The sequence below is a fragment of the Macaca nemestrina genome, chromosome 1 (assembly GCF_043159975.1).
Source record: "Macaca nemestrina isolate mMacNem1 chromosome 1, mMacNem.hap1, whole genome shotgun sequence".
NCBI lineage: Eukaryota > Metazoa > Chordata > Mammalia > Primates > Cercopithecidae > Macaca > Macaca nemestrina.
The window spans coordinates 134,110,978-134,380,197 of NC_092125.1; the positions used below are offsets into that span (position 1 = coordinate 134,110,978).

The 269,220-nt window shown below is 37.9% G+C and overlaps 1 protein-coding gene across 8 annotated transcripts; it reads left to right on the plus strand.

Moving 5' to 3' along the window:
- The first annotated feature begins 123,356 nt into the window (after nucleotides 1-123,356).
- Nucleotides 123,357-241,701, plus strand: LOC105485451 (phospholipid phosphatase related 5). 8 transcript variants are annotated; one of them, XM_011747808.3, is made up of 7 exons: nucleotides 123,357-123,445; nucleotides 123,926-124,114; nucleotides 172,092-172,224; nucleotides 175,499-175,749; nucleotides 208,836-209,012; nucleotides 216,518-216,652; nucleotides 234,585-238,837. In XM_011747808.3, exons 2-7 carry the CDS (start codon nucleotides 123,926-123,928, stop codon nucleotides 234,717-234,719), a joined length of 1,020 nt encoding a protein of 339 aa, XP_011746110.1. In that variant the 5' UTR covers nucleotides 123,357-123,445; the 3' UTR covers nucleotides 234,720-238,837. The 8 variants fall into 8 exon arrangements, with proteins under 8 accessions (XP_011746110.1, XP_011746111.1, XP_011746113.1 ...); XM_011747812.3 differs by lacking the exons at nucleotides 123,357-123,445; nucleotides 234,585-238,837 and adding exons at nucleotides 218,464-218,526; nucleotides 238,844-241,701 and having other exon boundaries at nucleotides 123,801-124,114; XM_071074245.1 differs by lacking the exons at nucleotides 123,357-123,445; nucleotides 234,585-238,837 and adding exons at nucleotides 231,033-231,067; nucleotides 238,844-241,701 and having other exon boundaries at nucleotides 123,801-124,114.
- Nucleotides 241,702-269,220: the final 27,519 nt, after the last annotated feature.

Genomic DNA, 269,220 nt, shown 5'->3' on the forward strand with positions numbered 1-269,220 from the left:
ATTTTGTTTGTTTTTCATCATCGTCAGTTAGGATTAATCTTTTAATGTAGAAGTACTTCACAGTCAGCTCTACGTTTCTTCCAAGGCTTATATGAAAGTGATTTGCAAGGAAGTTCAGAAACACCTCCATCTCTTCCAATCCCTTCAGTCCTCACTGAAGTCTCCCTCCCTGCATTCTCTTGCTTCTTGGATGTCGTAGCCTGGAAAAGTGGCTGTCTCAAGTATAGTGCTGGCAATAAAGCCCAAAGTCCAGCTACTTTCTCTTGTGTCAGCTCCATTCACCCTCTGTTCAATTGCCCCTGGGAATACAGGTCACTTTTCCATGAGCCCATTTCTTCAGCCTTACCATTTCTTTCCAAGACTGTAGTGAAAGTGTCAGAGTAAAACTGAAAAATAGGTGCATTCCCAAAATAAATGGATAATTTGGATATCTAATTGTCATTGCACAGATTTAACATTATGCTCAAAAATTAAAGCATACATATAAAGAAGTAAAACAAAATGTTTTAAAATGAATCTATTAATAAAATCCAAATGTCACGCTCAACCATGGCATAAACTTCACTAGCTAGATAACATTGTATTAGATATGAATCTTTTAAAAGTCTTATATCTTGAAAACCTTACATCTTTAAATATTACATATCTGTGATCACTTCTTTGCTTTTGCCGTAACTGCATTACTGCACCATGCAATGAAAACCTCTTAAATTAAGTATGTAGTGGGGAATAATTTTTGGTGACAATATGTTCCATGTAAGTATAATTTTTATAATTGCAAAACCATTGCTCTTTTTCATTTAAGCTTCCCTATTAATTACAGCCTTCTTTTAAATTACCGGGATTTTCATATATGTTTTTATACTTTTATTATTATAATAACTGAACATATTTTCATAATAGGGCATTAGAATGTAGGGCAGGATATAGGAACAATTCTTTACTACACGTTGAACTGTCCTGTACACTGTAGAGCATGTAACACCCTTGGTCATTGTGCCTACCTATCAATAAAGGGTCTAACTCATTATGAAAACCCACTTTCCATATACCATTTCCAAATATCCTCTGAAGTGAAACATTCTATTGAAAACTACTGAACTATGAGGAGAGAGCAGTGCTTTGGCTCCTCGCAGTAAGGAGGCTGATTTCAAATGTTCATAGCAAATTGAACTTAGAATACGGGATACATCAGCATCCTGATCATGATATTGCAATACAGGAAAAAAAAAAAAATTACACTTCCTCACTGATATGGTTTGGCTGTGTCCCCACCCAAATCTCGAATTGTAGCTCCCACAATTCCCCCATGTTGTGGGAGGGATACAGTGAGAGGTAAATGAATCATGGGAGCGGGACTTTCCTGTGGTGTTCTCATGATAGTGAATAAATCTCATGGGATCTGATGGCTTTATTAAGAGCAGTTCCCCTGCACATGCACTTCTTCTTGCCTGCTGCCATGTAAGAAATGCCTTTGCTTCTCCTCTGCCTTCCAACATGATTGTGAGGCCTTCCCAGCCATGTGGAACCCTTTCCTTTATTAATTACCCAGTCTTAGGTTTGTCTTTATTAGCAGTGCAAAAGCAGACTAATACACTGACCACTTCAGTTTCATCTACAGAAGAATTTATATATGTTTTCTGTTTTGATGGGTTATAGAATCATATTCATTTTTGCACATCATTCTCTGCTACTGATTCCATATAAACATCTAATTTTAACTCTGTAAGGTCTTCTGGTGTTGCCTACTTGGCTATTTGGAAGGAGGTCAAACTATTTACTTGCGTATTTTTTTCTTAAGGATCATAATCAAAGTATTAAGTGATAATTCTGTGTAGATGATTCTACTGTTTGGACCCATGTATACCTAAATCAGGTATTTCATATTAAGAACATTTTATTTTGAAAATTTTAAACTATATAGCAGGGATAGTATGGAAACTCCTTAGATTTTGAGTTCCTGCTGCAGCTTAGGTTTCAGAACCTCTTTCTCCTTCCCATAATCTTGGGGGCAGGAATACCTTTGGAGGGGTTATTGACAAGTTTATTAATAAAAGTCCATCTAAGAAAATGCTTAAAATTGTGATGGAGCTAGGGGAAGGACAGGTGCAGAGCTGTAGGGGATGATGTTGCCATGGTACCCAGTGAACTCCAACATACTGTTTCTAGTCAAATGTGTCTCTGTCCAACAGATACAGTCAAATGTTTGTTATCTGATTATGTGTAAACTATGGTAGTAGTGAAAATGTTTGATGATCTCTCAAGTCAGAGGGAACATTTAAAAAGGAAGGATCCTTGTAGATGCTAGATGTAGCGTAAGTGGAAGATATTGATATTTTCAAACAATTACTCAGGATGCCAGATGTCAGTTCCTGGTAAAGACAAAGTTAGCTTTGTAATTAGAATTTATTCAGCTTTCACAGAGCGTGTAGCCATGTACAAACTGGATTTCAAAATCACTGTATTCTTTCCTCCTATCCCAACAGGAAAATATGTTTCCAAATCATCAAAGCCAAGAGTTTAGTAGAAGTGACACAATTTTCCCCTGCTTCATCTTTGTAGAGGTAAGAAAGCTCTGGACATTTACCATTAGAATATGTATTATTCAAAAGAAATAGACTGTTCCTTTAATACTTACTTCATGTATCCTTTTTGATGTACATTGATAATTTAACTATAGAAACATGTAAGGTCATGGGCTTGTTTCCATCTGAAGTGTTTTATGGCCATTATAGTTAGGAACACAGGTGCAGTACTTGCATCATGCGTGAATGCCTTTTTAGATCCAGAGTTACTCTTTTATTACCTCACTGATGCATCTCTTTCTATCAGTCCCCATTTTCTAGGGTCTACCCCTCTTCTCACAAGCTCTTCCTTATCCCAGGACTTCTCAGCGTTGTTTGAGAACCCCATAACGCTACCTTTACTTGATTGGATGATACAGCTACAACTGACCCCTATTTAACCAGCAAACCCTGAGGTTAATGTCAAGCACTTTGGGATCTTTCTCCTCTCTTCTGGATCAGCACTACTCACCTGTTTCAGTTGCCTCCATTTAACTTTGCTTCTCTCACCTTCGTTGCTCGTACACATGACAAGATCTGAGTTCTAGTGTTCTCTTCTTTCAGTCTCATTATGTCCATGAAGGATTGAAAGAAATACAAACTACCGTTAGAGAATACTATTTACACCTCTATGCAAATAAACTAGAAAATCTAGAAGAAATAGATAAATTCCAGGACACATGCACCCTCCCAAGACTAAACCAGGAAGAAGTTGAATCTTTGAATAGACCAATAACAAGTTCTGAAATTGAGGCACTAATTAACAGCCTACCAAGCAAGAAGAAAAAAAAAAAAAAAAAGCCCAGGACCAGATGGATTCACAGCTGAATTCTACCAGAGGTACAAAGAGGAGCTGGTACCATTCCTTCTGAAACTATTCCAAACAATAGAAAAGGAGGGCCTCTTTCCTAACTCATTTTATGAGGCCAACATCATCCTGATACCAAAACCTGTCAGAGACACAAGAAAAACAGAAAATTTCAGGCCAGTATCCCTGATGAACATCGATGCCAAAATCCTCAATAAAATACTCGCAAACGAATCCAGCAGCACATCAAAAAACTTATCCACCATGATTAAGTCAGCTTCATCCCTGGGATGCAAGGGTGGTTCAACATACACAAATCAGTAAACGTAATCCATCACATACACAGAACCAATGACAAAAATCACATGATTATCTCAATAGATGCAGAAAAGGCCTTCAATAAAATTCAACACTGCTTTATGCTAAAAACTCTCAATAAACTAGGTATTGATAGAAAGTATCGCAAAATAATAAGAACTATTAATGACAAACCCACAGCCAATATCTCACTGAATGGACAAAAGCTGGCAGCATTCCTTTTGAAAACTAGCACAATACAAGGATGCCCTCTCTCACCACTCCTATTCAACATAGTATTGGAAGTTCTGGCTAGGGCATTCAGGCAAGAGAAAGAAATAAAGTATTCAAATAGGAAGAGAGGAAGTCAAATTGTCTCTGTTTGCAGATGACATGATTGTATATTTCGAAAACCTCATCGTCTCAGCCCCAAATCTCTTTAAGGTGATAAGCAACTTCAGCAAAGTCTCAGGATACAAAAATCAATGTGCAAAAATCACAAGCCTTCCTATACACCAATAATAGACAAACAGAGAGCCAAATCATGAGTTTACTCCCATTCACAACTGCTACAAAGAAAATAAAATACCTAGGAATAAAACTTACAAGGGATGTGAAGGATCTTTTCAAGGAGAACTACAAACCACTGCTCAAGGAAATAAGAGAGGACACAAACAAATGGAAAACCATTCCATGCTCATGGATAGGAAGAATCAATATCGTGAAAATGGCCACACTGCACAAAGTAATTTATAGATTCAATGCTATCCCCGTCAAGCTACCATTAACTTTCTTCACAGAATTAGAAAAAGAAACTAATTTAAACTTCATATGGAACCAAAAAAGAGCTCGTATAGCTCGTATAGACAATTAAGCAAAACAACAAATGTGAAGGCATCGTGCTACCTAACTTCAAACTATACAAGGCTACAGTAACCAAAACCACATGGTACTGGTACCAAAACAGATATATAGACCAATGGAACAGAACAGAGACCTCAGAAATAACATCACACATCTACAACCATGTGATCTTTGACAAATCTGACAAAAATAAGCGATGGGGAAAGGATTCATTATTTAATAAATGGTGTTGAGAAAGCTGGCTAGCCATATGCAGAAAACTGAAACGGTACTCCTTCCTTACACCTTATACAAAAAATAACTCAAGTGGATTAAAGACTTTTAAATTTAAGACCTAAAACTGTAAAAACCCTAGAAGAAAACATAGGCAATATCATTCAGGACATAGGCATGGGCAAAGACTTCACAACTAAAACACCAAAAGCAATGGCAACAAAAGCCAAAACTGACAAATGGGATCTAATTAAACTAAAGAGCTTCTGCACAGCAAAAGAAACTATCATCAGAGTGAACAGGTAACTTACAGAATGGGAGAAAAATTTTGCAATCTGTCAATCTGACAAAGGGCTAATATCCAGAATCTACAAGGAACTTAAATGAATTTACAAGAAAAAAACCAAACAACCCCATCAAAAAGTGGGTGAAAGATATGAATAGACAATTCTCAAAAGAAGACATTTATGCGGCCAACAAAAACAAATTTTAAAAAAGCTCATCATCGCTGGTCATTAGAGAAATGCAAATGAAAACCACAATGAGATATCATCTCACGCCAGTTAGAATGGTGATCATTAAAACGTCAGGAAACAGTAGATGCTGGAGAGGATGTGAAGAAATAGGAATGCTTTTACACCATCGATGGGAGTATAAATTGGTTCAACCATTGTGGAAGACAGTGTAGCGATTCCTCAAGGATCTGGAACCAGAAATACCATTTGACCCAGCAATCACATTATTGGGTATATACCCAAAGGATTATAAATCATTCTACTATAAAGACACATGCACACATAGGTTTATTGCAGCACTATTCACAATAGCAAAGATTTGGAACCAACCCAAATGCCCATGAATGATAGACTGGATAAAGAAAATGTGGCACATATACACCATGGAATACTATGCAACCATGAAAAAAGGATGAGTTCATGTCCTTTGTAGGGACATGGATGAAGCTGGAAACCATCATTCTCAGCAAACTAACACAGGAACAGTAAACCAAACACTGCATGTTCTCACTATAAGTGGGAGTTGAACAATGAGAACACATGGACATAGGGAGGGGAACATCACACACTCGGGCCTGTCGGGGGGTGGAGGGCTGGGGGAGGGATAACATTAGTAGAAATACCTAATGTAAATGACCGGTTGATGGGTGCAGCAAACCACCATGGCACGTGTATACCATGTAACAAATCTGCACATTTTGCACATGTATCCCAGAACTTAAAGTATAATATACATATAATATTTATAATATATGGTATATAATTATATTACATATAATTTTATATGTAATATTATATAATATATAATGTTTATAATATATATTATATACAATATGTATGTATGTATTATATATTTTTTATATATATAAAGAAAGAAAGTTGGTTTAATGGGAAGTTAGGGTACATCTCCAAGATTTTCATATACGTACAGTCCAATCATTTGCTGCCATGAAGAACCTCATGGAAGATTTGCTGTACATCTGAAAGAACCATTACTTACATTGGCTTTTTTAGACTGTGTGTGCATAAGCAACATATCTATAGTAGTGCATCAACAATAATCAAGGGACACCCAGTTGGAACCTGTTTGGCCAGCCCAAACTACTGCTGTATATTTTCTTTTTTTAAAAGTGTATATAAAACATTAGAAACATCACAAATACATTTTTACAATGATGTCACCTTTATGATATGTATGTAATTCCCCTGTTACAGTGAGTAAAATTAATAATTTAATTAAGCCATAAATGCTAAATTGGTAATAGCGTCTTTCAACAATGACTTTAACAAGATTATACCTTAAGGCTCCGCCATTACAATTACTTTCTTGGAGTCTGCCTCCTTTTTTATGATTGCAATACTTTTCTAGCATCCTTCTATAAAATGATCTAAGGTGCTCTTTATGTATGGGGGAGGCAACGATATCAGTATAGTAAGGGAGGGTGGGTAATGAAATCATTTTTTCTTTATGTATTGGGAGGCAACGATATCAGTATAGTAAGGGAGGGTGGGTAATGAAATCATTTTCTTTTAGTTTTCAAACTTATAGATTGTTTAAAATATTTTTTAATGAATGAGAACTACAAGAAGTACAGCTCTTTTAAGAAACTATGTTTTGAAAAAAGTTCAGTAAAAATCCAAGAGTAAGGTAAAATGAACTATTTTTAGTATTTATGGCAAAGAACTTTAGCCTTAGCATGAGCAACATTTACCTAAAGACAAACTTACAAATGATGGACTGTAGACAATGCTTTCTGTATGGTTGGGTGAAAAGACATCTAACATGCTATTTCTAGCAATCGTTTTTCTCTAATCTGGGGGAAAAAAAGATTACGGCAGTAGGAAAAATTTGAAATTTTAATTTCAGACCACAAGTAATACAGGAAGAAGCTCCTAGGTAGCTGAATAGGGCTGGCAATGGGAAGCACTGATACGAGAGTTTTTGCTACTGAAAGTTCTCGAGGTTACATAGAGCAAGAGAACTGGAGCACAGCGGGATAAATGACAACCTCTAATGCCAAATCACGTTGCTCTCTACACTGAAACAATTCTGGTGTTTGGGGAGCAATGGATGTTCTTTCGAAGGATTCTAACAACTGAAAAAAATGCTTTAGGGTAAGTTGGGGATGTTAGCTAAATTATCTGTGGAGTACATCCAGGAATCCAGACAGTTAAGCAGAGACAGAAAATAGTTGAGACTGACGTAGGGAAGGTAGAAATAGTGACTAGGTGTTTTAAATTACCTTTAAATGGTATTCTGACTGATGTTATGTAGGAACAGAGGTTGTTGGTCTATTGATTTACTTTCAGTGATGTTAACCCAGGCCCCAGTCGAGTAAACTAGCGACTGGATAAAATATATATGTATGTGTGTATACATATATATATACACACACACACACACACATATATATACACACACACGTCACATAGCATTCACTTACCTACCTAACTTTGCATAACTAATAGGGGAAATCCAGGCATGTTCCTTCTTTCCCAACTATTGCACCAACTGCATCCACTCTATACTTAATTAGATAGGTGAGAATATAAAATCCTATTCTGACCTGGTTTCCTGGACCCTCCTTTGTTAGCTCAACTTCTGGACTTTCACAGACCCATGTGCATTTTCCATGCTCCATGTCCTTAGTCTCTCAAAGCAATGAAACAAAACCCGCAAGCTCTGCTGTATCATCCACGCCACTCCCGTTTTCTTCCTAGATAGCATTTTTTCTTTTTCTTACACAAAAAATAGACTTCTTTTTCTAATTTTAAAGTAATAAATATTTGTAATGTTTAAAAAATACTATAGCAAAGTTTTTAAAATTTCATTTATTCATTTCTATTTGAATGCCTTCTATGTAGCAGACATTGTTTTAGGTTCTGGAAATACAATGGTGGTGAAATTATGTAATCTGTCTCCTCATGAATGTTACATTCCAATGATCTGAGAAAACAATTAGCAAATAAGTGAGTAGAGTATTTATGGTAGTAATTGTGGATAAATGCTATGGAGAAAAACAAATCAGGAGATGAGGGTGAGGTCTGGTGATGGCAGATGGGGCCTCATAATTTTCCTTATGATATTGCTGCTTATCTGTTAATATTTTAGCTATAAATTACCATACATTTTCTTTTTAACATTTATTTTAATTTTTTATCTATTAACACATACACATAGCTTAAAAGGTTAAAAAAGTGTTGAAGATTAAAACAAAAAATTGCAGTATACTAATTCTATGTCCCCCTACTATAAAATAATTTTACCTGTTCTATATCTCCCTATTATGAAATAACTTAATCTATTTCTCCAAATAATATGTGTAGACTGCTATGTTTTGACTTATAAATGTTAAATATTATCTATTGATTTCTTTTTAAGGGAATTAAGTCTCTAGCTTTTACCCCTACTCCTTTTCCTCCTAACCATTCTCTTATAATAGATGGATCACAATTTTTGGCAAAATATATATAATGTCTTCATTATTATTATGACTACATAGGTTCTACTCAAGTGCTGTACTGTGGGTGAGTGAATTTCCTTTTCTTGACAACTTTTTGCTTAGTTTTCTTTAAATATCTGGCTAACTTGACACACAATTTAATAACTCTGTTAAAAATATCTTGCTACAATTTTCTGCATGATCAAATATATCAAATAATCTATTAATTACTTTTTTCCTCTGAATCCTTCAAGTGCCTTTTTAAAAATTTTGTTTTAAGTTCCAGGATACATGTGCAGGACATACATGTTTGTTACATAGGTAAACATGTGCCATTGTGGTTCACTGCATGTATCAACCAATCACCTAGGAATTAATCCCAGCATCCATTAGCTATTTATCCTGATGCTCTCCCTCTCACCCCTACAGGCCCCAGTGTGTGTTGTTCCCCTCCCTGTGTCCATGTGTTCTCATTGTTCAGTTCCCACTTATAAGTGAGAACGTGCTATTTGGGTTTCTGTTCCTGTGTTTGCTGAGGATAATGGCTTCCAGCTCCATCCAAGTGCCTTTTTATCCCCTTGTTTCAGATTGGTCTATTCAGTCTCTAGGTTTGGTCCACAAATGTTGTCTTGAAATTTTCTTCTGCAGCCATCTTGGGAATTACCTTTTCTTTCCCTTTCTCCTGTGTTATAGTGCCCGTATTGACCTGTATCCTAGGTCTCCTGTTCTTGATTTATTCTCCCATTTTAGTGGAGACAATCTTACCGCAGGTTCTCACAGAAGTATATGTATTCATTTTCTATTTTTTTCTGTAACAAACTACTGCAAATTTAGTGGCTTAAACAACAAAGATGTGTTACCAGGTGGTCCTATAGTTTAGAAGTCTGACTTAGATCTCATTGGGCTAAAATCAAGGGGAATATCACTTTTTTCTGTCTGTTCTAGTGTCTGGAGGCTCCCCACATTCCTTGACTGGTGACCTTCTCCTCCATCTTCGGAGCCAGCAATGGTGGACTGGATTCTTCTCACATTACCTCTGACCTCCTCTTCTGCACCCTACTTCTACTTTTAAGGACCCTTGTGATTACACTGAGTCTATCTGGATAATCTAGGATACTCTCCATATTTTAAGGACAGCTTGTTAGTAAACTTTATTCCATCTGCAACTAATTTTCCTTTGCTATTTAAAGTAACATATTCACAGATTCCAGGGATGAGAACATGGACATGTTTTGGAAGTCCGTTATTCTGAATACCACAAGGTGTTTGGAAAATGTGTCCTAAAGTTTCCATTGTACATGCACATCTAGTTAATGGATTGGCTGGGTGTACAATTCTAGGTTGAAAATAATTCCAATAAAAATTTATAAAGCATTACTTCATCTCTTGCATCTTGCAAATTGCTCTTCAACTAAGATGATGTTCTGAGTCTCAATGAGTTTTAAATCTCAAGGCCTTCTTATTATCGGTATTACAAAATTTCACAAACTTTAGTTGTTGTTTTTTTTATTTATTTATTGTTTTGGGCACTTAGGTGGGGTTCTTCCACATTTTTCCGTTCCGAATTTTTTCTAATTATTTGCAATTAGTGATGACTTCATCATCATTTTTCTATTTTCTCCATCTAGAGCTCTAACGGTTTGGACTTTCTGAACATCACACATTGTGTTAGTCCATTCTCACACTTCCATAAATAACTATGTGAGACTGGGTAATTTATGAAGAAAAGAGGTTTAATTGACTCACAGTTCCTCATGGCTGAGGAGGTCTCAGGAAAGTTACAATCCTGGTGGAAGGCGAAGGGGAAGCAAGGCATGTCTTCCCACTGTGGAGCAGGAGAGAGAGAGAGAGTGAAGGGGGAAGTGCCACACACTTATCAAACAACCAGATCTCCTGAGAACTCTATCATGAGAAAAGCAAAAGGGAAGTCCACCCCCGTGACTCAATCACCTCCCAGTCAGCACCTCCTTCAACACATGAGGATTACAACTCAACACGAGATTTGGGTGGGACCCAGAGCCAAACTGTATCACACATATATGAGATAGAAGAGATACTACACAGACATATGCATACACACAGGGTATAAATATATAAAAAGGGAAAATTATATATACACACACACACATTCAACATTCTCTGTTGTTTTATTGTTAACTCCTTGCTTTCTGAAAGATTTCCAAAATTTTCCTAAATTTTATCTTCCTACATTCTCACTGAATTTTAAATAATAAATTAATTACAAAATTTGTGATTTACAAGAATTGTACTTGGCCCCTGATCTGCCCTTTTTCATCTCATTCTTTTTCTTGATTTAGAGATGCAATGTGATGCAATGTTGTCTCTTAAATTTTTTTTTTTTTTTTTAATTTTCTTCTGTGTCCTGCACTGTCTCCACTTGCTCTTAATTTCATTTATTTCTGGATTTTTTTTTTTTTTTTTTTTTTTTTTGAGACAGAGTCTCACTCTTTTCCCAGGCTGGAGTGCAGTGGCACGATCTCAGCTCACTGAAAGGTCACATATCTCTGTTTCTGCAGAATTGGTCCTTGCTAACTTGTTCAGTTCATTTAGTGAGATCATGTTTTCCTGGATGTTTTTGATACTGGTAGATGTTTGTGTCTGGGCATTGAAGAGTTAGGTACTTATTGTAGTCTTCTCAGTCTGGACTTGTTTGTGCCCGTCCTTCTTGGGAGGGCTTTTGAGATATACAAAAGGATGTGGTGTTGTGATCTAAGCTGTATCTGCTTTAGGGGGCTCCCCAAGCCTAGTAACACTGCGGTTCTTGCAGACTCTTAGAGGTACCACTTTGATGGCTTGGACAAGATCCAGAGAAATTCTCTGACTTACCAGGTAGAGACTCTTGTTCTCTTTTCTTACTTTTATTTCAAACAAATGAAGTCTCTCTGTTCTGAGTCACCTGAAGCTGGTGGTGGAGTGTCACAAGCAGCCCTATTGCCTCCACCACTAGGACTTTTCACTGGATCCATTCTGAACCCAGCACAGCTTTGGTCTCATCCAAGGCCTGCTGTAACCACTCCCTGGCTATGTCCTATGTTCTCTCAAGGCCCTGGGGGTCTATAAGCAGAAGGTGGCAAATCCATTCAGGCCTTGTCCCTCCTTTCAGGGGGGCGAGTTCTTCCAGGCTCCAGGTGGGTTCGGTGGTATCATCCAGGAGCCAGGGACTAGAGTCATAAACCTTAGAAGTCCTCTTGGTGTGCTATTATACCACAGCTCAGCTGGCACTCAAACCCAAGATGCAGTCCTTCTCACTTCTCCCTCCCCTTTCCAAAGGCAAGGAAGCCTCATCCCATGGCCACTGCCACAACAGACCCATGGGGAATATATATTGTCAGACTACCACCAAGGTTCCTTTAAGGTTCAAGGGCTCTTCAGTCAGCTTGTGGTATGGCCTGGGGCCCACTCTTCAGCGTAGTGGACTTCTCTCTGGCCCAGAGGAAGTCCAGGAATGCTGTCCAAGAGCCAAGTCCTGGAGTCAGGGACCCAAGAGCCCAGTTGGCGGTCTACCCGCACTGTGGCCAAGCTGGTTCTTAAGGTGCAAGGCAAAGTCCTCTTTATTTTTTCCTCTGCTTTTCTCAAGCAAGAGTCTCACCCATTAGCCACCACAGTTGGAAATGTGCTGAGTCTCACCTGAAGCTAGCAAGTCTCAGAGTCTCTCCCAAGGCCCTCGATGTAGTATCTGCATATCACTGCTGGTATTCAGGACCCAGGGGCTCTTCAGTTAGCAGGCGATGAATCTTGCTCAGACTGGGTCTTTCCCTTTAAAGCACTGGGTTCACTTTCAGCCCAGAGTGTGTCTAGAAATGTCTTCTAGGCTCTATGGCCTGGAAAGGGGGTCTCACGACTCTGGCTGTTATGCCCAGACCGTTTATTCCCCGAAGAAGACCACCAGAGTCCAGAGTCAAAGCTAAGCAGCAAGGATCTTTATTACAGGTTCGAACCTGGAACTCTCCCTCGCTCGTGAAACGAGACGGGCAGGAGAGCTCCCCCACTCAGCTCCAAACAATGTTATATAGTCTAAGAAAAGTGGGCATAGAGTTATTATACAAATCAGATATATGATTGGCTAGTGTTTGAACAAGGCGATTTGGCTAACTATGATTGGTTCCTGCCATTTCTGATATTTTGGTTCAAACTTTGAGGCGGGAGAGCAGGTTTATGGCAGCAAGAGTTTATCTTACTTAAACACGTCTTGTGACCTTGCCTCAGAACTTACAAAATCTCTGGTATGTGCAAAACAAAATCTCTGGTACGTGCAGAAAACCAGGTACTCACAGAACTTACGAAATCTCTGGTATGTGCAAAGATTAGAGAGCAGAACAAGGGTGTAGCGGGTGGGGGGCGGGTACACATCTATCTTTGTGTCCTTTCATTCCCCCTTCTCATAAGTAACTGGATGTCCAATCTTGGATTTCCAGAGTCTTATAATATAGCCTCACTTTCTGGGTGCAGGAGAGGCTGGTGATGGCCACGGAGGACCATTAGTTGGATGGTATCAAACCTTTCTCTGACAAATTGTAAAATTTTATTTACCACACAGGGGCCTATAGTGAATAGAAGTAGTAAAGACATTAGGGGGCCTAAAAGGGGTGCCAGAAGGGAAAACATTGAAGAGCTCCACCAATTGTTAGGGGCTGTAGTGAATTGTTGCTTTTTCATTTCTAAGCTTAGTTCGTGTAGGCGTTGGACTTTTTCCTCAACTAACCCTGACTCATTTATATAGAAACAGCATTCTTCTTTGAGGAACATAAAGGTACCTCCTTTCTCAGCCATGAGTAAGTCTAAGGCTCTGCGGTTTTGAAGGGTGACCTGTGCTAGGGAGGTGAGCTGCCGCTGAAGGGAGGCTAGGGAATAGGCGGAGTCTTCCATAGCAACAGAGAATTGTTGTAACAGCTTGTCGTTTTCTATCATGGAGTGTTGTAGGGCCCTTCCTGCTAACCCCGCTGTGATGACAGAGGTGGTTAAGGATATTCCGGCAATTAGTGGTAGAAAAACTGCTCGTCTATGTCGCGCAGTTTTAGTTGGGGCGGTCCCTGCCCGGCCTATGAACTCTGCCGGGGTTAGCAGTGTCAGTCGGGGAACTAGGGTAACAGGGATACACAACTGTCCGTCAGAGATGCTTTTGGACAGAGTTTTTAACAGAGTCATATTACACCAGAAGAACACACCAGGGGGAACATATATGGGACTATTAGGGTATGTAGCCGATTGGTTACAGAGGCTGTTGCTAAATGCCGAATAACAATAGGGGTATTTCTCTTGGTATGGGTCACGGTACAGGGCCACATCGGGTATCGTGACTATCAATGAGTTAAAACCTGTATAGTTTGTGGGAGGGGAGGATAGAGGAACAGCTGTTAATGGTGGTCTTCCTAGGGTTGTACACATAAAGCAAGAGGACAGGTCGCCTAAACCAGTGAGGTTGGCGAATGCTAGCCCTTCCCGTAATAGAGTTAGCCAGGAGAAGGGCTGCAAGTCTTGTGATAGCTTGGTTTCTTGCCTGTGGATTTGTGTGTGGATTAAAGGTTGAATCTGGACTAGACTTCTCCACAGATATAAATGGCTACTGGGCCAGGTACTAGTTGATGAGTAATATACTCCCCTATGTTGTGGGGTTGTCCACCGAGAGTCCCATGGGTCTCTAATTATCCAAGTGTAAGTGACGGGAGACTCAGTTTTGTAAAAATACCACTCTTGTTGTTCTCTCCAGTATCGGACAGAGTGCGTCTTACAGTAGCTATATGGGCAACCTGCACTCTGGTGCCACCAATAATTTTTACAATTATATTCAGTTTGATCATATTCAAAACAGATCATGGGTATTGCTGGTTGGGCAATCTGGAACCTAGTGAAATTGAGGTAAACTATAGTATTACACCCTGAGGGGGGGCAGTCTGCGCTAGCTAGCAGTTTACCCACTTGGGGGGTTTCCCCGGGGTGAGTTTTGTTCTCATAGAGCCAGAACCTCCAGACATAGGGATTAGACGGCGCAGCAGTGAGGAGAGTCAGATGCATAAGGCATAAAAGCATAGGTAAGCTAGACATGGTTACGGCTATGGGGATGACGGCGCAGGGTTAGCTTTAAGGGATTGTTCTTAGCTTTGTCTATAGTCCATGTAACCGGTGCTCCAGACGGCTCGAGAAGGTCGGATGTTGGGTCCACTGGTTTGACGTGTGTGTAGTGGATCCACGAAGCGATGCCTTCTACTTTGAGAGCGGTGGGAGTAGTCAGGAGTACTTGCAGTGGTCCTTTCCACCTGGGTTGAAGAGTTTCTTGCCGGTGGCGCTTGACTAGGACCCAGTCTCCCGGCTGGAATGGATGAGGTGTCGGTGGAGGTCCTGCCTCGTACAGTTCTCGTAGTCTGGGCCAAATTTCCTGGTGAATTTTCTGTAAGGCTTGTAAGGAGAACAGGAGCTCAGAGACATTTTCAGTTTCAGGTTTGAGTAAGTCATCTTTTAGACTGGGGACCAGGGGTGGGGGTCTGCCATACATGATTTCATATGGTGTGAGGCCTAGTCTGTAAGGGGTATTTCGGGCCCGGAACAGAGCGTAGGGGAGAAGTACTACCCAATTAGCGCCAGTCTCCATGGTCAATTTAGTTAAGGTCTCCTTCAGAGTCCGATTCATCCTTTCTACCTGTCCTGAACTTTGGGGCCTGTAAGCACAATGTAATTTCCAATTTGCCCCCAGAATGGAAGCCAAATCCTGACTTACCTTAGCAACGAAGGCTGGTCCATTGTCTGACCCTATTTGGACGGGAAAGCCATACCTGGGGAGGATTTCTTCCAAAATTTTCTTTGCTACAACCTGAGCAGTTTCTCTCTTATTTGGGAACGCTTCTGTCCATCCTGAAAAAGTATCTACAAAGACAAGTAAGTACTGATACCCATATTTTCCAGGCTTTATCTCAGTAAAGTCTATTTCCCAATAGATACCAGGCCTAGTTCCTCTACACCTAATTCCTGCGGTGGTCTGGGTTTGGGGGCAAGCGTTGTTTAGTTGGCAGGCTTTGCAATTTGTTGTGACATCGCTGGCCAGTTCAGCTATGCGCCTGATTCTAAACTTGGCGTGCCTGATTAAGTCCATCATTCGCCGGGCACCTAGGTGGGTTGCCGGTGGATGTGTTCCAACACCTGCCGTCCTAATTTTTCTGGTAGGATGGTTTGGTCATTTATATCAGTCCACCACCCATTTTTAACCTGTTTTAGGGGAAGCGTGTTCATCCATTCGCGATCCTGTTCGGTATAGTCGGGAAAACATGGCAAATTTCGCGGGCCAGGATCGGGGAGCTGGAGCGCGAGGAGCTGACTGGGAGCTTTTGCTATGCTCCTTGCGGTTTGGTCGGCTAAGAAGTTGCCTCAAGCAATTGGCGTAGTTGGTTTCTGATGCCCAGGGCAATGTACGATAGCCAATTTCTTTGGTTTCCACAAAGCAGTTAATAGAGCTAGGATCTCTTGCTTGTTTTTTATTTCTTTGCCTTCGGCTGTTAATAGTCCCCTTTCTCTGTAGATGGCCCCATGTATGTGCGCAGTAGCGAAAGCATAGCGGCTATCTGTGTATACTGTTAGTTTTTTCTCTGCCCCTAGGGTGAGGGCCTGTGTAAGGGCTATCAGTTCGGCTCCTTGGGCCGATGTCCCTGGAGGCAAGGGTTCCGCCCAGATTACCTCAGTCTCTGACGTTACAGCCGCTCCTGCATACCGCTGGCCTTGGTGGATGTAGCTGCTGCCATCAGTGAACCAGGTGAGTTCTGTGTCGGGGAGTGGACGATCTTGCAGGTCCTCCCGCACCCCATGCACCTGAGCCAGTATCTCAGTGCACTCATGGGACGGGGCTTCCAAGTCTGGATTTGGCAGCAGTGAAGCAGGGTTTAAAGAGGTTGGGGGCAGAAAAGTTATTCTGAGGGGGTTTAACAGCAGTCCTTGATAGTGGGTGAGCCGGGCGTTACTCATCCATCGGTCCGGCGGCTGCCGGAGGACGCCTTCAATGGCATGCGGGGTTATAACGCGCAACTCTTGCCCCATGATAAGTTTATCAGCGTCTCGGACCATTAGGGCGGTCGCCGCGATTATCCGGAGGCAGGGTGGCCAGCCAGCAGCCACTGAATCTAATTTTTTTGACAAATAGGCAACTGGCCTCTGCCAGGGGCCTAGGTACTGTGTTAACACGGCTTTTGCAACACCCTTACTTTCATCCACGTATAAGTGGAAGGGCTTGGAGACATCAGGGAGCCCCAGCGCGGGGGCTGATAACAAGGCAGTTTTGATTTGCTGAAAGGCCAGCTCAGCCTCTTCCGTCCAATTGAAGGGCTGCCGTTCCTTTGTTGCCTGGTATAGGGGCTTGGCTAACTCAGCAAATCCGGGTATCCATAACCTACAGAACCCTGCCGACCCCAGGAATTCTCTCACTTGCCGTGTTGACTGGGGTCTAGGGATGCATAGGACTGTTTCCTTTCGGGCTTTGGTTAGCCAGCGTTGCCCCCCTTTTAATAGGTACCCCAGATAAGTTACCTCCGACTTGCAGATCTGAGCCTTTGTTGCTGAGGCTCGGTAGCCTAGCTCCCCCAGAGTCTTCAGGAGGTCCTCAGTCCCTTGAACACAAGTTTCCGGGGACCTGGCCGCTATTAAGAGATCATCAACATATTGCAAAAGAGTTATTTCAGGGTGTTGCCGCCGGTACTCACCCAGATCTTCATGAAGGGCTTCATCGAACAGGGTTGGCGAGTTCTTGAACCCTTGTGGCAGTCTGGTCCATGTTAGCTGACCGTTGATGCCCCTCTCAGGATCCGTCCATTGAAATGCAAAGAGTTCTTGACTTTTGGGAGCCAGAGGAAGGCTGAAGAAAGCGTCTTTTAGATCAAGAATGGTATACCACTGTTTTTTGGGATGTAAGGCACTCAGAAGGTTGTATGGATTGGGCACAGTGGGATGTATGTCCATGACCCTTTTATTAACTTCTCTTAAATCCTGTACTGGCCTGTAGTGCGTACTGTTGGGTTTACGAACAGGTAACAGTGGAGTATTCCAGGATGAGTGGCAAGCCCGTAGGACTCCCTGGTCTAGGAGTCGGCAGATATGGGGCGTAATTCCTTCTCTTGCCTCCAGGGGCATAGGATATTGCCGAACCCGAACCGGGTCCGTCCCTGGCTTAACTTCCACAAATATGGCAGGTCGATGTTTAGCTAGCCCCAAGCCCCCAGTTTCTGCCCACGCTTCAGGGAAACGCTGGAGCCAAGAGTCAATTCCCTGATCGGGGGGCTTTTGCTCTTGATGGAGTCGGTACTCATCTTCTAAGGTGACAGTCAGGATAGATATTGGCCTGTTTTGGGAATCAGTTATCTTGGGCCCTTCTGGCTCAAAGTGGATTTGGGCCCCCATCTTTGTCAGCAAGTCCCTCCCTAGTAGAGGGCAGGGGCTCTCTGGGATGACTAGGAAGGAATGGGAGACTTTTCCCGTTCCTAAGTCTACAGTCCTCTGGGTTGTCCAGGGGTATTTTTTTGATGCCTGTGGCCCCCTGCACCCAGGATGTTTTCTTAGATATTTTTCCAATTGGTTTGGTTAGGACTGAGCGTTCCGCCCCAGTATCGACCAAGAAGCGAACTGGGGACCCCTCCACTTGCAAAGTTACCCTGGGTTCGGGGAGGGGGTCCGAACCCCGTCCTCCCTAGTCAGAGTCCTGGGTAACGAGTACGGAGGTAGGGTTAGCTGGTCTCCGTTTCTTTGGGCAGTCTTTAATCCAGTGGCCACGTTCCTTGCAATAAGCACACTGATCTTTTTCTAATCCTTGCCTAGGGCCTTGCTTTTTCTGCTTTCTGTTTTGGCCATTTCCTGCCTGGGGGAAAGCTGCTACTAAGACTTTGGTCATTTCTTTGGTTGCCTTGAACTGTTTTTCTTCTGGAGTATCCCTATTATAAACTTGCTGGGCCATCTGAAGGAGGTCCTGAATCTGCTTTCCCTCTAAACCTTCTAATTTCTGGAGTTTTCTTTTAATATCTGGTGTTGCCTGGTTTACAAAGGACATTACTACCGCTGCCTGATTTTCCGGTGCTTCCGGGTCCATAGGGGTAAACTGTCTGAAGGCTTCCATTAATCTCTCTAAATACACAGCGGGGCTTTCTGTCTTACCTTGTAACACAGAATATACTTTAGCCAAATTGGTGGGCTTGCGAGCTGCAGCCCGGAGACCCGCCATTAGAGTCTGGCGATAAATGAGCAGTCGTCCCCTACCTTTTGCCGTGTTGTAGTCCCATCTGGGCCGGGTCAAAGGGAAAGCCGCATTAATGAGGTCAGGATTTGCAGTTGGCTGGCCATCATCTCCTGGAACCAGTTTTCTGGCCTCAACTTGGATTCTTTCCCGCTCCTCCGTTGTGAACAGGATTCGGAGGAGCTGTTGACAGTCATCCCAGGTTGGCTGGTGAGTAAACATGACACTGTCTAACAACGAGGTTAGATCTTTGGGATTATCTGAGAACCGAGCATTTTGGGACTTCCAATTGTATAAATCACTGGTGGAAAAAGGCCAATACCTGAGATGGGAGAGCCCGGTATCATCGAGCGATCCTATTTCTCTGAGAGGCAGGGCTACAGTGGAGTCAGGGAGTCGGGAAGCTTGGTCCCGCTGTACGCGGCCTCGTGTTCGGCCGGCCGGCCCCCCAGGTTACTTTCGCTCTCCGCTGCTTCCACTTCTCGGTTTCCCTCTACGGAAGCACCACCCTGGGGGACTGGGTCCTGCGGGATAAGGTGCGGATATGGTGGGGGAAATGTGGGTTCTAACGTTAGGGGGTCCTGGCTGTCCGGCAGCACAGGGGCCGAGGGAGCAGAGGGAGTCTTTTGTCTTGTAGGTCGCGTTACTAGGACTTTGCAGGGCTCAGGGATGAATGGAGTTATCCAGGGTGGTGGGTTTTCCACAAGATCCTGCCACACTAGAATATAAGGAATTTGATCAGGATGTCCTGACTGCCCTGGCAGGAAAATCTTAGTTTTTACCTTAGTAATAATAGAGAGACAGAAAGTTCCTTCGGAGGGCCACCCTATGCCGAAAGAGGGCCACTCCAAACGGCAGAAAGTAACTAGCTTTCCCTTCTTTAGTTCTACGCTTAAGTTACGCCCCCGAGCCTTCACATCCTTAAAATTGGTAACAAGGAGTGAGAGCGGCGTGCTCTGGTTGTTGCCCATCTTTGGACTGCTCCTACAAAGAGAAGGGGGGACGAAAATGAGTGTGAAGCAGAGGGGAGTATCCGACAGGTCCGGTCCTGGAAGGGGAAGAAAAGGTTTTATGTTTCGTTTTGGGCTTACACTTAACACTTAACAATAACGGACAGACAGTAATAACGATGAGCATTCGCGAGCACGTGTCGGACTTCCGACCTGAGTCAGACGGGGCAACCAAGGATAGAGGCCCCCAGATGGGCACTGGGGAACGTCTCCCACCAGTCCCGAGTGGCTGTCTTCTAGCACGTCCGCCAAGACCGTGCCACTTACAGAACAGACCAATACAGATTACAGATTACAGATTTCGCGAAATTTCAGGGAGACAGACAGAGACAAAGACAGAGACAGTGACAAAGCCGGCTTACCTACAGATTAAGATCCGTTGACTTGGGGGTCTGGTGGGCTTGGGGGAAATCCCGGACGAGCCCCCATTTGTTATGCCCAGACCGTTTATTCCCCGAAGAAGACCACCAGAGTCCAGAGTCAAAGCTAAGCAGCAAGGATCTTTATTACAGGTTCGAACCTGGAACTCTCCCTCGCTCGTGAAACGAGACGGGCAGGAGAGCTCCCCCACTCAGCTCCAAACAATGTTATATAGTCTAAGAAAAGTGGGCATAGAGTTATTATACAAATCAGATATATGATTGGCTAGTGTTTGAACAAGGTGATTTGGCTAACTATGATTGGTTCCTGCCATTTCTGATATTTTGGTTCAAACTTTGAGGCGGGAGAGCAGGTTTATGGCAGCAAGAGTTTATCTTACTTAAACACGTCTTGTGACCTTGCCTCAGAACTTACAAAATCTCTGGTATGTGCAAAACAAAATCTCTGGTACGTGCAGAAAACCAGGTACTCACAGAACTTACGAAATCTCTGGTATGTGCAAAGATTAGAGAGCAGAACAAGGGTGTAGTGGGTGGGGGGTGGGTACACATCTATCTTTGTGTCCTTTCATGGCCAGTGCCCTATCCTTCTGTGGCTGACCTGTTATCCAAGACGTATGACTAAGTCCTCCCTATTCTTCCCTCTCCTCTCCTCAAGTAGAAGGAAATCTCTTTTGGAGCCGTGAGCTATGCAGCCTGAGGTTAGGGGAGGGGTGATTCCAGCACTCCATTAGCTGCCCTGGCTAGTGTCTCAGTAGGTCTTTTGCCCCCAGAATCCACTGTCTCTGAGTCTAGTTCAGCACTAGGACTCACCTAGTAGTTGCAGTCCTTGTGGTCTGGACTGTTTTTCAAGTTTATTTAGAGCCCCAGAGCAATTTAGCCTATGGTGGTGAGGCTTTTGGGAACTCAAGTTCAGGAACTCAAGTTTGGACTACTGGGATTGGTGATTCCCCTCTGGCTAGGGCCGGTTTAAATACTCTCTCTGTGGCTGGGCAGCAGCTGAGTGTGGTCCAGTTTGTTTTCTGTTATAATAGGGGAGCAGTGAGCTTAATGCTTCAAAATTGCCATGCTCTCCCTCTCCCCAGAACACAGAAACGTTCTCCACACCACTCTGTCACTGCCAAGAGAGGGGGGAGGGGTGGCATTTGCAATTCAAGACTGTTTTTTCTATCTCTTCGGTGTCTTTTTCAATTATATCAAGTTAAAACCAGGTACTGTGAGTGCTCACTAAGATTTTTTGGTTCTTACTAAGAACAAAAAATGTTTTTTTGGTTGCTGTTTTTTTCTTTTCTTTTTTTTTTTTTTTTTTTTTTGAGATAGTGTCTCCCTCTGTTGGCCAGGCTGGGGTGCAGTGGCGTGATCTCGGCTCACTGCAACCTCTGTCTTCCAGGCTCAAGCAATTCTCCTGCCTCAGCCTCCTGAGTAGCTGGGATTATAGGCATATGTCACCATACTTGGCTAATTTTTGCATTTTTTTAGTAGAACCGGGGTTTCACCATGTTGGCCAGGCTGGTCTCGAACTCCTGACCTCAGGTAATCCATTGGCCTAGGCCTCCCAAAGTGCTGGGATTACAGGCATAAGTCACCACCCCTGGCTGCTGCTGCTTTTTTTTTTTTTTTTTTTTTTCTTTCTCTTTTTTTTTTTTTTTTTGTGTAGATGGTTGTTAAATCTGTGTCCTTGAGGTGGGAGGACAATCAGTGGAGATTTCTATTCCACCACCTTGCTCCACTTCAGGTCCCTGAAAGTAATTTTATTAGTGGATATTTTTCATAAAAATTAAAGTGGTGGTGGTATTCCAGATGAATCTTTTCTGTGAAGTGAAGTCTGGTAGCAGGGAGATCACACAGAGCAATATTTTATTAATTAACTTTTGTAGTGATAAAATCCTAAACTATTAAGTGGCATAGTACATAAAGAGGAAATGATGCATCTAAGGTGTTGTTTCTAAGGCAAATATCAATAGTCACTCAATGAATAAGTACCTAGAAAAGAGAATAGAGAAGTTAAAGATAACAAATACTTCAAGCTTAGAACTAACTTTAAGAAATTTGTATGCTAAGAAATAGTTTCAGTATTAGGTAGCATTCTAATACTGAAACCATTAATATTGCTATTATATAGCATATAAGTGATCTAGACCCTCAGCATTTCCTGTTTACATTTTAAAAATTTTATTCATTCTCCATTTAGTCTTATCTCTTTCTTGTCTCCATTTTTATGACCAAATTTCTGGCTTCTTCCTGAAAAGTATTATATCTTAAAAGCAACAACTCTTTAATTACTTAACACTCTGTATGTCTGTATGAATGAAATGCCCATATCATTTCTTTTCACTTCTGGATTTTTAAAAATTATTATTCAGATCATGTAGTGATTTGAATATTATAACACAGTTTCTTCATATGGGATAATTCCTAAACTAAGAAGTGTATACTTTTTATGCAAGCTTTTATAATTTGATAATATTTTTAAAATCCATCTTTTTCCCTCCTATTTTTAACATGGCTTAAATTGTTAAATAGTATTAATTGTTTTAGTCCTATGCCCAAGTTTCATTAGCATTGCATAATAAATATTTGTGGGATGAGCAAATGACTATACCTAAATGTCATGAATACTATAGATTAGTGGGTACCATCATTCCCTAAAATAAACACAACCAGGTATCTACTAATGCATGGTGTAGTACCAGACACTAGGGGTACAGACCAGATAAAATATCACAGTTGATTAGGAGAAAAAATATGCACCTAAGATGGCACACAACTATTGACAGTTGCCTGAGGTCAATATATCATTTCATGGCTTATATTAAATCCCAACTTTCTCTTTAAAACTAAGTCTTGTGCCAGTTTTCAAAGGGAATGCTTCCAGTTTTTGCCCATTCAGTATGATATTGGCTGTGGGTTTGTCATAAATAGCTCTTATTATTTTGAGATACATTCCATCAATACCGAATTTGTTGAGAGTTTTTAGTATGAAGGGCTGTTGAATTTTGTCAAAGGCCTTTTCTGCATCTTTTGAGATAATCATGTGGTTTTTTTGTCTTTGGTTCTGTTTATATGCTGGATTACGTTTATTGATTTGTGTATGTTGAACCAGCCTTGCATCCCAGGGATGAAGCCCAGTTGATCATGGTGGATAAGCTTTTTGATGTGCTGCTGGATTCAGTTTGCCAGTATTTTATTGAGGATTTTTGCATCAATGTTCATCAGGGATATTGGTCTAAAATTCTCTTTTTTTTGTTGTGTCTCTGCCAGGCTTTGGTATCAGGATAATGTTGGCCTCATAAAATGAGTTAGGGAGGATTCCCTCTTTTTCTAACTGGCAAAAGACAGGGATGCCCTCTCTCACCACTCCTATTCAACATAGTGTTGGAAGTTCTGGCTAGGGCAATCAGGCAAGAGAAAGAAATCAAGGGTATTCAGTTAGGAAAAGAAGAAGTCAAATTGTCCCTGTTTGCAGATGACATGATTGTATATTTAGAAAACCCCATCATCTCAGCCCAAAATCTCCTTAAGCTGATAAACAACTTCAGCAAGTCTCAGGATACAAAATTAATGTGCAAAAATCACAAGCATTCTTATATACCAGTAACAGACAAACAGAGAGCCAAATCATGAATAAACTTCCATTCACAATTGCTTCAGAGAGAATAAAATACCTAGGAATCCAACTTATAGAGGATGTAAAGGACTTCTTCAAGGAGAACTACAAACCACTGCTCAGTGAAATAAAAGAGGACACAAACAAATGGAAGAACATACCATGCTCATGGATAGGAAGAATCAATATCATGAAAATGGCCATACTGCCCAAGGTTATTTATAGATTCAATGCCATCCCCATCAAGCTACCAATGAGTTTCTTCACAGAATTGGAAAAAACTGCTTTAAAGTTCATATGAAACCAAAAAAGAGCCTGCATTGCCAAGACAATCCTAAGTCAAAAGAACAAAGCTGGAGGCATCACGCTACCTGACTTCAAACTATACTACAAGGCTACAGTACCCAAAACAGCATGGTATTGGTACCAAAACAGAGATATAGACCCATGGAACAGAACAGAGCCCTCAGAGATAATACCACACATCTACAGCCATCTGATCTTTGACAAACCTGAGAAAAACAAGAAATGGGGAAAAGATTCCCTATTTAATAAATGGTGCTGGGAAAATTGGCTAGCCATAAGTAGAAAACTGAAACTGGATCCTTTCCTTACTCCTTATACGAAAATTAATTCAAGATGGATTAGAGACTTAAATGTTAGACCTAATACCATAAAAACCCTAGAAGAAAACCTAGGTAATATCATTCAGGACATAGGCATGGGCAAGGACCTCATGTCTAAAACACCAAAAGCAACGGCAACAAAAGCCAAAATTGACAAATGGGATCTCATTAAACTAAAGAGCTTCTGCACAGCAAAAGAAACTACCATCAGAGTGAACAGGCAACCTACAGAATGGGAGAAAATTTTTGCAATCTACTCATCAGACAAAGGGCTAATATCCAGAACCTACAAAGAATTCAAAGACATTTACAAGAAAAAAACAAACAACCCCATCAAAAAGTGGGCAAGGGATATGAACAGATATTTCTCAAAAGAAGACATACATACAGCCAAAAGACACATGAAAAAATGCTCATCATCACTGGTCATCAGAGATATGCAAATCAAAACCACAATGAGATACCATCTCATACCAGTTAGAATGGCAATCATTAAAAAGTCAGGAAACAACAGGTGCTGGAGAGGATGTGGAGAAATAGGAACACTTTTACACTGTTGGTGGGATTGTAAACTAGTTCAACCATTATGGAAGATAGTATGGCAATTCCTCAAGGATCTAGAACTAGAAGTACCATATGACCCAGCCATCCCACTACTGGGTATATTCCCAAAGGATGATAAATCATGCTGCTATAAAGACACATGCACACGTATGTTCATTGCAGCACTATTCACAATAGCAAAGACTTGGAATCAACCCAGATGTCCATCAGTGACAGACTGGATTAAGAAAATGTGGCACATATATACCATGGAATACTATGCAGCCATAAAAAAGGATGAGCTCGTGTCCTTTGTAGGGACATGGATGCAGCTGGAAACCATCATTCTCAGCAAACTATCGCAAGGACAGAAAACCAAACACTGCTTGTTCTCACTCATAGGTGGGAACTGAACAATGAGATCACTTGGACTCAGGAAGGGAAACATCACAAACCGGGGCCTATTATGGGGAGTGGGTAGGGGGGAGGGATGGCATTGGGAGTTATACCTGATGTAAATGACGAGTTGATGGGTGCTGACGAGTTGATGGGTGCAGCACAACAACATGGCACAAGTATACATATGTAACAAACCTGCATGTTGTGCACATGTACCCTAGAACTTAAAGTATAATAATAAAAATAAATAAATAAAAAATAAATAAAAAATTAAATTAAAAAAAAAAAAAACTAAGTCTCTTTTTTTTGAGACGGAGTCTCGCTCTGTCGCCCAGGCTGGAGTGCTGTGGCCGGATCTCAGCTCACTGCAAGCTCCGCCTCCCGGGTTCCCGCCATTCTCCTGCCTCAGCCTCCCGAGTAGCTGGGACTACAGGCGCCCGCCGCCTCGCCCGGCTAGTTTTTTGTATTTTTTAGTAGAGACGGGGTTTCACCGTGTTAGCCAGGATGGTCTCGATCTCCTGACCTCGTGATCCACCCGTCTCGGCCTCCCAAAGTGCTGGGATTACAGGCTTGAGCCACCGTGCCCGGCCTGCAAAAAACTAAGTCTTAAGTGAAATTGTCTCTGTATTCTCTGCCAGAAAAAAATCTTACATATCTTAATTCCTCAAAACTGTCAGAATAGAGAATGTGTAAGCAAACAAAATAAATGAGGAAATGGAGCAACATTTCCAACAGACTACTTCTATGTGTTTGAATTTGTCTTAGATTTTTTTTGACTTAGTAGATAACTAGAACACATACTGTCTCAAAAATTCGCCATGAATACGTATAGTGTTTTCTATTCTATTTTACTATAAGACAATAGGATATTTATCTTATTTATATTCCATCTGACACATTTTAAACTCAGTTGGCTCTTAAAAATTATTTGTGACTCCTGCTGATCCTTCACCCCTCTCTCTCATGTTTCTTTTTATCTTTAGAGAAAAGACATTTTTCAAAAGTTACTTCTAAAGCATCAAAGAGCAGGGTTGTTGCCATATACAATACTCTTCCCATCAGACAATTTGAATTGCTTTGGTAACCTAGCAATTTACATTCACTCCCTTCGGGTAGCATTCAGACTCCACTAAGGCATGTTCCACAGCAGGCTTATTGCTTTTTCAAACCTATGGAGTCTTGTATGAAGACAACTTCTGACAACAGGCCTTCCACCCAACCACAACTTCTGGTCCCAGTAACACCCTGCTGTGATTCTTACATTCATCACAAGATGGCTTGATGGTTATCATTGCTAACTTTCTGGAGAAATGGTAAGAGCAGAAATGTTTAGATTTGGCATTTAAATCTCTATAAAAATTGGCCAGTTAAAAACAATTATTAAAAAAACAACCTCCAAAAAAAAAAAGTTTTTCTTCATTCTGATGAAAGATATAATGGAACACCTTGTAAAATCTACTTCCCTAAAGACAGGTAATCTGTCAAGTTCTGTATAAGTAGCTGGATGTATGTATAGTGACGAATAATTGCTTTTACTCAGTTCATTTTTTAGAGAAGAAAAATAGCTGTAAATTTAACTGAGGCTACTAAATACTAATACAAATGATGAAAGGGCAGTGCATTAGAGAGGAAGTCCTGTAAGTTGAGATGCTGAGGATCCCTGGGAAACCTGGGATCACTTTTACAGAATAAGTTTTGATTTGTTGATAATTTGGGAATTAGAGTCTTAGATTTAAATTCGTCTCAATCGAAGTGAAAGCTTAGGAAGTTACTGCAATCTCTCTTTGAGACTCAACTTTTCACACCTGTAAATGAAAATAATTATAGTGGCTACCACAGAGGATTGTTGTAAGGAATAAATAAATTATTTTATGTAATGTATTTATCAACATGCCTGATACATATTTGGTTCTCCTTAGTGTTAATTAATTCTTTTTATTTATTCAAAAAATGTCTACTGTTCTACTTTCATGTTGTAATCCTTTCTAGATATTACAAATTGAACAGTTTTGCACTCAAGGAGTCTCCAATCTAATATAAAAGATAACTTCACAGACAAGTCATTTAAATGAGCAGGACCTATAGCGGCAAGCCCTGGAGGCTGTATTTGTTTTCTGTGGTCTTGCTCTTTTGATTGCGTGATTGTACCAGGTGTTGATATTCGATTCAGTGAACCAGTCAGTTTATGGCTTTAGGGAATCTTGAATTGACATTCAAAAATGAAAACTGGCCTCTGATTATTACCTGAATTGAGGACAAGCATAGTTAGAAATTATGGGATTCATGATCAGCTAATTCCAAAATGAATCAGAGAAATTTGATAAGGTAGGAGTGAAAAAGACTGAGAGCACAGTTGCTTTGCTTTCTGTAAGTTTTCCAATTTCTGGTTCCATTTCTTTGTAAAAGCAAACTGTAATTGTTGTTTGTGGGTTAAATTTAAAAATCTGTATCTTAATCATTTTTTTTCAGTTTGTATGATTTAATTTCTATTACTTAAAACCAAAGTGGTTTAACTAAGACACATGATTTGATGTGAGGGAGTGAACTAATATTTAAAGATCTGGAAATCAAGTCCAATCTCATGTAAGATTTGTTGTTAATCATAAAAAGAGAAGCTGTAGAAAGAGAAGACTGAAAACTGAATCAAAACTGAGTAGCAAAGTTAGTGCATGCCCGGGACCCAAACCAAACTGTGTTGAATGTATTATTGCTTCCTCAGCAGACTTTTATTCTCAACCATTTATGAAATCTAAGCTATGAAACTATGGAACTTCTAATAATAACAGTGGTCAAAGTTCATTGATACTATAACTTGCAAATAATATTTGTTAGTAAAATGGTAAAAATCCCTGCCTCAAAATTGTGTGCCCCAGTAATGCCCTGACTCATGTTCTAATGTATTTTCTACATGGAATACAGTAGTGAATATATAGTAATTGCTTATTAAAATTTATATTTTGCATAACTAATATATACTGGGTTCCTGGAAAATGTTTTTGAAAACATAAGGTAATATTTTATACTAATGATATATATTAATGAACCCACATAAAATATGTAAATTACCTTCTGCTAATTCTACAGTGATTAGTTAAAGTCACTTGTTTGGGATTCTAATTTTACTTAATTAAAAAATTATAAACATGAAAAATATGTAGATTATTTTGAGACTTAAAGAGGAGCTTTCCTCAGTAGTAAAACCAATTTTATGCAAATGCATCCTTAATTCTAATTTTTATGTGTTGCTGGATATCAGAAATATTTACTTCTCATATTGGGGCTTAATTTCTGAAAAATTTAAGAAACCATTCCAAAGGAAGAGAGGTCCAAATTTAGTCCTCTAGGTGTAAGTTGAATGAGACAACAAAAATTTTCGCCTAAAATCTTACAAATTTGGAAAAGATGTCAAATGCTTTACCGTCTAAGAATTCCTTTTTCAGGAAAAGGTTTTCTGCTTTTAGAAATTATATATATATATATATAAAATATATATTATATTTATATATATCACATTTACTTTATCCAGTCTATCATTGATGGGCGTTTGGGTTGGTTCCAAGTCTTTGCTATTGTGAACAGTGCTGCAATAAACATACGAATGCTTGTGTCTTTATAGTAGAATGAGTTATAATTCTTTGGGTATATTCCCAGTAATGGATTGCTGGGTCAAATGATATTTCTGGTTCTAGATCCTTGAGGAATCACCACACTGTCTTCCACAATGGTTGAACTAACTTAAACTCCCACCAACAGTGTAAAAGCGTTCCTATTTCCAGCACATATACACCATGGAATACTATGCAGTCATGAAAAAGGATGAGTTCATGTCCTTTACCCTTGTAAAGGATGAAGCTGGAAACCATCATTCTCAGCAAACTAACACAGGAATAGAAAACCAAATACCACATGTTCTCACTCATAAGTGGGAGTTGAACAATGAGAGCACATGGACACAGGGAGGGGAACATCACACACCGGGGCCTGTTGGGGAATGAGGGGCTAGGGGAGGGATAGCATTAGGAGAAATACCTAACATAGATAACAGGTTGATGGGTACAGCAAACCACCATGGCATGTGTATACCTATGTATCAAATCTGCATGTTCTGCACATGTATCCCAGAACTTAAATTATATATATATGAAATATATTATAATATATTTACTTACAAATATACCACATTTTATTTAAAATCCTTACATGGAATTTTGCATCAGACCAAATGGAGAAACAAAAATTGTATTTGCAGTCCCATATGAAACAACTTAAGAAGCAGACGTAGTATGTAAAACAACAGTTTTCAGATGTTAGAAATCAGACAATGCCAGAAAATTATACATGAGAGAGATGAAATGATAAGGTAAGTCAAATGACTGTCTCAGCAGTTTCACAGGGGCCACAGAACAGAGGGGGAACCTAAGTACAGCCCAATGTTCTTTCTGAGTTGAAGCATTGAAGTTGAGAGTCCAGGAGCAGGGTATTAGTAAAGAGAGAGAGAGAGATAGAGAGAGAGAGATAGAGAAATACAGAGGATCCTCTTTGAATATCTAGCTGAGTATGGGTCAGTACATGCATTTGAGAAAAGTACTCAAAGCTAGAAAAAGGATTATTTAAAAGAAGTAGGGGAAACAATTGATAGTTATTACATAAGGCCAAGAATAGTTTGTGTTTGTTTTTTTGTTTTTGTTTTTGTTTTCTCTTTTACTTTAGGTTCTGGGATACATGTGCTGAATGCGCAGGTTTGTTACATAGGTATACATGTGCCATGGTGATTGGCTGTACCTATCAACCCATCATCTAAGTTTTAAGCCACACATGCATTAGGTATTTGTCCTAATGCTCTCCCTCCGCCTTTCCCCAATCCCCAGGCAGGACCCAGTGTGTGGTGTTCCCCTCCCTGTGTCCATGTGTTCTCATTGTTCAACTCTCACTTGTGAGTGAGAACATGCAGTGTTTGGTTTTCTGTTCCTGTGTTAGTTTGCTGAGGATGATGGTTTCAAGCTTCATCCATGTCCCTGCAAAGGACATGAACTGATTTTTTTAATGGCTGCATAGTATTCCATAGTGTATATGTGCCACATTTTCTTTATGCAGTCTATCATTGATGGGTATTTGGGTTGGTTCCAAGTCCTTGCTATTGTAAATAGTGCTGTAATATACATACGAGTGCATGTGTTTTTACAGTAGAATGATATATAATCTTTCTACTGAAGGATATCAGATATTGAAGATCAACTTACTAAAATAAGGTGCAAAGGTAAGATTAGAGAAAACAGTATAAAAAGGAATGAACAAAGCCTCCATGAAATATGGTACTGTGTGAAAAGACCAAACCTACTATTGTTTGGGGTTCCTGAAAGTGACAGGGAGAATGGAACCAAATTGGAAAACACACTTCAGTATATTACCGAGGAGAACTTCCCCAATCTAGCAAGATGGGCCAACATTCAAATTCAGGAAATACAGAGAACACCACTAAGATACTCCTTGAGAAGAGCAACTCCAAGACACATTATCACCAAATTCTCCAAGGTTGAAATGAAGGAAAAAACGTTAAAGACAGCCGGAGAGAAAGGTCAGGTTACCTGCAAAGTGAAGCTCATTAGACTAACAGCAGATGTCTCTTCAGAAACCCTACAAGCCAGAAGAGAGTGGGGGCCAATATTCAACATTCTTAAAGAAAAGAATTTTCAACCCAGAGTTTCATATCCAGTCAAACTAAGTTTCATAAGTAAAGGAGAAATAAAATTCTTTGTAGACAAGCAAATGCTGAGGGATTTGTCACCACCAGGCCTGCCTTACAAGGGCTCCTAAAGGAATCACTAAATATGGAAAGGAAAAACCAGTACCAACCACTGCAAAAACACACCAAAATATAAAGACCAACATCACTATGAAGAAACTATATCAATTATTGTGCAAAATAACCAGCTAGCATCATGATGACAGGATCAATTTCACACATAACAATATTAACCTTCAATGTAAATAGGCTAAATGCCCCAATTAAAAGACACAGACTGCCATATTGGATAAAGAGTCAAGATCCATTGGTGTCCTGTATTCAAGAGACACATCTCATGTGCAAAGACACATAGGCTCAAAATAAAGGGATGGAGGACTATTTACCAAGCAAATGGAAAAAAAAAGCAGGGGGTTGTAATCCTAGTCTCTGATAGGACAGGCTTTAAACCAACAAAGTTAAAACAAAACAAAACAAAAAACAAAACAGAACAAAACCAAAGAAAGCATTTCATAATGGTAAAGGGAGCAATGCAACAAGAAGAGCTAACTATCCTAAATATATATGCACCGAATACAGGATCACCCAGATTCATAAAGCAAGTTCTTAGAGACCTACAAAGAGACTTAGACTCCCACACAATATTAATGGGGGACTTTAACACCCCACTGTAAATATTAGACAGATCAATGAGATAGAAAATTAACAAGGATATTCAGGACTTGAACTCAGTTCTGGATGAAACTGACCTAATAGACATCTACAGGACTCTCTATCCCAAATCAATAGAATATACATTCTTCTCAGTACCACATAGCACTTATTCTAAAATTGATCAGATAATTGGAAATAAAACACTCCTCAGCAAATGCAAAATAACTGAAATCACAACAAACAGTCTCTCAGACCACAGTGCAATCAAATTAGAACTTGCAAAGAAATTCACTCAAAACCACACAACTACATGGAAATTGAACAACCTGCTCCTGAATGTCCATTAGGTAAATAGCGAAATTAAGGCAGAAATAATGAAGTTCTTTGAAACCAATGGGAACAAAGAGACAATGTACCAGAATCTCTGGGATACATCTAAAGCAGTGTTGAGAGGGAAATTTATAGCACTAAATGCCCACATCAGAAAGTAGTTTTCATTTCCACCAGTCAGAATTTGCAAAAAAACCCCTCACATTTCAAGAGATTTTGTTCAAAGTATTCAGAAGTGTATTGTCTTAGTAACTGGGAAAAAAAGCCATCAACTGAATGCTGCTTTGATCCAGAATAACAAGCTTAAAGCAATCATCAAAAATATCAAGCAGTTACCAATTAACAGATTCTTCACATCACATCACATCACGTTCATTCACTCATGTATTTCTATACATGAAATCCAAAGATATCCAGCACCCAAAAGAGAAATATTTACAATGTCTAGCACACAGTCAAAAACTACAAGGCATTCAAGAAAGCAGAAAATATGACTCATAATGAAAATAAAAGTTAGTCAAAGCTAACAATAGAAATTACAAAGATGACTGAATTAGTGGACAAAGACAATAATACAATCATTTAGCTATGTTTCATAGGTTCAAAAAGATAAACAAAAGATTAAACATATTAAGTAGGAATAATATATTTTAAAATACCCAAATAAAAACCTAGATATAGAAACTATAATGTTTCTATATTGCTGAAAAATATGTGTATACTGAATGGGATTAATAGCACATTAGAACCTGAAGAAGAAAAATTAGTGAACTTGAAAACATAGCAATAGATACTATGAAGAGGAAAGTACAGAGCAACATAATAATACACAAGGAACATGGTACACTTGCAGATGGAGTGCCCAAAGGTGGAGGGGGGAAGTCAGAAAAATATATAAATAAAAGACTGGGTAAAATAATTCCAATTTTCACATAAACTAGAAGTCTGCACATCCAAGAAGTTTAATAAGAGCAAAACATGAAGAAAAATTCATCCAGATATATTGTAATCAAATTTCTGAAAAGGAGACATAAAAGGAAATTTTTTTTGTCCAAGGAAGAAAAACATGACAACAGTCTTTTGGTGGAAAGTCATGCAAGGAGGCTACCATGGAGCAACATCTTCAAAGAACTGAAAAACAAATTACCAACCTAGAATTCCACACCCATAAAAATATATTTCAAGAATGAGGGTGAAATGAGGACAAGATAGTATGGTATTTTTACTAGACAAATAAACCAATAAAATAGAATGGAGAGTACAGAAATAAATACATACATCTACAACTGACTATTAAAAAATGTCAGAGTCTTACGCAGTTGCCTAGGCTGGAGTGTAGTGGTGGGATCTCAGCTCACTGAAACCTCTGCCTCCAGGGTTCAGGTAATTCTTCTACTCAGCCTCCCAATTAGCAGGGATTACAGGCATGTGCCACCACACCCAGCTAATTTTTGTATTTTCAGTAGAGATAGGGTTTCACCATGTTGGCCAGGTTGGTCTTGAACTCCTGTCCTCAAGTGATCTGCCTACTTTGGCCTCCCAAAGTTCTGGGATTTGTAAGGCCACTGCACCCAGCCTTATTTCAGATCCTTGACTGAGAAACTTGTGTATCCATACAATGGAATACTGCTCAGCAATCAAAACTACTGATATATACAACAACATAGATAACACTCTAGTGTATATCTATGACATCAAGAAGTTACTTAACTCAAGATTTCATGAATCTAATAGAGATTACTTAGAAATTATTGAGCCTACTTTTTGTGGGGGAAGTAGGCATTTTACCAAACAGGTTCACTAACAGAGAGGAAAATGGATTTCCACCGACTCACCAACACTAGTCTATTAGCAGTGGCTGCCTGAACATTGTATGGAGAAGAAATCTGAAATTAAGATTGGGTTCAACGTGAAAGAATATGATTTTTTATTATCAATATCTAAACTAGCTCAGCACATGGAGTGAAGGTTCATATGGTGTACATTTGCCATTTTTGGACTAGATTGTAAAAGATGAAGGGATTTGGATAAGAATTATTGATTCATTATTTTATTAGTTTGTTATGGCTGCCATAATAAAACACCACAGACTAGGGGGCTTAAACAACAGAAATTTGTTTCTTCCCAGTTCTGGAGGCTAGAAGTCCAAGATCAAGGTGTCAGCAGGTTTGGTTTCTCCTGAGAGCACTTTCCTTGGTTTGTAGGTGTTCATCTTCTCCCTGTGTCTGTGTCTGTACTGCCTGCATTAGTCCTCTTTTTTTATAAGGGTACCCATCATATTGAATTAGGGACCACCTATATGTCCTCATTTTACCTTAATTGCCTCTTTAAAGACCGTGCCTCCAAACATAGTCACATTCTGAGCTTCTAGAAGTTTGGACTTCAACATATAAAATTTGATGAGCTATAATTCAGTTCTTACCAGAGATTCAGATACAAATTTTTGATTCCTCCTTGACGAACTGATAGAAATTCTCAATTCAGGGAATTATCTTCAGTCTGAATTGTTTTTCTTCCAGGTTCTCTTTATTATTTTTTTAATGTAATGACTGTCACCATTTTCCTGTCGAGGTTTGTACTAGAACAAAATGTTCTTTCATAAGATACCTTACTAGTTCTTGAAGAAAATTATTAATCTTAGCTTATATATTTGCCATTTTCTACAATACATTTTTTTTTCTATATTTTTATCTTGCTGGCATTTGATCTCTCCTCCTGTGCTGTGTGAATTCACCACTGTATAAGTCTTGGCCTTGGTGAGAGGTGAGCCATTTTAATTGCCTAAATGGTTACATAATCTTCATTCCAAACTGTCTTATAGCACAGGAACATGCAATTGATCTAGGTTAAACCAACCAAATGCTATAGGTATTCAGACAGAAGCCAGTGACAGAGAGAAGCAGATATGGACATTGTGATGGTGGTTGCAGTAGACGTAGCAGTATCCTTTCAAAAGCAGTTATTACCGTGGCTCCAGTGGAAATGTCCAGTATCTAGCACTGGCCTTTGTGAAAGTGGCAGTTATAATACATACTGTGGCTCTCAGTGGCCAAAGGCAGCAATAGCAGCAATAGCTCTACCAGACTTGTCTGTGCTGTGATTCTGGCTGAGGTTCTTATTGCTGCTATCTTCCTTTGCTTCTGCACAATATTAAAAGCCTATTTCTCCAGCTTTGTCAGAAATACTGTGAAAAATCTAATACATTTTAAATAAATACTTTTTCTGCTTAAAAAAGTCAGAATCATTTCCTCTTCTTTGTAGTCAAGATCATTGACTAACAAATTTATGAAAAGCCTTCATTATTAATGAAACTAGGTAAGTTTTTGACCAAGGCAATCAGGCAAGACAAAGAAATAAAGGGTATCCAAATAAGAAGAAAGGAATTCAGGTTATCCCTGTTTGTAGATGATATGATTCTAGAAAACCCCATAGTCTCAGCCCAAAAGCTCCTTCAGATGATAAAAAACTTCAGTAAAGTTTCAGGATACAAAATCAACGTACAAAAATCATGAGCATTCCTTTACACCAACCTCAGCCAAGCCGAGAGCCAAATCAGGAACACAATTTCATTCACAATTGCCACAAAAGGACTAAAATAACAGGAACACAGATAACCAGGGAGGTGAAAGATGTCTACTATAAGAATTACAAAACACTGCTCAAAGAAATTAGAGAGGAGAAAAACAAATGGAAAAACATTTCCTGTTCATGGATAGGAAGAATCAATATCAGCAAAAGGGCCATACTGTCAAAAGCAACTTATAGATTCAATGCTATTCATATCAAACTATCAATAATATTCTTCATAGAACTAGAAAAAACTATTTTAAAACTCATATGGAATAAAGAAAGAGCCCAAATAGCCAAGGTAATTCTCAGCAAAAAGAACAAAACTAGAGACATTATGTTACCCAGCTTTAAATTATACTACAGGGCAATAGTAACCAAAACAGCATAGTGCTGGTACAAAAACAGACACATAGACCAATGAAACAGAATAAAGAGCTCAGAAATAAGGCCACACACCTATGACCATGTGATCTTCAACAAAGCTGAAAAAACAAGCAATGGGGAAAGGACTGCCTATACAATATATGGTGCTGGGAGGACTGGCTAGTCATATGCAGAAAATTGAAACTGGACCCCTTCCTTACACTTTATACAAAAATAAATTCAAGATGGATTAAAGACTTAACTGTAAAACCCAAAACTATTAAAAACGTTGGAAGACAACCTAGGCAATACCTTTCTTGACATTGAAACTGGTGAAGATTTCATAATAAAGATGACAAAAGCAATCACAACAAAAGCAAAAATTGACAATTTAATCAGTTGATTAGTTGATCTAACTAAAGAGCTTCTGCACAGCAAAATAAATGATCAACAATGCAAATAGGTAATTTATGGAATTGGAAAAATATTTGCAAACTATGCATCTGACAAAGGTCTAGTATCCAGTACCTATAAGGAACTTAAACAAATGTACAAGAGAAAAACCAAACAACTCCCTTAAAAAGTGAGCAAAGGACATGAACAGACACTTTGCAAAAGAAGACGTACATGCAGCCAACGAGCATATGAAAAAAATGTTCAATATCACTGATCATTAGAGAAATGCAAATCAAAACCACAATGAGATGCCATCTCACACCAGTCAGTATAGCTGTAATTAAAAAGTCAAAAATTACAGATGCTGGCAAGGTTGTGGACAACAGGAAACCCTTATACACAGTTGGTGGGAGTATAAATTAGTTAAACCATTGTGGAAAACAGTGTGACGATTCCTCAAAGAGCTAAAAACAAAACTACTATTCGACCCAGCAATCTCATTACTGGATGTATACTCAAAGGTGTATAAATTGTTCTGTCATAAAGACACATGTACGTGTATGTTCACTGCACCACTATTCACAGTAGCAAAGACATGGAATCAACCTAAATGACCATCAATGGTAGACTGTATAAAAAAATGTGGTACATATACACCCTGGAATGCAATACAGCCATTAAAAAAAGAATGAAATCATGTTCTTTACAGGAACATGGATAGAACTGGAGGCCATGATTCTTAGCAAACTAACGCAGAAATAGAAAACCAAATACAGCATGTTCTCACAAATGGAAGCTAAATGATGAGAACACATGGACAGAAAGAGAACAACACACACTGTGCTCTACTGGAGGGTAGAGGATGGGAGGAGGGAGAGGATTGGGAAAAATAACTATTGGATCCTAGGCTTAGTGCCTGAGTGATGAAATAATCTGTACAACAAGCCCCTGTTACAGGAGTTTCCCTGTATAACAAACCTGCACATGTACCCCTAAACCTAAAATAAAAGCTTTAGAAAAACCAGAAACTAGGTAAGTTTTGCTTCCCTCTACTTTGCTCTGTAGATGGGAGCTAGCTTTGTTACTTGGTAAACTAGAAAGGATTTTCTATCTCCTTGTTAAGATTTGCTCCTCTATATAAATTCTCTATATATTATACACCATGGTTTCTGCTACAGTACAGCAATGGGACTGACCAATTTCGTGCCTTTTGACTCTAAAAGTCTGAGATAATAATAGAAAAGTCATCTTGAGAAACATAGATATCATAAACCTTTCTTGTTACTGCTTCTAATGATGACAAATATATTCCAAATCCAACCACTTATTACATCTCCATTCCAACATCATCTCCATCATTTCCCCAAAGATCACAGAATAGCCAAATAATTTTCTGGTTCCTATACTAGTCCATTTTCATGCTTCTGATAAAGACATACCCAAGACTGGGCAATTTATAAAATAAAATTTAATGAACTTACAGTTCTACATGGCTAGGGAGGCCTCAAAATTATGGTGGATGGCAAAGAGAAGCAAGTCATGTTTTATGGATGGCAACAGGCAAAGAGAAAGTTTGTTCAGGGACACTCCCATTTTTTAAACCATCAGATCTCATGAGGCTCATTTACTATCATGAGAAGAGCACGGGAAAGACCTGCCCCCATGATTCAATTACCTCCCACCAGGTCCCTCTCACAACACATGGGAATTCAAGATTAGATTTGAGTGGGGACACAGCCAAACCATATCATTCTGCCCCTGGCCCCTCCCAAATATCATGTCCTCACATTTTAAGACCAACCATGCTTTCCCAACATTCCCCCAAAGTCTTAACTCATTTCAGCATTAATTCAAACATCCACGGTCCAAAGTCTCATCTGAGACAAGGCAAGTGCCTTCCACCTATGAGCCTGTAAAATCAAAAGCAAGTTATTTTCTTCCTAGATACAAGGGGGTACAGGCATTGGCTAAATACAGCCATTCAAAATGGGAGAAATTGGCTAAAATTAAGAGGCTACAGGTCCCATGAAAGTTTCAAATTCAATGGGGCAGTCAAATCTTAAAGCTCTAAAATTATCTCCTTTGACTCCATGTCTCACATCTGGGTCACACTGATACAAAAGGTAGGTTCCCATGGTCTTGGGCAGTTCCACCTCTGTGACTTTGCAGGGTACAGCCTCCCTCCCATCTGCTTTCATAGGCTAGTGTTGAGTGTCTGCAGCTTTCCAGGTACACAATGCACGCTGTTGGTGGATCTACTATTCTGGGGTCTGGAGGATGATGGCTCTCTTCTCACAGCTTTACTAGGTCATTCCCCAGTAGAGACTCTGTGTGTGAGCTCCAGTCCCACATATTCCTTTCACACTGCCCTAGCAGAGGTTGTCCATGAGAGCCTGCTCCAGAAGCAAACTCCTTCCTGGACATCCAGGCATTTCCATACATCCTCTGAAGTGTAAGTGGAGGTTCTCAAACCCCAATTCTTGACTTCTGTGTTCTTACAGGCTCAACAGCACATGGAAGCTGCCAAGGCTTGGTGTTTGCACCCCCTGAATCCATGGTGTGAGCTGTACTTTGGTCCCTTTTAGTTATAGTTGGAGTAGCTGGGATGCAGAACACCAAGTCCCTAGACTACACACAGCACAGGGACCCTGGGCCTGGTCCACCAAACCACTTTTCCCTCCTAGGGCTCCAGGCCTATGATGGGAGGGGCTGCTGTGAAGACCTCTGGCATGACCTGGAGACATTTTCCCCATTGTCTTGGGGATTAACATCTGGCTCCTGTTTACTTATGCAAATTTCTGCAGCCGGCTTGAATTTCTTCTCAGAAAATGGGATTTTCTTTTATATCACATTGTCAGGCTACAAATTTTCTGAACTTTTATGCTCCACTTCCCTTATAAAACTAAATGCCATCAACAACACCCAAGTTACCTCTTGAATGCTTTGCTGCATAGCAATTTCTTCCACCAGATACCCTAAATCATCTCTCTCAAGTTCAAGATTTCACAAATCTCTTGGCAGGGACAAAATGCTGACAGTATTTTTGCTAAAACATAACTAGATCCACCTTTTCTCCAGTTCCCAACAAGTTCCTCATCTCCATCTGAGACCACCTCAGCCTGGACCTTATTGTTCATATCACTATCAGCATTTTTGTCAAAGCCATTCAACAAGTCTCTAGGAAGTTCCAGACTTTCCCACATTTTCCTGTGTTCTTCTAAGCCCTCCAAACTGTTACAACCTCTCTGCATATTACCGAGTTCCAAAGTCACTTCCACATTTTCTGATATCTTTTCAGCAATGCTGGTAACAACTTATTAGCCTATTTTCATGCTGCTGATAAAGACATACCCAAGACTGGGCAATTTACAAAAGAAAGAGGCTTAATGGATTTACAGTTCCACATGACTGGGGAGGATTCACAATCATAGCAGAAGATGAAAGGCATGTCTTACATGGTGGCAGATAAGAGAAGGGAGCTTGTGCAGGGAAGCACCCTTTTGTAAAACCGTCAGATCTCATAAGACTTATTCACTATCACGAGAACAACAAGGAAAAGACCTGCTCCCATGATTCAGTTACCTCCCACCAGGTCCCTCCCACAACACATGGGAATTCAAGATGAGATCTGGGTGCGGACACAGTCACACCATATCAGTTCCTCTCTTGCCTATCACATGTACAGTTTGTCTGGCAAATAATAAACTTTAATAGTATTTCCAGGTAACTTAGAAAAAATTAAATCTAGAATCTTTACTATGGTTTATAAGACTCCATTATTTTGCTCTTGCTTACCTTTCTGATTTATTTTTTTTCTTTTTACTTTTCCTTTTCTCTTCTTTTCTTCTCTTTTCCCTTCTCCTCTCCTCTCCTCTTCTCTCTCTCTCTTCCTTCCTTCCTTCCTCCCTCCCTCCCTCCTCCTCCTCCTTCCTTCCTTCCTTCCTTCCTTCCTTCCTTCCTTCCTTCCTTCCTTCCTTCCTTCCTTCCTTCCTTCCTTCCTTCCTTCCTTCCTTTTTCAAGTCTCATTATGTTGCCCAGGCTGGTCTTGATCTCCTGGGCTCAAGGAATTCTCCTATCTTGGCCTCTCAAAGTGCCAGGATTATAGGTATGAGCCACCATGCCTGGTATACTAGTCTGTTCTTGCACTGCTATAAAGAAATACCTGAGACTGGGTAATTTATAAAAAGGTTTAATTGGCTCAGGGTTTAGCAGGCTGAACAAGAAGCATGATGGCTTCTGGGGAGGCCTTAGGAAACTTTCAATCAGGGTGGAAGGCAAAGTGGAAGAGGTACATCTTACATGGCTGGAACAGGAGGAATAGAGAGAAGGGAAACATGCTACACACTTTTAAACAACCAGATCTCATGAGAACTTAGCACCAAGGGGACAGTGCTAAACCATTCATGAGGTACTGCCCACTGATCCAATAGCCTCCCACTAGGCCCCACTTCCAACACTGGGGATTACAATTCAACATGAAATCTGGGTATGGGCACAAATCCAAACCATATCACCTGGCCTCTCTCTGATTTCATTTTCTACAACTTCCTCTCTTGCCAAACTGGGCCTTTTTGCAATTCCTTTACCATGCCAAGAAAGCTCTCATCTCAGGGCCTTTGATTTGCCATTCTCTAACTTGAGAATTCTTTTCCCAGATATTCACATAACTCATTTACTCACTTAATCCGGATGCCTGTTCCAATACCGTCCCCAAAATAGCACGTTCTTCATTGTCCTTTCTAAACGATCGTATTTGTCATTTGATCCCCATCCTACTTTATTATTTCCTTGTAATGCTTATTATTATCTGACATCATATAGATATTTATTCTTATTTATTTATTTATTTATTTATTTATTTATTTATTTATATCCCCCCATGTAAATGTGAGCTTCATGGAAAGGCAGAGACTCTTTCTTTTTTTTTTTCATGGCTATATGTCCAGTGCCTGGAAGAGTGCCTAGGACAGAGTATTAAGTGAAGGAATGAGCCACAGTGGTTCAGAATTGGGTGTTGGATAAGTGAAGAAAAGTTTTGTATAGAAACTTAGACTTTCTTTCCTACTGCTAACAAGCTGTTTTATTTAAGCTGGACTCAAGCACATCATCTTTGATATAAGCACTAACAAACTAGCCTGCCAGTTTGTCAGCTTATCACCTGACAAACTGAAGCATGCGTTAGCGGCTCACTACATACAATTAATTGGTGACCAAAATACTCAATAAACATAATTTATTTAAATAATGATGAAATGATTAAATAACAGATAAAATATTAATTAGACATGAACTTGGAAGCCTCACAAGCATTAGGAAATGTTTTTGGTGGCATCGTTTTTAAATTCTCTAATTTTTCCAGGTTTCTATATTTTGTATTCATATCACTGGTTTGATAAATTTTCTTGGATCTTTATGTTAAGTCAAAACCACATTAAAAGTGTAAATTATTTTTTAAAGTCGTAGTTGTTGTTTGGTTGGTATTTATGGCTTTTACAGCTAAGCAATTCATTTATCATCATTTATCATGAGTATCCAGGTCAATATTGTTTACTTCATTCTGAGAATACGGTGTTATCTGGTGCTTGGTTCAAGTCAATTAAATTCAGAGCATGCTGCTAGGGAATGAAGGGATTCTCTGGAGAAAATGACATATTTCCTGCCTTCAAAGAGACTGTCAGTTCTAACATTAATACAAATTGGGTCTCTTTCTGGATATGACACTTGGTTTGTCTCTAGCTGAGACAATCTTTGCCTTAGATTCCTCAGCTGAAAAATAAAGCTAATAATATCACTGTTAAGAAAAAATAGTACAGAATAGTAAGGTAATGTTTACAGTTGGAACTTCATAAGGTATAAATTAATACATTCTAGAATGTTTCCTTGTGTGAATCAATAAAGAAACTAGAGTCTGTTCTAATTTCAATTAGAGCTAGAATATCTATTAGAACTGGAATATTTAACAGCCCAGTAGTTTTAAAGTTTTTTATGAATTACATTAAATGAAATTTTAAGCTGAAGCATAAGCAAATAAGCTTGTTAAAACTGGAACTGTGCACCTGGGATTGCTTAAATAGAGTTCAGCAGCACTAAGACCTACCTCCTGGAAATTTGTCACACAGATACAAATGATTTCGAGCAGAGTCTGACAGTTTTATGGCCTCTTGCACTAATTTGGATACAGTTTTCCCATTTGGCACCATTAGACAGATATTACTCATTTCCAGGGCAGCAATATAAGTTATCCCAACACATAGAGATAAGGGAAAGAAATTTAGTTGCCTTGGTTATAAGAATAACTCTAGTCTTCATCTCAATAATATCCATTTGATATTTTTAAACTGTAGAGAGGCTTCCTTAATTCATGGCATCCAATCCTTGTATCTGTGATGTCATCTGAAAAATTAGAAACCCATCTGTGATACACTCTTGCCCTAAATATGATTATCTGTCACTCAAATGTACTCACATGCGCGCACACGCACACACACACACACACACAACCTGATTCCATTCAAGTTGTTGGTCACAACTGAAAATGAACTTGCCTCTATCTGTTCTGCCAAGACAATGTGGACAGTAGATCTCATATTCACCATTGTATCTGAAACACTTATCACAGTTCCTTTGTATTCATACATGTATGTAGGCAAGCATTTATTTACTCACCGTTCAGTTGAATACATGCATGCTTTCTCTGTATCTGACACTGTTCTAATGACAGGGAAATAGCATTGAGGAAATTGGTTCCTGCTCCATGGAGCTTACAGACCTATGCATGGTTGGTGCTTTATAAGTATTTGTTCAGTTAATGAAAACATTTTATTTGCTGATAAATAAAGAAGCAGCCATGGTAGAGTTTTTAAAAAACTAAACTTTATTTTTTCAAGCAGGTTTAGGTTCACAGCAAAATTGAGCAGAAAGTAGAATTCCCCTATAACCCCTTGCCCCAACACACAGCTTCCCTACCATTAACATCTTGCACCAGAGTGGAACTTTGGTACAATGAATAAACCTATATTGACACATATTTTACCCAAAGTCCATAGTTAACTTTGTGGTACACTTTTGGTGTCATACATTCTGTGGGTTTTGACAAATATTTGATGATTATGTATCTGCCATTAAAGTATCACACAGAATAGTTTCACTGCCGTAAAAATCTAACTAGACTTTTGAAATTCTATTTTGGGATTTATAGAAACTAAATTGATTGGCAACTTCTTTCAGATTTTCTTAACAAAAAATGTTCTGGTCTGCACAATATTTCAATTTCTGAGGTAGCAGCCACCCTGGCTGAAACATGCTTTCAGATCAGGTGATCTCACAAATGCATAAGGGATCTGGTTTCTCAATCTCTTATAGCAAAGTAGTTTCTAAAGACTTCCCCAAAATGAGACATTTCACGGAATGAAAAAAAAATCTCTGCCTTTATGATCACTATACATGAGCATAACTTTGACAGTCCTTTGTTTAGTCCTCTCCTCTCCTCCTCCTCCTCCTCCTCCTACTCCTCCCCGTTCTTCTGCTTCTGCTTCTGCAAAAGGGTGGATGATTTGATTTTCAGAAACGTGTGGTCTAGAGGTGCATCTTTATAAATTAGAAATTATGTCTGGTATGAACCTCTCATCAATCATGACACAATCATAAGGCTGAAAAGGATTACTATTCAGACTTTTCTTTTGCATTTGACCACCCAGTGGGCTCCGGTCTTTAGAGCCTAGAGAGTCTCTGACCTCAGAAAGTGGGATCCATTGAACACAGTACCCTCTTCCTGACCCAGTGATTCTTGGGACATGAAACACAATTTCAAAGTCACTGTTTCCAACTTCCTCATTTTCTAGAGAAGAAAACAGAGACCCACAGACATAAAGCTACTTGCTTCAGGGCAATAGTTCAGTGGAGACAAAAGTTATACTAGAATATCAAGATTTACAACATTAATTTTTACTGCTCTATATTAATGATATATTCTATGATGTATTGACTTTCATCAAAGTCAATTAATCATAAAACAAAATTTAATAGAATTTTACTTAGAGATAATATCTCTGATTTAGTAAAGCATCTTGTATCAAAATCAATCAAAATTTTCCCATGGAGGATACAGTTTTCAGGAAACAGAAACATGACATTTCACACCTAGGAACATTTCTTGGTCATAGAAATGTTCAAGAATCCTTTAATAACATTGCCCTTTTATTTTTGAATTCCGTGTACCAGAGCACCAGCAGTCATTTACAGGACTCTTGGTTTTCTTCAAATTATATCATTTTGTTAGATATGACTGCTTTGGACATAGGATGATTCAATTTTATATACATATATGTAAATATATACACATATGTGTATTTAACCCCATTTAAACTTCAGTGTAATTATGACCAATACAACTATGCAACTACTGAAACCAGAACAAAACAATGTCTTAAGCCTCTGAAATTCCTAGGGAACTTAGGCAAGCCATGTAAAATGATTCTCTTGGAATTTGGTCGTGGCATGAGCATAGCCACCACCACACCAGAGAGAATGGCATGGCATTTTTAATAAGAAGATACGGTAAAATACTGGTTTCTGTCTTCAAAAAAATATATCATATTTAAATCATCTAAGAATAGTGAAAGAGTTCACTACCACATCCATCTGGTAATAGAATTTTTGAAATAGATGGAAACTGAGAATTTCATTGAGTCAAAGACTACAGCATCTCTCAAGGTTTCACTGGAGTACTCACAACAGAAGGATGTCTAGACTGTTTTGAACACCTCATGTACAAAATTCCACAGAGTTTTAAAATTCCACAGAGTTTTAATTATAAAAAGTATTTATATAATATGTTAATATGCTTACACATAATTTTTCCTACTATGAGGATAAAATGAGATACCACAAGCAAAATGTTGAGCACAGAGTCTGAAACATTATAGGGTTTAATATATTTCATTTCTATGTCACCAAAAGTAAACAAAACTAAATTCCGAAGATAATAAGCTAATTGCATGTGTACTTTTTTCTACTAGACTATAAGCACTTAGAGCAGCCATTTTTGTCTGCACTTTTGGTGCCTAGCTTAGTGTATTACTGCAGAGTAGAAAATAATATGAGAAAAATGCAGAAGAATAGAGGAGGGGAGGAGGGGAGAGGGCAGGGAAATGGAAGGAAGGAAGGAAAGGGAGAGAGAGAAAGAAAGAGAGAAAGGCAGGCAGAAAGAAAGAAAGACAGACAGACAGACAGACAGACAGACAGAAAGAAAGAAAGAAAGAAAGAAAGAAAGAAAGAAAGAAAGAAAGAAAGAAAGAAAGAAAGAAAGAAAAGAAAGGAAGGAAGGAAGGGAGGAAGAAAAAAGAAAAAGAAAGAAGAAAGAGAAAGAATGAAAGAAAGAGAAAAGAAAGAGAAAGAAAAAGAAAGAAGCAGGAAGGGTGAGAATAAGGGATAGCAAGCAGGCAAAGAGATATATTTCTCCAATAATTTCCTACCACTTTCAGTATAGATAGACTTCTAACTATCTGTCATGGTTTACAAGACATTTCTTTGCTCTGGGAACCTCTGTAACCTCTATAAATACACCTCATGTTCATCTTCAGTTACACCCGATTAATGGCATTTCCTAAAATATTCAATCACAGTCCTGGGCTTTGCATTTGTTATTCCTCTAACTAGAACATATCCCCTCTTCATTTCTGTCCCTTTGTCAATCTAGCTAACTTCTTTTTTTTTTTTTTTTTTTGAGAGGGAGTCTCGCGCTGTCGCCCGGGCTGGAGTGCAGTGGCCGGATCTCAGCTCACTGCAAGCTCCGCCTCCCGGGTTTACGCCATTCTCCTGCCTCAGCCTCCCGAGTAGCTGGGACTACAGGCGCCCGCCACCTCGCCCTGCTATTTTTTGTATTTTTTAGTAGAGACGGGGTTTCACTGCGTTAGCCAGGATGGTCTCGATCTCCTGACCTCGTGATCCGCCCGTCTCGGCCTCCCAAGTGCTGGGATTACAGGCTTGAGCCACCGCGCCCGGCCAATCTAGCTAACTTCTTATCCTTTAAGCTTCAGCTAATGCATTTCATATAATTACAGTAAGTAATTTTTTATTCTTTCCTCTTACAGTTCCTTCTCTTTCTGTTTCAATAAGATGTCTTGTCATTTTTTTTCTTTTTTTATGTATTTATACATGATAGCATATTTGTTTTCTTAGAATGTACACCAAATATTTTTATTTACCATCTTATTTTGTTCATACCAAATTCACATATAATTCTTAAAACCATATGTTCACAATTTTCTCCCCAAACGATGCCAATTGTCATCTAGTTTTTTTCTACTGTGTGCTCAGCAACCAGTGTTGAACCCTTCTCCCTTAAGCAGCTGCACTCTCTTGAACTCTGGAATTCTGGAATATTCTTTAGGAGACCTTTTTTCCCCCCAATGCTACCTTTTTAAAATTAAGTTTTTTATTTTGTATAAGTATAGATCCACATCCAGTTGTAAGAAATAGTACAGAGAGATGCCAAATACCCTTTACCTAGTTTTCCCCAAAGATAACATCTTTCACAACTCTACTATGATATCACAACCAGGATTTTGATATCAGTATAGTAAAGATACAGACAAATACAGAACAATACAGAACAGTGCCATCATTGCAACAATTCCCTTGCCTTTTAGACCACAACCACTTCCATCTCCCCAATGCTGTCGTCAACAGGTGGCAACAACTAATCTTTTCTTCATTTCTATAATTTTGACATTTCAAGTATGTCATAGAAGTGGGATCACATAGTATATGACCTACTAGAATTAGCTTTTTACACTCAGCATAATTCCTGGAGATCCATCGAAGTTGTTGCAAGTATCAATACAGTAGTTCATTCTTTTCTATTGCTGAATAGTATTTCATGGTTTAGATGTACCATAGTTTATTTAAACATTTACCCATTGAAAGACAAACGGGTTGTTTCCAGTTTCTTTCTATTTCAAATAAATCTGCTATAAACATCTATCTACAGGCTTTTTGTGAACATAAGGGTACATTTCTCTGAAATAAATGCTTAGCAGTACAATGATTGAGCCACATTGTAGTTGAATGTTTAGTTTTAAAAGAAACTATCAGCTTTCCAAAACAGCTCAACATTTACGTTCCCTCCAGCAATTCTTGAGAAATCCAATTTTTCCATACCTCATCAGCATTTGGTGTTGTCACTATTTCTTATTCTCACACTTTTAATAGATGTATGATTATACCTCTTTGTGGTTTAAATTTGCATTTTCTTTTTTTTTTTATTATTATACTTTGAGTTCTAGGGTACATGTGCATAATGTGCAGGTTTGTTACATATGTATACTTGTGCCATGTTGGTGTGCTGCAACCATCAACTCGTCAGCACCCATCAACTCGTCATTTACATCAGGTATAACTCCCAATGCAATCCCTCCCCCCTCCCCCCTCTCCATGATAGGCCCCTGTGTGATGTTCCCCTTCCCGAGTCCAAGTGATCTCATTGTTCAGTTCCCACCTATGAGTGAGAACATGTGGTGTTTGGTTTTCTGGTCTTGTGATAGTTTGCTAAGAATGATGGTTTCCAGCTGCATCCATGTCCCTACAAAGGACACAAACTCATCCTTTTTTATGGCTGCATAGTATTCCATGGTGTATATGTGCCACATTTTCTTAATCCAGTCTGTCACTGATGGACATTTGGGTTGATTCCAAGTCTTTGCTATTGTCAATAGTGCCGCAATAAACATACGTGTGCATGTGTCTTTATAGCAGCATGATTTATAATCCTTTGGGTATACACCCAGTAATGGGATGGCTGGGTCATATGGTACATCTAGTTCTAGATCCTTGAGGAATCGCCATACTGTTTTCCATAATGGTTGAACTAGTTTACAATCCCACCAACAGTGTAAAAGTGTTCCTATTTCTCCACATCCTCTCCAGCACTTGTTGTTTCCTAACTTTTTAATGATCGCCATTCTGACTGGTGTGAGATGGTATCTCATTGTGGTTTTGATTTGCATTTCTCTGATGGCCAGTGATGCATTTTCTTAATGGTTATGATGTTAAACATTTTATCATATGCTTATTTGCCACTTGTATATCCTCTTTAGTGAAATATCTCTTCATACCTTTGTCCATTTTTCTAATTGGGTTTCTTATTACTGTTGAGTTTTGAGAGTTCTCTATATTAATATTCATTAACATATTAATGAACATCTATGTGTTACTATCCTTAATATATGTACCCTGATGATAATTAATTTGTAATGAATATTAGTCTTTTGTTGGTAATATGGTTTGAACAATTTTCTTTCAGTTTGTAGTAATATTTTCAACATGTTGACAGTGTCTTTGCAGGATCAAAGTTGTTAATTTTGATGAGGTTTATTTGGTCAGGTTTTTCTTTTATCAGCCATACTCTTGCTGTAAATGATAATAAGTTTATGTCTAGTCCTAGATCCAAATATTTTCTCCTATTTTTTTCAAACAGCCTTATAGCTTTATGTTTTAGATATAAGTTCACAATCCAATTGGAGTTAATTTTTGTGAAAGGTGTGAAGTTCAGCCCAAGGTTTAAATTTTCTGTCTATGGATGTCCATTGGCTCCAGCATGATTTGTGCAAGAGGTTACTTTTCTTTTATCGAATTGTGTTTGCACCCTTCTCAAAAGTAAGTTTGGTATTGCTATGGATTGAATGTGTCCCCCAAAGTCCAAATGTTGGAAACGGAATCCTCCATGAAACAGTATTTGGAGGTGGGGCCCAATAAGAGTTGATTGGATCATAAGGGCTCTACCTTCATGAATAGATTAATATTAGTATCACAAAACTGGGTTAGTTATCACAGAGTGAGTTTGTTTTAAGTGAGTTTGGCCCCCTTGCAGTCTTGTGCCCACTTGTTCTTCCACTTCTAGCATGAAATGACATAGCAAGAACACCCTCAGCAGATGTGATCTCCTCCACCTTAGACTTCCAGACTCTACAACTGTAAGAAACATACTTATTTTCTTTATAAATTACCCAGTTTGTGATATTCTGTTATAGCAACACAAAACAGATGAACGCAGGCATATTTTTGTCAGTCTATTTCTGAATTCTCTATTTTGTTTAATTGATCAATGTATCTATCCCTCCACTGACACCACACACTGTCGTGATTGCTATAGCTACATAGTAGAACTTAATATCAAGTGGTGTGGTTCTTTCTACTGGATTCCTCCTTTTCAAGATTGTTTTAGCTATTCTAGAGTGCTTTTCCTTATACATTTTAGAATATGTTTGTTTGTATCTATAAAAACCTTGCTGGGATTTTGCTAGGAATGGCATAAACCTATAGATCAGTTTGGAGATAATTGATCTTTTCATGATGCTAAGTCTCCCAACCCATAAATATGGTATGCCTCTCCATCTAGTGAAGTCTTCTTTGATTTCTCTCATCAGCATTTTGGAATTTTTAGCATACAGTTCCTGTACATGTTTTGTTAAATTTATACCTAAGTATCTCATTTTCTTTGGAGAGATTATACATGGTATTGATCCTTTAATTTCAGTTTCCACATATTCATTTTTAGTATGTATAGGAAAGAAATTGTCCAAATCAGAAAAGAAGAAGTAAAATTATGTCTCTCTTTACATGATATAATCCTATACATTAAAAAACTGTAAAAATTCCACACTGTTTGAACTAATAATTAAATTCAATAAAATTACAGGTTACAAAATTAACGTACAAAAATTGGGAGCATTTTTATCCAGAAATCACAACCCACTTAAAAAAGAAAACAATCCCATTATATTTCCTGATAAAAGTATCAAGAAATATAAAATACTGAGGAGTAAATTTGACCAGACTTATAGACTGAAAACTTTAAAACGTTGATGGAAGGAATTGAAGAAGACACAAATAAATATAAGAATATTCTGTACTCATGGTCAGGAAGAATTAATATTATTAAAATGTCCATACTATGCAAAGCAATATACAGGTTCATGCAATCCCTATCAAAATCTCAATGGCATTCTTTATGGAAGTAACAAAATCCATCAATATGAAGCCAAAAATACCCCCAAATAACCAAAACAATTCATAAAATAAAAAACAAAGTTGGAAGCATCACACTTCCTGATTTAAGACTTTATTGCAAAGCTATATTAATGAAAACAGCATGGTACTAGCATGAAAAAGAGACACATAGCCCTGCTCAATGCTGACACTACCGCAGCAGGGAGTCAGGGCACCATCTGGTTCTATTAAACTGTGTTTTACACTCCAACACCACCTTGTTGGGGAGTGGAAATTTGCTCCCTACTTCCTTGGGATGAATGAGGTTTTTTATTGGTGTTTAGCTGGAGTAGGGAGGATATTGCAAAAAAAAAAAAAAAGGAGCATTTCTGCTGTCAGGCAATCTTTTGTCATGTCTCTTGGCTAAAGGGACAGGTTTTCTTTGGAGCTTTGTGTCCATGTCTATTGGAGGTTTGGGGTTGCAGGCTTCTGGATCTCCCTGTCCAGGATATATGGAAGGCACTAAGACATCCAGTGGACCCACTGCTATGTCTTTCCTCAAGTTCTGAGATCCCTAGGCAGAACATCTTCCTTCTATATTTTGGAGGCTTCCTATGTTTGTTTACTACATATACCCTAAGTTCTTCTGTTGTAAGAAGGGTCTGGAAGGAATAGTACTACTAATCTTCATGGAATCTGGAGACCTTCAAGGCTAAATTTTCACATATTAAAAGTATTTAAGTTCATAAGTATTACATTACATAGGTGTGAATGTGTTAGCTATGTGAAAATGTAATAAAATACAATACCTGCCATAGGACCCTGTATAGTGATATGCTTCCCTTAAACAGTGTAAGATAGCGATTACATCTTACTCTCTCTTCTCTGCATTGCACTTTTCATTCATTCATTTATTTATTCACTTACTCCTTTTACCTATGTTTGTTAATTGCTTTATACAACCCACAAAACTCCAGGGATATAAAGATTAAGATATATTTTTTCTCCAGTTTTGCTGCATTTACCCAATAGCCCAAATGAGAAATTTACAAATAATTGACTTCTTCCTCTCCATTAACCATACATGCCACATACATACAATTTATCAGCAAATTTAAATATTTTCCCTCCAGTACAGGTCATAAATCCATCCAGGTCTCTCCATATTTCTTATGAGCCTCTAATTCAAGCTGCCATCATCTTTCATTAAGGCCCACCTTTCAAGTTGATCTTCCTCTTTCAACCAGCAACCAAGTAATCTGTTAAAAGTATCAATAGGAATGCGTTAGGGCTCGCCTTAAAAGCCCTCTAGTAGCTTTCCTGATGAAAGATAAAATCCAGATTCTTCATAATAGACCTTAATAATTTGCCTATACTTCTGAGCTACCTTGGACCGCTCTACTATCTCTTTTTTTTTTTTTTTTTTTTTTTTTTGAGACGGAGTCTCGCTCTGTTGCCCAGGCTGGAGTGCGGTGGTGCGATCTCGGCTCACTGCAAGCTCCGCCTCCCGGGTTCACGCCATTCTCCTGCCTCAGCCTCCGGAGTAGCTGGGACTATGGGACTACAGACGCCTGCCACCACGCCCGGCTAATTTTTTTTTTTTTTTTTTTGGATTTTTTAGTAGAGATGGGGTTTCACCGTGTTAGCCAGGATGGTCTCCATCTCCTGACCTCGTGATCCGCCCGCCTCAGCCTCCCAAACTGCCGAGATTACAGGCGTGAGCCACAGCGCCCGGCCTCTACTATCTCTCTTAAAGCTTTATACTTCTCCAAGTTGCTCAAACCCCAACCTTTTTTCTACCCTAAGTTCCCTGCCTGTTCAGTTTTCTCAGACTTAACATTCATTCCATCACCTCTTTCCCAGAAAATTTCTGTTCAACATTTTGAGCTCTTAAACCCTTGAAGTTTCTTAAGGCTTTTCATTTATTCTATAATTACTGAACATCTTCTCTGTGCCTGCCACTGTATTTGGAGCTGGAGATAAAGCAGTAGACGAGACAAAAAGAGAGTCTTAGCTTTTGCGGACCTCATATTATAGCAATGAAGACAGACAATGTATATGAAAACACAGAAATTAACAAAATTTCAGATAATGGTAAGTGCTCTGAAAAAGACAACACGATATAATATGGTGGAAATAAATATACATATACATATACATACACATATACATAACATGGTGGAAATACATATGCATATACATACACATACACATATACATAATATGGTGGAAATACATATACATGTACATATACATACACATATACATATACATACACATATACATAATATGGTGGAAATACATATACATGTACATATACATACACATATACATACACATATACATAATATGGTGGAAATGCATATACATATAATTATACATATACATACACATATACATAATATGGTGGAAATGCATATACATATAATTATACATATACATACACATATACATAATATGGTGGAAATACACTGGTGGTATGGGTATGATGGGACTGCTTTTGAAACAATGGATTAGAGAGAGTCTCTTTGAGGAGGTAATATTTGAGTTGAGAGGTAAATAGTATGGAGGAGTCAGTCATATAAAGATCTAGGGAGGAAGAGGATTTTAGGCAGGGAAAATAACTAGTGCAAAGACAGAAGAACAACAGGCATGCTTGGGAAGCAAATGAAAGGCCAGTATGGGGGAGCTTTGATGGTAGGCAGTGATCTTGAAGAGGTGGGCAGAGAGCAGACCATGCAGGACCATTCAGTTTGTGATGAGCTTTGGGAAATACCTGGAGTGTAAAGAGAAGCCACAGAAGGGGTTTAAAACAAGATACTGACCCAATTTTATTTATATGCAAAAAGGTCACCCTGGTCATGAAGTGGAAAATAGTTTGTGAGTAGGCAAAGAACAGAAGAAAACTGGTTAAGATGCTGTCTTCATGGTCTAGGTAAAAGGTAATGGCAGCTTGAAGGAGAGGAGTGAAGCGGAGAGCGTCATTACTGTTTGAAAGTCTTGCCAGTACTCTTGAAACCCCCTCACTTCTCCTCCAGGCATGATTACCCTCTCTCTCTCTCTCTCTTTTTTTTCCTGAATTTAAAACTCTTAATTTAGAAGTAAATTTTAATGTCAAAAATGCTAACTTGGGGAGGGCAGAAAGATCACACACAAGACTGCCACTTCACACTTGGAGGGCTGCACAGCTGCCAGGCAGAGGGGCTCCTCTCTTCCCAGACTGTAGGGCGGCCAGACAGAGGAGCTCCTCTCTTCCCAGACGGTCTGGGGGCTGGGAGGAGGCGCTCCTCTCTTCTTATAAGGACCACCACTACACTCACTTTTAACAGCATAGGTAAATACATTTTGTTGGGATATTTTGCATTGTCTTGTTTGGTAATTTGTGTAACTGGAATCATAATTGTTCGTGTCTTTCACTCCCATCTTTCCATATTTTAACATTTTTCCATCTTTCTGCATGCAATTATAATTTGTTAATTCTCATTGCTGTTATACCATTCAATCAGTGATTCTATCAAAATTAATTTACTCATTTGAAGGATAGCAAAATATGTCACCCCAAAATATGCCACTTTGGCAAAAGGGCTATTTTGAATTGAAGGCAGTTGAGAAGCAGATAAAAGAAAAGCTTTCTGTCCTCCCACATTTGCCTAAAAGCAGGGCATACATTTATAAAGATGTCTTACCTTCCTTCTTTACCAGGAAAAACAAAGATTGATTACCAGAGATAAATTTAGAATTTTATAAGCCAGGAGACAGAACCAGAGGAATCAACAAAGCAAACTTTATTAACTAGACTTTACCTACCATTAGTTTCCCATAACTTGACTCCTTCTTTCTTTGAGATAAAGATGTTATATAAACTAAAATTCTAGTTCATCTCTTTGAGAATTACTCATTTCTTGGGTATGTCACATGTATATATGAAATACACGTTAATAACTTCCGTTTGCTTTTTCTTTGTTAATCTGTCCTTTATTGCAGATATCCTAGCCAAGAACTCAGAAGGGTAGAGGAAAAATTACTCTTTCTTCCTATATATTTTACTGTTGATGGACGTGTGAGTAATTTCCAGTTTGGAACTATTACTGCTAGTGCTGCTATGAACATTCTAGTGCATGCTATTTGGAGATATGAAGTAGAATTGCTAGGCCATAAGACACGCGTATGTTCAACTTTAGAAGATACTGCCAAACCATTTTCCAAAGTAATTGCACAGATTTTCATTCCCACCAGCAATTAATGACAATTCCAGTTACTTGTCATTTTTCTGTATTTTTATCATAGTCATTCTGTAGATGTAAGAGGTATCAAGTTCTATTTTTGGGATATATTTATTTCTTATATTTACTCTCTAAATTTTTTTTAAGCCTTTGACCTATACTCTCTTTTTGTTTCCTTTACTTTTAGACAAAAACTTCCAAATTCGAAATCTTTTCCTTTCATCAATACGCTCACAATCCTCTGTTAGTCTATGCTGCCAAATAAAAGAAGAGCACTTGCTTTCAGTTATTGCTTTCATAAGCCTTCTTATCATTGAAATACAGAAACATTAAACTTTCAACAATCCTACATTGTCTTACATTCACCATAGGCTCTAAGCATTATTCTGTGGATTCATGGGAGTTTTATCAGCAGCTGATTTCAAAGTCCCTTACGTCTTCAATTTTTATTTGAATAATTTTCATCTTTCTTTCTTTTTGTGAATCCTCTTTCCTTTGAACCAGGCTCTACTTGTTTCTGCATCAATGGTATTTCCCCTCTTACCACCCATTTTCACCCAGTCTAGGATCCCAAAGCAACTCTTAGGTATAATTATTCCAGTGTGATAGAAAGTCATATTTTATACATGAGTTTAATTTTCCAGAAATTTAAAAGTTATTTTCTCTAGAGAAAAGGGTCATAGAGCAACACTATTTTTAAATGCTTTAAAATAGAAGGTCTTTAATAATCAAAGTAATTCAAGATCATTTTCACAAATATAGAATTATCCAACCTGTTCCTAAATCAACTTAAGAGTTGACAGTCCTTATACACTTTGGACAATCAAAGTGATTAATACTTGTGGGATTTTGCCTATCATAGCACCACATCAAAATGGTAATTACTTCAACTGAAGGTTATGGGTACTACAGTTTAGGACTGTACCTGCAGCTGTGCTTGTGGGAATACCACTGGTTCAGAAAATAAAGAGCAATAAAGGTCTACAAGCAGGCAATTGAATTCCCTGGTACATGTATTTATAAAAACATGTTGTGCCCGGCGAGGTGGCTCATACCTGTAATCCCAGCACTTTGGAAGGCCGAGGCGGGAGGATTACAAAGTCAGGAGATCGAGACCATCCTGGCTAACATGGTGAAACCTTGTCTCTACTAAAAATACAAAAAAATTAGCCAGGCGTGGTGGCAGGCGCCTGTAGTCCCAGCTACTTGGGAGGCTGAGGCAGGAGAATGGCGTGGACCCGGTTGGCAGAGCTTGCAGCGAGCCAAGATCGTGCCACTGCACTCCAGCCTGGGCAACAGAGCAAGACTCCGTCTCAAAACAAAAACAAAAACAAAAGCAACAACAACAAAAAACATGTCTTGGTGACACTGCTAGCAGTTAATGAGGTATTGAAGTGCTGCTACCTGAGTCCCGTTAGCCACATGATTCCATATTCTGCTTTTAAATAATTATAAATAGTGTTGGAGGAATCTCAGAATAAACTATTGTCTTCTCATTGTCCACTGCTAGGGCTGAGTTGAGGTTACATAAGTTACAGAACAGATTTATTAGAAATTTTTTTCATGACTAAGAAGCTTTCTACGAAAGAACATAAGCTGTGTTCTCTGCTGAGTTTCAAACATATCTGATCCTATCTGATGAATTGGTGAGCTGTCCCCAAAGAAGTCTGATTGTGAGCAGGAGATTAAGAGCTCTAGGGAACTCATTCCAAGGAACCAGGCAAATGGCTCTGAGCCAACAACAAAGCCATCAGAGGAGAAAGAACTCTGGGTACAATGTCTTGGCTGTCGCATGATTTCTTTCTAGGCTCAGCTTCACGGATCTAAAAGTTAAAACAGGAAGATTTTTGTATTTTTTTTTTTTACTAAAGACTGTAAAGCACTATATGATGCTTCCTTGATGCAGCAGCTTCTCTACTAGTGGTCTTTGCAATTCCAGGGTGTATCAGAGGCTGCTTCCTATAAAGTATATAAACACTTTGTGGCACAGGTGACACTAATTTTCACCACTGTAACAAAAATCTGTTAAAAAAATATGAGAAGGGAAACAGGACAACTCTCAAATCCTTTCACAGACCACATCCAGCTTTGTTGTAACTAAGGCCTTAGTGTGGGCATTCAGAGACCTTGGGTGCCCAGACAAGCAAGAGGCGAGTGTCTCATAACCAACAAGCTGTGTGGTGATCAGCAAGCAGCCTCTGACACACTCTGGAACTGCAAAGACCACTAGTAGAGAAACTGCTGCATCAAAGAAGCACCATATAGAGCATACAGTCAGGGGAGCAGCATCGATGCTGAATTAGGTCTTGTTGTATGAGACATTTCTTGGGTACTCTCAGAATCATTCATGGCCAGGTATGTGGAGTTAGGGTAGTGGTGCTGTGGTAGGAAATAAGATTTTTTTCAAAGGTTGGATTTTTTCTGTGTAGCCAGGGTAATTTGACTTATAATAGGTTAAAAAGTTTAAATTCTCCTTAAAATTAAGTCTTCTCTGCATATGTCCAGTCATCCAGCTATATAAACATACATGTATATGTTTTATACATATTCAGAGACTGCCTTTATTTCTTCCCTCTGAAGACAGAAACAGAATTATTTGCCCATGTGGTTATGCTTGTTATATAATTTCCTACATTTTAAAGTTCTTTGTCTTGTTTTAATAATCTTAATTTAAAAATTCTTTCTTAAATCCCTTTCTCTTTTTGCTTTAATTTTGAAAATGGTTCTTTGAGAACTAAAATAGCAATATTTCAATTAAAATGGGCATATGTGTTGTATAACTCCTGGTGCTAGCTAATTGAGAAATAGAATCAAGAGATTAAATAAGGAACAAATTTCAGTGCCAACTTTATTATTGGTAAAGCTAGATAGAGAGCCCTGCGTAGATTTGAGGCCAGATTGGCACTTCCTATGCCCTCTTCTGAACTAAGGCTACCTGGCTTTTAGGGATGATTCATCCACTCACAGGTAGAGACATTGGATCAGAGAGCAGATGACAAGCTGGGCTTGCCAGGGGTCTTGTTTGGTTTGGTTACAGAAGGATGATGGAAGTGCAAGTCAGGCCCTTAGCACTTGAGAGTAAATGGATTTTTGGAATGGGGGAGGGAAAAGGGACACCCTTAGCAATGCAGCAGTTCAACTAGTGACCCTCTGCCTCCCAGTGTGGCTCACAGATATTAAGCTCTTCAAGAACTCACCAATTAGATATTTTACCTCTGCTCCTATGTGACTATGTTCAAACTCCCCTCTCTACAAGGAATAATAGAAAAAGAAGTCAGGAAATGAGCTTTCTTCTTGAACATTCTCAAACTTTTTGTTCCCTTAACCTTTGACCACAACCAAGCATATGGTCAACCAAGGTTGTGGCTGTATCTTTTCAGAGGAGTGACTAGCAGAGTATCAGAGGAGCACCACTTCCTATTTGGGAAGACTCTTTTCACTCCCTACCACTGCCCCTCTGGACCTCCTTCTGGGACATTAGTGAATAGTTTCATTTTTGTTCCCAAAAATTTCCAGCGTAGCTCAGAACAAACCATTAACTGATGTAACTCGCAGGGTACAATGCACTTTAGCCAACAGCTCATTCTCTGTTCAATTTCCAACTTTAAATTATGCCCAGCCATATTGTCACATAGTTCTTACTAGAGAATATGCCAAAAAATTCAAACAAAAATACCTCCAATAATACAATATAACTTTATCGTTGATCCAAACTTAAATCACTTAGGATTCCCTGGATTATTATATTCTCAGAGAGAAATTAGGGACCCAAAACAAAATCAGATTAAAGTTCATTAGATTTTAAAGAAATTAAAATCTAAAATCTTTTCTATCCAATGGTTTTCTGTTTTCAGCCAGAACAATTTCACTCATGTGGAATCTGGGCTCTTTCAGAAGCAGATTGGCCCTTTTCCATGAGAATAAGTATAGCAACTTCAAAATTTAATTACTCCAATTTCAAGTCACTGAATTTCAAGGCACATCATGTGTGACATGCCATCAGACAAAGAATCCAAAAAGTCAATAGGATACATATGATGATCTCAGCTGCGGCCCTTACCCATGCAATTCAGAATAGACAAAATAATTTCAATTCCCCCAAAGCTGTTATTCCTGTTCATAATATAATGCAATATTGCAATTGCCAGCATTGAACCATAGAAAAGCAGAAGAGAGTAGATTTGAACTCAGCTTTATCAGAATGCCCAATAATCTAGGTTAGTTTATTGAATATTTAACCTATGAACTTAAATGTAAGTATGATAATATTTTAATTAAGAAGTTAATTACAGCATTGCTTCTACATTTAATACACTCTTTCATGTTGCAAAAATATATACATATAAATTTGCTGTGATGGCCTCACCAACCTTCAGGCCTTATTTGAAACTCTTTTCTTTCATTTTATATTCATTTCACATTTTTTCATTTCTGTATCTCCTCGGAGCCTTATGATGCTGGCGTGTGGATGCTGAAGGGTGAACATACTGCCTAGGGATACAACCTCTTCTTCCTCTGGAGAGCTGAGTGTCCCATATTTAAAGAGTCCATCCTCCAGAATTCATTGCATTGCATTCTCTACAATGTCAATCTTCCGCTTTTTTGTTTCTGGATTTCTCCGACCACAAAAATATCTAAAGGCATTTTTAGCAGTGTGCCATTTGTCTGCTGCTACTGCCTCCGCCTCTAGAATTCCTTGGGCTTATGAATCCTGTGCCTTAGAGGGCTCTTTCCCTTGTCTCTGCATCACAATTGCCTTGGCTGGAGATTTTCCTTCAGGAGATTCTTGAACTGAAGCAGCTGCTGCTTTTTACAAAGCTTGTACCTTAGTGGGTTAAGAGAGGACAAATGCTTCCTTTCTTTGTGCACTTCACCCAATACTGCCTTTCCGGAATTTTGGAGTTGGTAGAGCTTCAATTCCTAGATTCCTTCCATGTCATGCCAAATTCTGCTCTTTGCCATCTTTTCGGCACTTCCCCAGAGTATTCTATTTCTCTCTGTTCCCTACTTCTGTCAGTCACGCCCAGCTGAGCTTTTAAAATTTTACTAATTTCTCAAAGTTTTCTCTTCTTCTCCTCTCTTACCTAAAGCAATAATAATATTAATTGTAACAACGGACATTTATTGAGCATTTACAAGGTGCCAGATCTTATGCCTAGAGATTTAAAGGTAGGCATGCTTACTTCCAAGTTACACAGATGAGGGTATTGATGAATAATTAGGTTAAAGTATTTTTTGAACTTTACAAAATTTAGATGAAACTAAAAGATAAAGTTAGAGGAAAGAGATGAATTACCCATTGTCCACACTTTAATAGAACATCTATATCCCTAATAAAGATACACAAAATTCCTCATTTTATCAGTCACTCCTGCAATAGAGATGAGTAAACAAAGACGTGGAGATATCAGAAAATATTTGTTTTACTGGAAAAAGGCAGTGTTTCCTTGTGGTTAGTGGCCCAAACTCTCTAACTGAATTGTCACGGAGACTAAATGATTTCACATAAATTAACTCTCATTACTGAAATACTTGCTGCTCTTTCCTCAAGCATATTGCAAAAGTCTCTAACCCTCTATAGCCATGTGAGGAGAGAGGGAATAACTGTGCTCTTCAACAACAGCTAAATTCAACACACTCAGCCAAGGATGTGACTACTCACCATTATAATGGAAGGACAGCCTGGTGATGAATTCACATCACATTTCTGTCTTTCCTACAGTGTGGAGGAAGAGCTCTGTGTGTTGATTACTATTTAACTTGTGACTCTGTGACTACTTCCCTTTTATATTTTATAATAGTGCTTGGTCAGTTATTCACAGTTATATACAAACATTAATGTTTTTTCCCTAAAAAATTGCCTTGATTTTAAAATAATATAAGGCAAGTTGTTGCAAAAAATGATAAAATACTTAAGGAAGAGAAAATGAAAATCTTTGGTGATTCTACTTCCAAGAGGCAATTCCTTTAATATTTTGGTGATAATCTCTTTGGGCTTTTTCTGTTATAATCACACATACCTTAGAAAAGGTAAAGTGTTACATCCACTTTTAAAGCACTTACTAATGTTTAAGAATGTGGTTTTTTTTTCTTAATAATATATCATTGGAAAAAAACTAGGCAGGGCGTAATGGCTCATACCTGTAATCCCAGCATTCTGGGAGGCCAAGGAGGGTAGATCACCTGAGGTTAGGAGTTCGAGACCAGCCTGCCCAATGTGGTGAAATCCTGTCTCTGCTAAAAATACAAAATTAGCGGGGCACGATGGCGGGCGCCTGTAATCCCAGCTACTCAGGAGGCTGAGGCAGGAGAATCGCCTGAACCCAGGAGGCGGAAATTGCAGTGAGCTGAGATTGCACCACTGAACTCCAGACTGGGTGACAAGAGTGGGACTCTGTCTCAAAAACAAACAAACAAACAAACAAAAACAAAAACAAAATAATTATGTTAACACATATAGACATCAACATTTTTAATACTTTGAGGTAGTCCATTGTATGGATATATCTTCATTTATATATCCATTCCCAATAATCAGCATTTAAATTAGTTCTAGGATTAAAATGTGTGCTAAAATGAATATTCTTTTACATATATATTTGTGCATTTGTCCCATTATAATCCAAAGGATGAACAAATGGATCATTTTTTAGTCTTTTGCAGAAGATGTATTAAAAATCAGAGACATTTGCTGGTACATACAAATCAGAATGTGTCTGACGGGGGAGCATATACTGAGAAATCTATTTTGTTTCTGAAGGCAAAGCAAGTCTAAGTCATGATCTACTCCTCAATTCACTTTCATTGATCTTGCAATTAAAAATTCTTGCAAGAGTTTGAAACTAGCTTGACTACAAATGTAATTTCCATTGTTGTTATAAACTTTTCCATTATTCTGTGCTTTTGTAACTATTTTGTTAATATTTTTCATTAAACTCTATGTTTTTAAATATAGAGAATTGCAAATAAGATAACATGTACAACACTTTTTGAGACACAGTCTTTAATTTTGCAAGAACATTCTGTTATTTTCAACAATCCTTTCCTGTTTCGTGGGAAATTTTGTTTTATCTCTAGGTTATTCAACCATTAGTTAAAACAACTAGGTCAAAAATAAATTATCTGCTGGATTATGTCACAGTGAAGAAGAACTCTACACTTTTTTAAAGGGTAGTAATATCTGGCCTAGATATGTAGAGAAGTATCTTATGCCCATGGGAAAACAGAGGTGGATCCTTGCAGCCCTGAGTCAACTCACCACCACAGCTTTACCCATATTTTGCTATGAAATCTTTTTAGACCACCAATTAGGACCAGAAAAACTGTCAGTAAACCAAACTCAGGGACTGACCTCACAGTAAAAACAAGTAGAAGAAAAGCAGCTATGAGTAGCCAGACATTTAATCTTTCATAACTTTACTTCCAGTTGATGATTGGTCTACTACTATGTATCATGGCTAACATATGAGCCTGAACTCTGTATTTATAATTTCAACATCCATATTTCATTCTTCAGTCATTTACTCAATAGTTATTTATTGAGCATTTATTATATTCCAGGTTATACTGTAGGTTCTGGAAATATAGTAGTAGACAAAACAGAAATTGCTGCTCTCATAATTAATGAATGACTATTTTGTGATTCAGCAACCTGCCTCAGATATGCCTAGATATTTAATATCTAATTCAGATCTTTGGAATTTTTGAACATAGTGAGTTTTCTGATAGCTTTTCAGACTTGATAGTTTGAATTTTATATTTGACTCTTGACTGTCCTAACATCAATAAACTCCACATGGCAATTAGTAACAAAGACATAGCAACTTGATTTTGCACTAAATCAGTGTTTATGTTTGTAAAAGGGTCACAAATTTACACAGAAAATATGGCTTACTTGCAACCCTAACTAAAACCTAACTTAGTGATGTAATCCTTCTTTAAGACCATCTCCATGCCACCCTCACCAACAATGCTGGAGAGCAGAGAAAATATAATTTAGTTTAATTCAGTAACTTATATTGATCCAACAATTTAAACTTTGTTTTACAGATGACCATCTTTGTTGAGTAAATTCTGCATCTTTCAGGGTTCCCACCTGTCCCTCTGGTATGTCCAAGAGGGTCTCAAATTGCAAAATGGGGAGGGTTACATAACCCATAGTGGTTGAGAAAAGGTCTGCTGCACTCACAGGTCTCGCTCTCCGCTGGTGTACCATACTAACGTTTGTGCCTGGGGAATGCACTGCATCCTCCTGGATCTGATCAAGGCCCAGAGATCCTCCCCTCCGGACTCAAGCTTACCTTTACTTACTGGTGCTAAGAGGGCTTGGGTGTGACTGCAGGGTACTGTACTTGATTCCTAGATCACTCGATGCCTGCCAGACCACTGTGGAACTCCAGCAGTTACCATAGCTGGACTCCCAACTATCTCTACATCCCCACATTCACCTGGCTTTGTGGGCATGTGGTATTTTCCAAGACTTTTCCATGGCATGTGGGAGTTAAGAGTGACTTGGAAGTTTTATCTAAGGCTCTTATTCTGCCTAAGATTCCAAGAGGAGGTCAGAAGGAACATATCTGAGGCTATGTCCTCTTTGAGGTAGAGTTGTTTAGACAGCACTTAACCTAGGCCTCAGTGCAGCTGATTTATGTCTCCATGTCACAATTGGTGTTTGGTGTGATAGCCACGTGTACATGTCAGGTATGATACAAATCCTATATTCCCAGCTTGTGCTATAAAAGGTCTTTAATCTCCCGTGAAATTTTCCATTTAAGAATTGACCTAACTTAGTGATGTACATAGGATTATATGAGCTTAAGTCACAGCCCATAAAGCAGAACCACCACCACCAAGTGGCTGCAAAAGCTTTTGATTGAGGCTGACTGAGCAATTGATGCAAACAAACATAATAGAGATATATCCTTTGGCAGGTGAAAAGGTGTCTGGATCCCGCTTTGTAGTATACACATTGTTGTCAGTAGTCTTTATTTTCTCAAATTATTTACAATTTTAAAGATGCCCAGTTTGCATTAAGGCATAATGAACCTCATGTGATTTTAACATTGTCGGCCCAGTTTTAAAATGTAATTAACTGACTTGTTAATGTAGTGTGAGTTCCTAGGATTACATTAGGTCTATCAGTCTAATTAGGTTGCATGCCCACTGGGCATGGACTGTGAGTACTTTACTAAGTTTTTCTTTAACACGTAGGGCATTTTTATGTCTCAATAAATGTATTTTGTGCTAAATCTCACAAAGCGGTACTCAACCACTTATATATTACAGAAATAAAATCACATGATTTATGGAACTAATGCTTTCACTCAATTTGAAAATTGGCCTCTGATTGTTTTCATAAGAAAGAGCATTGGAACTGTTATGTAATTTCTTTCCAAAACAGTAAAGGGAAAAATTTAGTGATCTGTATATGTTAGATAGATGTTAAACTATTGTACCCCTATAATTCCATATCTACATAAAGACCATTTTAAAAAATTATACTGTATTATTTTCTTCCAAAATTCTGTAGACTGATTTGTTGGTGATTCATCTATTTAATCAGTAATTCAAGATGACCTTAGGTTACTTTACTTCCTCAGTAAGCTGAACTAACATTAACACTGGTCTATGTAAACATTACTTTTGTGCTTCACCAATAGCTGACTTTTTTTCTTTTCTTTTCTTTTCTTTTTTTTTTTTTTTTTTTTTTTTGAGACAGGGTCTCTCTCTGTCACCCAGGCTGGGTTGCAGTTGCATGATCAAGGCTCACTGCAGCCTCAACCTCCCCTGGTCAACCGATCTGACAGTCTCAATCTGCTGAGTAGCTGGGACTACAGGTACACGCCTGGCTAACTTTTTTTTTTTTCTTCCTTTTCTCTCTCTCTCTCTCTCTCTCTTTTTTTTTTTTTTTTTTGGTAGAGATGGGATTTTGCCATATTGCTCAGGCTGGTCTAGAACTCCTGGGCTCAAATAATCCACTTGTCTCAGCCTCCCAAAGTGCTGGGATTATGGGCATGAGCCACCACATCTGGTGATAGCTAACTTTTAACACTTTATTGGAACTAATCCTTTTCTACTGTTCACAGCTATTTGTAGTACATATGCAATCAGAGGTAAAACACTTCTCAAGATGCATTTTCTAATCAGATGCCTCATCATGTATCTAGGCCATAAGATCCACAAGGACACAGGCAAGTCTTTTAGAGCTTTGTTTTACAACACAGAGTCTGGATGAGGTAAGGACACAACCAAATAGGAATCAGTATATACCTGGTTCAAATCTCTCTGCACTAAGGGACACCCAAACATGTGTTCATGAGACACCATCTTGGAAAAGAAAAGGGATAGGAGCCAAGAGACTTTGTCCTATGATGCTCCAGAGGACTCGTGAGTACTTCAGTCAAGATCAAATGCTCTGTGTAGGCAAATATTTCCCCGCAAATCATACAACTGCACCTTGATTTGGTCATTGCAGCTTTGACTTCTTTTAGAACACCTTGTAGGTTTCACGGGTCTATAAGCTCCATATGAAGCACACAAAAGAGAAAATAAGCTCAACATTGTATGAACATTTTATAGTATCAGATACAATCCTAAAGTTGAGAAGATTCTCAGAAGTCATCAGTCAAAGCTTCTACCAAGACTTAGAGATTCCTCTTCACCCATAAAAATCATCCAGCCAGAATCCCTCCACTGAGCAAAATGATGTTCTTCGTAACTGTGCACTTAGGTGCTTGTCATCTGAACTTAAGAGGTGCAGACCTTAGAGAAATAAATGAGCCTGAAGAAAAGAACTGTACATGTGAGACTGAAGAAAATTTACCTGATTCAGAATAAAACCTATATTTATATCAAAGCAAATTAGTATGTTTCAAAGGCCAAAATTAATGAAAGAGACCGAATCCTTTCTACAAATGTTAGAAAAATTTTAATTTCAAGGACAAAACATCTTTTCGGTCATTAGAGGCTGCTAATTGACACCTCCCCCTTTTCCTCACCCCCCTGCTCCAAATATCACCTCTCATCTTCTTTTGTGGTAAGAATATTTTAACAGAGCTCCTTAAGTAAGGATTCTCTTTCACTGCCTCCCTTGTGTCTCAATGTGGCCATGTAATCAAGTTCTGGTCCAATGATATAAGCAGAATTTGTACATGGCTTCTAGTTCATGCCCATTCCCTGAATAGGAAGAAGTGTATCTACCACTTTGCTCCCTTTCCCCCTCCAGCTGGCTGAGATGTGAGCATGGTGGGGAGCCCTCCTCAATGTGGATAAGGCAACATTCTGGAAATGTCAGAGCAATAAGATGAAAGGACCTCCATATTAACCCTGAATTGCTTATTCTGCGGTTATTACAGAGAGAAAGACAGAGAGAAAGAAATGTTGGACTTCTTTAAGCTACTTTTACTTTAGGGTCTTACTATCACATAGTGTCCATATAGATAAACTGCAAAGAATCAGCCTTTCAATAATACAGGTGTAAATTTGTTTAACTGATATAAAACAACTTAAGGATCCTACAACAGATACAATACATTCTCTTCAACAGCTGATAAAATATTTTAAAATATGTTAGGCCATAAGAAATTCATTAAACCACAAAAGCAAAAATGTGTAAAAATGGTTTTCTTTGATCAAGAAAACAATAACAAAAATGAAAATAGATAATTGAAGAAAACTGAAAAATTTTTAAATATACTTTTTGGGTCAAAGAAGAAATTAAAGTTGTAATTGCAGATTATTTAGAAAACAGTGATAAGGAGTTTCCATTAAAACTTATGAGATACGACGTCAGTACTGTGATTATGGCATCTCAATGTCTTTTTCCAGTTTTAGGACCAGGACTCACTGAAGAAAACTAATTTCAGGTCTGGGTAAGGAAATTCACAAGATAAGTCTGGAACATTTGTCATAACAGAAAGTAAGGAAGATCTCATAGCATGCAAATTTCATATCAGAATGACTCAGCAGTAAACATGAAGACAAAGATGAGCATTTTGAGCAATAATAATAATATCTGCTCTGGATGGAAACAAATCATATATAATTAAATCCCTGAATCTATAAGGTTAAGTACTTCTCCAACTCCCCAAAATATTCCTTGAATACCTATGAAAACACTAAGGAACCAACTCAATAGTTTGAAAAAAAAAATAAGCAAAAGGAGTAATTCAACCTGCTTTTCCCATAGGAACTATATCTCAGAATAATCAAATAACTGATCAGTGAAAGTTTCTCTTTTGTGGAAATTTTGCAGCTAATAAATAAAGAATGATAAAATTGCAAATGGCCATTCTGCAACTTCTAATGTAAATCTAATGTAAACAATCTAGGCAGTAATCAGTAATGGCTGCTAATATGATAAAAACATAATCAACATATTACGTATCTCTTGATGAAAGCATAGTACTCCACCCATGAAATGAATATGCTTAAGCTTCTCAACATACAAAATAATTTATAGTGAAATAAGAGACAGAGAAAACCTAGCAAATGATGACAAAAAAAAATCATCATCATCAGAATCTATACTGTGGTAAATGCTATTGAATAATACAATAAGTTGACACCAAAAGGAAATAATCATCGGAATCTGTACTGAGGGAAATGCTACTGAATAATAGAATAAGTTTTTCTTCAATAAAAAAGGGGAGCAGGGAGGGAAAGAGACACAGAGAGGAAAGGCGGGCGGGGGGAGAGAGAGAGAGAGAGAGAGAGAAAGCTGTAGAGTATATTTGAAAGACATACCAACTTACATAAGAAGATAAGAATCGTTACATAAAACGATACAATGTCTCACTTCAAAATGATCCAATGGTGTGAGATCTATCTGGACACCTATACATGAAAGAAAATTGGCTATCAATTGATATATCTCCAATTGGGTAATCGATGCACACTGGGGGGTCATGACACTGTTTTACTTCTGTGTAGGTTCAAACTTTTCTAAAATTCAAGAGTTAAAGTTATGGGATAGGGAAAAAAAGCATTTCTCAGAGAAAATATTTTAATCATGGACGTCCTCATTATTATACAAGGTAGAAACAAGTCAATTAGCTCAAGAATTTAAAAATGAATAACAACAAAAAAACTTCAAAGAATATAAAGTAAATTTAAAAATTAAAGCAGATAGTAAGGATTTCAAAGTATGATGACATCTATGTCACAAATAGTCTTTAGTCAAGTAATTAATTCATAATTGCCTTTGTAACCTCTGTGAAGGTTATTAAGTCCAACAGTCTTAAAATCTGGTTCAATAACAAAAAAAAAATCCTTCTATTGGAATTCAGTCGAAATAAGCACCTCTCTTCATCTGCACTCCTTGTTTCTAAGAATATGTAGAACTTCTTATGGATCTTGATGTCACAGGATCAGTGGAGGTGTTGGAAATGACTTTTTTCAATCCAGTCAGAATCCTGGCTTGTTTCTGGGACCTCACAGCTATCCTCTTGGGACTGTTGACTCTCCTCTGACTTGAAATCTTGCCAATGAGCCAAGCAATAACTCACTACAGGCCTGCAAATCACTATCAACACCACAAATTCCTCAAGAAAGAGTTTCCCAGTATTCCATATATGGTTCATCTACAGTTGACTGCTGCCTTCACTGGTGTAGACTGCTGTCTCCTCTTCCCCTACTCCCACCTGGCCTCAGGCTCCTTTCCTGGTGCTTCACTTTACAACCTCCATATCGTGCACAAACATCTGGCAGGCAAGCTTTTTATATGATAAATTTCTTTTACTCAATCAAGGTAAGATTTCAAAATCAAAATTATTATACAAACAACAGAGATAATAGCCTCTTCCATACAAGGAACCCTAACATCCAGGTACTTAAATCTCTGATGCAGAAAGTCACTTTATAATATACTCCATAAATAAGTGGTAAATATCTAGTTGCAGTTTATGATATATACTTTTAAGATGTAGAATCACTTATTTAAAAATATTTCCACAAATTTTGAATTGTCAATAGTTTATGTAGGCATTATTTTATGTATCTATGTATCTAATTATTTGCTCAAGGATTTACATTCTATGTAATATTGTGAAAATATTTTGTGTTTCTGAGGGAAATCTTCATAAATAATGTTGAGATAATAACACTTATCTCATATTGATGTTACAAGGATTAAGTAAGATAACAACATGAATTTTCAACAGAACTAATTTATGATACATACCCTATATGTCTTACATTTCTCTTAAAAAATAAAAGAACAAACATTTAAACACTAAACACACATTCCTTCTAAATTGTATATTACTATGCTATTACACTAACAATGCAGAGATATTTTTTACAATAATGCTTGTGTACATTGGCCAGGACATTCTTTCCATCATTTAGGAGAATTATTTAGAGAAAATCATTTATACATAAATACAATTTAAATTATATTTCAATTTAATGACAAAGAAATTATGCATTATGCATCTAATAGAAAAAATACCATGCCAAGAAAATAAAAATGAAGCTATTAATGGTAACTTATTCATGGGTTATTGATTATACTGATTTAATTACAAAGAGTTATACAATTTTAGAATTAAAAAAATTAGAGAGCATCAAGTGAAGTCCTGATCATTTAATCTTCTGTACTTGAGAGCATTATTAATCTCCTTAAAGGGGTTATAGATCCCAATAAATAAAAAAATAAATGTTTTTTTCTCTGTTGAGTCATTTAGGGATATGAACATTATAGGAGTTTCAAAAATTTAAGGGTAAAACCTTTTGTTTTCTATATTCATTTGATTCCACTGGTGGAATGGGGTGAGTGTGGTGGGTGGGGCACAAAGAGATGAATCCCTAGCAGGGCATGGTGGTGTACCTGCAGTGCCAGCTACTCTCGAGGCTGAGGTGGGAGAATCACTTTAGCCCAGGAGTTCAAGTCTATTCTGAGCAACATAGCAAGATCTTGTCTTTAAAATACATTTAAAATGTAATAAAATTTTAAAAAGAAGAGATGAACAGGGAAATAACATTTGGTTTATTACAAGGCATAAGCTGGTATTTTTTGTTCACCAAAATATGAAATAGAGAAGACATAAAAATGACTTACTTTCAAAAATGAAATAGAAAAAAAGTAAACATACTAAAATGCATATTTAATCACATGGTTGCCTGATCAATCTCATTTTTTACTGATTTGTGTTATTATCTTCAGGGAATTTTAAAAGTTAAAATCTTGTCCAAACGACAAAGTTTTTTTGTTTGTTTCTTTTAAAAAAACATTTCACTTTAGTTCTTAAATTTGGTGCAGGTTTTCAAACCCAGAAAAATGTCTTAGTTGTGTGGGTAAAAAGGATGCATCCAATAGGGTATTTTGTCAAATTCAAAGTTCATAATTTTTGTGTGTGTGTGTCTTAACAAAAGACATCAGTCAAAAGTCACCAACCTTTGGTCCCTTCCAACAGGTAGAGCTTTCCCTCCTCCTTCTTTTTCATCACCTCCCACACATGCTCACTCCATTAAAAGATTTAGGATATTTATAATGTAGAGGCTAATTAGACCCATCTATGTGATGATCTCCATGATTCCTTGACTCACTTAGACTTTTAGTTTTCCAAAACTGTCCTTCTATTTGGAAAGACCATCCAAATATTCTGGCCATTCAAGTTCTATACAAATCTTTGATTTCTCCATTTAGAATTAGTATCTCTGCATTGTAATACCTTATCAAAACATCAACCCTGGTTAAATTCATTTTTTTCCTTTTCCTCTCCTGCCCCAAGTAGCAAAACATGGCTAGAGGAAAAAAGTCACAATGATCATTGTAATTTTAAATTAATCAACACAGACCTTAAGTTGCAAGTCATTCTACCACATCTCTTCAGCTAATTCACTTTCTCAATATCCTAGGTAAATATTTCACATTTTCTCCTCACTCATAAAACTCCAATACCCTCATCCATATGGGATGTCCTTGATTCTTATGTCATTGAGAAAATATAAGCAACAACAATACAATTTTCCCATGCTCTTATTACCAAATTTACCAAATGATGTACATCTATATTCATATAACTCATCTTCTTTCCTAGGACAATGACAAATTGATTGTGCTTCTATCTAAGAACAAATCATACCTTTGTGCACAGGGATATATTTTTCTCACTTATTCTAAGGTATTTTCCTGTAATTGGTCCTTTCTCTCCTCTATCATTAATTTTCCCCTCTTCGTAGATAATTTTTTACAGCATAAAGACATGCCACAATATCTCCCATCTTAAGAAAAAGCCTTTCTTTACCCCACATGTTTTTCCAGCTACTATTTTCTTCTTCTGCCCCTCTTTACAGCAAAATCTCTCAATAAGTTATCAATAATCACACTTTCCACTTGTTCTTTCACTCTCTGGAATCCAAAAGATATTTACTGGCTGAATAACATGTTTGATCTTCCATTATATAATGTATTATAACTTGTTTTCACTATGTATGTAGTTCCACATACATATACTTTATTTTCTTTAGAGCAACCAATGATGTCAAACACTAGACCTGCATTTTAAACACATCATCTGTTTTATATCTTACAACTCTGAGATAAGAATATTATTAATATTTTATAGATGCAGAAACACATTCAGAGAGATTAAATCTGCAACATGATTACTATTCAATAACCTCATTCGTAACCATCAAACAAAAGGCTTTTACTATTACTTTACATTTTAGTTGAATTTTCTAACATTTAATTTAACCTGTTGTTATTTTAGGAAAATTTCATTAAGTTAAGCATCAAGTTAACTCTATGTATCACATATACACTTTTGAAACTTTGATCTATAGAAATTGCAGTTGAATTAACTACTTGAACTATTTTCTCATTTGCCTTTATTTACTTCTATAATCATTAATGAAAACACATATTCATTAATGAAAACACACTTAGAGTTCTACAAAATAATGGAGTTGCCTAAACTATTGAGCATGAAAGTCTGGAAAAACACCATTTCAGCTCAGTGAGACATGGAAGTTTTTATTTTTAGAAATATTTTTGGAAACAGTAAGCTTTAATGAAGTACTATGAAACTTGAATTTAAATGTTTTATTCATCAATTTAAATTTTTCAATAACCCAACCTTTAATATTTTTGCAGGCTTTATTTTTATGCCACCAATTTTCTATTACTTTCTACCCACACTCCCACATCCCATCTCCCAGGACTTAATAGTTCTAATTCCTACAGATGCAATATAGGCTAGAGCAAATTAATGAAAAAAGTAGAAATTTGCCCTCCCAAATTCTCTCTGTAATTTTCTAGATGTGCCTCCCTCACTCCCATATAATCCCCTGTTAAGGAAGCAATGATATTAAAGTTCTAGAGTGAATCTATAAATATCTAGAAACTTGAAAGAAGCTGGAATTGACAGAGAGAACCTTTCCTTCACTGCTGACCCCCTTGGTCTTGTTCGTCTCCGTGCATGTTTATGTCATTTGTCCAGGGGCACCGTATCTATTTCCACTATCCCTGGAAATCATCCTAGGCATTTCTTTTCTCTCACCATGCTTTCTGTCCCCTAAATCAAATCAATCACTGAATCCTGTTGACTTTACCTTCTAAATAATTCTCCAGTGTATGAACATCTCTGTCTGTCTGTTGCTGCAACCCTGGCCCAAGCTCCTGCATTATAGCAACAACTTTCACATGTCTTCCAGCTGTCAAATCTTTTAAATACACAGCCATTGTGATTTATTTTAAAGACAAATCAATTCATGTTTATGCAAAACACTTCAATGTCTTCCCAATGTGTTAAAGAAAAAAGTTCAACTCCTTACCATAAACTATAGGATTCTGTGTTTAGCCTGGCTAATACCACTTTCTCTCACTGCCTACCATTCTGTGCATGCAACATTGCTGAAAGGTTTGTGGGTGAACATCCCTGTGCCTAGGATGCTCTTTCCCAAACTCTGCAGGGTTGGCTTCTTTTCACTTTCAGGTCTCAGTTTAAATGACTTTTCCTTAGAGAGGCTTCCTCTGACTACCCAAAGTAATTACTCTCATTGTATTCTTTGTCAGAGTTTTATTCATAATATTTTTGAATTTTCTTCATAATACCTTTTGCCTCACAATTACTTATTGACTTGCTTATTCTATGTGTCTTTCATTAGACTAAGCTTCATGGGACAGAGACAATGTCTATGTTGCTCGCCAGTGGAGACCCAGGGTCTAGTGCAATGCCTGGCATATGGTAGTTTCTCAATAAATAATTGTTGAATGGATGAATGAACAAACAACTGAATGAATTGCTTGATGAATTTAGTAAAGATTGACTATTCCATTTTGTTGAAATATTGTACTTTCATTTTCAAAATTCTTTGGTTTAGGTCATTTTACAAGATATTTAAGCCAATTTAAGCTTAAGTAAGCTTAAAATTATCGACAAAACAAAAATATGTACAGTCATATGGTAGGGTTTTACTTTTTTATATTAAATGAGGAAAATTTTCATTCTGGAATATCAACTTTATCAACAAAGCATTAATTATGAGACCGTATATGCTGAGGTTCCCTAATTAAAAGTGAAGGCACATCTGACTCAGGATATGGATACTCTTCTTACAATGTCCCTCATAAAAGCATCTCCTTCAGTTTATGCCTCTTGTCCTTTCCTCTACAAGGCTGAGATTTACTTAGGTTAAAGTGTTGGTCTGGGAAAGGAAGTCACGTTGTCTGCCTTCATCGCCTTCATACTCTGCCATATTCAAAGAAACTTGTGCAAATAGATGTCTGACAGCAACTGCCTCTGGAGATTCAGCAGATGTATGAGTATCTTTATTTGGGATCAACTAGGTCCCACATCATCTATACAACTACATGACACAAAAATAAAAGTTGCTTCCTTATTTTTCAAGGGAAATTCTTAATTTAAAAAGTTAAGCTAAAAGGAAAGGGAAAAATAAATATGGAAAATAAATTATAGGACATTTGACTATAGACATAATAAGTAGTCACATTATAATCTAGGAAAATTCTTTACAACGGAGACAAGAAAACATTTAGCTTTACCACCTATTCATTTTCTAAAAGACTACTAAATTTTGGGAAGAACTTGTAAAACAATAAGAACAGTTAAACTCTTTTGAACCATTGGTTTATGAGAGGTATTTTTCTAAGCACTTCATGTGAGTTAAATAATTTATGCTCTGCAAAATTTCTATGAGGTAGGTGCATTTATCCACCCTGTTTTACAGATGAGTAACTATGATATAGAGATATTAAGCAACTTTTACAAAGTCACAGAGCTAGTATATGGCAAGGATGAGATTCAGATTTAAAACCCATATCTTAAACATCATGCTACACTGCCCTCAATGTATGAATTGTATTCCAATCCATTTTTAAAGAACCTGTAGATCAGGAAAATGTGAAAATATGTACAGGCACAAGGTATTAATCTTTTCATATAATTAATAGTTATAGCTTCCAAAATACTTTCACTATACTATTACATTAGTTTACACGTGTAAATATTTAACATAATATTTGGTGTATACTACATGCTCAAAAAGTGGTACTCCTCACTAGATTCTCACCTTGGCTCTATGAAATATGAGAGTATAGGTGTCAGGTAAGAGAAGCTGTCTGTGATAATAAATTAACCTGACATAATTCAACATAAATTTATTTCTCACTCAAGCCAAGTGCCATGTGGGTCAGCATGCATCCACCTTCAGGCATAGATCAGAGAGACTAAAATCCTTGACAATGGTTACCATTTACAAGTCTTAGTGCTAGCCCATCCATCTCAACACAAGGCTACTGGATAAGGGATAGGGTGCAGTGAAAGAGGCAGACCACATGATGACTCCCTCAATCTGGTCATTTCTACTCTCATTTTCTCGATCAGAATCAGTCAAATGATCTGAAGGTAAATCCAAAAGAAGTTAGAAAATCCTGTTTTCCAATGGGCCTATAAAAAAGAAATCGTATAACAAAGAAAAAGCATTGTCTCTGCCACAAGAACTAGTATTCCTCTCTGTCAGGTTAGCATAATGAGATACGTAAAGGTTGATAGACAGGCTTTTGACCATTCAGTTAGTAAATGCAGAGCTGGAACTTTAAACAGGCTTTCAGTATTTGAAATTAATTAATGGTCTTTATGGCAAGTTTCATAACCAAATAGCTACAATTTTATAAAGAAAATAATATTTTAAGTTTGAAATTATGAGTACTTATGGAAGCGGTGCCGTTTAAACTGTTATTGAAGGATAGACGGAATTTGTGTATGGAGAGATGGGGAAGGGAAACCTAGGCAAAGTGAGAGAGTATAAACAGGAACTAGGGAATAGCTCAGTCTGACCAAATAAGGAAGATTATCCTGCCTAAGTAAAAGAATTCACCTCGATTTGATGGATATAAAAAATAGAATTGCTAAATTGATGTGGACATTAAGACAACTTATTTTTTCATAATTCGTTCAATTTGTTTTCTTTCATTTTTATACTAGTCACAACCTTGGGTTCTGAATGATGCCTGAAAACTCACATGATTTATTTAAAGTTTGCTATGGTTGAAATACTTCAAAATGTTCTTCCAATTCCCAATATGATAATTTTTGTTTAAATATTGATATGTACTTAAAATTATCAGAAGAGCCCTCATTGTAGAAATATTAAATTTAAAAAATGAACTTGCATTTATTTATTTATTTATTTATGCATCTGAAATTTCCCTTTCAAGGATTTGTTACGTTCCAGTTAAGGTGCTAGATGCAGATTAGACATGATTGGGATGGATCACTCTCATTCTCTTTACAAGCATAGGCTAATCCTTTCAGCATAGAGCTAGAATGAACAGAGTTAGCAATAATAAAAATATGCATTATATGTACTTGTATTTTTTCCCTTTAAAAATAACTCAAATTTTAAACTAGCAATAGAAGGTAAAGCTGGGTGAAATTATACTGATAGACAAAGGAACAGAATGTTATTTTATCATACCCAGAAGCATTTAAGTAAAGCAGAGAATCAGCTTTTTCTCTCTTTGTGTGTATATTATCCTAAGGAGACTCTGAAGTTATGGCAATGGAGTTGAAAAAAGAAACAAAATCTCCCTAGGCAAAGTTCTAACAAGATGTAAACTTTTTGTTTCTATGAGGCATGCTATATGTGATATTACTGGGATGAAGCAGCCAAGAGCACAGAAAACAATATAAATAATTCAGATTTCTATCTGTACCTCTTTCAAATTAGGCAACGAGGATGCACCCAAGGACAGTTTAGCTACATAAAACATGACACGTGTACTCTGTTAGAGGGCCCTTTCATGCTTACATTCTTTGGTCTCCTGGGTTATAGAAAACTGGACCAGACTAAGATTGCCTTGCCTTCATCTGTCTTGTAAATTGGAGAGTGATAAGCAAATTTTTGGCCACAATTTTACCATGCCCAGAGGTGTCTGAAACAGATAGACTATCAAGGGATGACAAAATATAATCACAATTTTTCATACAAGGTTGAAAAGACAAATTTATTTTTGGATTTTTGGCACACAAAGATGATGAATTTTGGTATGAATTACAAAGTGTTATAATTTAAAACCAACTATAGATTCTAGACTGCAGTCTAGGATTAAAGGAAGTTTTGACAGTGAATAAAAGTAAATATTGAGGAGAGATAAGATGTGCCATTTGAGGCACCCAGAAGTGCTACTCCCATGGAGAGAGACCAGATTATCAAGTAAACCAACAAACTTTGAAAAGATCTTTAGAGAGAAAACACTGAGTCAATGGAGCCATGGCTCAGACACCAAGGTTGAAGAGAGGGAAAGCTAGGAGTCCTGTGTGGGGTTGCTGAATGCCAGGGCTAGTGCCTGCCCCTCAGTAGCTACTAAGGAAGGGGTGAATGAAGGGACAGAGGGACAGCCAACACTTGCTGCACACCCCTGGGATCCTAACTACAAGAGAGCCCACGACCTCCATAGACATTTGAACTGGCAGGGGGATCTGCACCACAAGTAGGCAGGGTCAGAGCTCTTGCTTGCCCAGAGCCCAGGGAGTTTGAGCGCACAGGGCAGCTGCAGTGGAATGTGGACATACTAATAGGTGTTCAACTCCCAAGGCTCCCCATCTCCCTTTGAATAGCTCTAGTCCAAGCTGACCACAGGGCCAAGAGAGAGCACAGCAGATTTTCCACTGGGACTGGAGCACATCTGTTCTTCAGGTCTATCGGCGTGCCAGTCCCTACCAAAGCCCATACCTGGCCGCTCCTGCAGTGTTGTGTACACAGTGCAGCCTCTGCTGCCCAACTTGGGTGTTTTGCAGGGGGCCCATCTGAGTACTTTCCTGGAAGCTTCGGTGTACTTTGGATCCTCCAGTGCCACTGGTGCCCAACCTCAAGGGAACTGGAGATGGAGCCACGGGCTGGTCTCAATGCCACAGGGCTGCAGTGCAGCTCAGAAGTGCTGAACCAAGATTCAAAGCTGGTTCTCATGTTGGGAAGGAGCCCCCACTCTGAGAACACTGAGAGAGGGGAGATGCGTGGGCTAGTGGGCCAGTGCCAGAGCAGGATGTGCCTTCCTTTACAGGGCTGGTCCTAGAAGGTTGTGACCTGTCTGCCAGCTGTGGCCTCTGCCTGATGGAGCCCTATGGCTCAGAATACCTAGCAAAGGAAATGCGGGCCTTCTGCCAGAGCTTGGAGAGAGCTCCTCCAAGGCCCAGGAGGAGACAAGGTGAGGGGATCATCTTTCTCCCCCTCCCATACCACAAAGAACTGCTGCAAATGTGCTGAAATACAAAGGAGATGCATGGTTGAGTAAGAACCTATCTGCCAGTCATTACTCTTAACCATCATCTACTGGTTCACATCACAAATTATAACACCAATATACAATAAACATGGCCTGTGAAACCCAGGGCAAAAATCCATCAATAAATAAAGGTTCCACTTCCAGCATTGGGAATTACACTTCAACATGAGATTTGGATGGGGACACAGATGCAAACCGTATCAATACCCAAAGGAAAATAGATCATCCTACAGAAAGACACATGCTCTCATATGTTCATTACAGTGCTAATCATAAGAGCAAAGACATGGAATCAACCTAGGTACCCATTAATGGTGGAGTAGATAGAGAAAATGTGGTATGCATATACTATGGAATACTATGCAGCCATAAAAACAAACAAAATTATGTTCTCTTTATGTTTTGCTGCAACATGGATGCAGCAGGAGGCCATTATTCTAAGCAAATTAACACAGAAACAGGCAACTAAATACCACATGTTCTCACTTATAAGTGGGAGTGAAACATTGAGTGAATACACATGGACATAAAGATGGGAACAATAGACCCTGGCCTTTACAAGAGGGAGGAGGAAGATGGGGTGTGGTCAGAGCAACTACCTATGAGGTACTATGCTCACTACCTGCATGACAGATCATACATACCCTAAACCTCAGCATCATGCAATATACCCAGGTAACAAACCTGCACATGCACCTGCTGAATCTAATATAAACATTGAAATTATTTTTTAAAAATAGTTTTCTCTAGAAGAAGTAATCTAAATAATGTCCTCTGGAGTTACAGTTTTGTAACTTTATTATTTATTGAAAACTTTTGATGTAGGGGATGAAATTATTTACTGGAGATAGGTAGTGACAAAATGAATCTACAAGAGATTGAATATTTCAAGTAGGGCTTCAAGGTTTTGTTGGAACGGGGAGGTTAGCCACCTAAAACCTAAGAAAGACAGTGTTTCCAGGTTGTCTGTCTTAAGAAACAAAAACAAACAAAAATATTCACAATCAATAAACTTGTTATTGAAGAAGAACAGAATTCTGTCCTTTGCAGCAACATGGATGCAGCTGGAGATCATTATCCTAACTGAATTAACACAGAAACAGAAAACAAAATACCACATGTTCTTACTTATAAATGGGAGCTAAACATTGAGTACACGTGGACATAAAGCACACATGGAGCCATTGCTATAGAAAATGGGGTCTATTTAAAGGAACATTCAAAAACTTTGTGCCTGCTCCCAGAAGACAACGATACTACGTGATGAGTAGCACTGATGTCAGTACTGAGGGCTGAAGAGGATGGAGCCTAACACGCAGTAATCAGAGTAATGTAAGCTGGGACAGAATAAAGAACTAAGTTGTTGATTTTCAATCTTCATGCGGAAGTTTGGGGAGAGAGACTGTGTATAAATACTAGATTAGACAGAATAATTTCAAAAGAAAAGTGAGGCTTGAGGTGAAGCTCAAGGGTAGAAAGAATACTGAAAAGAAGGAGTTAGAGAATTCCAAGACAGGGGTATGGCATGAACAGAGATATGGAAGGAAGATCACGAAGCTTGGGAGTCAGCATCAGGGAGGAGTGGGAAATCATTTTAAGGTGACGTCAGGAGGTTCAGAGCAAACGGATGATTTTAGAATTGAATCTATGTTTAGATCAGAGTTAGTTAGAATAGAGTCAATGTTTAATATAAACTCCATTGGAAGTCATTATAAAATGTGTGATATGATCAACTTCATCCCCTCTGAAGAGTAGTCTGGAATGACTGAAAAAAAAGATGAATGGGAGGGTGAGATGTGGAACCAGGGAGATTGCAGATTGCAAGTAAGAGATAATAAGAGGCCAGGGATACTCTATGTCATATACAGAGCAAAAGATAGTCATTCTTTGACTACTAAAATTAATCTGCTCACAAGGACACTTTCTAATCCTTTCCAGGAACTGCTTTTTCATAGCTTTCCTTACCACTTTACTTTTATTTATTATCTATACCTCCCCTGTAATATGTAACATGTTTTGTCTGTTTTTCATTGCTATATATTTCCACAATCTAGAATAGTGACTGACATGTGGTAGTTGTTCAATGAATTTTTTACAAATTAATAAATAAATATTACCAAAATTTTGTAGAAGGTAGTACTATGTAGCAAACTGAATATAAAGAATGAGGAGAAAGAAAGAAAAACTAAAATAATGATTTCAGAGAATACAGCCTAAAGTGTGATTTTAAATGGGAGGAACAATTGGAAGCTTGTATGTAATGGAGGGAGTTTGGAGATGGTTTTAGATTGGAGCCTAAATAATACTGGGAAAGTATTATTTGGTTAGCACTGCTTTACCAGCACTTAGCTTGGTACCTAGCACAAGGTGTTCCCTAAAGAGATTTTTAAAGAAAACATGCTCTACTGGGTTTGAGGATTTAGTAAACATGTTTTTTGTTTGGAGTTTGAAAAATAGGACTGAAGGGCAGGAAAAAAATCCTGACAAAAAAAGCAGATTTGAACGTTGCATAAAAGCTGGACAATCTGGTGTGGCAGAGGAGTTTTTAGAGCTTGGAAATGTATAAAGAGTTTACTATATACATGTAATTAATTTTGTGTAAGAAAGGCTAGTCTCTTCGGGCCAAAATCATGTTTTAAAAAATTTAGAGATTAATTTGAGAAATTTGCAACCTGGAGGCAAGAGCATAGAAATGTTAACACTTTGAATTAACATTATGAAAATGTGTCTTTTATTAATTAGGTAAATTTCTAAAAAGCTATATGCAAATTAAATAAGGGCAAATCTAATTACATTGACTTGCATTAGAACAGTTTATTTTCTCTGCATTCCTGATTGATTTGCAATTGACAATCCTTCATAACACCTTTGCCATTTCTCTGCCCTTCAGGATATTCTGTCAATTAATTGATGAACTGTCAGCATTTAAATTCATCAAGAGCTTCCTATTTAAAGGCTGTCTGTAATGAATGCTTCAGTTATATGAAAAAATCATATTTATATATATATTTAGTTTTCTAAAGAGCAAGGATCGTGTATCATTAAATCTCAGAAGACTTTTTGTATCATCAGTTTATAAATAAAGCATAGATGGCCAGGCGTGGTGGCTTAGACCTGTAATGCCAGTACTTTGGCAGGCCAAGGTGGGCAGATCACTTGAGGTCAGCAGTTCTTCAAGACCGACCAGCCTGGCCAACATGGTGGAATCCTGACTCTACTAAATGTACAAAAATTAGCTGGGTGTGGTGTTGCACGCCTTTAATCCCAGCTACTCAGGAGGCTGAGGCAGGAGAATTGCTTGAACCCAAGGTGGTAGAGGCTGCAGTGAGCCAAGAGTGCACCACTGCACTCCAACCTGGGTGACAGAGCAAGACACTGTCTGAAAAAAATAAAATAAAATATGAGAAAATCATTATTTAGAACAGGAAATGTTGATACAAATTAGTTCATTAAAGTGTAAAAATAAGATATATGGTGTTTTTAACCAATGTGAAAATTTAGCCAGCTATTAAGATCTCTGAATTTGAATTTTCCAAGAATAGGGACTTGATATGAAAACTTGGAAATGTTACCAACTTTCTTCTATGTCACTCTCTCTGGTCTTAAGTCAGGCTTAATATTTGTACTATAAGGATATGTTAATTCCGTGGGGAGGAGGGGGTTAGTGTGTCTTCTGTATATCGTGTGTACATACACATAAATGATTAATCTTTTTTTTTTCTCTTTAGGAAACATACAGTGCACAGTTTAAATCCACTTGAGCTTTTGAAAATTTTGAAAATCCACTTTTGAAAATTAACATTTTCAAAAAATATTTTATACCATTTACGTTAAAACGTTAAGAAAACAAACTTTGAATAGGGTTTGAATCTTAGTCAGGAAGTTCTGAAATCAGGGACCAAAGTTCAAACTGAGAAGGAGGAACCTGGAGAGCAGAATGCCCATCAAATCCTCCCTTTTAGATTCCCAGAGCACTCATTGAAGCTACTCAATTAGTACTTAATAAATAATGCACCCCTTGCTCTGAAAATAATCAGATTTATTGGATTACATAGTGATATACTTATTTTCTTTTTTCTGTCTTCTGAAAAAGTAGACAAAACTATTAGCAACATGAATGAGATGAAGGCAGATACATATGTACCATGCTAAAAAATTTCAACTTTGTCTGGAAGATAATAGTGAAACACAGGAGATTTTCTGCTTTCAAAAGAACACTCAGTTGGCAAGTAAAGAATGATGTTCATTGCTTTGTGCAGTACCTGATACAGTTGGCCCATTGTATCTGTCTGTTCCACATTCATGGATTCAATCAACCACAGAAAGAAAATATATGGAAAAATTATTGTGTCTGCATTGAACATGTACAGACTTTTTTCTTGCCACTATTCCATAAAGGATACAATATAACAACAATTTATATAGCATTTACATTGTATAGGTATTAATCAAGAGATGACAAAGTATACAGGTGAATGTGCACAGGTTTTATGCAAGTATTATGCCATTTTATATCAGAAGCTTGAGCATCCACAGACTTTGGTCTCTCAGAGAGGTCCTGGAACCAATCCACTGCAGTTACTGAGGGAGAACTATATATAACAGGCACTCAAAAAACAATGTTGAGGCCAGGTGCGGTGGCTCATGCCAGCACTTTGGGAGGCTGAGGCAGATGGGTCACAAGGTCAGGAGTTCAAGACCAGTCTGACCAATATGGTGAAACCTCATCTCTACTAAAAATACAAAAATTAGCCAGGTGTGGTGGCACACACCTGTAGTCCAAGCTACTCAGGAGGCTGAGGCAGGAGAATTGCTTGAATCCAGGAGGCGGAGGTTGCAGTAAGCCGAGATCCAGCCTGGGCAACAGAGAGAGACTCTATCTCAAAAAAAAAAAAAAAAAAAAAATGTTGAATGAATGAGTGAGTGAATGGTGGCATGTAGGACTCAGGGGAGATTGCCTGAGTATAATACATTAACCATTTTCGTCTAAATTTAGAAATAGCATACATGTAAGATCTTGGTAATGCTTATAGTGAACGTTTCTAAATAACGTAATGATTCATAAATGCAACCATTCATTTATTCATGCACTGACTTTTTCTTTAGTTTGTTCATGTGACAGATATTCTATGCAAAGTACTATATAAAGTGTCATGGGAAGCAATGATAATATATTTCGTTCTTGCAAGAAATCTAGATCCCAACAGAAGAAATAAGACCAATATTCAAATATTAATACCACATGGTCTGTGGTGAGAAGAGTAAGGAGAAACAGAAACTGAAGTTTACTTTATGCTAGCAGTTACAAATGGCTTCTGGAATAGGTGTTATTTGGGCCCAACTTTAGATAAGTAGATTTAATTTAGACTTTAGAGATAGTCAAGATAGAAGCAAATAAAGTAGGCAGCAATACCTACTTCTAATAATTTGTTCAAGTATTTTATGGTCATTGCTTAATTTACTCTGTCAATATTATGCCAGACTAGTTTCTGACACTATTTTATTAATTAATTAATTTATTTATTTATTTTTAATTTTACTTTAAGTTCTGAGATACATGTGCTGAACGTGCAGTTTGTTACATAGGTATACATGTGCCATGGCGGTTTGCTGCACCTATCAACCCGTTCATCTAGGTTTTAAGCTCCGTGTGCATTAGGTATTTGTCCTAATGCTCTCCCTCCACTAGCCCCTTAACACTTGACAGGCCCTAGTGTGTGATGTTCCCCTCCCTCTGTCCATGTATTCTTACTGTTCAACTCCCACTTATAAATGAGAACTTGTGCTGTTTGGTTTTCTATTCTTATGTTAGTTTGCTGAGGATGATGGTTTCCAGCTTCATCCTTGTCGCTGAAATGATATGAACTCATTCTTTTTTATGGTTGCATAGTATTCCATGGTGTATATGCGCCACATTTTCTTTATTCAGTCTGTCATTGAGGGGAATTTGGGTTGGTTCCAAGACTTTGCTATTGTAAATAGAGCTACAATAGACATACATGTGCATGTGTCTTTATAGTAGAATGATTTATAATGCTTTTGGTATATACTCAGTAATGGGAAAGCTAGGCCAAATGCTATTTCTGGTTCTAGATTCTTGAGGAATTGCCACACTGTCTTCCACAATGGTTGAACTAATTTACACTCCCACCAACAGTGTAAAAGCATTCCTACTTCTCCGCATCCTCGCCAGCATCTGTTATTTCCAGACATTTTAATGATTACCATTCTAATTGATGTGATATGGTATCTCATTGTGGTTTTGATTTGCATTTCTCTAATGACCAGTGATGATGAGCTCTTTTACATGTTTGTTGGCTGCATAAATGTCTTCTTTTGAGAAGTGTCTGTTTATATCCTTCACTCACTTTTTGATGGGGTTGTTTTTTCCTTGTAAATTTAATTTCCTTGTAGATTCTGGATATTAGACCTTTGTCAGATGGATAGATTGCAAAAATTTTCTCCCATTCTGTAGGTTGCCTTTTCACTCTGGCACTTGTTTCTTTTGCTGAGCAGAAGCTCTTTAGTTTAATTAGATCCTATTTATCAATTTTGGCTTTTGTTGCCATTGCTTTTGGTATTTTAGTCATGCAGTCTTTGCCCATGCCTATGTCCTGAATGGTATTGCCTAGGTTTTCCTTCTTTTTTTCTTCTTTTTTGAGATGGAGTATTGCTCTGTCACCCAGGCTAGAGTGCAGTGGCACAATCTCAGCTCACTGCAACCTCCACCTCATGGATTCAAGCTGTTCTCCACCTCAGCCTCCCAAGTAGCTGGGATTACAGATGCTCGCCACCACGCCCAGCTAATTTTTGTATTTTTAGTAGAGATGGGATTTCACCATCTTGGCCAGACTGGTCTTGAACTCCTGACCTCGTGATCCACCCACCTTGGCCTCCCAAAGTGCTGGGATTACATGCATGAGCCACTGCACCCAGTTGCCTAGGTTTTCTTCTAGGGTTTTTATAGTTTTAGGTTTTATGTTAAGTCTTTAATCCATCTTGAGTTAATTTTTGTATGATGTGTAAGGGAGGGATCCAGTTTCTGTTTTCTGCATATGGCTAGCCTGTTTTTCCATCACCATTTATTAAATAGGGAATCCTTACCCCATCGCTTGTTTTTGTCAGGTTTGTCGAAGATCATGTGTGGTGTTATTTCTGAGGCCTTTGTTCTGTTCCATTGGTCTATATATCTGTTTGGGTTACTGTGGCCTTGTAGTATGGTTTAAAGTCAGGTAGCATGATGCCTTCAGCTTTGTTCTTTTTGCTTAGGATTGTCTTGGCTGTACAGGGTCTTTTTTTGGATCCATATGAAAATTAAAGTAGCTTTTTCTAGTTCTGTGAAGAAAGTCAATGGTAACTTGATGGGAATAGCATTGAATATATAAATTACTTGGGGCAATATGGCCATTTTCACAATATTGGTTCTTCCTATCCATGAGCGTGGAATGTTTTTCTATTTGTTTGTGTCCTCTCTTATTTCCTTGAGCAGTGGTTTGTAGTTCTCCATGAAGAGGTCTTTCATGTCCCTTGTAAGTTGTATTCCTAGGTATTTTATTCTCTCTGTAGCAATTGTGAATGGGAGTTCACTTATGATTTGGCTCTCTGCTTATCTATTAATGGTATATAGGAATGCCTGTGATTTTCACATATTGATTTTGTATCCTGAGAATTTGCTGAGGTTGTTTATCAGCTTAAGGAGTTTTGGGTCTGAGACAATGGGGTTTTCTAAACATACAATCGTGTCATCTGCAAACAGAGACAATTTATTTCCTCTCTTCCTATTTGAATACCCCTTATTTCTTTCCCTTGCCTGATTACTCTAGCCAGAACTTTTTTTTTAATTATATTTTAAATTCTAGGGTACATGTGCACAAAGTGCAGATTTGTTACATATGTAAACTTGTGCCATGTTGGTGTGCTGCCCCCATCAACTCGTCAGCACCCATCAACTCGTCATTTACATCAGGTATAACTCCCAATGCCATCCCTCCCCATTCCCCCCTCCCCATAATAGGCCCTGGCCAGAACTTCTAATACTATGTTGAATAGGGGTGGTAGAGGGTATCCTTGTATTGTGCTGGTTTGCAAAGGGAATGCTTCCAGCTTTTGCCCATTCAGTATGGGTTTGTCATAAATAGATCTTATTATTTTGAGATACGTTCCATAAATACCTAGTTTATTGAGAGTTTTTATCAGAAATTGGTGTTGAATTTTGTCAAAGCCCTTTTCTGTATCTATTGAGATAATCATGTGATTTTTGTCATCGGTTCTGTTAATGTGATGGATTATGTTTATTGATTTGTGTATGTTGAACCAGCCTTGCATCCCAGGGATGAAGCCGACTTGATCGTGGTGGATAAACTTTTTTGATGTGCTGCTGGATTCAGTTTGCCAGTATTTCAGTGAGGATTTTTGCATCAATGTTCATCAGGGATATTGGCCTGAAATTTTCTTTTTTTGTTGTGTCTCTGCCATGTTTTGGATTCAGGATGATGCTGACCTCATAAAATGAGTTAGGGAGGAGTCCCTCTTTTTCTATTGTTCGTAATAGTTTCAGAAGGAGTGGTACCAGCTCTATCTTTATACCTCTGGTAGAAATTGGCTGTGAATCTGTCTGGTCCCGGGTTTTTTTGGTTGGTAGGCTATTAATTACTGCCTCGATTTCAGAACTTCAGATGAAGGGGTGGCTGCCTCTCCACACCTGTAGGTATTTCTCATCAGGTGGGATGAAAGACTGAGAAAAGAAATAACACACAGAGACAAAGTATAGAGAAAGAACAGTGGGCCCAGGAGACTGGCACTCAGCATACGGAGGATTCAACTTCTTCCTGGTTTAGTCTTGGGAGGGTGTATGTGTTCAGGAATTTATCCATTTCTTCTAGGTTTTTCTAGTTTATTTGCATAGAGATGTTTGTAGTATTATCTAATGGTAGTTTGCATTTCTGTAAGATCAGTGGTGATATCCCCTTTTATCTGTTTTATTCTTCTCTCTTTTCTTCTTCATTAGTCTTGATAGCAATCTATCTATTTTGTTAATCTTGACAAAAAACCAGCTCCTGGATTCATTGATTTTTTTCAAGGGTTTTTCATGTCTCTATCTCTTTCAGTTCTGCTCTGATCTTAGTTATTTCTTGTCTTCTGCTAGCTTTTGAATTTGTTTGCTCTTGCTTCTCTAGTTCTTTTAACTGTGATTTTATAAGGTCGATTTTAGATCTTACCCGCTTTCTGATGTGGGCATTTAGTGCTATAAATTTCCCTCTAAACACTGCTTTTCCTGTGTCCCAGGGATTCTGGTAGAGTGTTTGTTCCCACTGGTTTCAAATAACTTCGTTATTTCTGTCTTAATTTCATTATTTACCCAGTAGTCATCCAGGAGCAGGTTGCTCAGTTTACATGTAGTTGTGTGGTTTTGAGTGAGTTTCTTAATCCTGAGTTCTAATTTGATTGCACTGTGGTCTGAGTGACTGTTATTATGATTTCCATTCTTTTGCATTTGCTGAGAAGTTTTACTTCCAATTATGTGGTCAATTTTTGAATAAGTGCTATGTGGTGCTGAGAAGAATGTATATTCTGTTGATTTGGGGTGGAGAGTCCTCTAAGTATCTGTTAGGTCTGCTTGATCCAGAGCTAAGTTCAAGTCCTGAATATCCTTGTTAATTTTCTGTCTCACTGATCTGTCTAATATTGACAGTGGGGTGTTAAAGTCCCCCATTAATATTGTGTGGCAGTCTAAGTCTCTTTGTAGGTCTCTAAGAACTTGCTTTATGAATCTAGATATTCCTGTATTGGGTGCATATATATTTAGGTTAGTTAGCTCTTCTTGTTGCATTGATCCCTTTACCATTATATAATGCCCTTCTTTGTTTTTGATCTTTGTTGGTTTAAAGTCTGTTTTATCAGAGACTAGGATTGTAACCCTTGTTTTTTTGTTTTTTGGGTTTTTTTTGCTTTCCATTTGCTTGGTAAATAGTCCTCCATCCCTTTATTTTGAGCCTATGTGTGTCTTTGCACATGAGATGGCTCTCCTGAATACAGCACACTGATGGGTCTTGAGTCTGTATCCAGTTTGCCAGTCTGTGTCTTTTAATTGGGAAATTTAGCCCATTTACATTTAAGGTTAATATTGTTATGTGTGAATTTGATCCAGTCATCATTATGCTAGCTGGTTATTTTGCACATTAGTTGATGCACTTTCTTCATCATGTCATTGATTTTATATTTTGGTGTGTTTTGCAGTGGCTGGTACCAGTTTTTCCTTTCCATATTTAGTGCTTCCTTCAGGAGCTCTTGTAAGGCAGGCACGGTGGTGAGAAAAGTCCTCAGTGTTTGCTTGCATATAAAGCATTTTATTTCTCCTTCACTTATGAAACTTAGTTTGGCTGGATATGAAATTCTCGGTTGAAAATTATTTTCTTTAAGAATGTTGAATATTGGCCCCCACCCTGTTCTGGCTTGTAGGGTTTCTGCAGAGAGATTCACTGTTAGTCTGATGGGCTTCACTTTGTAGGTAGCCTCACCTTTCTCTCTGGCTGCCCTTAACATTTTTTCCTTCATTTCAACCTTGGAGAATCTGACGATTATGTGTCTTGGGGTTGCTCTTCTTGAGGAGTATCTTAGTGGTATTCTTTGTATTTTCTGAATTTGAATGTTGGCCTGTCTTGCTAGGTTGAGAAAGTTCTCCTGGTTAATATCCTCAAGTGTGTTTCCAACCTGGTTCCATTCTCCCTATCACTTTCAGGGACCCCAATCAATCGTAGGTTTGATGTTTTAACATAGTACCATATTTCTTGAGGCTTTGTTCATTCCTTTTCTATCTTTTTTCTCTAATCTTGTCTCATGCCTCATTTCAGTTAGTTGAACTTTAATCTCTGATATCCTTTATTTGGCTTAATTGATTCAGCTGTTGATACTTGTGTATGCTTCATGAAGTTCTCGTGCTGTGTTTTTCAGATCCATCGGGTCATTTATGTTCTTCTCTAAACTGATCATTGTAGTTAGCAGTTCCTATAACCTTTTGTCAAGGTTCTTAGCTTTGTTGCATTGGGTTAGAACATGCTCCCTTAGCTCAAAGGAGTTTGTTATTACCCACCTTCTGAAGCCTACTTCTGTCAATTCATCAAACTCATTCTCTGTCCAGTTTTGTGCCCTTGCTGGAGAGGAGCTCCAACCATTTGAAGGAGAAGCGGCATTCTGATTTTTGGAATTTTCAGTCTTTTTACGCTGGTTTTTCCTCATCTTTGTGGATTTATCTACCTTTGATCTTTGAGGTTGATGACCTTTTGATGAGGTCTTTTTGTTGATGTTGATGTTATTGCTTTCTGTTAGTTTTTTCTTCTAAGTCAGGCCTCTCTTCTGCAGGTCTGCTGCAGTTTGCTGGAGGTCCACTCCAGACCCTATTTGCCTGAGTATTACCAGGGAAGGCTGCAGAATAGCAAAGATTGCTGCTTGCTCCCTCCTTTGGAAACTTCATCCCAGAGGGGCACCAGTTTGATGCCAGCCTGAGCTCTCCTGTATGAGGTGTCTGTCAACCCTTGTTGAGAGTTCTCTCCCAGTCAGGAGGCACAGGGTTCAGGGATCCACTTGAGGAGGGAGTCTGTCCCTTAGCAGAGCTTGAGCGCTGTGCTGCTAGAACCCTCCTTGTCAGGGTCCACTGCTTTCTTCAGAGCTGGCAGGCAGGAACATTTAAGTCCACTGAAGCTATGCCCACATCTGCCCATTCCCTCAGGTGCCCTGTCCCAGTGAGATGGGAGTTTTATCTATAATCCCCTGACGGAGGCTGTTGACTTTCTTTCAGAGATGCCCTGCCCAGTGAAGAGGAATCTAGAGAGGCAGACTGGCCACAGGCACTTTGCCACACTGTGTTTAGTTTTGCCCAGTCTGAACTTCCAGGACTTTTTAGTGCAGTCAGGGGAGAACCACCTACTCAAGCCTCAGTAATGGCAGACGTCTCTCCCCATCAAGCTTGATCATCCCAGGTCAACTTCAAACTGCTGTGCTGACAGTGATAATTTCAAGCCAGTGGTTCTTAGCTTGCTGGACTCCATAGGGGTGGGAGCTACTGAGAAAGACAACTTGGTTGTCTGGCTTCTGCCCCCTTTCCAGGAGAGTGAACAGTTCTCTCTCCCTGGAGTTCCAGGTGCCACTGGGGTATGAAAAAATAAAAATAAACTCCTGCAGCTAGCTCAGTGTCTGCCTGAACAGCTGCCTAGTTTTGTGCTTGAAACCCAGGGCTCTGGTGGTGTAGGCACACGAGGGAGTCTCCTGGTCTGCACATTGCAAAAACCTTGGGAAAAGTGTAGTATCTGTGCCAGTTAGCACAGTCTCTCACAGCTTCCCTTGGCTGGGAAAGGGAGGCTCCCATTCTCCTTGCACTTCCCAAGTGGGGCGATACCCCACCCTGCTTCTGCTCGCCCTCCATGGGCAGCACCCACTGTCTAACCAGTCCCAGTGAGATGAATAGGGTACCTCAGTTGGAAATGCAGAAATCACCTGTCTTCTGCATTGGTCTTGCTGGGAGCTGCAGACTGGAGCTCTTCCTATTCTGCCATCTTACCAGCTAAATACAGACTACTTTTCAACTAAGTAACTAATTCAAGTAAAATAGCCAATCAAAGGTTTGCATATAAGTGAGCTCTCAAAGCACCAGCTTTTTCACACTGAGTTATCTTTTCTAACTTGTGGAACAAATATTAATAATCTCTTTTATCACCAATATTTTCAAAAAATTAAAATTTAGCAGCATTCTAAATGATTAACAAACATTATCCTTTAGAAAACAAGTGGTAACAGAGAATGATTTATTGGATATGCAGATATTGCAGACAATATGTTACATTTTATAACCCAGTGGTTTATATAATCCCTTCATTTATGTTATCTTATTTCAATAATTTATTAACAATTTGGGTAATTATGTTGCAGAAAATGTGCCAAATGATTAATAATCATGTCAGATTAAGATTTTCCATTTGACAGTAACTGAACTGTTTGTTTTGTATATCTTACCTCATTTAACCCTCAAAATGACAATATGCAGTAAACATTAACATTCCTATTTTACAAATGAGAAAGCTTAAGTGTAGAGAGCTTAGATAACCTGTCCATAGTCACGTAAATAGTATATGATGATCCAAGATTCGAATCCAGATCTGTCTTTTCCAAAATCAGTGCTCTTAATTGCTGTATATACTAATAAAGAAATAGTAAAAAATCTGACTCATCCCTAATGTTGACCAAGATAATCACCTAAAATAATGTAATACAAGTGACAAATTGGGACTGAAAGTTCTGAGAAGGCACTATCTTTTCCCTTTTGAAATGCCAATGCCACATCTTGTTCTTCAGTGTGTAGTAATCGCTTAAGATACATTTGTTGAATGAATAAATGAATGAATGAATGAATGAATGAATATAAAGAAATACAGAGGGATTGAAGCATCAGGAGTCACTTTTGCAGAAGAATAAATAAAAAAGTTAAATGTCTGCCCCAATGCCATATAGTTAACTAATCAAAATGTAGAGGCTTGAACCCAGATCATCTAATTCTAACTTTATTCTTTTTCAAGGTTACTACAACAGCCTACCTTTGGCATTATCCAGGAATATGGCACATAACAGAGATGGTGCATGTCATTTACTAAGATGACAATATCACTTTTTTGTTTTTTGGCTCTTTAAATTGTTTCAGCTTTATTGGTGTATAATTGACAAAAATTGTATAGTTTAAGGTGTACAACATGTTAAATTAGTTAACATAACCATCATTTCACATAGTTAACATTTGTGCATCTGTGTGTATGTGTGTGGTGAGAACACTTAAGGTCTACCTTTGATATGGTTTGGCTGGGTCCCCACCCAAATCTCACCTTGAATTGTAACTCCCACAATTCCCTCATGTTGAGATTATCTCGCTCATGGGAGATAATTGAATCATGGAGGTGGGCCATTCCTGTGTTGTTCTCATGATAGTAAATAGGTCTCATGAGATCTGATGGTTTTGAAAACAGGAAGTTCCCTGCTCAAGCTCTCTCTCTTTGTCTGCTGCCATCCACGTAAGATGTGACTTGCTCCTTCTTGCCTTCCACCATTATTGTGAGGCTTCCCCAGCCACGTGGAACTGTAAGTCCATCAAAACTAATTTTCTTCCCAGTCTCAGGTATGTCTTTATCAGCAGCAGGTAAATGGACTAATACAGTAAACTGATATTGAGAGTGTGGTGCTGCTGAAAAGATACTCGAAAGCATGGAAGCAACTTTGGAACTGAGTAGCTGCAGAGGTTGGAAAAGTTTGGAGGGCTCAGAAGAAGACAGAAAAATGTGGGAAAGTTTGGAACTTCCTAGAGATTTGTTCAATGGCTTTGACCAAAATGCTGATAATGATATGGACAATGAAATTCAGGCTGAGGTGGTCTCAGATGGAGATGAGAAATTTGTTGGGAACTGGAGCAAAGGTGATGCTTGTTATGTTTTAGCTAAGAGACTGGCGGCATTTGTCCCTGCCCTAGAGACTTGTGGAACTTTGGACTTGAGAGAGATGATTTAGGTATCTGGCAGAAGACATTTCTAAGCAGCAAAGTATTCAAAAGGTGGCTTGGATACTGTTAAAAGGATTCAGTTTTAAAAGGAAAACAGCATAAAATTTGGAAAATTGCAGCTTGTCTATGCAATAGGAAAGAAAATCCCATTTTCTGTAGAGAAATTCAAGCTGGCTGCAAAAATTTGCATAAGGAGGAGCCAAATATTAATCCCCAAAACAATGGGGAAAATGTCTCCAGGGCATGTTAGAGGTCTTCACGGCAGCCCCTCCCATCACAAGTCTGGAAGCCTAGGAGGAAAAAATGGTTTTGTGGGCTGGGTCCAGGGTGCCTATGCAGTGTGTAGCCTAGGGAGTTGGTGCCCTGCATCCCAACTGCTCTGCTCCAGCCGTGGCTGAAAGGGGCCAATGTAGAGCTCGGGCTGTAGCTTCAGAGGGTGAAAGCCCCAAGTCTTGGCAGCTTCCATGTGATGTTCAGCCTACAAGTGCACAGAAGTCTAGAACTGGAGTTTGGAAACCTCCACCTAGATTTTAGAAGATGTATGGAAACTGGATGCCCAGGCAGAAGTTTGCTGCAGAATCAGGGATTTCATGGAGAACCTCTACTAGGGCAGTGAAGAAGGAAAATGTGGGGTTGGAGCCCTTACATAGTGTTGCCACTGCGGCACAACCTGGTGGAGCTGTGAGAAGATGGTCACCATCCTTGAGACACCAGAATGGTAGATCCACTGACAGTTTTCACTGTGCACCTGGACAAGCCACAGACACTCAATGCCAGCCTGTGAAAGCAGCCAGGAGGGAGGCTGTACCCTGCAAAGCCACAGGGGCAGGGCTTCCCAAGACCATGGGAACCTACTCTTGCATCAGAGTGACCTGGATGTGAGACATGGAGTCAAAGGAGACCATTTTGGAGCTTTAAGATGTGACTGCCCCACTGGATTTTGGACATAAATGGGGCCTGTAGTCCCTTCATTTTGACCAATTTCTCCCATTTTGAATGGCTGTATTTAACCAATACTTGTATCTAGGAAGTAACTAACTTGCTTTTGATTTTACAGGCTCATAGGTGGAAGGGACTTGCCTTGTCTTAGATGAGACTTTGGACGGTGGACTTTTGAGTTAATGCTGAAATGAGCTAAGACTTTGCGGGACTGTTGGGAAGACATGGTTGGTTTTGAAATGTGAAGGCATGACACTTGGGAGGGGCCAGGGGCAGAATGATATGGTTTGGCTGTGTCCCCACCTAAATCTCATCTTGAACTGTAACTCCCACAATTCCCACAAGTCGTGGTAGGGACCTGGTGGGAAGTAATTAAATCACATGGATGGGTCTTTCCTGTGCTGTTCTTGTAATAGTGAATAAGTCTCATGAGATCTGATGGCTTTGAAAATAGGAGTTTCCCCATTCAAGCTCTCTCTCTTTGCCTTCTGCCATCCATGTAAGATGTGATTTGCTCCTCCTTGCCTTTCAACGTATTTGTGGCTTCTCCAGCCATGTGGAACTGTAAGTCCATTAAGCCTATTTTTCTTCCCAGTCTTGGTTATGTCTTGATCATCAGCATGAAAATGGACTAATACAAACCTCTTAGTAAATTTCAAGTCTAAAATTCAGCATTTCTAACTATAGTCAACATGCTGTACATTAGCTCTCCAGGACTTATTCATCCTCCATAACTGAATCATTTTATCTTTGACCATCTTCTCATTTCCTGCACCCCCCTGGCAACCATCACTCTACTCTGTGTTTCTATAAGTTTAACTATTTTAGATCCCAAATATTAACAAAATAAGGCAGTATTTGTCTTTCTGTGTCTGGCCAATTCACTTAGCATAATGTCTTCTGGGCTCATCTATGCTGTTGCAAATGGTAGGATTTTATTATTTCTAAAGGCTGAATAATATTCTATTATATAAATATATACCTAATTTTCTTTATCTGTTCCCTGTCCACAGACTTTTAAATTATAACCACATTTTAGCAATCACAAATATTACTGCAATGAACATGGGAATGCAGATATCTCTTTAAGATAATAATTTAATTTCCTTTGAACATTTAACCAGAATTGAGATTTGCTGAATCATACGGTAGATTTATTTTTAATTTTTGGAGGAATATCCGAACTGCTTCCATGATGGCTTTGATAATTCCACTAACAGTGTACAAGGGTTCTCTTCTCTCCCCATCCTTACCAGCACTTGTTATCTTTTGTCATTTTGATAACAGACATTCCAACAGGTGTGACGTGATATATCCTTGGGGTTTTGATTTGCATTTCCCTGACAATTAGTGATGTTTAGCACTTTTCATGTACCTGTTGGCTATTTCTGTGTCTTTTCTTTAGAAATGTCTGTTCAGTTCTTAGCCCATTTAAAATCAGATTATTTGTTTTCTTGCTATTGAGTTGAATTTCTTATATATTTTGGATACTAGCTACTTATCATATACATGGTTTGCAAATATTTTATCCCATTCTGTAGATTGCCTTTTCACTCAGATGATTGTTTCCTTTGCTGTACAGGTGTTTTACTTTGCTACAATCTCACTTGTCTAATTTTGTTTTCGTTGCCTGTCCTTTTGGGGTCATATCCACAAAATCAATGCCCAGACCAATGTCATGGAGTTTTTCCCTATATTTTTTTTCTATAAGATTTACATTTCAGGTCTTGCATTTATAACTTTAGTTGATTTGGAGTTCATTTTTATATATGGTGTGAGTTAAAGTTCTAGTTTCATTTTTCTGCATGTGGATATATGGTTTCTCCAATACTATTTATTGAGGAGACCATCTTTTCCGCATTGTGTGTTCTTGGAAACTTTGCTGTAGACCAATGGATTGTAAATGCTTGGATTTTATTTCTGAGATCTCTCTTTTGCTCTGTTAGCCTGTATGTCTATTTTTATGCCAGCGTCATACAATTTTGATCATGTAGCTTTGTAATACATTTTGAAACCAGGAAGTGTGCTGCTTCCAGCTTTGGTAAATGAAATTCTTTTCAGATAGTTCATTGTATGTGTATAGAAATGCAACCAGTTTTTGTATGTTAATTTGTATACTGAAACTTTACTGAACTTGTTTATTATAGTACTGTTTTGGTTGAATATTTAGAAGTTTCTACATATATGACTGTGTCATCTGCAAAAAAAAAAAAAAAAAAAAAAGATAATTTTACTTCTCCCTTTTCGATTTGGTTACCTTTTATTTATTTTTCTTATCTAATTGTTCTGGCTAGGATTTCCAGTACTGTGTTGAATAGAAGTGGTGAGAGTGGGCATCTGTGACTTTTACTGGATCTTAGAGGAAAAGATCTGAGTTTTCCTCCATCAATTATGATGTTAGCTGTGTGCTTTTTACGTATGATGTCTATTGTGTTAAATTCCTTTGATGCCTTGTGTGTTGAGAGTTGTTACTAAGAATGGATGTTAAATGTTGTCAAATGCTTTTTCTACATCTATTAAGATGATCATATAGGCTGGGCGCGGCGGCTCAAGCCTGTAATCCCAGCACTTTGGGAGGCCGAGACGGGTGGATCACGAGGTCAGGAGATCGAGACCATCCTGGCTAACATGGTGAAACCCCGTCTCTACTAAAAAATACAAAAAACTAGCCAGGTGAGGTGGCGGGTGCCTGTAGTCCCAGTTACTCAGGAGGCTGAGGCGGGAGAATAGCGTGAACCCGGGAGGCGGAGCTTGCAGTGAGCTGAGATCCGGCCACTGCACTCCAGCCTGGGCGACAGAGCGAGACTCCATCTCAAAAAAAAAAAAAAAAAGATGATCATGTAGTATAAATTTTCATTCTGTTAATGTGGTGTATCATATTGATTGATTTGCATATGTGGAATCATTCTTACATAACAGAGATAAATTCCACTTGGTCATGACATATGACCCTTTTAATATGCTTTGAATTCAGTTTGCTCTCTTCTCCTTCCAATATCCCCACAATACATATGTTGGTTAATTTGATGGTGTACCATATTGTATGCTTTCTTCAATCTTCTTCATTCTTTTTTGTTTATATTCCACTAACTGCCTAATTTCAAATGATCTGTCTTCAGGTTTATTGATTCTTTCTTTTGCATAATTGAGTCTGCTGGTGAAGCTCTCTATTGAATTTTGCTGTTCAGTCACTGTATTCTTCACCTCCAGGATTCCTTTTGGGTTCTTTTTAATGGTTTCTATTTTTAAAATAAAATTTCTCATTTTGTTTACATTTGTTTACTTAATTTCATTTGATTGTCTATTAAATTGTAGTTGATTGATATTCTTTAAGATTATCAAGTTCTTTGTCAAGCTGTTCATAGAACTTCATTTTAAGGATTGGTTACTGGTGCTTAATTTTCTTTGGTGGTGTCATATTTTCGTAATTCTTCATAATCTATGCAGCCTTGCCTTGGTGTCTGTATATTTGAAGGAGCAAACAGCTCTTTCATTCTTTACAGGCTGATTTTGGTAGGTAAATACCTTCTCCTGTTGAGATGATAGGTTGATGGGACTGCCTCTGAGAGCATAGTCAAGCAGGGCTGGAGCCAGGTCAAAGTATGGGATACCTTTATTCCAGTGGTATGGATGAGTGTGATTCCATCTAGGTCCTTGGGGGATGAAGTTAAGGCACAAGCCCTCTGGGCATGCTATCCAGCTACTTGAAGTAGAGGGAGGCTGGAGCTGGGTCACAGGACTGCTTCATGGTACACAGTCAGGTCTGAGGCGAATGGGCCTGCTACTGTGGGTGCTGACGAATATGACTACCTGCAAGTCCCTGGGTGGGCAGAACTGCCCCACAGACTGCAGCAGAGCAGGATTACAACCAAATCATAGGGCTGCTCAGGGTCTACATCCAGGTCCAAGGTCGGCAGGCCTGTTAGGGAGGTTATTGATGGACATGGCTCTCACCAGATCCCTGAGTGAGCAAGATTGCCCCCAGCCCATGGTAGGGTGAAGCCAGAGCTGAGTTAGAGGGCAGCTTCAGGGTTCACAGCCAGGACAGAAGTTGTCAGACCCATCTTGCTGACATCACTTTCAAGATAACAACATTCTTGAACTGGGGTTTTGCTCCACATTTACTCTAAAGCTCCTGTGTCCTATTGTATGCACCAGGAAAACAGTAGGTAGTGATTAAAAGCATGAACTCTCAGTCAGATAGACTGGGTTCAAATTTAGGCTCTCTCCTTTACTAGCTGTGTGGTCCCAGGCAAGTTACTTTAATTTCACTAAACCTTGGTTTTATCATTTATAAAATGGACATAATAGTACACAACCCATAAAACTATGAGGAATGAATATTAAAATCCATGAAAAGTGCTTAGCCAGAAAGTAGAATGGTGATTACCAGGGGCTAGGGTATGGGGTGGCATATTAGTCCATTCTCACATTGCTATAAAGAACAACCTGAGACTGGGTAATGTATAAAGAAAAGAGGTTTAATTGACTCACATTCTGCAGGTTGAACAGGAAGCATCTCTGGAGAGACCTCACAAAACTTACGATCACGGCAGAAGGTGAAGGGGAAGCAGGCACATCTCACATGACCAGAGGAGGAGTAAGAGAGAGCAGGGTGAAGGTGCCACACACTTTTAAACAACCAGATCGTGTGAGGACTCACTCACCATCACAAGAACAGCAAGGGGGAAATCCACCCCCATGATCCAATCACCTCTCACCAGGCCCCTTCTTCAAAGTTGGAGATTACACTTGAGCAGGGGACACAAATCCAAACCATATCAACTGGGGATTTGGGAAATATTGGTCAAAGGATACAAAATTTTTGTTGGAAGGAAGAAATAAATTCAGAAAATATATTTAATAGCAATACAGTATATATATAAAAATTGCTAAGAGAGACTTTACATGACTTCACCACAAAATGGTAAGAATGTGAAGTAATGGATATGCTAATTGGCTTGATTTAATGATTACACAATGTACGCATATATCAAAACCTCATGTTGTATGACATGAATATATAACATTTTAAATTTTTATTTTATTTTATTTTATTTTAGAGATGGAGTCTCACTCTGTCGCCCAGGCTGGAGTGCAATGGCGTGATCTGGGCTCACTGCAAGCTCTGCCTCCCGGGTTCATGCCATTCTTCTGTCTCAGTCTCCCGAGTAGCTGGGACTACAGGTGCATGCCATCATGCCTGGCTAATTTTTGTATTTTTAGTGGAGACAGGGTTTCATCGTGTTAACCAGGATGGTCATAACATTTTTATTTGTCAGTTAAAAAATTAAAATTAAAAAACGTGCTTAGCACATTGCCTAATGAATATTAGTCTTAAAGAACTGGCTGTTATTTTGTATCATCAGGTTTGTTAGTTTCTCAGGGCTGCCATAGCAAAGTACCAAACAATGGATGGCTTAAAACAATAGAAGTCTATCGTCTCACAGTTCTGGGAATTACAAGTCTGAAATAAAGGGGTTGGCAAAGCCATGTTCTCTCTGACAGTTCTAGGAGGGAGAATCTTTTTTTGCCTCATCTAGCTTCTAATGTTTTATAGTAACCTTGGCTTTCCATGTCTATCTTCTCCTTGTTCATCTTCACATCATCTTCCTTCTATCCAGGTCTGTTTCTGTATCCAAATTTCCCTTTTTTTATAATGACACTAGTCATACAAATTAGAGCCCGTTCTAAACTGTTACCTCTTTAAAGACCCTATTTCCAAATAAGGTCACATTCAGAGGTAATTGGAGTTAGGATTTCAAAATATATATTTGGGAAGACACAATTTAACTTGCAACACCAAGCATCGACTTTTAATACTGCTGCTCAGAAGAGCCATGTAACTTCAAATCACCCACCCCAAAAAAAGCGAGGTGAAAAGAACTCAAACTGATTATTTCTTTAAAGACCCCATTTCCAAATTAAGGTTACATTCAGAGGTACCAGGAGTTAGGATTTTTCTATATATATTTGGGAGGACACAATTCAACCTGTAACACCAAACATCCACTAAAAGTACTGCTGCTTAGGAGAGCCATGTAACTTCAAATCACCCAACCCAAAAAAGCTATTTGAAAAGCACTTTTCTGAGAACTGTCCCTTGTGCGTCCTACTTTTCTTCTCAGCCAGCTCCTGACAGCCTCAATTGAGAGTTGCCTCTTGGGTCTGATTTAGCTGTCACTCCTGGTCTAATTAGGGGAGCCACTGACTGACCTACAGCCTCTGTCCCCAGTAGGGCCCCAGTTCTGCTTTTCTTGTTTTAGTACCTGCCTCTCTAGTGATATGACTGCCTCCCTTGGAGGCTGACCTTGTCCTCATTTTACCTTCACTAATTCTCTATTGCATAAATGATAGTAGTAAGAGCTCATATTTATGGAAAGTTCTTATGAGTTATACCAAATGCTAACACTCTATAGGCATTGCCTTATTTAACTCTTACAAGTGTCCTATATGGTAAATTGACCATTTCACAGATGAGAAAACTGAGGCTCAAAGAGCTTAATTTGTCCCAAATTGCACAGCTAGGAACAGACAATACCAGAATGTAAACCTAAGTATATTTAATATCAAAGTTTGCTTCTTAATTATATAGTAAAATGCAAAGATGTATGTGATCTGAGGAGAAACCAGAGTATAAAGATTGATTCTTAACTATACAGTGCATCACTTATGGGGAAATAAGTCTATAAACACAACAACGAAGTAAAATGATTCCAATAAGAGGAAAACATAGAAAAATATGTGAACACCCCAAAAAAGGGTTCTAATCCTAATGGGAAGTATCAGGAAAGGCTTTCAAAAGATTTTGATTTATCATGTATATGTGAAAGTGTGTGTCATGGGCAGAGACAGATGAAGGGAGGGATAAGGAAGAGCCGTACAGTACACAAGAGTTTGAAATCTTAAAGCCAATAGAGGAATGGAAATTATACAAAGAGAAGATCATATTAATAATTATTATTTAAGCAAGGAAAATGACATAATCTGTTCATGTGTTGGGAAGTTCACTCTGAAAGCAATATGGAGAGGAGATTAGCGGGATACAAATTCAGAGATAGGGCATTTATCAGAGGCTATTGCCTGAAATAGGCAAGAAATGATGAGGCTTGAGTTAAGATGGTGACAGAGAGAATGAAGAGGAGGGAGAAGATTTCTAAGAGAAAGAAGTTATAATTATTGCACTTGGAATGGATTTAATGTTAGGATAAAAAAGAGGGAAAACAATGAAATAATGTCCAAGATTCCAGCATGATTTCTGGATACACAGTGATGCTACTTACTTCAACAGGGAACAAGGAGAAAAACCAGGTGTAGAGAAGGTGGGAGGCAACTATGGATTTAACTCTGAATATGTTAAGGTTGAGGTACTGTAAGTCATGAAAGTGGAGACATCTATTAGGCAGGCAGGTGTATGGACCCAGAGGGCAGGGAATCATTATAATTGCCTCCTATATGATCTTGTTTCTGTCTCTGCTCTTCGCATCCCTCTGCAACCTGTTCCCCCTACACAGTAAGTTAGATTTTGTCCCTTCCCTATTTCCTAACAATAGCTTCGCATCTCATTCAAAGTGAAAAGCTAAGTCTTGACTATGACCCACAAGGCCAGATATAATCTGCTGCTTTCTGGCCATTTCTGATCTTACCTCTTAGTACTTTCCCTCTCACATACTCCTCTCTAGGCACACAGGTGCCTTTGTTCTTTTTCAAGCCAAGCAAATTCCTACTTCAGCCAGGCAAGTTCTTTGTTATTTTTCAAGCGAGGAGCTTGAAAACTGCTACACCTGACATTCCTTCTTCCTGGAACATTCTTCCTTACAGGTAAACCTGTGATGGGTTCTTTCACTTCCCATAGATCTTTACTCAAAAGCCATCTTCTTTCTCACTGGGACCATTGTATCTAAAATTGTGTGATTGTATCTAAAATTTCAACTCTCATTTGTCATTTCATCACTTCATTCTCAGCTTTATTTTTCTCTCCTTTGTACTCATCACTATTTAACCTACACTACATTGTACTTACATGTCTTGTTTTTGTGCTCAAATGCAAGCTCCCTGGGGCACAAAGATTTTGTCTGCTTTGCTTGCTGCTCTATCCACAGTGTCTAGATGAGTGCCTGGCACAAAGTAGGCATGCAATAAACACTTGTATATAAATGAATGAATGGGAAAATCTGCTCATTCAGTAATTATTTCTTGAATATTGTTCCAAGCATTGTTCTAGATCCTGAGAAATAACAAAGCAGATCACTTATCTGCCATCATAGAGTTTACCTCCTAGTTGAGGAGGGCAAAAATGCCAGATGGTGACAAGCACTATGGAGACAAACAAAGGAAGCTAAGGAAGATGGATTTCAGAAATCATGAACATAAGATGCTAGAGTCCCACGTGAAAATGAGGGACAATGTATAATTTCTGATGTAAGGAAATACCAACATTTAAGGGATTAATGGAGGAAGGGAAATGCATGAAGAAATCTGAGAAATGGAAGAAAAGCCAGGACAGGGCAGCCTCATGGAAGTCAAGGAAGTGAAGAATCTTGAGAAGGAAGGAATAATTCATAATATTAAATTCTAACTCATAGAGGTCAAGTACTATAAAGACAATAATATGTTTTAAAAAATTGGGCATTTAGTTGAACTTACAAAGAACAGTTTCAATGGAGCAGTGAGAGCAGAAGCCATATTACCATGAAATAAAATGAGAACGAGATACAAGGAATTCAATTCGGTAGATATGATCCATTCTTCTCAAAAAGCGCTGCTTAAAAAAAAGAAAGAAAAAAACAACAAAGGAAAAACCTAGATATTAAAGGAATAAATGAATTAAGAAGACAGCTAGGGGAACACTTGAAAACTTCATTAGAACTATTTTGAATACAGTGATGAAATTGAAGGCAGCTCTCTCATTCTCTCTCTCTCTCTCTCTCTCTCGCTCTCTGTCACACACACACACACACACACACACACACACACACACACACACACTTTGCCCTCAGGGAGCTTGCATTTGAGTATAAAAGACCCATTATAATCTTAATTTTCAAAGGATGGCATTATCATAAGCTTACATGAAGTTCTCAGAGGCAGACAAACTTTGTGAAAGCTGGGGCTTGGTTAGTGGCCAGCAAACTGCAGTTTAGCTTTACTCATAGGTTTAATGCAAACATAGGTGAGTCACAAAATGTATATTAACAATAAGAGCAATATTATCAGCAACTGAAATAGAATGAGAGCAATAATTTTAGCACCAACTAAAATAGAATGACTATCTAAACACTATGCCCCACACTGTAAATTTATTTTACTTCATTTTTGAGATGTGGAAACTGAAGCTCACAGATATTAAATAACTTGCCCAGGGTTACAGGGCTTATAAAAGCAGAGCTGGGAATCAAACCCAGATCTTTTTAATTTTCATTATGATTCCACTGTACCAGGCTGCCTAAGCTATATAATGTTTTACTGTCTTATGCTATTGCAACTTGTGGATAAATTCCAAATGGGTGAAAGGCCAGAATGTAATGAATAAAGACATACAAAAACTAGAATGGATACATTAGTACTGGGAAAACTTTATTGTTTTCAAGATTGAGAAAAAGTAGAGAAAAGATTTAAAAACGTGAGTACATAAAAATGAAATAATTTCAAACTGGGAATATACTTATATTACATGTAGTAACATAATAGCCCTAACATATAAAGAGCCTTGAAAAATAGAAAAGTACCAGCAACTTTATAAAAAACTGGGCTAAACATATGAGCAAGAAAATAAATGCAGTATATTAGTAATCTATTGGCCAGTAGCAAACTATCCCCAAATTTGGCAGCTAAAAACAATACATATTTATTATTTTACAATTTCCATAGGTCACTGATTCAGGCACAGCTTAACTGTGGCTCAGGGTCTCTCACAAGGTTACCATCAAAATGTCAGCTAGGGTTGCTGTCATCTCAAGGTCAGACCAAAGAAGAATTTGCTTCCAAATTATATTGTCAATAGTTTATGTAGCTATAATGTATTTTGAAGAAAAAATATAATCACTAAAACTTAAAAGCAAAATGAAACAAATGAACTTTACTATTTTTTCAAGTTGGTGACGTAACTACATAGGGAGGAACTATTTAAAATAACTTTAAAACACAGGAATTTATTTGTCTCTATATTTCTAGTGGCAAATAGCTTAAAACCAACCAAGCAGACAGAACTGCCCCACTGTTGTGGGAAAAAGCACAACAACAAAAACACTTAACTCTTTTCAATGATTATATTATTTGTGGTAATGTCGATGTTGTTGGTCTGTTATTTGTGTGATGTGTGATAAACAGATGCATAATTAGGTTGATAACCTTGTGAAGCAGGATTTTCAGCATGAGAGAAAGTACAGATGTAAGATTAAAGAGATTAAGCACAAATCCTATATTCTTGACTGTGAATTGGAACGTCAGTATAAACTAGTGGCATATTTTCTCTGAAAGAAAAAAAAATCTAGTTCTTTCTACTGAAAAGAACTGGAAACAATGGCCAGCCAATAGGTAACAATTGGCAACCCTATTGACCAGATTTTCGTCTCTAAATAAATACCATTTCCCCCTAAAAGGAACCAAAGCACCTTGGAAAAATAGCTAGTTCTAGCTCTGAGACAAAATATATATAAGATAACTGCTACATCTTATACCAGAAGGAAGCTAATGGTGATACTGTAATTACAGTTCTGTGAAAAGGATACAGGAAATCAATTGAAGAGGCTTCTACTGGCCAAAAAGTGAATAACCAGAGTGTCAAGAATAACAACATAATGAATTGAAATATATTAAATGTCTTTAAATTAATAGATTTATGACTATAAAACATATTATATATTAATAATATATAATTATATAATTGATGTATAAGTAATATAAAATACATTAAATACTAATAACATAATCAGTTATATTAATATATACAATGTATGCAAGATATTAAAATTTATATATCATGAAATATATATACAAATAATATATAAAATATATTAATATCTAGATTGTTCACCTTTGCAGGATGCTAGGAAACCAACTCACTTTTTATACTAAAAGGGGGCTAAAGAAAAATTTATCCTGTTTTACTACATAAACTGTACTACTGAATAAATCATTGATTAGGTAAAGTTTCTCTTTATATATGTACTACAGTTAATAAATGAGGAATGAATGATAAAAATAAAATTTCAACATTTTTCAACCCCTAAAAGAATAAACAGATCTAGGAGATAATCATCGATGGTGGATAATATCAGTAATAGAGAAAAACAAAACAAAACATGTTATGTATTTCCTAATGAAAGTACATGCCAATGCCTATGAGGTATTTTTGAAAAAAAAAAAAAACAAAACACTAGATTAATCTTTTAATACATAGAAATGCAGGGGACAAAGGAACATGTCAATCAACCCTATCAGGTTGCAATTATCAAAATCTAGCCTGTGGGGACTCTATCGCTTATTTTCAATTTTTTAAAATTCTTATTTCTTTCTGTGACAAGGTCTTTCTCTGTTGCTTAGGCTGGAATGTAAATGGATGATCACAGCTCACTGCAGCCTTGACCTCCCAGACTCAATCAATCCTCCCACCTCAACCTCCCAAGTAGCTGGGACTACAGGCACACACCACCACACCTGGCCAATTTCTGTTTTTTTTTTAGAGATGGGGTTATACCATGTTGCCCTGGCTGGTCTTAAAGCCCCTGGGCTCAAGTCATCCACCTGCCTTGGCCTCGCACAGTGCTGAGATTACAGGCAACTCTATGGCTTAAATGATTAATGTTTAAAATAAATTGCAAGGGAAAAACATGTGGAAGAGGAACCTATAAATTAATATCGAAATTGCAAAATCTGAACCTTATTTGGTTCTTTATTTGAAGAACCTATTTAGAAAAGAGACAATGGGGAAATGTGAATACTGACTGGATATTGAATATTTAATAGTCATTATTTTATTTTTATTTTTTAAAAGCATATGTATACATATATGCTTACATTGCATATATACTGAATTATTTGTGGATTAATTAATATATACTGAACTATTTGTGGATGACATGACAGGTTGGGGATTTGCTTCCAAATAATCTGGGGGAAATGGAGAATGAGAGTAAAGATAAAGCAAGATTGATTATAACATGATGATTATCAAAGGTGGGCAGTAAGAACACGAGAGCTTATTATACTCTTCTCTAATTATATACATTTTGGAAAGTTTCCATGACTTTTTAAGCAGAGTTGTTAAAAATACTGTATTAGTATATTTCTGAGTCGCTATAAATAAATACCTGAGTGGGGGTAATATATAAGGAAAAAAAGCATATTTTGGCTCACAGTTCTACAGGCTGTACAGGAAGCATGGTGTCAGCATCTGCTTCTGATGAGAGGCTTAGGAAGCTTATAATTATGGTGGAAGGCAAAGGGGCACCAGCATATCACATTGCAAAAGAAGGAGCAAGAATATGACAGAGGGAGGCCTTAGACTCTTTTAAACAATCAGATCTTCCATGAATTACCTGAAGGAGGACTCACTTATCACCAAGCGGATGGTGCTAAACCATTAATGAAGGAGCTGCCGCCATGATCCAATCTCCTCCCACAAGGCCCTACCTCCAATATTGGCAGTCACATTGCAATATGAGATTTGGAAGGGATAAACATCCGAACTAACATCACTTAGTTATGGGATGTCACTGGGATTCTTTTAAGACATTATTTCTGTATTTTTCTGAAGGTTTGAAATGTTTCCTAATAATAGTACAAAAAATAGGTTGATTAGTACAGTACCTCCCATGTAAGAGACATATAAGTTATAGCTCTTATTATCACGTCCTGAAAGTAATCGGCACCCCACTATGACTGTTTATTCATTATTTTATGGATTTCAATCTTTTTATGAATTTTAAGAAACTCATTTTCAATTGAGACTAACTCATTGATTACAGGGAAATTGTTGAATTATCTTACTTCTTTTATAACTCAATTTTCTTATTTTTAAAAATAAAAACAAATGAAAGTTCATTGTTAATACAGTTTATTTTTCTGTGCTTCAAATTGCTTGAAGAAAATCATTATTCAATATAAAGGTTTTATATGAAACTAATATGTAACTTACTCTATGATCTAAAAGAAAGATTTTGATAACAGAGCTAAATTAAAGAGGAAATAGTGTTTGTTTTCAGATAAAGTTACATATAACTTTATCATTAATAAATAAAATGTTTTATATGTAACCTTGTCAATGATTACATTGCTTTTGCCTTTTGTTTCCTGCATATTTGAAACATTTTAACATTTTCTCATCAAAAAAAAAGGTAGGGCGCATAACACATTCTTAATTTTCACTGACAAGTGCTAGACCACATGAAAAACTTCGTGAAATTAATTTTCTCCTTTGCCTTTTTCCCATGCTATGCTGATTTGAAGTGCCCGTGACTTATTTCAGTCTCAAAACATGGCATTGGATCAATCGGTGAGGTTGGCATAACTTTAGTTGTTCTGACATAAGATTCTTTTAAAAGGAGTCATATTCATAAGATATTTTAGCTGCTAAAAAATAAAAATAAAACTGTGTGTATTCTTGCTATTTTTTCCAAAGGAAAAGGGAATAAAAAGGGGTGGTATGGGGAGCAGACGGAGGCAAGGGAGGGCAGGACATGTGTCCTGGAGATGGTACACTTTAGGCCTGACTTTCATCTTCAGGTCAGGCATGGGTTACAGGCGTACACCACTATGCCCAATAATTTTTCAAAAATACTTTTTGTAGAGACAGGGTCTCATTATGCTACCCAGGCAGGTCTTGAATTCTTGGTCTCAAGAGACCCCCCACGAGGGCCTCCCAAAGTGCTGGGATTTTAAGCATGAGCCACTGTACCAGGCCTACCAAATAATTTTAAACTAATTACAAAATTAGACATAGCAGATCAGCAAAGTTATATTAACTATTTCTTTAGACCCGTGACTAAAAAGGAATGTTAACATCCTCTGCCTCCCCTCTTAGTCCAAGCTCCAAGATGGAAAGAAACTACTCAAGGAGACAAAATAGATCTGTGGGGCAGACATATATACTCAGAATTGGTGCCTCCCCACAAAAAGAGAGGACATATCTCTGGATCTTTCATCTTTTAAGTAAATAACATTTGTCTAGTGGAAAAATGTGAACCAATGTATGTCACTGTCACTCCCAATAAGGTAAATCACTGCTCCCACTTGGGCGGAAATGAGGAAGACACCATGAATAGGACTCTAGTACTCTCTCCACAAGGAAATATGAAGCCATGTGTACATACACAGGGTGGGATAGTCTCCATTTTTATGTTTTGATCATCATTTTATGTAAATAATTCCTAAGTCTGTATCTCCAAGTCATTATGTGTGTCTAAACTTTCCATTATTAAAACTGCCTACTCTCTCTCTCCATCCCCTACCCCATGCTCCCCTCTGTTTTGGTCAGTGGCACTATGACTCTTCAGTAATCATCATTCGCATCATCTTTTATTCATCACTCTTCTTTGTTCTATTGGTTCTTCTTTTAAAACATGTCTCGTGTTTTTCCTTTCTCTCCAATTTGTACTTCTGCCATCCTATTCCACTTTTCATTTGTCATGCATTCATTTAACAGCTATTGATTAAGGACATACCAAATGTCAGAACATTTTTTAGGCAGTGGGGATACAAAAGAAAGGTACATCAATTCATCCTTCATGGGGCTTAGAATGAAGAGGTATCAAATAGTAGCCCAAACAAATGTATAGACTCAACACAGACAACTGCAATGTCTCAAAGACACTGAGTGCTATGTGAGCCTATAATCAGAAGATTAGGGAGGTGGGAAACAACTTCTCTGGGAAGTGACACTCAAGTTGAAATGTAGAGTATGAGTAGGAGTTAATTAGACAAAGAAAGCAGAGCAGAACACTCTAGGTCACACTCCACATGTGCAGATGCCTTAGAATTGGGGGTAGCATGGTGAAGAGAGGTTGCAAGAAGCTAAGTGCTGATTTGGGAGAACACGCTACAGAGTCAGAAAACTGGAGAGGTAGGGAGAGGCTATGTAGAGCCTTGAACAACATGTTAAGAAGTATTTTCTTTATTTTGAAATAAAAGAAAGTTATCAACACGATTAAACAAAGGGGTGACCTGATCAGACTGAATTTTCAAAAGATCACTTCTGCATTTTTGGATCACTGCCTTTGCTTCCCAATTGATTGTAGGTGTGCCCCCTATCCCTTCACTTTGTGAATTATTATACATACCAATGTCCACATAATCATCACGGGGTGCTGTTTTAATCTTATCTGTTTCCTGATCAAATAGTTTAGATGGCTTCCCATTATTTTTAGGATACAGCCCAAACTATTAGATCTGTTCTGCTAAAGCTTTCTAGCAGTCTCTGGGTTCGGTCTCCTTGTCGAAAACAGTTTTCCACTTCTTCCTAACACTGATTGGTTTGGCTAAGTCAATCTTCCACTTGCCTGCAAACACATCTATCTCACTTCTGCCTTTCATTTCTTTATTCAAAGTTTTGAGGTTTTGAGACTCCTGCCAAAATCTTTCCTCTTACTAAAATTCAAACCTATTTATGATTCCACTTAAATCCTCCCTTCTCTGTGAAATGTTCCCTAACCAATCCAGATCATTGCATGAGGGCACTGCCCCTAAACCCCGATAGTACTTGTGTAATTGTGACAGAGCTAAACAAGACTGGGCCTTTCACAGGCAGAAATCCCTTGCAAAACGCAATGTATTTCCTATTTTAGGCACCATCATCTTGGCTTCAAATGTCAATTTAGACCTATATTATGATCTTCTTAGCAATATCATTTTGTTATGTTTTTCCACTATGAATGTGATTTTTTTTTCTAAAGAAAGATGTGGAAAATAGAGAAAAAGAAAAAGAGAATAAAAGTCTAATGCTAATTCTTATAAAAGATTTTCATTCAGTGTTCTTAGAAGTTTTTTTGTTCAGTTCCCACCTATGAGTGAGAACATGAGGTGTTTGGTTTTCTGTTCTTGTGATAGTTTGCTAAGAATGAGATCACTTGGACTCGGGAAGGGGAACATCACACACCGGGGCCTATCATGGGGAGCGGGGAGGGGGGAGGGATTGCATTGGGAGTTACACCTGATGTAAATGACGAGTTGATGGGTGCTGACGAGTTGATGGGTGCAGCACACCAACATGGCACAAGTATACATATGTAACAAACCTGCACGTTATGCACATGTACCCTAGAACTTAAAGTATAATAATAATAAAAATAAATTTAAAAAAAAAGAAGTTTTTTTTGGTAATATTTTTAGTTGCTTCATGATCTACTACTGAGTTGCCATTCCACAATTTATTCAACCATGCTCTGTTTCTGGACATTAAAATTTATCCATTTCATTATGATGTAAATAGTGTGGTTAAACCATAATTTAATTTCATAGGTCCCAATTATTTTCTTAGGACAGATTTAAAAATATAGACTTACTGGGTCAAGAAGCCAGTTTTTGTCACTATCACTAAATAGCTTTCCAACAAGGCTGTACTACAAATAGTGCATGAAAATATTCATCTCAGCACAATCTCACTCACATGGGTTTTTATCATTGCATATATCTTTAGTAATCCAATAATTTAAAAGTAATATAGTGTTATTATTTTCATTTGAATATCCATATTTAATGAGGTTTAACATTTGCATACAAATTGTCTGAGAGATTGAATGTTGGGGAAATTACAGCAAGAATGGGTGCAGGACTAGAAGTTTGCAACAGCTAGAAGGCTTTTTATCCTGAGGCTAGATTCTTTGATTTATTCTGCAAATACAAGTGCTGTGCTGGCTGTGTCAGGCACTATACTCCATATCAGATTGGCCATAAAGCAGTGGTTCCCAAACTTTGCTACATATTGCAATCACCTGGGGATTATTAAAAACTGTGACTACCTAGCTCCCACCCACATACATTCTGATTTCATTGGAATAGGGTGTGACCTGGGCAGCAAGAGTTTTAAATTTCCTCAGGCGATTTCAATGAGCAGCAAAGTTTGGGAGCGCTGTCAGGGTTAAAAAAAGTGAAGTCACAGAATACAACAAGACAACAACTAGTGTTTTGAGAGTCTGTCAGACTTCCTCTGCAGTGGGTTATCTCAGAGAGTGGCTTTGAACAGTCCTGCTTGGATGACTTCAAAAGGATAAGACTAAGCATTCAGCAAAACAAGACACTGATGATGACAAAATAGCTGTTTACTATCTCAGCCTAAATCGTCGTTTTCATTTGAGAAGCCTGGTAGCCACAGATACATCAAAGGTGACCTCCTCAGTGTCCCTTGTGAATCAGTTGAATGGAGCAGAGCTTCGCCTGAGAAAGTCATTGTTAAAACAGAACTCAGGCGTTTACTCAGTATGCCTCGTAAAAAATATTGGCATAATATTGTAAATATGCTTAATATTTTGATATATATGATTATGTTAGTCAAAAATAACATACACTTTTTTATTTCCCCTGTGAATTATTTATTATAGGGTATATCTCTCCTAACATATATATAAAAAGTATGTGCAAAGATTTTTTATCAATCTTCTTTTGATTTTGTTGTCAGAACATACATCTCTGAATATAACATTTGTGAGTCAGTTGGGTGGAGAGGGGCTTTGCCTGAAAAAGTCATTGTTAAAACAGAACTCAGGCCTTTACTCAGTGTGCCTCATAAAAATATTAGCATAATGCTGTAAATATACTTAATGTTTTGATATACGTGAATTGTTTTCATTAAAAATAATACACACTTATTTTATTTTCCCTGTGAATTACTTATTATAGAGTGTATCTCTCCTAGCAAATATATATAAAGTATGCGCAAAGATTTTTTTTATCCATCTCCTTTTGATTTAGTTGTCAGAACATATAACATCTGGTACAGCTAAAGCCCATAGTCTTAGACATTTTTCTTTCATTGCACTCTCAGTCTGCACATCGTTAGTACAATTCAGATGGAAATTTTGTAGAGATGCAATATTGCTAAAAGATTGTATGTCCCCAGAAAATTTGACCCCCCCCAAATTTGATTTATTTAATATATTTGCATTTTAATGGTTTTTCTGAAAGGGTAATCTTCTAATCAAGATGGGCTGCTATGGTTTTACTGAGTAAGTCACAATTTTCAACTCATTTATATGTGTTTGCTAATATGCAATATGAATATTTACACAATGTACAAGCACATATGGATTATGTTTACCTGAAATGCATGTGTAAAAACTTGAAAGACTGAGCATTTGGTATTTTGGTTACCTTACAGATGTTAATCCTTTAGTTAACTATATTCCATTGAGTCAGTCTCCCAATTTCAAGGTTAATAATGACTAACTCCTGTGTGGTACCCTAATGTTTATAGTACTCTTCACATATATGAACTCATTTAATAGCATTCCTGAACCCTTGGGAAGGTTCAATAACCCTATGAAGCTACAAGTAAACCACTTAAAGAGCCAGCTCTTTCCCCCAAGCCTCCGTCATTAACCTTTAAAGACGCAAGTTCCTAAGCTAATTCTGAATAAGCTGTTAGATTCAGGTAGTGGACGTGGTCAGTGGATGTGGTCAGAGGGTGACCTACTATCTGATATGGCCAGATTGGATTCTGGCACTCTACCCCCCCTCATCAGCCCCAGCATCCTGCCAAACTCCACTTTCTAAGTTCGATTGACACAAATGTGTTTTGTTCCCCTCCAATGCCTCTTTCCTAGTCCCCTAGTTCTCCATAGGAATCGGTACAGTCTCCCTAATCACCGAGACAGGGTGCCTATACCTGCCACCCACTGGCTATCCTGGGAAGGAACTATGGGATTTAAGGACTTATCTAAGTTCTCTCTGGCTTCTGGATGGAATCTGCTCTTAATGCATTGATTTGTTGACTGAGGTGTCCACCATACTCCTTAGGATAAACACAGTACATACCAACTTCAAAAGACTGTTACATGTCAGTCTCCATTATTCCTAAGCATCATGTTTTATCATCTTCCAAACGCAGATACCTCAGAATATGTACCTGTCCATATGGGACTAAAGACTCTCAGAAAACACGTCACCTTCTGTGTAAAAATAAAACTATAAAAATATTGGAAGCTTTAGTATACTGTCATCCTTTCTTCTTTTTTCATGTTTCAGATATTTCTTTTTCCTTGATGTTTTTGGTATACAGGTCTATGTATTATAATATACATATAGTTCAGATCATCACTATAACAATCAGGATGCAAGACAGTTCCATCAGTCCAAAGAACTTCCTCATGATATTCTTTCATAGTCACGCCAAAGCCCTGGGAACCACCGATTTGCTCTCTGTCACTACAGATGTGTCTTTTTAAGAATGATATAAAAACAGAACAGTACACTACATAACCTTTTGAGACTGGCTTCCTTCCTGAAGTATAATGTCTTTGAGATTCATCCAAATTACGGAGTTTTTTTTTCTTTTATTGTTCATTAGTATTCTGTTATATGGATCTATCACAGCTTGTTTACTCAAATATATTGTTGAATACATGTAATGGTATTTTTGGAATTGGTATAACATATTAAAAATTGTCAATATGATGCAATAGAAATACCTTGGGAACTAGCCAGATCTAGATTCAAACATCAATTCTGCTACTTATGAATTGTGGGCAAGTAGGAAAGTACTCGAACCCTCAAAATTTGCAAAGCAGAGAGTAATGATATTACTTTCATATGATTTTCAAAATAATTATATAAAATTAAAGCATGTAAAGTGTCTGGCACAGAGTAAATAGCCAAACATGTCTATCTTTCCTCCCATCTATCATAAAGTTGAGGTAGCCTGGTATATGTTTAGAAATTGTCATCATCCTGACTTATAGGTGTGGAAACTCTTAATACTGACGTTTTTATGAATGATTTTGTTAACAGACCAGAGATAATCTATAGTACTATGCATAATAGAGATCTTTGCATATCATAAATTCTTAAGTGGGTTTCTACACAAGTGCAAAACACTAGGTAGCATGACTTTCTAGTACAAGGTTATCTTACGGAGTGAGTTCCCAGAGGGTAGGAATTTGGTACATCTGTTTGAAATATAACCAGCAGAACTGGTGACACCATTTAATCTGATGCTGATAAATGATTGAGGCAAGTTTTATCTGTTCCTTTTCATGCAGTCATATCCAACGAGAAAGAAGGAAGCAAAACTTAAGTGCAAAAAAGGCTTGGGTGGTCCAGACAGCATTAGGAAAGTCTTCTGATGAAGCTGATTTCTAAGCATCCTTATCTCAGTTGATACTGGACCGCATCACTTGTCAGTAATTGACTTGTTGCAATTCCTGAAGCATAGCATATGACTTTATCAGTATAACAAGAAGATGCAATTAAATTTCTAATCCAAAGATAAAAAATATGAGTGTGCTTATTCCAAACTCCTCATATTTTGCCATTTCCTACTTCTGGCTATATGTAAGTGAGTAAGAGTGACCTTCATTATCAATATGTATAGTATGAAAATCACATTGAAAAGGGTTTTAGTGGAGTTATTTTGCCAAATAAATCATTAAAGTTATGTGCCATTAATTTGGTTTTAATTCATGCTTTTTGACTTTTATAATGAGGTAATAAAAATTAACTTTGTCTCACACTTAACTTTAAAGAGTTCAAATCTGTCAGATTGGGAGGCATGACATCATTAAAAATGAGTACATATGATTTATTTCTCAATGTTATAATTTATGAGATCACCTAGATGGTTCAGCAATAAAGCATACCTACATGACCTTGTATAGACTGATGCAATTAAAGTTGTCAGTGAGCAAGTCTTTTTCACCTAAAGAAATGGCAACTTCACATGGTTCAACCTAATAAAACATCCCAAGATGTTGACTTAGGAGAGCTGTGGGTTCTTTTAAGTAGAATTTAGTGTGTAACACCCTCCCAAGTAGAGTCTAAGCTACTCCAGAAGCTGTTATAAACTAAATTGTATCCCCCTAAATTCATGTGTTGAAGCCCTAACTTCCAACGTAATGGTATTTGGAGACAGGGTTTTTAAGGAGGTAATTTAAGGTTAAATGAGGAAATAAGGGTGGGGCCCTAATCAGGTTCAACTGGTGTCCTTATAAGCAGCAGCAACAGCAGAAATCAATGTCTCTCTGTGCACACACAGAGGGAAAGACCATGTGAGGACAGGCCAAGAAGGCAGCCATCCACAAGCCAGAAAACGAGGCCTCACCAGAAACCAATTCTGATGGGTATCTTTGTCTTGGACGCCCAGTGTTCACAAGTATGAGAGAATAAATTTATGTTGTTTACAGTCTGTTGTTATGGCAGCTTGAGGAGACTGATACACGTGTCTACACCCAATTCTCCTCTAATCTCCTGGTTAGGTAACCAAGACAGATTATCAAATATTAAAGAGATATAGGGGCACCTACTCTTCAAACCTACAGCCTCATCTGCAGGTCCACTGAACACCAAAATGAAAACTCTGTATCACTCAGGAGTAACTTCCATTTCTATTTCCAAAAGAGTAATTTTATGCTCTTGTAGAATTACAAATATGTTAGGTTTAAAAGTCTGCAGACTCAAGCTTGAAATTTCTTGAGGTCTCTGTACTGCATGCTGTAACAGCACATGAAAGTCCTGTGCTTATCATGTATTTTGTCCACTTTGCCCCAAATTCACTTTGCCACATCCCTGAAATGCCACCATTAGCGACATGTTTCCTAAAAGTTAACAGGGCTTAAAAGTGAAACTGCAAATACACCTGTGGCAGATTCCTTTGTAACACAAGTTACAAAGTATATTTGTATATGTTCTCTCATTTATTTCTCTCAACCAAAAACACACGTTGTTAGGCCCCTTATGCAAACTGAAATTTCCCACATAAACTTTTATTCCTGAACATTTATATTAATTAGGAGGTAGATACATAAAGAAGCTTTTTTTTTTTTTTTTTTTTTTGAGACAATATCTCACTCTGTCACCCAGGCTGGAATGCAGTGGCACGATCATGGCTTACTGCATTCAACCTCCTGGGACTCAAGCGATCCTCCCGCCTCAGCCTCCAGAGTATCTGAGACTATAGACACACACTTCCATGCCCAGCTAATTATTTTTATTTTTATTTTTTATAGAAATGAGGTCTTGCTATGTTGCCCAGGATGGTATCAAACTCCTGGGCTGAAGTGATCTTTCTTCCTCTGCCTCCCAAAGTGCTGGGACTTCAGGTGTGAGGCACATCACTTGGCCAAGAAGCAATATTTTACAGTAGAAGAACATCTGGACTAAGATTCAGAGAACCTAGATATAGGACATGCTTGGAATCCTTTCTCATACAAAGTCATTTAGACAGAGTTAAATATAATAGATACAGATACACTCAGTCCAAAGAACTAAGCTACTTGATTATGATAAAAACATGACTTTGTCTTGCTGAAAATAATAACAGTAATAAAGTAAACTGGAAATTAGAAAACCAAGAGGTTCTCTTCCTTGCTCTGTAGTTACCTGACCTCAGACAATTAGTTAATTCCTTGGGGACTGGTTTCTTAGTTTAAGATGAATGGGATTCAAATTGTAGCTCAATCCAAGGTTCACTTCTGGCTCTTCTTATCTTTGAGAATGATAACAGACTTAGGAAAAACAGACCTTCCTTCATGCTCTGTCTAGTTTCCTAATCATCTGCTTTGAATGAGGTATTCTGTCATGACGAATGAAAAAGTGGACGAATTGCAGCAATTGTCTCAAGGGCGTTTTTCCATAAAAATTTCAGATGATTTTCAGAATGCTATTTTGGTGATGGTGAAAACTCTGCCCTAAATTTCATCATACTTGAATGGATTACCAAATTATGGGTCTATATTCTCCACAAGAGTTTACAACTATAAGCAAGGGATGTAATTTTCATTAAGGAAAGAAAATAACATCTTAATTGTCGAATTGGAAGATACTAAGTCATGGAACATTTTAACTCTAAAAACATAATAATTATTGGCCTGGCATGGTGGCTCACACTTGTAATCCCAGCACTTAGGGAGGCTGAGGTGGGTGGATCACCTGAAATCAGGAGTTCAAGACTAACCTGACCAATCTGGTGAAACCCCATCTCTACTAAAAAATACAAAAAAAAAAAAAAAAAAGAGAAAAATCAGCCAGGTGTAGTGGTGTGCGCCTGTAATCCCAGCTACTCAGGAGGCTGAGGCAGGAGAATCACTTGAACCTGGGAAGTGGAGGTTGCAGTGAGCCAAGATCACGCCACTGCACTCCATTCTGGGCGATAAGAGCAAAACTCCACCTCAAAAAATATATATAGATACAATTATTTAGGCCAAATGCAGTGGCTCACACTTGTAATCCTAGCACTTTGAGAGGCCAAGGCAGAAGGATAGCTTGAACTCAGAACAGTTCTTGAGCTTGAGCTCAAGAATAGCCTGGGCAACAGAGTCAGACGTACTCTCTACACAAACGTCAAAAAATAAGCCAGGTGTAGGTCCTTTCTACAAAAACGTCAAAAAATAAGCCAGGTGTAGTGGTGCATATCTGCTACCAGCTACTCAGGAGACAGAGGTAGGAAGATGGCTTGGGCCCAGGAGGTCAAGGCTGCAGTGAGCCATGATCACACCACTGCACTCCAGCCTGGGTTACAGAGCAAGATTCTTTCCCAAAAATAATAATAATTAACAATAAGTATTTATATACTATACCACTGTGAAATTAAACAAAATCATTTTGAAAGAAAGTCGGGGGAAGTATTTGGAAGAGAAGCATATCACTGTGAATATTGTTTTGTTTACTTTTCTGAGTATCACTGTTATTGTATCAGTATTTCTAAAGACATTTCATTATTTTATCAATCAACCATTATAACCAATGCTTTCATGTGTAATGATGCTTTACATGTTTAATTAATGGATAAGTACAAAATATTTCCACTTTTTTTTTAGTCACTGATGACTTGCTTTAATACATCTTTAGGCTTATATAGATCTCTAGTAAAGAGAGCAGAACACAAATAGTAAAAACTCAATTAACTTCATAAAAGTCTCATAAAAGAGGGTTTCCTGGGGAACTACAGCTTTTATTAATAGAAACCCTCTTTTCTGTCAGGACTCTTAAATTAGTAATCAAAACATGCTGAATATACTGCCTTTATCTTTGATGGTCTGACATAGGGGTCATTATTCTAACGCTCAGTTCTTACTGTTCATTACTGTAGCAGAACAAGATGTAGAAGATTGATTTTTTTTAAGTGCTGATGGCAGGGTAAACTCTGGGCCTTTTGTAAAAAAGTGTCTGATATATGTTTATTTTTCTTTAAACAAGACTATTTAGTGACTACTATACATCAGAAAGGAGGGGAGTGCTATTTTACTCACAAATTTCTGATCCTCACAACTATCTCCACTTTACTGAAGAGGTATAACAGCATTAGTTTTGGTTTACTTATCTTCCAAAAAGTGGTGTGCAGAATACTATTAAATCTTCTCCATTTAATTGAGGCTTCCAGTGTGGCAGGGGATCCAGTTATGAATAAATCAGGTTTTCATTAATCAAGATTATGAACCTTGATTCGTTCATCTGCTCTTGATCCCAGTTTTTAAAGATGAAAATTAATAGTTGATTATGGTCCAAGTGTTAACATAAAGAATGATTTTGAGTGCCTAGTTTCTGCCATATTTTTATTTCAGTCATTTACCTAGTGCAGGACACTGAAGGACAACCAGGCAAATACTGATGAGCATTCACAGTCTGAAGCTTTGACAAAGAACCTGCAGCTGTCATCAGCTTAGTTGCCCCGTGTGTTCTGTATCACTGCTAAAGAACTTTTGTTTCTCAAAGTATTAACAGGACGTGTGATTTAGTTTAGAGTGGTCCTCATTTATCATAATACAAATAGTGACTTTCAAGTGTCTTCGAGAAACGTGAAGTTACAAAAACACTTCTGTAGGAATGCTGCCACAATTTCAAATAGATCAATGAAAGGTTTGCTGATCCAGCAGTGGCAGAATTATACCAGTGTGGTGATGAATAACAATTGCAGTCATGATCAGTGGCTATCAAGAATGGCCTAGGCTCTGTACAGCATTTCGGTGAAGTAGGAAACATTAGCCTCATTTTAGGACACTGTAGACACTGAGAAACTGAAATGACCTGGTCAAGTCCCACAGTCACGATTCTACACAGCAAAGATACAAACTCTGATCTGTTGAATCCCCAATCCTTGCATTTAACCACCATATTTCACTGACACACTCTTATGTACTTTTATTAGTAATTGTTTAAAGTTATTCTCAGGGAATTTGAATATGTTGAAACATCCTCTGATTTTATAGACTCATGGATTTATACTTAACAATGTGTATTTTAATGATGAAAACATATAGTAAACAATCCAGTATTCACAGATGTGGAAACAGACCAGGCAGTGATGAATCTGAGTTTTTGTGAGCTGGAACCCACTGATGGGAAGAAAACAGAGCACCTACTTAGATTAGGCATTCTCTTTTCCTGATCACATATTTTCTAATGCAGATCTTCCCAATGCTTTGCCATTTATGAAGCATTTTATAAATATAAGCCTTTCAATATCTTTGCATAGTTAAGATTCATTCACCCAATTTTAGAGATGAGCAAACTGAGACTCAGACAAAGTAATTGCCAGGTTTACACAGTAAACATTATGAGTATGTTCCAATTAACTTTTGCTAACTTAATAATTTAAAAATGTTATGTTCACATAGGAGTGTTCCCTTACATACCAGTTAAGTATTTCATTTCTTTCCCAGCCTTAATAGTTTATGTTATTTTAGCTCTTTTCACCTGGTCCATTAATTTCATATCTGTACCCTCGGTGAAATATAACTGGATTCTCTAATAAAATATACTTTTTGTTTGTGATTACTGTGTTAAAAGTGAAAACTTAAAATACTGGAAATGTAGAACAGAATAAGCTATAATACAGACACAGAGTAAGGCATTTGTGGTCCCAAGATAAGTACAACTTGTCCAGGTCAGAAGCATCTGGCCTTTGAATTAAACATCCCATAACAACTGGAAATTCAAAGACAGACACTCCAATTACTACCCTAGCTGTTTTGCTTCCTGTTTGCTTAAGAAAGCAGCTATGTCCTAAATTAAACACTGGAAATCATTTTGTGAGGATCTTGTACTGTACGGTATCAATAAGAAGAGGTCAAGGGTGTAATCCCAAATATTCCTACCTTTTCAAATTTGCCTTTCAGAATTTTGTATCTTTGAATTTATGTGAATGTCTTTAAGCACAACATTTCTTGAGTTAACCAGATTCTACATCTTATTTTTCTTATTCAAGCTTCAGGGGCATTCCTCATATCAAGTAGTCTGGGAGTTAGTAGATTAGTGTATTTGTTCATTCCCCAGATTCAGTCCAATAATAAGCTGCTAGACACTGCCTTTTGTAGGCTTTTAGATAATTTTAGAATAAAATACCAGATACTCTTACTTATTCTGGAAGCAGTTACCTGGCCTATTAAAAAAAAAATCTCTTTCCAAATTTATCCTCATGAGATCTTCCACCAACCTATATGTTAATATTTAAAGTTCTGCATTAGTTCAAACTCATCTATCTTTGTGCACCCTTGAATCTCCTTAACTAGTCTAGCTCAGGTTTGGCATTGTGAGTATAGGTTTTGTTGTTGCTGTTGTTCTTGTTGTTGTTTAAAGGAGAAATCTATTCTTTTGAAGATGCTTCCCTAGTTTGTCTTATGTAAAACTGTCTCAATCCTTCATATTCCACTATCTCAGCTATAATTTTTTTTCTCTGTTTTTGCATACGGAATGAGAACATTTCAGGAGAATGTCTGGGCTTATGCACTATTTACCTGAAACACATGGAAACCAACATTTAACATTCTGTATTTTTTTTTTTTTTGAAATGCTCAGGTATGTCTTTGCTACCAACACTATGTCTATAAATCAATGAAAGTCAAATCCTTGGCCCTTAGAGGAAAATCTCAATCTAGCTCTTTCAACAATAAAATATTTGTTGTATAGGACCCAGTTGATAATAATCTTGAGGAGCCAGGTACAGATGTTCTGTACTCTTCTAGCAGACACCTTAGGTTTTCAAAGTTAAATAGGGAGAATACATTCACTTATCTAAGCCATCAAGAAATATTCAATCCTCGCCCATCCAAGGACTATTCAGTTTGTCTTTGTACTTCCTACCAAGATAAAGGTCCCCTCCACCTTGACTTTTTGTATGTCCATCTTCTGTCTGTGGAAGAATTATAAACCATATGGACAAGGACTATATCATCCCATGCTAGTTGAGCACCTTACTAGTTCTTACTAGAGCATATAGTATTGGGGTGGAGAGAGGAGAGGTGTTGGAATTGATAAATGTTCCTCCCAAGATTTGTCTTAACGTTTACCATGTTCATGTTTTATGGTGGAGAAACAAGGTAGGAGTGAGAGTGGTTAAGTCATGCACATCTAACTATAATTTGAATGATGAGAAATTGGAAAATAAAAATTATAAATTCCACATTTTTAACCTAGATTATTCACGCTGGTAGCAGCTGAGATAGGCACAGTTTGAAGGACAAGACAGTGTTTTGCTAAGACTGACAGCTATAATACATTTGAAAGCACAGTGATGTACCTAAGAATGAAATTAAGGATTCAGGCAGGATTGTAAAGGATCAAATATCAGTAGTGCTTTTTTCATCTAGAAAGAGTCAGAAGCAAGTAAAAATTGAGGCATGATTCCAAGGGATTCTTTGCAGCTGGAAAGATATATTTTGGAAAAGAATTAGCTTAAATGACTAATAGAAAATAAAGTGAAGAAACACCTAAATAAGTGCCTACTTTGGACCAGGCAGCTCACATATTCTCATTTAATTGCCAAAATAAGCCCAAAGGTTAAAAAAAAAAATACTTCATTTTTGCCCCCAAAGAAGCTCAGGCTTAGGAAGGTAAAGGAATTAGCCCAAGGGCACATAACTCACATGCTCTTTCATCCACCCTGAACCACTTCTATGAATATCTAGTCTGCTCAAATATTCATGGAAGGTGAATTTAATACTGGTATCCTTATAACATGTGTTAAGATTCAATATTAACTTTGAATTTCAGCACTGGGTGGTTAGTCAACCATGAATCAGTCAACAACATTCTTTCACCATCTAAAACAGACAAATATTAGGGGATATTAGAATTCTGAAGGAATATAACATCTTATTCCTGAGATGGAGAGCACTTGAAGGAGAAGACAGAATGTGCACAAATCTATAAAAAAATTTGCACAGTTACAAAAATATGGGTTCAACCAGAATCATTTTGTAAGCAATAAAATGAGAAGAAAGTGACAGGTGATGGCTGTTGAAATGCCCTGAGTTACTTGAGGTAGGTTAGATACATTTATGCCTAGAAATTAAATTTTACTAAATGTGCCAGACATAATAAGCTTAGCATCATTTAATCCTTATAGCCACCTTGTAAATTAGGTACTAGTATTATCTCAATTTTCCTGGTGATGAAACTAAGGCAGAAAGAGTTGAAGCATCATGCCCAGGCTTCCAGAAGTGGTAAGTGGCAGAGCTAGCATTTGCACTGAGGCAATACCAGAGTTGCTGCTCTTATGCTGAACCTACACCTTCTACTTCAGTGTGACCATGTAAGTATGTGGGCTGTGTTTATCCAGATTCTGACTCCTTAACCCTTGACAAATTTTCTATGTGAAAACAGTTTCCCATTGTTCTTAGAGGAGCCAGTTCATCGATTTACTTGACAAATTTTTCTTAAATAACCATAATGTGCAATACACTGCAGTGCTCATGCTGGGCACACAGTAGTGAACAGGTCAGACAAGGACTCTGCTGTGTTGCATGTAATGTGCTGGGCACTGCATATGCATTAACAACACATTACAATGAGTTTTAATTGTGAAAATAATGCACACTTTCATTAGACTGAAGAAATGAGTTACCCTTAAAAATTAACATCATTCTTCCAAAAACTGGAAAATTGTCTATAAACAAGACTTCAGGGGCATTCAGGGGCATTCCTCAGTGAATGAGATAGTTTGGGGGGATTCCTATTTAGAACCAGAGTAGCAGTTTAAATACCCTTACAGTCTCAGAATGATTTTCTTAATGAAGCCTTAAAACGTGTATCTTTATAGTAGTTATATTTTCATAATATAAGCTGCTCATGTCCATTTTGGAACAGCTTACTCCCACTGCCCAAAATTGCTTGTTATACACATTGCTTAGTGTTGTCTATCCTGTAGCTCTAAGTAATTAGTTGTGGAATTATGTTTATAACAATGCGGAGGGTGAGGTATGCATAAGAAACTCACACTGCCATTACTATCCCATCCCAAAACTACCGATCATTTGCCAGATTTCAACAGATTTTTAAGCCAACAGTGTTTTGTTTTTCCTGATGATAAAGGCCCACCTCTAAAATTCATCAAGCTACAGCCTATTACAATGAACCAACATTCTAGAACCCTGCTAAGGTGATTCCAGGTTTTAATGAGCAGGGCACGGTTCTAAAAATATTTTCCTCCTCTTGCTTGTATTCATGCTTCCTCACCCGCTCACTGGAGTAGAGGGGTGTCAGCCTGAGGCTCAAAGAAAGACCCCTTGAGAGTCTGCTGACTAAGCTTGCAGCAGGGACCCACATGGCATGACGGAACGGGCTCCTTGCATATATGCAGTTCCATAGTTAGTTACATACCCACGCATAGGCGTGGACACCCATGGACGTATGAATTTTTGTATGCATGTGCTGTGAGCCAGCATTGGTCTCCCTCTCCTTTATCCTGACCCCTGAGGAATCCCTGCAGTTCCCTGGAATTCAGGGAATAAATAACGAGATGAGGCAAATAGTCCTTTTTCCTACCCTGGTGGCTGGGACCGCTCAGTGCCTGGAATCTGCAATGCCTCCTCTCACAAGCAGCTAATAAAGACAGACTGAAAAGATGAGCAAGAGAATGCATGGATCCAGGAAGGGGCTGCTGTAGAAGAGATGATGCTTCGGGAGCTACTGGGCTATGATTTCTATTATTATTTATACATATATATACACACACAAAGCCCTGGGAGGCTGCAGAGGAGGCAAAGAAACCCCGAATCTAAAATCCTGAGATTTTTCTAACAGCACCTAGAAACCACCGCCAGGCTCGGAGCCCTGGGCTGGGTCAAGGAATTCGAGGAATGAAGGCTGGACGCACCGGTTGAAACTCGAGGCGCCGCATAGGCACTTTGCGCCTTGGTGGGCTTTGCGCTCAGAAGACGCGTGCACGCACCATTTTCCCAGGCGTTGTGCGGGTTTCTTAAACCGCTCAGCTGGTGCCTCGGAAGAGTTTCTGGAAGCTCCATCTCTACTGCCTCCCCTCCCCCCTTTTTCATTTTACCCCCGCGAGGAGCTTCTCCAGCCCCACAGCGTCCGCCCTCTGAGGAGTACAGGTGCCGCTGTCCCGCCGGCTGCCGCCCGGTCCGCCCACGCCGCCTCCTCCGGGCTGGCCAGGGGGCTTGACCCAGCGCCGCCGCTTCTCGAATGGTCTCGTGCAGGGGCGCAGCGGCCGCTGCCCGTCGCCCGGGACTCCCCGCCCTCCCTCGCGACCCCGCGCCGGGGCGGGCGGCGCTTGCGGCGGGCAGGGGGCGGGCAGGGGAGAGGGGGCTCGTCCGGGGGTAGCCTCCTCCTCTGCAGCCTGCCGGCGCCTCGAAGCCCGGACCTGCCTCCGCCTCTTCCTCCAGCGGCTCCATCCCGCCTCCCGCGCCTAGTCCTCCCGCCGCCCCCGCCGCCGCGCCCCCGGTGGCTGCCTCGGCGGACCGGGGAGGGGGCCCACCGCGTCGGCCGCCCGCTCGGCTCGGCTCGGCCCGGCCCGGGAGGCGTGCATGCCCCTGCTGCCCGCGGCGCTCACCAGCAGCATGCTCTATTTCCAGATGGTGATCATGGCAGGGACGGTGATGCTGGCGTACTACTTCGAGTATACGGACACGTTCACCGTGAACGTGCAGGGCTTCTTCTGCCACGACAGCGCCTACCGCAAGCCCTACCCGGGCCCGGAGGACAGCAGCGCCGTGCCCCCCGTGCTCCTCTACTCGCTGGCCGCCGGGGTCCCCGTGCTCGTGGTAAGCCCCGGGGCGCTTGCTCTCGCCGCCGACTCCCTTCTCTCGCCCCTCGCCTTCGGGGTTGAGGCCCCGCGGAGGGTTGGGGCGCGGTAGGTTTTGCCTTCTAACTTCCTCCAAGTTATGGGCAGCCCCTTCCCCAGAGGACATTCTAGGGCGCGTGAGGGGTGGGTGCGAAGGAAGCCCCCAGCTCTTCCCACACGCCACCCCCGCACCCCCGCACCCCCCGCGGTGGCTTCAGCTTTGGGTGACTGGGCGGAGGATGGAAGGGTGGAAGGGAAGATCGGCCGTAGGTGGTGAGGGGTGGGGATCGGGGTTGCAAAGGAGGTGAGCTTTGGGGGTGAACCTTGATTCCATTCACTCTGTGGCCTTGCCTCACTCACTGCCTCCTGTCCTATTGCGCCTGGAAGAAGAGCAGCGGCTGGCGGGCCGGCGAGGAGAGAGGGGATCAGTTGCTGGGGTGTGGAAGGGATTCCCGCTTCCCGAGTCGGGGCACGTATTTCTATTTTACCACCTCCTTCCTTTTCAGATGAAGGTGCCAATGGGACTAAGCTGACCAGGGAACAAATATCTGAAAAAAGAATTTGAGAATTTCTAAATGAAGAGGCCTCAGCACCAGTGCCTTGCTGAAAAGCAGGAGCTGTGCCTCAATTACAAGAGCACTTCGGATTTATTTAAAGGCTGCTCCGCTCCCTGGGCAGTTTAAGTCCTTTTCTCTTAGAACCTCACAGAACATGCCTTTTGGATTTATTGAGTCTATGTGTGTGCGAGAGAGAAGGAATGACTATACAGATACACGCACGTATATATATATACACACACCTCACTTATATACATATGAAATTATTGGGATAAGTTACACATAATATTAATTTTATTATAATTTACATATGTGAATATGCTACATATTTATTATTAGGAGAATTGCTAGTGTTTCTTTAGAAAACCTGATATTTTATGGTTCCTTTAAAATTGACAAAGTATTGGAGGTTCCCTTCCTGTGACGCGCGCTCTCTCTCTCCCTCAGCAGATAACAACCAGGAAATAAGAAAATGAAGGAGAAAGGAAAAATGAAGTTTTATTTTCAGTAGCTAAATGTGTAAACTGAATGTTAAGAATGTCTGTTGAATCCATTAGGTTTGGATATTCATCATTTTTTTTTAATTTATTTTAGGAGCAATGACTGACTTATTTGCAAAATAATGAAAAGTTTCTATCACATAAAATAGAATTCAATGAACAAATCAAGGAATTTCTTGAGAACCTTAAAGTAACTTTATCACATGTCCTGTGATAGTTGACTTCAAATTGCTTCTAGCATAATAGTTTGAAATGTGTTAGACCTTGCCCCAGATAATGTTTTACTATATATATAATAAGTTGCTAAAATTTGTCGAAGCCCCAAGTCCAGCCTTCATGTTTGTGTTCTCTTTTCTCCATTTGACAAGCTGGCAGAGAAATTTTGGGGTCCTTTTTACTTTCTAGAGATCGGGGTTTCCCATATACATTTTCTTCCAGGAGACTAAATAGCTCAGATATTTTTCAAGGACTGTTTTAAAGAAAAAAGGAAAAGACTGTCACTTTCAGTTCATTGGTTTGGTCATAACTATAATCAATAATGTCTGTAACTCTTCCTTTAATTATCATTCCGTCTTATTTAAATAAGATAGCACTTTTCAGTCCTAACCATCCAATCATGATGGCAGGTGCTAGTTAGAGACAAGAACACACTGGCCCACAGATTTGGATGATTCTCCACTTAGGGGGAATGTAGGACGGAGAAAAGGAATGAATTAGTCACTATTTAGTGCCTACTCTATTTTGGGTACCAAATAGTCATAGTCATGTATATTTCTCAGAGCAGCTCTTTCAGGAGATATTATCTCCAATTAATATTTGAAGAAAGTGAGGTTCAGATAATAAATTAGGAATATCTGAAAACAAAAAAAAAGGTGGGTATGGCATTTGTATGCCTATAGGACTGATGCCTGAATGTCATGCGACTTCCATTGCTTCCAAAGAGCTTGTTCTCTGAAAGAAGGTGGAAGCTGGCTAGTCAGGCAGGCATTGAGAATAAAAGTGGATAGATTTTTCTGAAGTCAGAATCCAAATTGATTTCAATGTTTTGGCTTTTAGTTATTTTAGGTACAGGAGAATGGATATGGGAATCAGTTTAGAAGAGAAGGAAGTGGCGGGTTTTGGAGGATAGCTGTGCTGCTGGCGTTTGTTTTCCCTTCTGCTTCTAGGAATAGTGCACTCTGTCACCATGTGAGGATCTGGGAGCAGTAAGGGCAGCTCTGCCTCTCCACTCCTCCTAAGAACACTGGGTTAGCATGCTCACTTGGGCATCAAAATAATAATAATAAAAATATTAACAGTACCCATCATGTATTGTTACTTTCTTCTGTATACTCTAATAAACTTTCTACATACCTTATATCCTTCTGATATTTGCATTATCTGTGAAAGCAATAATTATTATTCTTACCTAATATTGGGGAACATGAAGGCTTAGAAAGATTAATTATCTTCTCCAAGGACCAAGGCTAAGAATGTTACACCCAGAATTCTCCCCTTACTCTATCATACTCTCAAGTGTGGTTTTTCTATTACAGGATGAAAATTCAATTTGCTCGTGAATCATTCTTCTAAATAAATGCCTCAAAAAGTCTCTTTTACATTTTTTGTCCTGTAGTAATAAAGGTTCATATATATATATATCTAGATATATATGAGATATATGTATATATATATCTTTCAAACTCATTTCTAGTTCTTGAGGGTAATTTTGAAAAGTCATTCTCCTCACTACCACAATCTACAGATTTGTTTCATACTTGCTAAATTCATTTATGTACAAATTAAAAACAATATATATTTTGAATTTTATCACTTTTATATAATGCTGACTTGGGGCCCAGGTTCAGAGTCCAGTAAATTTGGATTCAAATCCAAAGTACACTCTGCTGCATTGTTAAGAGTTGGGAACTCTACTTGCTGTGTAACCTTGAACAATGTATTTAAGCTCCTTAAGCTTCAATTCCCTTCGTGACAAGGTTTTGAATATCAAATTAGTTATAATATGTAAATGTCATCTTTGGCCCATAGTTGATACTCCATAGGAGTTCACTACATAATTAACATTATTATTATTAAAAAATCAGTAAAAATTTATTGAATGCCTGTGTTCCAAGCATTATATCTGGCTGAGTAGAGGTTATAAAGGCAACTTCAGAAGTTAACCATAGTAACTGATCCTAAGGCGTTTACAGCCTAATTTGTGAAATTAGATAACCATACCGCAGCTCATAATATAAATAATTATGACAGAAGTTATACATGTGTATGTGTATATGCATATACATGCATGTGCATGTACCACAAAGACCTCTAGTGGTTCAGAAGAGGATGAGATAAATCACTTTTGTTTGGAGACAAGAGGAAAGGCTTCATGGAGAAGATGGTGGCATTTAAGGTGTGTCTTGAAGGAGAGGCTGAAATAGAATTTGAGTTAGGACATCACTCCGTGAACAGCTCCGTGAACAACCCGTGGAGGCAGCAAATGGAGACTGTACTCTTGAAACAGCAGTTGGTTAGTTTGTTTCTAAGAGTGGTGTGTGGGGAAAATGGCGTATACATCTGAAGATGAAGGCTGGGGTCACATTGGTAAGGCCTGAAATGCCATGCCAGGCTGAGAGATTTTCTCGATTTGGTAGGAATTTAGCAGAGATAAAGTATGATGGGTGGTGTTTTAGGACTTTTTTTAGGTAGTAGTGTATAGGACTCTAATGTTATCAAAATACACAATTTCAAACTCTTCATCTCCAAGTTTATTTTGCATTGTCTAATGTTATGCAATTGCATTTTCAGAAAGCACCTGTAATTTGGGCTTATTTACTCAGATGATACAGTTTATAAACTCTTTGAAAAGAGGTACTGTTCAGTTGGTTCTCTATAGCATTTGCCAGAGCACTGGACACTGCTTATACAGGTACAGGTTTAGTGAGTGATCCTTGGTGTTCATTGATTAAAAGAACTGGTGATGGCAGTGGTTGCTGCTCCCCACATTTGGATACAGTGGCCACTAGCAGCTATTGTTCCTTAGATCTCCGAGCAACATAGATGATTTAAAGGAGATGAAGCTAGAGCACCATCTTCACAAAGCTAGAATAAAGATAAAGAAAACCAGCACCAGCCAAGGCAGCCCCTGACACTGAGCATGGCAGATTTGAATGTTAAGGTGCATCTCAGATTATTTATATCTGCAACCCTAGGAAGCTCCCTCTGGACCTGGAGACTCAGATTTGAGAAATGTAGCTACTGCTGCTATCCCTAGAGTGCTGGCGTCATTGTATGTGGTGAAGATAGATGATAGAAAGTCATCTCATACCCGGAGCTCCCCACTGGATCAACGTGCCTAGAGCTTTTCCATAGACCTCTTCTCCCCCAAACCCGGCCTTGGGCTCACTGCCCATCCCTATTCCTGGAACACTCTTGTGGTGTGGTGTAGGAGACAAAGCACAGACATGGGTTTCAGATGTGTCTGGATGCTTATCCTGGTTTCTCCCACTTACTAGCCATGTAACCTCAGTCAAAATGTTCTCATTCATAAACTGGACATAAAAACACCCACCTCTCGGAGACTCAGTACCTGTAGAAGTTAAGATCACAGACTCTGGAGCCTGCTTGGGTTTGAAGGCCAGATCTGCTACTTTCCAGCTGTGAGAATTTGAGCCAGTTAGCCTCTCTATGCCTCCATTTTCTCGATGGTAAAATTGAGGTAAATATGAGTAGTAGCCTCACAGGATTACTGTGTATGAAATGGGTTAACATGTGTAAGTATCAGAGCAGTGCCCAGCTGTATATGTGTTAGCTCCTATTAGGCTTTCCAAGCCTGTGTTGATTAATCAGGAAACCTCTTTAAAGCACCTAGCAAAATACTTTAGTTTGTTAGTGGATTCCAGGGCCAGTAAGAAATTAAACGTAGATAGAAACCACCTAGTTTAGTCTGCTGACCTTCACAAATTGGGAGTCTGAATAGGAAGAAAAGCAAAAATTAATCAAAATTCAGTTCTTAGAATGAAATTAATGATTCCTATCTTTGGTGACTCCTCTGTTTGTCCAAGTGGGCTAATATTAGCTAAAATTCGTCATGCATTTCTTACACACTAGCCACTGTGTTAGGTGCATTTAACATGTTGCTTCATTTAATACTCCCTAGGATAGTACTTCCCTTAAGCATATAGGGGACTAACATTAAATATATTTATTTTATAAATGAGAAATGGGAAGTTTAGTGAGATTACTGTATGTCAGACTCTAATTATTTAAATTCATTAACATAATCAATTTTCACAACAAATTTATGAAAGAGATTTGGACGTAAAGAGGTTAGATGACCAATCTGGAGTCTCCTGATGGCAATGGCATAATCACCAAAGGCTGTGCATTTCATTTTTTGTTACATACTTTTATCCTAACATGTTAATTAGTCTTTAAAGATTTTCACTCATAGTGATTCAATACCAGGAGTCAAAATTTTCTCAAACCTTTTATCCTCGATTTCAATTTTCCTGCTTTGGTGGAAAACTTCGTGTTCTATTGTAGATGATCATTTCAATGGGTAGTGTAGGACATTGTTTCCTATTAAGCTTGGAAATGTTGCAGGGGAGTAGGTGGCAGCAGAAGGGAGTGTCAGAGATATTTCTATTGTTTTGATTTGAAGGCATGCATCTCATCTCAGTAGCACACTCTACTACAGTGCTACAAGCACCACATTTATGTGGAACCCCCCTCTGGTTCTAGATCTGCAAACCATGGTATATGGAGAGGTGAAGGTACTTCTGTTGCTAAGGCATGTTTCTTAAAATGAGACCTGGCACTAGATTTGGGAGTGCAGTGAATGCAAGGAAATTATGTGTAAAATATTGCATGTATGTATATGCATATGAAGTTTCTTTAGTAAGAGCCTCTGTGCTTTTAGTAGATTGTCGGATATATCCAAAATCCCCTAAAAGTTAAGAACTACTCTTTGGGGATATGTGGGTCTGTTTAAACTTCTTCTTGTGTCTCTTAGGATTTTGCTTCACTTAGTTACTTTCACTCATACTCATTTATTTTCTCCCTTCTTTCCTGTTTCCCTCCCTTTCTTTTTCCCTTTCTCTCTTCATTCCTCTTTGTCTCTTTTTCCATTTATTTTCTCTCCTTTGCATACTGCTAAGGAGATGGTGATGCTGAGGGAAAAGCAAAGACCCGTAACACCAGTAGTGTTTTTTCTCCCTTCACCTTTCCCACCCTTCTCTCTCTTTCTTGTTCCTGTCTCTCCCTCTGTCTTCCATTGCTCATTATCTACGTGGCTTCTCTTGCCAGTTCCTTACCTGAAAAATATTGACTTATTTCTTCCTATTTTTCAGTACTGTTGTGAGAATGAAATGGTTGAGAAAACACTGTGGAGACAGTAAATCACTTCATACATATAGGGAAAATATGTATATAACGTGATCAAGTTACATGGGTTGTGTGGCTACCTGGTCATTGGAGATGGTTAGCACTGCTTGTAGCACTACTTTGCCAACCTTAGTCTGTGGTGTGGAAAAATGAGTAAGATTTTTACACTTCTTTTCTGATTTTTCTGTAGAAAGAATAGCAAAGATTAAAAAAAAATGTAAAATGGTCTCCTAATTATTAATGCAATGCTATTTTCAAAATATTTCAATAAGCTCTGAGTATTGTCAACATGATTAGAAGGAATCGTCTCGTTCATTTTGTAATTTGAAATAGATAATGTTTCTAGGGAGCATAGCTGATACCATGTATTAAGTATGTCATGTATCATATGAATTTTTAAATTGGTACTGTGCCACAAACACATTATTTGCAAAAGTTTTGAAAGAAGACAATGTATCTGCTATGTAATAGGATTTGCCTGGGCTTCTAAAGTAAGTAAGGCATATTTCTGCCCTTCGGAAGTTCAGACAAAAATACTTAAAATTACATATCCAAGTCTCAGTTTTTTCAATCTGTAAAACTGAGGTAATACTTAACCTGATAGCTGATAAGAGTTAAATATTTGCATGCGCTAAGTGCTCAATAAGTGATAGCTAGTTATTTAACATAAATGCTAATAATTTTTATTGATAATGCAGAGCAAATGACATTAAGTGTACTTAATCATTTTTGTTGAATGAATGAGGTAAACCGTTTACTCTTTAATCCTTTCAGATAACATAGGAACATATCCAGGGAGCTTTAGCAATTTGCTCCAGTTGGTGAATCACATATCTAGGATCTGAACCTATTACTTCAGGTCCGATGCTTTGTTGGCTGCAGTTGCCCACTGATTTGATTTATAGCATAAATGATGGCATTCCTAGCAGGCAAGGGAGAGTTAAAGCATATTGAGTATACATCAATATGTTCTTTACAGTATCCACATACTTGTTAATATGTAAGTTTAGTTACAACCAAACATATAAAGAAGAAAAAAAAACTGTGTTTAAAGATAAAACTTTATTGATTCCTAAGACCAGTGGAATAACCAGTAGAACTAAATTTTCCCAGCCCATCATTCCCATTTAGAAGGTAAGTTCTGAGGTCAGAGTTAGGATCTTAACCTATAGTTAGCAGCACCCTTATAACAGACTTTGGAAAATCATAAGGAGTATCATTATTATGAAAGATATTTTAACATATGTGAAGCAGAGCTCTATATTCAGTACTATTTAAACTTTTTATGAGAATGCCAGTTTTCACTCAGCAGGCTGGTTACTTTTTTAGTCTTATTATGACAGATGTCGTTTGAGAATCACTGTCAGTAAAATCACCATTTTTTTTTTTTTTTTTTTTTTGGTGGCAAAAACGGGATTCTAGAGTTTTACTCTCCAGGCCAGGTACATTTAAAACTCTATAGATAATTTATTGTGGGCTTTTCTCCCTGATACAACATGTATGAGTTAAAGCATGTGTGTGTATGTGTGGGTGGGGGTAGTATATGTGTGTGTATAATACATTTGTAATTTCTTGTATGAATTCATTTTTATGTTCCTTTCTTCTCACCTCTGTTATGCTTCCCCCACCCCCACGGAAACAAAAACAACTTCCTGGAATGTTTTGATATATTCTTCCAAGCTAGCACCAATGCCTTTATGTAGGTCTCTTGGAGTCTCTAAGTTGAGTAACTGCATTCTCTTCTATGATCCTTTCATCATTTATACAAGTTGTGAAACTCAAATAACTTCATATTATAATTTATATTGTATTTTATTTACATTTCCATAATTAGACTTGAGCATCTCAAAGTCACGTGGTGTTATCTGATTCAAACCAATTTTGTCATGCCCAGCTTTTAGGTTATTTTTACTAGATAAGGTGTCCAGGCACCAACTGAAGTTCGTGGTGATGATGTTATAATGAATTAAATTCAAGTGTCAGAACAAATTCTGCTGTGCATACAGTTATTTAATAACAATTTATTAAGCAAACAGTTTAAATATTCTGTTCTCTAAGTTCTCTAAGTTCAGTTGATTCCCAACTCTCTGTCCTTGAGAAGTTTTTAGTTCATGAAATCCTGTATGAAAGTGGGCACAGCCACAGTGGGATTCTAGGTCCCCAAGTGGACATGATCCAAGCAGAAACCCTTTTAAACCAAGGGCTAGACTCTAAATCCATTAAGAATAAGCCATTTGGGGAGAGGGTGTAGGCCTTACTAGAGTCCTACACCCTTTTCATGCAAGAGTAGGAAGTACTCCAAACTATTTTAGTGAACCCACATAGCTTGAAAGTCTCTTTTTAAGCTTTTATTCTAGGTTCAGGAGGTACATAGGCAGGTTTGTTATAAGTAAACTGCATGTCACAGTGGTTTGGTGTACAGATTATTTCATCACCCGGGTAATAAGCATAGTATCCTATAGGTAGTTTTTTGATCGTGACCCTCCTCCCACCCTCCATCTTTAAGTAGGCCCCAGTGTCTATTGTTTCCTTTTTTGTGTCCATATATACTCCATGTTGGAGTTGAGTTGATTCCATTTCTTTGCTATTGTGAATAGCGCTGCGATGAACATACATGTGCATATGTCTTTATGCTAGAGTGATTTATATTCTTTTGGGTATATATCGAACAATGGGATTGCTGGGTCAAATGACAATTTTGTTTTAAGTTCTTGGAGAAATCACCAAAATGCTTTCCACAATGGTTAAACTAATTTACATTCTAACTAGCAGAATATAAGCATTCCCTTTTTTTCTGCAACCTTGCCAGCATCTGTTATTTTTTGACTTTTTAATAATAGCCATTCTGACTGATGTGAGATGGTATCTCATTGTGATTTTCATGTGGATTTCTCTAATGATTAGTGATGTTGAGCTTTTTTTTCATATTTTTGTTGGCTGCAAGTATATCGTCTTTTGAAAATCTTTGATTTTACCAGTGAGTTCATCTTTAGCATTCATCATGTGAATTCAGTCATTACTTTCATCAATGAAAAATTCGTTTTTACATCCACAATGCTAATTAAATCAGTTGTTAATTAACATGCAGATAGCAAAAAGACTTTGGAGTGGGGCCTTTCTGGTAAAATGCTGGTGACTATGTAGGACTTGGCATTTTGATAGCATTTTAGCTGACTACTCCTTAAATCAGAATTTAAACAAACTGGTAAGTACATATCATACAGATTATGGTGAAGTGTTTTAAAGTAAATTACAAACTTCATAACTTAGGAACTAGGTCTTCTTTGTCCTCATTATTTCTAGAATAGACATACAAAATTTGTTAGCTAATGGATAACTTAATAATTGTGGAAGTGATTGAATTTTATTTGCCATATTGCCACAATTACATTTGCTAGTCTATTGAATTCTTCAAGTTTTCATTAATTTGATGACCTGTTTTGTGTTTGGCATGGTATGGAAATATCTAAAACACTTGGAATTGAAATAGTGTAGAAAGAATGAAAGTACAAAAGCAGGAGAGTAAAGGAGGGAACTTTTTCTAATTCCATTCTTTCTCCCCTACCTCCTCCCATTTTTTTTCCTTCTCTCCCTTCATTTCCCCCTTCTTTCCTTTCTCCCTCCCTCTCTCATCCTTCCTTTCTCTGGACAAATATTTGGTGAACACCTTCTATGGGCACCATACCTTGAGATTAAGGCTTAAAGAGGTTAAGTGACTTGTGCCAAATCCTAAAACTAGGATAAAGCCCAGCCCCCACCACTCCTTCTCCAAATCATTGAAAGAAATATCTGGAAATAAAATACTTCTGAAATTATAGAGCAGTTATGTACAAATGTACCCCTGACATATCTGCATAACACTAAAATAACATGTGGCATTTCTTCTCTAAGGAAAATCGAATTTGTGTTGATATCACCAGAACCTCTGTGCTGTGTAAATTGTGTTCTAGTCCAGTGATCCCTTTTTTAAAGAGTGCTTTGGATAGTACCAGCAGAAACTGTACTTTTTAATATCCATTTCATATTTAGCATTTTCTCACACTGGGGTTCATAGAAGTACCTTTTACACTCAGAAACGTCTTGTATTTCCAGAGATCTCCTCGAAGCAGTACACTATGTTCTCACACACACCAAAATTGAGCAGTCCTGGCTAGAGATAATGCACCTGGGGATTCATCTTGTAATTTAAAATGAACTCCTAAAATTTCCAATTAAAAAAATACTAGACAGTATTTTTGGGTTGGTGACAATGTCCTCTGCGTTCACATGTGTCTTCGAAGTGTTGAGTTTGCTCAGTCACTAAAATGAAGAGACTTAGTCAAAACTACGTGACAATCTTTTAGGTCTTTCACAGAGAGATCTTTATTTCCTCTTCTCTCTGGCTCCTTATCACATGATTACTTGGGGTTCCCTTTTTATTTTTCCTGGGCTAAATCTAGAATACAGATATGAGAATTCAGTAGACACTTTTTTCAAGCCACACTATCAGGCTCTTTCTGTCATCCCATTTTTGGAAAAGATTCGTGAATCCAATGTGAAAGAGAACATGCTTCTTTATAACTGGAACTTTTTAGTCATGAAGAAGGTCTTAGAGATTATATAGTTTTATCTCGTAATTTTCAGATTAATGCCTAGAGAGACTAAGTGACTTGCCCAAGGTTATGCAACTAATGAGCTAACACAAATACACAAGTAGCTAACATCTATAGAGCACTTAGTGTGTAGCAGACATTGTTTCAACTACTTTATACATACTAACTAACATAGCCCTTACATCAGCATTATGAGACCCTATTGTTATTTCAGCTTACAAATGAGGACACTGAGGCACAGAAAGATTAAGCGACTCACCTGTGACCCCACATAAAGGAAGTGACATGTCTCGACACAATGGTTCCATATGTGCTTTTAATAAAGGGAATGGCCCTTCTCACTAGTACTATGTTATTTATTTTTTGCCACTTCCTAGAGATGTTAAGGCCATCTGCAATGAATCTTTCTTTATGGCAGTATTAATTGGAAGATAGATGAAGAGTATGTGATTACTATGAGAGTTTTTTCCGAGTGACTATACTATTGTCCCAAAAGATTTTACTGAACACTGTATTTATAGTTAAATACTGTGATAGTGAAGAGGTAGCAAAAGACAGGGAAAAAGAGCGTTTAACACCCACATCATTTGGCTTGATGATGATGCTTTTTTGTTTCTAACATCAAATCTTTTCAGACAAAAAGTAACACTACATTTGAAACTTGCTACAAGTAGATATAACCAAAATCTACCCATGTTTGATGCACAGATTTTGAATTCTTACACTGTGATTTTCACACATAATATAATAGCATAAGTAACATATGGAGTATCTATTGCACCTGAGACATAGTCATTAGTTTGACAACTACTTAAAGGCAGAAGAGTTATTCAGTGGTATAAATTTAAGAGAAAAGCATACACATTTATATATTTATATTTTGAGCTCATATTTATTTCTGAGGGGACACAATCTGTTCCTAGGAGTACTTTCAAAATAATAGCAAACATAATAGCAGGACTGGTCCAGCCGGGTACCATTTCCTGGCAAGCAGCAGTGACTTGATAACGCAGTTCTATGAGCTACTGTACTTGATGTTGTTTTCTCTGTTCTTAATTTGGATTTATTTAAACACTTTCCATCATTTAATTTAGACAGCTCCAATACTATCACTTTCCTAATCTTTCCTTAATGCTTCTACTCAACAGTAATCCATCTTTTCTATAAACTCCTGTATTTTTCCCTTATCTTATATACTTTGCATAAAATAAAAGGGTACCTGTGGGTATGTGATGGATTGCTGGAGAGAAAGCAAGACAAATGAAATGAACAGTGACTCATTGGCCTGACAGGCAGGCGCGTAAGTGTTCCTCCGTGCTCTGCTGCTTACTAGCTTTAAGCCCTTGAGAAAGTCTGGTTCTTTTTTTTTCAGCCTCTGTATCATTAGCTATCTAGTTAGCAAAGGTTTGAACTCCAACTGGGACAGGATACTGACTCATTGCTTCCCCAGGCAGCTGTTTCTATGTAAAAATCAAGTCTGACTATTGGGATGCTCTACCTTCCAATGAAATAAAATCTGTCTCTCTGAATCTCCTCACTGACCTCACTCAACCTTTTGAAGTTATTTGGAACAACTTAGGTGGTCTCATAGTGTTTGAAGTTACTTTTCAGTTCTCTGACTCTTCTTTTCTTGAACTGAGAATCTTTAACTTCATCTAACATGGACCTGAGTCCCTTCTGCTATTCTGGCTGCCCATATCTGACTGTACACAAGATGTCTTCCGTTCTTAACTGTTGTCACCACTACTGAATGTTGTATTTTAAGTGTACTTTCACTCTTGCAAGTAGAACAGAAAGTGTATCTATTTTGCATGCTATTTTTTTTTCCTCCAATGCATTAGACTTGGGGTGGGTATAAAGATACTTTATGGTTAATTTTTCTCATCCTTAGAGTAGATTCGTCTTTTTTTTTTTTTTCCAAGTAGGCAAAACACGGTATTGTGACACTGTCCTGCTTCATGAAAACAATAAATGTTGCTAAGAGATCATGGCATTTTCTCTCCTGCTGAGACTAAGCTGGGCTTCTAAACCTTAAGAGAACACTCCAGGCAACCTCATCTAATTGGATTTACTGTCTTGGAATCAGATGATTATTAAAATGCTTTCAATTGTATGTAGCATATATGATGTAGTATACTACATGGTTGTGCATTATAGTTACTTACATACACACATATTTTGGCTGTCAAAAGATTATACGTTCCCATAGACTAGGATATTTGTCTTGCATATTTTTGCTTCTTGCTCACCACATCCTGACTACCACAATGACTTTAAAATTGTAGATATAAGTAACTCTAATAGTTGTGTATTTAAAAAAATAAAATTAATAGAAATTAAAATTATTTTAGATACTCTTGTTTCTTTAAGACTATTATTAATTTCCTGGGCACTTGAATAAAATATAATTTTTATGAGAAAATATATTTAGGTGCACTGCCCATCCATAGAGGCCTAGGTTATAAAGTCCAAATTATTTTTCCAAAACTCATCTTTAGTTTTACTTTATTTCCTGATCATCACTGATTTCTAATATTTTTCTCATGTATATTCATTTCATTTTTCATTTTTCATTTAATCAAAGCTGTATAAGACAGTCCAAAATAAATCTCACTTACTTCAAATGCAGAATATTTCACATACTCATCATTTTTTTTTTTTTTTTTTTTTTTTTTTTGAGACAGAGTCTCGCTCTGTCGCCCGGGCTGGAGTGCAGTGGCGCGATCTCGGCTCACTGCAAGCTCCGCCTCCCGGGTTCACACCATTCTCCTGCCTCAGCCTCCCGAGTAGCTGGGACTACAGGCGCCCACCACCGCGCCTGGCTAATTTTTTGTATTTTTTAGTAGAGACGGGGTTTCACCGTGTTAACCAGGATGGTCTCGATCTCCTGACCTCGTGATCCGCCCGTCTCGGCCTCCCAAAGTGCTGGGATTACAGGCTTGAGCCACCGTGCCCGGCCTCATCATTTTGTTTTAAAAATCTTTAACATTGTCATATTTTGCCTGTGTAATTACTATTTCACATTCCCGTATCTTTAATTGTACATAGCACATATATTCATAACTTTAAATTATCACTACTTAAGCATTTATATAGTACTGTATGTGCTTTTACTTTTTTTGTTTTTTTGTTTTGAGATGAACCTCCTCGCTCTGTCAGCCAGGGGGAAGTACAGTGGTGTGATCTCAGCTCACTGTAACCTCCGCCTCCTGGGTGCCAGCGATTCTCTTGCCTCAGCCTCCTGAGAAGCTGGGATTACAGGCATGCACCACCATGCCTGGCTAATTTTTGTATTTTTAGTAGAGATGGGGTTTCACCATATTGGCCAGGCTAGTCTCAAACTCCTGATCTCAGGTGATCCACCCACCTTGGCCTCCCAAAGTGCTGATGTGAGCTACCATACCTGGCCTGCTCTTTCTTTTTCAAGGGTGATATTTTATATACTTTGTACACTGTTTAACAATTTTTTTTTTCTGAAATGAATCAGATGACTTAAGATCATCTTCCTTTCACTTTTATAAATCAAACCACTGTCAAAAAATTACAACAATTTTAGTTTAAGTATCTTAATTGGCTTTTATTTGTGGTACTTGAATTGGGTAACACTTCATTCTATAAAACAGAGTGAGTTCCAATGAGCTGAGCAGAGGAGTCTGGTTATATAGATATAAAAGGACTGGGGCAAGAAGAAACAGAAAACAAAAAGCAGAGTGGTTATTTCACAGTCACTTCTCTTATACAGGTTAAAGCAGAGTGGACTTCCTTATCATGCCAGCCAGAACTGGCTTGTTTGGGGTTTTGGCTATTGTCTCTTATTCTCTTGATTTCTTGGAAGGTCAGATAAATAACTTAGATTGACTTGGTGACATGGAACTTTAGCATGGATGATTACATTTAGTTTGGTTCCTTAGGCCTAGTGCAGGAGCTCAGTCCAAGCCCGTGTTCTGTACATTTTATTTAACAGTTCTCCTCTTTTGATCACACTCTTTCTTTAGGTATATTGGAGCATTACCACAACTCTGTTGCTATTATTCTGGGTTTCGGGTCTTAACACACTATTTGTGGGTTACAGTGTCCTCATGATTAAGCATTTCTTTGAAGTTTTTCTATTCCAGTCAAAGAGACCATTTGACATTCCATGAATAGTTGAATGCAAACATTTAACACTTGAAAAAATACAGCATACCAAGCAGAGTACTATTATGATTATCAGGAGAATAATTCCAAGAGTTTGGAATATGTTTCTTAGCCAGGGTCTGCATAAACCAAACCAACTAAAATTGAACAAATCAAAGACTGAGCATGTGATAATCCTGCCCATTTTAACTAAATAGGCTGTTTATTAACTTTCTGCAACTGAGTTCCTACAGTGCTTCATGTGTTTATTCATGTGCAATGAGAAGTGTCAGCAACTGCACAGACTCTTCCCTGTTCAGTTAGTAGGTAATCTGACAATCCATGACTCTGTTAAATTAAAGAGAAGTGAGGACAAACAGATCTAGAAGTCTTACTCCATAAAAGGGACCGCTGGTACAACTTGAACAGCAGTTGTGTTAGGGATGTTGCTAAAGTTACGTACTGGTTGGACTAAAGGATTCCTTAGTTCATATAAGGATCTGAGTTTGGCATGTCAGATCCAATATTTCATCAAATTACCCACAGAAGGCACTGATTGTGAAATTACAACTGTAGCATGATCCTGCCAAGGAAAAAATATAGGCATAAGCAAGGAAAACTTAAGAGAAGCAAGAATCTCATTATGATATGTTCAGACATCTTGAGAAAAGTAGTACATGGTATGAAGTCATCAACTTTTTCGCCTAATTTATAGTGTCAATGTTTCTGATTATGGTATTGGGTGTTTGGTGAGCTCTCAGTATGGCCCACACATCAGGCATGAGACTTATTCCTTGAAATTTAAATTGAGTTGTCCAGTTTTAGCTTATAGGGCTTCAGGAAAAAAGCAGATCTTGTTCTTAGAGAGTTGTAGCCCGATATTGGAGGAAATTAGATAATTCAGGATATAGTCTAACCTACAAGTTGATAATAAATCTTGAAAACAATGAATAGGGCTATAACCTAATAACAGGTATAGTATAATTTTTCTTCATAAACATAAGATTTTTCTCTGCAGTTATCCCATTTATAATAAAGATAATTAGAGTAAGACCAATTTATTTGCAACGTAGGTCTAATCTCATTAAATTTGGCCTGATTACTTACATAAATGAAACAAGAATAGTAATTGACCACATAGGCTCTTTGTAAGTTTGCTTTGTTGCAACTTTTGACAAGGAATTTCAGATTTGACTTTTTAAAATCTCTCAAGGCTGGGAAGCCAAATCAAAGTGGACTTTAGACTTTACCTGCAGTACGTATAGATTCATTCTAGGTATTTTCTCAGATACTACATCCCAGTCAAAGTTTCGGTAATATAACCAATATTTCTGACTCTATACTGTTATAAGCAGAACATATTCTTACTGAACTTGTGCAAATAACTGTATTTCCATAAAAATAAGAATGCCCATAATAGTTTCCAAATTCTGAAGGGATCAGTTATGGAGAAAAAGTAAATATTTCTATTTTTTTTTTTTTTTTTTTTTTTTTTTTGAGACGGAGTCTCACGCTGTTGCCCAGGCTGGAGTGCAGTGGCGCGATCTCGGCTCACTGCAAGCTCCGCCTCCCGGGTTCCCGCCATTCTCCTGCCTCAGCCTCCTGAGTAGCTGGGACTACAGGCGCCCGCCACCGCGCCCGGCTAATTTTTTGTATTTTTAGTAGAGACGGGGTTTCACTGTGGTCTCGATCTCCTGACCTTGTGATCCGCCCGCCTCGGCCTCCCAAAGTGCTGGGATTACAGGCTTGAGCCACCGCGCCCGGCCTAATATTTCTATTTTTGTTCATGAAAGTGTACTATACCAAATTGCTATAAATTTTGGGTAGCTTAAGAGAAAAATTTCTTAAACCTAGAAAAACAAATCAAAAGAATAAGCAATGTGTAAAAAAAACTGTAAAGTGCATAATTCTTTATCAGTTTATTTCATCTTGTATAATTAATTTTTATTCTGCTTGCCTTTGGCTAACAGTTTCATGAACCCACTGGTTTCTTTATTAGGGTGATAGAAATTCTTACCCAGTCCATGGTATGTTCTAAGGTTATCAGAAAACAGTATTTGTCAGAGTCCTTTCCATGAATTTATTTGAATGCATAACACATTGGAATTACAGTTGCTTGCAAAAGGCTTTCAGAAAAGCATTAGAATAACGCAATTAACTGTGGACAGAAGCACTTAAAATGACCATAGTTAAAGATCTGTTTTGAGTTCATTATGATAATAGTACAACTCATAGGGAAATATGGTATTTCTGTTGTATACCATGTTTTAAAATAAAAACCAAAACTATGACTAATAACAGATCAGATTTTTGGTAATTTCATACAATATTTTAGGACACTCATTAGTAACATACCCATAAATATCACTTAAAGAAAAATCATTTAATATTTGAAAGTGCTTCTCATATAATTTAACATATCAACTAAGCCTAATTATTTTAATACCTCTCTTATACTACGTAAGAGACACATCCTTAGAGGTTTTTCCAGGGCTTAAGTGGAAAATCCCAAAGTTATCTTGAGATCAGGAAGACTTCATTTAGCATTTGATTTTGGGAAGTTTGTCAGTATCAAAGTACTTAAAACACTTGATCAAAACAATATTACATACCACTGTAAAGTAATAGTCATTTATTTATCCAGAGTGATAACTGAAAGACTTTAAGAGGGAAATACAGGAGGTTATATAGTTGTCAGAAAACCTTAGCTCTTTCAATATGGAGAAGACTCAATTTTCTTAAGTAATCAAACAACTAATAAAGAAAATTTGAAGCACAGGGAATCATTCTGATAACAGAGAATCCCTGTTTCCTAGGCCAAGTACCTAAAAGATTAAAAAAAAAAAATTCAGTATTTTCTATTAAGAGCAGATCAACACTCCAAGAAAACCTTGTCATTGTAACAGAGGATCAAATTTTAATTTTGCATCAGTGTACTTTTGATGCATAATGCTCCCTATTTAGAAAAACATAAAGAGTTACCTTCTAATTTTAGCCAGCTTTATCACGCATAAAATTCTTTTCACAAGATTCATCTTCCACAAATATTCTATAATTTTCTTATCCATTCAGTTTTTGTCCTATACTTTTCCTATTTTCTCATTTTGGAATAACCAGTCTACTTTGGAACAAAGATTATTCTCTTATTCCCTTAACAAAAATATATCCTCATACTTTATAACTTCTTTTATTAAAAAAAGCCTTACTTTCCTCACATCCGGAGTTGTTCCCCTTATTATTCCTACTTTTAATTACCACATGTTAATTAGAATTTTAAATTCCTAGTAACCTTATGTTTTAGTGAAAACCTAGGAATTAAGCAATTTTGAACTCCGTGTCTTATACTAACATTTTATGAATGTTAGTACATTTTATTATTTTTAAAAATATGTTTCCTCTAGAACAATTTTTTCATGTTTACTAACAGACCTAAATATATTTAGCTTCTCCATACTGTATAAAAATAAGATGCCAAAGTATATATACTTTAAACATATGTTCAGCAATTAATGTTTCAGTATTTTAGCTAACTTAGAAATGACTTGGACATTTCATAAATATCCATTACTTAATTTAATATAATGTGACTTTAAGATTTCAAGTTACTGAAAAAATATTTTTGAAACACTGACAAGTGCATTTGTAAACTTGTATCCCATTTACATTCTCCAAATTTACTCATTCTTAACAATTATACTTCAATTGTTCCTTAAACGAAACTAGCCATTGAAGGAATTGAGGAAATGCCACCTCAAAATACGTTGCGTTGTATATAGTCATATGTCTCATAACAACAGGAATACTTTCTGACAAATGTATTCTTAGGTGATTTCGTCATTGTGCAAACATCATGAAGTGTACTTACACAAACCTAAATGGCATAATGTATATACACTGAGGCTATATGGAATAATCTATTGTTCCTAGGTTATGTACAAATATGTACAGCTTGTTACTATACTCAAAACTGTGACAGTTGTAACACAGTGGTATTCGTGTATATAAACATATTTAAACAGAAAAAGTGAGGTACAAATATGGTATGATAGATTAAAAAACAGTGCACCTGTATAGGGCAATTATCATGAAAGGGGTCTGCAGGACTCGAAACTGCTCTGGTGATTCAGAGAGTGAGTGATGAGTGAATGTGAAGGCCTAGGACATTACTGTATACTACTGTAGACTTCATAAACACTGTACATTTAGCCTACACTAAATTTATTTTAAAAAATAAAGTAGTTGTGCTACAATGTTATAATGGTATAATATCACTAAGGAATTTTTCAGCTCCACTGTAAAGGTTTTGAAACCACAGTCATCTATGTAGTCAATCAATGACCAAAATGTTGTTATGCAGCCCGTAACTCTGTTGATTAGTTTGAGGGCACCTGAAAAACAGTATAAAGCAAGGAGGAGCTTTCTGAATTCCCCTTATCTGCCTAAAGACAGATCATCCCAGAGGAACTCAGTTATTGTCAATCCTCTCCCTAGGAAGTTCCAGCAATCAGGGACGATTCACTTTTATTAAAGGAGAGGAGACTTCTTCACCAAACCTAGAAAGCAGTCATCCATTGTTCTAAGAGCTCCTTCATCCCAAACAGGAAAGGTGTAGGTAGGAAGCCAGGTTAAGACAAAATAGTCAAAGGTCAGGCTTGTTGAGACCAATGAGCTCTTCTGTTGTAAGAATTTTGAGTGGCTTTTCTTGTAGATATAAATTTTTATGAAGAGTTTTTACATAGCCAACTCAGTACAAGAAAGATACCTTTTTGGAGACAAATTTAGTTAGCTAGGTAGTTTTTTCTCGACTTAGCTTGTTTCCTTACTAGATTACCAACTACAGGGTGGAACCTATTAACAAATAGAGCAGAGAAAGTATTTTCTTTGCCTGGACTCAGCATGGATACCTCTGAAAAAGAAGCAAACCTGTTCTACCTGAGGTTCTAACCTTTATAAACATCTTAGATTTATTTTCACCTTTGGGATAGGGTAGTAACTAAGGGAAAGGGTTAGTAGATTCAAATTTTCTTATCAATTAGTCACCTAAGATTTTTATTCACCTTTGCAAAAGAATAGTTTTAAAGAGTCAATAAAATGTTTTGAAATCTTTTTAGAAGCTTCTGATAGGTGTTCCTGAGTGGGCTTAATTTCAGAGCCCTCAATTTTAGATGCACTCCTTAAAGTTCAGTGTTGTTCATTGGGAACATTCTACGTAATGGCCACATTAATTCTAGATTACCTTTAATAAGATTTCACCATTTTTGTAAGCATTTGAAACTTCCAGGGACTAATACTTACACATGTAAAAGGCAGGCATGGGGTGTACTCAGTTCTTTAGAAATTAAGGATCCCATTTTTACATTGAATCTTGGTTCTCTTAGAATAAAGATAAGATCCTAGGAGGGAAAGACTACAGGGTTGGGTCATGTAATGCTTTGACAGGGTATCTTATTGCATGGACACCCTCTTGATGCTGGCAGACACTGCCCTGTTCCATGTCCAGCTTATCCTAACATAATAGTCTTATTTTCTGTTGCCACGCTGCTTTAATAGCTCTTAAGTGCCTGAACTGAGCCCACCAGTCAAGTTGTAGCTTTGGCTTTGAGATACACTTGAGCAACTTAGATAGTGATATTCCAGTTTCTGTCTGACTCATTCAGGCACCTGAGACCTCCCTTACCTAAGTGGACAAGAAAAAGAAATTAAGAGAATAGAATTCAAATTACATGTGAATTTCAAAAACTGGAGTTTATGCCCCCTGTAGTAATAAGCACTTACTGCAGTAGCTGTCAGTTAGCTTTAAAACTGCAGCTTTTACCAGTGACTCCTCAGCCACCCCAAACCCAAGGGTTATGTGCTCTCTCACAGCACAAACTAACCCTTGGTACCTACCCCAAGATCAAATGTCTTCTCACAGCGCAAATTAAGTCTGGCTTCAAAAAACCCATAAAAGCAGCGGGTTGATGCAAAAAGATCAGAGTCCTACCTAAGAGGAACTTAGAACCCTTGGAACTCCATGAGGAAGACAGGGGACCTCAAAAGGGTCAGCACTGCCTCTCCTGCTTTCCTCAAGAGATCTCTGGAGTTGTTAGCAGTGATATTCAGGTCTCTTTGGTTTCAAGAACCATCAAAAGACAAAATTACAACACATTTAATTTAAAGATCTTAATTGGCTTTTACTTGTGATTCTGGAATCTGGCAACACTTTATTCTATAAAATAGAATGAGCGTTCCAATGAGCTGGGCAGAGGAGGTTGGTTTTATGGAAAGAAAAGGGCCGAGGAAAGCAGAAATAGAAAACAAAAAGCAGATTGGTTGTTTCAAAGCTACTTTCTGTGTAAAGGTGAAAGCAGAAGGGACTTCCTTAACCTGCCTGCTAAAACTGGCTTGTTTGAGCAATTGGCTATTATCTCTCACACTTCTGATTTCTTGGAAGGTCAGATAAACAACTTAGTTTCTGTTTGATGACATGGAATGTTAGTATGAGTGACTCCATTTTGGTTTGGTTCACTGAGCCTGGTGCAGGAGGTGAGTCCAAACCATTGGCTAACAACACCAGTACAATTTACATCTTATAATGTGTATATATGATAAAATTAGAACGCTTTTTTGGATGTTGTTCTCATTGTGCATTCAGATAGCTGGCAGAGTTTCTAAATGAGATGAGTCATAATTTTATTGTCACTCAGGATCTCTGAATCATATTCTGTACGTTTTCATCAGTAATCACAGAGTAAGAGTTGAAACATTTGACTCAACACATGGAACTATTTTTGAGAAAAGTCTCTTTGTTGGGAGTGTGATAAAAATTAGTGGTACTTTAGAGAACGACATTAATGAGTAAAGGAAGATTTGGTGCTGCTTGGGCAGGCAATCACTTACAACTTCAATTAACTTCAGGCAGAACAGATAAAATAAAATTAGGATTTTATTGTTTATAGATACTGTTCATTGAAATTCAGGATTTCCCAATTTGTGAAATATCAAACAAGTGCAAATTAGCTTCTCACCTTATCATATGGGTTGAAAATGAAATGGCCTATTAGCAATCATGTTAAAGCACAATAGCTTAAGTGTGCTTAAGTCAGTATGCAGTAATTCATTCCTTCATGTAGTTATTAAAAACATTTATCAAGTCTCTCTTGGAGAAGTCTTTGTGTGTGTAATGGGTTCTAGATAGTCAGAGATAGAAGAAAGGATCCCTGTATTTGTATATTTTAACTAATCCTGATGGAGGTATGTGTAACTGGAAGTGGAATGAGGTGGAGTGGAGTGAAAAAAAATTAAAGAAGTAATCATGAAAGAGAAGGTTTCTGAGAGGAGGTGATGTTGCTAATCAGGGAAGTGAAGGACGAGTGTTCCCAGCAAACAGCATGCAAAGTTGTTTAGGCTGAAGAAAGCTTGCTAGGTTGAAGGAACTACAACAATGCCTAGACTGGGAAGGTGTATAGCGCAGAGGTAGTTAGGTTCAGAACATAAAGTTGTTTAGTCGAAAATGTGTTACAATGATATTGAGAAGTTGAAGTCAAGATTCCTTTACCAGCTTGAAGAGGTAAACCTATAATACACAATCTAACATCTTACCCTCACTTTCTTTATCTGCAAAATGGGGCTTGTAAATCTGCCTCTGTCATACAAGTAATTCTATTCCTGTGACCAATTTTAGTTTAGTAAACTAAAGAGAAAAAAATATAATATTGGTTTAGAGTTTTAAGGAATCTAGGGCAATATTTAGTGCATGGGTCTCAGCTGCTAAGTGTGTTGCAGAATTCTTAGGTTTTTCTCACTTTGAAATAAAAATTAATACTGTGAAATACATTTTTAATTAGATGGTTACTAAGAAGTTAACTTTTGCCACAAACATACTACATGACGTTAAACCATTATTTGCATCATGGACGTGCTAAAAGATAAGTATTTGTGTGATTATGAAAGTTTGTGTTGGAAATGTAGAATTAAAATTTAACTTGGTAAGTTTATTTTTATTTCTCTTGCTATGTTTTGTTTCTATAATTAACTCATCTTAACTTGCATTTTCTAAATTGCATAACAGGTGTGTTCACCTGTACAATACATGTCTTCAATCTTCTCATTATAAATTGGAAATTGAAGTGTAACACAAACACCTATATATTGCTCTATAAATTTGAGGATATGATACTGCGGTTCTTTCAGAAAAACACTGATTGTAATTAATGTGAAGTCAAACAGTACTATTCCTGGTAGGTAAAACTCAGGTTTTTCCAGTTTATACTATTAAGGATTAAATGTGTTGGGTTTCTTGCAAGATGCATTATCCTTCTAAATTTAGTCATCTAATTAAGATTTTCATTCATGGGAAATGACTTCAAAGAGCACATAAGACAGGCTTTTACACAAATAAGCTTTGATTGGATTAATTGGATTTGTGTAAGTTTTATGTGAGTATACTACAGTCTTGGCTTCTTTCACTTGTGAGAGAGATCTTGAAGGAGTTTGAAAGAGAAAACACATAAAAGTTTGCAAAGGAAGCGGGTAAAAGCAGTCGTGTTAATGGCATGGCGAGAACACACTATGAAGAACAAAAGTAGTAAAAGCTTTGGCAATATATAGGCAGGTCAAGCCAGAAAACCTGGGCATAGGAAGAAGGAAACTGAAGATTGAGACAGACCACAAGATTTTGTTGCTTCTTTCAAGAGAAAAAGGGCCTAGAGTATCCTTGATGCCTGAGGGGGCTTTGGTTATAGAGACTGCCACGGAAACCAGTAGTGCGTTTAGGACCAGGAAGACGAAGATAAGGATGGCTGCTTGGATTATGGGCAGGCAGGCAGGCATCAGGCCAATAGCTCTAATAGAGGGGTCACTTGGACATGATAGAGCAGTGCTGAGCCAGAGTTATAGAAACGAGGGCAGCCTGGGACCAGGATGCTGAGAGTTAAGGCAGATCATAGCAGTTTGGAGGAAGCAAAGGTGTGGTGAATTTGAGAAAAGGCACCTTAGTAAGATGAGGCAGGCTGATCAGCTTCAAAGTCAAGAGAGGGCAAAGTATAGAACATGGTGAGATGAGGTCCCAGGCACACGATCTGGGGTGCAGAGCGCATCAGATTACCAGCAGTCAAAGGCCAGAAATCCATTGTAGGAGGCAGAAATCTGCAACCTGGGACCAGAAATTGATTCTGAGGAGAGTCTGAGCAACAGATGTGAGGTAATATAATTATGAAAGCCTTGATATGGAACCAAACAGTCTGACCTTACATTTGCTAATACAGAAGCTACGTGCAGAACATTCATCCTAGCATTCATGTATTAAATAATAATGTGATGTCTATAATAGCAACCACATGGCCCCTTACATTTGTATAGGCTCTATCACTGAGAGAATAGCTCACAATAATCAAATGGCATGGATATTACAGTCATTTAGAGATGATAAAACTGAGGCTTAAAAATTACACTTGCTCACAGTCATGCAACCAAAACAGTAGCAAAACTTAAATTAGAACATAACCCTAGCATTTTTAAACCTTTGTTAAGTACCTTGAAGTGAGTAAAGAACAAGAAAACGGCTCTGAAGATAAATTAGAAGGGCTCTTCTGACCTCAGAAAGTTTACAGTCAACATTAAAATCATAAAGAAATAACCTAAACGAGACGCTAAACTTTCAAAAATTCATTCCAGTACCTAGAATGCCTGGGACCTGGGAGGTACTCAGTCACCGTTTCATGTATAAATGAGTATAGGTGAAACGCTGGGGTAGCCCAGTGAAGAAAATAATCGATTTGAACTCAGGATATAGAGAAGCCTTCTGTGAGAACATGCGTTTTAGCAATTCAATGACAGAATGTTTTCATGTCATCCTGTCAGGTGTATTTGGATTTGGTTGGGAAGGAAAGATAACTAATATTCATTGAGGGGAATTTAGAATCAGACATGCCTGTGTTTGAATCTTGGCTCTCCTACTAATTCTTGTAAGATGGAATGAATTATTTGACCTCATTGATTCTTAGTTTCCTTATGGTATGTGTTCATTGTATAGAAGCTAGTGCTTTTGAACATCTTAATTTTTTTTGGTAAAGAGAGCTGATTTAATCTTCACAACAGAGCTAACATTTCGTATTATCATTACCCTTTTGCAAAAGAAGAAACAGATTTAAAAACCATCATGTAATCTGCATAAAGTTAAGTAATTTGAAACCAGGTTTGCCTGGCTTCAAGATTCATTCTTTTTCCATTACTCTCCAGTAATGGCAAGAGACGTGTTACAGGGGTCCATGGGAAGTTTTGAAGACAAGGAGCTTCTACTTAGTCCATTTTATAGTATTGAGGAATTTGTAGAAAGAGAGTTATGAACAAGTGAAGAGAGCAATAATTTACATGTAGCAGAAATAAATTCCAATGCAACATCGAACCATCATTAATGGAGAAGAAGATTGAAGCTGGGATGAAAATTCTATGTGAAAATCAAAGGCTGAGCTACCAATTGAAAATGTAGCACAATTTGAACAATTGAAATATACAATTGAAAATGTAGCATCCCTCCCTCCCTTTCTTCCTTCATCCCTTCTTTAGCAATCGTTAGTTGATTTTCTTCTCTATGTAAGGAACTGGGAAGAGGTCTAGTGATACAAAGATAGAGTCAGGAATTCATTGTCGAATGTAATCAGTGTCGATGCCAGAGGAATTAAAAATCATTTCCACTTTTCTCCTCTTGCATTTGACAGACAAAATTTGGAACAAGCAAAAGATTTTACAACTTATATCTAAAGTCACATTCATGGTCTATTTCATAGCTATACCACCAGAATTAGTTTGATTTGATTATGCATGGACATTTTGAAAAAGTTAGCATTCTTGATATTCTACCATGCCATTATTATTTTTTTTCTCTGGTTACTGGTTTTTAAGACTGATTGAAAAGATACTTTTCTAAAGCCCCATTTACTATAGTATATGTATACAATATATATGATGTGAATGCTCCTTAAGAGCCTTCTCTGGGTCAGAGGCTAGGTCTCTACCAGAAGATAAACCTTTCTTCCAAGCAAATGTTAGAGATCGGTTCACCACGTATAGAGAAATTAACCTGAATAAAAACATGCCAAGAAGAAGGCATATTCAAATATCAGCATGAGGAACCAGCTAAGGGGATGTGATTCACAAAGAAGAATGTATTGAACTTGCTGCATTCAAATAACTTACGTCAATAAAGACATGATGGTCTTTTTTGCTTATTATCTAAGCATCCTAGCATCCTAGATGATAAGCAAATAGTCATAATAAGAAAAACAGGTTAGAAATTCTAGATGTATTAGCATACATTCATAGAGCCAATGAGAACATTGCTTTGGGGCAGGAAGATGGGGGAAAAAATAAGGAACAAATTTTTTGAGTTGATTCCATTGTGATCTATTTGTTTTAGTTATCATAGAATATGTGGGAATAATGGATCGTGGATTGTTACAGGTTAGACCTCAGATGTGATTGACATGTTTAAGCTGGATCTAACTCAGGAACATGAAAAATACTAGGACAATTGATTAAAATGCCCATCGAATACACTAGAGTTTCACATGTATTTATTTAATCCATCCACAAATGTATGCCCAGTTGCCTGGTGGAGTCTCCATCATAGGGCATTTTATCTTTTAAAGACCAAGTCACTGGAATAAAGAAACAAGATGAAATGTATCTAAAAGTTCTGCTCATATTTATATTTCTATTAGAAAATCAATCAGATGTGCATGCCAAAAGAGGCCTCAAAAAATCTATATCCATGATACCTATGCAGCTCTCTCCTCCACTCTGGCTCCTTTTAAACCTGGGACCTATTGAACAATTATTATTGTGGAGCAATTATCTGCTGCTGTCATAGGCCAGGGACATGAGAAGAGAATCTAGACACATGATATTCAATAGAAATATAATGTGAACCATATTTTAAATTTTCTAGTAGCCACATTTTAAAAAAGAAACAGGTGAAATTAATTTTAATAATTTATTTTACTAACTCTACATATGCAAAATATTCTAACATGTAATCAATATATACATGTATTAATACGTTATTTTTGTTGTTATTAATAAGTTATCATTTTTGTACTAAGTCTTCGAAATCCAGTCTGAATTTTTCACTTACAGCACACCTCAATCGGGACTAGCCACCTTTCTGGTGCTCAGTCGCCAAGTGTTGGCAAGGCAAGTGGTGGTTTCATCAGACAGGGCAGATCCAGATTTTTTTTTCTTGCTAATTAAAGAAACTTGGTTTCCTAGGCTACTTTTTCTGTGTGTTTAGGAAATACCATTGAATTGATATGCACTATTTTGATCTGTACTTTAGAAGATATATCTGAATAGATTTTTAAAGCCATTTTCTCAAATACTTGGTTTACTGTACCTGTTTCAAATATCTTTTTTTTTTTTTTTTTTTTTTTTTTTGAGACGGAGTCTCGCTCTGTTACCCAGGCTGCAGTGCAGTGGCCGATCTCGGCTCACTGCAAGCTCCGCCCCCCAGGTTCACGCCATTCTCCTGCCTCAGCCTCCCGAGTAGCTGGGACTACAGGCGCCCGCCACCTCGCTCGGCTAGTTTTTCGTATTTTTTAGTAGAGAAGGGGTTTCACCGTTTTAGCCAGGATGGTCTCTATCTCCTGACCTCGTGATCCGCCCGTCTCGGCCTCCCAAAGTGCTGGGTCAAATATAATTTTTACATCACCTTTTCATAAAAACACTTTTTCATCAATGTTAGGACATAGAGAAGGATGTGAAAATATTAGAACATTTTTGAAGCTTAAACTTGAATCAGGGCACTTTACAGATTTCCCTTTCATGTATCTCACCGTGGGAGGAAAAGATTCATTACTATGTGTGGATTCTCTCCCCAACCCCTCTTCCTTTTGTTAGCTCGTTTTATATGTTAAAAAAAAAAAGTTGTTTGAGAAAGGTTATTCATGGCATCATTTAGCTTTTTTTTTTTTATGTTTAGTAGGATGATCACATTTTCAGCACGTGCCTTACAGATTGCAGGGCCTGTGTATTCCGTGGAGCCACAACTGCCCTGACTCTATCACAGTCCATTTGACATATGTATTAATTAATAAACTCTTAGTGTATATATATTACATGCCAGGCAACTTGCTAGGCATGGGATCCAATAATGAAAAGGAAGTCCTCAATGATCTCACATTAGTGGGAAAATTGTATAAGAAGATTATGAATATTGACATATGTTGTTCATCACTACCCTCCACAGGACATATTATTTGTTCCTTGTTGGTTTGGTGGAGCTTGGGTGCAGATATCCTGATTTGCTGCACATCAAGAAGTGTCCCTCTCTTCCTTGACTTTTCTTAAATGTACAAATTATGTTCATGTGTATGGGTTCCAGCCGACCCTTTTTCCCGGTAAGTACTCCTATCAGGGGAAGCTTATGTCTGTTTTTATGCATAATTGTCAGAGGCATCAGATCAGGTTGGATAGATATTGAAAGAAGTCAGTGCTGTGCTATCTCCAAATAACATGTAGGCTATATTTGTACTTCTGTTGACAACTTTATTCATACTGCAAATATTGGCAACAAATATTCCACTGAAACCTTAAAAGGCTTCAGTTCATCTGTATGCATGGATCAGTGCTTCTCCCTGCTTCCTGTACGTCTCCAAGGACATGAATCACATGCCGTGATTTTTGTCGATGGAAGAGAACAATGCAAAATCTGTTTTCCTCTGGTTCCAATTTACAAGTGTTACCACTTGCCTGAATACTTTATGCAAAGATGGGATTGGACACAAAAGCCTATTATGCGTCAGGACAGGGTGAGGCAGAGTCCTACTCTATAAACCAATGAGATGAATTAAGTCAGCAAGAACTAGGGTGTGGAAATTATTTGAGACATGGATGCAGTCAAGGCATAGAAGGGTAGACTGTCCTGATGATTCTCTGGGCATCTGGTCCTGCAACAGAACATGATCTCTGAACAGAATAGTTACAAAAGAGACTGCATCAGGGAGGTCTTGTGGGGAATAGTGGCTTGTCCTAGTAGGTGGGCAGAACATAGTTCCCAGGAATCTAGGAGCAGGTGGGTGTTGAGAAAACCTGTTGCTAAGTAAGAGAACAGTGCCTTAGCCACCAAATAGGGTTTAGCAGCAAAACTCCACTGCCTGTAAGACAGACAGGAATCACAGTCCCAGACAGTCCCAGCCTTAGAGCAACTGAGGTGCGAAGTAAGTGATCAAAGCGAAAGCTCAGGAATAGGGATCTGCTAATGAAATTCAGGTACGAAGTAGAAATTGCATTTCAGGAATAATGCATACATCTTGTTACCAAATATAGGCCACAATGTACGACCTGAATTAGCAGAGGACACTTGATACTGAATCACAGCTTGGGCTGTAGCTCTGTAACTCTCTCCTGCCTCAGATTGGAGTTTTCAGAGATCAGAGACAGTTTAGAGAGCAAGGGAAAAGAAATACATTTAAGCACCTATGACTTTGTGAAGAGAGTGGGGATGGTGGGACAGACCTAAGAATGAAATAGGATGAAGCACCTGTAATCCATTTCAGAGTTTCTTCCATTCTCTACTCCTCATCTCATTGATTTCATCGTTTAAGTCAAACCCATTGCCAAGTCATCTAATGTTAGATTTGCTGTGTGTGTGGAGAATTCTTCCATTGAGTTAACTAACACATTTTTTTCTGAAAGGCAAAGGCAATGTGAAAAAGTTTTGTGCTTTCATTACTGTCAAGTTTTTTCTCAGAGGTCACCAATGACAACCTGCTTGCTTAAACATTTACTTCTTCCACTTCTTTGTGACACTGAATGTGGCTGATCGAGGACCCCCGTCTTGAAAGTCTGTTCCCTGTGGTTTCCATGGCATGATAATTTTCTTCCGACTTGGTGACGCTTCTGCCCAATGTGCTTTGTTTCCTTCTTGTTTGCTTCTCTTTATTGCCCACTCCCCAAGTGTAAGCGATCTAAAAATGGACTTTGGAGCCATCCTTTCCTTTTGCTCTTTTCTCCTCATTATTTGCATGTGCCCTTTTGCTTTCCCACTGATTTAAGCATGGTTCGCTACCCGGAAAGGATTTACTACACCAGCCACTTTCTGGGCTTTCTACCTCCTCTCTCCAGTCTCCCCTGCCTTTTTCCAGGTTGATTTTCCTGCAACACAGGTCTGACCTCACCCCTCCCCTCACCCAGAAATTGTATGGCCTCCCACTGTGAACAGAATTAAGTACCAGCACCTCACTTGGATCCCAAACCATTTACATCATGGTCCCAGGAGAATGTCCCATTAGGCCCCTGTATCTAGTCTGCATGCCAGCCATGTGGGCCCACTTACTGTTATTCAAGGATATTCTATACTTCCCCTCCTCTGAGACTTCATTTGTATTCTTCTTTGTACTATAACTATGTCAACCCTATGTCCTGGTTTGCCTGAGTCAGTCCTGGTTTATTTCTTTTGTCTTGGTATCATTATTATTAAGCCTCCCATTTCACACTCAAAAGTATAGCAGTTTGAATGATAAATTATATGATCACCCTACCTGTAAAGCTCTTCCGCTTGTTGCTTCTCTGAGTCTTATTCCCCAGTCTCCACTCTGTTTAACTTTGCTTGTGTTCAACATAACCCTGTCCTTTCAAGCCATGTGCCATATGAAAACATCAACTTTCGTAAGACTTTCTTCCTCTCTCCTTATCCTACTGTCCCTAACTTATTCTCTTCCTACTGTCAATCCCTACATTTACCAACGTGGTATTGCAGTTGTTTGTATTTATAGATAGTTATTTGTATATTTTAAATTTTATCTTCTATGGTACTTCACAGGTTCAGGGTCTTTGTAACGATTAAATTGCTTTCATCTGCACATAACAGGAAACTGTGGCTAGATATTGAAACAATTAGGAAAATTTTTTTCTTTCACGTAACAAGCAGTGTCAAATTAGGATGGCTCAGAAATGACTAATTCAATATCTGAACAACAGGTCAAAGATCCAGGTGTCTCTTCTCTGTCCACTCTGCTACAGTATGTGTCTGTTCTACTCTTGGCTGACTCCTCTCATAATTGCACAATGACCACCCTTTTCCTAAACATCACATCCAAATATGAGGATGTCTAGCATAAAAAAAAGTATTCTGTGAGCCCCTTTAAAAGAAATGAACCCCTATTTCAGAAGCATCTGTCCTACCAGAAGTCTCCTCATGCTTCATTGGGCAGAATCTCATGCCATGCCCAGGCCTACACTAGTCCCAGATCAGGGCCATCAGGACCCAACAAATCATTCATCCCTTGAGGCAAAGTATGGCCCTGACTCCCCTGAAGATCATAGCCATTCCAGCAGGTTGGTAACTGAACAAAACTAAGGATACTTGAGAAGGAAAGATAATTAACATTGATTAGGCCAACAGCATTGCTACTTATAAGTTTAAGTTCAAATAATAATTATTAAATAGGGCTTAATTTGACTTCAGAATGTACAGAATTTTGATTTACCTCAATATTCTAATGGTATCATAAATTATAAAAACTGATATTAAATATGCCTTAAACAGTATCAGTACTGCACATACCAGGTTCACTTTAATACTATTTTCCTTAAGTTCATATGGGGAGATTATAATTAAGATTTTGAAAGAAAACTTGATTGAGATTTTAATAGCCATCTAAAACTGCTGGCCGGCAAACTGTGCTCAGAATTGCTCATTAAGTAGAATTGTTTTCTGTTGCTTTTTGAGGCAATGTCTAAGTATTTGTTCATAGGATTTCAAATATATATTGCAAATTCACCTTTTGGTATTGGATTACAGAATTCTCAAATATCTGCCAGCTGTGAAATGTGACAAATAATTGGTCAAAAAATTGTGATTTTGAAATGTCTTATAGTACCAAGGGGAGCTAAGGAAGAGAGGCTGCTAAATGGGGATCCTTGTCTCTCACATCCCTTAAGAATTTTTTCTTCCCATTGAGGGTTAGTTCAGGCCCAACCCCACTCATGATCCTCCATGGTTAAGTCAGAGGTGGCAGGTGGAGAATGTAGCACAGAAGTTAGTATTGTATTCTGCAAATGGGGGCTCATTCAAGCCTCTGAAGTGTTGTCACCAGTCAGAAACACAGATGGTCCTATTGGGGAGACCGTGGGGGGGCCTTGTCTGCTCTGGGTCAACATGAGAACTCTTAACATGAAAATATTCATCAGAATGAAGGGGTCAGAAAGACTAATTCTGTTTTTGAATGAAATGGAAAGAACAGAACAGAGAGAATCTGCTTGTAAAAATTTCTCTGGGCATTGCTGCTCAGAGTTATAGACCTTGGTGCCAGGGGGCTTGCAGCTGGCATTTTATGTTCTCAGCAACACTCATGCCAACTGCTGGGATGCGATGACTCTCAATATTTTAGCAGCCCACAATAGGACTCAGTAGAAAAGCAGAATCTAAGATTGTGCATGATTTGGACATTTGGACAAATATTCTGAAGGATGAAGGGGCTAGATGAGACAGATTGCCTCACAAGTATAAAAGTCAAGGATTCCTATCTCAGAGTTTAAAAAAAAAATGGAAACGCTAATCTGAATCTTGAAGGGAGGGGAAATCGGATAAAAATTGAGTAAGTTATATGTGAAAGAGATATTGTAGTCATACTTTTTTTCCCTTAACATTTAGAATCAATAGGAAGACCTACACACCACTTCTATGGGCTTCTGCTATGCTATGCAACATCTACAAATACATACATAATCATTATTGCATTGAGAAGTGATATGAATGTGTAACTCTTCTCCAAAGTTTATTTTTCACAAATGAGCTTCCTGTTAATATTATCTGAAATCATGTTATTTTCTTCACCTCTCACCAAACTGCCCCATCACCAATATTTCAAAAGACATTTTGGAGTAGCAGGCTGCTTCTAAAAATACGATGTATTAGTCTGGGAAAACACTGCAGAAATGAACATTCCAGGCCTCATCACACTGCCCACCAATACAGACTTTGTTCTCTACTCCTCATTTGAATAAATGTCACTGTTTATTAGAGCGTCTTATTGGTTTATCAAGCATTTTTATGCCTTATGCAGAAACGCTTATTGGAAGAAATTATAAGTGCAGAAGTTCAGATAAAACGTTTTAACTTTTCTTCCTAAAATAAAACAAAATAATAAAATATTATAATGTCAAGTTTGACATTGAGTGATAAAGTAGGTTAATATGTATCTCATAAAGTGCTTTGACTCCATTCCTACAAGAATCTCTTATGGTGAATATAATATTAAAATTGAAGTCAGACTGTGAGGTCTGTCATTTAATAGCTGTGAGACCCTGGGAAAATTACTTAACCTCTTTGTGCCTCAGTTTCCTTACCTGTAAAATGAGGTGATAATATCGACCTCATAAGGTAGTTATGAGGACCCAGTCAAATTAATGTATGTAAGATGTTTATAACAGTACTTGGTCTAGGGTAAATGCTATTTGTCGCTTTTTAAAATGACAAGGAAAGGGATTATATTTATGAATTTGTATAATAAATACATTTATACTTACATATTTTAAACTGAAATTAAAGACATTTAGAATAATAATCTGTTTTCTAAATATATTTCCCATTGTGTATTGGAAACCCTTAAATTGGCTTGCATAATAAATTCAGCCCATTCCAAGCTGTTAGGGTTTCACATTTAAATTATAATCGCACCTTTTCCTGGTACACGTGAACAGTAAGCTGCAAAGCTGCATTTATCCCAAGCACAAATGAGACCAGACTGCAAAATGAGTTTATGTTCCAAGACTCATTCATTTATTTTTGGGTTTCAATCATGCTTTTCTTTGTGTATTCTCATCAAACATTTTTAATGGCTTGGTAAAATATAAGGATTTCCTATGTAATCAACATTTACTCTTCCTGTGAAAAGCGATTTAAAAATAAAGTCCTTCAAATGTCTAGTCTTTTTTTCAGCAAAAAATAAGTGGCCTTAAAAGACATTTGTTCTGGCAGTCTGTTTAAAGATGGGAGAGATGAAAGCCAAGAAAACCAGAAGAAGATGGCCTCAAGGGAATGATCTGTATGATGAATTTGAAATTGCAAGAAATACTGTTTCTGCTTTCCTAGGCAGAGCTGTCACCTCAAAAGCCTATTTTCACGAAAAGGAGAGTGTAACTCAGAGTATCACGGTTTAGTCAATTGAATATATATTCTCTGAATGCAGCAGTAGGGCACTTACAGGTGACCACTAATAATGCAGTCCCATTGTACAACAGAAACATGTATTTTGGAACTGAGGACATCTCAACCACATAGCAACATAGATTTTTCTGAACTAGCTAAAAAAGAAAAAAAGAGAAAAGAGAAGAAAGAAAGAAAGAAAGAAAGAAAGAAAGAAAGAAAGAAAAAAAGAAAGAAAGAAAGAAAGGAAGGAAGGAAGGAAGGAAGGAAGGAAGGAAGGAAGGAAGGAAGGAAGGAAGGAAGGAAGGAAGGAAGGAAGGAAGGAAGGGAAAAGAAAAGAAAAAAGAAAGAGAGGAAGAGAGAAAGAAAGAGAAAAAGAAAAAGAAAAAGAGGTAGGATTTACTGTCTGCTACCAGACATTGGCAGAGAGCTACCCCACTGATTCAGGTCCGTGATAATTCTCCCCAGATACAGTTGTCAGAGACACTCCAAGGAAATCCAGTGAGGAAAAGTATAGGTCTTCCATACTATAAGAAAAAGAATGTTATTCTTCTAAGCCATAGATCCAAAAGATCAGGTAAATCCTTATATCCTCCCCTAGCCACTTCTGCCACACATAAATCTGAACACTCTACTTAAATGTCTTTTTAGTTTCCTACCTGGGTTGACTTTTAGAATCATATTTTTTCTATCCCATGTGTGAAGTAATATTTGTTCTCGTTTGTTTTAAAGTTCCTGTTCTTCTTTTTCTAATAACCAGGGAAGTGGTGAATGAGTTTGTTACTTTCTAAAGACAGCGTTTCTCAGCCTTACTTTTGCCTTCTGAAGACCTCTAACTCTTTTCTCTATCATATCGTAGCTACACTACACTATCTTTCCTCAATCTAAGCTTCTGTCCTCTAGAAAGGAAGAAGACTTTTGCTTTTGCCTATTCCCTATAGTGTTTCTGGGCCCCGAGTTCCACCAGATATTTAAGATTGTCCCCAGAATATATATATTTCTAAGCTCAAATAAGTTTGGAAAACACTGGACAGTAAAGTTAACAATTTTCTTTAACAGATTGTCATGCTTTTGATTCATACAAGAAAAGTAGTTGGGAGGAAAGTGTACTCATAAATTCAGAGTGTCATACGAGAAAGCTTAAGCTGCTAGACTTCTCTTCCTAACATAAAGCAAAATAATAAGATATTATAATGTCAAGTTGAACTCCAAAACTAGACTGCATGGGATTGGGTCTGGCTTTGTACCTTATTAGCTGAATGACCTTACATAAGTCATATAATCTTTCTGTGCCATTGTGTCCTTTCCTATATGCTGAACACAATAAAATAATGCCATCATGCGGCTGCTGGAAATTATGAATCTTTTTACGTTATTTTTAAATTTATTTTTTTCACTTTTATGGGTACATAGTAGGTTTATATATTTATGGCGTACGTGAAATATTTTGATACAGGCATATAATGCCTAGTAATATAATTTATGAATCTTGATGAACAAGTAAGGTTTTAGCTGATGTTTTTTCACCAGAATTTTTTTTTTTTGCTAGTATCACTTAACATCCTGCTACATAAATATTATTTGAGAAACATTGACCTACGGAACAGTTAAATTTTGCTTGTGCTTCAAAGATTTATTTCTAAAATGTCCATCATCTCAAAGTCCTAGAGAGTATTTACATTTTATCATGTTGCTTTTTTATTGTTGATAAGAGGGGAAAATAATTCTAATGGGTATTTTAGAAAAACTGGAAAGCTTACTAATAACCTACATACTGATTTTTTATTAATTATAAGCTTGCTCTTTTGAGGAATGATAGGTACATTCTAACAGTACTGGCCAATGGTAGATCTGTGAACATGGAGACATCGACTTTATATATTAAAATTAAAAGCAAACTGTAAATATATAACATGAGTTTATATTACAGTACTCTTATCATTCATTTTTCTTAGAGCTTATGTTTGCTACATTTATGTGAGTGGTTGGGCAAAGCATAAACATCATGTAAAGTTTAATCAGCAGCATTTGCTTTAGCTAGGGAAGTGTTTGTTAATGGTTTCACCAGCTTCTTGTCGTTTAAAAAGGATGCTCGTAGCTTGTGAATCTTGGTGTTCTTGTTCAGCAGACTGAATCTCCTTTTTCTCTATCTTCCCACCGATCCTGCATCTACATGTGCAGTGAAAGATTAGTGTCAGGACTTTTACTTTATCCCAAATTATCAAACAACTCTATTACCCTATTCTGGGCATCCCAGACTCCTTTACTCCCTTAAAACAAACACTAATCCATCACAGATACGACTTGGAAAGAGCCCTCAGGGCTACCTAATAATGACTAAAATTTACATAGTGCTTACTCTGTGCCAGCCCCTTTACTATGAATGTTATAACAATAACCTCACAACAGCCCCGTGATGGCATTATTTCTATTGTTTCCATTTTGTATATGATAACATTGAGGTGAAGGGAAGTTATATGACTTAATTAAGGTCATTCAGTTAATTAGAGGTAAAGCCAACATTCACCCCCATGCATCACCCCCATGCATTCTGGCTCTTGAGTTCAGACTCACTGTACTGCCTTGGAGGGACAAACATTTGTCATTTTTCAGTGCTTGAGACAGAGATTCTAGGCAGTGCATTTCCATCCTATACTCTCAAGTTCTCAGGCCCTGGAGGGTTAATATTGATTACACCACTTACATGAGGCTGAGAAAGATTAGATACGTTTCTGCCAGATTGTTTCAAAAAGGAGCACTGAGTTTCTTTTTGTGCAAGTTTTGGTGAGTTGCACACTCAGTTCTCAATCATCCCTTACCCCTAATCTCATCCTTTCTTCATTTCTCTACTAGTATTTTTACACGTGTCTGCACTGGCATATGCATAAATAAGTGCAAGCGAAGTTATGAGTTTCTTTGATGTCCTCCCCGTTTTAAACATGGTGGGCCATGCAGAGCCATGCAGTAGATTCACAGACAGGATGGGAGTGGCCTTCCTGGGTGCTGAGCATTGATTGAGTGAGCCATCCTTCTCAGGATGCTTCATCTCTTCACATCTCACTTAAAATATCCAGAAAGTGAGAGTGTTGGATTTGTTTTTACTTTAGGATTTATGTAACCTCTCTTTCTATAATCCCACCCTTTTATTGCAATACCTAGAATAGCTCTTTGCACAGTGTGAGCACATAATAATTATTTGTTTGAATCAGTATCTAAAAATCCCTTTTAACATATCCTTGACAAATTCACAACGTAATATAAAGGAGTTTTAGACCCCTTGAAATATCTTACAGAGCTTAGAGGGCTTGTTGAAACACACATGGCCAGACCCCACCCCTAGAGTTCTTGAGTCAGTAGGGGTGGGGCCGGAGAATGTGCATTTCTGTCAAGCTCCCAGATTGCCCATACTGTTGCTTCAGGGACCACATTTGAGAGCTACTGTCTGTAGAGCTCTCAGAATCGACACATATACTTTCCCAATTGAAAAGTGAGTTAATAAGCTCATCCCACCCAGTGGTTGAGTTGATAGCTTCATGTTTCTTATCCTCTGGTATCTACATTTTACAGGGGTCTCCTAAAGACTGTAAATCTTAACTCAACGGATCAAATCCACAACTCAAAGGATCAAATCCAATTCTTGACCTCATATCCTTCCATCTAAGCAGCCTTTGTCCCTCCACTTCCCTTAAACTGTCCTCTTTCCAGAGTATTAGGGCTTCCTGGTTGCCACATCCCCACAATTATAACCATGGCTAGTAACATATATAGGTTACTTTATTATTTATTTTCTTCTTCTGTAATTTAGAAGGTAGGTGTAATTTAAAATCCTTCTTCTGGATTTTAATAATAGCACCTACCTCATCGGTTTGCTTTGAAGATTAAATTAGCCAATATTTGGAAAGCACTTAGAACAGTGCCTAAAACCTAGGCCCTATGTACATCAACAGTGTAAATGAGCTTTTATTATATGTTAAATGTTTCCCATATTTTCCTCTCAGGACATCACCTTCATGCCTTACATCATAGCTGCATACCAACTCAGCTAGCATTCATTTTTTCTTAAAATCAGTTCACTTTACTAACAAATTATTATAAAAGAATACATTCTATTATTACTACAAATGGAAAACCAGTATCACTTGATAAGCAGAAGGGAACCGTGAAATGAATACAAAAAGTCTACATTGTTTTAAAAATTCTAGCCAGGCATTGTTTTCTGCAAAAGACCCTGAGACTGAGACTTGCTCTGTCTCTTTTTAAAAACAGGGAAATTAGCAAGTTCCAGCTTCTGTAACAAATAAAACCCCACATTTCACTGGACTCCCACATTCAGAGTTTAAAGTTTAGGTGTGTCCCATAGCTGTACTTCTGTGGATTAATTTTGCTTTTTGGATATTATTTCACACCTCTCTGAAGGATGTGAAACGCATGCCAAATACTATCACACTGATTACATAACTTCTGTTTTGCTGCACTACATCTGAAATGGCTTTCTTGTACCAATTTCAAATCGATGCGTGAATATCTTTGAGTCACCACCAGTTAGAGGGGAGAGGAATTTCTAATTGTGTACTTACAAATGAAAACATAGAGCTATTTGGAGTTTGACATTTGATGAAAATCTACAGCGATTTTTCCCTTCCTAGTAAAACTTCAGTATTTTGTCATCAAGGACTGTAGATAACGAAGTTGGCCTATGCATAACAAAGGTTAAGGTATGAGAACAAAGTGATGTGTGCATCCTGGAGACATTTATGATTCACACCTGCATTCTTGTAGGTTGCTATTCATCAGCAGAATGGGACTTTTTACTCATTACCAAAGAAGCTAATTGATAAAAAAGAAAAAAAGGAAAAAACAAGGCTAGATACCAGACCTGTCCTCGAAGACAGGATGGAGACTTAGTTGAGAACAGACAGTGTGTAGATCCAGCTTGTTAGGCAGGGCAAGATTCCAGGAGCTTCATAATGTTCAACACTGAGATTAATAAAGCATAATGTAATGTCCAGCAAGGAGATGGAGTGTAATAAGGAATGTGATACTCAAGTTTGAGATGGTCTGTCAGTGAGGTGCAGGGCTTCTATCAGGTTGGGGTACAGGAGCAGAACTCTTCCTCCCAATCAGGTGGACTGTCAGATTACAATAAGGATGGGACTGTGACTAAGAAACACCACAGATTGCTCAGACCCAGCTCTGAATGCATAAAGTAGTGAGGCCAGGTGCGGTGGTTCATGCCTGTAATCCCAGCACTTTGGGAGGCTGAGGTGGGCGGATCGCATAAGCCCAAGAATTCAAGACCAGCCTGGGCAACGTAATGAAACCCTATCTCTACCAAATATATATATACATATAAATTGACTAAGAAACACCACAGATTGCTCAGACCCAGCTCTGAATGCATAAAGTAGTGAGGCTAGGTGCGCTGGTTCTGTAATCCCAGCACTTTGGGAGGCTGAGGTGGGCGGATCGCATAAGCCCAAGAATTCAAGACCAGCCTGGGCAACGTAATGAAATCCTATCTCTACCAAAAAAAAAAAAAAAAAATCAAAAATCAGCTGGGCGTGGTTGCACATGCCTGTAGTCTCATCTACTTGGAAGGCTGAGGTGGGAGGATTATTCGAGTCCAGGAGGTCGAGGCTGCAGTGAGGCATGATTGCACCATGGCACTCCAGCCTGGGCAACAGAACAAGAGCCTGCTTCCAAAATAAATAAATAAAGCAGTGAAAGCTCTTCAGTATTAGTTTCTGAGCCCTTGGTGGGCATCTCATCACATTCCATGTCAGATTGATAAGGACTACGAACAGTTACTCATCTTCCCTGGAAGTTGTTTGAGGGCTTCTTGTACAACTGGGAACAGGCAGGTGCTTTGCCTCTCTTGGCAGAGGAGGAGTAGGGATGGTTGAGTTTAGTGGGCCCAGATGAGGGGAGTTGGAAGTCAGATGTAAGAGAAACAGGGTGAGGGTTGACAGCTCTGCACTTACTGTGCCCGCCTGCCCTCTGTCTACCAGCAGAGTCCTTTTTCTGCTCCTTTTTCTTTCATGTCCCAGGCAATGGAGAGTTTTTGCTGAGGTGGGGGAGGATCACCTCCGAGAAAGGCTGATCCATGGGAGGCCAGTTGATCCTTCCCACCGGGACCACAGGTGTCCTTCCCAAGGTTCTGCTTCTTTCTCCTGCTCTATAGACAGTTGGTGCCTGTGGGAGGGAGGAGGGGCCATGCTGCTTCTCAGTCGATCTCAGTTAATACCGTCCATCCTCTCAACTCTGTCTAGAAACAGCTTTCATTGGTTAGTTCACAGAAGAAAGGAAGTTTTATCAAAGAAAACTATGAAGTGACAAAGCTTTTAGCATCTCTATCTCTGGCTTCTGTGATCTTGAAACCTCATATTTCCCACTCCCAGTGGGGAAAGCAAACCAGTTATGCTCTTTGCCCCAGGGCTGCTTTGGGAATCTAGTGAAAATGGTAGCCCATGATTCCAGAATTAAGAACCCCTTCTTGGCCGGGCGCGGTGGCTCAAGCCTGTAATCCCAGCACTTTGGGAGGCCGAGACGGGCGGATCACGAGGTCAGGAGATCGAGACCAGCCTGGCTAACCCGGTGAAACCCCGTCTCTACTAAAAAATACAAAAAACTAGCTGGGCGAGGTGGCGGGCGCCTGTAGTCCCAGCTACTCGGGAGGCTGAGGCAGGAGAATGGCGTAAACCTGGGAGGCGGAGCTTGCAGTGAGCTGAGATCCGGCCACTGCACTCCAGCCCGGGCGACAGAGCAAGACTCCGTCTCAAAAAAAAAAAAAAAAAAAAAAAAAAAAAAAAAAAAAAAAAAAGAACCCCTTCTTGATAAAGGTGAGAAAACTAAAACACCAGATCCTCAATGGCACTTAAGAGCCAAGGATACACAAAGAAGACATGAAGACATTTCAGTGAAAAGAGTGTCTCAAAAAATTACAACGGGGTTAGAAAGGACAATGTAAATGTTTTTGGTGTTTGTTGGAAGACTGGCTTGTACGTTAATAGGATCAGGAAAATATTTTTTTCTATACTCAACTCTCTTATACCTGGACACCAGAGGAGTCTAGAAGTCCTTTTGAGGTGCTTTATGCCCCATCTCCTACCTTTTGAAACTGTAAAGATGCTAGGAATGTGGTAGGACTCCAGTGTGTGACCTGTAAGTGGGCAGCAGAGACTGACCTATCTTAACTTGGAAAAGCTGGAGGAGAGGCTCACAAGTTCCCAGCCAGAGGCTATAGTCAAACTAAAACTCTGAACTTGGATTCAGACTCTGGCTGTGCCAGTTACCATGTGATTCAGGCATGTTCAACCTCTCTCTCTCTCTCTCTCTCTCTCTCTGTAGGTTCCCTTATCTATGAGATGGGAAGATTGAATTGCATTTTATTCATTCATACAGTATTCACATTTATTGTCAGTCACTGTGCTATAATAGTAGAAGTTTAAAGATAAATGTTATACAATCCTTACCTCAGAGAAGCTCTCAACTGAGTGGAAGACACAGATGTTACCGATACTTATAAAAGCATATGGAAATTATCATAATAAATGTACAACGTGCCATTGGAACACAGAGAAGGGAAGGATGAACTGCACCAGGAATAAAATAAAGTTGCAATAGAATAGGCAATATTTAAATCATGTCTCAAGCACAGAACCATGCACTGCCTACCAAGATATACTAAGCCATGGACCAAGCATAAAAACCTGGATGTATGGAAATACTGGATATGTTGGAGAATGAAAATGCTTAGCTGTGACTAGAGCACAGAGTGTCTGAAGACTATGTAGGAATTGCTGAAACTGTAAAAGATAGGTTTAGGCTCAGCAATAAATGATCTCTTATGAAATTTTAGTTAATCCACAAGCTATGAAGACACACTGAAAATTGTAAATAGAAAATGTGGGGCTGGGTGTGGTGGCTCATGCCTGTAATCCCAGTGCTTTGGGAGAGTCACTTCAGGCCAGGATCAAGACCAGCAACATAGCAAGACCCCATCTCTACAAAAACTAAAAATAAAAAAATCAAAGAAATAAATTGGTCGTAGTGGCACACACCTCTAGTAGTTAGTCTTAGCTACCCAGGAGGCTGAGGTGGGACGATGGCTTGAGTCCAGAAATTCAAGGTTGCAGTGAGCTGTAATTGCACCACTACACTCCAGCCTAGGTGACAGAGGGAGACCCTGTTTCCAGAAAAAGGAAGGAAAATTTGGATTATACAAAATTTGCTTTCAATAGACCAATCTGACAGTAACAGTTTGAAGAGCAGAGAAAATGGAAGCACAAATGCAAGTTCTGAGTATCCTTTAATGCAGGAAAAAAGTGAAGAGGGACTAGATTTTAAAATGGAGGTAGTGATAAAAGTGGTCTTATTTGAAATAGAGTTAAGATATATAATCAACAGGATTTAGCAATTGATGAAGATTCAGTTAGAAGGAATAAGATCTCTTGTACAACATGGTGACTGTAGTTAGTAAGAATGTGCTGTAAACTTAAAAATTGTTAACAGAGTAGATTCTAAGTGTTTTCACCACAAAAATGCTAATTATGTGAGGTAATGCATATGTTAAATAAGCTTGATTTAACCATTACATGATGTATACATATTTCACAACATTATGTTGCACACCATAAATGTATATAATTTTGTGTCAATTAAAAATAATATAAATAAAAGCAATTGATGAAAAGAGACAAATGAGGGAACTGGAGGTATCAGCATGATACGTAAATGTATGAGAGTTTTAGCTTGAGTCCAAGTAGAAATTGAATGGATTAATTGAGATGGTGACATGGACGATTAGGAGGAACACATGGATTTTATTTTGGGTGTAAAGGCTGTGTGGCCTTCCAATAGGTAGATATAAGCATGTTGAGATGTTGCTGTTTAATAGGTGGATGGAGACCTGCATCTGGGGTTTAGGGGAAATATGAAGATCTGGGATTCCTTAGTGGAGCAGAGGTTGGTGAAGTCTTAGGAGGAATGAAGTCCACTCGGGAGAGCTTCTGTCAGGAAAAGAGAGCCAAAATAAAATACCAGATAATATAGAACTTAGGTCTGTAACTCACTGACCAGAGTCTCTGATTAAATTCAAGAGGAAAAAGAGAAATGTATGCATTAGAGTCAATATGACCTGGTATTAAATTAATCATAAGGGTGGATATATAGGACAGTAGAAAATGAAAATTCCCTACTTCGTGCCTAGTAGTATGCTAAGCTTAGGAAGAAAGAATAGATATGAATATCAATTATTAATAGAAATATAAACTGCATACAACTACATATATATTAGACTGTATACTAATTAGACATTGCTATTGTTAATGATGCTCTTGTTGCCAATAATTTTTTCAACAGTTATGACAGTGGTTAACATTTACCAAATGCTACCTGCTGTGCCTCTGCCTTCAAGGCAAACTCAATCTACTTTAGCCTCTGTTGAGGTCAAGCTGAGAGCTAATAGGAGAAAGGTTACCTCCTCCTCTCCAAATACTTTCTAGTTGGAGTTGTTTTTGAATTCTCTACATTTATCTAATAACAAGCTCTAAGTGTAGTAAGGATCACACCCTGTCTATCTTTGATGCTGTGTATGTTTATATTCTCCTAGAAGCAATTATCAAGTGAGATTAGAAGTACAAGAGTTGTTAGAAAAAAAATCTGTGAAAAGCAGAAGTTGAGGGATAAGCCAGAGACAGCAAAGAGAGCCTTCAGACTGTGATGGAAGTCTGCCCCGCTCCGTGCGCGAGAGGGAGAAAGAAGGAAGACTGGGTGGGAAACACTTCAGACTAGGTTAGATAGTCTCGTTGGGGTAGTGGGATTGTATAGGAAGCATGACTCTAAGAAGGATTTGGTCAGGCTCATGGAGAATCTTTAAACCAAAATTGCCAGTTGGAGGTATCCCATGTTTCAGAAGATTAGGCTCACCTTAGTACCCCCACCATGCTTAGTCATTAGCTAGGAGGAGCCTGTAGAAGTGTGGCCTCAGCATGGATACAGTACTGGATCCAGAGGAGCAGCAGCCGGGGCCATCTGTCTGTAAACATCTCTGCAGTGGGAGATTTGAGTGACATGTGTCATTGCCACCACAGATTCCCTCAGTGACACAGTGACACTTCTTCCTAAGCATTCTCCTAGCATGTATTGTCCAAACCAGTCAAATAAAGCTCAGCCTGTGCAACTTTGTACCATTATTAATCAATTTGCTTGTGTCTACCCCATTAGATTATAAACCTTTCTTCAAACATTAGTGTCTAGCACCGCGCCCTTAACTCAGAAGGCATTTACATAAATACATTCGTCATAATTAGGATTATTTTATTTTCATTATTTGAATTTATCTGAGAGCAGGCTGGGCGCAGTGGCTCATGCCTGTAATCTCAGCACGTCGGGAGGCTGACGTGGGTGGATCACCTGAGGTCAGGAATTCGAGAGTAGCCTGGCCAACATGGTGAAACGCAATCTGTACTAAAAATACAAAAATTAACTTGGTGTGGTGGCATGTGCCTATAGTCCCACCTGAGGCTGAGACAGGAGAATTGCTTGAACCTGGAAGGAGGAGGTTGCAGTGAGCCAAGATTGCGCCACTGCATTCCAGCCTGGGTGACAGAGTGAGACTTCATCTAAAATAATAATAATAATTATTATTATTATCTGAGAACAGTAAACAATTGGAGTTTTAACTCAGGAAGTTGGATGGGGGAAGTTAAGAGAGAATATGGTTTTGATGAGGGGTTCCATGGATATCACAGTGAGCTCTGGGGGAAAGAGAACTAGGGGATGTGAATTAGACATACCCTTGGAGGAAAGCAGAAGTCCAAGTAGGTCCTTGGAGATGAAGTCCAAGTAGGTGGACAGAATGCAGTATCCAGAGAACAGGCCGGAAAGAGCTAGTCTAGACCAAGAATTGGCTGAAGGGAGTCCAGCAAGATGTGATGGATAGGCGTTTGACATCGGCATCTGAGCACAGCAACTCTGTGTTTGAGAACTGCCTTCTCTATCCACAGTGACATTTTCATGTACATGACATACCTTCTTAACCTTGGCTCATTGGACTGGGGGAGATGCCTTATCTCAACCTAAACCTCCTGGGAATTTGGAATTGAGGTTTGGAAAATCTTATCAGTTGAACTGTTTCCTTGAACTGAGCTGACAAATTCAAGATAAGCTTCTTGAAGACAATTGGGGAAATCATGTATGCTCAGAATCAGGAACACTGGCTGGCAGAAAGGCATACACAGAGAAACTGAGATGAGAGACAGTGTGACTCCAGGGAAAGAGGGAGAATGAAATGGCGTCAGTTGTTGCCTGGACTCCTGAGGACTTTCCATTCATGGGCCTAATCCCCAAGCTCCCTGCCCTTCAATTCTGAGGAAACTAACTCTAGAATAAACTTACTATTTTGGTTAACATAGTTCAAGTGTGTTTCTTATAGTAGCAGCCAACTGACAGTGACTGAGAAACTGTTCTGACAGAAATGCCCAGGACACAAATCGGAAATTCAGCAATGTGAAATGTGCTGAGACCCAGGCAAGCAAGAGGTCAGCATTAGAAAGCTACTGGGAAGAGAGCCCCAGGAAAGGTGGCCCCAACAAGGCAGTTCTTGGTCTGTTAAGACTCTGGTAACTAAAAAGAATTATCAAGTCAAGGACTTCATATACAGGCTCCGGTTTTAGGAACTAGGTACAGGATAGATCCTTCATCATAGGAACAAGCCAGAGTTGGTTATTAGAAGTCAGGCAAAAGGTTAATAGCAGACTAGGACATTCTGATCTATTGAAGCTGAGAGTTTCTTGAAAATGTGATGCCTTTATGCATTAAATAAGAATGATTGGATATCTACTACATTCTAGGGAGTTTAGCATGTTAGCCTGAGTTGGGGTTCAGTGTACCATGGAGTGGGGCCTGCCTGGGGATGGAGACCCAGTGGAAGCTGCAGTGGAGAATAGGAGGCTGAGAGGACAGCCATCATGTGCACAGCCGGTCAGCTCATGAAGTGGAATGGATGATGCATTGTTAGAGTTTGGAACATTCTGTGGTAAAACAGACCCAGAAGAAGTTGAATCTGAAAACCCAGAAAACATCATCATGGTAATTTCTTTCAAGGTGCAATGAAGAGGAGGTAGGACATGAGAAAAAAGTTATTCGGAAAGAGAGATAAAGTATCAAACACACAGTTCATCTACTTGTCAGATTCTCCAGATACTCATGAAAAACAATTCTTAAGCATCCTTTGGCTGGATGAACTGTTTCATCACACATCCGCTCTACTTCACCAATGCCAGAGTTAAAATTCAGGAGGAAGTTGGAAGTTCTTATCTCATCCAACTCTATCCAGTCTCACCAAATAGGCAAGAACTAGTCTCTTTTAATTAATTCCACTCAACGTCTTCTGATTTAACATCGAACCCTGGGCTACTGGGAAAAAGAAGTATAGTAAGAAAAGAGGAAAAGGGGGTAGAAAGAAGGATGAAAACGAAGAGATGTCTCATAATCTTCTGTTCACACTGGGGTAAAAGTAGGTCAAACACCTACTCTCCTGTAACCTCCTTCTCTACCTCACTCTTTCTATTTTGAATATCTTGTAATCATAGATATTACTTTTCATAGAGACCCCAAAAGCATTTCCCCAGGGAATGTCAGGGACTCCCTGTATGACCTGTTAATTAAGCTTGACAAGACATAATAAAAGCAAACTTCACAATGACAAATTAGTAGACACACTGTTAGCTCCAGTTTCTTTTTCTCTTAATCTTATTTCTCGTGCTGTTGTTCATAGTATTAAATAGAGTCAGAAATTTCTGCTTGGCTTCTGACTGGCCTTGAAAGGAACACATTATTTAACCTCCCTAAATCTCCATTTCCTCTTTTGTAAAATGGAATAATAATACTTGCTGTAATACCTTACTGGGTGATTTTGAGGACCATGTATAAAAATCACAACCAATGGTACAAATACCAATGTAAGATAGCCAGGTCCTTTAATTAATCAGCAGAGTAGAGCAAAGCATCTGTAACAGAACTTTGTTCCCGTTGCCAGCACTTGGGCAACTCACTTGTGTTCTAAGTCTTGGTGTTTCTTTACTTGTAAAAGGGGTAGGATGCTATTCGTAGTTTCGTATGGTTTTAATGGAGATCAAAATAACATTTATACTAAAGTATAAGTAGTATATTAATTATGACAAGTCCTAGTAATGTGTCAGAACAGGAGGCTCTCAAGGTCAATCGTGTGCAGATTTATTTTTTCTCATTTATAAAAGTATTAATATGATTTTAAATTAGTATGTGTATATCTGACGCTTTAAAAAAATATTTGCATGGAGAATCTGTTGTGAATTCTGTAGCAGAGTTAAATTTAAATAAGATAGTAATTAAAAAAAATAAAACATGGAGCTTAATTACACACCAAAAATAAATGAGTACTTCCTTACATATCTTTTGTATGTTTTATTTTTTTAATTAAAACTTTTAGAAAACAAAAAATGTCTATTTTTGTTCATAATTTTTCAATATGAGAAAAATGTGGTTTACATACATAGGGACAAGGCTGTAATCAAAGGATCTAGGAAATCGATTATGGCTCCATTTTACATTGAGATTATTACCATTCAAAAGAGTTCCATTTTACCTTTTTAAAATAAAAATATTTTACATTTATACTGGTTAAATTCTAATATTCCTTAATCTTTTATTTTCTTTCAAGATAATAGTTGGAGAAACTGCTGTCTTTTGCCTACAACTAGCCACAAGGGATTTTGAAAACCAGGAAAAAACTATTTTAACTGGAGACTGTTGCTATATAAACCCGCTGGTGCGCCGAACTGTCCGATTTCTTGGTATGTGTTCATTAAATTATTTTTAATATTTCTGAAACAGTGTCTGTGTATAAGCTAACCCTTAAAATGACTCACATTTTAACTGTTTGCAAATATTGTTTTTTTTTCTTTGAAATGTTTTAATTTGCTTTTAAAAGTAAACATTACACACTGCTTGGGTGATGGTTGTATCAAAATCCCAGACATCACCACTAAAGAACTTACTCATGTAACCAAACACCACCTGTTCCCCTAACATCTACTGAAATAAAAAATAAACGAAAAATTTTTAAAATAAACATTGCATACTACTTTCTCTGTAATATAGCAAGATCCCACTTTAGGGTGTCATTTCCACATTCCTTTAAGGCAAAAAGAACACCACCTTTGGATGTTTAATATTCTTTAAGAACCAAAAATTACATGATTACTGTGTTTATGAAAATCTTTGGACCGTACTTAGTGGGAGGGTGGTGATAATCCAGGTGGGTTGTTGAACATCACAAAGGATGGAAAAATAACTTGGCAAATAGAAGAAATGTAGCACTCCATGTGCTACTTCTAGGTTGATTTTTATATAAACAAAAACGTATTGAGGATTTTAGTAGAGGACAAGATTCACTAATAATTTAACTTTTAATCTGAAATACTAGCAATAATAAATATATACATGTATGAATTGTTGAAAATCATTTTAATTCAGTAGGAACTTAGCCTAGACACATTTTTTTTTAACTGACACAATACAATGTAATATAAATAATTGTTTCCTGGATTTGTCAGATAAAAATAAGTGTATCTGTATCTACTAAATGCCATTTAAGATAATTTTTTATTAGTATTAAGAGATGCACTGAAGGTAATGTAACTCTTTAACATAGTTCTCATACTGAAGGGAACTCTTCAACATAGTTCTCATATTGAAGGGATCAAGATGAAGACTTTGAAGATATTATGCAGAGATCACCTAATCTATCTATAAACCCATTAAAGACTAGCCAAATGTCATCAGGCTTTTGGATCTCTCTGAAGACGAAAGGCCTTCATATCCGAGACTGTTATTTTTACTGACATCAAGTTTTGTATCTCCAAAGCCCTCATTTATCCCGTTAAAGGGACAACTTTTATATGAAACCCTAAAAGTTATTTTCTTCACATGTATCAATACTATGTTCTTGACTAATTTCTTTTTGTATAAGTCATTTAATTTAAAAAAAAAGCAATATACAACAATATCTCAGAATTAAAAGTATTTAAAGAAATCGCTGCTTTCCTAAATACTGTTAAGCAAATTACATTGTGCCTATTTAAGTAAAATATTTTTCTGCATTTGCACACATATTTCTAAAGAATATTTGGCTTACAGTATGCTTTTAAGTCTCTGCATGCTTCTTATTATGTGATTTTATAAAATACGAAAGCCTTATTTGTTTCTTGTTCCCTTATGATTTGGATGTTTCTAGCTATAATAAAGTGGAAGCATGTAAGCAAAGCCTCTCTGTATAATAGTACATCATTCTGTGTAGTGACTTTATTCTTTAGGTCAGTGGAGTAGGTACACTCAAAGGATCTCACTTTAATAATTGTCTTCATAGTCAACTACAGTATTAGCCTTGGGCCTGGTGCGCTGACATTTTAATTCGAAAACATATTTGGGAACTTTAGAGTGTCAAGAGACATTTCCACATTCTTATCAAATATTTCTGTTACCAACAGGAAAACCCATTGCACCAAACAGCCTAGATTTCAAATGTGTACAAATGAAGACTTGTAATTTAGGTTCCCATGCTTGGCCATGAGATTTTGGAAGGAGAAGTTTTGTTGAGCTCGGTTCTCTTTAATTTCTCTGCCTCTCTCAAATTTCTGATTTTGATAACCTTTACTTTGTATGATTCATAGAAGGCTGGTGAGATGTTAAAAAAAGGGCTTCTTATTGTTTTCTTTTAGAATTTTTAGATGAAGAGAGAACTAATATCTTTGTTTCATTTCCATTTGTATATACATAGAGTTTTGCTCTGTGGGGGTTTTTGTATGTAAACCTTTTGTAATCTTATATAATATTTTAAAAATTTAAAAGAACAGCTATCCATCTAATACTGGAAAATTATTTGATCTAGTACAACTTTTATGGTGATATACTATACAACAGCTAATAATGATTAAAAGGCTTGGGAAACAAACAATCCAGAAATATATGACTAAAAAGAAAAACATCTAATTATTATAACATAAGTATATGACATTTTAATAAATCAATACTTTTAGAAGTATTAATTTGGGATAGTTTTAAAAGGTCCTGTTGGATTTTATTCCCAAAATTATAAAAGGATGAATTTCTTTTCATTGGTACCACATCCTTAAAGATTGTAGCTGTAAGTTTAATTTAAATTAATGCCAAAAATTGTTTTGCCTGTATAATAGAAAAATAAGTTTTAACAATAATGACCAATGACTTTGAATTTAGAAAATGTTTTTAGTATTCAAGTAAATTGGGAAGTTCCTTAGCAAAGGAGGAAAAAATATCTACACACTTAGTTCTATACCTTCAGATAACCAAAGTAAATAAATTTTAAAACTGTAAAAATAATTAATAGCCTATAATTTTGATTGCCTTATTTACTAAATAGCCCACATTGGATCAGTTGAAAGCCAATCCATAAAAGATAAGGTAGAAATAAATTACTAGCTGTTCTGTGACTTTAACAAAATGTGTTTTTGAAGGCAATGTAGAGACTGCTCTGAAAGCATTCTGCTTTACTTAAGATTTTCCATATTTAAATGAAAACCGATGGCGCTGGATTTACTGCTAATTGGCACCTCCAGCAGCGTTAACATCAGTCTCAATGGGAGTAAGAGCATAATCAAAGAGAGACAACTGCTTTGCTTTATGTTAGTGCGATTAAAAAAAAATTCAAAAATAGGGGAAAAAATAAAATTGCTGACATTAGTAGAACATGATAGACTATACCCTCTCAAGGACCACATGACTCCATGAAACAATTGCATTACCCAGAGTCTGAGAATACATGTTCTTATATTATCTTATGTCTTATAAACCTGCCATGCACAAAAACCATGTAGTAGTAGCACAATTACCACTTTCACCACTCCAGAAAGCCAAGGAAAGAACTGGAGAGGAATGAAATGAAAGGAACTATGTATACGTACGGAATATTTATAGTTTCTAAGATATTTCCATTTTGGTTTATTATAAACTGAAATTCACACACACACACACACACACACACACACACACATAAAGCAAGAAGTTAAAATTATTTGTTTTCTTCCCCAGGAATTTATACATTTGGACTGTTTGCTACAGATATCTTTGTAAATGCTGGACAAGTAGTCACAGGAAATCTGGCCCCACATTTCCTTGCCCTGTGTAAGCCCAATTATACAGCACTTGGATGTCAACAGTATACACAGTTCATCAGTGGGGAAGAGGCCTGTACTGGCAACCCAGATCTCATCATGAGAGCACGGAAAACCTTTCCATCCAAAGAAGCAGCTCTCAGTGTCTATGCAGCTATGTATCTGACCGTAAGTAAGGATTATACATTTGTTGTCTTAGTCTGTATTACTGTTAATTTTTCCAGTGTAGAAATTCTTTTTCCCTGCCATAATGAAAGTCACTTAAAGCACATTCATACATTTCTATAGGCCATTTAATCTATTTTTAATAATAGCTGTTGGTATTCTGAACAAAATTAAGACAGTTGTCTCTCATGAGATTATGTGTGGGTAGTTGGTTGTATTAAAAAATGTAGCCATTAGCATTTCTGTTTGAGAATATGTTTGTCTTTATATTAAATAGGACTTAGTGGAAACAAATTTGTTCTGTAGCATTCCCCATGAACTTGTAATAGCATGATTAAGAGAACTACCTAGGCCTCTTAGCTGCCTATCCAAGCTCTCATAGTCCCTGCTGGGGGTGAAAGGGCCCCCTTTTTTTTTTTCTAGAAAGCACTATTGTTACTGGCAACTGTATCATCATCATATCTCAATTAGCATTTAATGTTTTCTCATAGAACTAACCAAGGAATCCTTAGAAATTCTATTTTTTCCTTTAATCTTAAGTATTGGCCATCATCTTTGTGGCAGGAGCCAGGCCCCCATGCAGCTATCCTAGGACCTTTAGTTAGAAGTGAGTGAGTGCATTACCCATATACAGAAGGAGAAAGAAGGGCAGCCTTGGCAGGCAGCTCTTGTCCCCAGCAATGGTACCATCAACCTCTCCCTCCTCACAAGGATGTGCCTTGCAGCTCAGGAGGTGGACTCCAAAAGTGTTCCCTGTAGGCTTTTCCACAAACCTCTATAAGGTCAGATATTTTTTTTTTTTTTTTTGCCAGAGTCTCGCTCTGTTGCCCAAGCTGGAGTGCAGTGGTGCCATCTCAGCTCACTGCAAGCTCCACCTCCCGGGTTCACGCCATTCTCCTGCCTCAGCCTCCCGAGTAGCTGGGACTACAGGCGCCCGCCACCATGCCTGGCTAATTTTTGTATTTTTAGTAGAGACGGGGTTTCACCGTGTTATCCAGGATGGTCTCAAACTTTAGACCTCAAGTGATCTACCCACCTTGGCCTCCCAAAGTGCTGGGATTACAGGCGTTAGCTGCTGCACCCGGCCAGACCAGAGAATTTAAATGTCTTCTGGGGTTCTCCTTTCCAGTGGTGCTAAATCTACTTCCTTCCAATTTCAGCTCATTAACTAGAGATCTGTAAAGTCTCAGGACCAATTTGAAACCAAATTTGATTATTACTAATGATTTGGAAAAACTTGGAATTATTTTTCTTCGCTCAGAGAGCTATTTGATAATGGAAATGTTTTCCATACAATTTGTTATTTCTAAAGGCAGAGAGAATATATGGAATACCTTGTGACATCGCTACTTGAGATTCAAATAAAGATTACTAAATAGAAGGACAATTTAGGAAGAGAAATGTTACGTTATGCATAACATTTAGAATGACAGGATAACTTTAGAACCATAGATTATACATTTTAACATTTTTAAAGTTTTTAAGCCAAGTTAATTCTGTCCCTCACTACCTGGACATTTTAAAACTCCCATCCTGAAACTTTTTATGGAGTCAAGGATTCTTTCCTTAATCCTATCCTATTTATTTTCTCTTCTACCGCTTCCTAACTTTTCTAAAGTTTGTCCGTTACAACTCTCTCCTTGCCATCCCACTGTGCCCCCAAAGTCTGTTATTCTAATTTCCCCTGTTTCCTTTAGCCCATTAGCCTTGCTTTTTCTTGCACATTCTAAGGTACCTCTGGGCCTGATATGGAGTATGGTAACCCATGCATATTCTTTCCTATTAAAGAAATTGCTTGACCCTATGTTTCACCTCTACTAGAATATGAAGCCCTCAGCCTTAAAACAGGGATTGAAGCTTGAGTGAATCAGAAGTCACAAAATACTTTTCACTCATTGCCATCACATCTGAATTTGATGTTTATGTTTGTATCTGGGTGTGAATTGCAGATATATCTGTGATAAATACATGGCCAAGTCAATGATGGGAGACAAATTCGAGAATACTCTCTGACCCCAAATATTCTTATACAAATATTTTAATACTAATAGATATTAGATTCAGATGGGACGTGGTGGCTCATACCTGTAATACTAGCACTGTGGGAGACCACAAGGCAGAAAGATCACTTTGGAATTTGAGACCAGCCTAGGCAACCTAGGAGACCCCATCTTTACAAAAACAGAGAGAGAGGGAAAAGAAATAAAAAGCAAAACCTCAGCCAGGTGTGGTGCTGCATGCCTGTAGTCCCAGCTACATGAGAGGCCAAGACGGGAGAATCTCTTGAGTCCAGGAACTTGAGGTTACAGTGAGCTATGATCACTCAACTACATTTCAGCCTGGGTAACAAAGGAAGACTCTGTCTCTAAAAAAATAAATAAATAAAGATTTAAAACACAGTACATGTTAGATTTTGCTGTGTAACCAATGTTTGCCAGTGGTGTTGATTGTGCTGCTATAATAATATACTTGGCCTTTGTATTCTGGCAAAGTAGTGTTTCAAAGGCATTGCTACAGGAGAAAGTATTATTGTTTATGCACTAGAAAAATCTTAACATCTTGTCTTGCTACAATCTACTTGCCGCCAACATGCATTTGTTTTATAAACTTCTGAATTATAAATCATACTGTTCTGTAATAAAAATTGGAAATATTAATGATAATAATTATCATAGCAAACATTTGTTGAATATTTACCATGTGTCAGGCACCAATTGCTTCACTTTTACTAACTTAGTTAATACTTTACTAATTCCTTTGTATTTTTAAAGTTATTTATCATAATTATTATTTATTTAATAATTGATTATTTGTGATACTTTATTGAATTCTCATAACATTTTCTTAAAGTATGTGATATTATTTTACCTGTTTTGTAAATGAAGAGACTCAAAAAGTAAAGTAACTTTCTCAGACCCATAGAACCACAAATTTTTCTGGTGACGTTTCTGAATGTTCCAGAGAAGGAAACATTAGATTATTTTAGCTCTAGTGTGTGTATCTGCAGCTGAATTCTTTCCTGCATAATACCAGCGTCCAGTAAACTGTAAGGCCAAGGGTGCAGATGGTAGATTCATTTAGAGCAAAATCCCTTAATAGACACTCCAGCACTGGGAAATCTTCTACCGTTAAACACTGGTTCAGACTACAAACTAGGATTCCTGCTTGTAATTACATTGATGAGTACTTCTGTCTTTTTAACAATAGATTCTGTTCTCTGCTGTTTCTCTGTCTTACCCCACCACCCCTTTGTGTGTGTGTAAGTGTGGGTGGCTGCTATGGCAACTCTGAATATAACTCCTGCTACACATGTCAGCCTTATAGGCAGGTTTTGCTGTTGTATTTGAACTTACATACAAATATATGTTTTCCCACTTTCACTAGAGGCACCTTGGGAAAACTTGATGGTAGGAATGTTGGGGTGTTTCAAACTAATGCAGTCTCATGAAATGCTTGCCAGAATGTTGATGGGTAGTAAATAGTAGAAAACAGCCATATATTCAGTATCCTCTGTGGAAACGGCCTTATGGCTGTATTTAGTTCAAGGCATATTTATTTAATTTGATGTTGGTGTTATAAACATACATAAATGCATAAATCAAATCAATGAGCCCTGTTATGGAGTATGTAAATAATAACTGAGAAATATGTTTCTGATGCCTCTTTATGTGGATTCGGAAATTAAACTAAGGAATTTGAACTCTCCCTTAACATCTGACTTTAATTAAGGTTTTGTGGCTAAGTTGATCATGGAGGTTTATTTTGCTTTACTGAGAACTTTCAGGAATAGTGATAATAATAATAAGCTCTATTCCTATTTTTGTAAGTACTGTTGGTTCTCCAGGAAAAAAAAAAATTGTGAGAGTTATTTAACCCTCAGTCATCAAATTTACAATTCAGTGGTCAGTGACATTAGAATGTTTAAATTTACCTTTGTGGTATTTCTTTTCATATAAATGGTTACAGCTTTTTTTTTCAATTAAAAGAAAATGAACATCAAGGTTGAGAATGAAAAATTATGTTTGGTGAATTTCCAGTTAACCTCATAAATTTTTGAAATAGGCAGACATGAAATGACCTCCTTCGGTCACTTCCAATTCTGACCTTAGATTTTTGAAAATGTCAAGAAAAAAGGGTCAGTTATATGTATTGGCCTCTGTTTCTGCTATGTGTTGCTGCATTATAAACCACCCTAGACCTTAAAACAACAACAATCTGTTATTGTCAGGATATGTAGGGTTGACTTGTGGTTTTCCTGCTAGTCAATCCTGGCTTCTCTCATGGGACACATTCAGCTAATTCAGAGATCTGGGGTTTGGGCTCAGCCAAGGCAGCACAAATAGCTGGGCCTCTCTCCTTCTCAAGAGGTCTTTCTCACAAGGGTCATCTTCCCTGATGGCATCTCAGAGCTGCCTTCCAATACGGTAATGTCCCAAGCTGCAGGGTACCTTGAGACTTAGGTACTTAAGCTTGTTACACATCTCTGTCACTGTATTTTATTGTCCAAATAAATCACAGGGTCAGCCCAGATTGTTGGGAGTAGAGAAGTAGATTCCACCTAGAGATGGGAGGTGCAGCAAAGTCATATTGTAATGAGGAGGATATACTGGGATGGGAAGAATTTGTGGCATTAAACAATTTATCCCAGTCTTTTCCCAGAATACTGGTGGAAACTCTAAAATATCATTCCCTCTCTCCCCCTCCCCATTGGTGGCCAGTCGTTGGCATTATCCCACTCTCACGTCCCACACAGTCATCTTTTATAATAAGCTCACAAAGTCCCATGCACCAACAACCACTGCTCACAGGCTGCTGAGACAAGGGTTAAATAAACACAACCCACTAGTGTCTATTTGCCCCCCTCTTCTTTTGAGACTTATTACCTAATTCTGTACAAGAACATGAGCAAGCCCTCACTCGGAGGTATAAGAATTCAGGGAGTGCATGTCAGTTTACTTGTAGCAGGTGATTTCATGAGACTGGTCAGTGATTGTGTTTGGAGGAGAAACAATAGGGTGAGCCAAATGAAAAGCTCCGGGCTGCCATCATGTGCTTCTTTTCACTGGCAAAAGAGATCTGGTTGCAATCAGAAAGCCATTCCTCTAAAGCTCCCTGCTTAGGAATAATGTAATGCTGAAATGTATAAGGTCCCTATGCTCTAAATTTCAAACAAGCAAATTTGATGAAGCGTTTACTATGTAATGCATCAAAAATATTTACTGAGCATGCACTCATAATGTGACTGCTATACTATTGCTATGACTACTGGTGCCATGACCACTATTATTAGTTGATTGATGTTTCACCTATTAGCCTTCAGCTAAGTGTTATTGATGTAGTTGGGGACAGTACAAAAGACATTCATGAAGTATTCACTGGGTTCCACTATTTTCACTGCCATGGACCCCTTTCAGTATTAACCCTGTCTCCCTTTCCCCATACTCTTCCATGAACTGCATGTTTTAAAATCTTTAAAACAGTTTTTAAATCTTTAAAATACTTTCCCATTCTATCTTAGGCCCAGGTATTACATAATTGCTCATAATCATAAAATATAATAATGCTGTTTTGCAATTACACACATAAAACTATTAAAATGGCTTAGATGATGATAAACAGTTAAGTAAATGACTAAAGACCCAGGGATACTCTGCATCCTTACCTTAATTTTACTTGGCTTCCATAAAAGACACTTATATTTGGGTATTCTGTGAGTGACGTGTGGCTTTATAATGGTTTTCTGGTTCTTCAGTCACATCACAGAAATTCCCATGTCTTCAACAACCACTAACCAGCATGAGATCACCAGTGTTGCCAAATGACTTAGTGTACTCCCAGCCAAAAGCAAAGAACATTGACGTTTTCGTTAATGCATGTGGGCTTATTATGGGTAAATCTACTATTTGATTAGGCTCTTTGAAATATTGAAAAATATGCCACAGAATTATATTCATGTGTCTGGGGTTTCTTAGATGTTAGCAAACGTCAGCTTGGGTACTGCTGATAGCATCTTGAACATTCTAATTAAGAAAAGAGGGCTTTCTATTATAGGACAATATAAGATAGGGCTGTATTATGACTTCCATGGACCCTAGGTACTTTTGCCTTCATGGGCCTCTTCCACAATAAGTAAAATTAAAAATGATATTTTACAAGTGTATTTCTATAAAAATAATATATACATGCTATACAGTAAATATTTTCTTTAACCTAAAAATTCACATTTGCCTTCTGCTTCTAAAAAAAGTTATGATATTTTCACGGGTGCTTCAAAGTGTCATGAGCCCTAGGCACTGTGCTTACTGTAATGCTGGATTAGTCTGCCCTGAAGAGTGGGTATAATAAAGTTCTCTATGGAATATGATTGTTAGAGTATCTGGTAATGACGAGTCCCACCCAGTGTCCAGGAGAGATGAGGTCCTGCTGGCAAGCATCACGGGAAGTGCTTCAGAGGTGAGTGGTACTTCGGGTGAGTCTTGAAGATGGACATTATTTGGATAGAGGGAGAAGAAGTGTCCCAGGGAAAGGCAATAGCAGGAGCAAAGGCAAAAAACAAGAAACACTGAAACAATCAGAAACAGGTAAGGGGGAACATCAGCACAGGGGTGTATATTTGGAACTGCGGGATTTAAGGATTAGCAAGGGTGAATGAATCAGGAAGACTTGGTAAACCAATCTGAGGCTTTATGATTTGAATTAATAAGCAATGTGGAAGTGAGAAATGACATTACAGAAGCAGTGCTTCAGAATGGTTGTGTTTGATTCAATTCCATAAATATATATTGAATACGTAGAATGCATAAAGTCTCTACATACCGATATAAACTCCTTCAGGAGCTTAAAAATGGTCTGGTAGAGAGTAAAGAGGGAATTAAAATTGAAAGAAACTAAAGGCAAAGGAAAGCTTTTAAGAAGATCAGCACAGAATCTCGGGCGTAAAATCAAAATCCCTAGACAGAATCTCAGGATTTGGATTTGGATTTGGATTTAGCTGGTTTCCTTAAGACTGGGAGCCCTTATACTGATGCGACCAGGACCAGATAAAATGAAATGAAAGTCATAGTTTCTGAGGGATGGAGTAAGCTAGGACTCTGTGAGCTGCCAAGCCTGAGCCATGGTAGGGTGAGTACAGATTGGAGCTGCTAGGGAATCTCTAAGCACTTTCTCCTAAAGCACAGGAATAAACAAATCAGATCTAGACCTAGAACCAGTACTATAGTGTACACCTCAGAGTTTCTAAACCATCACCAGCTTACTTACACTATGGTTAAATGTGGCCAAGTTCATGGGCCAATTGTTCTGCTGTTTTACTTCAAACCCATGTCCCAGTTACCATTTATTGAAAAGTGACTATCGGCCTACTATTGTACTAGTTACTTTACCTTACCTCTTTATATGGCTAATTGTTTAGAGTGGCTGAAATGAAAGTACGACTGTCTTTATTTTACAGGTAACAAAATTGAGACTACGAGAAGCTAGTTAACTTGTCCAGGGTTATTCAGCTGGTATGTTTTACAACCAGGAATGTGACCCAGGCCACTGTGGCTCCAAAGTCGATATTTGGTCTTTTACATCATACTACCTCCTGGAATGTACCCCCATTGAAGAGAAGGCAGCCTAATTTTGAGTTGTCCTCAGAGTGCAGTGCTTCATGCACAGTAGGTGAAGGAAACTTGCTAGTTGATTTTAATTAAATGATGTATAATATGAATTAGGAAGATAGTTGAAAACGTGTGTGCTCCAGAAATTCCTGTCTCATGTCTTATTTTCCAGATGACCAGGTAGCTCAAGCACTAAAAGTCATATAAATAGTCTTGATTATTGGATTTTAGTTGTTCTTTAATTTTAAGTGAATGCATATTTTATAATTTTTATATGTTCTGCTCTGCAAATCATTTAAGGTGTTAAATAAGTTTGCTTTTTAAAGTGACAACTTCTAAGTGCTTTTAACTTCTTTTCCATTTGCAACAATTGACTGAGTAACAACAAAACCAACACTGGCAGTGTTTATAGCTGGGTAGAACTCCATGGTAGGTAATATCACTTTGACAAGGTGGAACAGAACAACAACAACAACCTATAATGAGCAACTCTGAATCCATGGTCATTTGATGTCAGGCCCAGCAACATGCTTGAGTCTGTTTTTCAAACAACACAATTATCTGTTGCAGGTGACATGGCCTTACTCCCAGACCCCTGCGGCGTACATTGCGATTCCCCCACTGGAACCTGCCATAAGCTCCAGACTATATGTTTTCCCACCGCTGACAGATCAATCCCTAAAACGTCTGCTGGATCACATGGCCCAAGTACCAGAGCTGCTTTCCCCACAGCCTGTACCTGCTGCTGCAGAGCCCTTTCTTGCTTCAAGTTCTATTCAAAGTTGGCAGCTTTTTATGCCACCCAGTATCTTAGTCCATTCAGATAGCTCTAACAAAATATCATAAACTGGATATAACATATAAACAAAAGAAATTCATTTCTCACAGCTTTGGGGACTAGACAGTAGAAGATCAAGGCTCTGGTCATTTAGTGTCTGGCAAGGGCCTGCTTTCTGGTTCATACATGGTCTCTACTCATTGTGCCCTCACATGGTGGAAAGTATGAGCTAGCTTTCTGGGCTCTGCCCTCAAAACCTAAGCACCCCACCTCTTAATACCATCAGTTTGCAAGTTAGGATCTCAACATACAAGTTTGTGAGGGGGATACATACATTCAGATAATAGCACTTAGTATATGGGGCGGAGCAATACTTATTGGTATGGGATGTGTTTTTCCCAAAACTCAAAGTGATCTACAAAGTACTGTGCTTCCTTCTTTGTGGTAGGGGTATGAGATGCAGTAATTATCAATTACTTTGGAGGGAATGTCTGGCATGCCGCTGACCACTGGATCCCTAATATCTTTACTGATGTCATTAGGCCCTGAATATTGTAGGATTTATCTCCCCAAATCTGGAATGTGTATGTCTTACCAAGGCCTACAGTGTGCTAGCCACCTCTTGTTTATCTTGTCAGCATGATGTCTTGTATATAAATGATCAATGACATCTAAACTGTGGGACATCCAAGCTGTCTCTATCTCTTTAGTCTAAGTTATGGCAGAGAGTGGGAGGGTTAATATAGCACTGACATCAACTATGATGTAAGGAATTGCCTGTACCAGGTGAATGTGAACTGTTCCTCATCCTCTTTTTTGAATGTAATTGGAAAGAACCCATTAAACAAATCAATGGCCAATATTAGTTGGTTGAAGATTCAGTGGTCTACACTTATCCTTCAGGATCTGAACAGTCTTGCGAATTACATGGAAATAGAAAAGCCAGCACTCCTGCATTATTGAGATCTTAAGAGGTGACATTAAATCTTCACCATCCTCCCTTCAATAATGCAGTAGTAGTTTTTATTTATTATCTTGGAGTTTCAGAAGATTTCAATTGAATTCCCCTAATAAGTAGTTACTCCTCTTGTCAAGTATTGTGCATCCCCATTTATGCACTCATGGACTGAGAAAATGACCCCTGGATATGCTCACAGACTTAAGAGATCCACTCTCAGCCAGACTTTGGCCTGAACTCATTTATTACCTAGGCTCATATGTCCCTACTCTAACAGGGGCCGTGATGACACTAATTCAGGTCTCCAGGTATCATTGTCTACATAGACCCTGTGTCCAGCCATCCTCAAAATATCTGGATTTTTTTTTTCTCCAGTCTATGGCAACCTGAGTAAATGGCTGTGGGTCTTTTTAAAGAAGGACTGGGGATGTCATTACAATGTATACCTCCTGTAGTGTTTCAGGGTCCTTCCCTCTGGGGACCTGATGCCTCTTCAGGCAATGAAGTCATTCAGTGTTGGTAACTGTGCAAAGGGTTGAAGATTTTCCCTGGGGCACCCACCCTCAGATCATACATTCCCATTTTCTTGGGATGATATATATTAGGTAATCTCGTGGCTCCCTGTCTATTTTGCCCCTCATGGATGCTATGTTCTATAAACCACCTCTATAACTTTCTGTGTATTAAATCCCTTTGGCTGTCACTCTGACTTTGTGCATTGTTGTGACAGTTGGAACCCACTGGCTTTTGGTGGTTAAGCCCAGCATCTGGCTTCTCTTTCTTCAGGGACCCTGTAATCCCCATTGATATTAAGGCACCCAGCTTTGTGACAGCCTCCCCTACCATCAGCCCTGACCTGCAGAGGAAAGGCATCACTGAACTTCTGAGTGGTGCTGGTGTCCCTCTCACCAGTACACTCTGACGCCTCAGTGAATGATGCGTCCACCCCTCAAGGCTAATAATCATCTGGTGGGCCTTCAGTTCTCACGTGATGTGTACATTCCAGCAATGCCCACTTCCTGGAGCCTTTTAATTCCTCCTTCTACCCATTTGCCAAGACAATTCAGGCCGTTCACCCTCATTCAGATAGAGCTATCACTTTCTCCATGCTTGTAGGAGCCAGATCATCAGGAAGTTTTTACCATCCAATGCACTAGAGGTGGAAACTCAGCTCACTGGTCTCCTTACAGCAGAATGACAGTATTTCTTGAAATAGAGATGAGAGAAACTTACCTCTGCGGCTGCCACACTGCTTTCACCTAGTCCTAATGCAGAGAGGACCTAACAAGCTAATGCACAGCCAGAGATTAACAGCATGATATAGTACCATCTCTGAACCTCCCTGTGTCTATATTTACATTTTAAGTGCCTTAACATATAGGAAAAAATGTATAGCACTGTAGGCCGGGTGCAGTGGCTCATGCCTGTAAACCCAGAGCTTTGGGAGGCTGAGGCGGGCAGATTACTTGAGGGTGAAACTCCATCTCTACTAAAAATATGAAAAAAAAAATAGCCAGGCGTGGTGGTGCATGTCTGTAATTCTAGCTACTCAGGAGGCTGAGGCTGGAGAATTGCTTGAACCCAGGATGCGGAGGTTGCAGTGAGTCAAGATTGCCCCACTGCACTCCAGCCTGGGCGACAGAGCGAGACTTTCTCTCTCTCTCTCTCTCTCTCTCGCTGTAATTGCAGTTATCAAACTCCTTCTAAATTGAGGATGCATTTAAATCGAGATTTCTTGGTACCTCTTCTGTTGTATTACAATAAAGGTTACCTTCTTCTTATAAGCCGTCTGCTTTGAGCTGTTTGTTTGTTTATGCCGTTTAAAGAAACTCTTGGAAGGAGAGCAAAAGCCTCCAAAGAACAAGTAGAAATCTCTCTATAATAATACAGCAAATTGGGGTATAAAAATAATTATTGTGTCCTTACTGTGCTAAGTACTTTATGTACAGTGTATTTACTGCTTTCTTTGTTCTGTCAAATACATTAATCAGGCATCTTTCTATTACAGAGACTTATGCTGTTAACTTCTGTACATCATAGGGAAATATGTTCTCCTTGGACAGGCTAAAAATTCCACTATCAAAAAAACAAAACCCACAACCGCACAAAAATTTTGAATTAATTCAAGCTACCATCCCATCTTTGAAAGAAATTTCTGGAAAGACTATTTTACACTTTCTCACCTTATAAACCGGTTACATGGGGTTTGCCCCTTCCACTTCCACAAACGCACACACGCGCGCGCACACACACACACATGCACACTCACTCTCCTGAAACCACTCCTCAGACCTCATCCCCCAGATCTTATCAAGAGCCTCTTCAGATCCTTGTCTTGCTGGCCTTCTCAGTAGCATGGATACTCTTAATTATTCCCTCTATTTCAGCTTGTCTCTTTTTAGTATGTTGGAAACATTATATTCTTCAAATTTGCTTTTCTTCTCATTAAGTGCTTTATTGCAATGTCAGAAAGCTGTTACCAGCAGTTAGCGAGTTTCTGTTCTAGATCTTTTCCTCCCTCTGTTATCCCTTCCAACAGTGATCTCATCTATTCCCACCTCCATGCCTTTCAAGTGAACCCCACAACTCCTTCATTGGCCTTAACCTCTCTCTTCAGCTCCAGACTTTATGCCTAACTTGAACATATCTCTGGAGTGTCTCAGCACTTACTCTCAGAATTTCCAAAACCAAAACCATGATCTTACCACTGCTCCCAACCATCTGCTTTTGTGTCTTCTGATTTGATTATTGGCATTCCTACCCTCCAGTTACCCAAGCCTGAAATCTCTGAGTCGCTCTCAACTGCTCCCTCTTCCACATCCCCACATCCAGATGTCTGATTAATTCTGTTGGTTTAAAATATTTGAAATATCTCTCAAATCCAGACTCATCATATATGTTATTCTACTGGTTGAATTTAGCTTCTTTGTGTTGTTTGCCTTGACTATTGCAGGATCATCTCCAATAAGTTTCCTAACATAATTCTTTTCTCATCTCTGTCCATTCTGCACTTTGCCACTGGAGTAACATCCCTAAAGCATGAGTTATCAGCACTTCTCCCTTTGCATAAAATCTCTCCATAACCTGTCCTCCCAGTGAAAGCCCTTTCAAGCGTTACACTCCTACGTGTGCTATACAAGGCCCTCTTAGACCTGGCTAAAAAGCTGTCTTCCCTCCAGATATGGACTATATTTTGTCCTCCCTTGATTCATATGTTGAAGCCCTAACCCCTAAATGATAATATTTAGAGGTGAAGCCTTTGGGAACTGATTAGGGTTAGATGAGATCATGAAGGGGTAAGGCCCCCGTGATGGGATTGTGTACTTATAAGAAGAGACAGAAGAGAGCTTGCATCCTAGCTCTCTCCACCATGTGAGGACACAGCAAGAGGGCGGCATGTGCAAGCCAGAAAGAGCCCACGCCAGTACTCAACTATGCCAGCACCCTCATCTGGGACTTCCAGCCTCTAGATCTGTGAGAAAATGAAGTTTTGTCGTTTATGCCGCTCAGCCTATGGCATTTTGTCATGGTGCCCAACCTGAACCCCCTCCCTTACTACATAATGCCCTCTGTCACTTCATGCGAACCCAGTCCATATTAGACTACTTTTGATCACTCTAGTCCACTCGTTTACACTAGACTTTTTGTGCTCTTCTCTCAACCTACATTTCCAGTGCCTCCACCCATCAAAACTGTATTCACTTTTTTGTGTGTCCATCAGCGTTCTCTACGATAAATAATAGAAAATGAGTCAAGTTGATTTAAATAAAATGAGGTGAAAGGAGAGGCTTGAAAATGAGGCCCAGGGAATGAGCAGGAACCGATAGAACCTAAGCAGCCAGAACCACAGTCAAGACCAGACAACAGGAAGGGTGCGCTGAGGATACACGGCTGTGACTGCAGGACCCTGGTATCGCCGGCACCACCGCTTCTCCATGCCTCCACCTGCACTGCCACCACTGTGGCTGCCGGTGGCGGGGATGTTTCACTTCACCCGCTTCTTTGCATCGTTTGCAGAGCATCTGGTTAAGTGTGGATCATGTGCCAGTGGCCAGCCTGCCAAGGCTTTGAGGAAGGCCACACTCAGATTTTTGTTTAGCTTTGGTAGTGGGATACAATATATGCTTCCCACACAGGAGACAATACGTGTGGAGAATTTCCCAATCACAAGAAGGGGGTTAGATGCTAAGTAGTGGGAAAAAAGAAAAAACTTATTTTTACCTTTGCAACCTAGATTAAGGCTGATCCCCTTTTTAAGGCTTTTTCTCATCTTTTTATTTAAAATTAATCTGCACATCTTCAGTAGTGCACCTAGCATATTTGACGCAAAAGCAAATCACTTTTAGCATCTCTTCCTCTATATGGAAAATTTTTTTTTCAGTAATAATTATGTGATAATAATCATTATTTTATTGATTTATTTTTTAGTTTTAAGATAAGAATAGGTAAAATATATTTTAAAAATATACTATATGTGCATTGTTAAACATTTTAAGATATATTTAATTTTTTTAACTTTTATTTTAATTTCAGGGGTACATGTGCAGGTTTGCTATCTAGGTAAACATGTGCCATAGGAGTTTGTTGTCCAGACTATTTCATCACCCAAGTGTTAAGCCTAGGACCCATTAGTTATTCTTCCTGATCTTCTCTCTCCTCTCACCCTCCATTCTTCAATAGGCCCCAGTGTGTGCTGTTCCTCTCTATGTGTTCTCATCACTTAGTTCCCACTTGTACGTGAGAACATGTGGTATTTGGTTTTGGTTTTCTGTTCCTACAGGAGTTTGCTAAGGATAATGACTGCCAGATACATCCATGTTCGTTTAGAGGACACGATCTCATTCATTTTTACAGCTGCATAGTATTCCATTGTATATATGTGCTACGTATTCTTTATCCAGTCTATCATTGATGGGAATTTAGACTTCAAGCACCAGTGTTCCAGTGTACCAGGCAGAACTTCATCTTCTTTTATGAGCCCATAGTTGATTCTATGTCTTTCCTATTGTGAGTAGTGGTGCAGTGAACATACATGTGCATGTGTCTTTGTGACAGAATGATATATATTACTTTGAATATATAATAAGTAATTTAAATATATATTTAATTTTAATTTTAAAGCTATAAATATTCAGTATGCTATTTTATGTATGGACTAAAATTTGCACTTACCCAGTAAAAATACTATACTTTTTTTTTTTTTTGGAGAAAATCGCCCTGTTTCTCAGGCTGCTTCATTATTTGTATATTCCTCACTGCAGCCCTGAACTCCTGGGCTCAGGCAGTCCTCTCATTCAGCCTTCCGAGTATCTGGGATTATAGGTATGAGCCAACACACCCAGCAAAAATACTATACTTTGCATTCACACTAGTTTACTGTTTTAAGTTTTAGGCATGAAAAAAAAATCCAGGTGGTCACATAGATTGGAAGAACTGAAATAGCTCAAGTTCTCCTTCTTCATTTTTATAATTACTATGCTGTCATGTCTTTTTTTCCTTTCTCTTTTTTTCAAATCTACAGTTTAAATGCACCACCACAGGGACTGGAGACACTAAATGTAGCAAAAGTCACAAATGATTCCCAACCTTTATGAGCTTACTCTCTAGATGATTATGAGTGGCTGAGTCCACATGTCTGCTAGGGGGCAAATGTATATAGCTGGGCATTCCTTGAATTAATTTCCACGTGTAATACAGTATTTATTAGAGATTATGTGACAAAAGTATGCTTATTTGAAGCTTACATACATATTATTAATACTCAACAATAACTGCAAGTTATTTCAACTTATATCAATGTTCTGTTTACTATTGCTCTATTACAAGCCACCCCAAACTTAACATAAAACAACCATTCTACTATGCTCACAGACTCTGTAGGTCAGATATTTGAATAAGGCAAAATGTGGCTATCTTTTCTTTTCTCCATGGTGTTTCCAACCTTAACTGGGAAGACTCAAAGACTGACTTCAAAGGTGACTTGATAGCCAGGACCTGCAATTATCTGAAGGATTGTTCATTCACCTTACTGCACCTGGGCTATGAGGAGGTGAAGAACACAACAGCCTACCCATAGTCTTCTCACGTGCCTTGGCTTCCACACAGTGTGGCAGCTCCAGGGAGTGCAGCTTCCTACAAGACTCCAAGCACCAGTGTTCCAGTGAACCAGGCAGAAATGCATCTTATGAGCTCAATCGTATGAGCTCATGGTGCCACATCTACTGTATTTTCTTGATTACAAGCAGATTGCTAAGGCTGCTCAGATTCAGAGGGAGGGAAATTTGATTCCACCTCTTAATAGGGAAGATTGAAGAATGCAAGGGGTTAGAGACTGTTACAGCTATCTTTGGAGAATACAGTGTGCCACAACCAACAGGAGATTTAGAGGGCAGGAGTGTGTTATCACTGACACTGCTTAGAACTGCTACAGCATGGCAACAATAAAAAGCAGATAGACATTTAGTAGGTTTTACTGTTGCATCCCCTCATTGCCTGCACCTGGGCAGACTGCTGCTACGCCCCACCCTTAGTTTGCCGCTGCCCATATTCTGATCTCTGCAGGTCTTGGTAGATGTGGCACTTAAAAAGGTTAGAGATTACCCTTGTCCCGTTATCATGTGTGTATTCCTACCTCATGTAGACCATAACATCTCTGAGGCTACAGACTGTTTCTCTATAGCGATCACAATGCCAGCTGGTGCGTAAATATAACCCAGACTTAGACAAATATGTTGATTTGTTCAAACAACAACAGCCATATATTCAGTGCTCATTATTTGGAAGTAAGACTTTCTAATAGATGACTTGCCCTTGTCTTCAAATAAATCTATTGTCTCGTTGTATTCCAATGCAGAAAAAATACCCAAGACTTAGAGGTTGTGCCTACACAAAGCACTGGATCGATTGTTCTGAATAAATAGGTGTAGTTCCTTAAATAAAGTACCCATTTGCATTATCTCTGACAATTCTGTTAAAGCCAAGAGAGACTGTCTGATGCACCTTGGCATTTATATAAGACCCCACACGTCCTCCTACTAAGCCTCTTCACCATTCCAGTCTCAACTGGGAAAACTTTTAAGCAATCCCATAGTTGGAGATACTGCCCGAAGGGGATCCATGCACATCCTGAGGATCAGGAAATTTTGTTGCACACCCGTAAATAATTCTGAGTACTCCCAACATGCCTGTAGACATGGAGACAACTGGGTTGAATTTGGAGATGCTGGCTGGAGGACTCCTTGACTCTAGCTGAGTCTATGGCTGCTCATAGCCATGTCCGCAGCATCTTGTACAGCACAGAACCCTTCAGCAACCCACTTCAGAATGCTCCTTACACACTAAAAAGCCCTCAAACTTAAGACCTTTTAACTCATTTTTTTCACAGAAGGGTTCACTGTATTTGTGTAAATAATAAGTGATTTCTTTCTATTATTTATGCCAGTACTGTGCTAAGTGCTTTACATAGATTATCTCATTTAATCCTTATAGTCAAATTGCATAGGTACTATTATAATTCTCAAATTAAAGATGAGAAAACTGAGGCTCAGAGAAATTCAATAGCTTGCCCAGAGTCACACAGCTGGTATATTTGCCCAGAGTCACACAGCTGGTATATTTGCCCGGAGTCACACAGCTGGTATATTTGCCCAGAGTCACACAGCTGGTATATGCTGGAGACGGGATCTGAATCCAGAACATTCCCCATGTCTATTCTCAGAACTGCTTCATTCCGTTGCCTCCCCCTTGCAGCCAGTAAACTCAGGTGCACGTTGAGGTGGCTGTCCATGCAGAATTCCAGGTCCCTTACCCTGGGCACTTCGTTCTGGGCAGCGAATGTCTCCGTAGTTTTTTTGGAAGAGAGTGGGATTTTGATTTCCAGCATGGTCTTTTGCTACCTCCATGGCCATGGCATAATGCAGTGTTCTGATACTGCGGGCTTCTCAGTAAAGAGTGAGCAAGTAATCAGAGTGCACCTGCCAGATAAGGAACGCGAAAGGAACCACTGCACATAAAGCAAGCATATTTCTTGTATTTAACTATTCTTAATGGCCCCTGTGTTCTCATATTCCTTGCTATGAAGTTTAACTTACTTATAGTGACACCCACTAATTCAGTGTGGCTATTTTCAACATAGAATCACAGAGACGTTTGACTTGTTCTTGTAATTGATTTTCCTTATCCCATAAAGTTTTCTTATTGGGTACTTTCTATTACATGAAGCTCTATGGTGTTGGTATCATAAATTGGGGGTTATTACAAATATACTTAAAATGAAGAAAATTAAATAGTAAAGGTGAACAGTCATATTACCTAGGATGATAAAACAGCTCTCCCCTCCCACTTGTACAGACTTAGTTCAGGCCCTCATTATGGCTTGCCTGGATTGCTAATAAAAATGTCCTAATAGCCTCTACTCTTGCTGGTTGAAATTCATTCATTCTTTATATAAATTGCCTACGCAACTTTCTGAAATGGAGATTATGATGTGCTGGCCTGGTTTCATGGATGTGTGACCTGCTTCAGGTCCTGTCTCCAGCACCTACCAGCTCACACAGGGCCCGTGTTCAGGAGGGCTGCATGCTTGGTTTAATGCTCTGCTGTCACTGTTTTGTAATTTGTAATGATTTTTGAAAAACAGGTCTGTCATTCATTTTCATTTTGCACTGGACCCTACAAATTATATACCCAGTCCTATAACATACAATCATGTAACCCACCCCCAACTCCATAAAGACTCCAGAAGCCCTTCTGTGAATTACCTAAGAATTCATGAATGTGGTTTAGAAGCACCTGGATTTTCTGTAAACTTCCTTCAGCTTTAATTTTTTTTAATTCTATGAACCATAAAGTGCTTTACAGATGGAGGGATGTCACAGACCTAATGTTTGTACAGACACCTCAAAAATGATCCAGTGATAATGAACCAAATATGGCATTAGTTTTGGTTTGTAGCGTGCTTGCTTAATTGTTTGATCAGACACATCATGCTCTTGACTTGTACTGACCTGGTGGTCACAGACAATCCCCAGGATTTTTCTTCTGTAGTGACCTTTATCTTTTCCTTTACATCAACAGATCTAGATTGTTGTTATTGATTAGTCATTTTCACTGTCACCAGTTATCTTAGTGTCCAATAAGAGATTTCTAAAAGGACTCAAAATATATGAATCTTGATTTCACTCTCTCTCTATATATATATATAAATTTTTTTTTTTTTTTTTTTTTTTTGAGACGGAGTCTTGCTCTGTCGCCCAGGCTGGAGTGAGGTGGAGCAATCTCGGCTCACTGCAAGCTCCACCTCCCAGGTTCATGCCATTCTCCTGCCTCAGCCTCCCGAGTAGCTGGGACTCTAGGCACCCGCCACTATGCCTGGCTAATTGTTTGTATTCTTTAGTAGAGACGGGGTTTCACTGTGTTAACCAGGATGGTCTTGATCTCCTGACCTTGCAATCCACCCACCTCAGCCTCCTAAAGTGCTGGGATTACAGGCGTGAGCCACCGCCCCCGGCCAATTTCACTCTATTTTTATATCAATTTATAACTTCTAGACTACGTATTAGAGAAGAAATATAGGTCATAAAACCAGGCAATTATAAGTTAGTTAAATTACAAAACATTGAAAATAAAAATTGATTCACTTATTAGCCAATTTAACAAACAATTACTGAGCACACAGCGGGTCTAGGAACTCAAAGGCAAAGACATGCAGCCCGTACTCTGAGGGTGCTTAACACCCAGATGCAGCCGGGAGTAGGAGGCCAAAAACAACCCAGCACCACCAATTACATGTATAATAAGTGCTCTCATGCATGGGCACAGGGTAATGGGGCAGCCAGAAGGCTTTTACGAGGCAGAAGTGATATCTGAGGAAGAGACAGGTAAGGATGGTGGTTAGTTGAGGACTGCATTCATTTTCTAGGGCTACAAATTACCACGAAATTGGTGGCTTATAACAATATAAATTTATTCTCACATGGTTCTGGAGGCCAGCAATCTGAAAGCAAGGGTTTAGCAGGACTCTGCTCCCTCTGAAGGCTCTAGGGGAGAACACTTTGTTGCATCTTCCAGCTTCTGGTGGCTGTGAGTGTTCCTTGGCTTGTGACAGCATCACTCCAATCTCCACCTCCACAAGGTCACATTCATATGGCCTTTTACGTGCATCCCACCCTTTCTTCTGTCTTTGTCTTCTCTTCTTTTAAAGATACTTCCTATTGGCTTTAGGGCCCACCCTAAATCCAGAATGATCTCATCTTAAGATCTTTAATGAGATCTGCAAAGACGATGTTCCAACTAAGGGAATATTCACAGGTTCCCAGGATTAAGACTTGGATGTGTCTTTTGGGGGGCCACTATTCCACCCACTACAAGGAGTCTGAGAGATGAGATAACAGAGCAAATTGGAGCAAACCATAAGTAGTTCACCATGGCTAGAACATAGATTCTGGAAAGGGAGGGATAGGATGAGGCAGAAAAGCAATGAAAGGCCATGTCAGGAAAGACCTTGTTCCTAATGCTTGGAAGCTGGAACTTTTTTCTGAGTGCAATAGGAATTTACTTAACTCCTTGCCACCTGGTGAGCTTTCTGTGCTCTTGCTCACTCCTTTGGGGAAATGAACTAACGGTGCATTCCTAGTCCAACTGGAAAATCTGTTAGTATTTGTCTAGCACATTTTATTTATTATACTTTAAGCTCTGGGGTACATGTGCAGAACGTGCAGGTTTGTTACCTAGGTATACACGTGCCATGGTGGTTTGCTGCACCCATCAACCCGTCACCTAGATTAGGTATTTCTCCTAATGTTATCCCTCCCCTACCCCTCCACCCCCCGACCAGTGTGTGATGTTCCCCTCCCTATGTCCATGTGTTCTCATTGTTCAACTCCCACTTAGGAGTGAGAACATGTGGTGTTTGGTTTTCTGTTCTTGCGATAGTTTGCTGAGAATGATGGTTTCCAGCTTCATCCATGACCCTGCAAAGGATATGAACTCATCCTTTTTGTGGCTGTATAGTATTCCATAGTGTATATGTGCCACATTTTCTTTATCATCTATTATTGATGGACGTTTGGGTTGTATCCAAGTCTTTGCACTATTCACAATAGTCTAGCACACTTAAAAAAATATTTTATGACTTGCCAAGCTTTTAAAGTTGATAAATGTCATATCAGAACTTTACATCTTGTTCTTGAAATATGAGTGATATGGTGGCCCTGGACTTATGGTCAGTAATGGCAATAACTGTTTGGATCTGAGCACGGCTCTCCCCTCTAGAAGGCACATGTTCTCATCTGTTGGTCTCAGTCCTCACTCATTGTTTCTTCAACACAAGGCTAGAGCCATTGGCTTTATATCACTCTGCCTTTGCTGTTGGCTTTGTCTTTACTGGGACACTTGGCTCCTTTGTATTACCTGACTTTACCTTAAGTGAATTTGTAATTCTTTCTTTACACATAGTGTCTCCTGTTTTTATCTGCCTAGAATTCCTTTCCCCTCGCTCTTCTTCTCCTGCCCCCTCATTTTTAAATCTCTCATTAAAAGGGCCCCTACAGAAAGTTTTGCCTAACAGTCCCCTCTTGTCCTGGTTGGTGGTTGCTTCCATTTTGCTTGAGGGTAAGAGTCTTTTTATACTCGAGACTTAGAAGAAACTGTTGATCAACCTGACTTCTATTTCCTGTGAATTATTTCTGTGATTTGTGCTCCTCAACATACACCTCAGTTATGCTTATTAATTAGTCTTTTATGTGTCTCCGCTTTCTCTTGGACTAAGAGCTCCTTGAGGTCAGCAGCAACAAATTTCTCTATCTCTATATTGCTAGCCCGAACTCATTATCCAGGACATAGGAAAGACACCATAAATAGTAATTGAAACTGGATGAATGAGAGTAGGAATGAATGAGTGTATTCTGCACACTTTTTCCTTCTCCTGAAGCCTCAAGCTGTTTTTAAACTTTTAATTAATAGCTTTTTCTGTATACTATATGTTCAGTGGTATTCTAGGAAATCTTTTCTTATCTGCCATGAAACATAGAGTCTGCATCCACTCTTCCTTCTGTGTTTTGCCCAGGGATGAGAAGCTTGCATCCATTGGCTCCTACCTATCAGCAACCAGACGCCTGCTCTGCTCCCTCACTATGTCCTATTGCCACCCAAGCTCCAGGTCCCAGAAAAGCAAGAGTTGGGAGAACAGGCCTGTGAAATAATTTCTCCTGTGTCCCACATTCCCATGGACATTTATCACAGAAGCATGGTTAAACTTCTCTGCCTTCTGGTTCCAACTTCTGTGTCTCCTGATGCTGCCAATGAGAGCCTAGGATCCCTGTGTTCTGTCTTCCTCCCCTGGTGCCCACCTGCCAGAAACATCTTCCTCTAGCCCCTCAAGCACCTAGGACACTACCCCCTCTCCTTTTGCACAAGTAACAAATTCCTCCACACAGCTTTCAAGGCCAAGCTAGTTTTCCCACCATGATTCTCCAGCTTTAGCCAGATACATATCTGCTCATGTTGCCCAAATCGTGCCTGACTCCCTGCCCCTTGGTGCCTTTCCTCACCTCACTACATGCATCAGAGACAACCCCAACCCTGGCTGCCCCTTTACCAGGAAAGCCCTTCCCAAATCAACCAACATTCTCCAGCTATTCGAACGGTCAGTGTGTCTTCAGCACTTTCTCAGGTTTCAGAGCCAGATGGAAATGATGGAAATGCCTTCCTGCCACCATAATTGGAGCTTGCCAAGTAGTTACAACACCAGCTTTGGTTATGCAAAGCTCAGCTTTTCATCTCTGCACTTTGTTCTTTAGTGTCATTGTCTCATCTGGTCCTCAGAACAGCTCAGTTTCATAATCCTTTATTCTTAATTCTGAAATCTTTTTTTAAAAAAGCCCTCTCTATGCAAGGAAAGACAAAATTTTGTTTGTCCCTGGATGAAAAACTTTATCTGACCTGAATATATTTGAGTTCTTTACTTATTCTGCTTCCTGTGAGTAGCCATCTGTTTTGAGGTAGAAATGTGAATGTGTTTTATGGTAGGGTGCAGCCCTGACCACACTGGAGGTATCAATGGGCAGTACATAGATCATATTACCCAAAATCTGAAAATGTTCAGAATTCTGAAATACTTCTCTACTTGAGGGCTCAGATAAAGGAGTCTGGGGCTGTAGTAAAGCAGACTTTGCTGCTTTCCAGGTTTGACCAGTGAGGAGACTTAGTGAAGATAAGTCATCACCCACCTAACATCATAGCCCTAAGGTACTGAAGGATCAAGACTGGAACTCAGATCCTCTGATGCTATCTGGGCCATTATCCACTCATTATAGGCAACTAATGTGCATGCTTACTGCAGGCTGGAGGGAAAGTAGAGATTCTTTTACCACAGCCTGTTAAGTACATTAGTTTTTTAGAAAAAATCAATAGATTCCTGGAAAATATACAGTTTCTTAGAGGTCATTTCCAAAATACAGTAACTACTACACACCTAAAAAATAGCTAAAGTAATGCATAAGGCTGAAAGGTCACATAAATTATTCATTGTGAGAGTTGCTGTACATTTTGTATATATTTTTGTTCTAATTAGATATAAGCAGTGTGATATACACAAGCCCAGCTCTCCAAAGCAGTATGTTCATTTATTCATCCATTGATTGACCCTGTGCCAGGGCTGAGTATTGAGTAAGGGGCAAAACAAACATATCCCCTGTCTCCGTGGAGGCCTAGTTGGTGTTTTAACTCAGTTGTTTGAAACTGTGACCTGATGGAAATCATGTCATACACAGAGTTTAGGTATCTAACTCAGCCTTCAAAAACCTATTTAACCCATTATGTACTTAAAATATATTATTAATCGTGCTATAGGACTACCATGAAGTACAGTGTTTCCATGAGAAAGCAGGTGGAACATCTTGATTCTTGTTGTATGTCTGGATATAATTGTACTTCCAAGTGGAACTATAGATTTCCTGCCTAGAAACTTCTGTTGGCCACTGAGGCCTGAGACTTGTTATGTTTTATTCCTCCTTCACTGCACTTTCACCTTCCACCCATGACCTCACCCAGTTCAAACTCATGGGTGCACATAAGCACGCATCCAATTAACCAAGAATTCTGGCCAGTTTAACATCCTAAATATTCCAGTCTGTTCATGACTGCAGCCATGACTCTAGTTCAGGATGTGATGATCCAGCACTGGGAACAGCTTCTTCCAAAGTGATACTTTAAAATTCAAAGGTACTCCTGTCACATTCTCATGTCCCCTTTATGTACTCCCATTTTCCTTTTAATACAAATCCCAACTCCTTCACTTGGCACACAAAGCTGTTTGAACCTGGCCCCGGTTAACCTCTCTGGCCTAATTCCTGCTACTCCCCTCTGTACTCACCCCCGCCTCCACCCACACAGCCTTCAGACTGACACACTGAGTCATTTTCAGCTCCTCCTTCAGGCGTGCTCTTGAAGGTAAGTAGTCTTACCTCTGCTTGAGGACTACTCCAGCCCCGCCTTCCTCTCCAAGGCTGAGGGAGAGAGGATCCTTGACTCCTATACTGCATATATTAATAGCATCTTTGTTAGAGCATGGGCTCTGTAACTGAACTGCTTGAGTATGAATCCCAGCTTCATCATCTTCTAGCCTTAAGTCCATGGATAATTTACTTAACCTTTCTGTGTCTTAGTTACCTCTGTTGTTGAGTACCAATGTCATGAATTGTTTGGATTACCTGATTGAGTGCATGTAAAGCACTGAGCACAGTTCTTGACACATAGTAAGCATTCATGAAATTTTAACTTTTGTTATGATTAGTTGTTACTGAGAGTGAGCCAAGAACCAGACCAGGCACTGAGGTTCCAAAGAGAAAAGGATATTTCTATCCCATATAAGCTAGCATGGGAGAAAAAGATAAATATTTTTATGTAAAAATAACTCTTTTATAATAATTATGAACAGAATACTGGTAGCAAAGTGAGAAAGAGTCATTCTGCTCCTCCAACAGCTGGGACTAAGGCTGAGGTTGTGATTTGAGGTGCAAACAGGCACTAAGCAGAGAGATGTGTTTTGACACCTTTGATAACTTAACATGCCTTAAACGCAGTTTTTGTTGTGAATGGTAGAACCTTGTAGGTGTGGGAGAAGAGAGGTTACAGAGGTTCACCCGCATCACCTTCCTCCTTCTTGAAAGGGAGTAAAGTGAGAGTTGGAAGCTGGGTGGGGACTCAGTGGGAATGGATGTAGGAAGCTTTTGGTTGAATGAAAATTGAAGGAGTTGGGGAGGAAAATCGCAAGCCTTGAGAGGGGGAAAGAAGAGCACTTCCTAAGGACCCAACTGGGAAAACTTCTCCCCTGCCCTTTACTTACTCACCGATAAGGGTTAGGAATGAGGTCAGAAATATACTATAAGCACACTCTTAATTTTAAGACATCCTTTGAAATGTCACACTGTCATTAATATTAATGATGTTTATTGAAATTAGTGTGGAGTTGATTACAGTATTTTGTTGCTGATCACAAACCTATATGTGCTGCAATATTATATTTATCTTTCTAAGGTATGATGACTCTTTTTCTGTTATTATATAATTTAAGACAGTATCTCGACAGTATCTCACGATCTAGAATCCAATTGTCACTTAATATTTAACATTTTCTGGTTCTATATATGTATATTATATACATAGTATAGATTATACAAAGATCAGACATATAGATAATCATATTATCATTAATTATAGTTTCTTTCCTTATCTGAAGAAATCCTGAGAAATATTTTGAGTCCTAAAGATTTAAGTACAAATTCAGACATCTTTGAGGACTACTCAGAGATACTTGAAATATGCTTTTATTGTTATACTACTAATTTCTTGTCCCGAACAGTAAACTTAATTTTTTTATTTATGTGTTTTAAATTTTGCAGGTTCTACTTCATTTTTGTTTAAGGTATAGCAAATCTAACCCTTCAATTCACCCAATAGTCTTGTGCATATTTTTTTTTAGTATTTAAAATTTCCAGATTAGTCTTTAACATGTTGATTTTAGTTCCTTACTTTCTTGTCAGGGAATTTTAAATCTTGGAGATGATGGGATAGAATTATAGCCATCAAATATCTTTTGCTTGCAGGGAATTCTTCAGATGCTACACAGCTTTTTTATTATATATTTTTTGTGCTTGTATAAAACCCACAAATAAGATCACAGGCATCTTTATGTAAATATCATCTCACTTTCTATCTGGTGTATGGAAAACAAGTGTTAAGTGGTGAATATGTATAGTTCTTGATTTCATAGATGATAATGTCAAGCAAAAGTGTATTTGTTCTTCTAACTGATGGATGAAATGCCACATGTGCAGTATATTTATTGGGTCGGGGAGCAGTCATACTGGAGATAAATAGTCTCCATGTAAAATCAGCCATGGCTGCATTTTAGGGATTAGGTAAATGTGTCCGTGATGAAGGAGCTGTTATTCATAACCAAACCATCAATCGGCCTTTGTGCTGTGGGCAGCAGAGTTACTGAGCATATTCAGATCTTAACTTCATGTACCAGCTGGTCCTGAACACTGAGGTTGTTGTTACTTACATCACATTTGTGACTCAGTGTTTTTCATTCAAGGACATCAGCTACAGGATAAATTCTGTGTTCATGATGATGTAATCTTTTGTTAGGTACCCATTAAGGATATTGTAAAGAAAGTGGATGTTTACTCTTGATTTTCGAATACAATAAGGAGCTTTATCCCCATGCCCATAAGTTAGAATACATTATTTCTCCTAACACATACATAGTTTTAATCCAAATATATTGTTTTAATCCTTTTAATTTATTCTCATCACAAAGCAAACAAAAATTCTCATGGTGCCATGTGACGGTAATGAAACTTACACTTCTTATGTGACTACCATTCTAAATCCTACAGATTAGTATAGTTATTTTCATTTTACAAGTGATATAACTAAGAGTCAGAGAAGTTCAGTAATTTGTGTAAGGTCACAGAGCTAACGGGTAGTAGATTGAACTTTTAACCCTGACTATTAAATTCCTAAAGCTGAACTTTTCCTCCTAGCTTACACTGACTAAATACGGAATCTCCCAAGTCTCTAAAGGTATCAATAAAATACAAAACAACCGGTTAACTTTGATGAAGTAAAGTTTTTTTAAAAGTAGCCATTATGATAATTAGAATCTGAAAAAATAGGCTGTATATGATAGTTTAACTTAGAAAACTCTAAATAATTCCATGATAGTATCATTTTATTGCACTATGTGCCATTTGAAATGGTAATATATTAACAAATATTTAAAAATAAATGTAAATAAAAATATGTGGATAAATGTTTGTCTAATGAAGCTCAGGTAGCCTAGAAAATGGTTTTAGGATCAGTACCCAACTCAAAGCAATAAAATAAGTAAAAATAATAAAGTAGCAATAACTGCGGAAATGGGTAAAATCTTTTTTGGAATATTCACTGATCATTTTGTATACCCTTTAAATTATGATGCTCTTGTTTAGGTCAGCATTGTCCAATAGAAACAGAAAGTGAACCATATATATATGATTTTAAAATGGCTAATAGTCACATTTTTAAAGTAAAAAGGTGATATTAATATTTAATGTCTTGTTTAACCCAGTATATCCAAACTATTATCAATTGTTTCAACATGTATTAATATGTTATTTCAACATGTATCAATATGTTAGTAATAAGATAGTTTGCTTTTTTCTTTTTCAAAATTTTCTAAATCCAGTGTATGTTTGACACTTGCAAAATACATCTCAGTTCAGACACTACATTTTCATCTGAAATCCTTGTTCTGTATTTAGATATAAAATTTACAGTGTAAAAAGTAGATGTGAAGCCCAATTTGTTTCAAACATATATTAACATTTTCTAACAATCTAATTGAGTACCAGTTTTGAAATCCTTTTCATTAAAATCAAATAGAATTGAAAATTTAGTACTATAGTTGGCCTCATCACATTTCAAGTGCTAATGGCTACAGTAGCTACTGGCTACGTATTGGTTCAGTGCCTCAAGGAAAGACTTCAAGATAAGAGGAAAAAGAAGTGTTTAGCTTCAGTAATTAAATGAGGCTAGCTTTGTCAAGCGAGAACAGGAATTTCTAAATATCAAAGCTTTACATATCAAAAGCAAAATTTGAATATCTGAATATTTTGAGTGTAATAAAATATTATATATAATGTAAGTATTATTATTATATTTTATTATCTGAGTATTTTATAGAGAAAACACAACTTATAAAGGGTGATAACACCAACCTAGGGGAAGGGAAGGGAGTACTTCCTGTCCTAGGAAGTGGAGGATTGGAGGAGAGGGAAGGGCTTAATGTGCCCACTTAGGTGAGCACCCATACATTAGAAAACCAAAGAAGGCAGTTGGTCACTGGATAACAGAAACTCCAGAGAGGTTGTGGAGATAACAGAAAGTAGAAGGGCTTGTACTTCATTTCTGGCTTGAAACTGGGAAAACAATTTCTCTTAATATACCTGCAGCAGGTAAGTCCGCAGAGAAGACAGTGGGAGCCCAGGGACCCTGCAGCAGAGCTTGGGAGGGTAGGCAGCCCACCTGGGACTACAAGGAAGATGTGCGGGTGATGAAAAGGATCTTTATTTCCTGTGAGCCTAAATGGACCAAGTCAGTATGGGGCCACAAGGACGTTAACAGTGGTTGTCAGTAGGGCACCAATGAAGCAGTGGGATACACACCTGGCAGTGGAGGCCAGTGAAAGCTGGTGGGTTGCCTCCCCACCTTGACCTTGAGGTCTTGCAGGCCTCCAACTAGACCCCACTGTTGTTTTTCCAGAAGAGAGAATAGTGAGAAACAGAACAACTAAGCATTTATTCAGAATTCCTCCCATCCCATTTCTATTCAGTGGAAGATGGGTGCTTATGATGAAGTTTAGATCAGTTATGGAAACTAGAGTTATTGCATGTTTTATGCAATCTAGATTATAGCACCGTACAGAAAATTTATGACTTCAATATCCCACTGCTTATTGCACCACCATTAGCACTCCTGACCCCCATCACAATCCTGAAAGGTCTGAATTAAGTGAACACAGGTCTGTCTGGCAAAGTCCATGGTCTTTCCACCATTGCATCACAATTTTGTTACACACCCCATCAGACACCTTTACATTGCTGTTTGGCAAATTTATCAATGAAACAAGAATATGAAGTCTGGGTACATAAATAAAACTTTCAGGACACTACAAGGTTGGCTAATAAATGAATGCCCCGTTTTTTTAAATAAAAATTTTATATGAAAAATGTCAGTAGCATTTTGTAAACAGATCTCAGGCGAAGTGCCATGAGGCTCTGTCCTTGATGCTGTCTTGTTATTGGTGATCTGTCTGGAGCTAACTAGAATCTGGGAGAAAGATAACTAATATACTATGATAGATGCCAGCATAAAAGTTCAAAATGGTGTTGACAGGGTAAAATATTGTTTTGAAAACAATAATAAATTTGATTTTTTGAACAATTTCAGGAGCCCAGGGTAAGGGGAACTTGATAAGGCATCAGTTCATGTGAAGAAGTCATGGAAGATTCAGTGGATCGCAAACACAGTTTGACCAATAATGCTATGAAGTTATTAAAACACACACTCTCTCTCTCTCTCTCTCTCTCTCTCACACACACACACACACACGCACACACACACTAATCAAACCCAGTGCCCTGTTAGATTGCATCAATCAAAGTCATCAAAATCTGGAAATCGGTTAAAGATAATCCAATCCTGACCTGACTATGAGAATACGGATCAATGAGTAAGATTATAGGGTGCAATCTAGAAAAGTCTCAGCTGCACTTTGGGCTGGTCAGTTGATAGTGGGCACCGGTTTGCTTAACTTTGGGCTGTACTCTTTGAGAGAAGTACTAACAGATGTCAAAAGCACTAGACTGTGCAGAGTGCTGAGGGATCTGGCCACTGAGTTATTCCCATATTGAGGGGAATTGAGGCTGTTTCATCTGTAGAAAAGAAGAGGCAAATAGTAAAAGAATACATATAATCATTTGCAAATAAACAATTAGTGGATGTCTTTAGGGCTAAATAGCACAAGAAAGGTGAAAGAAGCATGAAAACAAGAGAAGGAAAAAGGTTCTCCAAAAGCTAGACCACGATGAATAGCCTGGACTTGCCTTCTATGTCCTCACTCTAGTGAAGGAACCAATGAAAATAAATTATAACCATACATTGTGGCCAGTGTTCTCAGATGAGGAACAAGGTGCTTTGAGAACACAGCGGAGGACTGCATATGTTGTCTAGGATACGTTTCCCCCATCACTTCCCTTTTACCTGGAACTCTCATGCTCATTCTTCAGGATCTAACCATAGATGTCTCCTCTTTGAAGAAACCTAGCACAGTCTCTGGTACATAGTAGGTGCTTCATAAATATGTGTGTGTGTGTTTATTTTCATTTATTTTTATAATAGTATTGTTTTGTTATTAATAATAGTTCAATGTTTTCTCAATTTACACAAAAAATAGATATATATTATAACAAGTGAGTCAATGCATATTACAAACTAATAGGACATTATGATTATATTTTAGTAAAAGCAAACAAGTAAGCAAAACCTTTTTATATGTGTGTTAATTATTGTATATATTTGTATAAGCAAAGAGAAAAAGTATAGAAGAATATACACAAGGCTCTTAACAGGGAGCAAATGATCAGCTTTGGCTTTCTGCATCTTAGTGCTAATGGATATTTGTGGAACGGATGAATAAGCTCTGCTAATAATGATTAAATGGGTTGGCCTGCAAGGTAGTGAGCATCTACTGACCCTAGAGGACTGAGTGAATACCATCCTGCTCAAATCACACACCCTGCTGTTTGCATTTTATTTTAGCTACATTTTGACATCTGGTCAACCTAGATGGTTTCATAAGTGAATTAGAAACCAAGAGAGCATAAATAATCAATTCCTGTTCTGTATCCAACATGCTTAATAGATTATTATGCCATAATTTCCTCTTCTGCAAATTAAGAATAATAGACTTTCTGTAAGGATAACACAATTAGACTGGTTTAAAAGGCACTTATGTTCATAAAGTACTAAAGAGTTGCTGAGTACAAGTGAAAGCTCTCTTAATTTTTCTTTTGTAACATCCATGCCAACTGATTATGCTACAGAAAAATTTGTACATTATAAAGCACTGCTATGATCTACTTTAAAATTAAATCTATAACCCTTGAAATTCACATAACCCTTGAAATTCAGCCACTGTCCACTCTCCACTCTGATGGAGGGAAAAGCCAAATACCAGGCTATTCCTAAAATAGAAGCTTTTTCATGAGTTTGCATTGTGGCTAGACTGTCTGTGGGCTCCTTATAAACCTTGCTTGAGTCATTAGGGCAATTTGACGATCAACTTGACATTCAAGAGAAACTTCACAGGGATGTAGCCCAAGCCCGCATTTTACTATGGGCTCATACAACTTGGCCAAGTAAGGGCTGGGCTGTATCTGAGATGGTCTTCGGGGGCGAGGGAAAGGCAAGTGTTTTCTGAAGCCAAATAGATTCTGTAGGGTATTTTGCACAAGGACCACATTTACACTATTTCCCACTTCTCTCTAATAGCAGAGCATAGAGGTAGCCTTAGTTCTATGATTCTATGGTGGCCTCCTTTCTCCTGTCTTTAGTTCCTGACTGGCCTGCATTCACTGGTACTCAGCTTATGCTCATTGGCCATTTCCTCCAGGCAAGAAGTCAATGAAGTAGAAAGGAAGATTAGGAGATACCCAAGTGCCTTCCCTTTACTTTCCATTTACACCTGTCTTTTTTCAACAGTGCCACCGCAATCATCAAACTGTGCAGTCTTCATAATAAGCTTTGTCTTGATTCAGTTTTTAACCTATAAAATGGAGGTAATGATGATACCTAACTTAGATGATTGTTTTGTAGATTGAATGAGATAAGTAATCTGTTAATAAAATGCTTAGAACATTGCCTTGAAGAGCAATCACTCATGAAATGGTAGCTATAATTGATACTAGCAGTATTAATATTATTCAGTTATTATCCCACGTTTATTTTGTCTTAATGAGGACAGAATATATTGAGTATTAACAGATGTAAAGAAATGTAAAAGTAAGAAACAATTAACCAGCCTTATAGCTGTGTTAAAGAAAACCTCACAAGAAGCCCAAATTTTCCTCTCTATTCATACGCACTAGTCATACAAGGAGTTACTCAATTAGCTGCATCACTAGAAACCTGAAGTGGTGTGATAGCCTGGCCTTGTTATTCATGTGGGCAGAACTCTTTAACACATTCTCTCAGATTGGCAAAAGCATCATTTTCTCTTTCTCATCTCTTCCTGTTCCCCTCTCATGTATACTTATCCTCCATTACTGAAATTCTCAAGCTTTTCCAAGCACAGGCTTAGACACACAGACGCAGCTCTGAAAGTCACAGGCCAAGATAGAGACAGTTCAGCTCCCCCCGCCCCAGACTATTGAGACCTGGGATGGATTGTAAAAGGCTAGAACTTGGCTAGAGAGATGCCTTGTATCACTTGGACTGCTTACATATTTAAACAGCCCCTTTTGGCAGCTACAAGGGCTGCAAACTTTGCCCAGAAAAAAAAAAAAAAATAGAGAAGATAATTACTGGATTTCATAGTGTTCTAAAATGGCTGGTATGAACTTAAAACTTAAATTCTGATTTTAGTTTACCCTCTTAAGCAGATGTATTGTTTATTTAACCAGGGACAATAGTTAAGGGTATATATGCATTTCTAAGAATTTTTCTGAGTATATTATCAGTACCAGATACTTACTGATGTTTATACCATAAAACCTGATTACATTATCAAAGTCATCTCTTTTACAATTGCTCTACTAATGACTTGAAATAATAATTGAATACAGTCAACAAATTTGCTTATAAAGTAATGCATAAAATTAAGAGCAGTTGAGCTATAGAATAAGTTAGATGGGGGAAGGGCCAAATAATTCTTGAGCATGGTGGCTTATGACATTTCATTCCCTGCAGTCAGTTGACACCATATGTTCATTAGCGTATGTCCAGATGCCAGAAATGTAGGTATCTATTCATTGTTTTGTGTTTAGTTGACACATTTCCCTTATTGTACTTAAGTATTTTATTGTCCTAATCCTGGCTGATAAAATGTAGTTAAAGTAATTTCACAACTTCATTTAACAACATGAAAGCAACCTTGGCATTACATTGAATCTTAAATTCTTTCTTCAAAGTAACATCTGTTTGGTAGAAATCTATTCCATTTTATTTTTTCTAGTTATATTCACAATCCTGGTTTTTATGAAGTATGCATCCTCTAAATATGGCATACACAAATGGAAACATTAAAAACACTTAAACACTTCATGAGTTTTCCCCCTTCTAACAATATTGTTGAGGTTTATCTAAAATGAAAATTCAGATAAAATAAGAATGGATATAGTAAGAATAAAAAGAAAAAAAGACAATTGGACTATCTGTGCTTGGTGTTTCTAGATGATTAATAATCTTATATTAAGAATTGGCCATTTGTAACAAATTGCCATATAAGGTAAGTAAAATGAAACAATTGCTACTCTTGAATTCTGCTTTTAAGAAACTTATTTCAAAAACTTCGTAAACTCCAGTTAATGATTTGAACCATACAGCCATATGTATGTCTACAAATATATGTTTGTATGTACACATGATATTCTATGCTAATAAAGGGAATGCCTTCATGAAAAGTCATGTTTTTTATTTAACATTTCAGATGTACATTACCAACACAATCAAAGCCAAGGGAACCAGACTTGCTAAGCCAGTTCTATGCTTGGGCTTAATGTGTTTGGCATTTCTTACTGGACTCAACAGAGTAGCAGAATATCGAAATCATTGGTCAGATGTTATAGCAGGCTTTCTGGTTGGAATATCTATAGCAGTATTTCTGGTAAGTACAAATTTCTGTATATATCATTGGGTTTTTAATTAACTTGCATAATCACCTATGAGAAAATACAAGTGTGAATCACTGGGTTTGTCTAAATGTAGTATATCAAACAAGTCATTCATTTAAGTCATTCATTTCTTCCTCCTCCCCCATTTGTTCTGCCACAAGTCGGGTTTGGGGATGAAAAAAATACAAATCCTACACTTAAAGTTGAACAATATATTTTCATATAAAATAGAACTGGCCTAAAAACACACTGTCCCTCCCAAATAGTTTTTAAGACTGGGGTAAAAACTGCCTATAATATTTTTTAAGGATTTATGACAAACTTTATATAAATCTTTAAAAATGTTTCAGGACTGGTTTGGATATTTTTTAAAAATTCCTCAGGGAAGTTGGCATCATGTGGTATGGAGAGCATCCCAAAGTCCCCTAGTGCCTCCCTGCTGTACTCTCCCTGAGCCTCCATGTCCCAGTGCTTTCTAACAGGTCAACCTCACCTGTGAGATGAGGCGTTTTACGTCAGTAACTGAAAACTCATGAATAGTTTCCAAGACCGTACCTTGTCAAATCATATTTCACCACACAGTAAACAGCATACACAGTGACTTATGAAGTAAGCATTCCATGTATACTCTTATTATGAAATCTTCTAGGAATATCTCCATAGGTTTTGGTTGTTAGAAAATGTATTTTAGTCTGACTTTAGAATTCATCATTATTTATTTAACGAGAGGCAATAGTCAAGGGTTTATATGCATTTGTAAGTATTTTTCTGACTTATTATCAGTACCAAATACTTACTGATGTTTATACCATAAATTCTGATTATACTATTAGATTATACTATTAAAGTGTAGTATAATCATGAGTATATAACATTTTATGAGTATAAGTATGTGATAAACAGCCCAAACTTCCCTCTGTACTCATGTGCACTAGTCATTATGAGTATAGCACATTTTACATAAATGAAACAATGTGTAGACTATGAATCAAACATATTTTTGCATTGACACATTATAATTTTAAAAATACTTTATGTACATTTTGATTACATTTAAATTGCCCTTACATGTAACTTTACTTTGTTAGCCTCATTTTACTAGTTAATAATCAGTAAGCAAACACTTCAGTGAATCTTTCCAGCTACCAAATGCTGAAACATAATTTATGTACTGGGCATTTTAAATAAGTTATTTCCTCCAGAATCTCCTGTGGTAAAGTAGTCACCATGACCTCATCTCTGTACTGCGTCCTGTGCTTCTTTTTGATACCACTCTCTGTGATTCCCAAGGTCCCTGGGAGACTTAGACTCAACCTTCTTTCATTCCTGGAGGTATCCTCTAGCCTCATGAAAACTGGGGCCCTGGCTTGAACCAAAACCTTTTTTTTTTTTTTCATTCACTCACACAGTTGAAACTGGTTAACATTCAGAAAGCAAAACCAACAACAAACTTTACATAAATCCTTACAAAAATATTATAGGCAAAGCCAAGAGCATACACGTAGCCAAAATTTCAAAGCAGTAATGTCAGATGCAACTGTGTTTCAGCTCTGCGGGTCCATAACATATTCACTGGCATTTCATCAGCCTTCTTGTTTATCTGTGGCTATTGCCACCTTCCCTATACTTCCGGTGAACACCTTACCTTACAAGGCCAACACCAGAATGCTGGTGCCTTCCAAGTCGCTTCCCTGTCTGGTGAATGTTGAGCTGAGCTCTGGATCCCCCTTGAGCTCAAGACCCTCCAATTGCACATGTTGAGAAAATTTCATGATAGCCCTTTGAACATTCCCGTTCTCCCAGGAAAATGACTTCATGAAAAGATTATATGTAAATAATGCCTATATAATGACTAAAAATATATTTATGCATTCATTCACAACCTTTTATGAATGTGAATGCCTATAGGTATATCTAAATAACAGCCTCCCTAAAGGATCATTATAAGGCTCTATAAAGGTTAAACAAAATAGTACGAGTTCAGCGAATGACTACATGAATGACTGGAAAAAGTTCCATAAACTATAGTTTGCTTCCTCTCAGCCCCTTTTGCCCTATGTGAGATTTGTGTTTTGAAAATATATTTACAGGACGATAAGACAAAGTTGAGGATAGAAGAGATAGGTTATGCAGCACCAGGGAAACAGGATGGTGCAGATTGGTCCTCAGTGGCACAAAGAGGGAGGATATCCATCATGTCCTCCAGAATATTTAGGAGGTGGAATGGTTTGGAGCCTGGTGGAACATGGAAGGTGATATGGACGAGGCACAGGGAGCCTTCTATGATGATTCCCAATTTTCTCATTTGGGAAACTCAACACATTTATTTTGAGCAGTAACTCCAGCTCTGGCCTGTAATATGTTGTAATATCCTAGGGTGTTTCCAATTATCTTGCAGTGTGTGCAGAATTCTAAAGTGATTCCAAAATAAAATTAATGCTAATCTACTCCGGATCTCTGTCTTGGTTAAAGGAACCCAGAGTACCCAGTCACCTGGACTCTATGCCTAACATTTGCCTTTGGCTCCTTCTCCTGTTTCATTCCACACACCAGTGATTCATTTAGGCCAGGTTCATTTCCACTATAAAAATATTTCTTCCATGTCTTGTGTCTTTGCTCTCTGACCATAATTTTGAATTGTAGACATTATTGCTTCTTACTAAAATAGTGAGGCCTTCCCTGAACCATGTTTAAAATGACTACTTCTCCTTGAGGATTCCTTTCCTCATTCCCTACTTTACTTTTCTACATAGGATGTTTCAGCCTTTAATATGTAATATTAATTAATGTGTAATAAATTAGTGTGCAATATACCATATGGAACTTTTTTGGTTTTGCTTTCCTATCAATCCCACTAGAATGTAAGCTCCTTGTGAAGTTTGTTTGTTTGTTTTGTTCACTGCATATTCCCAGTAACTAGAACAAGGTCTGATACAGAGGAAGCACTGAATAAATGTATGATGAATGAATTAATACATGAAAGAATGAATAAAGAATGTTTTATTTACTTCCCAGAATTCTTTTAAGGATTAAGGGAAATCCCACATGTAAGAAGTGCAGCCTAGTGCAGACAAGACATTGAATACCACAGTCTTCACGTTTGATGACTATATTCAAACCCTTTAGACACTTGAGATTTGTCTCAGACAGGATCCAGTTTCCCCAGGAAGTTTCCCTGATTGGCTGATTTTTCCATTTTTTCCTGCATTTCTACCACTCTTTGAGTCTGTCCTCTTATAATTTAATAAGGAATTAATGCTGTGTTAATTGTATTACTCTTATCTCATGGGCATTTTGTTTCAGGTTAGACAGCAGAATCACGATACTTAGCAAAATACAAAACAAATACTAGTTGAACAATATTTGTAGATTGATTATTATATATATGACAGTGTCAGGCAGACTAGCTCAAGTTTATTGAGCTGCAACAATAGCTTGTCATGTTATGATATATAACAGTAACAATAATAGCTATTGTGCTCTTTACTACATTATTGCAATTAACCCTCAGAACGGCTCAGTGAAATGTTTTTATTGTCTTCATTTTGCAGGTTTAAAAAAAATTGAAGCCTGATTATATGAAGTAACTTGCCCATGTTCACAAAGCTAGTAACTGAGAGATCCAGGATTATGATCCAGACCAGTTTGACCCCAAAGCCCATGCACTTAACCCCATACAATAATGATGTTTCATTTACCACAAAGAGTGAAAATGAACAAGAATGGATCAGATTAAGTAATCATCACGACAGGAAAAAGAAAATATATATATAGTGATGATTTACTCATATCATCTTGGTAGGAGAGAATAGAATTACAAGAATTATACATGTGGAAGTCACTCATGTAAAAACAGAATGTCTGAAAGCAGAGTAACGTTAAATTGTATAAGCACATCAGAAAATTTGACAATTTCTGTCCTAGATGCTTGCTCATTCATTAATCTGATCCTTCACTGTGACAGTGGGAACACAGCGGTGAGCAAAAAAGAACATCTCTGCATTTGTGGAACTTGGAAGAGACACATCAATCAAAGTATTACTTTAAATGATGTTTAATTTCATACTAAGTGCTCTGATAAAAAGAATCACAGCTCCATGTGAGCAAAAAGCAAACAAACAAAAACAAAATAAACCGTCCTAGCTAGGAGTTCAAGGAAGGCATCCATGAGGAAGTGAAGCTGAGATGAGATATCACGGCTGAGTTAGATATGGCATCCAAAGACAGTGAAGGTGAGGAGTATCCAAACAGCTGGAAGTGAAAGCTAACAGAAAGTGTTTTGAAAACAGAGAAGAAAGGCTGTAAAAGTGGGCCTGGGCCAGAGTTTACACATTAAGAAATATGGAAAGCCAAGCCATGAATGGCGTTAAGGGGGTAACACAATCCAGTTTGCATTTGGAAAGATCATTCTCACATTATGGTGGAAATAGAGGGGCCAAGATTAGATTTAGAGAGATAGTTTATGAAGCTGTGTAGATATCCAGGCAACAGGTGGTAGTTGCTTAGTTTTTGGAGTTGGTGGAGGAGATAAAATGAAGAAAATATAAGAAATCAAGATACATAGATATCAAGATATTTAGAAAGTGACATTGAGCAGATTCAGTAACTGGTCATGTGTAAGAGGTGTAAAGGATTAATTCAAGTTTTTAGCCTTGTGCAGCTGCATTGGGGTGGAGGTGGGTGTTGAGGGATGGGGTGGCACGTTGCCTTTCCTTGAAAGTGTCCAGAGAAAAGATCAGGTTTGGAGTGGGTGCTGGAGGGGACAGATCTTGAGTTTAGTTTTGAGTAGTTGTTGAATTGTCATACCTTTGCCAGACAAAGAAATGAAGTTAATTTAGTGATCTGTTGCAACCTTTTCACTTTCAAATTGATAAAACTGAGACCCAGAGAACTGTCTGAGAACGTATAGACTCAGGCATGCTCAAGATCAAACACCAAGTCCCTCACTTTTTCTTATCACCATTTTTACAAACAGGACATCTGTTCCATACTTGTAAATGTTAGCAGACAAGACTTCTTAAATATTGGGAGTCTAACTCTACAGAGGATTAGGTAATTTATTTCCCGATAATTAAAATACTAAGAAGAATAATCATGATGCTAGTAGATACAATTTGATCAGTATCTGCTATGGGTTAGTCACTTAAGTATTTCATATGCAAATTCCTAGCTGCTTCAGTGGAATTACCTTGATCCTTAATTAAGGCAACGAGATAACCAATACATCGTTTCAAAGAGTTTCCAAAACCTACATAATATAAAATAATTATCATTCCAGAAGCCCATATTGTCTGTAGATAAACTTTTTTCACATGAGATCCATATATCTATGTACAGTTATTTCATTGTTAACAAATTTTACTTCAAAATAATTATCAATGTTATTCATCTTCCCAATTTTCCAATAATTTCTACTACTAGTGAAAAGGGAAATATGTGTATATGTGTATGTATTTCATGGAATGGGTGTGAAACTGCTTATTTGTTTCATTGTTGTTATTGTTGGCTAAAATTCTTGACTATATCATTTGTATTTTAGAGCAGTGGTCGGTCAGCCAACTGCAGCCCACAGACCCAAATATGATCTGCTGCCTATCTTTGTAAATAAAGTTATTTTTGAATATTGACACTCCCATTTGTTTATGAACTGTCAGTGGCTATTTTGGCACCAAAAAGGCAGTTGAACAGTTGCAGCAAAGGTTGTAAGGCTGCAAAGCCAAAAATATTTACTATCTTCCTTTAACACGAAAAATTTGCTTACTTTATCTCTAGAGCAATCAGTATCTGTTCGACCTTTGTGGGGTCATGAAGCTGATAACATCATGAGGTAGTAGTTTTATCAAGTACCCATCTCTAAGCCTTTACTGTCCCTTGCTTTAAAGATCTTTAAAGTGGCAACTGCAAAGTTGGTGTCAAATTACCAGGCTTTTTTTTTTTTTTTTTTTTTTTTTTTTTTTTTTTTTGAGACGGAGTCTTTGCTCTGTCACTCAGGCTGGAGTGCAGTGGCGAGAACTCGGCTCACTACAAGCTCCGCCTCCTGGGTTTACGCTATTCTCCTGCCTCAGCCTCCCGAGTAGCTGGGACTACAGGCGCCCGCCACCTCGCCCGGCTAGTTTTTTGTACTTTTAGTAGAGACGGGGTTTCACTGTGTTAGCCAGGATGGTCTCAATCTCCTGACCTTGTGATCCGCCCGTCTCGGCCTCCCAAAGTGCTGGGATTACAGGCGTGAGCCACCGGGCCCGGCCTAAATTACCAGGCTTTGATCTATGTTTCTAATCTGTAGTTCTTCTGGGAAGTGGAAGGATAAGAAGTCTATAACAGTTTGCAAAGAAGTATTTTTCTGACATAAAGTCTCAGTACATGTTATTATTTTATGGATTTGTAAATTTTATTTAAAAACTGGAAAGCAACCAAGATCTAATTGGCCTTTGAAGATATTCAGTAATGAATTCTACTAAAGAAAAGGCTTTTCAGTGTAACATTTATGAAAATATGAAACGTAAATGTATAATTATATATTAAGTACTTACGTTACAAAATGAACGTTAGGTTATAGCTGCAAGTAAGTCCTGTATTTTGATTTGTAATAGAATATGAAGCACAGAAAATAAAACTCAGGAATACCTTTCCCAAGAATACCTTGTTTATTGTATAAGCAAACAGTAGCAAATAATTTTCCAGGTATGTTTAATTCATTATTTCTTAAATATGATTCACCTGCATTAGAAGCTTCTTGAATGTATTTTTGAAGTGCCAACTCCTAGGCCCCATTCTTCATTTACTAAATCAGAATCTTTAGGGGAGGGCTTCAGAGTATGCATCTTTAACAATGCCAAAAATGTATTTTTATGCACATTAAGTATGAGAACCTCTGGTTTAGTTCAAATTCTGTCACCTGTGAGATATAATCCATGGAAAAAAGGGTCAATTTTCTTTATGTAGAGGGTTTTCTATTTCAGTGGTAGCCCCGGTAAGCTATTGTTGGTATGCCGAGTATATATGGGACACAATAATAGATGACAAACTAGGTTCATTAAGGGATGCTGCTAAATTAGAGAGTGCCAATTGTAAAAGGTTTATTATGAATATAATGATACTGAAGCAATGAAAAATAATTAGCATTTAAATTAAATTGTAGGTTAGCCATATTAGGAAAAGGTTAGCTTGCTATAAGTTTTTAAAAGGTTGGTGTTATGATCGATTTGAGCATTGACTATACTTTAATGAAAATTTTTGAATAGTAAAATTGTCATAATTGAGTGAGCTACATATTAACTGTGAGTTTTCTTAAACATATCTGCATTGGAGCAGCTATTAAAATTTATACAATAAACTTTACAATAAATGTATATGATAAATCGGTATAAATTCATATACATGTAACATTTAAGTAACTTTAATACTTTCTTAGATGTTTAGATTTATTAAGCTCCTCAAAAGGGTGAAAGTCACAGTGAGCACAGTTTGCTTTAACTGTAATTGTTTTCTGAAATTTTAGGTTGTGTGCGTGGTAAATAATTTCAAAGGAAGACAAGCAGAAAATGAGCATATACACATGGATAATCTGGCACAGATGCCAACAATCAGCATTCCTCGAGTAGAAAGTCCTTTGGAAAAGGTAACATCTGTACAGGTGATTCACAATTTAAATTCGAAACTATAATATCTAGAGCAAATGAATCATCATTCCTGTATGTATATCTGGAGCATGTCCACACAGTTTATGTTGATTTACTTAGCCTCAGAGTGTAATGTGATATTTAGCAAGAATTTAGCCACTAAAGAGATAATAATAGAAAAATATATATCACATTTAAAAAATCTGTAGGCTGGTCACAGTGGCTCACACCTGGCCTGTAATCAATCCCAGCTCTTTGGGAGGCCAAGGCGGACAGATCACTGGAGACCAGGAGTTCAAGACCGGCCTGGCCTACGTGGAGAAACCTCATCTCTACCAAAAAAATACAAAAATTAGCTGGGCGTGGTGGCATGCACCTGTAGTCCCAGCTACTTGGGAGGCCGAGGCACCAGAATCACTTGAACCTGGGAAGCAAAGGTTGCAGTGAGCCAAGATCATGCCGCTGCAGTCCAGCTTAGGCAACAGAGTGAGACTGTATCAAAAAATAAAATATGTGTTTGTCTTCCTCATGCTAAAAGGTGAGGAGTACCTGTATGTGAAATCTATTTAGTACTTTGCCATAGTTTCTAAATAAGGAACATTGTGTACTGGTCTCACACATAGGAAAAATAAAATAGTTTTCCTTGAGGATATATTGCAATTTTTACAAAATATATTCCGTATCTTCCATGTTCCATTTATAGGAGAAAGTGCTCAGCACAATGCCTGGCCCACATTCACAATTCAACAAGGATTTGTTGAATCTCAGTGCACAAAGGTCTGCCATCAGGAAAACACCAGTCATGCTCTTCTAATGAGGGAGATTCTGAGACTCCATTGGGCTGAATGCAGCCAGATAGTAGCACTTGGCCTGGTCGGCCAAGGCCTCATTGGGCATGGCAGTGAGCACAGAAACCAAGTATTTGACAAAAACTTTTCTTGAGACTTTTGGAAGAACCACATAGGATAATATTTCGTAAATGTTGGTGCAGTTATGTGCATTTGTAACTAGTTAAATGATTGCTCTGAGGTATACTAGTGGCTTCTCTTCAGTCTTGTTCACTTCCACATTTGGTCAGTATCTTAGCTGAAGAGTCAGTTACACACTAATCAGGTATTCAGATTGTGTGTATCTGTGAAAGATAATTAACATATTCAACGAAAGAATAAAAATTCAGTGACTGCAATGAGATGCAATTCATATTTGACTAGAAATAAAGGAAACATTTTGTATTTGGATTTTTTAAAAACTTCATGTGTAAAGTAGGGTACATCTAGGTTAATTGCACAAATGAAAAAGGCTTGGGGTGTAACAGGCACCAAGTCAACATGTGTCAACAGTATGATAGGACTAACAAAAGAGTTAAATGGTCTTAAGGCCCACTTGGGGAAAATGATACCCTGAATGAGGGGGTTGAGGGTGTGCACTGCTAGGCTCTGGTCAGACCAACTTTGAATAGTGTGTACTGATCTTGACAACACAGTTTTAAAGTGGACATTGATAAAATAGTTGATACTCAATAAATATTTGTTAAATGAGTGAATGAATTTCTTTGGGATGTACTCAACATCATGGATTACGAGGGACTGTTGGAGGAACAAAAAAAAGTGCTTAAAGAAAACTCATGAAAGAAGCAATAGCTTCCCATAAGAATCTGAAGGACTCTTGTATGACAGAGGGGTGAGATGTGTTCTGAAGGGTGTCTGAGATCACAATTAGGACAAAGCAAAGTGAGTGTAAGAAGATAAATAATGGCTAGAAAGAAGAAAAAACTCTGAAAATGAAATGGCTGCCTTAAGAGAGATAAAATTTCCTTTTACTATAGGAATTCCAGAATAGCTAAATAATTACTTGCCCATGATACTTTGGAGAGAATTCAAGCATTCAGGTAAGGATAGAAGTATTTAATGATAATAATATACTAACACTAATAATGACTACCATTTAATAATCATCAGTATGTGTCAAGTCCTGTGCTGATGGTTTATATAAATCCCACAAAATACTTCTATGCTCTACAAATACAATTTCAGTACTCACAGCAATTTTTAAACACGATCCTCATTATAATGGTAAGAACTGCTAATACTCAGTATTCCTTCTCCCCTTCTTCCTTTTAATAATTGAATCCCCTAATTTTAGCTATATTCATGACTGCCCAGCTACAATCTATGTTTCCCAGCTTCCCTTGCAGTTAGGTGTAACCATGAGACCAAGTTTAGACAAATGGAATGTGAGCAGAAGGAATAAGTTCAACCTCTGATTTATCTCTTTGAAGACTCTTGCCCTGGACATTCTCTACCCTTTCTCACCAAATGAAAAAGGTATGACTGGAGCAACCTCGGAAATCCCTTTGTAAGATGATCAATCTATCCTGCTAACCTGGGTCCCTGGATGAGCTTATGGAACAGATTTCACCCAGCCTAGATGGTTCTGAGAAAGAAGTGAACTACTTTCTCCTCTCAGCCATTAAATTGTTCTAATTTCTTTTCTATAGTGACTTAGCTGATATCCTATTACAATGCATATTCCTATTTTACAGTTAAGAAAACTGAACTTCCAACTGGTTAAGTAATTTGCAAAAGTCCAGATCATTGATAAACAGCTGAGAAAAAATATACAATGTAATGTTTTGAGACACATACCTATGTAAGAAAATGTGTTTAAAAGCTGAATAATCTGTACAAAATTAGATCTTGTTTAACTTACTAAATAAAGATTAAAAACAGTAGAATTTAGCCCAGGGATAATGGTTCATGCTTGTAATGCCAGTGCTTTGGGAGGCTAAGGGGGAAGGATCCCTTAAGGTCAGGAATTCGAGACCACCCTGGGCTGTAACAATAGCGAGACTCCATTTCTGCAAAAAAAAATTAAAAATAAAAATTAGCCAGGTGTGGTGGCATGTGCCTGTAGTCCCAGAGACTCAGGAGACTGAGAGAGGATAACTGCTCGAGCCCAGGAGTTCAAGACTGCAGTGAGCTATGATCACACCACTGTACTCCAGCCTGGGCAACAGATAGAGACCCCATCTCTGATCCCATCTCTAAAAAATAAGGGTTGTGAAATATAGGAAGAGATCTTAGACATATTTTGAATAATATGGTCAGGGTAACTATTACAACCTTTTCATTTTGTATACGTCTGAAATTAACTTCAGTAATAATCACTGCCTTCTACCTTTTAACATTTATTTGCATGAATGTTCTTTGGTAGCTTTCTAGCATTGCCAAATATTCATATATATCATTACATCATTATATCTATTAAATTATTTAAAAGGTTCTTGTCAATGTTATGCTAGTTCATTTTTATTTATAGGGAGCTTTGAAATATTTGATAGTAAAAGCAAAAATATTCTATTCATGTATAAATTGTTAGAGATGAGTATTCGTTAATATATGTATTCATGTACATATTAGGTTAAGTGGCATGTTTCTTTTATTAATTTTTTGGTTCATAACAAATTTATGCACTCTGTTTTCACTCCGGTAGCTAGGAAATAAAAATGGTTTGAATCTGATTCAGTTCTCCCCTTACTCACTATAGTACATTGGCACCACACTGAGCTCCAGCTTTACTCTCCCATCTTTGTATTCCTGTTCCCAGGCAGGATGCTGTCTGCACAGTGCAAGTTCTGCCCCCTGCACTCACAAAGAGCATGGGATGATCACAAGGCCAGGTGCTGAGAATACATCTCAGGCATGCCTTTGGAACTGTGCTGCTGAGAGGACATGTATTTGTGTTCATCAGGCAGAAAGGGAGGAAGGCTACCACTTAAGGGAAGCCTACAATAGCTTTCTCTTTTTGTGTGTGATAAGGAGCATTTGGGATAAATACACAGCAGGTCTTCGAATGACATCATTTCATTCAATATCATTTCTTTCTAACACCGATGAGAAAAAAACAAAAACACACACACACTCTCTCTCTCTCTCTAGCTAGGGCTGCTGTCTGGAGTTTGCACATTCTCCCCATGTCTGCATGGCTTTTCTACCCTGTTTTCCTCCCACCTCCCAAAGACTACCTATTAGGTGAAGTAGCATGCTTAAATGGTCCCAGTGTGGGTGAATGTGATGTGTGTGTGTTAGTGCACCTGCTGTGGGATGGCATCCTGTCCAGGGCTGGTTACTGCCTTAGCCCTGAGCTGCTATGCTAGGTTCTGGCCACATGCTACCCTGAACCAAAATAATTGGGCAGATAATTATCATGCTTGTTTCTATTAATCTTTCTTTTTTTTTTTTTTTTTTTTTTTTTTTTTTTTTTTTTTTTTTTGAGACGGAGTCTCGCTCTGTCGCCCAGACTGGAGTGCAGTGGCCGGATCTCAGCTCACTGCAAGCTCCGCCTCCCGGGTTTACGCTATTCTGCCTCAGCCTCCCGAGTAGCTGGGACTACAGGCGCCAGCCACCTCGCCCGGCTAGTTTTTTGTATTTTTTAGTAGAGATGGGGTTTCACCATGTTAGCCAGGATGGTCTCGATCTCCTGACCTCGTGATCCGCCCGTCTCGGCCTCCCAAAGTGCTGGGATTACAGGCTTGAGCCACCGCGCCCGGCCTCTATTAATCTTTCTTAAATGTATGTATGTATAATCACATTTATTCCAGTGTTTTATATTAGAACCATTTTGGTCTTTATTTAGAAGTTTGGTGATGTCTTTGTGACCAGAAATATGCCATAGAAACTTAATTCCTGCTTATATCAATTAGCCTATGGTCAAATTGGTTTCATTATACTTCATTCTACTTAAACTTGGTTTCCAAGAGCCTGTGAACATCACTAAGCGGGTACTCACCTTATTGCATTAATCATGGCTCATATTGGTAAACAAGTAAATGCAAAATTCTTCCCAGTACTTTGATCTTAATAATTGATAGTTAGAGAGTGGCATTAGACCTTAAAGCTGGCCCTCTGAAAAATGTAAGGGAGCCTGGTGTGAAAGTTTGGTCTGCAAGCATGACCAAGAGTTTTAGCATTATTATGCCAAGCTGTCATTTTCTGGTTGTCACTTTTGTATGGAGAAGGCAAAGGGCTTCGTTTAGAAATTATGTACTTATATAACCTTTTATGTTCAAAGTACATGTTTGACAAACTATAAGCTGCAGTGTAATTATAGCATACCAGCATTCTTTATTTTTATGCCAGCAATTTATCCCTTAATTATAGGGAGTTTTTCATATAGCTAATTACCATAGTTTATGAGGAAAAGTCCTGATTTTTCTGAAAGCCAAGTATATCTGAACATTCATTACATTTGGTTTGTGAAAATAATCATCTGTGGAAACTGGCCCATTATATCCCAACGTCCACTAAATATTCAGGTTACTAGTAACTTTTGTATGACTCTTTGTCGTATTAAATCATGAAAAGCTTAAATATATATGAGTAGTGAATTATTAAATCAACGGGATCCAGTACATTGTAGTGTAGTGCTTTTGCTCTTAGGTTCTGGAGGCAAACTAGCTGAGAATTTTGGATAATTTTGAACTTAGGCAACTCACTTAAATGCTTGGTGATTCAGTTTTCTCTTTCATAAATTGATCATTATATGAGTTCAATAAGTTAATGGTAAAGCACTTAAACCGTGTCTGGTACCAGTGAAACCCTTAATAATCGTAACTATAATTATTATTATTGTTTAAAAGCTAAAATGGATGAGGTAAATCAAGACATGGGAAGTTTTCCAATATATATTGGAAAGTTTTTTAAAAAAAACTTTATATGTATATTAAATGTATATATAATAAAATCACTTAGGCAAAATACCATCTATTTATCTTTAGTAGTATAGAAAGGGACATGTGGATGAGAGAGAGAAAAAGAAAGAAAGAAAGAAAGAAAGAAAGAAAGAAAGAAAGAAAGAAAGAAAGAAAGAAAGAAAGAAAGAAAGAAAGAAAGAAAGAAAGAAAAGAAGAAGGAAGGAAGGAAGGAAGGAAGGAAGGAAGGAAGGAAGGAAGGAAGGAAGGAAGGAAGGAAGGAAGGAAGGAAGGAAGGAAGGAAGGAAAGAGAGAAACAGACACCAGTCAGAGCAATGCTTAAACTGAAGGAGTCAACTGAGGTTAGTGGACCATGACCTTATCCACATTTCTGACCTTTCTTTCCTTCCTTCCTCCTTCCTTCCCTCCTCCCTTCCTTCTTTCCTTCTTTCTTTTCTTCCTTCTTTTCCTTATTCCTACAATGAAATACTATACTATTCATGAATAAGTTTATGACTGAAAGTCATTATCTTTTTAAAAATTATTCAATTATTTAAGGTGCTCTCTGAGGAGGTTCCAGTGCTTCCTCATTGGATTGACTGCTGATACGTTCAGATAGACAAAAGGCCCTCAGAAAAACTCCCCCAGGGTAATTTAAAACCCTGTACTTCCTTAGGGCTCACACGACCTTTCTGAAAGTGTTTGGTTTAGTTTTCTCTGCCAAATTGTGTATGGAAATCTTGGGGGTATCTCTCATACCTTCATACCCAGGGTTCAGCTTTCTGTGGCACCTGCAGCCATCCCTATTTTAGGTACCAGTAGCCCTGGGGCCCTTCATGTGAGCCGTGTGCAGATGCTTCTCATTTACAGGATCTACAAACCCCCCATCCACCCAAGGACCCAGGGAGCCAAATATCCTCATGGGCCACACCACCCCTTTCTCTCAAATTCATGCTTTGCTGGCTCTGGTCTTCAGTGGCCCACATATCTCAAACAAAACAAAAGCTTTGGTGTTGCTGGCTTCAGGATATCTCCAAGACACAAAGACTCTATTAATTATTCTTAGGAGTCCAAGAAACAAATGTCTGACTCTAGGAACTAGAGATGGAGACGTTTACATTTCATTACCTTTACACTCCTATATTATCAAAAATAATGTAGGAATTAATATCTTAATAGCTGTGTCACCAAGAATGAAAACTAGATAAAGTAAAATTCTTTTGGCAGTTTGACTAGATATGGTACAAATAAACCCAGTTTTAGGAAATCTCACAAATGTCAATGCCATTTTTTCTTTGCTCTTTAAGAAATACAGTGCTGTACGAGTAGCTAAAAGTCTATGTGGCCCCAATAATATCCCAAAATTCCAAAGAGTGGGAATGAGAGCGAGGAGCAATCTCTAACAGAGTAAGGAGTTCGTTTCATTTGGAGAACATCTCAACACCTTGGATCAACACCATGTTGAGACAGAGTTAGCAAATAAGCAAATGCCCAAAGAAAGCTCTGAGACAAGAAGCTGTCCTCAGATTAGGCTTCTCACTATTAGGGGTTCATGCCAGATCAAGGAAAGCTTTTATGAACTGGATGGGTACCTCACACCTGGATGAGGAGTTCCCTTTGTCCAGAACCAAAACCTGCCTGCAAGGATTGCACATACTCCTCGAATAGAAGTTCGACTGAACTGATCGGTAGTCTTCCTGGTTTCAACAAACATAATGAATGAAATTGTATAGAGACAAAGTGACCTTCCTGAAAATGCTCATGGTCTTAGCTTCTTCTCACAGTCCTCTCAGACTGATGATATAAAACTACATCCTCCAGCTTTTCTGCTCATGATCTAAGTAGAGGATTCCCTAGCAATTCATGATTATCATTAAGAGATAACTGATGACTCCTTTCCCACTCATTTTAGGAAAATGAACTGAGCTAAATCTGTCCTATTTCAAGCATGAATAATCAGGACAAGAACTTAAATCCTTTCAAATGACACAGAAGAGAGAGAGATATTTTAATAGAGCATGGGGTTTTTTGGGGGGTTTTGCTTGTTTGTTTTTAAGAAACGAACAAACAAACAAACCTGCTCTCTGAAGAGGTTCCAGTGCTTCCTCATTGGATTGACTGCTGATATGTTCAGATAGACAAAAGGCCCTCAGAAAAACTCCCCCAGGGTAATTTAAAACACTGTACTTCCTTAGGGCTCGCACGACCTTTCTGAAAGTATTTGGTTTATTTTTCTCTGCCAAATTGTGCATTTAGCACAATTTTTTTTTAAGAAACAAACAAAAGATTACAAGAAATTTGGCTGGGCGCCGTGGCTCACACCTGTAATCCCAGTACTTTGGGAGGCCAAGGCGGGTGGATCACCTGAGGTCAGGAGTTCAAGACCAGCCTGGCCAACATGGTGAAACCTCGCCTCTCCTGAAAATATAAAAATTATCTGGGCCTGGTGGCACGTGCCTGTAGTCCCAGCTACTTGGGAAGCTGAGGCAGGAGAATCGCTTGAAACCGGGAGGCGGAGGTTACAGCGAACCAAGATCATGGCACTGCACTCCAGCCTCGGCAACAGAGTGAGACTTCATAAAAAAAAAAAAAAAGAAAAAAAAAATATATATATAAAACAATAAAAATAATTAAATTTATTGTAGATACCATCTTCTTCCCACAGTCAAGGAAATTAAAGAAAACTTGTGAAATGAATGTCAGATGAAAGATAGCTGACACAATCAGGAATGTAATATAAGAAAACAAATAATGTCATGGTGGGATTAAAACTATACTAGAAACCATAAAGAACAAAGTTCACACTGGAAAAAGTTGTTGGTTATATTATTTTATAATTTAAAAAATGAGAATTAAATTGATATCTGAGAAAAGATCACAGATGTGGAGGACATACCACAAAAACCTAACATGTGAATCATTGTATCTGAAGAAGATGACAATATTTAGAAATACACTTTAAAGGAACTTTTCTTCCAAATAAATACTTGAATCTTTAAGCTGGAAGGGTTAAAAGGATAAAAAATAACTATTGAAATATGTATTGGAATTAGATGCTCCTCAGTGAAATTTTTGAATTTCAGTACTCAAGAAAGAACCTTGTAAGTTCTGTGATAGGTAGTAGTATTGTTCCCAGTTATTAGCTATTTCCTTCCTTAGGCAGAGTGTTCTTCCTACTCCAGTTACTTTGGACTTGGTCAATAACATGTGAATAGACCTGATATAAACTTCATTAATCAGAAACATGTAGAGCTATCATGAGTTTCTGCCAGTATTCTTGCCCCTGCCTTTTTGCAGGAAAAGATCATTTTCCAGATAAGTACTGCTGCCTCAGCCTGGGCTGTAAAATGGAAAGACAGGAGAAGCCAGCCTGCCTCCAACCTGTGGCCTAGAGCAGATTAAGAACCTGGCCAACAACATGTAGTACGAGGATGAAATAAGTATTATTGTTGGAAGTCACTGAGCCTTTGGGGTTGTTATACTATATATATACACATATACTATATATATACACATATATATACAATATATATATACATACACTAGGTAATACTATATATTATAGTGTGTGTATATATAATATATATAATGTATATAATATACACACACTATATACAGCCACACACTGTATATAGCCACACACTGTGTATATACTAGGTATATAGCATTACCTAGTGAAAACTAATACAACCACAAAGACAGAAAGAGTTGTTGACCTATCCAAGGCTGACAGCATGCTGGTCTCAGACTTGTGTCTGAATAACATTAGATGCAACATCTATCCTACTCTATCTTTTCTAGATGTAGTAATGTCTTCAGAATTTTCAAGGAATTAGTTCATGACGTAATCCTATTTCTACCCAAAAGGTCATTTAAGTATTAAAACAACCATAAAATATCAGCTCTACAAGAATTCAGGAATTAAACTACTCACAAAAAGGTACCGAAAATGTTTAGCAATTAACTGAGTAATACACCAGTAACTAGAGATCAAATTAGGATATGAATGAATTGGCAGAAAGAATAGAAACCATTTCAATATAAAACTAGTAAAATTAAAACTAATTAGTAAAATAAAGTAACAAACTGTACAAAACTATAAAATTTAAGTAGAAGATATATAAGAGAAAATTAAGATGACAAAATGAGATGAATTCTAGATAATACCAGCAAAAATGTAAAAATATAAAATTCTCCAGATTTCATAAAGGTGGGACTCATTATCAGTGCTTTCATTCTTGGCATTGGTAACTAGAAAAAAATGTTCAAGCATTTTAAAAAATAAGTTACCAAGAGTAGTTTAAAATGATTTACAAAAGGCCAATTACAAAGTATAAAATATAAACAACACACATGTCAAAAAGTTGATGTCTATAATATAGAAAACAGCCTAATTGGTCAAGTTCATGAATAGGCAAATAATTAGAGAGCAAATACAATTAGGAAATAAATACATGGAAAAGTGTTCTGTGTGACCTTGGATGAAGGTGATGAAGGATGTTTTATACAACATTAAGAAGTTGATGTTTATGCTGTAAGCAACTGGGTACCTTCCAAAAAGGACTTCCTTAAAGTCCTTCCAAAAAGGACTTTAAGGAAGGAAAGGGCTTGTTCAGAGAGGAGAATAAGAGAGCAATATGAAACAACAAAAGAATCTGAAAGGCTATCGTAAGAATCCAGTTGAATGCTGCAGATGATGCTTACTAGATCTCAGTAAAACCAAGCCATGTTATGCCATCGTGACTGGCCAGATGTCATTTGGCAAAGTCTGCTGTAAGGTGCTGATTTAGAGGACTTATCTCACCTCATGATTTACAGTAGAAAAGGGCTTCCAGCCAGAGTGTCACTAAGAAAACCATCCCTCTCCCCTACCCATAGTGTATGCTGATCCTCCATCTATGGCCTTTCCCTGTTCTTTCTTCACAGCTTCCTATCCTTTATAATTAACGGGTAAGGTGTGCACTGGCATTCCTTCCAGACAATCCTCATAGGACAGACTGCAGTCACCCCAGCAGCAAAGCACTGAGCTCTGTAGTCCTCTGTCTCCTGCCTGTGCTTATTCTCACTCCAAGGACCAATGCTGAGTCTATGAGACTGGCAGAGGTCAGCACAGGGAGATAATGTATGAATTATGCATTTTAACTGATGCCATGTAGAAAATCTAGAAAAAAAGGCTTTATCTGGTAAAGGAACAAAAATACTTAAAAATAAATACAAGGATGAATAGGATTTGACAGAAAATGGGATATTTCCAGTAGATCTAAGGGAAATTAATATCCATATAGTTTTATTAAGGTAGGTACGACAGGCCACAATAACCACTCCTGGCTAATTTGAAAATGCTTTTTGAGAAAATGATTTTTTCCATCTAAACTCAGGCACTATTTTTTCTTAGGTTGATGTGCTCTTAATCAATTGAACCAAAGGGAATTCTCTCTTGCCAAAAAGAAGGGGAAAGTCATGATAGAAATAGTTTACAAGATTCAGTTTTACACCTAGGATAAGGGGCTTTTCACCAACCTACACTACCCCATGAAGCTCATCATGTAAAAGCACACCCCTCTTAACAGAAACATCAGCTGAATGACAGTGATAAGAAGTGATAATAGCTCCAAAAATTTAGAAATATTATAATGAGTATATACTATTACAGATGAAAATTGCCATGTTTAATTCCCATGGCAACTGCAAAAAAAAATTACATCGATAGGAATGTTCTGAAAGAGCTCCCGGTGACCCAAGGAATTGAACTTTACATTGACTGACTCTTTTGCAGATTTTATAAGATTACAGTGGTCATGGTGAAACGTGAAGTGGAATTTAGTCAGAGTGATGGGCTGACAGAGAGCTTGGATTTTGGAGCTAGGTTTGAAGCCTGGTGCAGCTGCATAATATTGAAATGGAGTTAGACAAATCACTCCTCTCCTTATCTGAAGAATTGATCCAATGTTGGTTTCCCTGTAGGATAATTGTTGGAATTAACACATCACAGATAAACTTCTTGGCACATAGGTGCTTCACACAAGTTAGTTCCCTCCTGCAACAATAATTTCTTTAATGAGATTTTTTTTTTTTAAATTTCACACTAGGATACTCCCATACGAAGACTTCATGGATTTAAAAGTTTATACGAATTGTCTATTTCATACGTTGCACATATGCAGGAAATATTGTAGTATAAAATGTTGCATATATTAGTGTCATAGCAATAGCAAAACAATCCTGTGGTTTCTTGCCAAGACAAATATGATTATACATTACTGCGTTTCCTGTGATAAATTCCTTTGAGGTTTCAGAATGCTGTGCGTGAGTAACTCTGGCAATCTATTTAAGATTCAGTTGATTTTCTATAATGCAAATCTTTGTTTTACAGAGCTGCTGAACTGTAATATAAATGTTATATAGGACCTTGTCAAAACAATCTTATTAGTGATTAGATATTGGAATAGTTAGTGGAACTAAATATATTCATATGTAGGCATTTTTCTTTAAGCTTTGAGCATTTATGAAAAATATTTGAAGTAAATCAATATTTACATGCTATAATGTGTTCTCATTTGTAAAATTTAATTTTGTTTAAAAAAAGGAAATTGAAAGTAGAAGCTTAAAAATTTCCAACAGGCATCAACATTTTAGGTTAAAAATACTAGCATATTCTGTTATTATTTTGCCATATGTCATTTTCCTATTTATACTCCAGTGTACTCAGTATCTATTTTTCCATACTATTTATGAATTATTACGTACTACATGAAGAATAAAAGACAGCTTTTCCCCTCAGTTATCTAACAGGCCTTTTATAAAAGCATCTTTTATTAAATTACTTTGGAATATAGACTAGAAACTTTCTCATCTGATTTATGTGAATAAATATAGAATTGATGACTGTATCTTTAAATTATATGATTCATTCAGTCACTAATTAAGGAGAGAATAATCAATGACAGATTTAAAAATCATTTCCAATGCACACATAATTAGTTACACATGGATGGGAACCTGATCCCAGTCGTTCATCTCCCTCTTTTTTCAGGTCTGTTTCCTTATTGGGGACCATCCTGGAGACACTATGGAGGGCCTTCAAAATCAATCAGAGAATCACAGTTCTGTGAAAACATTTTGTTGAAAAAATATAAAATTGTATTTGACTAAAACTAGGTAAATAAGCAATGACTCAATTCACAGTTTTATGAAACAAGAAGTTTATTTTTCATAGTTTTGATTAAAGAAGCAATTAGTAAATAATTTGTAGGTATTTATGATCTGAAAATCTGAATAAGCCAAACAAAAAATGAATAGGAAGTATCTATAGGGTTATCACAATAATCAGAGGAAACATTTTCTTAAAATAACCTTCAAGACCCAATGAACGTGTGTGTGGGTTTGTGTTGAATACAGAATTTCCCTGTATATTTTATTGCTTTTATTCACATAACAATGCATCATAGACATATAATTTCAGATCAATAAATATAACAGTCATATCAGGAATATTAAAAGCTAATCTTCAATTATAGCTTAATATGTGCTTGGAATTATGCAGAGAACTTCACATATAAAATATGTGAAGTCATTTGAGTGTGTCTTATTTCCATTTTACGGAGAAAGCGACATAGGTTACGTAATACACCCAAGGTCACACAACTGGTCTGTGTTCTGAAACAAGAATAGGAATCCTTACTTTCCATTTTCACAGAAATATGTTCCATATTTGTCACTTCAGAGCTCCAAATCATAATCACTGTGCTGCATAATAACATTGTGTTTTTAAAAGTTATAATCCATATATAAACCATTACATTTGTTAGACATAGATAATTGCTTCCACTTCCAATTTCCCACAATTATAAGTAATACTAAGGTAAATGTTCCTTGAATATATATTTTTCTAAGCTCAATTAATAATTTAAGATAAATTCATAGACGTAGAAATGCTGAAACAGAGTATGAACACTTTTAAGGCTTTTGGTTGAATTCATATCCATATGTTCTCACAACAGTGGAGAATATTGTTCTTCATAATCTTTACAATCTTATAGGCCAAAAATAATAAAGTTCTCATTTCAATTTATATTTTTGAATATTTTTCAATAAACTTATTTTGTATTTTTCTTTTGTACTGAAACAACCAGATGTTAAAAGAATAATTCAATAACTGACAAACCAAATTTTAGACATGTCTTGGCCTTTAGACTTCATGTTATGGCTGGTGGTCCTAATTTTTTTAATTGGGATTTATTAAAGCATAATTTGCATCCTGTAACATCCTTTCTTGGCATATAGTTTTATGAGTTTTGATGAGTGCCTACTTTCATGAAATTATCACCATAATCAAGTTAGATAACATTTCTGTGACTCCCAAATGTTTCTGCCTTCCCCTTTGTAGTCATCCCTCCTTCAATCTCCAACTTTGAGAAACCACTGATTTGTTTTGGTTCCTCGTGTTTTGCCATTCTCAGGATGTTATATAAGTGGACTCATGCATTTTGAGTTTTTGAGTCTGACTTATTTGTTACATGCATCTGTAGTCTGTGTTTTTCCCATTTAATTGCTGAGTAGTATCCTGTTGTGTGGATGCACCACAGTTTGTTTATCCATTTACCAATTGAAGGTTGGGTTATTTCCATTTTTGGCAATTATGAGTAAAGCTGATATAAACATTCACCTACAGTTTTTTGTGAATACATATATTTTATTTCTTTTAGATAAATACCTAGCAGTGAGAATGCCAGGTTGTATGGTAAGCATATATTTACCTTTATAAAACATTTTTCAAGTTATCTGTGTCATTTCCAATGGCCCTTATGATTTTGAATGGTTCTGAAATGAATCTAGTTGTAGCTCATTCAGATTTTTATCAACTGGTGCCTTTTTGTGAAAATAAGCAAGTTTTTTAAATGAGGAGTTTTAATCAACTCCTGGTTCTACAAGAATTTATCATGCACTTGGCCCATTATCCACATCCTCCAATTCTCCTCTGTCAAGTACTGTTAGGATGCTTATTTAGTAAATCTAAAGCATTTTAAAAAGTTAAAGGAAAATGAAATAACTAAGAAGAAGCCAATTTTATAGGTTAAAGTATTACTATATGAAACAAGGCATGGATACAATTTACTGTTGAGTTGCCTTATCATTATAATCAGATTTGTAATATATGAAATGTAACAAATATCAAATACGGAGCACTATGGTATGTCTCGTGGGGACAGAGAGAATTTTGTAATCATATACAGAAGATGATGATGACTATACCGGAGGAACACTTAAAGGGAGACCTTTAGCAACGCTTGAAGCAATGCAGCAATGCTTGAAACATCATCTTAGGGGAGAGCTGCAGGACCATGAGCCAAGTGAGGGTGAAAGAGAAGAACGTTCCGGGTAGATAATCCAGTTCATGCAACGGTTTTGTTTAGCAGGCAAGATAAGGGCACGAGGGCAAGAAACTTGAGGATGCTGTTAAAGATTGATCATATGATCAACCATGGGGTCCAGAAGGAGTGAAAAACAAGCAGAATTCATAAGGAGCATGATAGACTGGATCAGATGGATAAATTAGTAGTCAGGAAGTTTCCTCATGGCCAAAGAAACCTTGTTGTGTGAGGGAGGTAAGACAGGAGGTAAGTTGGGATTTTACATTTCAAACATGATTACTGATTGAGAATATAGCTATGGATATGGCATAGAAGTGTGGTAGAGAGGAAGGTTATTATAGTTGAGGAAGTTAACAAACTTAGAAGACAAATACCATGAACACATTAGTATTAATAGACTTCCATGAAATTTCATGTCAATACATTTGGGAAACATTGAGTTAAAGTGAAACAAACAATTAGCTGGGTGTGGTGGTGTGCACCTGTAATCCCAGCTACTTGGGAAGCTGAGGCAGGAGAATCGCTTGAACCCAGGAGGCAGAGTTTGCAGTGATCTGAGATATTGCCACCGCACTACAGCCTGGGTGACAGAGCAAGATGCCATCTCAAAAAAAAGATTGAAACAGGTATTTGCTGAAGGTCTTCTTAACACCTTTATGCATGGTGCAGCTTTAAGCATGACATATAATGTGCAGTTAATGTCAAAAGGCTTGAATTCAAAGATGTACTTTTTGGAATTATTCAAGTTCACTGATTTTTTTAAGCAATACTCTTTTGCCACTGAAAGGATAGCATCTTAAAGAAGGAATTGATTTTACATCCCCGATAATGCTTACTTCATTAATCACTTTTCTTTAACTTTAGGCCGTGGTACTCAGACTGGCATAAAAGACAATCCATTGCTTGTGGCATTTGCAAAAAAGAGAAGATATCTGGGTTTCACACCAAGACATTCTGATCCAGAAGGCCTGGGCTTGGGCCCCAGGAGTTGTACTACATCAGGCATATCAGGTGATCTGGATTTAGAGCCAGCACTTGATCTGGATACAGCTGGGCCTGCAGAACCTCTCACACAGTGGTTCTCAATATTGGCTGTATATTACAATCATCCAGAGAGCCTTTCAAAATTCCAGTAACCAGGCCATGCCTCATACCAATTAAATCCTGGTCTCTGGGGTTGCATCAGTATTTTCTTAAAGATCCTGATGATTCCAGCATGAAGCCACAGTAGAGAATCAGTGCCTCTAAAGATTTGGTGTGAAAAGCCTTAAGCTTCTTTGGCTTCTCAGGACTTGGAAATACTTCATAAGATCTGTAGCTAATACTCTCGTAAAACTGGGCCTGCCTCTGATTTAATTATCAGAGAAAGCTGCCTAGAGATTCTTTCAGAAGGTAGCTGTGTTAGCTCTTTTCTCTGAATAGTAAAAAAAAAAAAAAAAAAAAAGGAAACTTCTTAATGGAAACAAAACTCTGAACCAATATAAAACTCTGAACTGAAACAGAACCACTATATAGAAAGGTTAAAAATCCCCCCAAAAAGTCACCTTTCCCAAGAAAACTTTGGTTCTGTCCCATGATAGCTTTTATGTCTCCAGCTTCTTAAAACAACAAGAAATTGCTGAACATAAATTTTAGAATCAGTTTCACAGCTTCAAATCTGAATTTAACCAATGTCATCTTAAATGGTTTTAACATTGTTTCTCTTTACTAAAATACCAACTTCACAAGCTAGCAGAAGGAAAACAATGTGACAAAGTAGAACCTTCCAACACATACTCCATATACTCTGCTTTTTTCCTCTCTTCTGCTCACTTTCCCTTCTTTAAAGGACACAATGAAGGAAGCAAATGAATGAGTTAAAGAAGCAAATCGCAAAATAAACAGGGACAATATTCGAGATCATGACATCCACCTATCTTTTCCTGATGCAATGTAGGCTATGTCAGAATTGTTGATTAATTTATTGGACCATGATTTCTTCTCCAGAATCCTTAGTGTCAGATGCTTTTACAGAATTCAAAATATTTTATATTTTAGGAATATGCATATTCGGTTATACAAGCAGTGTCTGGAGCAACAATTGTAATCACAGATGAGAATTTCTGCAGCAAAACAGTGTGTAAATTGCCTCACAACAGATCAGGTTTTGCCACCAAATTAGTTTGCACCAATCTTAAAAGAAACACTTTTTGGGTTTTAAAGTTTGTTTGGATATGAGCATTGCAGATCGGTAGAATAGTGTATTTTATATTCAGATAGTGAGCTTTATTTGTAAAATTCTAACCAATTAAAAATTATTTATTTATTTTACTTTTTCTTTTTTTGACTTTCCTTTTTAGCTTGTGACTTTTATTAGTAACTATAAATAAATGATGAATATGTTTGAGTAGGGACAGGGACCCTTGTGTATATAATCCCATTTAATCTTAATACAAATCCATTCAAAAAGTATGTATTCTTACCTCTATTTCACAGATGAGAAAGCTGGGTCTGTGAAAGGTTAAATTGCTTGCTAAAATTTCAGTTGTGATGGAGACCACATTTAAACGCTTGACATTCAGACGACTTGACTGCAAAGACCACTGTACCACACAGCTTCCTCAGCAACAGAGTCAAAGACATAAATCATTGCATGAAAGACAGATGCACAGATCCCATTTTATGTTTAGGTTAAAAACCTATGCTGATCGTTGATAGCCTCTCCTATTCAAACACAAAAGCTTTTTATCATCAATCATCTTGAAAGAATGAAACTGGAATAATATTTAATCTCGGCATTTGGCCTAACAATGTAACAACATAGAACTTTAAATAAACTAGTACTTTGAATAAATTAAGTCAATGTTTAAATAAACATTTAAGTAATATGTAAAACACCTTTTGTAGGTGTGCCGAAATCAACCTATTGAGAATGGTGAAGAAGCACATTCACAGGAAAGGTCTTTTAAAGACTGTCTTGCCAGGCTCTTCAGCTGGATAATGGGAATAAGCCACTGTGAACACCTTCAATTAAGGCAATAAACGTATGTGCGCTGGAGCGCACTGGTGTTGGAATTGGGTTGCAAAGCTAAGACAAATGCAGAAAAATGTGTCCTTCTGTGCAGGTTTTCCTTACAACCAAAAGCAATATAGGAACTAGAGCTTTTGGTTGCTGCTGCTGTTATTATTATTAATCTTTCCAATACATGTTATTTTTCCATCATTAATATGAATTTAGCATTCCTTAACTAAGAAGCCATTAACAATGGCATTTTGCTTGTATTCCTATAGCTGTAATTCCAAACACTTCCCTGGAGTGCTCTTTTTGCATTTTCCCACATTTTCCCCTGATTTGTTGATTGTTGAGTGACGGATCTTGCCAGATGGCAAGTCATCACCAAAATTTCACATCATTAATCATGACAGTTTTGTCTTAAGTAACATTTTTTAAAATTACAGACTGTATTTTCTATGTGGAGGTATAGAATAAATAGTAAAACAGAGATTTTCATGCAGAACTTAGAGCTTTTAAAAATGGACATGCTATAGAGACTTTCAAGTTTATTAAATTTAAGTATCCAGTACAACTTTCCAGAAACAAAGTGTTTACTTTCCCTTGTGACCCCTGCACTCAAGGATCAGACTCTATTTTGCTCACTGGTTTGCTGTGCACCTGAGTGAACACTTTCTAATGGATGCTTCATGTAGCATATTCTAATCTTCAGCTATTTGGAGTCAAGCTTTGTCATCTCCATGGTAAGCCTCTGTTAATGTAATTGCAGAAGGTACCAGGAATTGTGACAGTACATTTTATGACCACTTTCATCTCGTGATTCTGAATAGAACTTTTAAGCATGAGTTTTTTGGTTTGCCTACCGCTTTTTTGCACTATCATCTAATAAGATTTAGTGTTGCATATTAAGAATTTAGCCATGTTGAAAAAGAAAAACACTTGGTCGACTACTTTGCCTCGTAGGCAGTCCATTTCTCAAGACAACAATCTGAAAATATTAAACACAATTCTGGTTTTCCATGTTACTGGGAAAAATGCTGCTGGGAAGTGAATAGACAATAACTTCCTGCACAGGAATTAGGCCATCTGTATATTTCAAATTATGCATGTACATACACCTTGGTAATGTAAGTTGTATAATGTAGCATCATATAATAGATTCTTACAAAAGGACCTCAAGTAATTATCTTGGCCCTTCTTTAGATTCCTTCAGGGAAAATCACCCCTGTGCCAGAAAAGAATTAAACTTAAAAAAAACAAAACTACTGAGATAAATAATCCATCTCTTTCATTTATGACATAGGTTAATTTGCTCTTAAACAGTAAAGTGAATGAACGGAAGCTCTCTGATATGACTGCACACTCCTGTCATGTACTATGATTAAATTTCTCCTTAATTTTCTCTTCCTAGGCACAGTCACTTCAGTGTTTTATTTTCATCTGTTTGTCTGCTAACCACAACTACCTTAAAATAATGAGCCCCAAGCAGGATACTTCTAATCCCAGTGAAATAGGAAAAAATGAAGTCATCTCAGAAGTGAAAACTTAAGTGATGTGAAATGGAAAAGCTGCTAATTTGGGGGAGGGGGCAAGAATTTTCCCTAAAATCCTGGGATCTAAAAATGAAGTCAGTCTAGAAATTAACTGTTGTTCTTGTAGTTTAACTTGGTAATATTTTGGCATAGGAAAAGACTAATATGGCTTAAAATTTATGGGCAGTTAAAGGGAGATATCATGATCACTGAAGCATGTGATTTTAAATGCTAAGACTGAATTCCAGTATTTTCTAGATCTCAATAGCTCACCTACAGTTATACATTCCATGCCTCATTATTAAGGTTTCTTAGTCTGTTTTGTGCTGCTATAACAGAATACCACAAACTGGGTAATTTATGAGGAGCTGAAATGTGTCAGCTCAGGATTCCGGAGGCTGGGAGGTCCTAGGTCAAGGTGCTCACACCTTCTTGCCGCATCATAACATAGTGGAAGCACCAAAAGAGGGAACAAGAGAGAAGGGGACTAAACTTGCTTTTTTATAACAAACCCTGACCTATGATAAAGGCATTAATTCATTCATGAGGGCAGAACCCTAGAGGTCTAATCACCTCCCATTAGGCCCTACCTATCAACACTGTTACCTTAGAGATTAAGTTTCCAACATGTGCATTTTAGTGGACACATTAAACCACAGTATAGGGTGACTTTATATTACTATTTGGGACAATCCTCATTTAAGCCTGTTGTCCTTGTGTAGTATTAGCACCCTTTCCCCCCTTCCACATGTCCATATTTAGATGATAAATTATATGGTCACCCTACAGTTATTACAGTTTTCTTTGTCACACTCTCCAGCTTGCACTGTGCACTTGGTTTTTCCTCTATTTCTGTCAAGCTGTGCACTGATCATCAGTGGTTTGCTTCTGATTATTTCTCTGTTTATTAAAGTCCTTTAATGTGTATTTAATTCTGCCTTCCAGATTGGTGGTTGTCCCCTTAAGATCATCTTCAGCAAACTTAATGAGCCTTGCGAACCCTCCCTTCATGATCTGGGTCAATGGGAACACTGAGGCCAATGCCAGTGGCCTTTGGGACACCACCCATGTTCTTTCTTACCTCATTTATTTTCTCTCTACTGCCCCTTATTGACCCTTTTTCTACCCACCAGTTGTCACTGACTGATTAATCTTTAATTTCTATCTTAACATCTTTCCAGAAATTATGCTGGTCTAGATCCTAGTAAGAAGTGTGATGTTCATGAGGATTTTGTGCTGAAACACTCTATATCAAATTGCATTTTCTCAGTCACTGGTTTCAAGTACCCGTGGGGCCACTGGAAATAAAACTGTGATGTATGATTTCCACAGTTCTTATTGTTTTAATTCAATTATAGTGCATTATATAACTCTGACAAGTCATCTTTACCCTAAAGTCATGCCTGAGCTTTTGTAAGGAAAGCAAAAGAAAACTTAGAGATGAGCTACTGAATGTTCAGGCATTTTCATCATGCATTTTTAAATGGGAAATAAAGTTTCTAAAGTGTTACCAGGAGTTAGTGAAAAACTCAGCATGCTCTGCTCACTCCTGATTCTTACTAATTTTGTTTTTCTCTAGTATTAAGTGGGTCAAGCCTAGAAGATAATGCCCTAAATTGTAATCAGTGAGATTCCTTTTGTGTGGTTTAATATGCCTAAATTCAATGAAAATGAATTTTAATTTTTTTACACACATTTTAAATATGTTTTGATGAATTAAAATACTTAAACTTGAAAAAAGCTACATGTATGTTGAGAAAATTTTATGGCGTACATTCATCATATGAAATTCTGTTTATGATATCATTTATTATAAAAAAGCCAATGCAAAAGCCATACAAAAACTACACAAAACACATTTAAAATGGGTAGTATGATGGTAGAACCCTTTTGTAATGTTGATGTTAGTTGTTGGGGCTGTCAGTCACGTTAGATCTTGACATAAGCCCATATGTAGCATGATTAATTATGTAATAGTAGTTTTTCATTGCAATACTTCAGCAGGCATGACATGGCCTGTTTCATGCCTGAATCTATTTAAATACTAGCCATTCCACAGAGTTTCTTTGTACATAATTCTGTTCCTTTCCAAAAAAAAAAAAAAAAAAGGCTCTGTAAAGAATTCTGTGGTAGAGGTAAACAACAGAGACCACAGTCTGGAGTCAGGATTCATGCATCAAAAATGAAGTGTTTAAGTAGATTATTGTCAACTAGCAAATGCCATTTTAGTCAGCATTTCACCACCTTATTCTACACCATCTGTCTCTCAGGGAGCAATTAATCTGAAACTCCAACATGCAGCATTAAAATTCCATTAACACTGAACAGAATATTAACGTGTCTGGCATTGCCATTTTTATCTTTTCAAATTTCAGAGTTAATTTTGAATAAAGCAGATATAACATTTTAATCTATTTGGATAATTAAGATTATTGAATAAAATATGTAATTAGCAGCGAAAATTATGTACTAATACATAAAACTTAGTTTAATAATGCTGGATGTTTTGGCAACTTCAACATTCAGCATATAAGCTAATGATTATTTGTAAAGGTACTACATGTTTTACAAAGCTAATGTTCCCAAGCCTCTCACTTTGTCATTCCTTTTTCTTTTTGCAGAACCACATCACTGCCTTCGCAGAAGTCACATGATATTGAAGCAGATGGCTTTTCACTGCATTGGACATCATCCCTTTTTACCATCCACTCATAACACCCAAAGTTTGTTTGATTGCAAAGGAAGTTTATAACGTTGTTTAATATTTTTTATAATTTTAAAATCAATGTCCACCTATCTGTTTCCCCCACTAGACTGTGAGCTCCTCGAGGGCAGGATTGTCTTTCTTTTTTCTGTGTCCCCAGCACTTACAACAAAGCCTAGCACAAAGTAGGTGTTCAACAAAGTGTGATGACCAAATGAACAAAATCCTTCAATAAAACATTCACTTTAGTTTCTCACAGAATCACTGCAATTATGTTAAGAGAAACCTCTACATAAATCGTATTTGTATAGAAAACCTTCTATTTTGGGCTAGTTTTTTTTTTTTTTAATTTTCATATATCTAGTCAGCAGTATGCCATGTTTAATTTGAAGTGGACTTTGAAAGTCATGGGGGTTTTTATTTTATTATTCAGCATGACATTATTTCCATTCTAACATTTCAGTGTGTGAAATTCCTTTTAGAAAGTATGTTCTATAGTAAAATAATGTTTCCACATTATATTGTGTTATATTTCACTTAAAATACCATTCATACTATACATTCTAAGACTGGTGCTTCTGCTTTTGAAGGGGAAAATGCCAATTTTTACTGTAATAAGTAATGTATCATAATTAAAAATTATTTATTTGGACTTCTTCTCCTGACAATTGTGGCTTAATTCAAGACTTGTTTTTGAATGCAGGCAGTATTTAGGATAGCTTAAATCAGGAAATTCAGCACTGGTCCCTTATTATTGAGTAATTTCCCATGAGTAGCAGTGTCTCAAGAGTGGTCAAAGGCTCCATTCTTAGGCTTTTTTACTACTAAAGATTCTACATAATTTAAACGGGAAAGAACTATACCCTGACACATAATTTAAATTATATAAATGCTAGAAATATGGTTAATGTATTTTACTCTGCATTTGTGTAGTACTTTATAGTTTACAAAGTATATTTACACCAACTATTTTATGTAATCCTCATAATAACCTGGTATAAACATGAAGAGTATGGCTTTATTTTTACAGATAAGAAAAATGAAGCCACGACAGGGTAAATAACATGCCAAATCACAAACTAGTAAGAGACATAGTTGATGCCTAAATTCAGGTTTTCTGACCCTGAACTCATATTCCTTTCTAATACAGCACAGCTGTCATCTCATTTTGGACATTGAGGCCTTTCAGAGCTCAGTAGAATCCTGGGCAACTACCTATGGTTCAAAAAATAAAGAAATGCCAGAATACAATTATGAAAGCTCTGCTGTATTTTAAATGTTTGTTTTAAGAATGAACAGTTTGCAAATATACAACTATATAATAATTGTAATCCAGTTTTAAAATAACGAATATCAAGAGTCTAGATGTGAGGCTCTTTGTAAAAGAGAAGCCTAAACTCAACATCTCTCCTTCCACCCTCACCCTCAGGCCCCAGCCTCCACTCAGGAGAGGGCCCAAGGGACATACCTTACATTTAGCATGTGGAATTACAGATTAAAATCACCATTAATATAAGGAAGGCAAACTCCTCAACAATAACTTTGCAGTAATTAAAACTACCCTAAGTAACTTTAGCTTATACGGCAAAGTAACTTTGGCAGTAATTGACTGAAATGAATCTTTCTAAACTTTACAGTACTAAAGAAAGCAAACTTTTAATTGTCTCTGTAATTTCAACAGAGATCAGCAAATAAATATAACCAAAGATTGACCATTACTCCCCAAATAGATTTTATTTGCCCATTTCTATCACGGTGGAAGCTAAAACACTTCTAGTAGAGCCAAAAAGAAAAGAAAATCCCAATTTCTACTAATTTCAGACCTCTAGAGCAATTCAGTCCTGTTGGAAATTTAGAACATGGAGAAACTTTGAATGTCCTGACCCTCTTTAAAGACTTTTTAGGCAATAATAGTAATAGGGAATTCACTTATTGAGAATGAAAGTGAAGGGGATGATCATAATGTCTTAGAAAGCTAGATTACTAGTAAGGCTTCCAGAGTTTTATCAGTTCTATTGATTGTACATCAGACTTCCAAGGAGCCAACCAGGAATATTTTTCCTGTTGGAAGCCTTGCCTATATAGTCCCGTGTCAAGGTTGCTTCTTTGCACCTTGCTAAACCTGATCTGAATGCAAGTGTTATAAATTCTTCAAAAACTCAGATTTAACCCAGAACCAGAGTAAAGTCACCTCTACTATTTACACATCATGGGCTCAAGATTGTACAGTGAGTGATGCTGTCATGAAGAAAATTCAGATGAAAAACGCAAGATACATGTGAATAAGGCAAAAGCCAGAAAATAGCCCTTATTCATGATGCTATTACTGAGAATAATGAAAATCATATTTCAGAAAACATTAATATGTAAATATGTACATATGTAGGCTAGTAAAAGCAGGCAAACACATATCTTTCTGATAAAGACATCTCCTTTTTATTCTACTTACTTGGGGCCCAGGTCAGTGTAATTTGGTCAACTTGAAAATTTCAGTAGTCTCTGTTTGCATGGCAGAAATTCTGCACATGTTTTATCTGATTCCTATGATAACTTAAAAGGCTCTTTTATGTTAAAAGAGAGGTGAATCTTCTTTGACAGACTTTGTATTTTCCACTTCTAACTGGGCCTCTCTTTTCTCAGGATCTATCCTAGCCAAATATCTCAGTTACATTTACCATACAGTTTCCTTTGTGAAAGAACAGTAGGGGAGGAAATAATTCTCTGCTGTGTATTGTATTTTTCAAATAAAAATTTAAAAATTCAATTGAAAACTGATTTTTGACTTTGTGATATATTGGTCTTGATAGTGGGTAGAGGAATAAGGAATGCTTGTTAATGTGCATGAAAGAATTCTCAGAGTGACTGAAGAATGTTTGGAAATGGATCACAATGGATCAGATTAGACCAGTTCCTTGGACAGCTCAATTACCCTCTGCATCTCGTGGACCATCCTGGGATCTTACTAACGTCCTTATTTCCAAATCACAACTTCCTAGAAACTATTTGAGACACTGAGCGGGTATATGATCCACTGTATAGGCTCACTTCTATGTTGAGCAAAGCATTTAAGATTGGATGTAAATTAGCATATTCCTGCCTCTAAGGCACCATTTATTACATTTTGACTGCATGCTCTAAAAAGTTGCCCTGGAAATATACCAAATGGTTCTATTTATGCTTTGAAAATATTGATCTCAAAATTCGCCAGGCATGGGCTTTCTAATGAATTTTCCAAATTACAGTTCTTTTAGAATATCAATTAAGGGAATTTCCTCCAGACTTTAAGTGAATGAATCTCTTTTAAGAAAAACGAGAGTATTCAAATTACTCTTTCCTGTCCACTTTAGATTATAGTCTGATCTTAGCCTAATAGATCCTCAGGACATGGCCAACATTGAATAAAATAATAAGTCTGCTCTCTTTACCCCAAGTCTTACGAGCCATGAATGGATCATAGCATCTAAATTCTAAACTCAGATTCCTGTCTTTCAAATCTGTGGCCTTGCTCACAAAGGAGCTTCAGATAAGAAAATATAGATGAGTGGACACAACCGCCTTTAGTATTCACAGGAAAACTCAAAGCTTTGTCTCAAAGGTCTCATTCTTTAGACGAGTGATATGGACAGGTGCCATCCTCTGGTATGATTACCTTCATATTATTTCATTTATAAATCTGTTCTCATTTTTGCATGGAAACGTATTGCTTGTAGAAAAAGAATTATTTTTTCTTAGGAGGAGGAAAAATGAAATTTTAATTGAATTTTGTTTTAAAGGAAAACCTTTTCAAAATGGTGAGATGTTTTGAGCATTAATCAGGTATCTCTAGATGTATTGCTCCTTGTCAAGAAGCACTTTCAGCCTTCATTCATTTGGCGTATTTATTGAGTGATCCTGTGAAGCAGATAATTTGCAACGTGCTGACTAAACAGTGCATAGAAGGATCTGGCCTCTGCCCTTCCAGATTGTACACTTCAGCAGCTCTGGTGATGGAGCTGTAAGAGATCTCTTTTAAGTTCAAGTAGGAGAACTGGCTCGGAGTTAATCTGCTGCTGAGGACTAAAGAAAGGGCATTTTTATAGATTACAACAGCAGCTAGGTTAATTTAAGACAACAAAAAGCAGTGCCTCCATAAACAGTATTGTATTATTCAACTATTGGTAATTTTTAAGACCCTAAAATTCTATATAATGAGCGTTACTATCCTTCATAAGTCTATGGTTCAGCTGAGTCGCTTTTCTGGTCTGAGCTGAAGTTTTCATGCAGCCATGATCGTGTTGGGAGGCTCTGGCTGATCTTCACTGGGCTGTTCATATATGGGAGTCATCTGGCTGTATGCTGGTCTAGGATGGCTTCTCTTGGAATAACTTCATTTTTCTCTATGTGGTCTCTCAAACTCCAACAGGCCAGGTAGGCTCTTTGGCAGAATGGGCTGAGAGAGTAGAGGCATGCAAGGCAGTAGCACATTGTCACTTGGCCATCTCAGTCAATTGGTCAAGGCAAGTCCCAAGGCCAGCCAGATTTAAGAAGTGAGGGAGGAGCTACAAAGTCACATTACAAAGAGGTGAACACAGAGATGGGTGGAGAACAAGGGCCATTTTTGCATTCAGTATATCATACACTTTTACTGCTGCTAAACTTCTTCAAGCAGTACTCCCCAGAGCAGAGTTGAGTTCCTAACTTGTCCAGTACCGATTTATTCTGATAAACATGAGAAACCCATAAATGACAATAGAAAGCAAGCTTGTTGTAACTGTAAAATACTGGCCATGCCACCAATCACCGAGGACATTCCAAAATGCCTTTGTGATGGCTGTCTAGAGAACTGTCTGTCCAGCACCTGACAGCAACAGGGAGCTTGCTGAAGTTTTGTCTACAAATTTCCTAGATCTTCTTCAATAGGCAATAATGAAGGAAGAGAGCATAATTTTACAAGCAGAAATAAAAATAAAGGAGAAAAACCACCTAGGCAGAAAGAATAGGAAAGTAACTAAAATATACGATCAGGTTACGACACATTGATTCTATATATGTACCTGTGATGTGAGTGTGTGTATATATATGCATATGCTTGCTTTGTATAATTCTGATTTTTAGAAATTTCAGTTACTATGATTTAGTTAAATAACACTACTCCCCCCAAAACAGCTTTCAAATTTTAGTTACAGCATAATAACTGAGAGTAACGATCCAATGCACAAACTTTGCTGCCAGTTCTTCAGTCCAGAAATCACTATAAAAATAACAAATGCACATATGATTAGTGACCAGTCATCTCACTTCCTTCAAAGTCTTCCAGTGATCTGTCACTGAATATTTGCCGTTCTGTTCATGCACAGACAGCAAAGCATGTATGTGCTGACTCCTTGTCTCCCAGTAATAAATCCACATGACATCTTACAAAAGAATGCATAATTTAAACAGGATCTGGTCAACGAAAATGAAACTACAGCAAAGACAAAAATGTGGCAATACTGAAAGTGAAATTTGAATATTGAATATAAATAGACTTATAAAAGACATAGCGTAGCCAACCTTGGAAATGCTGAAACTGCCACCACCATCTGAGAGACTCTAGAAATGCAACCAGAGAAACTCAGTGAAAGTGAGCTTATTGATACAAATGGGAGAAAAGGTTGTGACTGAAAAATATGAAGATATCCTAGAGGAAATAATTCTGACTAAAAAAACTCACATTAAAGGAATTCTTGGAGATATTTCACAACACTGAAAATACAAAGGATAAAACATTAATTAGTAATGGATCCAAACTTAGACAAGGATATGGCAATTAGCGTAGGCACAGAAAAGATGCTTGCCCCGTATCCTAAGTTATATGACAAGAAGGCGGTGGTAAACACTGTTCAAACCTGTCTTCGCTTAGGATGCAGTGACAAACTACAATAGACTGAGTGGCTTACGTACAGTCATGCATCACTTAAGGACAGGGTCGTGTACTGAGAAAGGCATCATTAGGTTATTTTGTGGTGTGAACATCATGGAGTGTCCCGACACAGATCTAGATGTTAGAGCCCACCGCACACCTAAACTCTAAGATATATAACCTATTGTTCCTAGGCTATAAACCTGTACAGCATGTTACTGGACTGGATACTCCAGGAAGTTGTAACACGATGGGAAGTATTTGTGTATTTAATGTATCTAAACATAGAAAAGTTACGGTAAAAATATGGTATTATAATCTTATGGGACCAGCGTCATAGGTGTGGCCTCTCACTGATTGAAACATCATCAGTATGTGGCACTTGACTGTAACAGACATTTATTTCTCACAGTTCTGAAGGCTAGGAAATCCGAAATCAGAGTGCCAGCTGCAATGGCCAGGTTCTGGGGACAGCTCTCTTGCTGGCTTGCAGACGGATGCTTTCTCCCAGTGCCTTCTACCTGTCTCACATGGTGAGAGAGAGAGTGAGCTCTGGTTTCTTCTCCCTTTTGTAAAGATACTAATCCCATCATGAAGGCCCCACACTGAGGACCTAATCTAAACCTAATTACCTCCCAAGAGCCCCGCCTCCAAATACCACCACATTGGAGATTAGAGCATCAATATTCGAATTTATGGGAAACACAGTCAGTCTATAACAAAACTACTCGATAAAATTTTTACAAAGAAATAAGACATTTAATTCTCAACATTTCTGTTTTAGATAACAGAGTATGGAACAAACATCAGCTTTTTAAAATTTTTCTCTATATTTAAAACTGTCATTAAGAGAGTTTTAAATACTTCAACAAAATGTAAGCATTTTGTTAAATGTAAACAAAATGTAAACATTTAAAGGTAACATTAATTATATATTTTTTCCATTGCTTATTAAGATCACTCTTCTTGGTTTCAGCTTGCATGGTCTTTTTTTTGGTCTCACACTGCCATACAAAGTAAGGACTGCCTGTCTGTATTTATATATAGGAATATATATACAAACCCACACACCCACATATATATCCCTATATGTAAATATAAACAGGCAGTCCTGTCTATACATATATATGGCGCTATGTGTGTATATATGTATTTGATACATATATGTTTTAATACATATAGATATACACCTATTTTTAATACATATGGACACACCTATGTACACATATATAAAACCCTATATATATGAATAAAATCCCATATATATGCCTTCCTTTTAAAATAAATATTGTCTATACTTTATATTAATACACAGCAGAGAACTTTGTAGTCTCCTAACTTATTAGATGTATTTCTCTGGTCACTTATTTTCCTATGGCCAAATTTTAAAATACTGTTCTGATCAATGGATAGAAAAGTATTTGTATTAGAGTATCACTTCAGCTATTCAGAGGAAGGGGGATGAGGAAAAGTGATGTTTTTTCAAAGTTTTTCAAAAGTGATGTTTTTTCAAAGACAGAATCTCACTCTGTCGCCTAAGCCGGAGTGCAGTGGCACAATCTCGCCTTACTGCAACCTCCGCCTCCTGGGTTCAAGCGATTCTCCTGTCTCAGCCCCCTGAGTAGCTGGGATTACAGGCGTTCACCACCATGCCTGGCTAACTTTTTGTATTTTTAGTAGAGACAGGTTTTGTCATGTGGGCCAGGTTGGTCTCGAACTCCTGACCTTTGGTGATCCACCTGCCTTGACCTCCCAAAATGCCGAGATTACAGGCATGAGCCACCATGCCCGGCCTGTATTTAATATTTTAACTATCTTTTAAAATTATATTGCTCACATTCTGGCTTGGTACACATACACACATAATTTAACCCACCACACCATTTGAACATGAATCATTTGTTGGTGTTCTAATAAAGTTCTTGGAAGTTATAAAGAGCTATATAGGGGAGTTGGGTCCCTCGGTCTAAAGCATCTCAGAAACTGTGATTGTTTATTTGGTTGTTTTTTTGTTTTGCTTTGTTTTGTTTTTATCTGTTCACCTTTTTTAATGGCTTTATCTGCCCTCTGCTGTTAATTCTCATTATTTCTTGTCTTGAAAACTATCTTAGAAACTTGCTCACCTACTCCCAATCTGCTATTGTATTTGTCAGCTCAAGCTGCTATAAAAGATTATCATAGACTGAGTGACTTAACAGAAATTTATTTTCCCACAGTTCTGGAGACTGGAAGTCCAAGATCAAGGTGCCAGTGGGATTGGTGTCTTGTGAGGGCTCTCTCCGTGGGCTGCAGATGACAGCCTTCTCCATACACACATGGAGAGAGAGATCTATGGTGTCTCTTTTTATAAGGACACCAGTTATATAGGATTTGGGCTCCATCCTTATGGCCTGATTAAACCTTAATTGTCTCCCTAAAGGCCCAATTTCCAAACACAGTTACATTAAGGATTGGGACTTCAACATATGAATTTGGGGGGGGTGAAACACAATTCAATCCATAACAGCTATCTACTGTCTTGAAATTTCATCTCTTATAGTTATGCCCTGCAGAAGAACTAAAGGATGCCAATGTAGCACAGATAACCATGGTGTTATTGTATGTAAAATTAAGTCAATTAGGCAGAAATGGACTCTACTTCTGTCATATAAAGTAAAGTATCTGGGCTTTGTGAGGGATGTTTTCATTGCTGCTACTCTGACTTATTTCCTGTACTTCTGATTTCAGATGGCCCTTTATTTATGGCTCAAATTAAAGTCATCTGATCATCAAAAGTGTTACCATGATTATAGATAAGTATATCTATGATTGTGGATAAGTATATCTTTAAGTCGAATATTTTTTTTTCTCACTACTAAAAGTAAAAAAGTGAAACGTGAGGTTCATGGATGTCATGATGAAGAATAATCTTCGAGCGTCCAAACAGATCTCAGATAATAATATTTGCTCTGTTAGAGAATGATTCTAGCATATGGTTCGATGTTAAAACAGTTTTATTACAAACGAAATTTAAACCTCTGGGATCCTAAATTGCAGTGATTGAATGTGAAACTTCAATGCCATAAAAATTTCATGCAATCTTAAGTAGCTTGCTTTATTTATGATTCAGTGTTTTGTGTTATAGGAGAACAACTTGTATATTATACGAGAGAAAACAAATGATATAGACTTCATATTTTTAAATGGGAATTTCATAAGACATATGGTGACAGCATCTGGGATCAGATCCATACCTTTTCAGATGCCTTTATATTTATTCCGAGTACTTGGTTCTAATCTTGAAATACTAAAGACATATAGACGTAGCAGCTGGGCCACCAGCAATTGAAACTCTAACACTGTTCACTTTAACAACATATATTTTGAAAAATAACATTGCTATTTTTCAACTCATCTTTTTTTTTTTTCATTATTGCTTTTTATTTCTAATTCACCAAATTCCCAGGAACATTGTAAGGATAACAGAAGCAATAGTAAGCTAAATTCTCTTCTATCCAGGTTAATCCAGATGTTGTCAGAGAATTGTATATACTGTTTATATCCTGATATAAACTCACGGAAATTATTTTTAAATTTTGGAGTGTGTGTGTGTATTCCAGCATCAAAAATGAAAGACTCAAAACAAATTTTGTAACAATTCAGTTACAAAACACAGAAAAGATTAAAATGCCTAATTCTGGCAAGAATATAATATTTCTGATGCAAATATATATTTCTGCTGGCAGTGTAAATCCCTTTGGAAAGTACTTTGGCATTGCATTTCATGAGCCACTAAAATGTGAATAACCTTGACTCAGTAATTTCATTCCTGTGAATCTGTCTCCTAAAGTAATATAATTTAATAATCACAAAGATGATTGTAGCAGTGTTATTTGTGATAGCAAAAACAACCTAAATACACAGCAATAGGAGAACAGTTAAATGAATTATGGTTTACCAATTACATAGAATATTATGTAGGCATTAAATGATAATTATGCACATTCTGTAGCAACAGGAAAATGTTTATGATATAATTTTATGTTAAAAAAGATACAAATTATACCCTACAATTACTGTTATGTAAAAATCATAAATGTAAATGTGTGAGATTAAAAGTGAACGTGGAAAAGTGAAATCTGGAATGTGCAAATGTGTTGTCATTTAAAAAAACACTGTAGTCATTTCTTTACCTTTGTCAAATGCTTAAGTAATTCTACAGTACTGCTTATGTAATTGACTAAAACATATAATTAAAATGACCACAGAGAACAGTGCCTTCCCATTCAATAATTTGATCTTGACTAAAATCCTAGTATCTATATCCTGTAATCTGAGTGAACTTTATTCTATACTAATTTCTAATCATAAAATCAGCACTTTTGGGGTTTCTACTTTAAATTACTGTTGCAAATGGTGCCCTATTTCTTAAACAAATACATCTGCAATTTAGTGAATGATATAATAAGCTATAACATATGTATTAGTCCATTTTCACACTGCTATAAAGATGATACCCAAGACTGGGTAATTAATAAAGAAAATAGGTTTAATTGACTCACAGTTCCACATGGCTAGGGAGGCCGCAGGGGGCTTGAAATCTTGGTGTAAGGCAAAGGGGAAGCAAGGCATATCTTCCATGGGAACAAAAGAAAGCAGGAGAAATTGCCATTTTTAAGCCATCAGATCTCCTGAAAACTCCCTCATTATCACGAGAACAGCATGGGGGAAACTGTCCTCATGATCCAATCACCTCCCACCAAGACCTTCCCTCAACTCCTGGGCATTACAATTCATGGTGAGATTTGGGTGAGGACACAAAGATAACTCATATCAACACATTTCTAATACATTATTTTAAAACATAGATTAAAAATTTTTAGATATTTGATATCCACATTACTGAAGTTTGGAGGCAAGGCATCTCTGCCTTCATTGCTTAAAAGTGGATTATGTACTAAAGCTAGTAGTTCTCTAAAGAGAGCAAGTTTGTTCCCCAGGGGACATTTGGAAATGTCTTGAGACATTTTTGCTGTCACAATTTGGGGAGGGGAAGTTTGCTCCTGGCATTCATTGGGTAGAGGCCAGGGATGCTGCTAAACATCCTACAATGTATGGTACAGCTGCAGGACATGTCCCACAACAAAGAATGATCTGGCCTAAAATGTCAGTAGTACTAAGGTTGCGAAACCCTGGAGTAGGCAGTGAAAAAAATCTAGAATAGAGAAACCTAGCTTTTTGCTTTATTTCCACTGCTAAAAAGGATGGGTTTGTGCTAGCTGCTTACATTCTGTCCCTGAATTTCCTTATTTGTAAAGTGAAAGTATATAAGATTTATCTTATCTCACAGGATGGTTCTGAGAGTAAAATAAGAAACAAAGTTATAGTACTTTGAGAAGCTAAAGTGTACTATATTGGGTTCTGTTCCAAGATGGCTGAATAGGAACAGCTCCGGTCTGCAGCTCCCAGCGTGATTGACGCAGAAGATGGGTGATTTCTGCATTTCCAACTGAGGGAACTGGTTTACCTTATTGGGACTGGTCAGAAAGTGAGTGCAGCCCACGGAGGGCAAACCGAGGAAGGCAGGGCATCACCTCACCAGGGAAGCACAAGGGGTCGGGGAATTTCCCTTTCCTAGCCAAGAGACGCCGTGACAGACTGTACTGGGAAAATTGGGACACTGCCACCTAAACACTTCACTTTTCCAATGGTCTTAGCAAAGGGCACACCAGAAGATTATATACCGTGCCTGACTCAGTGGGTCCCACGTTCACAGAGCCTTGCTCATTGCTAGTCCGAGATAGAACTGCAAGGCAGCAAGCCTGGCTGGGGGAGAGGCGTCTGCCATTGATGAGTCTTGAGTAGGTAAACAAAGCAGTCTGGAAGCTCAAACTGGGTGGAACCCACCGCAGCTGAACAAGGCCCACCTGTCTCTGTAGACTCCACCTCCAGGGACAGGGCATAGCTGAACAAAAGGTAGCAGAAACTTCTGCAGACTGAAATGTCCCTGTCTGACAGCTCTGAAGAGAGCAATGGTTCTCCCAGATGGTGTTTGAGCTTTGAGAACGGACAGACTGCCTCCTCAAGTGGGTGTCTGACCCCCATGCAGCCTAACTTGGAGGCACCTCCCAGTAGGGACTGACACCTCATACAGCCAGGTGTCCCTCTGAGATGAAGCTTCCAGAGGAAGGATCAGGCAACAATATTTGCTGTTGTGCAATATTTGCTGTTCTGCAGCCTCTGCTGGTGATACCCAGGCAAACAGGGTCTGGAGTGGACCTCCAGCCAACTGCAACAGAACTGCAGCTGAAGGACCTGACTGTTGGAAGGAAAACTAACAAACTGAAAGGAATAGCAGCAAGATCAACAAAAAGGACATCCACACCAAAACCCCATCTGTAGTTCACCATCATCAAAGACCAAAGGTAGATAAAAGCACAAAGATGGGGAGAAATCAGAGCAGAAAACCTAAAATTTCTAAAAACCAGAGCACCCCTTCTCCTCCAAAGGATCACAGCTCCTCGCTAGCAATGAAACAAAGCAGGATGGAGAATGATAAGTTCACAGAAGTAGGCTTCTGAAAGTTGGTAATAACAAACTCCTCCAAGCTAAAGGAGGAGGTTCAAACCCATTGCAAGGAAGCTAAAAACCTTGAAAAAAGATTAGACGAACGGCTAACTAGAATAAACAGTATAGAGAAGACCTTAAATGACCTGATGGAGCTGAAAACCATGGCATGAGAACTACATGACACGTGCACAAGCTTCAGTAGCTGATTCGATCAAGTGGAAGAAAGGGTATCTGTGGTTGAAGATCAAATTAATGAAATGAAGCAAGAAAAGAAGTTTAGAGAAAAAAGAGTAAAAGAAACAAATAAAGCCTCCAAGAAATATGGGACTATGTGAAAAGACCAAATCTACATTTGATTGGTGTACCTGAAAGTGATGGGGAGAATGGAACCAAGTTGGAAAACACTCTTCAGGATATTATCCAGGAGAACTTCCCCAACCTAGCAAGGCAGGCCAACATTCAAATGCAGGAAATACAGAGAACAGCACAAAGATACTCCTCGAGAAGAGCAACCCCAAGACACATAATTGTCAGATTCACCAAGGTTGAAATGAAGGAAAAAATGCTAAGGCAGCCAGAGAGAAATGTTGGATTACCCACAAAGGGAATCCCCTCAGACTAACAGCGGATCTCTCAGCAGAAACCCTAAAAGCCAGAAGAGAATGGGGGCCAATATTCAACATTCTTATTGAAAAGAATTTTCAACCCAGAATTTCATATCCAGCCAAACTAAGCTTCATAAGTGAAGGAGAAACAAAATCCTTTACGGGTAAGCAATGCTCAGAGATTTTGTCAACTCCAGGCCTGCCTCAAAAGAGCTCCTGAAGAAAGCACTAAACTTGGAAAGGAACAATTGGTACCAGCCACTGCAAAAACATGCCAAATTGTAAAGACCATCTATGCTAGGAAGAAACCGCATCAACTAATAGGCAAAACAACCAGCTAACATCATAATGACAGGTTCAAATTCACACATAACAGTATGAACCTTAAATGTAAATGGGCTAAATGCCCCAATTAAAAGACACAGAATGGCAGACTGGATAAAGAAGCAAGCCCCATCAATGTGCTGTATTCAGGAGACCGATCTCACATGCAGAGACACACATAGGCTCAAAATAAAGGGATACACGAAGATCTACCAAGCAAACTGAAGGCAAAAAAAAAAAAAAAAGGCAGGGGTTGCAGTCCTAGTCTCTGATAAAACATACTTTAAATCAACAAAGATCAAAAGAGACAAACAAGGCCATTACATAATGGTAAAAGGATCAATTCAACTAGAGGAGCTAACTATCCTAAATATATATGCACCCAATACAGGAGCACCCAGATTCATAAAGCAAGTCCTGAGAGACCTAAAAAGAGACTTAGACTCCCACACAATAATAATGGGAGACTTTAACACCTCACTGTCAATGTTAGACAGATCAACGAGACAGAAGGTTATTAAGGATATCCAGGACTTGAACTCAGCTCTGCACCAAGCAGACCTAACAGACATCTACGCAACTCTCCACCCCAAATCAACAGAATATACATTCTTCTCAGCACCACATTGAACCTATTCCAAAATTGACCACATAGTTGGAAGTAAAGCACTCCTTAGCAAATGTAAAAGAACAGAAATCACCACAAACTGTCATCTCAGACCACAGTGCAATCAAATTAGAACTCAGGATTAAGAAACTCACTCAAAACCACACAACTACATGGAAACTGACCAACCTGTTCCTGAATGACTACTGGGTAAATCATGAAATGAAGGCAGACATAAAGATGTTCTTTGAAACCAATGAGAACAAAGACACATAATACCAGAATCTCTGGGACATATTTAAAGCAGTGTGTAGAGGGAAATTTGTAGCACTAAATGCCCATAAGAGAAAGCAGGAAAGATCTAAAATCAACACCCTAACATCACAATTAAAAGAACTAGAGAAGCAAGAGCAAACAAATTGAAAACCTATCAGAAGGCAAGAAATAACTAAGATCAGAGCAGAACTGAAGGAGATAGAGACACAAAAAACCCTTGGAAAAAAATCAATGAACCCAGGAGCTGGTTTTTTTGAAAAGATCAACAAAATTGACAGACTACTGGCAAGACTAATAAAGAAGAAAAGAGTGGAGAATCAAATAAAAAATGATATAGGGGATATCACCACTGACCCCACAGAAATACAAACTACCATCAGAGAGTACTATAAATACCTCTACACAAATAAACTAGAAAATCCAGAAGAAATAGGCCAGGCGCGGTGGCTCAAGCCTGTAATCCCAGCACTTTGGGAGGCCGAGACGGGCGGATCACGAGGTCAGGAGATCGAGACCATCCTGGCTAACACGATGAAACCCTGTCTCTACTAAAAAATACAAAAAACTAGCCGGGCGACGTGGCGGGCGCCTGTAGTCCCAGCTACTCTGGAGGCTGAGGCAGGAGAATGGCGTAAACCCGGGAGGCGGAGCTTGCAGTGAGCTGAGATCCGGCCACTGCACTCCAGCCTGGGCAACAGAGTGAGATTCCACCTCAAAAAAAAAAAAAAAAATCTAGAAGAAATAGATAAATTCCTGGACACATACACCATCCCAAGACTAAAACAGGAAGAAATTGAATCTCTGAAAAGGCCAATATCAGGCTTTGAAATTGAGGCAATAATCAATAGCCTACCAATAAAAAAAAATCCAGGACCAGACGGATTCACAGCCAAATTCTACCAGAGGTACGAAGAGGAACTGGCACCAGGAACTGGCACCATTCTTTCTGAAACTATTCCAATCAATAGGAAAAGAGGGAATCCTTGCTAAATCATTTTATAAGGCCAGCATCATCCTGATACCAAAGCCTGACAGAGACACAACAATAAAAGAGAATTTTAGACCAATATCCCTGATGAACATCGATGTGAAAATCCTCAATAAAATACTGGCAAACCAAATCCAGTAGCACATCAAAAAGCTTATCCACCCAGATCAAGTTGGCTTCATCCCTGGGATGCAAGGCTGGTTCAACATATGCCAATCAATAAACATAATCCATCACATAAACATAACCAAAGACAAAAACTACATGATTATCTCAATAGATGCAGAAAAGTCCTTCAACAAAATTCAACAGCCCTTCATGCTAAAAACTCTCAATAATAAACTAGGTATTGATGGAATGTATCTCAAAATGATAAGAGCTGTTTATGACAAACCCACAGGCAGAATTACACTGAATGGGCAAAAACTGGAAGCATTCCCTTTGAAAACTGGCACAAGACAGGGATGCCCTCTCTCACCACTCCTATTCAACATAGAGTTGGAAGTTCAGGCCAGGGCAATCAGGCAAGAGAAAGAAATAAAGGGCATTCAATTAGGAAAAGAGGAAGTCAAATTGTCCCTGTCTGCAGATGACATGATTTGTACATTTAGAAAACCCCATCATCTCAGCCCAAAGTCTCCTTAAGCTGATAAGCAACTTCAGCAAAGTCTCAGGATACAGAATCAATGTGCAAAAATCACAAGCATTCTTATACACCAATAACAGACAAACAGCGAGCCAAATCATGAGTGAACTCCCATTCATAATTGTTATGAAGACAATAAAATACCTAGGAATCCAACTTACAAGGGATGCGAAGAACCTCTTCAAGGAGAACTACAAACGACCACTCAACGAAATGAAAGAGGACACAAACAAATGTAAGAACATTCTATGCTCACGGATAGGAAGAATCAATATTGTGAAAATGGCCATACTGCCCAAGGTAATTTATAGATTCAATGTCATCCCCATAAAGCTACCAATGACTTTCTTCACAGAATTGGAAAAAACTACTTTAAAGTTCATATGGAACCAAAAAAGAGCCCACATTGCCAAGACAATCCTATGCAAAAAGAACAAAGCTGGAGGCATCATGCTACCTGACTTTAAACTATGCTACAAGGCTACAGTAACCAAAACAGCATGGTACTGGTACCAAAACAGAGATATAGACCAATGAGGTATAGACCAACAGAGGCCTCAGAAACAACACCATACATCTACAACCATCTGATCTTTGACAAACCTGACAAAAACAAGAAGTGGGGAAAGGATTCCCTATTTAATAAATAGTGCTGGGAAAACTGGCTATATGTAGAAAGCTGAAACTGAATCCTTTCCTTACACCTCATACAAAAATTAATTCAAGATGGATTAAAGACTTACATGTTAGACCTAAAACCATTAAAAACCCTAGAAGAAAACCTAGGCAATACCATTCAGGACATAGGCATGGGCAAGGACTTTATGACTAAAACACCAAAAGCAATGGCAACAAAAGCCAAAATTGACAAATGGGATCTAATTAAACTAAAGAGCTTCTGCACAGCAAAAGAAACTACCATCAGAGTGAACAGGCAACCTACAGAATGGGATAAAATTGTTACAATCTACCCATCTGACAAAGAGCTAATATCCAGAATCTACAAAGAACTTAAACAAATTTATGAGAAAAAATCAAACAACCCCATCAAAAAGTGGGCAAAGGATATGAACAGACACTTTTCAAAAGAAGACATTTATGCAGCCAACAGACACATGAGAAAATGCTCATCATCACTGGTCATCAGAGAAATGCAAATCAGTAGCAATGAGCACACCCAGTGCCTTTATCTTGGTTTTAATACCATTCTCCAATAAAAATACATACCTTTTAGGTAGGACTCCTTAAAGAAATGTCAATTCTCGGACTGGGAGAGAAAATATACAAGATAAGCCTGGAGCAGTAAAGAAGTGGCACACATACACACCCACACACGCACACACACACACACACGTAGGGAAGAAAAAGAAATATCTTCTTCTCACCTATTGTGAGGTTTATGCCTGGAGTGCCTATAACAAAAGACAGATTAACAAGAGAAAAGCACATAAGTTAACTTTTTGTACATGACTCGAGAATGACCCTTCAGAAATGAAGACCCAAAGAAACACGGAAATTTGTGTATTTTTATGCTTAGGTTTAAAGAGTGGAAACCTGTGCAGAAGTATAGTTAAACAAGGTGGAGGGATGACCTTATGGTAATAAATCGGACTGAATTTAGCAAGGCCTAACTTCAGATTCTTCTTAGTGTCTCTGTGTCTTCAAGGACAGGATGTTTCTGGACCTCAGGACCAAGCTTAAGGAGATGCCTCTGGAGGAAGCTTTTATGATCTGATGCAGAAGAGAAGAAAGGCGGGAAGATGAGAGTGATCCTCCTACTTCTGCTTGTTTCTCAAATGCCAAGGTCATATTTTGGGGTAATGTGTCCTGAACCCCATGACATGTGATAGGTGAATGTTAAAGTGACATAGGGCTCAACTAAACGTTATCCCAATGGCCAATATTGGAACAATTTGAGCAAGAAAAGAAATAATACAATATTGTATGGATTATATAACATATATTAAAAGAAAAACAATGATTCCATACAGATGTAAATAAATGATTGAATTAACACATTAATAAATGAGGGAAGAATAGACACATCTACACAGCATAATTGTGAATAGGTAGATACTCCAGTCTCAGAAAGATGAAATATAGCTCCCGCTCCTTAAGTGTGTCCTACATATAGTGACTCCTGTACAGAAAGGATGATATGAAAAAGTGTTGATAAAAAGCGTAAAACTCTGTGAAGTATTTGAAGAGATTTAGTCTGAGCCAAATATGAGTGACCAATGGCCCACAACGCAGCTCTCAGGAAATCCTGAGAACATGTGCCTAAGGTAATCAGGCTACAACTTGGTTTCATACGTTTTAGGGAGACATAAGACATCAATCAATGCATGTTAGATGTACATTGGTTTGGTCCAAAATGGTGGGACAACTGGAAGTGGGGGCTTCCAGGTCATGGGTAGATTCAAAGATTTTCTGACTGGCAATTGGCTGAGAGTTAAGTTATTGTCTAGAGACTTAGACTCAATAGAAAGGAATGTCTGGGTTAAGATAAGGGGTTGTAGAGACCAAGGTTCTAACATGCAGTTGAACACTCCATGTTGCAGACTTCAGAGAATTGATTGTAAATGTTTCTTATCACACTTAAAGAGTCTGTTTTATCAGTGTTAAGGTCTGTGTTGATGCTAATGTCAGTCAGCTGGGCCTGAATTCCAAAAGGGAGGTGGGCATAATGAGGCATGTCCAACTCCCCCTTTCCATCATGGGCTGAGTGAGATTTCCAGGCTAACTTTGGAATGCCTAGGCCAAGAGAAGGGGTCCATATAGATGGTCAAAGGGGCTCAGCATTTTATTTTCGATTTACAAAGTAACTTTACAATGGAAAAACATGACAAATACTACCTCAGTCAGATGATCAAAAATAATATTAATAGCCATAAATCATGTTTATAGTATGTACCCCCCATGTGATGCACTGAGAATGGCACTTTACCTCTGTAGTATTCTCAAAACCATAAACCCAGTCTAATCATGAGAAAAATATCAATCACATCTCCATTAACAGACATTCTACAAAATACCTGGCTAGTACCCCTCAAAGTGGTCCAAATCATCAAAAACAACAAAAGCCTGGAAAACTGTCACGGCCAAGAACAGTATGAGATAAGACAGGTAAATATAATATGATATCCTAGATAGGATCCTGGAAAAGAACAAGGCCATTAAGTAAAAACTAAGAAAATCAGAATAAAGTATGGACTTTAGTTAATAATGTATCACTGAGTTCATTAACTATGAAACATGCGCCACGTTAATGTAAAATGTCCAAATGGGTTTACTAGAGTATATGGGAATTCTCTTACACCACATTCACCAATTTTTGTAAACCTATTCTAAAATAGAGTTTACTTAAAATTAATGCCTATTATATAACAATTTTTAAAAACTGTTTTTACTCATTGCATCTTCTTGCTGAACTGCCTGAATGTCACAGAAGACTTTCTTTGCTATCCAGACTTCAACATCATCTATTATTTGTTATCAGTTACTCATAAAAATGCCTAACATCTACCTGGCAGCCTCTCTATGAATATTCATTTACATATTAAGAACTAGACATTGTTGGCCAGGCGCGGTGGCTCACGCTTGTAATCCCAGCACTTTGGGAGGCCGAGACGGGCGGATCACAAGGTCAGGAGATCGAGACCATCCTGGCTAACACAGTGAAACCCTGTCTACTAAAAATACAAAAAATTAGCTGGGTGTGGTGGTGGGCACCTGTAGTCCCAGCTACCCATGCTGAGGCAGGAGAACGGCATGAACCCAGAAGGTGGAGCTCCAGCCTGGGTGACAGAGCGAGACTCTGTCTCAAAAAAAAAAAAAAAAAAAAAAAAAAAAAAAAAAAAAAACTAGACATGTTGAGATCGTTGATGAAAAATAAAGAATAATAAAGGGAAACAAGGCTCATGTCTCTTAAAGGCACAGGGCTTGCTGCCAGGCTGCAATTCGTTTCTAGCACAGCCTAAATAGGATTCTATTTGTGTGATTTCCATCTGCTTCCACTGAAAACAATGGATGAGTTAATTAACCCTCTATACACCCTGAAAACTTGTTATTTCAAGCATGGATTTTTGACTTCTGACAAGTTTGGAGTGAGACAAATTTGAGGACAGGGCCCCTCCCACCCCAGGGCGGCCACCTCTCAGTCCTATCTGCTTTTCTACATGAAAAGCCTATTCCAGGATCTACCAAGTATCCTGGGAAATTGGTCTGGGAACATGCTTAGCCTATTATTCCTGCTTATCTATAAGTCAAGAAGCTCCAAAGCTAGCATTTTGATAAATCATTTTTAGTTCATTTTGCCACAACTCTATGTCCCAAGCCCTCATAGGTTTGCTGTTATTTCTGTTTTTATGGCAGACATTGCTAATCTATGACTGAATCTATTCTCACTGAGTAGGCCAGACAGGCGGACTGGCTCATTTCCTGTTTCGATGTGGTTTAGAGAAAAAGATCAAAAACCCTTTATTCAAACTGTAGCTTACCTAACTTCCAGCCAATCAGCAACAAAAAACCCCAGAAGCTATTAACCACAAGTTCCTGCTTTAGGGGGCGAAGGACTTCCCTGTGGCTCCACATGTGCAGATAGACTTAAACTTTAACTTATAATTGCCCCTCCCCCTCATTTTAATACTAAAAGTCACACACCCAGCGGTGGAGATTTAAAATTGTAATATTACAAGTGGTGTATGAAGAAACATGTAGAGTCATTGCACAAGTGCTAGAAAAAACCCTCCTATACATGCCCTGATGAAATCCTTCCCTATAGAAAGTCCCCATAAAACAAATCCACATACTACCCTTGGGGAGCAGACTGCCCTTTTCATTTTGTGGTGCTGACTACCTTGTGCACAAGCTAAAATAATGCTTTCTCTTTCTCTTTGCTGCTATGTCTAGTGATCTCTCTTGATTTCTGTTGTAATCTTTCTTGAGACATTACAAGAACAGAAGGCACTGATAACACCTGAATGCAGCTTCAGAATCAGGCTTCACTCAGCAACTCAGTGGATAGGGAAGGCACGATCTGCTCATGGCCCTATCTTCCTTATCAGTAGATGAGCAATTATATGAGAAGTCATGATTTACTCTAATGACATTATGTCTTCTATGGAAGGGGAAAATTAATCCTAGAGATAGAATGCATCAAAGTCAGGATATCCTAAGTGTATTGACAGAGCTGAACTTAGACAAAATTATGGAAGAGACTAAATTAAACTTCAAGTCTCCTCCCACATGCCCACCTCTTAGTTTCTCCATAATTAAGCCTGCCTAGAGTGATTACCATACTGCATTCCCTTCCAAAATATATTTTTTCTATTTCCTCCACCACAAAACTTAGCAATGTATAGACTCATTGCTTCAAAAATAACCTTTTGACCTTAGCAAACCTTAGACATTTAAGAAAGTGCTGGCTTCTTTGATACGTGGGGAAAAAAGTATCAAGAAAAAAATGCCCATTAGATGCAAGGAGTGCTTCCAATTAGGTAATTAAATATGCTGAATCCTAGAAATCTTTGTATAGAAATACTTGGCAGATTACAACTGCTGGGATGACCCTTACATATACTGAATATGAAATAGTCAAATAGCAAATTGCTAGCTAGGTGGCTGGGTGGCACTGTGTTTTAAGTAATTTTTAAAACCAGCTACAGTATCTCCACCGGGAAATTTGCTACACAGAAAGTGGCCATTGTTCATAGCCATTGGCCACTCTCCAACCCAACAACTCATTTATTCTTCATAACTCTTATCAATATGCAGAAATATTTACTTGTATTATTATTGTTTATTACATATATTCCCTTACTAGAATTTAAGCTTCAAGAAAAAAAGAACCTTGACCATGACTAGATTCTTAGGAACTAAATAAATATTTGTTGAAAGAATAAATGAATCTAAAACCCAAGCCTTTGATAGTACCCCATAATTAAAACCAGAGATAATTATAGAATCCCATTCTTCTTAGCTACTGAGAATATTTTGGAAGATATTTTGTAAATTTATATGTATAATATATACATTATATACAAATATATGCATATTTTACATAAAGACCAGAAAATGTGATGTTATAACTTAATGTTGAAGAGAAAGAAAGGGGCAAAGGGAAAGGTGGCTTTTTAGACACTAAGTAAAATTTGGCCACTTGGTAATTTTGCCTTAGGTAGGACCTCATCAGAAATCCTACTTAATGCAATTGAGATCTTCTTTTCCAGGTGTCAGCCTTCATGCTGATGATATTTCTCAAAACTTCTTATTATATCTTTCAAAATAAGTAATTCCAACTTCTTTACTCATCCTTTAGGAGTCCTATTGTTTCTTCTCTATTGGATCCAGCTATGAAATACTCTGGCACTTGAGATTTCACTTGCACCTTAAATCAGACACCATGAAAGCAAATGCTTAGAAGACCAGGAAGATAACAATGAGTGATACCTTGATCTTTTTGTGAATATGTTTTTCATTGTATGAATGAGAGGTATGTGCCCAGACAGATGGGTGCAGATTGCTATGTGTAGCTCATGTCAGTTGTTGTGATACCAGAATTAAGACCCTTCACCACTGGATCATCTAATATTTCAAGAGAATCCAGAAATCTGAATTTTACGAGAAAATTTATAATGTTTAGTTGGATTGATTTTTATAAACCACTTGAGGATACACAAGTTAGGTCTGTGTATCCAATGCAACATGCTATCATTTGTTTTTCAATTCTAAAATAATGATACTCTGGTTACTTTTCTCAGGACATATGCAGCCTTTGGCTCTCTAAGACCTTTGACTAACTGTGTTAGGACACATTAGTCTACTGGACTGTGTGGGGCAAGGAACGTATCATGCGGCACCCTTGTTTAATAGTGATTACAGCAGTTTTGCCCAGCTCATGTAAATGCCTAAGACAGTTCTGGCTATTGACAATATTGTAGAATATTAGAATGACCTTGTCTTTTGTCTGGGTCATACATTCATTTTATATATATATATGGGTTTTCTGTGTTTGTTCCTTATTACAGACCTTCTCGCCTTCTTTTCAGCTTGTTGGCATTTGAGCCAATGTTATAGCCCAGCCATGTTATAAAATAATAATGATTCCCAAGTACCTAATATGTGGAGTGTTGGGTACTCTTCCCCTTCAGGGTTTTTCATAGCTAGCTAGTAATCTAATAAACTATGTTTAATTTGGCCAATTCATTGTACTTGAAGAGGATGATACATATTCCATAACTGAACTATTGATTATTCATTAAAATTCAGCCTTTCCTCTTCCCTGGACAATTCCTGTCAGTTTAATTTCTCTTCTTGTATTACAATAAGCTTTCAATTGCTTCCTGACCACAAGTCTCATTCTCATTTTGCCAGTAATTGAAACTTATGCCCAAATAACTATTTAAAATCTATGCTTCTATCATAATCAGATAATGTTCATAGTAGGTTAATGTCTATGCATCAAAGCATGTGATATTATCAGAACAAAATATATATTTAAAATGGTGCTTTTTGCCACTTTCTCAAGCAATCTAATATTTAGTCCCAATTCTGCAGAGACCACTTGCTTTCACACCTCTCTGGCTTTACCATGTTTACACTATTCTTTTCAGCTATCCATACCCATTGTATCTTTTGAACACTGACCAAATGGCAATTCTATTTGACCAGTTCCTCAACAATCCCAGATAGTAATAGTTTTCCTTACCTGTGCTATTTACCTTTACGATAGCATTCAACATACCTTTTTAGATTTTTTATTTTTCCTTATATTTGTTTGGGATCTTAAAGTAGATGGGGACCATGTGTTGTTCATTTATATAGAACCACTGCTCAAGTGCTGAAACTACAAAATAAGAGGCATTTATTAAAATATTTTAGTATAAATAAATAATTTCATGATTCTTTAGTAATAAAACATAAGGACTAAGAGGTAGGATTTGGAAAACAAAAAGAATTGAGTTCAAATTCCACTGATATTTTTAACTGGGAAATTTTAAGCAAGTCAAATTACCTGCCTTGGCCTCAATTTCTTCTTTGAAATATACCATTAAGAAAATGAAGAGGAGGCCGGGCGCGGTGGCTCAAGCCTGTAATCCCAGCACTTTGGGAGGCCGAGACGGGCGGATCACGAGGTCAGGAGATCGAGACCATCCTGGCTAACACGGTGAAACCCCGTCTCTACTAAAAAATACAAAAAATTAGCCGGGCGCGGTGGTGGGCGCCTGTAGTCCCAGCTACTCGGGAGGCTGAGGCAGGAGAATGGCGTGAACCCGGGAGGCGGAGCTTGCAGTGAGCTGAGATCCGGCCACTGCACTCCAGCCCGGGCGACAGAGCGAGACTCTGTCTCAAAAAAAAAAAAAAAAAAAAAAAAAGAAAATGAAGAGGAAATCCAAAGCCTGCAAGAAAATATTTGGAACACATATGCAGATGTTCCTCAATTTATGATGGGGTTACATCTCAATAAACTCATAGTAAGTTTAAAATATTGTAAGTCAAAAATGCACTTTAGTACACTGAATCCACCCAACATTATAGCTTGGCCTAGCCTACCCTAAATGAGCTCAGAACATTAGCCTCTGGTTAAGCAAAATCATCTAACACAAAGCTTATTTTATAATAGTAACTATCTCATGTAATATATTGAATACTATAAATGTATGGTTTGATATATGCAAATCAATGTATGTGATTCACGACAGAAAAAAATTAAGGATAAAAATTATATTGTATGGTTTGGCTGTGTCCCCACCCAAATCTCATCTTGAATTGTAGGTCCCATAATTCCTACATGCTGTGGGAGGGACCCAGTGGGAGATAATTAAATCATGGGGCAGTTTTCCCCATACTGTTCTCATGGTAGTGAATAAGTATCATAAGATCTGACGGTTTTATAAAGGGCTTTCCCTTTTGCTTGGCTCTCATTCTGTCCTGTTTGCTGCCATGTAAAATGTGCCTTTTGCCTTCCACCATGATTATGAGGTCTCCCCAGTCACATGGAACTATGAGTCCATTAAACCTTTTTTTCTTTATAAATTACTCAGTCTCAGATATGTCTTTATCAGTAGCATGAAAACAGACTAATAGAGTAGAGTGGGGCACTGCTGTAAAGATATCTAAAAATATGGAAGTGACTTTGGAACTGACAAACAGGCAGAGGTTGGAACAGTTTGGAGGGCTCAGAAGAAGACAGGAAAATGTGGGAAAGTTTGGAACTTCCTAGAGATTTGTTCAATGGCTTTGACCAAAATGTTGATAATGATATGGACAATGAAATCCAGGCTGAAGTGGTCTCAGATGGAGATGAGAAACTTGTCAAGAACTGAAGTAAAGGTGACTCTTGCTATGTTTTAGCAAAGGGACTAGCAGAATTTTGTCCCTGCCCTACAGATTTGTTGAACTTTGGACTTGAGGGAGATGACTTAGGGTATCTGGCAGAATAAATTTCTAAGCAGCAAAACTTTCAAGATGTGACTTGGGTGCTGTTAAAAGCATTCAGTTTTAAAAGAGAAACAGAGCATAAAAGTTCCAAAAATTTGCAGGCTGACAATCTAATAGGAAATTAAAAAAAAAAAATTTCTAAGGAGAAATTAAGCAGGCTGCAGAAACTTGCATAAGTAAAGAGGAACCAAGTGTTAATCACCAAGACAATGGGGCAAATGTCTCCATGCATGTCAGAGGTCTGCATGGCAGCCCCTCCCATCAGAGGCCTGGAGGCCTAAGAGAAAAAAATGGTTGCATGGGCTGGGCCCAGGGCCTCTTGCTCTGTGCAGTCTAGGGACTTGGTACCCTGCATCCCAGCTGCTCTAGCCTTGGCTAAAAGGGGCCAAGGTATAGCTCGGAGCATGGCTTCAGAGTGCAAGCCCCAAACCTTGGCAGCTTACACATAGTGTTGAGCCTGCAAGTGCAGAAGTAAAGAATTGAGGTTTGGGAACCTCCACCTAGATTTCAAAGGATGTATGGAAATGCCTGGATGTCCAGAAAGAAGTTTTCTGCAGGGGCAATGCCCTCATGGAGAACCTCTGCAAGGGAGTGCAGAAGCTAAATGTCGGGTTGGAGACCCCACGCAGAATTCCTACTGGAGCACTGCCTCATGGAGCTGTGAGATGAAGGCCTACATCCTCCACAACCCAGAATTGTAGATCTACTGACAGCTTGCATTGTGCACCTGGAAAAGTCACAGACACTCAATGCCAACCCATGAAAGCAGTCAGGAAGGAGGCCGTACCCTGTAAAGCCACTGGGGCAGCCCAAAACCATGGGAACCCACCTCTCACATCAGTGACCTGGATGTGGCACATTGAGTCAAAGGAGATCGTTTTGGAACCTTAGGGTTTAATGGCTGCTCTATTGGATTTCAGACTTGCATGGGGCCTGTAGCCCTTTTGTTTTGGGCAATTTCTTCCATTTGGAATGGGTGTATTTACCCTATGCCTGTACCCCAATTATATCTAGAAAGTAACTAACTTGCTTTTGATTTTATAGGCTCATAGTTAGAAAGGACTTGCCTTGTCTCAGATAAGACTTTGGACTGTGAACTTTTGAGTTAATGCTGGAATGAGTTAAGACTTTAGTGGACTGTTAGGAAGGTATGATTGGTTTTGAAATGTGAGGGCATGAGATTTCGTGGGGAGCAGGGGTGGAATGATATGGTTTGGCTGTGTTCCTACCCAAATCTTATCTTGAATTGTAGGTCCCATAATTCCTATGTGAGTGGGAGGGACCCAGTGGAAGAGAATTAAATCATGGGGTAGTTTTCCCCATACTGTTCTTATAGTAATGAATAAATCTCTCAAGATCTGATGATTTTATAAGGAGTTTCCCATTTTGCTTAGCTCTCATTCTCTCTTGCCTGCTGCCACGTAAGATGTGCTTTCACCCTTCCACTATGATTGTGAGGCCTCCCCAGCCATGTGGAACTGTGAGTCTATTAAACCTCTTTTTCTTTATAAATTACTCATTCTCAGGTATGTCTTTATCAGCAGCATGAAAACAGAATAATATACTATATGATCATCTCAATAGATGCAGAAAAAGTTTTGATAAAATTCTGCATCCTTCATGATTAAAAAAACACTGAAAAAAAGCAGAAAAAACATACCTCAAAATAATAAATGTCATATACAATGAACACATAGCTAATATTATCCTGAATGGAGAAAAGTTGTAATCAGTCCCATAAGAACTGGAACAAGACAAGGATGCCCACTTTTTACCACTTCTATTTAACATAGTAGTGAAAGTCCTAGGCAGAGCAATCAGGCAAGAGAAAGAAATAAAAGGCATCTAAATTGGAAAAAAGGAATTTAAATTATCTCTCTTCTTAGATGGTATGATATTACACCAAAATCCCTTAAGATTCCTCCAAAACTCTTAGATTTGATAAACATATTCAGTAAAGTTTTGGGATACAACATCCATATGCAAAAATTATTAGCATTTCTACCCACCAATAACAATCAAGCTGAGAAGCAATTTAAGGAGGCAATCCCATGTAAATAGCTACACATATATACACACACACACACACACACACACACACACACACACACCCAGGGATGTATTTAATGAAGGAGGTAAAAGATCTCTACAAGGAAAACTATAAAGCACTGATGAAAGAAACTATATATAAGATAAACAAATAAAAAATATTTTGCGCTAACTGATCAGAAGAATTAATATCACTAAAATAACCATACTGCCCAAAGAAAACTACAGATTCAATCCAACCGCTTTCAAAATACCAATATACCAATGCCATTTTAATGGAATTAGAAAAAAAAAACTTAAAATTCATATGGAATCAAAATGGGAGACTGAATAGCCAAAGCAATTCTAAACAAAAAGAACAAAGTTGGAGACATAGCATTACCTGACTTCAAATTATACTAGAAGGCTATAGTAACCCAAACAGCATGATACTAGTATAAAAATAGAGACATAAACCAATGAAACAGAATAGAAAACTCAGAAATAAAGCCATATATCTATAGCCAACTGTTCTTTGACAAAGGTGAAAAAAACATATGCTGGGGAAAAGATACCCTTTTTAATAAATGGTGCTGGAAAATTTGGATTGCCACATTGAGAAGAATGAAACTGGACCCCTATCTCTCACCATATACAGAAATCAACTCAAGATGGATCAAAGACTTAAATGTAAGAGCTGAAACCATAAAAGTACTAGAAGAAATCCTAGAGAAAACTGCTGGATATTGGTCTAGGTAAATAATTCATGACAAAGATCTCAAAAGCACCACCACCTCCAACAACAAAAATAGACAAATAGAAAGTAATTAAACTAAAAAGCTTCTGCATGGCAAAAGAAATAATCAACAAAGTGGACAGATAATCTGCAGAATGGGAGAAAATATCTGCAAACTATGAAACCAATAGAAAATTGATATCCAGAATCTACAAGTAACTCAAACAACTCAACAATCGAAATAAATAACCCCATTAAAAGGTAGGTGAAGGACATGAATAGATACTTTTCAAAAGAAGACATACAAATGGCCAGTAAGCATATGAAAAAGTGCTCAATATCATTTACCATCAGAGAAATGCAAATTAAAACTACAGTAATCTATCATCTTAGACTAGACTGAATAGTTATTATTAAAAAGGGAAAAACTAACAGATATCGGCAAGGCTGTGGAGAAAAGGGGAACACTTATACACTGTTGGTGGAATGTAAACTAGTACAACCACTATGGAAAACAGTATGGAGATTTCTCAAATAAATACAAATAGAACCACCATTTAATCTGGCAATCTCCCTACTGGTTATCTACCCAAGCGAAAATAAATCATTACATCAAAAATATACCTGCACTTGTATGTTTATCACAGCACTATTTACAATTGCAAAGATAATGAATCAACCTAAGTGTCCATTAATGGATGAATACATAAAGATAATGTGGCAAATATACACAATGGAATGTTATTCAGCCATAAAAATGAATCATGTTTTTTGCAGCAACATGAATGGAACTAGAGACCATTACCTTAAGTGAAACAATTCAGAAACAGAATTCAAAATATCATATGTTCTCACTTATAAATGGGAGCCAAATAATACATATTTTAATACATGGACATAGAGTGTGGAATGATAGATATTGGAGACTCAGAAGGGTGGGAGAGTGGGGGGAAGGCAATGGATGAGAAATTACCTACTGGGTACAATGTACACTATTCAGGTGACGTTTATACCAAAAGCCCAGACTTCACCACTACACAATACATTCATGTAACTACACTGCCATTGGACCCCTTATATTTATATAAATAAAAAACCCTTAAAACTCAATAGTACAAAGGCAAACAACCTAATAAAAAATGGGCAAATGATGACTTGAGAGGCTGAGGCAGGAAGATCTCCTGAGCCCAGAGTTTCTAGGCGGCAGTGTGCCATGATAGTGCAGCTGCACTTCAGCCTGGGCAACAGAGTGAGATCCCAACTCTAAAAACACGGTCAAAGGATTTGAACAGATAATTTTACAAAACAATATATGTGAATGGCAAATAAGTACAGGAAGAAATGTTTCACATATTTAGGCAGCATGAAAATGCAAACTAAAGCTATAACGAGTTACCACTACATATAGGTTAGAATAGCTAAATTTAAAAAATAATAGAGAGTCTGGCCATATCATGTGTTGTTGAACATGTAGGGTAAGTGAAGATGTTGTTTACAACTGTTGAGAATATAGAATGGTATCACAATTTTGGCTAACAGTATAGCCAAAACTGTTAGTTTCCTAAAAAGTTAAATATTCATTCGCCATACACACAGCCATTCTATTCCCAGATATTTACTCAAAAGAAATAAAAACATATGTCCTCTCAAAGATTGTAATGAACATTCATAGATTTTTTATTTGTAATAAACAAAAGCTAGAAAAATCCAAATGCCCATCAACAGTTAAATGAGAAAAACGAATTGTGGTAGGTCTATACAATGGGCATTTACCCAGCAAAAAAGAAAGAGGAAGGAATTATTGACACACGTAACACAGATTAATATGAAAAGTGTTATGCTGAGTGAAAGAAGTAACTTAAAATAGTATATACATTATATTTCATTTATATACAATTCTAGAAAATGTAAACTAATTTACAGTGATAGAAAGCAAATCAGTAGTTTCATTGAAATGGGAGTGGAGGAGGAATGGATTACAAAGGGACATGAGTAAATTTGGGGGAATGATGTAAGTATTCACTTTCTTTATTGTGGTGACAATTTCACAAGAAAATGCATGAATCAAAACAAATTAAGTTATACATATTCTGTATGCGTGCTTATACTTTAATTTTATCTTAGTCATTTATGCCTAGTGTTCCATTATTGGAATGCTAAGCATGTGGGAGCTATTTATATCCTACTGCTCAAGGTCATCACCAAACTTTGAT

What these genes read in the sequence shown, in the direction of transcription:
- LOC105485451 (XM_071074074.1), top strand. Translation starts at nt 123,878, where the DNA reads ATGCCCCTGCTGCCCGCGGCGCTCACCAGCAGCATGCTCTATTTCCAG. An exon ending in CCGGGGTCCCCGTGCTCGTG is followed by an intron (nt 124,115 to 172,091) that starts GTAAGCCCCGGG and finishes TTTTCTTTCAAG; the next exon opens with ATAATAGTTGGAGAAACTGC. An exon ending in ATGCAGCTATGTATCTGACC is followed by an intron (nt 175,750 to 208,835) that starts GTAAGTAAGGAT and finishes TTAACATTTCAG; the next exon opens with ATGTACATTACCAACACAAT.